This window comes from Microchirus variegatus, assembly GCF_963457635.1.
Source record: "Microchirus variegatus genome assembly, chromosome: 2".
Lineage (NCBI taxonomy): Eukaryota > Metazoa > Chordata > Actinopteri > Pleuronectiformes > Soleidae > Microchirus > Microchirus variegatus.
In genome coordinates this window covers 3,006,021-3,294,378 of record NC_139803.1, presented here as the reverse complement: position 1 = coordinate 3,294,378, position 288,358 = coordinate 3,006,021, and the positions used below count along the sequence as shown (strand labels likewise).

General features: G+C 41.0%; 1 protein-coding gene across 1 annotated transcript; it reads left to right on the top strand.

Moving 5' to 3' along the window:
- Positions 1–93,165: 93,165 nt before the first annotated feature.
- grik3 (glutamate ionotropic receptor kainate type subunit 3) lies at positions 93,166–245,835 on the top strand (the record flags this gene model as incomplete). Its single annotated transcript, XM_083910054.1, has 16 exons — positions 93,166–93,283; positions 170,923–171,096; positions 172,519–172,776; positions 174,581–174,762; positions 178,183–178,236; positions 186,269–186,439; positions 188,664–188,807; positions 197,395–197,502; positions 201,608–201,721; positions 206,878–207,081; positions 218,796–219,019; positions 230,460–230,578; positions 238,795–239,012; positions 243,734–243,959; positions 244,177–244,427; positions 245,641–245,835. The coding sequence occupies 16 exons, from the start codon at positions 93,166–93,168 to the stop codon at positions 245,833–245,835; spliced, it is 2,760 nt and encodes a 919-aa protein (XP_083766180.1).
- Positions 245,836–288,358: the final 42,523 nt, after the last annotated feature.

Genomic DNA, 288,358 nt, shown 5'->3' with positions numbered 1-288,358 from the left:
AGACAGCTAACATCCACCTGTCTCTTCCAACACTCACACAATAGCACGGTCTGTCTCTCAGGTGATCCTAACAACCCCACTCTCAGTGGACCCTGGACAGTTTGCCAGTCCAATCACAGGGTCACATCGAGACAAACTCATACTTTGTCATTCATTTGTAAGTGCATTCATTGTCATCAATTGACTCAATTGACTCGCACACCAGTTTAGTGAGCGATTCAGACGGAGCCAAATCCTAAAAAAAGGAACCGATTATCACAGCTCTACTAAATACTTGGATTTAAATCGGAACTAGACCGGAAGTTCCTATTATCGCTGTTTTTTTTGGTGTGTATCTGCGTCATTACCTTGTTTATGAAGTCTGAGAGTTCGTAACAAACAGTTCAGCCATTGCTGAGAACGTTGTGTTTTATTGTAATCTCGGGGCTCCACGAGATCACTGAAAATCCCGTAATAGTTACGTAAGCAGCGGTTCTCCCTCGACAACCAAACGTCCTGCTCCGGGCACTAGTCCGGGCACATCCGGTTACGTACATTGAACCACAGAAGAAGAATAACGTCCGATGTGGAGGTGTTTCACGAGCAACAGTGTCTTCTGACTCTGGGTCTGACTCCGGTTTAAAGTCATAAAAGGGACTGCGGCGGGGAGTCGTGACGAAGCTATTTTTAAACACTGTTAAAACAATGTTTTGATAATGAGGAGCAGTGCATCCGCCGTTCCAGAGGGGGGCGCTGCGCTTCTGAGAATGGATGTGCTGGATAGTACTGGCCAATCACAAGACTCTGTCTTCTGGGGGTGAAAGTTCACTCTGAAACATCGCGGCTGAAAAACACTGTCAGAAAAGAGGATTTCTATCGGCTAGTTTACAGAAACCAGGAGGTTTTTGACCATAAAAACAAGTTAATATATGTAAGTAGACCTCCATAACTAACATTTATGTGCAACAGGACAACTCTATGTGACCTTTAAGTAGTTGGAATTGTTGAAAAAGCCTCTTGGATGGAAGCTTAAATGTCTTCAAACCTAACTCAAGCAAGTCCGGTTGCCTTCAACTCACTACGGAAGAAGAAAAAAGTTCTTATTATGATGCCACTGTGATGTTTTTTCTCACAATAAGTGCAACTAACAACTGCAGTTCCCAGTCTTTATCAGCAAAGTGGTGTGATAAAAATCACGGAATAACAGACGTTCAGAAGTTCAGTGATTACCTGCAGGAGTGATGAGTTGTTAGTCCTGATTCAAAATGGCCTAAAATGAAAACTAAAAATGGTCAGACTGGATTATTGAAAATCAGGAAGAGATGGTGCATATCAGTGGAGTAGGGCCTCCAGAGTCCCAAAAATAAGGATTTAAATGTTTAAAAAGTTGATTTTGCATAATATGGGACCTTTAAAGTGAGATTGTGCACCTACATCTTTCCTCCCCTCTGTTTCAGCTAGGGTTTCTTTGTCAATTTTGGGTATTTTGGCAGCACTAGAAAGATGCTACATGTGAAGGTGAATTATTCCAGCACTATGTAGGCAAATTTAAAGGTGCATTATGTAATAAATCTAAAGCAACTGGCCATAAAATCCTCCTAATATGTCACATAGACTCAGGAATAATGTTCATATAACAAACTGAACTCACCAACAACAACAGTACAGACAAAATATTTGCAGGCTGCAAATCATGTTTATGTTTTGAAATCATGTTTTGGCATGTGGCGCCACCTACCGCCGTCTACCAATCATTGCAGTCTGTAGAGTCTCAGCTGCCGAGCAACCACGGGTTGCCAGTTACGTCAGAAAACGAAAAACCTAAAAGACCTCGGTAATTTGAAATTGAATGCAGCCACATTCTTACATATGGCACCTTTAACCATTGATTATTTCTTATGAGTGGTCTTATAGAACAGGAAGTGGAGAAGTGGAGTGGGCTGCTTTCTCAAGTGACTTTTTTCCTAAGTTAACACGAGCTTTTCCCAACTTATTATCTTGAAAACAGTCAAATCCCCAGGACACTTTTGTAACTCTCTCTCTGTGTTAGGCTCTGCGTGGTTGATGTTACGGCTTCAAGAGGGTTCTCTGAAGTCTCGAGCTCCTCAGAGCTGATGCGGTGCGGAGCTGGAACCATCAGGAAACAAAGGACCACAGGAGCACAAGGCTCCCCATTTTTTTTTTTTTTTAGAGCAAACTTGAAAGCAGCACAGCTCCTTCTAATGCTCAGAGGCCTATTTTAGATACAGTGTGCTTTTAATGTCTAATGCACACTGCTGGGCTCACTCACAATGTCGATGGTAAAAGGACTTCAAACAAGCAGCAAACATGGAATGTTCCACACTTTTAGTAAGAGGTGTGCTGCCTGCATGGAGAAAAGGTGCATTATGTAATAAATCTAAAGCAACTGGCCATAAAATCCTCCCTAATATGTCACAGAGACTCAGGAATAATGTTCATATAACAAACTGAACTCACCAACAACAACAACAGTACAGAGAAGATATTTGCATTAAAAAAAATATTTTGCAGGCCGCAAATCATGTTTATGTTTTGAAATCATGTTTTGGCATGTGGCGCCACCTACCGCCGTCTACCAATCATTGCAGTCAGTAGAGTCTCAGCTGCCGAACAACCACGTGTTGCCAGTTGCCGTCAGAAAACCAAACAGAAAAGACCTCTGTATTTTGAATTTGAGTGTAGTAACTGTTTTTGGCCACATTCTTACATATGGCACCTTTAAGCTCCTGAATGAATGAAAACAATTACCGTATTTTCCGCATTATAAGCCTTTAATTTTCACAAAAAACGACAGTGCGCCTTATAATCCGAAGTGCCTCATATATGGATCAATTGGTAAAGTTTGACTTTATTTGTTTTGTTGACATTCCCTTTAGCACAGCTCCATCTAGTGGATGCATAGCGCAAATCCCAGTCAAACGTTTGACTGCAATATCTTCTATTCTATGCGCCCTATATATGAAAACAGCTCAAAAATAGGACATTCATTGAAGGTGCGGAGAAATACGGTATCCCGAAAACAATTTTTGTCAATTCTCATTCGACATATTTAGCTGCCACCATCATCCTATCATGCCGTTGAGAGGGCAGCAGGTGGCTGTTGTGTAGCTCACCTTACAGTTGTTGTGACTTTGTGGGCAAACGGTGAAGACGACGACGACTCCGCCGTAATAAAACAAGCCTCTGGCTCATCTGCGCAAGCAGGTTATTATGACCTGTAGTTATGTTTTATCGTTACGTGACCTCCAGTCGCCCGGAGTATTTACGAGAGTTGCAAAAGGAGAAGGTAAGGTGACCTAGTACATAAAGTGACATGGTCTACATTAGGGAAAAGGTTGGTGTGGATGGAAGCGTTGACAAAAACAGGATTTTCTCACAGGTCACTATTTTTTGTGTGTTTTTCTGATGTGAAACAGGATTCTGCAAACTTTTGAATATTAATATAGTAACCAACAGCCTTTTTCTGTAAAAGGACATAGCTCAGATAAACTAATCACAATTTCATTTATCTATTTGTACATTAACTGATGTATTATCACCCAAAAAAAAAACAACCCCACCATGGGATTCAACTGGTTGATGATCCTGCCTGCTGGATTTACAATGTTTTGATTGTGTGATGTGATGATGCTCAATCACACTTTGAATAAATTGGAGTGAATATTAAAAAAAAAATTTTGCACATCAAATCACAATCACGATACCAATCACAAGTTAATAACTACTTCAAGTGCATTTGTGGTAATGAACTATGTTTTCAAATGACCATTATGTCATCAGATATTAAGGAAACGTAAAAATACTAGCTTCACTGGCAACAAAAATACAGGCAGTATATTTAAAATGTTGATTTTAATTTAGTGTGTGCAAATTACATTTATGTTTTAAGTTTTGTTTTAGAAGAGAATTGAGCGCCTGTTTTGGAGAGAAGATTCAGTGGTGGCTGCTTTTCAGATGGGCACAATGGACACAAAGATGCGTCTTTTAGTCTCTTTCTAATCTAACCTAATGGTCTTCTTCTGAGATGGATAGAGAGAATAACTGTTATAACCTCTTTTTCCCCGACCTCGTCATTCGCCTCGTGATTCTGATACCTCTGCCTGATTGGACCGAATTCCCGCGTGTTTTTGACCTGGACCCGAATAAACGTTTTTTGAGATGGATCAGTTGCTCAAAGTGAAACTTCTACCTGTAAATATTAACCTAGAAACCCTTTCCATTGCATGTTGAGGAGAATGTCCGTCTTAAAAGCACTACGTGCTATGGGAAAAATATCTAGTGATTTGCAGCATGATTCTGTATCTATTAGGCATGCGATGCCTTTTTTTCGTTCCCATAGGGATTTGAAATAGGAACATTGCTGCTAATGGCTAGCAAGTTAACTCAAGCCAGGTGGGCCTTGCGTGCTAATTTCTAAGTGCTAAAATAGAAAAAAAAAAAAGATAATACAATTAGCACTAAAATAGCCCTTTAGTGCTGTATAGTCAGCTGTATTGTTACAATTATTTTATTTTTTTTAATTGTGCATTTACAGCCACTTATTTCAAATAACAATCACAATATTTTTGGTGAATGACAGTTGCGTAATAGCACGTATTAGGCACCAGACCAACAGCTCTTCTAATGGACTTTTAAATTGTTGTGTCATCGTGTCAGACTGCAGACTGGTTGAATGTATTCTCATAAATCCTGAAGCAATGGGGGAATTGGGATCCACATAATGTAACCCATGGTTGTTTTTAAAGGTCACATAGAGTGGTCCTGTTGCACATATATGTTAGTTATGGAGGTCTACTTACATATATTAACTTGTTTTTATGGTCAATAACCTCCTAGTTGCTGTAAACTAGCCGATAGAAATCCTCTTTTCTGACAGTGTTTTTCAGCCGCGATGTTTCAGAGTGAACTTTCACCCCCAGAAGACAGAGTCTTGTGATTGGCCAGTACTATCCAGCACATCCGTTCTCAGAAGCGCAGCGCCCCCCTCTGGAACGGCGGATGCACTGCTCCTCATTATCAAAACATTGTTTTAACAGTGTTTAAAAATAGCTTCGTCACGACTCCCCGCCGCAGTCCCTTTTATGACTTTAAACCGGAGTCAGACCCAGAGTCAGAAGACACTGTTGCTGGTGAAACACCTCCACAACGGACGTTATTCTTCTTCTGCGGTTCAATGTACGCAACCGGATGTGCCCGGACTAGTGCCCGGAGCAGGACGATCGGTTGTTCAGGAGAACCGCTGCTTACGTAACTATTACGGGATTTTCAGCGATCTCGTTGAGCCCCGAGATTACAATAAAACACAACGTTCTCAGCAATGGCTGAACTGTTTGTTTCGAACCGTCAGGGCTTCATAAACAAGGTAATGACGCAGATACACACCAAAAAAAACAGCGATAATAGGAACTTCCGGCCTAGTTCCGCTTTAAGCACTCACAGCATTTGCAAATACAAAGTTTGGGTAGAAGGGTTGATGAAAGTCTGCGTTCTGTTCAGTACAAATTAATTTAAAGACAACTTCTTTACTGACATTTAACCAAAGAGTTTTATGAATCTCAAAAGTACATTTATGACGTTCGTTAAAAAAAAATGGATTGCCTCTAAACATAATCGAAAATGAATTATTTCCTGGGAACAACCCATAGAGCACAGCAATTCAGTCACTTTACATTTTAAAAGGTCAATATGTGCTTTATTAGCTCAGTTCACAAGGTCCAAAAAATATTAAACGTTAAAACCTCGTTGTTCGTGTTCCCATTTAGCAGCGGCTCGTCTGATGTGTGCATGCTATTCACCTGATGAGTCATGCACCATGTTCCTGCTTTGATAAAATAGCAGACTGATTATGTGCTTACTTTTTCATTTACTTTAAATCAGACCCTTATAAAAAACATTTGACTGCTACTCCAGCAAAAAGCACAGATCAGTTCCACATCATCTTCTTCTTATGGTTTCTCCCTTTAGTGGTCACCACAGTGGATCACCTGCCTTCATCTTGTCCTCTCCCTTGTGTAATCCATTGTCATACACCAACTGTCCTCATATCCTCCTTACAAACATCCACAAACCTTCTCTGTGGTCTTCCTCTTTTTCTTCTCCATCTTCAACATCATTTGTCCAATATAATCACAATCTCTGCTCTGCACGTGACCAAACCATCTCAACCTTGCCTCTCTTGTTTTATCTCCAAACTGTTCAACCTGAGCTGTCCCCCCGGAAACAGGGATGCACCCATTGTCATTTATGGGGCCGATTCCGATTTTTCAAGAAGTTTGACCTGCCGATACCCGAGTTTAGCCGATTCGGATTTCAATTTTTTTAAAAGTGCTCAAAAATGATATTCAAATATTCCCTTTTTAAAAAACACAGATATTCGAATATATTCTCATAGTATTTGCATCGCGCAGCTGGTGTGCGTTGCATCCGCTGCATCTGGGGGCTTTCAATCAGCCAGACTGTCAGGTGATGACAGCATGACGTCAATAACAGGACAAACTAATATAACGAGACATAGCTACCTGTAGATGTAGTTTATTTAACGTTAAACATATTTCACAACATAGTACCTACACAAAAATAAGTAAATTAACTGATGACCAAGAGCGCAGACCTCACTCACTCTCTCTCTCTCTCTCTCTCTCTCTCTCTCTCTCTCCCTCCCGCCCCGTGCCAACAATCCCTCTCTCTCTGCGCATACGGCGCATTTAAATGACAAACAAACAAATGCTGAGTGCTGATCAAAAGTTTTGTGCAAGCAACTCTTGTCCCAAATATGACAGGCTTCGTTCAGTGATTGAAACAAATATATAAACAATAATGAAGCGTTTACATGCAGAGCGCGCTCACACGCAAAGCAGACAGCAGCGCCGCTGCTGGGCGGATGTTGGGTAAATCAAATACACCGGTATGGCGGTATATTAAAAATTCATATCATAACGAAAAGAAAAAAAACGGTATTCGGTGTGATCGGGCGGTTCCGGTCACTGGCCGGGCGGTTCCGGTCACTGGCCGAGCAATCGGTGCATCCCTAACCGGGAAATGCTAATGTCTAATCCTGTCCATCTTGATCTTTCCCAATGGAAATCACAGCATCTTCAGCTCAGCTCCACCTCCCGTCTCTTAGGAGTGTCACCATCTCCAAGCGATACATCACGGCAGGTCTCACATACCTTCTTGTAGAACCTTCCTTTTCACTTTTGCTGCCATCTTTCTGTCACACACCTCACGCCTGACACTCTTCTCCACCCACTCTTACTCATACCACCTTCTCTTTCTCTTCCTCCATATCACCTGCCTCGCTGTCATTCACAGGTATTCCTTTCTTGCTCCTACATTCCTCGTCTATCCAGTGCATACCGCCAACCCCTCCAGGCTCTGTTCCTCCCGTCACACACTCTCACTACAGATTACAATATCATCTCAGTTACAGGATTTGATAAAAGTCGATTTCGGACGTCATGTCTGGGTTTGGGACGCGGAGAAGATTCTAGGTGTTATTGAGCACCGTGGGCGAAATCGTGGTTAGTGTTCATACTTCATATAAGAGGGATTTTTAAAATGCCTGAGGCTGCACAGAAGGAACATGAGTTCACACCACTGGAGGTAGCGCCATCTCTCAGTGATCAGATGAAGCACCATTAAAGGCTCCGTGGCTACGTTTCATCATCTCAGCTGCAATGATGGCATGTTGTGACTCAACATTCAGTATATCATTTGCTCAAGTTCCTTGTGGTTTTTCAACATTAACATTTTCACACTATAACGTGAAACGTATCATATATATATATATATATACGATACGATTTTCACGTTATAGACCTTATTTTATAAGTAGAAATCTGCCATTATTTGTGTGGTTTTGGCGTTTCTGGTGAGTAGTTGTGTAAGCTTTACACAACGCAACTTTGACGGATAATATCCCTTCTAGAACAGGATTGGTTGATGCAAAAGGCATCAATGGAACGGGAATGTTTTGACCATCAGTCGAAGAATGTGGATGCAAAGCTTAAAGGGACGTAGGGTGTAGTATTTATGGGTTTATATGACCCAAAATCCACTTTTTTATACATATTATGTGCTCCTGCATTGTCTAGTCCCTGTCCCTGTTCATTTTCATGGTGTTTCAAAAGTCATGTAAAATAACACGGTCGCGGGCTGATGTTGCATAGCCACTGTTAGCAGCGAGACGCCATGTTTCTACGGGAGCCTGTAAGGACAAACCTGAGAGAACATTCTCTAGATGTCACTATAAACTACCTACTTCACCTTTAAAGCTTTAAATTTGAGGAATTGTTGAAAAAATAAACCTTTCCGAATATCATTGGGTACCAGACACGTGTATGTTTACTGTGTCCCAGGTCACAGTAAGTACAGTTGTGTAATTAAAACTGGGGTCAATTGCTGACTTTCATGAATACAATATTTTATTTATTTTATTCATTCAACCGTCCACACAGAGCGAAAAGCATAAAAAAATATCCTCGTCTATGTCATCTGAGGCCTCATGTTGTCCTCCCACTCTGTAACATCACACAGATGTGGAACTGACCTGACCTGATTTCCATTTGTTATCGACAGTTTTGTGCGTTTGCACGACCTCGTCAAGAAAGCAAACTCGCTCCGTTCACAGATACGTGGAGGAATCAAACAAAAATCGGAAGTGCCACACATTAACAGGACGTTTGACCCTTAATTGCTTCCGCGATCAAGGTCACAGCAATAATGTCTATAATGTCATCATGTTTGTGCAAAAAAAAAAAATCACACTTGTGAAATGAATTACATTAATACAATAAAACGTTCACATTATGATGCGAAACGTATCATGTTTTATCAATGAACTACAATGAATAAACTTGTCAGGCTTTCAAGTAGTACGTTTTTACAATATAGTATTTTTTTTTACTTACTTTTTCTTTTAACTTACTGCGTTATAAAATGATTTAACGATGAATTACAAAGTTCAGACCTTTCAAACTCTGGGTAACAAACCTTACACAAAGACACATTACTTAAAAGGTGCCATATGTAAGAATGTGGCCAAAAACGGTTACTGCATTCAAATTCAAAATACCAAGGTCCTTTAGGTTTTCGTTTTCTGACGTAACTGGCAACCCGTGGTCGCTCGGCAGCTGAGACTCTACTGACTGCAATGATTGGTAGACGGCGTTAGGTGGCGCCACATGACGCCAAAACATGATTTCAAAACATCAACATGATTTGCAGTCTGCAAAATATTTTTTTTAATGCAAATATTTTGTCTGTACTGTTGTTGTTGGTTATATGAACGTTATTCCTGAGTCTCTGTGACATATTAGGAGGATTTTACGGCCAGTTGCTTTAGATTTATTACATAATGCACCTTTAAGGTTAGAAGTGTTACATTTTTACTAATCAGGGATGCTTTCGTTTTACCCTCAGAGCAAAATGTGTCTGATTCGTGCAATGCAGCGCTTTGTGTGTTGATGCCGATGCTGTTTTTCCTAAACCTAACAGAAGAGATCTCGTATAAGGGCTGGATAACACTCTCGCCCAGCCTTCAGTTACCACACAACAGGTTCAGCCCTGTGATAACAATCAGCCGTGCTGACGTACAATGACAGGAAAAGGGGTGTGCGGGGGCTCCCGTGTATAGCAGATCTAATAAATGAGAGGAAAAAAAGGGGAGGCCAAATGACAAACAGGGAGTCCATGTGGCCAGGAGAGGGCTCTGGATATCAGGAAAACTAACAAGGATTTTGCATATTGGGAAATGTCAAGCTTCAGAAAGTTTATCAGTAATGGCCTCCCACCATGTTCATCACCCTCTTTTCTGTTTTTCCTTCTCTTCTACTTTATTTTTCCATCTTCCTCCTCCTCCTCCTCCTCCTCCTCTCTCTCTCTCTCCTGCACACTAAAAAAAAAAGACACCAGGCATTAACACCCTGGACTGGTCTCTGACTGCTGTTGAATATTTCAATACAACCCTGCTTATCCAGCAGCCCCATGACCTGCCTGGATGAGCGAGGGAAGAGGCAGAGATTCACATGGCGAGCTGTGGAATGGATACTATACACAGTCATATATAAGTGAAGAACTTGCCTCAAGGTGAGCAAGCACATGAATACCAAGATCTCATAGCATTTGTGTGTGTGTGTGTGTGTGTGTGTGTGTGTGTGGGCTCCTGAATTCCATGACAAAATACTGAATTCCAGGCTTCATTTGGAAATTTCATATGTTTTAAGGGATTCGCTTCAAACGGCACAGCAAAAATATAAAAACGCAACCCCAAAAACCCCAGTCCCTGCCTTTTGTCGTAAATGCAAGACCAACAGCCTTGAGAACGACAATTTTCTGATTTATTTCCCAGTGAATTTCATTTCGCTGGTTTGAAAAAGAGAGTGAAATATTGGAGTAAAAATGTTGCACAGTCTGAGTTGGTTTTATTCACGCCTCCCTGTTCAGCACAAATCATTTCACACCTGATTAATGAAGTGGGGCCTGGGGGTCATTTGAGTGAGGGAATGAATAAAAGTACACACACAATACAGACCAATGAGCTAAATATGCACACGGCAAACTTCAGGTTTTATTTTTATATATATATATATATATATATATTATTATTATTTTTTTTAAGTTGCAGTTTATGACATCCATGACATAATTCATGGTTGATGTGTATATATATATATATACGTATATATGTATATATATATGTATATATATATATATATATATATATGTATGTATGTATGTATATATGTATATATGTACGTATGTATATGTATATATATATATATATATGTCACAGAGACTCAGGAATAATGTTCATGTAACAAATTGAACTCACCAACAACAACAGTGCAGACAAAATATTTGCATTATAAAAAATATTTTTTGCATACTGCAAATCATGTTTATGTTTTGAAATCATGTTTTGGCGTCACGTGGCGCCACCTACCGCCGTCTACCAATCATTGCGGTCAGTAGAGTCTCAGCTGCCGAGCGACCACGTTAGGTTGCCAGTTACGTCAGAAAACGAAACCTAAAAGACCTCTGTATTTTTGAATTTGAATGTAGTAACCGTTTTTGGCCACATTTTTACATATGGCACCTTTAAACTTTGCATTGAGAGAAATGAATAAAAACCAAAAGCAATTGATGACTCATATAATAGTCATTAGTCAATAATGTGTAATTTCTGTCACTGCCAGTGGAGGTTTAAGACGTTTGAGGGAGATCATTCTCGCCATCATTGCTATGTTTTCCCTAATGATGCAACCACCGTGTGACTATTACCACTTGATTATTTACATGCTTATAAAATTCCTGATATTTTTAAGACGCTGCAGACTCAATACTGACTGCAATATACTGCAAAAAAAACATCCAACGCGACTGGTTACTTGTCACTTCCTATTAGAGTGGTGATTTCATGTATGTGGTCTCTGTCCTTGAGTGGTTGACTGGCATGTTTTCCAGAATGTACAATGAGAGCAGGGAACACACTGACCCATATAATGCCACAGAAAACCACCTCATTTTTTTTAAAGTTAGTGTATTTGAGCAGGAGCTTTACTGATCTAGACACTTGTGGGTGCGTTCGTTGCTGTCAACAACAAACACTGTGGTCTTAAGGCCACATTATACTTCTCAGACTGCGTAATGCGTTATCCGTCTGCGTCACCACGTAGACCACTCGAGCCTTTATACTTCTGCGTCGTGGTGACGGATAGGCGCTGCAATTTCCCCCCCGATCAGTAGGGGTCGCTGCGCAAGGTTGTTGTGCTTTTGGCTACAGTGAGCAATGGCGTCCGAGGGAGAAAGACTGTTGTTGTTGAAACAGCGGCCGTTTGTCACTTTTCTGTGTCACGGAACGCAGTTTTAAGATAATTTGAGGCGAGAAATTGGCCATTTAGAGTCTAAACATGTGCCGTGTGTGTTAAGATATGACGTATTTATAGTTCGGCAGTGACGAATTCGGCGGTGATCAGCTCCGCCCTCTGTGGACGCTCGGTGCTCACTGTGAGCCGGCACAGAGCAGCTTAGCTCGGCCTGTTCCTGAGGACCAATCGCAGCTCTTGCCGTCTCCGTTGTCCCTTGACGGAGTGACGGACACTTAAAAAATATTCCGTGCACCCGGAGACGACGCAGAGGCTCTTCGACAGGTTCTGCGTCGACGCAGAGGACTCTGCGTAGCCTACGCAGAGCACTTACGCAGGAGTATAAATTGGGCTTTACAACAGACGAGCAAGCCGTCAGTGTGACCGGGGGGTTGATACCGACACCGCGGTGGTGTTGGGGCGCCGGACCGCAGAGACTAATCATGCCTGGGCCCTCGGATCAGGAATGGCAAAACAAACATTAGAAGCACAGTGCTTGGGGAAATATTTAAACCAGACCAATGGACAGGAGTTAAAAGATCATGGGATAGCAGCATGGGGGGCGGGGGTAACAGAAAGGGTAGAGGACACTATGCCGCCTCTAATTGGTTTCCATTGCTCCCATGGAGAGCTGCCGTGTTCAGAAAGCCACAACTGAGAGCCAAGCAAAGCCTATTGGATTTAAAGGGAATCTGTATCTTAAAGGGTTGCGGGAAAGGGGTAGGGGGGGTGGCGGTGGGCATCACAATCAATAATTCATAAGGCCTTTCCTTATTAGGCTTCCTCCTGACTGGCCTCGTAGTTCTTACGCCCAGCTCTGTGTCAGATGAGCAGCTTCTTAGAAAGCAAAGCCACACAGGGATTGCCAGAGCTGAGAGCTGAGAGCTGCTTTGTTGCCAAATACCCGACTCTGCCATTTGCACCAGGTACTTCCACCTTTTCACCACACTGCAAATCCCTTTGTTACTCGTGGTTTCTTAGAAAATTCTAATATGAATCAGCCCTCTTAGCATAACAATGAGTATACTATAGAGCACTTGAGTTATAAAACTTTACTTGCTCACAGAGGGAAAAAATAAATACATTCAGACTTATTTGGAGGAGCTCAGTTTATCCTCTTCACACTAAAATCAGTGGGTATCATGTGTTGTGTTTTAACCTCACTGCAGAAAAGGTGATTAACATCATTCTCATTGTCAGTGCTTCTTTCACCCCTGCATCAACAACTTCATTATTTTGTATATTTTTACTTTTCCCCTTGTTCAAATTCAACAGTGAGTTGGATTACTTGAAATAAGCACAGTCCAAGTTGCAAAAAGTAATATTTACTATAACATGGTCATGGCTAACAGCTATGGTAAAGATTAATGCGTGTCTTAGCATCATGACATATCACCAGAATCTGCCTTAAAGCTCACATAGAGTGGTCCTGTTGCACATATATGTTAGTTATGGAGGTCTACTTACATACATGAACTTGTTTTTATGGTCAAAAACCTCCTAGTTGCTGTAAACGATCCGAATCCTCTTTTCTGACGGTGTTTCCCAGCCGCGAGATTTGAGACTCAACTCTCACACCCAGAAGACAGAGTGTGTTGTGATTGGCCAGTACCCATAAGTACACCCGCTCTCAGAAGCGCAGCTCCCCCCTCTGGAACGGTGGATGCACTGCTACTCATTATCAAAACATTGATTTAACCATGTTTAAAAATAGCTTCTTCACGACTCCCCGCCCCAGTCCCTTTGACGACCTTTGACCAGGAGTCAGACCCAGAGACAGAAGACACCGTCGCTCGTGAAACACCTCCACAACGGACGTTATTCTTCTTCTGCGGTTCAATGTACGCAAACCGGATGTGCCCGGACTAGTGCCCGGAGCAGGAAGATCTGCTGTTCAGGAGAACCGCTGTTTACGTAACCGGACCGGGTTTTTTTCAGAGATCTCGCTGAGCCCGAGATTACAATAAAACACAGCGAACTGTTTGTTTAGAACCTTCAGGGCTTCATAAACAAGGTAATGACGCAGATACACACTAAAAAACAGCGTTAATTAGAACTTCCGGTCTAGGTCCGCTTTAAAATATTCTCCATATATTTATTGAGTCATGTGGCGCCATGTGGACGCAGAAACGCTCGGTAAATGTCTCTGTAGCTGCACCAGCACCGAACATCTGAGGTGACTGATAACATGTGGAGCTGAGGCCAGGTCTCCTCTCATTAGACCGCAGCTGCAGCACATTAAAAAGCACATGGATTGACCATGTGGTAAGATCAAGTCATGACCCAGCGTGCTCCACTGGGTGCATCTCTATCATCAACTCCATCCCGGTCTTTCCTCTACAGCCTTGTTTGGCCCCATCATCCCGACCCATAAACTTGCCAAATAACGTGTTGGCACTTAAATGTTACCTTGCAGTTACTGCACCTTTGACCTCTCTGGAATCTAATGTCTTTTTCCTTATGTCTGACCATTTTAACGTCTAAGACGTTCAGATCACCCTGCAGTGATGGATGAGATTCTGAATACATTACAGATAAAGACGTTTGGAGGGGGAGGGGGGGAACAGTGTGTGAGGTGACATTGCCGGGCACAATGCATTCTACATGTCCCTTAATGCCACTAAAAGTGACTGTCGTGCAGGTGGGAGCCACGATGCGAAACGGATAAACAGTGATTACACTCACCGTGACAAATGAAAGGGCAGCTCGCCAGTGTGAGGAGTTTTTACTCGTCGTTGATCACAATTTTGTGAGTGCTGCTTGCTTTGAAATGATCGAGTCAGATTTAAGCCAGCACTTTTTTCATTCGATCAATAAGGTCTTACATGCAGGTGCAGTCTTTCCAACATTAGAAAAGGTGGTTGCAATAGCAAAAGCACCAGCTTCTATGTACAGACAAGACATTTTTTACTTTAATGATGATGATGGCCTCCTCACTGGTACACGGGGAAATTGTCAGTAAAGGACAGTTTATTGCCCAGTAATACAGCTTTATACGACATCTTTGGAACTGCGTTCTCATTTTGTTAAGTATTTCTGCCTAATAGTACCTCAACATCACACAAATAAACCCTTTATGCTTGCTCAAAAGGTACAATTAGGGTGAATTCCAATTCCTTGCTTAATCCTCAATCTTAACCCTCAATCTCAAAAATTGTGCGATTCCGCTAGCGCAAGTGCTGTCTCGATTCTCAGAAAAATTAAGTGGAGGGTCAAGATAAGGGCTGTATCGCCGAGACCACCCTTGAGAGCAAGGGCTACCCAGAATGCTTTGCGTGTTTTCACGTAACAAAGACGGCGCCAAAAGCAGCGATACGAGTACGCTACAAATGAAGTATTTTCTTTGTTAATAGAGATATAAAAATGATGAAAACCATTGTATTATCTTAGTTTAGGCCCATATTATGGATTAGTGGCGTCATTGTTGCGTAACATTTATTTTTATTTTTTACGATCTTTTGTCAATAGTCGGCCGGTGCGGACAAGCGATGGTTTGCTATGGTTTACTTTTCAATAAGCCGTGGTGTGTGGTAACTGTCAGCTGAATATGTCCGTGGTTGTGGTATTTGTATGAGTATCATCTTATAACTAACTGACAACCTAATAACTTGACTGACAAACGGATCGTAATAAATAATCCTGACGTAAATGTGTTCTTCTTCTTCTTCTTTTTTGTGAGTTGACAGACTGGACGCAGCTTTCGCGTTATTCTGCCCCCTACAGTCTGAAGACGTATCTGCATTTAAGGGGTGTCCCATTTCTAAGTGACAAAATAACCCTCAACACTTGGTTTTGAGGGCCAGTTAAGATTAAGGGTTGAACTTGAGGGTTAAGATAGGAATTGGAATTGGCCCTTAGAAATAATAACCTTTTACTTAATCAAATAATCTGTGAAAGAACAAGACTTCTGCTCCTCCTCTGGGCTCTGTTTACAGCATCATAAGTATATATGTAGTGGCATGAGGGGATTTGACCAATCCACTACACCTACTCTGCTCACAGGTCCCTCTTGTAGACAAATATTCACTCCAGCATTGACAACAACTAACTATGCTGCATACATGTGTCACATGTGATTATGTGATGAGCCATAACGAGGAAGCACAACTCAATAGATGTTTTTGTGCCAACCCTGTCGATTACTAATGACTGCCCCCATTAACAACTGCGAGTTCTCAGTTCAGAGATCCTGCAAGCTGAATAATACATACCAGCACATCAGAGAGCCCACACATTAACATTATTCATATGTTGTTTAACTGAAATAAACATGTGGTAAAACAAATAATGATATGACAGAAAAAATGTCTAAATACTTATTTAGACTAATTTCGACTGAACTCAATGTACTGTAATGACATACTTTTTGTCTTTGTGCATCATATGTGTCACGTCAGATTATGTCATGAGCCACACGAAGAAACAAAGCACAATACATGCTCTTGTTCCAACCGTGGGAATTACTCGTGTTTTAGAAGAACTGAGGTGACTTCTGAAGATGAGGACTTGAATTCCTCAATCACACTGGGATGGGTTTATGGTTTTAAGACCCACAATATTGTGATTTGAAGCATTTAGTGGCTTCTTCGAAACTTCAACTTGCATAATTAATAATTTTTCATTTTGAAAAAAATAATAATAATATATATATATATATATATATATATATATATATATATATATATATATATATATATATATATATATATATATATATATATATATATATATATATATATATATATTTACTGGGTTTGTGCTGGGCCTACTTGTTGCTACTAGTGCCTATTGCCTGGCAGGTCACACAAGCTAATCATTTCCTATCTTCACAGTTACTGTGAAGACATGAGAGTATCAGTATGTTCATACGAAGCATAATTGTGTTTCCAAAAATACCAAACTATTCCTTTAAAGGTGACGTAAGTAGTTTATAGTGCCATCTAGAGGAGTGGCTGAAATTCACAACAAAGAACTGCTCCTCTGCTCACCCCCCTCCCTTCCCCGAGCGCTACGGTATCCTCAGCCGGTCAAATGTCGTCCTCGTCGTCTTTCTCCGTGTCAGCGGATGAGGTTCGTGAGGGCGAGGGAGAGGGCGGAGCTACCGCGGCCGTAGCAGACGAAGCGGAGAGAGAGGAGGCGGGACTTCCGCTACAAGTAAAGAGACGCTTGATTTGTTCTCTCGCGTTTGTCCTTACAGGCTCCGGTAGAAACATGGCGTCTCGCTGCTTACAGTGGCTATGCAACCGCGGCCCGCGACCATGTTATTTTACATGACTTTTTGAAACACTACGAAAATGAAACAAAAACTATTATACAGCGACGAGATAATGCATGAGCACATAATATGTATAAAAAAAGTGGATTTTGGGTCATATAAACCCATAAATACTACACAGTGTCCTTGCCTTTTTGCCTCACGTTTTTGTACTTCTGCCTGGATCTGATTGACCCTCCCCGTGTACCGAACCTTTGCCCGGTAAATAAACTCTGATCATTGATTTGAAACGTGTTCTGAATCCTGCATTTGATGAGTCTTTTGTTCTGCCGCGCCTGCGTTCTTGACAATTTCAACGCGACGGAGGTGTTGCAGCTGAGTAAATGAAAGCATTTTCAAATGACAAGCACTCGGCATCAATGCCACATAAATACCTCATTTGTATCAATTTTAGTGGGAGGGTTCGCTCGTTACCGGCGCTTGTACCTTTTCCTTGTCTGCTCGTCGTCGGCGGAATGCAAAATCAATGCCTTTTGAGATTCCACCTGGAATTACGCTTTAATTTATTCTCTTTTTCATGCACCGTTAAGATCTGCATATCGAATTAAGGAGTAAGCATCAAGGCCAGCGACGATCAGACGATCTCCCCCCCTCCCCCAAACCACAGTTTACTTTGCCTGACCATATAATCTGAGTTTAAAGTGACTGAGAATCCTCTTTGATGTCATTGACATGGGAACACAACCTGTTTGAAATCAACCGGTATGGGGCGACTGTACCTATAAATGCCACAGCTTTAGTTTCAAATGTTTACCTAAGCAATTTGGAACGTTTTACCAAACTGAGAGGGAATACTCTATTAAAGCGGAACTAGACCGGAAGATCCTATTATCGCTGTTTTTTTTGGTGTGTATCTGCGTCATTACCTTGTTTATGAAGCCCTGACGGTTCGAAACAAACAGTTCAGCCATTTCTGTGAACGTTGTGTTTTATTGTAATCTCGGGGCTCAACGAGATCACTGAAAATCCCGTAATAGTTACGTAAGCAGCGGTTCTCCTGAACAACCGATCGTCCTGCTCCGGGCACTAGTCCGGGCACATCCGGTTGCGTACATTGAACCGCAGAAGAAGAATAACGTCCGTTGTGGAGGTGTTTCACGAGCAACTTCTGACTCTGGGTCTGACTCCGGGTTAAAGTCATAAAAGGGACTGCGGCGGGGAGTCGTGACGAAGCTATTTTTAAACACTGTTAAAACAATGTTTTGATAATGAGGAGCAGTGCATCCGCCGTTCCAGAGGGGGGCGCTGCGCTTCTGAGAACGGATGTGCTGGATAGTACTGGCCAATCACAAGACTCTGTCTTCTGGGGGTGAAAGTTCACTCTGAAATCTCGCAGCAGAAAAACACTGTCAGAAAAGAGGATTTCTATTGGCTAGTTTACAGCAACTAAGAGGTTTTTGACCATAAAAACAAGTTAATGTATGTAAGTAGACCTCCATAACTAACATTTATGTGCAACAGGACCACTCTATGTGACCTTTGAGGAGGTCAACATTTTAAAATGTAGATTTCAAGGTGATCATTTAAGCATTAGAGATATGAAAATATTCCAGGAACAGCTCAGGTTGAACGGTTTAAAGATAAAGTGAGAATGTTGAAGATGAAGCTGCCGGGCAGGAAGAAAAGAGGAAGTCCACAGACTTCTGTTGGTGTAACAGAAGTGGACATAAGGGAGAGGACAACATGGAGGTAAGTCGATCTGATGTGGCAACCCCTAAAGGGATAAGCTGAGAAGTGTCATTTCAGTCAGGAAGATGATTATTTTTCTTGCGTCGGTGTAGTTGTTATGTTTTAATCACCCTCAGTTTTCCCTTTCATTTCCAGAGGCCGTCAATTAAGAGTTCAGCTCTTCATCAGCTGGTGTCATCTGTCCAATAATAACGCATCCTCTCTGTTTACAGCATCATCATCATACCACTGACCGATATTCTCTTCCTGCATTATGGCTGGACCACACTGCCAAATGTCAGCTCCTGCATTTGTTAATCAATCACGCCGTCAACACCAGGCACCTCACTGAAGCACTGATCAGAGTGTCATCCCCTTGGTTTTAGTCATGGATTCTAAGAACATATTTGGATAATGTCCCATCACTAGTACAATATCATGTATGGGGATGTCTGAAATTTACTCTTTGACTATGAGAGACGCTAAAAAGTGAATTAAATCAAAAGCAGGAACAAATTTGTGCCTTTTTTTTAATCTGAAGGCACGTTCCTTTTAGCCCTGTAAGACCCAAATTAAGAAAAAACTGAAAAAAATTTACCTTTCAGATGTTGTTGTAGGAGGTCTTCGATGCAGAAAACAATGAGGTTTTTTTTGTTTTTTTTATGTTTTTTATAGATTTTATTGTTAGTGAGAATCCTAAAAACTCTGAAAAGCAAAGGAGAACATTAGTGCATTGCGTGTTGGTGTATTAACAGAAATGCTTTTTCATTTTCAAAATGTAGCTGCAATTTTTGGGACTTGATAAATAAAATTAATAATCAATATAACTGAAAAAAAAAAAATTCAACTTCAAGACTGCTTGTTCTGTGACTTAATTAAAAAATGATAAAGAAAATTACATTTAAGATTTAATTTTCAAAACATCCTCCAGCAAAAAGGTAACAAAATCCAATTTGAAATGTCAAACTTGACTCGTAAATAAAATAAATAACCAATATTTGAAACTGCATTTTTTAATTTTCAACTTCAAGACTGTTTATTCTGTGCCTTAAAGGTGCATTATGTAATACATCTAAAACAACTGGCCATAAAATGTCACAGAGACTCAGGAATAATGTTCATATAACAAACTGAACTCACCAACAACAACAGTACAGACAAAATATTTGCATTAAAAAAAATATTTTGCAGACTGCAAATCATGTTTTGGCATGTGGCGCCACCTACCGCCGTCTACCAATCATTGCAGTCAGTAGAGTCTCAGCTGCCGAGCCACCACGGGTTGCCAGTTTACGTCAGAAAACGAAAGACCTCTGCATTTTGAATTTGAATGTAGTAACCGTTTTTGGCCACATATCCTACATATGGCACCTCGCCGCTCGCCTTCTTCTGGCTCTGCTACACACAAACGAGTGGAGGACCATCGCGGACCAGACTTCTCTGTTAAACGTTGAGATGTCAGACATTTCCCAAACCATTTCTCTGCTTGCTTTTTTCTTTTAATTAAGTCACAGAATAAGCAGAAGTCTTGAAGTTGAAAATGAAAGTGAGCGTCTGGAGCAACTCGGGCCGGGCGGGCCGCGGCGACGGCGGGTGTCGGCCCTGGTGTGTGAAGGAAACATAATTATTCTCACTTCACTTGTCTCTCATGATTGATGAATAAAAATGCACTTCAAAAGTACACACTTTGTGATGATTTATTTTTTGCTCCGTCGACTGCGGTTTTATTTGTCGTTTTATCTGAGTAATTGTTGTTTTTTGTTTTTTTTTTGGTGTGGTGCTGTTGCTGCTGTTGCTACATGAAAAGCTTTGCATCTTGTGGAAAATTTTCCTAAAATAATCACAAACAAGACAGGAACTATTAGACGCCGTTTGCCGTGGAAATTAATCAGGCTTTTGTTTGTTGAAGGAAAAAAATGTTAATATCTTATTCTCTTTGAAATGATGAACTGCAACAAAGATGAAAACAAGTTAATTTCTTCATCCATTTCCCGTTTGCCTATTACCCTTGAGTATTGGCAAGTTTTTGTATTTTTACAAAAAAAAATTGCTTGTGTTCTGAATCATTTGTGCTAATTTTTGTTTCTTTGTGCACTGTGGACTCTTTCCCTAGCTATAGAGTATGTGGATGGTAATTCAGGTAAAATGAAAGTTATTTCAGACACCATGTTATAACTGTGTCTCTACCATGATATGTGTGACTCTGGCATGTACACATTTTGAAACTCTACTTATTGAGGACAAAAGAGAGACAACAATGAATGTTGAAAGGTTTTAAAGCGGACCTAGACCGGAAGTTCCAATTAACGCTGTTTTTTAGTGTGTATCTGCGTCATTACCTTCTTTAAGAAGCTCTGAAGGTTCAAAACAAACAGTTCAGCCACTGCTGAGAACGCTGTGTTTTATTGTAATCTCGGGCTCAGCGAGATCTCTGAAAAAACCCGGTCCGATTAAGTAAAAACACCGGTTCTCCGGAACAGCAGATCCTCCTGCCCCGGGCACTAGTCCGGGCACTAGTCCGGGCACATCCGGTCGCGTACATTGAACCGCAGAAGAAGAATAACGTCCGTTTTGGAGGTGTTTCACGAGCGATAGTGTCTTCTGACTCCGGGTCTGACTCCGGGTCAAAGTGAAGAAGCTATTTATAAACATTGTTAAAACAATGTTTTGATAATGAGTAGCAGTGCATCCACCTGAATATACTGGCCAATCACAAGACTCTGTCTTCTGGGTGAGAGAGTGGAGTCGAGTCTCAAATCTCGCGGCTGGGGAAACGCCGTCAGAAAAGAGGATTTCTATCGGCTCGTTTACAGCAACTAGGAGGTTTTTGACCATAAAAACAAGTTAATGTATGTAAGTAGACCTCCATAACTAACATATATGTGCAACAGGACCACTCTTTGTGAGCTTTAAACGTGCACCTACTCATGAACATGTGACATCCAAGTTTACGTAAAGACCGCCACACTATGGGCCTGATTTACTGAGATCCCAAATAGAGAGCGCTAAATTGCGTTCGCAAGCTTAAACATTGCACCTGCTGCTGGTTTTGCGTTTTGCAGGTTAACCTACTTAGATTGTCTCCGCAATTGACTACAGATGCAGAAGTGGTTAAGACCGCCCTATTTAAATGGGCTCAACGGAAGCGCAAAATGAAATTTGAAGCCACTAAACAGCAAGTACAGCTGACGTATAACTGAGATCGAGGGATATGACATCCTTGAAGGGGCCGTACCCACGTTCCTCGGGTCCATAGGACATCCTGCGTCGGTATGATGGACAGCTCCCTGGAAAAGCGTATGGATTTCTCCGAGGATTATGCTTCAGCGAGGATGCAGAAATATGTGCGTAACCGCAGCCATTTGCGCGCACGGCTGCGACGGTTAAGACCTGCCTTTTTAAACGTGCTAATTATAGACGCAAAAATAAGCAGCGCAAATTGTTTCAGGTTTGATAAAACACTTTGCCCGTGCTAAAACTACATATTTACATTTTCTCCTCCCAGCACACGCAAAAATTGCGCGTAAACAGCCCACATTGCATTTGCATTAAGATAAGAACGCTAAACGGATTGTGAGAGCTATTTTGCCCGTCTGAGAGGCGCAATCCTCGTTGCGCCCTGTTAGTAGATCAGCATCAATGCTAATCTGCATGTGCAATCCAGTTTGCACATGTTTTTGCATGTGCAAAGCTTTAGTAAATCAGACCCTAAGACATTAGGAGACGTTACAGAGATATACTAAAAGCCGTTGTTGGATTAGGCTCAGTGTTAGGTTAGGCTGTGTATATACTACAGCATATGCCATTTCATTCCTCGTGCAGCTTTAAAAAAACAGACTGCATTCTTACAGTCTCTCAGGTGATCTCGATAATTCACGGTGCAAAAAAAAAAAAAGGAAAAGGAAAAAGGTCTGGTCTGTGTGCCGAGGCAGTCGTGTCAGCACTTTGGCTGGGGCTTTGCCAAACCTGCACCGTTGAGATGCCACGACATGACGGATGTGGAAAAATGTCCAGTGTCTGTTCTGCAACCAAAGTGGGACAATGTGTATTTGCAATAAGGCTACTTGACATTATCAGTGAAGTCAGTGTATGCATACTGTCATGTCTAACCAATCACCTTTCATTGAACTCTATCATCGTTTTACTCACAACAGCTTGCAGTGGGTAGACATGATACACATCATAACACACTGACATCTTAGTCCTATTAAAGGAATAGTTCAGTTTTTTCTGAGTGGTTGTCTGTGATATGCCCGAGACATGGAGGATTTTATCCAAAGTGACTGAATGCTCACTCACAAAAATCTACGCCTCCTCAAGTCTACGATATCTTAAGGATACGTTTCCGAGTGGAAACTCTGAAGCTTTGTAAACTGCTCACTTGACAAACCAAAAGTCCACTGAGAAAATCATTGATTTTGCATTAGGACACACACAGGAGCTCTCAATCCACTACTGCCTCCGTCAATAAGTTCAAAAGTGTTACGTTGTGACTTCTTTTGTTTGCTTTTTTACCAAAGTGACAAACTTACCAAAGGAGGCAGCAGTTTAACCAGCAGCTCCAGTGTCCCCAGGAGCTGAAAATGCTGATTTTCTGAATGGACTTTGGTAACAAACTCCAGTTTTCCAATTAGAAACGGCAGTCTAACAGCAAGGTAAATACAATTCAGGTATTGTGGACATAATGTGTTCCTGATCTTCCTTGTTTTCCCCACCAGCAGGCACGTTTTCAGTGGCAATGTCTGTGTCTCATGCTGGTTATCAGCACGGGGGGGGGGGGGGGGGTTTCATGCAGCGCTCAGTTGGCTCTCACTGTGTATCAGTATCTTATGCAATCAAACCTGAACTATCCTTTTAAAGCGTTGCACTCGAATTAAAGTCGACTCCTCGTTTCTGCTTACTGTGTCTCGTCAGGAAGTTTGTTTTGTTTCCTTTGTCACGTCAGTGCCGTTAGTTTGGGTGCACACTTCATCTCGGCTCTGTCACCTGGTTATTGGCCGCACGCGCGCGTGTGTGTGTGTGTGTGTGTGTGTATAAATAGCTCCACTTTCCGTAGCTGTATGTATTATTAGTCAGTGTTGCTGTCAGTGCCTGTTTACGCCACAAACAGCCTCCCTCCTACGGTCTGCGGTCCTCAAACTGTCACAAGCGATTGTCCGTCGACTGCTTGACGGGCCCGTTCTAGCGACGCGAGCCGCGAAGCCCCGGGAGCACCAGCAGTCACTGTCAACTCTGGGGCCTAAGACTATGAGCTTAAGCAAAAGGTAAAGATTGATAGATGACATGAACAGACTGTTGTTAGAGAGGGGGACGGGGGGTGGGGGGGTGGGGGTGAAACGCTGACAGAATCGGAAAGGTCCTGGGAGGCGCTAGCTCGACTTGAACCGCACATGACTAAGTGCCCTGAAGGCAGGTAGAGGAAAGGCCCTGTCATAGTCCATTACTGTATCTCAGCACTTGAGGCAACATAACAGCTACACAGCGAGTGCATCTGTGCCTCCTTTATTAGGGCCGAGGAGAGGGAGCTTGAAGTATCTGCTAGTTAGTTTGACTAAAAACACGAGCTGCGGCGCTCGTTAAATCGCACGCGACGCTTGTTCACATGCATCCCGTGAGGAACGCGCGCGTCTGCGCTAAAGTTTGAGACGTGTTTATTGTTAAAATCGATAAGACGTGCTCAAAGGTGTCACTATGAAGCATTCGGCACAACCGTGGTACCCAAGTTACTATTTACTATTTAATTTGTTGTGATTTTTTGTTATTTTTTTTCATTTTCTACACACTCTGGTCAAAATTCCTCAGACTTTTATGATTAAAAAGTTAATTATGACCCACTACCCCTCTCAAAAATGTCTTGGAGAAGACAAAAACAAGGCTCTGTATTAGATACACATTTGAAAAAAATGTTGATCGCTAAAAAAAAAAAAAGGGGGAGGTATTTGAAGACCGATTCAGATGTGAATAATATTCTCCTACACATGTAAGCGATCTTTATCCGCTTCACTTTCACCCGGAGAAGCATTCCAGCGTGGTCTCCCAGTTTGCCAGGGCGAGGCCGACAAAGAAGAAGAACAATATGCTGAATAGCCACCAGGTGGCGAATCCCCCTGGTTACACAGAGAAGTCCATTTAAAAATGAATCTACTTGGAACATTCTCCTGAAGGGTTAATGGTCTCAATCTTTGTAAAGGATGTTTTCATTTAAAGCTCACATAGAGTGGTCCTGTTGCACATACATGTTAGTTATGGAGGTCTACTTACATACATTAACTTGTTTTTATGGTCAAAAACCTCCTAGTTGCTGTAAACGAGGCGATAGAAATCCTCTTTTCTGACGCCGTTTCCCAACCGCGAGATTTGAGACTCAACTCTCTCACCCAGAAGACAGAGTCTTGTGATTGGCCAGTACCCGGAAGTGACATATTCAACACATCCGCTCTCAGAAGCGCAGCTCCCCCCTCTGGAACAGTGGATGCACTGCTACTCATTATCAAAAATAGCTTCTTCACGACTCCCCGCCTCAGTCCCTTTGACGACCTTTGACCCGGAGTCAGACCCAGAGTCAGAAGACACTGTCGCTCGTGAAACACCTCCACAACGGACGTAATTCTTCTTCTGCGGTTCAATGTACGCAACCGGATGTGCCCGGACTAGTGCCCGGAGCAGGAGGATCTGCTGTTCCGGGGAACCGGTGTTTACGTAACCGGACCGGGTTTTTTCAGAGATCTCGCTGAGCCCGAGATTACAATAAAACACATGGCTGACAGCTGGTATCGTCCAATAGGAGCCTTGGTCACGGGTGACATCCGTGAACTTTGTTGCAAAACCTGAACACAGTACTTGGAGTTGAGATTGCAGGACGTTTTCAGAGCTACAGTTTTTTCATATTTTACATATCGCCCCTTCAGGTGAGAGTCAGACCCATCTTACATCATGAACCAAAACTCTTTAGCTGTATCAGCAGCTCTCAGCCGCGCTCCTCCGCAACACAACAACCACACCGACAAGCACCGAGCATTCATCTTGCTTCAAGGCACATGTGTATTCTCCGTTCTGCGACTGCTTTTAATCTGTACAGTACGAATGAGAATGGAAATGTTTCCTACGTTTCCTTTTTTTTTATGTAACGTTCCTGTTCGAATGAGATGTTGAATGTTAAAATGGCTTCTGCTGAAAAAAATGCTGTCGAATACAATAAGATGCAAACATCACGAGAACTTCAGGAAGACGACGGAAGAAAAGAAATCCCAGAAGGGCCTAAGTTCATGTTCAGCACCAGCGCTCGTCTCCATTGAGTAGTGAAGCGTCTGCAGCTGCAAAGAGAAAAAAAGTGTTGTTGTATTTTTTTTTTTTTTTTGTCGAAGGCTGCTCTGAGCTCTTGGGGTTGCACTTTTCAGAAAGGCAATGGTGTCATCATCACTGTAGTTTCCTTTCAGGCAACCAATCAGACGGGGTTGAGACTTGTCACCCTAGTAACCAAGAAAATGGAATATAAGCTCGTTTCTGGCTGTACCCAGAGCTGCATGTTCTATCAGATGGAATCTAGACAAAAAAAAAAAAAGCTGGACATGTGACTTGTTGCTCTTGTATTGCTGTATGTGTTTGTAAGTTTGTTGATAGCTGGAGTCGATACTACAACGCTACACTATCTCTTTGATCAACAGTTCAGACAGATCTGTTGCTGCAAGATCATCCCACTCAAAGTATGAGGGCAAAAAAAACAACAAATAAAATAGATTAAAAAAAGAAACAAAGCATGTCTTGCTGGTCTGTCATACAACATTGGAGTTGATATGCTGTCAATATATTGTTGTCATGGAAACTAAACCCATGTTTTTTTAATGATTTGATACATATGAGTATTTAAAAATTACTTGAAAGTAACTAAAGTATTTTCTTTGTTAATAGAGATATAAAAATGATGAAAACCATTGTATTATCTTAGTTTAGGCCCATGTTATGGATTACTGACGTCATTGTTGCGTAACATTTATTTTTATTTTACGATCTTTTGTCAATAGCCGGCGCGGACAATAGATGGTTTGCTATGGTTTACTTTTCAATAAGTCGTGGTGTGTGGTAACTGTCAGCTGAATATGTCCGTGGTTGTGGTATTTGTATAAGTATCATCTTATAACTAACTGACAACCTAATAACTTGACTGACAAACGGATCAGAATAAATAATCCTGACGTAAATGTGTTCTTCTTCTTCTTCTTCTTTTTTGGAGTTGACAGACTGGACGCAGCTTTGGCATTATTCTGCCCCCTACAGCCTGAAGACGTATCTGCATTTAAGGGGTGTCCCATTTCTAAGTGACAAAATAACCCTCAACACCTGGTTTTGAGGCCAGTTAAGATTAAGGGTTAAGATAGGAATTGGAATTGGCCCTTTATCTCACCATTAGACAGCCTATATTGCCACTAGAAACTGACGTTTGTAAGCCACTCATTCTCAACACCAAAGTCCAAGAGAGAGAATCACAGTTTTTAGCTAACAGGGACACATGCACTGTTGCTGCCTTGTTTATAGTAAGTTTGTCTCTTGATAAATCCAAAGGAAGGAGTTGAATCACTGAAGTCACACATCTGAACTGAATGATGGAGGCAGCAGTGATATTGTGACTCCTGATAAATAGTTTATTTTATAGGTGTGGGGACTGAGCAGTTTACAAAAGTGACTTATAGCGCCATCTTTGTTATGTGGAAACACGCAATGCATTCTGGGTAGCCCTTGCTCCCAAGGGTGGTCTCAATATTGAGGGCGATACAGCCCTTAAACTTTCCCCTCAACTTAATTTTTCTGAGAATCGGGACAGCACTTGCACTAGAGGGAGCACATTTATGAAATTGAGGGTTAAGCAAGGAATTGGAATTCACCCAAAGTAGCAAAATCAGTTGTACATTTTTTTTTTAAGGTGAACCTGAAATAATTTTTCCATGTGTCCCTGCTGCCACCTTTCTGTGCCTTTAAGCCCACACCACCATGGCATCACTTGTGGATCAACGTGCCTTCCTGGTCACATGGGTCCATATGATACTTTTGTGGATCAATGACTAGGAACTGAAACTTATTTTCAGACATGTTCACAGTGATCTACGTTTCTGCGATTGTTACCGTCGTCACACCTTTTTTTCGTATTTTCCTTATCCAGATGGGTGCGTTTTCGCTGATCCGTGAAGTGGTCATTCAAGTGTCACTCCACGAATAAGCGGCTGATCAAGCGGAGGCTGTCGTCATAGCAACAGCTCGGGGGGAACACAGGTAACGGCAGGGATAATTGTCTGAACCGAAGAGTGCTCGACGAGAGGCAGCGGCCACTGTACAACCACGGCTCAGTGAGTCAGGTATCAGGTAAGAGTAAAAAAAATAAATAAAAAAAACATTTTGAATATGTTAAATACAATCACTGGTTATTGATCAAGTACCTAAATGAGCTCTGACAGATTTGGACACTGGGCTGATTTTCAGGTCTGATCAGTAGAAACGTCAGAAAATGTGTCTCATGCATCTGTAACAATGCCCCCCAATCTTTAGTCATTACATTTTGCCCTTTAGAAAACCTATTTTAAAGAGTGACTCTTTTTTTTTTATATACCCACATTTGACATTAACCTTGTACACGGGGTTCTTTGTGTGAATCACGAAGATGGTGCCTCGGCTAAGAATATGGCTCTAATAGTCCTCTGCAGATGCCCCATTATTGATTCTCGCACGGAGCAAATAGTCAGCTTAATGTACCAAGCCAGTGAAGCGAAACTGACATCATCCAGCCGTGGCCTCCTTTTCCAAATAGAGATAAATGTTCTTCTAAACAAGGCAGCTAATTTGGTTTTCGTGTCATCAAAGGCCGACGGATTTAAGATATAATATGTAACAAATATCTCCATTGAAATATTTTAAACAATGGGCGTAATGTGGTATATTTTGTTGCGCGGTGTACTTATATTCAAAACAATGGACATGATTACTCTTCACCCGTCTCTGTTAATGTGTAAGGACCATAGAGACTTTACGGAACTTTGACTGAGGCAGCATATGCAGCATACACACACTATGAACCCCCTGTCTTTTACACAGCACTAGCTGCATGACCTCCGTGTCTGTCTACCGTAAAGTATATAGCAAATGCGCAACCTCATACGACTGTATATGCAACGTATTCTCATGAAAGGGCTCGATTGGAAACGTACGGAAAAGCATGTACCCGGTTGTTCGTGCATTATCCTGCAGAATGGATGCGTTCTTCCGTTTCTCAGTTATTATTACAAAGATTTTTCCAGGTCTCTAGGTTATGTTATGTTACTGTTATGGTTAGGGAAGGGGACAGGGTTATGTCATATAGAGCATCGTCTCGTGACCATGGCTCCGTGGCGAAAATGATGTGTGAAATCATACGAAAACCCTGTCGTCTTTCAGTACGAACTGTCCATGACGGGTATAACACCAAGTAACTACTCATTACTGCATCTACCTTGACAATGATTCCCATGATTCCATCCTGCTTCCCAACCTTCTTAAAGCGGACCTAGACCGGAAGTTCCCATTAGCGCTGTTTTTTAGTGTGTATCTGCGTCATTAACTTGTTTACGAAGCCCTGAAGGTTCTAACCAAACAGTTCAGCCACTGCTGAGAACGCTGTGTTTTATTGTAATCTCGGGCTCAGCGAGATCTCTGAAAAAACACGGTCCTGTTACGTAAACAACGGTTGTCCTGAACAGCAGATCGTCCTGCTCCGGGCACTAGTCCGGGCACATCCGGTTGCGTACATTGAACCGCAGAAGAAGAATAACGTCCGTTGTGGAGGTGTTTCACGAGCGACAGTGTCTTCTGACTCTGGGTCAGACTCCGGGTCAAAGGTCGTCAAAGGGACTGCGGCGGGGAGTCGTGAAGAAGCTATTTTTAAACACTGTTAAAACAATGTTTTGATAATGAGTAGCAGTGCATCCACCGTTCCAGAGGGGGGAGCTGCGCTTCTGAGAGCAGGTGTGCTGAATATACTGGCCAATCACAAGACTCTGTCTTCTGGGTGAGAGAGTTGAGTCTCAAGTCTCGCGGCTGGGGAAACGCCGTCAGAAAAGAGGATTTCTATCAGCTCGTTTACAGCAACTAGGAGGTTTTTGACCATAAAAACAAGTTAATGTATGCAAGTAGATCTCCATAAGTAACATATATGTGCAACAGGACCACTCTATGTGAGCTTTAAACTAGGTTGAGGTATTGTTTTGTTTAAAAGAGCCCTAGCAGTAGAAGTGAAATATCCTGCATTAGATTGTAGCAGCTAAAGTAGTCTTTTTTTTAATTGATTGTATGTAATCTAAACGTTTTCCATATGACCACCAGCATCTGTGAACATCCATTTACACTGCACTAGATTGAGCTTTTAGCTTTCTGTATGGAGTGCTACATGGAGCTTTGTGACCATGCTGTGGTGTCAGGTGTCGTCTGGGTGAAAAAGAAAAAGGAAAAAGAAATGCACAATAGACACTCAAAGTCAAAGGCAGCCTTGTGGGGGAGAGAAGATGTCTGGATGAAATAAAGTGCAAGGCAGCTGCATTTGTCAGGGTCGTGAACAATGTGAGGTGTCTGGAATGATCTTAACACTTAAATGTCCGTCATCAGCTTGTTAAAAATACTACTACTTATTATATATATACATATACATACAGTATAAAGCATCCAGGGTTTCCCGCAGTGTACATTGTTCTTGTCAATAAAGATGTTACATTTAGGGATGCAGCGATTATTCGGCGGTCGAAACGGAGCCAGTTCACTGTGGAACAGCACCTATTAAACGCTGGAAAGTCTCCGCGCAAAAAGCGAAACTTGGCTGCATACGGAGCAGATTATGAACTCCCCGCGACATTCACTTCACAGCAGAGAACATCCTCTCTCTCTTTGAGCAGTTCACTAAAGACATCAGCTCATCTGATGCATCCGTTATTCCCTTAATTACAGCGCTGAGGAGTCTTCGACATAAATATTGAGACCACGGAGTAAAAACGATGAAAAGTGCGCTCTGCTCTTCAGAGTCCGTCACCACGTTTTACTCAGATCTACTCGGATCACCTGCACTTCATCGTGACTGTACTCCATCCTCGTCATAAAGATCATTATTTTTATGTGGGGATAAAACACGTAGAGAAAAGTGAGTAATATCTGAGTGATATTATTATTCAAAACTCAGTTTACACATGGAATCACACAACACCATGGTTCTCAAACAGTGGTAAGTAGTTGTGTAGTAGTTGTGCTTCATCTTAATCTAATGCCACTATACCAGTGTGTGAAGTGTATGTGAGGAAGAGGACAATGATGAGAGAGCAAATTATCTTATTGTGAATAAATTTGCCTCCTGTGAAAAGTCTGTTGCTGACCTGTTTACACCACTGTATTTTAACGTTGTGATAACGGTGTTACTTTGAGTATTTTCTCAGGTGGTACTTGGTATAAAAAGAACCACTGAGATAAAATATTTGCATGCACTACATTTTATTTTATTTTAACGTATTCTGACCCTTTAGTTCTTTTTATTGACTATAATGAATGATATAAAAAGTGATGGAAACAGATGGATTTAGTCTTCTAAAGGCAAGTTTATGTTTCTGTCAGAATTTGGACTAAGTCATTTAAAAAAAAAAAAAAAAAAACAGAGATGGATCGCTGCGTGAAATGATGTCTTCTTTCATCCACCCACTCAGCATCTGCAGCGTCTTCCCGCTCATGCATACTTGCAAAAAGCCAATTAGAAAACCTGGTTGCCCATATGTGTTCAAGAGACCAGATTGATTTAAGTGAAATCTCGCTAAGAAAAAAAAAGAAGACTTGTGTCTCTGAACCCTAATTAGAGAATTGTGGTGTCTTATTAACATACCATTTAAGAAATCAGCTACATCCTACACGTGTGGGCAGTAGAGTAATATTATTTATTTGTCTCGCAGAGAAGGATGGGCATCGCCCTCACGTACACGAACGTGAGCTTTTCCACCTATTGCTGTTTACCCAGTAAAGCAGATAATCTAATTATAGGTCCCCATACTGGGAGGTCTCTCCATTAAATTATTGGCTATACTATGATCTCACTACTATAATGCTTCCATTTAATTATTGATTTGAAAATGAACACCCTGATCCTCCACTCTCATGTAAACAAATAGTGAATACATTTTTATTATGGCTAAACAGTTGCCAATAATTTAAGTAATATAAATATTAACATCTCAGTTTCTATTTTCAGCACCAACAAGTAGATGCCAAGAACACACAAGGATAAACACACACATCCAGAAGTGCTCATACATATTCATGTCATCCCACCGGGCACTCATTACTAGTCCTGCTAGAATATGCTATGTATAGTGTTCACACACAGGAGACGTGGAGACAAAGAGTGTTTATATGCTTCATGTGAGTGTGTGTGTGTGTGTGTGCATTTTTCTGCGTGCACAAGACAAAGACAAGAAACTTGTTGGGTTAGAAAACTTGTTGAGATTCTGCATTCACAATCAGGCAAAATATACTGTTGTTTTAATAGTGAATAAATCTGCCTCACTATTAGCATTTTCTTTTTTTGCAAATATTGATTTGCTTTTGTGCAAATATTATGTTTTAACACATTGAACATGTTTCTTATTCTAAGTCTATATTTCGTGGAACTGGGAATCAAACCCATGACCTTCCAGTCGAAAAAGACAACTCGTGCTACCACTGATCCACCATTGTGTTTGTGAGTCAGCATTCGCTTGTATTCAGCAACTGAAAGAGCAATCCGTTACTCCGTCTTTTAATTTGAAGCTTTTCCGTTTTACAGGTCGACTGGGTAAGAAATAGTGACCTCTAATGGTGATACTGCAAACTGTAAGGTCCCTCCATCCCTTTCCCAAGCATATTAGATGGCGGCACAAGATGGTGGACTTCATAAAGCAAGGCCCTTATAATTATATATACTTACGGGTAATATATTACATTTCTGCTAATATATCTTCCTAAAGCTTACACAGTGTACCTTAAATATATTTTTCACACAAGAGGATAATTGGCCAGATTCAGGTCCCAATCTGGCCCTTCCAACAATCGTGGATGCTTCTGATTTGCGGCCGTTTGGGGAGATTATCTGGCCAAATTATGGGTTAACCGGTGCAATTTTAATGTCATCAGACGCATCTTCCCGATTTCAAATTGTAAGTATTAAACATGTTTGATATTTACAACAGAACAGCAATTGGGGCATGAGCAGAACCCCAGGAAACAGATGTGCATACTTTTGTTTAGAAACGTAACATCACATCACACACACACAACAGTTATTAACTGACGCCGATGGCGGTCGACCTCCATGTCCATACTCTGAAGTCACGACAAATCAGGGATCCCTGGAATCTCCTCCATGAAACCGATTGATAAAATGCTGCGTAATCAAAAGTGTGTGGTCTTGCGTCTCGACTGGATCGTCTAATCCGTGCTTTCTCAAGATTAAAATATTGGAAAATCGTTTACAGATTGCATTGCATCTGTGGTCTCCCGTGTTTTTAAAATCAAGTCACATTTAAAAAACCCTCTAGTTTGGGCCAGAGCAGTATGTTTTAGCTTCTCCGTCTGATTTTTTTCACTCCATGCACTGCACATAGCGAAGTCAACAAGAAAACAGCTGATTACTTGTCTTTTTGCCAAAATCAAAGTGCATATCGAAGCAACCGTCCTTGGTGTCTTTTTTCCCCCAGTTGTTTCAGCACTAAGGACTCCTTGACTGTACATTCATGCTTTCAAAGGCCATCAGGTAGTTTCTGTCCTGCCATGTTGCCTTGGCGTGATGATTTCCACCTCTTTGATTTGATAGGTATACAGTTGAAAAGGCTTTGATATCTGCTGGTGATGCATTCACTGTCAACAGCTAAAAACAGACAAGCTGTGTGATGTTTATCTGCTGACATTTTGGCAACATAGAGAGTTTTTGTCATCGCACAGCTTTAGGCCTTTGTGATGTGAGCAGGATCACTGGATCTTATTGGGCTGTGATGAGAAGTCTGCGGGCTAGAAGCTGACCACCTAACAAACAGAACTCAGTCTATAAATGCTGTATGCACCATCTTATTAAGGCAGAACCAGCAGTGCATCAGCTCTGCAATGCATGGCACTGTTGATTTTCAGTTTTATTGCACAAAGTGGCAAATAATCATAAACCCAAACAGTAGAGAAGGTGTTGCATATTGCATGATATAGTACATCAGGTTGAAAACGCACATATCTTTTATCCATTGTGTATTCATTACAGCCATTGCTGCTTCAGAACCATGGTCAGCTCCGTTTCCACAAATCAGTAGTAAAAGGAAATTTACTCAGCAGATCATTATTTGAATTAAGAAAGAACGACACATTCTGTGAATTTGTATTAGGCTAAATCAACCACCTATGCAGTAAAATCTGATAGAAATTTTACTTTTGTGCGAAAAAAATAACAATTTGTAAGAAAGTAATCTGTTTGAAATAAGTGAAGGTATGTGGCTCATGCCTGGGTCTAGCTTTGAATACAGAGATGATCTCATCATGACCCAAAGAGTCACAGAGTTCTTTTTAAAAGGACAAGAGGGACAGGTAGTAGAGACAGGTAGTACTCATGAATGCTCTGAGGTGTGTTTCAATCCGACCTGCACTGGGGAACAGTCAATAAGTCATTGGAAGAGTGATGATGATCTGAAGTAGTTTGTTGAGGTTTGGAACAAATATCCAATACTTCAGTCAGAGAGATGAAATTCCAGTCCGTTTTGCTGCAGTTACTCAATGAATATTGTTAATGCAGCATCCTCAACCGAGAGGTGATAGTGATCACATGAGGTGCTGCAGCGACTGTGGGAGAAAAATTGCTGCGAGAAAAATTGCTGCTTGAAGCAACTAGATTTTCCATTCTAGACGGAGGGGTATATATGAGGGGCCGTGTAGGCCATAATTCCTTTTTTTACCTCTCAGATACACATTTTTACCTCACACTTTCACAATTTTACCTCTCACATACAATTGTTTTACCTCTCACATGTAATGTGTAAAAACATTTAATGTGTGAGGTAAAAACATTTAATGAGTGAGGTAAAAACATTTAATGTGAGCGGTTAAAGCATTTAATGTGTGAGGTAAAACATTCAACATGAGCGGTAAAAAACAATGTGAGAGGAAGGCCTTCGGGTCACGTGACGAAAAGCAGGAACTGTGAACAGGTAGCAGGTAAAAGAGAGTATGTGAGAGGGTAAAACGATTGTATGTGAAAGGTAAAAGAGAGTATGTGAGACGTAAAACAATTGTATGTGAGAGGTAAAATTGTGAATGTGTGAGGTAAAATTGTGTATGTGAGAGGTAAAAATGTGTATGTGAGAGGTAAAAAAAGGAATTATGGCCCACACGGCCCCTCATAGATATACCTAACAATACCTGCGGAGAAAATTCTGCTGTATTGTTGTCATACAACTTCACAAAACGTCACATCTCCTGCTAAGCACTTGTCATGGTCCTTGTTTCTTTTTCTGAGTGTTATTTTAATTTTGAGGGAGCAAATGTAAAGCTCCGTTTCCCCCATGGGATTAAAATGTATTCTGATTCTGATGTGTAGTCATAAAAAAAGGCAAAAGGTGTTTTCAGCTGTGACAGTATGGATGCAGATACGCTTCCCTCTCTTAGAAGATTAACAATCCCTTTAAAATAAATTGTTAATCCAAATCACCACAAAAATATAAATCTGATCATCTATTCTATGGGCCATAAACTACACCCCTAAAAAATGTAATCCAAATCCATCATTTATTTATTTTATTTTTTTGCTCCTCACAGTAACACAAAATGTACAAATGAATAATATCCTTGGTGGAGGTAATAAAAAGAACAAGTTCAAAATCACTTAACTGTGTGCAGCACAGATAAACTAACAAATTATTAAAATAATAAAAAAAATGGCAATAAACTGAAAGAATCATAAAACAATCCATAAAAACAAAACAGTCAAATCCGATAAAATGCAGGTTAAATTTAGCGAGTTTGTAAAATCGACTAAAAAAAAAGACTGTGTATTCTCTTCCCTGATGTTATCCAGCAGCTCACTCCATTCTACTGAGAGACTCCAGTGGATATGAATCTATTACTTCACATCAAATCCCATAGACTTCAATGTTTGGCATTTGTTTTATAGTTGTTTTGTTTCTTTTTATTTGAAATAACCCCGTCACATTATTTATTTATTTATATACTATGAGAATGTTCTGCAAGTAGGGCAACGATTGCATTAACTGCAACAACTTGTTTTACGTACAGCAGGAAACACGAGTCCGTTATATCGATCTTTTCCAGTTTGACAGGGAAAGTATAACCATTGACTATTTAGGGGAACATTTGACTGAGCATTCCAATAAGGTAATAAAACAGGCTAATAAAAATTACAATTAAATACAAAGGGACAGTAAAAATGACAAAAAGTCAAACATAGCAAATACAAGGTAGACAAGTCAGTAATAATAAATATGTACACAGCAATAAGGAACACTAATTAGTCTACAATGGAGGCTAAGAGTTTTAAGAGTAAAAGTACGAGATAGCAATGATTTATTGAAAACAATAAGTTGAAAAGTTTTAGAAAACAAATATCAAGTAAATGTTTAAAATGTTCTAAAGATGCAAATATGCCAACCCATATACCCTGCATGTTTTAGATGTTTCCCTGCTCCAACACACCTGATTCATATGGTCAGGGACATGCAGGGCAGTGAGTTGGGAAAACCGATATCATTTTCAAAAGGAAAACTTCATATAAAACACAGCAGAAGCTCCACAGACTTTCTTTGGCAGGTGCTCGGGAGACAAATGCACGAGAAACCGCAGAACAGCGGGGCCACAGTAAGCTCACAGATTGTGTTAACAATGTATGTAGTCAAGCCAAGGATCAGTGAACCTAAGGAACAGTGAAGCCAAGGAGGAAGGAAGTAGCAATTGGTCACGAGGGGGATTTGTTTGAATGAAATGGGAAAATGGGGTCCTACTTTTCACACGATTTATATTTCCTGAGGAGTTAAGGGACTCAGTCACAAGTTTCAAGTCTTCTTCAATATATCACAACGGGAGTTAATTTTGCAACCATAAGGTAACATCCATTTCTTAAACACAGTCTATGAGTGTGGTGTGAACGTCGTTGTTTAGTTATTTATAAAAATTCATACAGCTATACTTGCCTTTCTTGCATTTTTACACTTTTATGGCACTCTAAAACGTAAGACAATACCCACCAGGTTTTGAAACTCATCATTATTTAATTCTAATATTATTATGATAAAAGTATAACCACTCACATACTCTTTTACCTTTCACATACAATTGTTTTACCTCTCACATGTAATGTGTAAAAACATTTAATGTGCAAGGCAAAAACATTTAATGTGTGAGGTAAAAGCATTTAATGTGTGAGGTAAAAGCATTTAATGTGTGAGGTAAAAACATTTAATGTGAGCGGTAAAAGCATTTAATGTGTGAGGTAAAAACATTTAATGTGAGCGGTAAAAACATTTAATGTGTGAGGTAAAAACATTTAACATGAGCGGTAAAAACATTAATGTGAGAGGAAGGCCTTCCGGTCATGTGACGAAAAGCAGGAACTGTGAACAGGTAGCAGGTAAAAGAGAGTATGTGAGAGGTAAAACAACTGTATGTGAAAGGTAAAAGAGAGTATGTGAGAGGTAAAACTATTGTAAGTGAGAGGTAAAAATGTGAATGTGTGAAGTAAAATTGTGTATGTGAGAGGTAAATTAAAAAATTCTGACCAAATAAAATAATAATTTGCGCGCCTCGACTGTTATCTGTCGCGCGCCTCGCCGATCGCCGTCACAGCCACATTTCAACAGTTAAAAAGACAAATATTTAACATTTGGATGAAAACTGATTTCTAATATTTTTAGATGTTAGATGTTAAGATAGACCCTAAATTAAATAGTTAGAAGACTTTTATGGATTTGGGTTACCAAAGGCTTTAACAAATCCAATATGTACCATTTTAATAATATGAAAACATTGACTTTGACTCTATCACTATTCTAATTTATTTTATTGTACATTTATATATGCATGCATATGTATATGTTTTGTGCAATGACAATAAGGATTATTCTTATTCTCTATCTGTGTACCAGCATCTTAGCTCTGTGGTTGTGCAAACCACTGAATTCTACCGGTCAGCCCGAGTGCAAACAGCAGTAGATTTCAGAGTACCTGGCCATTCATTGTTATCATCCGTAAACCCGGATTAATGAAAGTGGTGGTAATCTTGTAGTAATGCTCAGAGTAAAAAAAAAAAAACATCCCTATCGGCCCTTATTCCTTCTCCAGGCAAACCCAGCGGTGTCAGACTTCATCCGCATCTGTCCTGCCGCAGGGAATATCACCTGATTTGATAAACGAATTCCTAAAGGATCGCCTCCAGTCGGTCAGCAGATGGAAAACTAGCTCTCAGCTCACATGACGAACACCATCCTATACATACACACACACACACACACTCCATCTGACCCGAGGAAAGACGGACAGCCTGCCTTGTTGTTATTTTCCCTCTATCTTTCTCCCAAACAACACGCACGACTGTCAGTAATGCTAACAATTACCACGTCCGCCCTACCAAACGGCTACATTTTCAGGGGACAGATTTAATTCCTTTAACATACGCCTGAATTGATTGCGAGCTTTCGGAATCATTAATTAAAGCGCGGGACGTTTCCTGGCAAGCTGCACATTGATGGAGAGCAGATCATTAGTGGCCCTTTGGGTCCTTTTAATATACTCTTGCAACAGTCGGCAATTGAGCAGTGACTGGAGTGGGAGGATCCAATCTGCATACCAACCTTGCTGACCTGTAATTTGCTGCAGGCTCGATATCAGCTGTGTTTAAAATAAGGAGACTCCCCGTGGTGTTTCCCTGACCACTGCTGGTTGTCGGTTGTAAAAGGAGAGGAATTATGCTGTGGTTTCAGTCCTAGCTCTGTGACAAAAGCTTCTCTGTCCAGCTGTGGGGTGCCTCAGGGTTCCATTTTGGGCCCCCTCCTCTTTTCGATATATGTGTTGCCATTGGGGATCCATATTTAGAAAGTACAATGTCTCATTTCATCGCTTTGCAGATGTCGTACAAATCTATACGCCCTTAAAAACGAATGACCAAGCCTCTGTCCAGGTCTCAATGCCTCAATGACATTCAATCTTGGATGGAAGTGAACTTTCTCTCCATGAACAAAATTAAAACCGGCACCCTGAAGCCTTACCGTCACCCGTCTGAAAGGAACCTTGGTGTTATTTTGGACAGTGACTTTAGGTCCGAGAAGCAGATAAGCTCTATCGTGAAAACAAGCTTCTTCCAGCTAAGATTATTAGCAAAAGGTAAAGGCTAATCTCCCCAGGAACGAGAAAGTCATTCACACTTTTTGTTACTTCACGGTTAGACTATTGCAATTCTTTGTTTGTTGGTCTCGACCAGTCAGCACTGCGCCGTTTACAGGTGGTTCAAAACGCAGCCGCCCGCCTGCTGACTGAAAAGAAACAGCGCGATCATATCAGTCCTGTCCTTGTATCTTTGCACTGGCTGATCCAGTTCAAGGTTTTGTTAATTGTTTTTACTTTACTTTTTCATTTGTTTTTATTCAATTTTTTTTTTTTTTTTTAATTGAGCTCTTACTATTCCTTTATTGATTTTTATTTATTATTATATAGAGTGTGATTATATTGTACTTTAATAACTGCGCAGCACTTTGGTTCAACTGAGGTTGTTTTTAAATGTGCTTTATAAATAAACTTGACTTGACTGTGTCGTGAAATGTGCGGCAAAACTACAATAGGCATTAAATTAAGGAATTAATATATATATATATATATATATATATATATATATATATATATATATATATATATATATATATATATATATATATATATATGTAACGTTTTCACAAATCAACGTAGCAGAGCAACCTTTAAAAAGAAGAAAACAGCCTTAAGCAGCTAAGTAAACATACCCCTCGCCTCTTTTTCTTACTTCTGTATCTCATTATCTGCCTGCATTTCTCTGGTGCATTATGCTGATTTGTTATGACTGGTGAGTCACACTGAGGGCTGTTAGTTCAATAGCAATGATCACCAATCCTGAAATCCATTATGTCCTTATTTCCCCTCACTTGTAAGTATTGGCAGGTTTGATAGATCTCGTGACTCCAGGGTATTGCATTGTAATTAAAATGAGTGAAAAGGATCCCTGCAAGATGGCAAAGGCTTTGCAGTTTTTTTTTTCCAAAGCTGACGTTCCTGTGCAATGCAGGATATAAAAGTGTGTGCACTTTAAGCACTATACACTTGACACAATCGTAAGACGTCACCTTATAGCGTGCGTCTCTAACACACTGTAAAATGCTAGTGACCTTTATGGGAGGTAAGTACTCACACTCCACTGATAATGAACTCAGAGTAATGGCAAAAATGACAGGCTTTCTGAGTCTGCGATACGGTCCACTCCAAAAGCACAAGAACAGTGAGGAACATTTTCTGTACATTGTGAGCATCACAAGGGTTTCACATCAAGAGATGGATATAAGACAAGATAGATCAATATTTCAGATTTTATTTCCAGGTATACATAGAGATAAGTTGAACAACATTATTCGAGTGAAGAAAATTATTGAAACGTGACTGAAAGGTGTTTTTGTGGTCCAGGTGTGCCCATTTACATCGAGTACTCAAACTAATAGCACCAATAGAGTGTCTCAGTTTCAGATTTATAGCTCACATAGAGTGGTACAGTGGTCCTGTTGTTACTCAGCGATATTTCAGACAAACTCTCTCACCCGGAAAACAGAGTGTGTTGTGATTGGCCAGTACCCGGAAGTGACATATCAGCACACCAGCTCTCAGAAGCGCAGCTCCCCCCTCTGGAACGGTGGATGCACTGCTACTCATTATCAAAACATTGTTTTAACAGTGTTTAAAAATAGCTTCTTTACGACTCCCCGCCGCAGTCCCTTTGATGACTTTGACCTGGAGTCAGACCCAGAGTCTGAAGACACTGTCGCTCGTGAAACACCTCCACAACAGACGCTATTCTTCTTCTGTGGTTCAATGTACGCAACCGGATGTGCCCGGACTAGTGCCCGGAGCAGGAGGATCTGCTGTTCCCGGAGAACCGTTGTTTTACGTAACCGGACCGGGTTTATTCAGAGATCTCGCTGAGCCCGAGATTACAATAAAACACAGCGTTCTCAGCAGTGGCTGAACTGTTTGTTTAGAACCTTCAGGGCTAAACAAGGTAATGACGCAGATGCACACTGAAAAACAGCGTTAATTGGAACTTCTGGTCTAGTTTCGTTTAAAGTTTCCCTGTGCATTTAAAAGGTGTATCCCACATGGAGACCAGAGCGCAGTCTACGGGAGAAAAACAAGCAATTTTGAAGTTAAGAGGAGATGGAAAATCAATCAGAACCATTGCACAAACATTGACCAGAGCCACTACAACCATTTGTCTTGAAGAGGATGGAAATCAGTGAGGGGTTGAGCAACAGACGTTGAACCAGTAGACCAAGGGAAACATCAGCAATTGACAGAAACATTGTGAGACTCAGTGACATCAATAGCATCCTCCAAATGGTAGGAGTGAAGGTGACAGAAATCAGACTTCAGGAACAAAAGCACAGAGCCTACACTAGACGATGCAAATCACTTATTAGCAATAAGAATAGGAAGTCCAAATAGGAATTTGTCAAAGAGTGACAATTGGACATTGGTCAAATGTTTACCAAAGTGAAGAAAAGGCTCAAGTGTGAAGGAAGAAAGGATCTGCACAGATGTGGGAAAACATAAAGTGTTTGTACAAGAGACTGCAACTTGTTTTTGTTGTGGTTACCCTAACTAACATACCAAGCCAAACCATAAGCAACCATGGTAATATAAGCTTCCTTGGACTTGGCTCCAAAAAATCTCTATTTGAAGGCTAGTTGTCATACTTCAACTATACCTCTTCCTTGACAAGAAGAACAAGAAACACGACTTGTTCCGAAGTTGTTCCAAACAGTGCTCGAAACCCAGGTCTTCTTGCTGCAAAGGCAAAAGTGCTAACCGCTACTCCAACCGTGGGCCCCTGCTACGTGCAAGTCATGTTAATTCAATCTTCATTTTCATTCCGAGGTCCCATATTTGTGATATCCCAAATTTTTGGAATCATTTGTTTAAACCACCAAATATGTTTGTGAAGATCAAATTAAGATGCGTTATCACCAACAACAACATTACAGCCAAAATATTTGCATTAAAAAATATATTTTGCAGACTGCAAATCATGTTGATGTTTTCAAATCACGTTTTGGCATGTGGCGCCACCTACCGCCGTCTACCAATCATTGCAGTCAGTAGAGTCTCGGCTGCCGAGCAAACCACGGGTTGCCAGTTACGTCAGAAAACGAAACCTAAAAGACCTCGGTATTTTGAATTTGAATGTAGTAACCGTTTTGTGGCCATATTCTTACATATGGCACCTTTAAAGTACTGCTGGTGTGTGTCAGGCATAAAAAAAAGAAACAAATATTTCTATGGGGAAAAAAAAACGTGGTGGCCACAGCTCCCTTGTGGCTCCTACAAAACCCGAAGAAGAGGGAGACACAAATCAAATGAAGCTTTCAATAGCATCTTCAACCCTTATTGATTTCCTGGGTCTGTGGATGACCACAATCCAATGTCCAGCCCCTGATTAAACATCAGAGTCATGTTTGACAAAGTAGTTGAGGTTATCTCCTGACCACTGTCAGTACCACTGGGAATCCAATGCTGATTTTTAAGTGGTTAGTTCACCGAGCGCCTCTGACCCTATGATGTGCTTCCACTGATATCGATACAATTATAATCAGAAGCAAATAAATGACCATAGACAAATGTACTGAGTCGGGAATCAAGATAAACCTTTACCATTAAACAAATTATGAGGAAGCAATTTTTTGCCTTTAATAGATTTCTGGTTTCTGTGACTTGGCAAAGCCAAAACAGCAGGTCACATGGGTTTTTGGTCGATTCTGACATAAATAAGAGCCCTTGTGTCCTCCGCAAGAAAAATAGTCAATGAACATTAAATACTGTTTTGGTATAGAGACACGATCGCTTCACCGAATCTCGAAATCGCTCTCAGTATTATGTTCAAAGGTAACAGTAAGAAGGGCATATTGGCATAATTGAACATGCTATCCACTACTATGAGTGTATAATCACTTGTACACTCCAAGGCCCTTGTTTTACAGAGGCTGTCATCTTGTGCCACCATGTTTCTACAGCTCCCTGACTGGTAAAAACCAAAATGCTACCAGCCGCGTTATGTAATAACCAACAGAAATTGACATTTAAAAACAGTAATAACTAATTTTACTGAAAATTAATACTTAAGAGAACAGTATGTCAAACTATTGCCCAGCTTACTTTGCAACAATCCACCTTTTAACTCTAGTTGTGTACATTTAAATGCACAAGGGGTTCTTTTCAATGAATAATGACATTTGCACAGTCAGATTAGTCGCGAGATCAAGTTTGGAGGTAAGTCCTTCTGATAGTTAACCATAGTTATTAGATATATTGTCAGTGGCTTCGTGATATATTAAAGGCATCTGACCACTAGTTGGCAGCAGACGTTTGACCATTGAACGCTCTTTCATTCCTCTCATAAAAAAGTACATTGTTAACTCTGCCAATTATCAGCTTTTTCTTAAAAATGACATGGGAAATGAAAATCGCTATACAACACCTTGCTTATAGTATTCCAATACATATGGATATATTGTGGGAGGTTTAGTTCTCGTTCAGATAACGCAATTTACATCCATTGATCTCAAACTGTGGTGACACTTGAAGGAAAATCAGGAATAAGGCTCTACTGTAGATACCAGAGTATGTGATCCGAGTGGTCTATTTACACCACTGTATTTTAACATTGGTGATAATGGTATTACTTTGAGCTGTACTTGTCTTAGAAAAGGTTTTCTGGAATATTTTCAAAAATATGGATGTTGCTCATCCCAGCTTTAACCTGAAAAAAAAAAAGCATTGAGCGGTGAATATTTAAGTCGTGCTTCTGCAGATAATAAGGTATCATGTACCCAGAAAACCCAGAAATCCGGAGTTGGAGTTGGGAAAGTTTACAAGGATTGAAAAGCTACAGCCTTTTGGAAAAAACCACCATGAAACTTACATGGATCAACCTTTCCAAGAAAAGAAGAGACTTGTACCGTTCAGCATTTTACTTCCAGGCTGATGTCCAGTATTATTTTGTAACTTGCTGAACATCCAAATAAAATGTGCTGTAAGGACTTTTCCTCTTCGAGGAGGATGTAAACGGATGGGGTGCTCTGCTAGACTGGATTTCGGGTAGCCAGCCGAGGCTGACTAATCAGAGGGTGCTTGGGAGAGCATTAAGACAGACGTGTGGAGGGGAAATGTGACACCTGGAAATTACACAATGTAATGGAATCAGCCAAGTGGTAAATGTAGCTTTTAAATAGGTTTTGTGTTCTCCATTAACTTGGCAGACACTGATTGGTCCTGACAGCAAGGAAAAGTGACGGTCAGCATGTTGCCCCCTCCCCTCTGTGGTGCCTCTGCTGCACCTGCACACACACACATGCAACAACACGCATACACACTATGAGCTGGACACAAAGTTCTCTGTAGTTAGTTGGGTTTCCGGAGCCAAATGAAAGTCTGGCTGGAGCTGGGATCAGGTGATAGCTGCAGTGGCTGCAGTTCTGCTCAATTTCTTCCATTGGTAGTTAATATATGTACATGCAGGTTTATGGCCAAATCATTTCCGTCTTCTCTTATTAGTACTAATAAAAGCAAACGTGTGTGTCTCTTAAAGGTGAAATATGCACTACTCTGTGGCACAATATGACAGAAAACACATATTACCCAAGATATAAAGGAGATGCTGATACTCAGTCCAGCGAATGGCCATTTTGTTGTTACATAACCATCCACATAACAAAGAAATCATTAAAATTGAATCATTTTGGTTTGTGGATAAAACGAGACATTCGAGAAAATCGTCATTTCCAGCTTTGACAAACACTGATCAACGTTTTTTAACATTTTCTGACCTTTTATGGACCAAACGATTCATCAATTAATCGAGAAAATAATCGACAGATTAATCGATTACGAAAATAATCGTTAGTTGCATCTCTAGAGAGATGTGCTGTGTGGTACAACCATTTCGTGGCAATTTGATAGTTAAAAAAAAATCAGTACCGTTGATTTTTGATAATATAAAATAAATAATAATAATAATGATGATAATAATAATATACAATTTAATTGAATTAATGTGTAAACCCACCTAATTAGCAGGCAGTAAACTTGTTGCGTCGCGTACGCTAAACACTCACTTGGGTATTTACCCAAGTTTGTCCATTTCCATAAGAGATTCAATCGCCAAAAACATGAGTGGGGGCAGTGAGTGCTGTTTGCCTTGCCTTTTTCTCGGCGCTCTTACATGTTCACTAACGTGGGCGTATAAACTGGCTCAACAGGGACCCTCTCAGTGTCATGAAGCTCATGAGCCACAGCCTTCACACGAAACCCTGCAGTCCTTTCGATTGCGAATGAGAGCGGAAAAGGAGGGCTTCGTTCGGGTGTGTTTGGTGTCTGCCTCCATGCTTTTGCATTTCAAATGAATAAATGATAAAAGCCCACTTTTTAGTCCACTGGTGACTGTCCTTTCTCTCTCTCTCTCTCTGTTTTTTAATTTATGAAGCACCCGTACTCTCTCTACCCATCATCGTGTCCTTCCTCTCATTCTGAGTTTACTGTGACTTTCCTTTGACTGCATCTAGTTTCTCTACTTTTTTTTAATAATCGAAAGTCACTTTTTGCATAATATCCAAAGCTCATATTAAAGAGTTAATTTGACCTTTTGGGAAAAATTTATTCTGGCAATTATTTGAGTCCTTAGAGTTTATAACCAGCCGTCAAAGAAAGAAAAAAGGTTAAAGCCTGGAAAATTGATTATTAGTTAAATCAACAACCATGATCCCACCAGAAGCTCCGAGTAATACGTGGTGACAGACTCTTAAGAGCAGACCACACTTTTCATTGGTTTCCCTCCGTAGTCTCAACCTTTGTGTAGAAGACGCTTTAGCACTGTGATAAAGGGAATAACAGATGCATCAGAGGAGACGATCTCTTTAGTTAAAGGTGAAGTAAGTAGTTTATAGTGCCATCTAGAGGAGAGGCTGAAATTTACGACAAAGAACTGCTCCTCTGCTCACCCCCTCCCTTCCCTGAGCACTACGGTGTCCTCAGCCGGTCAAATGTCGTCCTCGTCGTCTTTCTCTGTGTCTGCAGATGAGGTTCGTGAGGCGAGGGAGAGGGCGGAGCTACCGCGGCCGTAGCAGACGAAGCGGAGAGAGTGGAGGCGGGACTTCCGCTACAGGTAAAGCGACGCTTGATTTGTTCTCTCGCGTTTGTCCTTACAGGCTCCGGTAGAAACATGGCGTCTCGCTGCTAACAGTGGCTATGCAACCGCGGCCGGCGACCATGTTATTTTACATGACTTTTTGAAACACTACGAAAATGAAACAAAAACTATTATACAGCGACTAGACAATGCAGGAGCACATAATATGTATAAAAAAGTGGATTTTGGGTTATATAAACCCATAAATACTACACAGTGTCCCTTTAAAGCCTGGAAAATTGATTATTAATTAAATCAACAACCATGATCCCACCAGAAGCTCTTAAGAGCAGACCGCACTTTTCATTGTTTTCACTCCGTGGTCTCAACCTTTGTGTAGAAGACGCTTTAGCACTGCGATAAAGGGAATAACAGATGCATCAGAGGAGCCGATCTCTTTAGTTAACTGAGTTAACTAAGCAGATCCATTTTGCATAGTAAGCCACCACTTGAAAAGACAAGCAACTCAGTTCAGGCTGTTATACAGACATGTACAGGTACAAGATAGAGGATTCTGTAAAGCAAAACCTAAGTTTCATATAAAAGGCTTTTTTTAAGGCCATGAAAAATAAACAATTTAATTGTAAACCTATTATACACTCGTACAAATATGTTAATCAATAGTACATTCAATATCTGGCACCTGATTCAGCAGGAAGATTTCAGAAGGCTTGCACAAATATGGATTAAAGGCCATTTCTTTCATGTATCTAAGAGCTTTCTTGTCATCTCTGCAAAGAAGGCTCTGTTTTTCTGGACAGTCGTCCGTGTGCGAGCTGCATAATTATGGTGGTTTTTGATGACATTTTCTGGAGAGGTATATTAGGGCTCAATAAATAAATTATTCGATTTTTGGTCATACTCGGATACAGATCACCACCTAAGGGTATTGGCACTGTGGGGAAAATGAGCAGCCTTGGTGCTGTTTTTTTAGATACTGAAGTGGTAGATACTGAAGGGTATAGTCAGAAATCCCAAGGTGTAGTTCTTTGTTAGAGGCTGTGTGAGGTTTAAAGCTTCATATTGAAGACAGGACAGACATTCAGTGCTGATTGCAGCCACCATTGCTATGGTCAACAAAGGTCCGTATTTGTATGGTGCTGTTCCAGTCTTGATGACTCAAAGCTGCTTTCCACTACAGTTTTTTTGTTTGTGCAGCACCTCATTTACATGCAGCCAGCACAGCCAACATGGAGTAATTTGGAAATGCCTTGCCCAGGGACACACATCGGCTTGTAGAGAAGCATAGCTGGGAATCAAACCCTCGACCGTCCAGTTGAAAGATGACTCACTCGACCGCTCAGCCACCATCATTCCCAATAGACTAGATACAGCACTTCGTCCACCCTTATACTCCAGCCCAGAATCAGATACAGGTCTGCTCACCACCACCTTCTTCACCTTCACCTTCTTATAATAACTATACTTACTATAGAGCTACAGCTGTCAGGTCACACCGCCATAACGGCAGGAAAAGTTTCTGCAAAAAAAATGAACAGTGCGAGTACCGACCTCCGAGTTCTCCGGACACTTTTTTAAATCCACAGAGATCAAGCAATATATCACATAACTTGACAGACTGAATATATCTGACCCCTATAATCCCCCGCGGGTGCTTTCCACTAGTATGGAAACAGCCAGAGTGAACATTATCCCAAACCTATAGCATCCTTTTCAATACGGTTTCCCATATCCCTGTGTATAATGTATTGACAATCCCTATAAAAGCATGTAAAAATACATTAAAGCGAGTTAGCATTGGATTCTTTACGTAATATGCAGTGATCACTACATAAGCAGAATCCATTGCCTGTGGATTTCCATCATTCCTTCATATTCAAGCACATCTTCTGCAAGCACATGATCCAACTCTGCTGTGCTGTCTGTCTGGATTTTTTGGTGATCTGGTAAAATACTCTCCGGTTTGCTTGCAGCTCCTCACCATCTTTACTTTTTTATGAATACAGCCGGCGAAGTTGCCTGGCATATTTGTTGCCGGTCACGTGTGTCTATGGATTTGTGCAGCTCCGAGTGTTGGATAACAAGATTACGTGACGTCACAGACTTAGTTTGTTCTCTCCTTTGTTTGTTTGAGAAGTAATGTTACGAGCTTTGGTCCTGCATAAAGCATGGATAGCGAGTCCATGTCTGCTGAAGTGAATGAGGAGTTCTCTCCTCCTAATGCACTGCTACACACACCTTTTCGGTCTACTCGCTTAACCGGGGACACGGATCTTCAAACATCGCTTTTCAACAGTGTTTGTACATAATATAAATGACATAACATTAATGAAACGTTTACATGCAGAGCGCTCACTCGCAAAGCAGACAACAGCGGCGCAGTACCGCCACAGGGCTGCGGGTGCGCGGATGTTGTGTAATCAAACACACCGGTACGGCCGTGTATTAAAAATTCATATCATAACGGAAAAAAACGGTATTCAGTGTGAACCGCATCAGCATAATGGTTACCCTCAAAGGGCCAAATGTAACTGTCATAAAGAATAAATGTGACTAAATGTAACCAAGTGTAACGTAAAATAAAGGTAACTACTCCGTAACATATTGCTAAATAACTTTCTGTATTTATTACTTATTCAATTTCACTCGCATGATGCATATACAACGATACACTCCAATCTCGTGGCGGTGCCGTCACTTTACAGGTAACGCAATCGCCATGCATTGTGGGAAATGTAGTCTATGGTCAACGCCTATTTTAACACAGATTTTTAAGACAAATTAATCACTCACAGGCCACATAAAATGACGTGGCGGGCCACATCTGGCCCCCGGGCCTTGAGTTTGACACGTGCTTTACAGAGTCCTTAACATATTGTGACTATGACATGGTCAACACTGGTGTGAAAGATGTGTGGTCAACCCCAGTAAGACCACAACATTTGTCCAACATCATACCCGTATTAAAATTAAAACTGCAACTAGACCGTGTTCTGACAAACAACATTTCTATCAACGTTTGTTTCAGTTGAAAGATTTGAGGCTCTGCTGCACGAAGGTGACACTGGAAAAACCCAGGGTTTCCACCGTGAATCCTGGAATATTTTATTTACAGGGAGTCACAGACGAGCGACAGCTTGGTGCTCTTCTCTGTATCACCTTCTACACTCACAACACAAGCTGCTGCTCACCGTAAAAACATTAACATTTCATGACTTTGTGCATTCCTAGTGAAATGGAAATGTATAAGTTTGCAGATGCCCCAGAAATATCGAGGCCTACCGCTTAAAAAAAGACATAAAAATGAATAATAATAATAAAAAATACACTTGCTATGCAGAGGAGACGAGCCCATTAATGTAGATGCTGCGTTTTTTAAAATGCATACAGGGCTTTGGAATTGAGCTTTTTCATTACCGATGTCAACAAGAGGACGAACACAGTATGGATGCCGAACAACTTGTGATGAAATTAAAACTTTTTTTTTTTCTTTCAGCAGCACAAGATATTTAATTTTGGTTCCAGACGGTACTTGCTAAAAGAAAATTGGGGACAAATTCATTCATTATTGATCCAGGTTTTTATTTTCACACATTCTCATTTGATTATCCGGTTTCTGAAATGGCAACGCTCCTCTGACTTCATACTGTATATTAATAATTCACAATTCATTCTGGTTGCACAGACGCAGATATTTTAAATGCTCACAGTGTTGTGTCTTGGCGAGAGTTCACACGCTAATTTACTGGCGATACATCCCCCGTGTGCTGTTATTAGACCATTTTTTTGGAAACTGGGCGCGATAACATAATGTTCATGTGGAAAAGATGCTGCTTTAATCAGTGAAAGCCATTAAACAACTATGAACATGTAGAGAGTCTGTCGTCTTTATTCTGAGGAAGGACCACAAACATTAATACAATAACATTTTTTCTTTGCAGTGAGTTGTTTTCCTGCACCCGACTGTATTTTCTGTGACTTATAGGTTCTTATGGTCTGAGATAGTAACAATTTTATATGAACACACCAATAGTAGGTGAACAACTTGAGGAAAATATCTAATTGCTATTTTCCTGACAGGTATAGTGAGTGGGATATGATTTGTTATATGTGCTTTATATAAAATTTAAGTTCAATAATGGAATGTTAATACATGAGACACCATCAACATATTAACTCTTAGGTTACATTTGACAGTATAGTAACACAAGTTCTCTATATTTTTCAAATGGAGATATTTTTGCATGTAGTGGCGCCCCCTCCTGCCCTGACTGGTGTCCCCTGAGTGTCTTGATACATGGGCTTTGATTTGATTCATGATCAAATGGTGCTGCTTTGAAATGATCTGGCTAGATTTGATTTGGTTTTATGCAATTAGATTTGACGCAATACTATTGTTTTAAATGTAGGCACTCATTTACAATTGCAAATTAGAATTAGAAGGCAAATCTATAAACATTTCATCGCTCACCCTCAGGACCACAAAGCTTTTCTTTTTTTTTCCTTTTTATAAACACATGCAAAGAGGGGAGAAGATGATTTTAGAACGACCTAAAAGAGCGCATGTGTGTTTGCACAAGTGTGGTCAAGAGTGTGGTGCAGTATGTGTGAAGAATGGAAATTCGGGGATGCCAGTAAGTTAATATTGAGCCTGCCCCACACTAGAGGATAATTTGTCAGAATTCGGTCTCAAAAAGAAAGGCCCTTCCAGTCCAATCCAAGTTGATTCCATCTTCTCAGCCATGACTCATCCACAGCTATTAACTGACAACACTGACTTTGCACATTACATCATTCTCTCTCACAAACACCATCATACTCCCTCACAATCATACCCTCTCACAAACACTATCATAGTCACATACATTTATTATTATACTCTCTCACAAACACTATCATACTCTCCCACAAACACTATCATAGTCACATACATTTATTATCATACTCTCTCACAAACACTATCATACTATCATACTCTCCCACAAACACTATCATAGTCAGATACATTTATTATCATACTCTCACAAACACTATCATACTCTCACAAACACATATACTCTCTCACTATCATACTCTCTCACAAACACTATCATAGTCACATACATTTATTATCATACTGTCTCACAGACACTATCATACTCTCTCACAATCATACTCCCTCACGAACACTATCATACTCTCCCACAAACACTATCATACTCTCACAAACACACATACTCTCTCACTATCATACTCTCTCACAAACACTATCATAGTCACGTACATTTATTATCATACTCTCTCACAAACACTATCATACTCTCTCACAAACACCATCATAGTCACATAAATGTATTATCATACTCTCATACAAACACTATCATACTCTCTCACAAACACTAGTATAGTCGCGCACACTTACTATCATACTCTCTCACAAACAGTGCTATAGTCACATACATTTACCATCATACTCTCTTTCACGCTATTATGGATGCCACAACATGATATTGAATGTATGAGAGAATGATATGCAATGTATGCGAGTATAGTGGTATGAGTGAGAGAGTTTGATTGAAACGGAAGTCAACTTGGATTTCCAGTTTCTAACTGGCTTATCAGGATGTCTCTCCAGCCGGATCTCAAGGACAGTGTCGTGTTGAACCGACTCATAACATTAAAAGATGGGACATTGAGTGACAAACACATCAATGTATATGCAATGTAAATGTAAATGCAGCTGCTTGTTTTCTGCCCTCGTAATGCTGTGCGAGTGGAAATTCTATTAGCCTCAACATTTACCACATTTAATCTTTAATGAGGCTGCTTCTAATTTTATCACATTGCCCCCCTTTCAAAGCATCAGTCAGAATCATTCACGGCTTTTGGGAAAAAAAAGAAAAAAGAAAAGGAGGAGAAAATCTGAAGCCGCGATGCGAGACGAGTCTTATCGGGGGAAGACAGATGGGATTGTCGATAGTTGACAGACATGCTGATAACGGATTTTGGGTTTATCTCCAATCACTTCATGGGGTAGAAAGCTTTGACAGCCTGCATCTTCAAAGCGACAAAAAGGCCAGAAACACACCATGCTCTGACAGATGGAGAGGCCGTTTTTTTTTTAATAACCTCAGTGCCACCGCCGCCTGGCAATGATGGCAGACACAGGGGCATCGGCGAGGGACGCCACGCCGTCGTGCCTTCTTTGCTCTCACATCTGTGAGGTGGCAAAGGTTGCTAGCATCTCTTCTAGCATCACAAAGCTCGCAATATGGCAAACAGGAACCTAGTGGTCTCTCCGTTGATAATGTTTGTGATCAGACTTGCCAGACGTCAAAGCATTGGTTTGCATTTTGCATTTCATTTTAAACAATTATACAATTAAAGAATCGGTGACGGCTGATGAAAGTACTGCAAATTGAAAAAAACACTATTCCTATTAATCCTTCTCTGTCATTCTCTCTGGTTTGCATGGTAAACTTAAACTTCAAAATGTGCACATTAGGCCCTTGCCCTAATTACACAAAAAGGGGCTAATTTGCATGTCGCCAGTGACAAATAAATGGCACAAAAGTGCAAATATGTCAAAGATTAATTTCAATGCACCCTCTTTATTCACACACACAAGTGCAATGCGATTAAGCGAGTAATTTATAAGAACACATGGATTCTGATTGGTTAGATGTGTGCATGCCACAAATGAAACTATCAAAAAATCAACCTTGGTTAGAAAAATAAAAGGCACCAACAACATCAATTTTGTGAAATCTGCAACCACATCTCACACACACACACACACACACACACACACACACACACACACACACACACACACACACACACACACACACACACACACACACACACACACACACACACACACACACACACACACACACACACACACACACACACACACACACACACACACACACACACACACACACACAAATGTCTGCTGTGCAAAGGCTAAAAGCAAACACTGATCCAACTGATACAAACTCATGGATCATATACTCATAAATATTATGCGCTGGACCTTTAAATGCACAGCTGCTGAGGGGCAACGACGTGCTGACGTTCATGTAGCATGGCAGGCTTTGTATTCATTTGTTTATTATTCACCGACATGCCGCAGCCTTCGAGTAAACACATAATCAACGTCAGGTCAAAGGCATTTATCTCGAGAAGGAAAAACTCAATTCATGCGACGTGCCGCTGCTGGACCGACATCAAAGCCGCATTTCGCCGTCACCGCTGACAGTTACAGTAAGAGCCACAGCTGACCGCACCATCACAGCGTTAATGTGAAGCGATCCTGTCAGCGAGCACCGCTGCACTGAATGTCAACAGTCACGCTCATTTTTCATTCCCATTATGAATCATTGCCTCGACTCATCGTGGCCGTTGCTCTAATGACTCACTGCTGTGAAGGTTGGTTGGCGAGAGCACAACAACCGATCGCTTCCTTCTCTGGACTGAAATCAGCCAAAAATAGAACAATAATAAAAAATATTAATTGTTTAAAATCACTAGAAATAACAGTTAAGACAATAAATCACACACACAGAGACGCATGCGCTCCATTGCTGCATTTTCCCCAACTTCTTGGTTCATATTTACGCGCATACGTTTTAAATAACGTGCATAAAGTTAAGTTACCCTTGGAAAAGGTTTGTTTTCTAATTCATAACAAACACAACATTAATATGGCTGTTAATTAGTCATCTCGTGATTTGGGTCACGCTAGTTTGTCGTCTTCAAAAAAGTGGGTCCCCGTGTCGAAAGTTTGGGAAACACTGGCCCACATTTGTTGTATGGTACAGAAACATACCCCAGTGAAAATGTGGGACATTTGAAATTTCACTAAAAGTGCACATTAAAAGTCTTTACAGTATGGTAGTATAATAGATGTCCTGAACTTGTGGAAAATGTAATTTTAATTACATTTTAAAGGGTTAAATGATAATTTTTGTATTAAAAAGTGCGAATATGGGACTTTAAATTTGAGATTTCTTGACTCTAGTAGATATCAAACCTGCTGAACACAACTTTTTCCATTCTTATTCAGAACGGCAGGACAAAAAAATGCCTATTTAATTCTAAAAGCATGGGAAAAAGTTTGCGTATGTCCCTTTAGGGACTCCGTGAATGTTGACCATCTAATTTGGGTGAATGAAAAGCTAATATGAGAAAACTGCAAATACACACATACTATAGAAAATAACTATTCTAAGGAACATTTTAAAAGGAATGCGTGGCGTGAAAATGCTACAGATTTGTTCCTCATTTTGATTTAATTCACTTTGTAAGGATACATGCGACTAGAGCTGAAACTTAATCGATGAATCGATTACTAAATCAATCGCCAACCATTTTGATAATCGATAATGGGTTTTAAGCTTTTTTCATGATTAAAACAAGATTTCTGATCGTTTTAGCTTCTTGTATGTGAATATTTTCTTGGTTTCTTTGCTCCACATAAACAACAGAAATCATTAAAACTGAATCATTTTGGTTTGTAAACAAAACAAAACATTGAGAACATCATCATTTCCAGCTTTGACAAACACTGATCAACGTTTTTTAACATTTTATGACATTTTATGGACCAAACAGTCATAGTCTGACTAACAGATCTGGATAATGTCATAGTCTGACTAACAGACCTGGATAATGTCATAGTCTGACTAACAGATCTGAATAAGGTCATAGTCTGACTAACAGACCTGGATAATGTCATAGTCTGACTAACAGATCTGGATAATGTCATAGTCTGACTAACAGACCTGGATAATGTCATAGTCTGACTAACAGACCTGGATAATGTCACTAATAGTCTGACTAACAGACCTGGATAATGTCTTAGGGTTAGTGGTTAATTCGTAATCGATTAATCTGTCGATTATTTTCTCGATTAATCAATTACGAAGATAACCGTTAGTTGCAGCTCTATCCGCGACCAAATTCTCCGTGAGACTCAGGGCAGTTGGACCCGAACCAGCAGATTGGAACAATCCCTCCCCCGCCCGTGTTGGCAGGTATCCCCGCTTACCTGCGCCTCACGCCCGCGGCCCCTCCAAGATCCAACCGTCCTCATACCGAGCTGCCGATCGGCGTCTAGTGCGATGGCTCCGTCCTGTTGTCTCTGTCTCGCCCGTTACTCCGGCTGAAGCCCTCCTCCTACTTCGACCGCGATGCTGCCCAAACCGCCTCGTCCACCGCTGTTTCCAGCCCTTCAAGCCGCGTCGTACTCCAGTCCCCTCCCGGTGGCGTTTCCCTGTGCGGCCGTGGTGTTGACCGCTCCAGCCTTCGCCTGCTGAAGCGCACCGGACCATCGGCTAGCGGCTAGCAGCTAGCAGAGAGCTAACCCTCCAGATGGCCGTGATAAGCGAGCAAAACCTTCATGCTCAATGACTTATTTATCTCCCGGGAAGTGGACTTTCCGTTTCTTGGGTGAGACCTGGCTCTCTTCAGGCGATAACATGCCGTTTTCTGAACTCTTTCCACCGGACTGTAACTTTTTTAATTCCCCCCTGAGCGACTGGGAGAGGAGGAGGAGGCGTGGCCTCTGTTTACAAGTCGTTTTTTCACTTCCGGCAGATTCCACACGCTGGTTTTGCTAGCTTTGCTAGCTTTGAACTACAACTGTTTGAAATAATTCAGTCTTTCCCCCGTTTTTGACTTCATCCATGACTTTGCTGATTTATTTTTGTCTGGGCTTATGGTTAAATACGATCACATTTTGCCCTTATAATCATTTCCCTCAAAATGTAGTGAGCTCTGATGCGGGCTTAAAAAGAAGTGGAAGATGAAATTACCCATGATGCTTTGCGAATTCAGCGAGCCGGCTGTTATTTTTCAACAAAGATGGCGGACACATCTGTTTTTAATAATCAATATATATAATATATTTTCTCAAATAAGCACGTTACAATGTCGAATTGTGTTGGAATATGTTGGTTTGATATACGTCCAAAGGACCGTTTGGAGCTTTGAACACTAATGTCAGAAAATAAGTGACGCTTTATGAAAGCAGCTAGCTAACAGCCGCCAGCCAGCTCTGCTACATCTGGGTAGCTTTGTCAGCGTGTGGGTGTGTGTACCGTTCTTTCAGTCCTACCTGGCCAACAGCTTGGAGATTCCATCTCTTCTGTTGACCCCCTCACCTGCGAGGTCCCTCAAGGCTCTAGTCTAGGTCCCATCCTATTTTTTTGCTGTATGTTTTTACCCCTAGGGGAAATCCTGGTCAACCACAACATCTCCTTCCACCGCTATGCCGACGACGTCCAGCTGTATCTCCCCCTAAAGGTTGATGAGCATGCTGCACTCCAGCCATTTGCTTGACTGTCTGGCCGACATCAAGGCACGGAAAGCAGGGAAATCTAAAACATGCATGACAGTGGGTTCCCCCAAGACCATGATTGAGAAACACTCATTTAGAGCAGATCAAGACTGGTTTGCAAACCCCGGATTGGGTTCGAAGAGCATTTTTTTGGGCCGCCGAATAAATTTGCAAACATCATTTCAAGCGTTTTTTACTTCAGGTTTGTTCAATAAACACATGCATCACATGGTGTCGTGATTCATTTATCAAACATATCTCGAGTTCAAAGTCAGTCATAGTCACAAACAATTTGCTCTTGTTGCTATATATACACATCGTGAAGTGGGTCACGATAGTTTGTCATCTTTAAAAAGTGGGTCCCCCGATGCAAAGTTTGTGAAACACTGGTCTAGTCATCTAGCAGTCATTCCCAGAGAATATGTTCGACTGGGAAAACCACAGACGGGTTGCGGAAGGATTTATTTGTGTCTCCAAATAAATGGGTTGGAATTTCTGCCAGCTTTTTTGTTTAATAGTTATGTGAATATGTCTTGAAAAACATGCATTAAATGAAGGTGTATATATATATAGGTAATGCCAGGTTTTGCTGTTCAAAATAACATATTGTGTCAATTGAATTATGCACAAAATTACTCTTGATAGTTTATTTTGGGATTTGCGTCGTGACCGTTATCTTTAAACATTGGCTCCACATATAAACAGTTTGGGAAAACATTCATTTATGTCCTTGTTATGTTTTTTTTTCTCTGTGCAAAACCCATCCGAAGCTTAGCGTATGACATTTTAACAGATACCTGCATTCTTATCCTATCTAAGAATACACATATATACGCCGTGTTATACAGTAACAGCATTATCTTTTTTTCTCTGCGATGATAGGGAGGCTCACTAAGCTGTCAGATTCCTGCAGGTGTGAGCAAACCTGCTGTTTGACAAACGCGTAATGCTGGTGCTGCATATAAATGACCCAGGGGCAGGAGACTTAAAGTGGACAAAATGTCTGTGAAAGAAAGAGTGAGGCCGTTTGGGGAGCTGTTCTTTTAAAATTAAAGGCTCAGTGCGCAACATTTAGGCTTGTTTCTCGGCAGAAATTGAGTATACTACGCCGACGTATGTTTGTATAAGTGTATCCTCATTTTAAATGACTGTTTGGTTTAACTATAGCCTTAAGCCCAATTTATACTTCTGCGTAAATTGCTCTGCGTAGGCTACGTAGAGACTCTGCGTCGACGCAGAGACTGTCGAAGAGCCTCTGCGTCGTCTCCGGGTGCACGAAATATTTTTTAAGTGTCCGTCACTCCGTCAAGGGACAACGGAGACGGCAAGAGCTGCGATTGGTCCTCAGGACAGGCCGAGTGAAGCTGCTCTGTGCCGGCTCTCAGTGCGCACCGAGCGTCCACAGAGGCGGAGCTGATCCCCGCCGATAACGCCGCTGCCGAACTATAAATACGTCATATCTATACACACACAGCACATGTTTAGACTCTAAATGGCCAATTTCTCGCCTCAAATTATCTTAAAACTGCGTTCCGTCACACAGAAAAGTGAGAAACGGCCACTGTTTCAACAACAACAGTCTTTCTCTCTCTTTCTTTCTCGGACGCCATTGCTCACTGTAGCCAGAAGCACAACAACCTTGCGCTTCGACCCCTACTGATCGGGCGGGAAATTGCAGCGAGTGTCCGTCACCACGACGCAGAAGTATAAATGCTCGAGGCGTCTCCGTGGTGACGCAGACGGATAACGCATACGCAGTCGGAGAAGTATAATGTGGCCTTTAGAATAAGCCTCTCCTATTTACTTTAGGCAAGGGCCTTTCTTTAAAGCTCCAGTGCTGAACTTCTATAGCCCCCCGCGGACATCTAAGTAATTATCAAAACAGTGCCAGAAAAAACGCTCTTCGTCCCGCTGCCCCCTCCTCACACTCACAGAGAGACGGAGCTATTCTCCTTCTGCCACGCGAGACATTAGGTATTTTTTTATTTCTGCAGTGCTTCAGTTATGTGTTCACTTATGCATCTGAAGTGTTACTTCGTCCAGGAAACTCCGAGATGTGTGGTGCAAGAACACATGCAGGCATGTAGTCAGTAGTAGTTGTTTAGGGGAGCGTTTGATTTGCTTTGTATTCAATTGACCGGGACTGCATTTTCAATATCATCACGTCGGTATAAAATCGAGATTGTGACTAAAATATAATTGTGAAGTCCGACGGGACATCCATATTTTTAGTAGTGCAATCCATCGTTTTGGGTGCTTCTAGCCATTTTCAGCCATAGTCCGACTGGATGCAACCATTTTACTTTACTTGTGCCAATTAGTACACACTGGACTGTAAATACTATATAATCATCATAAGAGAGCATGTGCTCCTCATGTCATTCTCATTAATTCGAATTTTGATTATCAGTATTGCATCTATCCAAGGTTGACTTACGACTAGCTAGAAAAACAAAACAAAAAAATATGTTTTATTTGTTATGTCAAGAAGTACTCTACACTACCCTAACCCAAAATCCCCAGGTGTATTACTGTAGTGATGCCCCTGAACTGGTTGAGCTTGTTATTATTATTATTTCCTTTCCTTTCTTTTGACAGTTTTTGCTCAGAATCAAAGCTCAAGACAACACAAACCTCAGTTTCCAGTCGAAAAAAAGCTGATAAATTGTGGCAAACAGTATTATACTGTAGACCCAAAGCAGGTGTAGATTTCATTATGTGCGACTTTGTTAACCTCTTCTTCGCGGTTGCCCCCCGGCACCGGGGGCAGCGTCACATGCAGCGCCAAAAACACCATAAAAACCATATCTAGCTTTTACAAACACAGACATGCTGCATACCCACAGAAGCTCGGCTAAAAGCTCATATAAACCATTCTTATGTTCACGGAACACAGTTAATACACCAATGGATCAAACCAGCAGGAGCGAAAAAAAACTGTTATAGCACACACATTGAAAAGCGGCACCAAAGTGATTATGTAAACAAACAAAAAAACATGTGTCGGCTGGACAGCGGAGAATCCACAGGTTCCAACGGTACCATTTCTATCACTCTACGACCAAGATTCACAGATCCAGCCCCAAAGTAAGAGCAAAACAAAAACTCACTTTCAACAAATGTCGTCTTACCTTCGCTGTTTATCCAAACAAGTTATTTCCACTGGAACAAAACCACTTCTAATTAAAAAAACTACACTTCCCAGCATGCTTTGGGAACAAATCTCGGTCTGATTGATCATTACAGAGCGACATTAGATGACATTTTGACTCCCTAATGAAGAGATAACGCATCTGACCGGAGCCCGATTCTGTGAGTTTAGAGGTTTATAACAAGCTGTCAATCACCCACATTGACCAAGGTATAGCGAGTTATCATACTTTTTTTTTTTAGACCAGTAGTGAATGACAGACTATTTATTATATATCAAAAGGAAATGTATGTTTATTCAACCAAATAAGGCAACAAACTGGAGGTATACAACTCAATGCATCTGTCACTTAGACCCCATCGAGTCCCGCCATTATGGCGCCTTCCCTTTGAGGTCGGTACTCGGATTTGCAACTCGTAAAACTAAATTTGGAGCATCCCTGACATGAGATACCGTATACATTGTACCGTTTTGCTTTTAAACCACAGACATGTTGTTATGCTGTTTGTGTGTGTGTACATGTAAATAAAATTAAATGGGTTTTAGTAATTTGGTACCTAAGAAATCTCAAATGGCACCGATGGTGCCAAACGCATCTTTTTTACTAAAACCTCTGTCATTTTACTCTGCTTCACCTCGGACTTTGCGCAGCTCATGTCCACATGTTGTTACATGACCTCCATGTGTTTTCCAGCTCCTACTGCATATTTTAAAGGTGATATTTGCTTTAAAATGCAACCTTTTTCTAGGTGAGAGAAAAAAGATCCTTCATTTATGCTCACGGTGGCGCTAGAGGAGAGAAGAGAAAGGTTGTACATCATATCCTCTCCTGACCGTGAGTGTTTGTTTTGCCGGAGATACAACTGTAGATCAGTGAGATATTTCAGTTTAGACCAAAGTGGCAGACACACCTGTCAAACTGCCCAGAGTAGTTTGGGGGGGGGGGGGGGGGTGGGGGGAGTGACAAATTTATTTGCTGTATTATTTTGTCTGAGTCACCTCTACCTACAACACAGAGAACAACTCTAGTACAACCTGTCCCCAAAAATATCCGCACACTGTTTACAAGCAGCAGGGAACCTGCAGGCTCAGTCTTTGCACATCTGTCACGCAGGTTTGAGTAAAAGTACGGTGCATTATTAACGACGCGCGGCTCAGGGAGGATCTAGAGGCCGAAGCCTGGGGGATGACACCCATCACAGAGCAGCACATCCCTCTCCAGACTGAAGTACTCGAGTCCAGACAGGCTTGAGCAGAGGAGGAGAAACGTGTGTGCAACGAGGGCTTGTTTTACTGTGACCTTCAGTTTCTTTAACCTTTATTTATCGGCTAATCTCCCCGCTAATTTTCTTACATTAGTGATTTTTTTCTCACCGTGCAGTTTTTTTTTTACGCGGCTTTGTCAGACAACACACTTGAGGCTATTTTAGAACTCATTAGTTTAATTGGCAATAAACTGCAATTATTTTGCAGCTGCAAACTGCATTTCTAAGCATCGGCAAACACTGTCGGACTTCGCGAGTGGAAAGAACACCGACTTCTGTGGATTTTCTCCCCCCCTCTGTTCTGCACGGCCGTACGGAGAGATAATAATTACCGCTGAGGGGGGGAAGAGCAGGTTCATCTTATAGGTTCCTCCCGCACCAAAGGATCAATTTCTGCTCCCCTGCTTTAACAATAACACATTTGTGGGCTTGTCCGTGAATTTCCACGACTCAATAAAAAAATAGATGAATAAATAATAAGCTCAATTGAAGGCACTCGGTCAACATTCACGCTCCAGCTTCTCCCTTTACGCAGAAACCTCCCTATTCCCTGCTCGCATGCATTATTCATACATTAAGGGATGCGGGTGTGTGTGCTTATAATTCCTGACTGATGAGGGGGGGGTTGTACACACAAATAACTTCACGTTAGGCACATTGAACACACTCTACGTCCCTTTACATGTTCATGTCTACACACTTAAGTTTATCATTACAACCACTTAGAAATTGACAGTCATGAGGATAAGTATTGAACGAACTATTCAGTATAATAACCGACAGTATCTAGTGCGGTATCAGTATAGATCACTGGTCCTCACACCTTTTATACCAATTACCGCCTGAGAAAATGTTGAGCGCTCAAAGTAACACAGTATCACCAACGTTTCAAAGGAGGCAGATTTATTCCTAATAAGATAATTTGCGCTCTCGTCGTCCTCCACCGGTGGTACACTTACCACAGTTTGAGAAGCATAGGTATGGATAGTTACTAAATGAGTGATAAACCCAGGGCTGGGGACTGTAACTGACACGTTTGTGAGGCCAACCCAGGCTGCCAATAAACACTGGGAGAGAATATACTGCATAATCTATTCATATTCTTGGAAATGACAGACTATTTATTATTATTATTATTATTATTATTATTATTATTATTTATAATTCCCTTTGTAGTCTGAACTTAGATTTGCTAAAACCTCTGTCATTTTACTCTGCTTCACCTCAGCAGCATCAGACATTGCGCAGCTCATGTCCACATGTTTTTACATCTGAACTTGGATTTGCTAAAACCTCTGTCATTTTACTCTGCTTCACCTCAGCAGCATCAGACATGGCACAGCTCATGTCCACATGTTGTTACATGACCTCCGTGTGTTTTCAAGCTCCTACTGCGCATATTTTAAACTCATGGTGGCGCAAGAGGAGAGAAAAGAAAGGTTGTACATCATATCCTCTCCTGACCGCGAATGTTGTTGTTTTGCTGGAGATACAACTGTAGATCGGTGAGATATTTCAGTTTAGACCAAAGTGGCAGACACACCTGTCAAACTGCCCAGAGCATTTTTGGGGGGGGGAGGTAAACAATTGTATTTGCTATATTATTTTGTCTGAGTCACCTCTACCTACAACATAGAGACCAACTCTAGTAAAACCTGTCCCTAAAAATATCAGCACACTGTTTACAAGCAGCAGGGAATAGTTACTAAATGAGTGATAAACCCAGGGCTGCGGGACTGTAACTGACACGTTTGTGAGGCCAACCCAGGCTGCCAATAAACACTTGGAGAGAATATACTGCAAAATCTATTCTTATTCCTGGAAATGACAGACTATTTATTATATATCAAAAAGAAAATGTATGTTTATTCAACCAAATAAGGCAACAAACTGGAGGTATACAGCTCAATGCATCTGTCACTTAGACCCCATCGAGTCCCGCCATTATGGCGCCTTCCCTTTGTAGTCGGAACTTGGATTTGCTAAAACCTCTGTCATTTTACTCTGCTTCACCTCAGCAGCATCAGACATTGCACAGCTCATGTCCACGTGTTGTTACACGACCTCCGTGTGTTTTCAAGCTCCTACTGCATATTTTAAACTCATGGTGGCGCAAGAGGAGAGAAAAGAAAGGTTGTACATCATATCCTCTCCTGAACGCGAATGTTGTTGTTTTGCTGGAGATACAAGTGTAGATCAGTGAGATATTTCAGTTTAGACCAAAGTCGCAGACACACCTGTCAAACTGCCCAGCGCAGTTTGGGGGGGGGGGGGGAGAGTGACATTTATTTGCTATATTATTTTGTCTGAGTCACCTCTACCTACAACATAGAGACCAACTCTAGTACAACCTGTCCCTAAAAATATCAGCACACTGTTTACAAGCAGCAGGGAATAGTTACTAAATGAGTGATAAACCCAGGGCTGGGGACTGTAACTGACACGTTTGTGAGGCCAACCCAGGCTGCCAATAAACACTTGGAGAGAATATACTGCAAAATCTATTCTTATTCCTGGAAATGACAGACTATTTATTATATATCAAAAAGAAAATGTATGTTTATTCAACCAAATAAGGCAACAAACTTGAGGTATACAGCTCAATGCATCTGTCACTTAGACCCCATCGAGTCCCGCCATTATGGCGCCTTCCCTTTGTAGTCGGAACTTGGATTTGCTAAAACCTCTGTCATTTTACTACTGCTTCACCTCAGCAGCATCAGACATTGCACAGCTCATGTCCACATGTTGTTACATGACCTCCGTGTGTTTTCAAGCTCCTACTGCATATTTTAAACTCATGAAAGCTATTTACAGTATTTTATTGTTCTTTACATTTAGATTTTCCACATACTTTTTAATTACAAGGTTTTTTTTCCATGTTAATCCATTCATTTCGGAAAAAAAAAATCTTTTTCAGATTATTTATAACATAATGGTGATGAACACTGGTTGGAAGGAAGGACCCCCCCCGGGAGGGAATTTTTGCTTAGGGCCCCCTACAGACTCTAGAATCGCCTCTGAGTGTCATTGTACTAACAGAAAACCAGCAAATACTCTCTCAGCGAAAAACGAAGGTGGACAGGGACGAACATATTTGAGGGAAAATTATGTGGACTAATGAAAACATCAAAGCTCATTTGAGGCCAGTTAATGGGGACCAAACCAACTGTATAGGGGAACAGAGAAGGGACGAGGCCCCGTTCAGGTCAAAGGTTGTGCAATTAACCTCTGTGAATGAGCGTTTTACTACAGGGAGACGAGCACAGGCCTTTTGTGCGTATGCGCGTGTTTATTTATACATTTTTCCTTGACGTGCGCGTCTCAGGCAACGAGAGCTCGGACACAAGAGTAATTGATTCAGAGAATCTTCAAATCAATTCTCGGACAGCTGGGGCCGAGGAGATTAGAAGTGAAGCCCGGGCAGCTCCAGAGTGCAGTCAGACGGGGGCCCCGGAGCAAACAGTAATCTCAGGATTATAGACCTGGGGGAGATGTACCTGTTTTCTCTCATTTTCGCGTTTTTTCTCCAAGCACTGACAGTCTATATATTCACTTCTAACCAATTTCACCCCCAAAATGCAATGCCGCACTCCTTTATTCCATCTGTGGAGCCTCACAATGGGGAAAAAAAAGTGACTGAAAGGAGCTGGCTTGCCATTGAAATAAGGTTTTACTCGGAGTGTTTTTGAAGGTGCTGCAGTAGTCGCGGACGCAGACTGACAGATTTATGCCAGCGGGGTGACATTTGACCTTTTTTTCTATTCGCTGCGTTTTTCTTTAAATAACGCTCACGGTCGTAGCCGAGTCAGACCCGAGCGAAGATTATCTGGCCCGCGGTGGCTCAAAAGGAACCACTTAACCTAATGAAGTAAATAAGGTAATGCGTTCAAAGGTTATTTGTATAATTGTTTTCGCTCCGTCCGAGCGCAGACGAATGATGCAGACCTTTGTCCCGTGGACGGAATATATCTCGTTGGCCTCTCCGATTGATTGAATTAAATCACCGAGAGTAAATCCGTCAGCTTAATGGTGGAAAAATTGGCCTTAGAAGGAGGTAAGGAGGAGTAATTTTAAAAAGAGCCCCCAGAACAGACAGCCCTATAGGCTGCAGTTGACACAGAATAAACTCCTCATGACTTCTGCCTTTTTTTTTGTAGTTTGCCTTCTTCTCAGGGCTTTTTTTTTTAAACTCTGTTACTGAGAAGCCCTGACAAATGCAGGATATGAACCCCTAATTAAGTAAAAACCACTGGGAAGTCCCACAGGGTGAAACTTTGGATTCACAAATCATGTCTTCATTTAAAGCTCACACAGAGTGGTCCTGTTGCACATATATGTTAATTATGGAAGTCTACTTACATACATTAAAGGGACACTGTGTAGTATTTATGGGTTTATATGACCCCAAAATCCACTTTTTATACATATTATGTGCTCCTGCATTGTCTAGTCGCTGTATAATAGTTTGTGTTTCATTTTCGTAGTGTTTCAAAAAGTCATGTAACATAACGCGGTCGCGGGCCGCGGTTGCATAGCCACTGTTAGCAGCGAGACGCCATGTTTCTGAGGACAAACGCGAGAGAACAAATCAAGGGTCGCTTTACTTGTAGCGAAAGTCCCGCCTCCTCTCTCTCCGCTTCGTCTTCTACGGCCGCGGTAGCTCCGCCCTCTCCCTCGCCTCACGAACCTCATCTGCTGACACGGAGAAAGACGACGAGGACGACATTTGACCGGCTGAGGATACTGTAGCGCTCAGGGAAGGGAGGGGAGGGGGTGAGCAGATTTTGTAAATTTCAGCCTCTCCTCTAGATGGCACTATACACTACTTACTTCACCTTTAACTTGTTTTTATGGTCAAAAACCTCCTAGTTGCTGTAAACGAGCCGATGGAAATCCTCTTTTCTGACGCTGTTTCCCAGCTGCGAGATTTGAGACTCAACTCTCTCACCCAGAGAGAGACAGACAAAGACAGAGTCTTGTGATTGGCCAGTACCCGGAAGTACACCCGCTCTCAGAAGCACAGCTCCCCCCTCTGGAACGGTTGATGCACTGCTACTCATTATCAAAACATTGTTTTAACAGTGTTTAAAAATAGCTTCTTCACGACTCCCCGCCGCAGTCCCTTTGACGACCTTTGACCCGGAGTCAGACCCAGAGTCAGAAGACACTGTCGCTCGTGAAACACCTCCACAACGGACGTTATTCTTCTTCTGCGGTTCAATGTACGCAACCGGACGTGCCCGGACTAGTGCCCGGAGCACAGTGTTTTTGATTTTGATCAAAACAGCGAAACATAAAGCATCGCTCATATCACTCACTCCAGACTCTCCAGGAATTCTCGCTTCCTATTTTTTCAGGAAACTCACACTCTCTGAGAATTTCTATAGTTTAAGTATTAAAATGTTGCTTCATATCGCACACAAAACGAGTAGCACTGTACACACACACACACACACACACACACACACGCACCTTGACGATGACTCACAGTGTATTTTTGCTCGTGACATTTTTAATAGGCCGTTGCACGACTGTTTACTTGCACAAAACGGTGGCGACTCTGCAATAAAGAGATAACAAATGTGCAGAGAATAACAACGTAATGCGCAGCAGTACAATTGGAGCAGACACGACTAAACGAGCCGTTACCATGATGCCGAGTCTTGTGGGACAAATGAGTCACTCACGGCCGATTTGTCGCTCTGTTCGTCAAACTACCTCGTGTCCCATTTGAGGCAGAATCACAACAGCTATGATTCTGACTCAATGGAAAAATAAGTCTATAAGAGGGGCTTTAGGAACTCAGCGCAGCAATTTATGATTAAGCACAAGCTAAAGGGATTGTTGTCATACAATGACAAAGGTTGACTGGGGGATAAATATTAACAATACTTGAACAAACGTCAACATAATCGCACCCACCAAGGTGATTGTGTCTTTTGCTATGTTTTCCTGCGTGTTTGTTGGAGGTTATTAAAAAAAAAAAAAAAAAAAAAAAAATTAAGAATATTAAAGGTGCATTATGTAATAAATCTAAAGCAACTGGCCATAAAATCCTCCTAATATGTCACAGAGACTCAGGAATAATGTTCATATAACAAACTGAACTCACCAACAACAACAGTACAGACAAAATATTTGCATTAAAAAAAGAGTATTGTTTTGAAATCGTGTTTTGCCGTCATGTGGCGCCACCTACGGCCGTCTACCAATCATTGCAGTCAGTAGAGTCTCAGCTGCCGAGGCAACCCACGGGTTGCCAGTTACGCCAGAAAACCTAAACCTAAAAGACCTCGGTATTTTGAATTTGAATGTAGTAACTGTTTTTTTGGGCCACATTCTTACATATGGCACCTTTAAGAATAAATGGTTCAGACCACGTGTCCACGATCCAGATCAGGATATTTATAAAAACCACAATCATTAAAAATTGCAAGATAGGAACCGTTTTCAACATATTTGTTAATAACTAATGGGTTGATATGACACTCAGTATTGGTATTGGTCGCCTTCTGGTCAAGTGTATACTAGCATTGATATTGCGATATGTCTCAATATTAGACAAGACATTGTTTCATGGATGGATGGATATTCAATGTGACGATTGATATCTTTCCTCTGTTTATTTGATTAGAAATTGAAATTGTTAAGTTTACCACTGGTTGGTACACTTGGTAAACCACCATTTGGTGCTCAGTGAAATCATAATGTCTTTTAAGGGGAAGTGCTGTCAGACCTGGAGGTCCTATTCCGTGAATAGCTCAATTTGGAAAAAATGTTCTGTCTGAAGAGATTAGCTCACCACAGAAGCTGAAAAGGATGGATATCTCAGTCAGCACACTCCTTTCTGCGGGGATTTCAAACGAGGCCGCGTAACAGGATGAGACTCGCGTCGACCCGTGTGGTCACATCGATGAGAACGACGTCCCCCCGGCGAAAAGCTCTGTCCGTCGAGGTCTTGACGGGCTCTTAAGGTGATTACTGGCTTATTAGAATTACACTAATCACAAGATGATTCCTGATATGGAAGTGATTGTTGCCCCCCCGCAACTCCACGATCTCAGCACAAGCGTCCGTCCTGGTGAGTCAGACGAGTCTCGGCAGATGAGGAAAACTAATTGAAGGCTAATACAAATATTGATCCTGCTAATTTACGCCACTGCTCTTCACAAGAAGGCAGAAGGGTTGCAAACTTCTAACATTTCACTTAAACTATGACTGAATAGGTGAAACACAGTCACGGTGAGTTTAGCATTTAACTTTTAAAGGGACGCTGTGTAGTATTTATGGGTTTATATGACCCAAAATCCACTTTTTTTTATACATATTATGTGCTCCTGCATTGTCTAGTCGCTGTATAGTAGTTTTTTTTGTAATTTTCGTAGTGTTTCAAATAGTCACGTAAATTGTCTCCTCTGCCTTGAAGACACGTTTTACATGGTGGCCACTGTGGGTACTGCAACAGAAAACCCCAAAAAATGGAGCCCAAAAGCAATTTTCCCATTGACCGCAATAGTAAAAAAAAAAGACGCCTGTAAAAGTGTCCACAGGACACCTCGAGACATGGACACGGGCTTTTATAGAACTTTATATGGTAGTGACACTACTGCGCTAGTTGCTAATGCTCTATGGGCCCCATAACCCAGTCAAGCTAGAAGCGAAACAGGATTTGCTAATTTGTGACTGAAAAATGTCAAAAATCACTCACAAAGGAAGAAATAGATTGTACTAATAATAATAAAAAAAAGGGCCTTTAGCACTTTAACAGGATAAATGCCGATTGCAACTTGGTAGTGAAGGGGGTTGGTAAGGGATCGCCTACAGGAAGTTACACAATGCATACAAATGCCTTTGAATGCTGCACTTTAGCGTCAGTGTTTATGCCAGAAAAGGTCATAAAGAGCACACATGGTGGCACACTGTAAATAAAAAAACAGTAAAGAACTAATGCTGGGTTGCTATTATGTTAACTTCTTTTTACTGTCACTGAAATGTACAGTTTTAAATGAAAAATACAGTGTAAACTGATGTTTAAAACAACTTTAACTGTAGTTTAAAATTAAATGACTACTTAGCTTGTATTATTTGTACATTTCAATAATCTATTATTATATGATTGCACACAGTTAAAGACACTTTTGTTAAGAAAAACATGTTACATGTGATTGACTTTAGGTTTCACAAAATCTCCGTTTGAACCTGGCCACAAGCACAGAAGGCAAACTATACACAATTACACACTAAGTCATAGTATAAGCTCTCACCATATCATACAAGTATGATATACTGATATATGATATGTATTAAAGAACCAAGTACCAAAGAACATCAGATACTAAAGAACACCAAGTACTATAGAACACCAAGTACTAAAGAACACCAAGTACTAATGAACACCAAGTACTAAAGAACACCAAGTACTAATGAACACCAAGTACTAATGAACACCAAGTACTAAAGAACATCAAGTACTAAAGAACACCAGGTACTAAAGAACCAAGTATTAAAGAACACCAGTTACTAAAGAACACCAAGTACTAAAGAACACCAAGTACTAAAGAACACCAAGTACTAAAGAACCAAGTATTAAAGAACACCAGTTACTAAAGAACACCAAGTACTAAAGAACACCAAGTACTAAAGAACACCAAGTACTAAAGGACCAAGTATTAAAGAACACCAGGTTTTGGCTGGACACATATATGCAGTGATACTGTGGCATAAACTAAACTCAAATAGCGTTCAAAAATGTACCACTTTGTATAATCTCATGTAAAAACATAAACAGTTGGTAGTGGGGTTAGTGTGCACAGCTTAATTTAAGTCTTCCTAATTGCAGTTTTTTGCAGCTCTTTCTTGGGGTTTTTTCTTGTATTAAGATAAAATAAAACATCTTTGCGTCTTTGTCAGTCTTGTAATAACATAATCTTCTAAATAACGACGCTGAGATCAATATCAATGGCGTTGATGCGTAGTTTCAACTTAAAAGTCGGTGTCGCTTGCACCGATGGTGCTGTTGCTGCAGGACTGTATTCTTCTTATTTTAGTATTCTGAGTTGTTCTGCTGGCACATATAAAACTCTCTGAAGACGGCACGATTATAGTCATCACGGACCAGTACAAAGTCTCGTGGGAATTAATTAACCCACAGTCTTTATGGTGACGTGCCTTGAAGGCCCCTGTGGGAGAGCCGGTGAATTGAAGTGCCTCCTCCTTTACTTGCATAGTCGATAAGAGGGAGTGACCTGACAAGAGCGTAAATTTTATTTAAGTCGTTGCAGACGCGCGGCGAGTGCAACGGAGCTCGGCGCTGCTCGTTTCTTTCCCGCATCTCTGCGAGTGATCCTTTGAAACAACATTGTTTTTTACGGCACCCGAGAAGAGTCTGCATCTTCACTAACCGTCAGTCGTATACGACTATATCATATTGTGATAATACATTTAAAGATTGTTGCCTCTTTTGTCCGACCCCGGGGAAAGAGGTTTAAATTCAGGTAAGCAGCTGACATGGTTTTTTTTTTTTTTTTTTTTACAGTAAACCACCTCTGTCTCCACCAGGGAGCATTCGTGGGGATCACGAATCAGGGGCTTTAACTCAAAGACCCAGACTTAAGTGTTTCACCACTGGGAGGTTGCAGAGGTCTAATTAGACACAGTGTATGCTCTGTCAGTGATGTCAGACCTGCACAAGGCCTTTTCCCTTCCACTGCTCAAGGAGAGTGTAAAACGCAGCTTCATACACAATGTCGAGAAAAAACTGTGCAAACTGTGTTTGTCGATCCCCCCCCCACCCCCCCACCCCCCCGTGGACGCGCCTCTGAGGAGACGTTACAGCAATTATCCAAGTGTAAGACGAAGGACTTTGTATTTACCAGCTGGTGAATAGTTAACGACGATACAATATGGTGGAATTGGAAGGATTTGAAGCCGGGGATTTTTCATTCAGTCAATAAAAATCAAGTCAATCAAGGCCCTGAGAGTTTCCGCGCAAATTGAAAGACTTAGTATTATTCATTCATTTTGTGATAATTGATTTATTGGTTTGAGTCTTTTTTTTTTAAATAATTAAAACAAGCTCTGTGTTATTTCAGCCTCTTAGATGTAAATAGGTTTTTGTTTCTTTCTTCATATGACAAAGAAATCATTCAATCTGAATATTGTATGTTATATATATATTGTAACTGTAATAATGATGTATTTGATGGTGTAACTTGAGTTCCAATGGGCACCTGGACAAGGGGACGCTCGCCGGTTACATCCCCCGTTGATCCCCCGGTTTAGAAATATATGTGGTGTTATAAAAAAAATGTATTTAAAGCTCACATAGAGTGGTCCTGTTGCACATATATGTTAGTTATGGAGGTCTACTTACATACATTAACTTGTTTTTATGGTCAAAAACCTCCTAGTTGCTGTAAACGAGCCGATAGAAATCCTCTTTTCTGACGCTGTTGCCCAGCCACGAGATTTGAGACTCAACTCTCTCACCCAGAAGACAGAGCCTTGTGATTGGCCAGTACCCGGAAGTACACCCGCTCTCAGAAGCGCAGCTCCCCCCTCTGGAACGGTGGATGCACTGCTCCTCATTAACAAAACATTGTTTTAACAGTGTTTCAAAATAGCTTCTTCACGACTCCCCGCCACAGTCCCTTTGACGACCTTTGACCCAGAGTCAGACCCAGAGTCAGAAGACACTGTCGCTCGTGAAACACCTCCACAACGGACGTTATTCTTCTTCTGCGGTTCAATGCACGCAACCGGATGTGCCCGGACTAGTGCCCGGAGCAGGAGGATCTGCTGTTCAGGAGAACCGGTGTTTACGTAACCGGACCGGGTTCTTTCAGAGATCTCGCTGAGCCCGAGATTACAATAAAACACAGCGTTCTCAGCAGTGGCTGAACTGTTTGTTTAGAACCTTCAGGGCTTCATAAACAAGGTAATGACGCAGATACACACTAAAAAAAACAGCGTTAATCGGAACTTCCGGTCTAGGTCCGCTTTAAACAGAAATAACGCGAAAATAATTTTTGTGATTAGTCGACTACAAAAATAACCGTGTCGCAGCCCTAGGGTGTTCTCTCTTCGTTAGGACCTCGGTACTGTGGTTGGCAGCCATATGCAGAGCAGGATTCATGCATGTTTTAATAATGCAGTAGTGTGGATGTAGCCTCATGGGGAAAGAGCAGTCAGGGAAATGTGCGTCATCTTGTCCTTATTGTTACTAATCCCAGATCTTGTGTGGAGTTTTTTTGCTTTACAAACCATCAGATGCTGTTTTTTCAGTGGACTTACACTGAGATACTGTAGGGGGGAAAGACAACAACGACCAAACTGACTGAGAAATAAGTTTTTATTTTTTTTTACATTACGCCACTTAAAACTTGGATGATTTTCTCAATGGTCGATCCAGAGTAGCACATCAATTGTGACGTGACAAAGCGTGCGGAACCAACCGCGCGTGTGATTGAAACGATCGATTGCAATTTCATAAACACAAATGTGCGTAAAGCGCAGGAGTCGGTAAAGTGAGCTTCTCTTTGGTTGAGTGATCAGAGCAGCATGCGCCTATCAATCTCCCCGTCCTGTCCCACCCTCTTCTTTATTGTTCTCCCGTCGAATCCCGGACAGGCAAGCGTCGCAGAAAGCCTGTTGATTAGTTCAACAGAGAAAAGACATTTTATGAAATATGTTCAAAAATATGACTTCCTGAGTGGGGCGTGTCATATATTCTATATTCTCTGTTATTTGTTTGCTGGGTGCTTCATCTTAAAGCGACACTGTGTAGTATTTATGGGTTTATATGACCCCAAAATCAACTTTTTTATACATATTATGTGCTCCTGCATTGTCTAGTCGCTGTAGCATTGCCACTGTTAGCAGCGAGACGCCGTGTTTCTACGGGAGCCTGTGAGGACAAACCCGAGAGAACAAATCGAGCGCCGAGACGAGGCCGAGAGCGGATCTTTTTACGCGTTTAGAACGGAGGAGCACGCGTGTTTTACGGCGGATAAAGGAACACCAGCACCTGACCGTACGCCCGCACCACGGAGAAAGACGACGAGGGCGACATTTGACCGGCCGGGGATACCGTAGCGCTCAGGGAAGGGAGGGGGTGAGCAGAGGAGCAGTTCGTTGTTGTAAATTTCAGCCTCTCCTCTAGATGGCACTATAAACTACTTACTTCACCCTTTAAAACGAGGCTCTGTCAGGCAACACGATCAGACCCTGACTGAGGATATTATGGGATAACATTTGTTCTCTCAGGAAGTGAATTTGAATTCTTTTTTTTATAACTGAATGTTAAAATACTCGCTTAGAATAATCATTACTCATCTGAATAATTTGCTTGAAAATTTAAATGAAAGAAAATGATAATTGAAACTGAATGTAAATGGTTGTATTGCAGTACATTTTAAACTGTATTTCAGTTCAGTTTCACTTCTCTCAGTTCAAATTACAGTTGATTAGTGACAGCGACGTGACCTGATTTTTTTTTTTTGTTTTGCGCAATCTCACTTTTTATGTGGACACTTCTTTCAGTCACAACCTGTTTGCAGTGACTGCTTCATTCAGCATAATTGTGCAGTTATTATAATAATAATAATAACAATAATACATTTTATTTGAAGTGCTTTTCTAAGTACTCAAGGACACTTTAAAATACATCATAAAAGCAGTAAAAAACAGCATCAAATAAGAAAAAAAGACTGAAAACTTTTTTTTATTATTATTTTTGGTCCAAAATTTGACAAAAATTACATACTATACTATGTCGTCCAAAATTTGACAAAAAAAAAATCAAAAAAAATGTGTGTCCAAAATTTGACAATTTTTTGGGGGGGAAATTTCAACGCCAAAATTTGACAAAAACGTCATACTATACTGTGTCATCAAATTTTGGATAACATAGTAAATACAGTTGTACAGTTTACACTTATTGGTCTGTCACCACATTTAGCCACTTTTTCCAGGACGTCTGCTTCACAATTTGAGAAACTGGACCATCCGAGGGGGGGGGCTCACACATAATATACCCTTTATTTAAAAATGACAGATATTATGGGTCATAAAAATGTCCTTGGATGCTAAAAATGTGGACCACTGGGATCAGTTGATACAAGGTTTTGATCAGGTTTGGTAGCTTTGCTGTTGTCTATATACTGATTTGTCGCCTCTGGTTCACTAAACCAGTCTGTTTGTCGCTCTCTTTCCCTCTTTCCTGGTGTTCGATGAAATGGGATCAGGTGAAGAGAACATTTCATGCCAGAAGCATTAATAACGCTGATAATTAATGTCCATTGTTTTTGTTTTGTTTTTCTTAATTTGCCTCAGCTCTGAGTATTAGGCATCAGGCAGAATTAACTCCCTGTATCGAATCATATTAATCAACATTTGGGCGCCACCTGCTAATCGTGCTAATGTGCTCTCTAATTGGAAAAATAGAGAGAGCAGCGTGGATGCTGAAGGATCGTGAGGGAATTTAATGTGCCGGATTGGCAAGTATGTTAAAAGCTGAATTCAAACAAAAGACGGCAATTTATGTGTTGTATCTATTAGTGAAAACAATGCATTACCATTTTCTATAATTTAATTTATGCCTTTGTTGTAAAATCCATCTAAAAATCGTTTTTTTTTTCTTCAGTGTACCACCATGAACCATATAACACCAAACGGAGATATTTTTCTAAATGCAAACATCAGGTTTTGTGGTTAGACCGACATATTCAGAGGGCAAGGCCCTGTTTTTTAAAAGATCGACCCTGTTGCTTCCATTCTCAGAAGTCAGACAAGAAGAAGTCCAACGGAACGATAAACATATTTTTGAGTAATCGCTGCATTTCACCTTTTTTGTGACCTGAAAGAAACTCTCACTTTATTATCCATTTACTGTTTTTCGACCACATGGATGCATTTAAAGCGTGGGTGCTTTATATGACGATGTTAAATTTTCTACAGTTACGTAGGAAAGGTTAGAAGCAAGTTAGGAAGCGGACAAATTCCAAGACGTGTCTGTACTTAAACCACATAAATGCTCTATACTGTGAGGCTAAGAGGTTTTATGGGTTCAATGTTATTTTTATTTTTTTTTGGAGGGTTGGACCAGGTATTGAGAAATCATCAACACTTATTTCAAAGAGCATACCACCAAGTGCACCACCATCTCCGTGAACTACAGCCTGTGACCTGAACACCTGCTCTCACTGATTTTAGCTCATCTCATACAATCTGTGCCTGCTTATATCTATGATGTCTTAAAAGCTGTTGCTGTTGTAGACATAGCCTTTTTTTTAGTCCACAAAGAAAATCAAACGATTTTTCAACCTGGCACAGAGGAAACTTACTGAACACGGCAGCAGTAGAGACCAGCAGTTTCTGTTCATCCCCATGGACTAAAAATTTAAAAAAATTTAATAAAAAAACTAAAAAAATATATATTTTTTACAAACTTCAGTTTCCTACGCTCCATAGGAAACTGAAGTTTGCCCCGAAGTGACATGAGAAAAGAAAAAAAATGACGAAAAAAAAAATTAATTTCGAGTTTCAAAGTCGAGATCTCGAGTTTACAAAAAAAATGTGAAAGACATTTTTTTCCAATTTTTATTTTTTTTTACATTTTTTTGAATCATTTTTTGCAACTTTTTTTTTTACAAAAAAAATATTTTTGATGGAAACTAGGTGGAAGTCGAGATCTCGACTCTGAAACTCGAGATTTCAAATCATTATTTTTTTTTTCGTCATTTTTTTTTTTTTTTTCTCATGTCACTTGTGACCCCGAAGTGCCCCCGAAGTGACATGAGAAAAAAAAAAATTACGAAAAAAAAAAAAATTAAATCTCTAGTTTCAAAGTCGAGATCTGGAGTTATCAAAACATTTGGAAAAAAAAAAATCAAAAAAATATTTTTTTTCCTTTTTTTTTTTCATCATTTTTTGGAAACTCAAGATTTCAAATTATTATTATTTTTTTTCGTCATTTTTTTTTTTTTTTTCTCATGTCACTTTGGGGGTTCTGTAGTTTCCAGATGGAAAATGGTGAGAAAAAAGAAACATTTTCATAAGTTATCATAGATCATTTATATAATATATTTTAGCCGCTTTTATATGATGGCTAAAAAAAAACTTTTCGTCCATTCTGGCTATACAGGCATTTTATCAGCGAGAGGTGTCCAGGTTCAATGGCAGCATGGTTGGTTATGTCACTGTTAATAACTTTTCAATACTTCATACAACCACACTTCAGAAAAACTTGAGCCATCCCTTTAAAAGTAGCTGGTAATCCATCATGAAAGCATCATTTTTTTTCCCCCCACATTGTTTACATCCTGCCACCTCTCTCTGGCACCGAGTTTGGGTTGAGATTTTTGCCAGCTGGCATGTATATGAGAAAAAGCCACACCTAAATCCTGCTCAGTGTTGTTTGACTGAAAACAGCTCAGTTTGCAGCCAAATTGTTGTTCTGCTCAAGGTGAATATCGGGCCAGACGGCACTCTGCAAATATCAGTGGCTGGATTCCTTCTCCAGTACAGTGACTCTTATTGTGTAACAGAGTGTTAGGGTGCAAATATGTCATGTATTGTTGATAGCAGTGCCAGTGCATGTTCAGATTCGGGTCACTCTGGACTGAACATCAGATTATCTGGGGGGGAAGTATGGCTAAGGACAGTGTTTGCGGTAGTTATTGGTAACGTGGGGAGTAATCATAGAGGATTTGGAGGAACAGCAGTCTTATTTTGGAGTTATTGATTTTTTTCAACTGCCACTGGCAATGTTGGACAAGTGAAGAGTAATAGAGTTCCCGCAGCAATCCACAACAGCGCGCTCATTTAAAAATCAGTTAAGATATTTTAGGGTGTGCAGTCGCATTCGTTGCCCACTGGCTGTGTTTTTGTTGCCAGTTCAATTTACATGTCATGCATCAGGTGCACATTCTGACAAGGATAAAAAATTGCACCGCTCCGTCAGAGCTGCAGGGCTTTCAGTGGCAAGCTTCGAGAGGAGCTCTTATAATTTGTCATCCTGATTCAGTCCCTCCCTTTCTCCCCCCAGTTTTTTTTTTTTTGTGTGTGTGTGTGTGTGTGTTTGAACTGAACTGCACGTATACAGCGGAGCATTACGACAGCGTCCGTTCACAAGCCTCTATCGCCTTCTGTCCCTTGTCTTTTATATCTGATCTATTGACAAAAGGAAATGCAAAATGCCCCAGAAAAATACGACCACTGCACCATCATCTGGTACGCCTCCACAATATAATGGAAAATGGTTCAGCTTCTTGGAATTTCACATATTCCATGACAGTATGATTGGACAGTTTTTTAAGATCACATTTTGAAATTGTTGTACCAGTCTGTGGTTGTCCGAAAGAAAAGTATATAAAGGTTATCTGCTGTAATGCTAATGGTATAATTAGCACCTCCTGTATTGCACAAAGCAACACATCCTGTATTTCAAAAATAAAAAGCCTAAATGATGTATTCAGTCAACAGAGAATCTACGATGCATTTACTTTGAAATGTGTCATATTCGACAGACACGAGCGTGGAATCGGTGGACAAAGATCATTTTCACTGTCTGGCATGTGGTTCACATAGTTCAAAACCCCCGTTCTCTAGAGCGACAGCGCTGCGGTTGCTCTCCGTTAACACTGGAAAATGAAAAGCAAGATGTTCTGAGACAAAAACATATTCCTCGAGCCTCCATGTCTGACTCAGGCATCAGTCAGGTTGGGCTTTTGTACCAAGATCGGAGTTATTATTTTCCCAATCCTCTGTCCTCGCACCAAGAGACTGACATATTTTTTGTGGAATAACATTTATAAAATGCTTATAAAGATTCTCAAAGACACTTCACAGTATCAACTCCGGCAAAATGACACTTTCTGATAAGAATGTAAAGCAATTAAACGGTTTGTTGGCAGCGATTGGATGATTTAAAGCTGAAGTTTGTTACTTTTAAATATCTGAAACTTGATTAGTTAACACAATGCATTTAATTTTCCATCATAATAGTCAGCATCGCCCTGAACAAGGATCCGTTGAAAATATTTGCAACGCTATTAAGGAAAAATTCTAATGATTTTTTTGAAATTCAGGAAAATTATCCATTTTTCCTGATGCACTTTGACAGTGAGCTGACTTTCTTCTCAAAAACAAAAAGTATCTCGGAATGACTTGAAATTTACCATCATAATAGTCGGCATCACCCTGAACAAGGATGCGTTAAAAATATTTGCAAAGATCTTAAGGAATAATTTTAATGATTTTTTGAAAATCAAGAAATTATCAATTTTTCCTGATGCACTTTGACAGTGAGCTGACTTTCTTCTCAAAAACAAAAAGTATCTCGGAATGACTTGAAATTTACCATCATAATAGTCGGCATCGCCCTGAACAAGGATCTGATGAAAATATTTGCAAAGCTCATAAGGAATAATTTTAATGAATTTTTGAAATTCAGGGAATGATACATTTTCCTTGATGCACTTTGACAGTGAGCTGACTTTAATCTCAACAATCGGCAAATGTTCGTAATACTGTTAATATATGTAATATGTATGTTTTTGTAATACTGTTTTTAAAATGCAGTTTGTTCGGCATGTGAGATTTTTACATGTCATCTTTACATTCTTTACTATCTTAAAATGATGACATAATAGCTCTAAATTCTGACTTAGACATCCAAGTGGCAGAAACAGGCTTCCATAGAACACAATCATTATTTTATTTATATATATATATAGATATATATAGATATATATCTATGTATATATATCTATATATATAGATATATATATATATATCTATATATATAAATATATATATTGAACTATAAAGAGGATGAAGTGTTTGTTAGGGTGAGGGACCCCAAGGCTCCCCTCACTGTGGTGTTTTTATATGTATCACTGGAGTGGTTTTATTAGACACTATTGTTTAGAACTACCGTCTTTGAATCGGGTCACTTAGGTACAGATTTTTTTTTAAAAGGCTTTAATAAGAAAAAACAATATTTATTATTTGTATTTTCTCCTTCAGTATAGGCTCGTTTCCCCATGTTACATTACTGACAACATTCTATCCCTGCCTGTATTTTCACGCCGTGCGTATTCTCGTGTATACCCTCCTGGCACGTGATTATGCCGTCGTCCCAGCAACAGCTGTAGCCCGAGACCGCCGCTCATTTTCCAGATTATCCGCTCGTCTGCCGTCCATCCCCCATTGTCACGAAACACGATATCTCAGCAAACACCTTGAGGGAATTTATTCAGATTTGGCACGGTTGAAGTCGGCGATGAATTGATTTGAATTTGGTGGTCAGAGGTCAAAGATCGATGTCAATATCGTGTTCAAATTTTGTTTTTTTGAGAAAAACCAGAAGAATTCCTGCTTTACACAGCATGGACATTGCAGTTTCTTCCCTGTACGGAACCGTGCGGTGCATTTTGCAAGTATATTTATAATGGAGTTGAGTATAATTATAGATACTCAAAGGTAAATTTAAAGGTGCCATATGTAAGAATGTGGCCAAAAACAGTTACTACATTAAAATTCAAAATACCGAGGTCTTTTAGGTTTGGTTTTCTGACGTAACTGACGTAACCAGCGACTTAGACTGAACCCAAGCGGACGTCTAGGGCGTAAAACGTTAACGACTGCACAAGAGTTTTTGAATGAACGGTAGGTCAAAGCTTATGAATTCACTTCCAAAATTATACAAAAAAAACCTTTTTCCACAGCCGATTAAATAAAAATCCTGCAACTGTATAATAGATTTAGAACTAAAAAACTACGACCACACTGATGGTTTTGATGTTATCTGGTCAACGCAGATAAGATAAAAAATCGCTTGTGATGACCCACCCAGCAGATAGCAGCTGAGTGAGACCGACTCCTGTAACTCAATATATGCAAATGTCAGGTTCATGCGTAGCTTCGTGTAGTGATTATCCGTGTACAAAATCTTTGATTAAACAAGCATGCAGCAGTGTAACATTGATTGAAAGAGCAGGTCTGAACTATCCCTGTGTGTCATTAGAGTCTCAGGAATACTACATAGATATGTCGTAATATAATCTCTAGATCAATATGCAGTAATCTCTATGATATCGTTGTAGATCGGTTTCTCTCTCTTATGGGGGACATTGGTGCTAGTCTACTGCTGCCTCGTTTGGTAAACTTATTTCATTTTAGGTACATTACAAACAAAGGATTTCTACGGAGACCCTGAAGTGATTGTGGCACCCGTTTTATGTCGCTGCTGATTTTTAATGGGGCATTGATTTGGCAGACACGAGCGCAAAAGAAAATAATAAAAAATAGGTGGAAATGCATTCTGAATCATTTATAACCGTAGTTTGAAGCTTGTTTGGGTTTGGGTGCCGCATACGATTCTCATTGTTTGCGTGTGTGACGGGGTCATCGAGGGTTAATTGAGTCTTCCACTTCAAAAGTCTGGCTGGGAGCCACACCACGTGCAAGCCTTTTTACCGTATATTCATTTTAATTAATATAAAAGGAGCAGTGCAGTCGGCCTCGTCCAAGTCTAATGATCGGCCAAATGTTGTGTAAACAACAACAAAGACTGGCCCTGTTCAACTGCCGGCGTAATATTAGCCGACAGTGTCTGATCTCACTGTGGCTGTCACCGCTGCTCCCTTTTCCGCCGCTGATGGATCGGCCACTCGACCGAACTGAGTGGAGAGTGAAGATAACCTCCGATAAAACAAAGCCTCGTGGGTATTTGGCTGCGTGGACTGTTTGCAAGGGGCCGGTCACGATACGGGCGTCTTCTCGTTCTGCCTCGCTTTGAAGCGGTGAACACAACTCTACGGACGGGAAACGCACCATTTTTAAAAGACACTTCATAGATGGCCTTTCTTCACGGTTTGTACCCTAACAGAGCCATAATTAGTCACATGTTTAAACACTTGGGTTCTTGTTGTGCCAACGTGCAAGACGGAGATATAAGTCCGAGGGTGAAAGAAGTGTCCGTCACTCCGTCAAGGCACAACGGAGACGGCGAGGGCTGCGATTGGTCCTCAGGACAGGCCCGAGCGAAGCTGCTCTGTGCCGGCTCACGGTGAGCACCGAGCGTCCACAGAGGCGGGGGCTGATCACCGCCGACAACGTCGCTGCCGAACTATAAATACGTCACATCTTAACACACACAAACCACGTGTTTAGACTCTTAATGGCCAATTTCTCGCCCTCAAATAATCTTAAAACTGCGTTCCGTGACACAGAAAAGTGAGAAACGGCCACTGTTCCAACAACAACAACAACAACAACAGTCTTTCTCTCTCGGACGCCATCGCTCACTGTAGCCAGAAGCGCAACAACCTTTGCGCAGCGACCCCTACTGATCGGGCGGGGAAATTGCAGCGCGTATCCGTCCACCGCGACGCAGAAGTTTGAAGGCCCGAGGCGTCTCCGTGGTTACGCGGTCGGAGAAGTATAACGTGGCCTTTAGGCTTTATCGTCCACTCACGCCTCCCCCGCCGCAACCCTGCTCATCTGCATCCTCTCCCCACGACACTGCCCCACCCAAACCTTCACCTTCCCCCCCCCCACATCTCCCACCAGCTCAACTCCTTTCATCACACAACCCCCCCCTTGCTCCAATCCGTCCTTCACACAAACCCAGGTGAAACGAGCTCACGAGGATCAAGGCGAAGAAAGGCTGCGCAAGGTCCTGAGAGCATCAGCTCCAGGCTCCTCAAAATCCGGTGCTGACCAGCTGTGCGAGATTGTGGGGGATCATCTTCAACATGGAGCCTGGAGCTGAGGAGAGCACCACAGACTGCGGGATATACCTCCTGTGTGGCACGGTGTGCCAAAGGACACTGCACCCCGAAAATACCGCATTGGTTAATGTCCACTGTCTGGTGTTTTCTGTTTTTTTTCTCCAGTGTTTTCAACATTATACAGCCAGTACCTCTGAATGGCAGACTGTCACACGCCGCCACCTCACTTCCTGAACTGTGTATTATCTGAACAATCCATGTTTTTATTAAAGGTCCCATATAATATCCTATTTATCCAAGTGAACCTAGTTCCCTGGTGTCCTAATGAACGTGTCTGTGACATGCTTTGGTCAAAATACCATAAGAACGAAGCACCACAGCAGTTCAATCACCCTGCCAAAACAGCCCTGTTCAGAACGCTCGGTTTAATAGTATCTTTAAAAAAAAGAAAAAAAAAAAAAAAGTAAAACGAGACTTGAGGAACAGGAAATGACATCAGCCACAGAGGCTACCGGGAGCTAACAGCTAGTTAGCATTTGGAAAAGTGATCATTTGCAGGCTCTAGCAGGCACGTTGCTGTCATATATAACATGTATCCACTGGACAGATAAATCCTCTGAGGCTGGAAGTTTGCGTAGAACTCTGTGCTGCACTGTGGAGCCAAGAATAGAACTTTCTGCGGACTTCCGTTTTTCGAACGCCGTCGCTCCCTCGCCAGCACTATCGCGCGGTTTTACGGACAAAGCGAAAGTCAACATCGCGGAAGTCAACATCGCGTAAAAACCGCATAGGTTTTTATTTTTCTCCTCTTACTACGGCGCACCAAAAAGTTGATTTTTTTGCATAATATGGGACCTTTAACTTAAATCATCAGTGTAAAACACAGTCCACGTCCGATCGATATATGTATGTATGTTGAAAATAATCTTCCGACGTGGTAAACAAATAGTTCTATTGCTTTGCTCGTAAACCTGCCGCCACTTTCAGACTGTAATGTTCCTTAAAATGAGGGAAAACAGACCAAAAACTACTAAACAAAGCTGGTCAAATTTAACAAAGTTGTACTTCTGTCATGTAATAAATTGTTTTACTAATTTAAAAATGTATGGCTTAATATTTCTTATATTTGCACACACACACACACACACACACACACACACACACACACACCAATGTCAAACTTAACACACAAACCACTGTTTTACTGTTAATTAAAGCTTAAAGTTGGCTCTAATATCCAAGAAAGTTAGATAGTTTTTTCTAGTGTAAATCTTGCTTGACATTTTTTTTCTCTTTATGTAAAAAAAGGAACATTTCCCAGAATTGTTTTTTTTTGCTTTATTATCATTTCTTTTCTTTATTCATTCTGTCTTTTTTCCCTTATTTACTCCGTCGATGATGAACTTGCATGTTCTGCCTCCCTTTGCTTTCGTTTGTACTGTTTCACTATTTATCTCTTCGTCTTGTTACATCACATTAACTGTCTCACGTTCTGTGTGTACGTTTGAACGTGTTTTTTTTTGTTTGCATACACTATAAAAGGCTAAATGAAAACATTTCATAAAGAAATAAATACAGAATTTCTTTAATATACACTAACCTTAGAATGAACCTCTAATGGATGTAGGGTTTCCAAAGGGGAAAAAACTGTTGAGAGAAATGTCTGCATCCCTTTTCAACATGCAGTCACATCAAATATAAACACGTTTACTTGGTACTCGTGCTTCACGTGACTGTTGTTGAAGATGGATCGCGGGCGCCGATAAGGACGATGACGCTAATATTTCAATTGATAAATCAGGTCGGTCAGGAATCTATTATAACTCAGCGCCCTTTTCTCATCTATAACCAGCGGCTGAACCCTTCGAGCAGTCATTTCCCATCTCACCGACTGTCTGGATGACTGATCAGGGTTGTGATTGTGTGTCCCCCCCCCTCTCCCCGATACGCCGCCGCCGCCGCCGCCGCCACCGCGTACGTCAGTATAGCAGCACATATATCTTGAGAGGTCTCTAAGTCCAAACTATAGAGGCCCCAATAAACGGTGCAATCAGCACCAGAATTGGGCCAATCCCTCATAACCCTTGTCTGCACATGGCACCTCGCTTTGAATCATAACAGTGTGAGGCGCTAGCGAGTGTCCTCTCGCTCAGCAAAAGCAGCTATAATGTTGCCCGAGTACAATTAAAGGTGGATCAGTTGACATTTCATTTTCAGTTTCTGCTTAAAAAATAATAATAACAAAATATACTAAGCCTGGAAAATGGATTATTAATTAAATCAACAACCATGATCCCACCAGAAGCTCTGAGTAATACGTGGTGACAGACTCTTAAGAGCAGACCACACTTTTCATTGGTTTCGCTCCGTAGTCTCGACCTTTGTGTAGAAGACGCTTTAAGCACTGTGATAAAGGGAATAACAGATGCATCAGAGGAGACGATCTCTTTAGTTAAAGGTGAAGTAAGTAGTTTATAGTGCCATCTAGAGGAGAGGCTGAAATTTACAACAAAGAACTGCTCCTCTGCTCACCCCCCCTCCCTTTCCCTGAGCGCTACGGTGTGTCCTCAGCCGGTCAAATGTCGTCCTCGCCGTCTTTCTCCGTGTCAGCAGATGAGGTTTCGTGAGGCGAGGGAGAGGGCGGAGCTACCGCGGACGTAGCGGACGAAGCGGAGAGAGTGGAGGCGGGACTTCCGCTACTTGATTTGTTCTCTCGCGTTTGTCCTCACAGGCTCCCGTAGAAACATGGCGTCTCGCTGCTAACAGTGGCTATGCAACCGCGGCCCGCGACCATGTTATTTTACATGACCCCTTTAAAACACTACGAAAAAAACGAAACAAAAACTATTATACAGCGACTAGACAATGCAGGAGCACATAATATGTATAAAAAAGTGAATTTTGGGGTCATATAAACCCATAAATACTACACAGTGTCCCTTTAAGTCCTGGAATAATGGAGATGCTAGTATGATACAATTCAAGGAAGTTGTTACCCATTCATCCATCCATCCATAATCTACTGCTTTATCCTCCACAGGAGCGGCTGTTATGCCAATCTCGGCTGACATAGGGCGACAGGCGGGGGGGGGGGGGACCCTGGACAATTTGCCAGTCCATCACAGGGCCACAAATAACCATTCAACTCTCACTCTCACACCATAGGTTCTATTTAGAGTGAGAAATTACCTAATCCCCATTATTGCATGTTTTTGAATTGTGGGAGGAAGCTGGAGAACCTGGGTGAAAACCCACACACACACATGCAAACTCCATGCAGAAATGCCCTTGTTCCATCTAGGGCTAGAACCCGAGTTCTAACCACTACACCGACCGAGGGGGGAGCGTCAGTGGTGAGTGAGGACGAAGCTGTCAACAGTGGATGGATGTTTACGGTGGTGGTGGTCGTAAAAAACACGCATTCAAAAACTGTAGGTGGAGCTCCGTGGAGGTATAAGGGGAAAAAAAACAACAACCAGAATTGCAAGGTTCCATCTTCAGTGCTTCAGCCAAATCACTAAGTCCACTAAGGGCCAATTCCAATTCCTATCTTAACCGGCCCTCAAAACCAAGTGTTGAGGTTTATTTTGTCACTTAGAAATGGGACACCCCTTAAATGCAGATACGTCTTCAGACTGTAGGGGGCAGAATAACGTGAAAGCTGCGTCCAGTCTGTCAACTCACAAAAAAGAAGAAGAAGAAGAAGAAGAACACATTTACGTCAGGATTATTTATCACGATCCGTTTGTCGGTCAAGTTATTAGGTTGTCAGTTAGTTATAAGATGATACTCATACTCGCTTGTCCGCACCGGAGCGCAAAAGATCGTAAAATAAAAATAAATGTTACGCAACAATGACGTCAGAAATCCATAATATGGGCCTAAACTAAGATAATACAATGGTTTTCATCATTTTTATATCTCTATTAACAAAGAAAATACTTCATTTGTAGCGTACTCGTTTCGCTGCTTTCGGAGCCATCTTTGTTCTGTCAAAACACGCAATGCATTCTGGGTAGCCCTTGCTCCCAAGGGGTGGTCTTGGAAAATCTCAATATTGAGGGCGATACAGCCCTTAAACTTGGCCCTTAGTGTAGCATAGGTTATAAATATTTTAATACAGAACATTGATCTGTATATTGACATAACTGGATTTTTTACGTTAACAGATTACCATTTCGAATTGGATTTTTAAAAATGTAAATACAATTTGAAATTTTTATATTTATTCTCCAAAATCCAGCCTTCAAACCTATTTTGAGTTTGTCAGTCATTTTCTTCAAAAGATCAATAAAACTCATTCCTACTTTGAGAAGTAGATTCTGTGGCCTTTTGATGAAAAAATCGTGTTTTTCCTTTTTCACAAAGATAAAGATTTGTCTACAAAAAGAAGTGAGTTCTGTCCCCCCAAAAAAAGGCACATTAAACTTGAAGACGAGTCGCTATTGACTCGGTGTTGACGGGAGATGTTCGATCCTCAGCGTATGATGCACGTTCTTTGTGCTTCTGTCCGGGAAAAAGAAAGAAAAAAAATCAATGTTGAACATATTTCAGTTTTTTTTTTTTTCATTATTTTTTATTTATTTTTGAGGCTCAATCAAAGCACAGCAATTTTTTTTGTTCAAACGATTATGAACAATCTTGAATTGCACGTCTCGGCCAGGCAATCATAGGTGTACGTGCAAAGCAGTGAAAGGCGCTGCGTGGAAAAATCGATTTCCCCTTCTTTCTCCTCTCGTTGAAAAATAAACAAAATGTGTGCCATGATCAATCCCATCAACTAAGTACATGTCTTGTCAATGACTCGAGCTGCACAATGGACACTTGAGCCGTTCTGGAGCCATTAGTTACGACGGAGACCGACTTTGGCAGATGAGCCATTGATTGCTGGACAGTTGTAAAGGTAAAAACAACCTTTTCACAAAGAAGGAAAAAAATAAAAAAAATCTGACTGTGCTGTTGTGCACGGACGTGTGATCTGTTTGGAAAGTGTCAGCGAAAATGACTTGCAACCTAAACCGTGCACCACGGCACCACTCTACAAAAAAAGTAGAGAAAGAACATCCGGTTGCGTACATTGAACCGCAGAAGAAGAATAACGTCCAGTGTCTTCTGACTCTGGGTCTGACTCCGGGTCAAAGTCATTAAAAGGAAACTGTGGCGGGGAGTCGTGAAGAAGCTATTTTTAAACCTTGTTAAAACAATGTTTTGATAATGAGGAGCAGTGCATCCACCGTTCCAGAGGGGGGAGCTGCGCTTCTGAGAGCGGGTGTGCTGAATATACTGGCCACGAGATACTTTAGCTTGCTCACGAGATAGTTTCGCATTCGCACGAGATACTTTAGCTTGCTCACGAGATAGTTTCGCATGCGCACGAGATACTTTAGCGTGCTCACGAGATAGTTTCGCATGCGCACGAGATACTTTAGCGTGCTCACGAGATAGTTTCGCATGCGCACGAGATACTTTAGCGTGCTCACGAGATAGTTTCGCATTCGCACGAGATACTTTAGCGTGCTCACGAGATAGTTTTGCATGCGCACGAGATACTTTAGCGTGCTCACGAGATAGTTTCGCATGCGCACGAGATACTTTAGCGTGCTCACGAGATAGTTTCGCATTCGCACGAGACACTTTAGCGTGCTCACGAGATAGTTTTGCATGCGCACGAGATACTTTAGCGTGCTCACGAGATAGTTTCGCATGCGCACAAGATACTTTAGCGTGCTCACGAGATAGTTTAAAAGAACTCAATATTTTGAATTTTGAATTGGAATTCACCCTAAGAATTTTTGAATGTAGTAACCGTTTTTGGCCACATTCTTACATATGGCACCTGTTCACGAAGGTCTGGTCTTCATGAACAGATATGATATTCGTCTGCGTTGAAGAACGCCTCTTAATTCACAGCACTGCGGGGTGAAACACAGCCTCTGTTATTATTGTGCGGTTCTCTCGCCGATGTAAACATATGGAACACATTACTTCCCGCTTCACCTACGCACCTCTCTGACGTCACAGAAAAATAATGGTACAAAAAGAAATCAAGGGACATTTAGAATTAATTAAAATGTGCAATTCATTGCGGTTAATCGCGAGTTAACTGTGACATTAATGCGATTGATCGCGATTCAATATTTTAATCGTTTCACAGCACTAATTGTCTAAAATGACACTTACATTAGATGGCACAGATTTTCACATTGGACCTTTTATCTTGAATCCAGATCCCTGTGCAGCTCACCATCAACATCTAATAATGTCTTGATTGTGCCATAAAGTACATCCCCAGAAAAGTTAATCAAAATGTGTATTTACTTATTGGGTTATGCTGCCACAGACAGACACACACAGAATCTAACTATCACCTATTTGGAGGTGATAATAACATTTAATGATTGTGTCCTTTTGTCTTTTATATTAAGTGAACTCTTTTCACTTATTTAACTAGCAAATTTAACCTCAACTGCACTTCGTTTCAGAGGGATATGTTCATTATATCTTTTTACATTTCTGTTTCTCGACTTTATTGAAGATTTTTCCGTCCTATTAGACGTGCAGATAACAATGAACTGTTAGATTATACATCAAAATAATGTGTTCTTGTATCTTTTTGGCTTGTGATCCCATATGAGGGGGAACATTTAATAAGTATATTGGTCTATAGTTTTCTCAGATAAGGACACTTCCTTTGTGATACGTTCAATGTGAATTCAATTTTGTAATACTGCTTCCATATCCATTTCCAAATTTTACAATGCCTCACAGTTTTGTGAATAGACGCAAGATACTTTCGCGTGCGCACAAGATACTTTCGCGTGCTCACGAGATAGTTTCGCATGCGCACGAGATACTTTAGTGTGCTCACGAGATAGTTTTGCATGCGCAAGAGATACTTTTGCGTGCTCACTAGATAGTTTTGCATGCGCACAAGATACTTTAGCATGCTCACGAGATAGTTTTGCATGCGCACGAGATACTTTAGCGTGCTCACGAGATAGTTTTGCATGTGCACGAGATACTTTAGCGTGCTCACAAGATAGTTTTGCATGCGCTCGAGATACATTCGCGTGGTCACGAGATAGTTCCGCATGCGCACAAGATACTTTAGCGTGCTCACGAGATAGTTTCGCATGCGCACGAGATACTTTAGCGTGCTCATGAGACAGTTTTGCGTGCGCATGAGATGCTTTCGCGTACTGATTTTCCCAGTCCCTTTAGGGGCTCCGTACCCCTGAGACCAAAGGGCAAACATTCAAACCTTCAGTGCATAACTGTTGTTAAAGGTGCATTATGTAATAAATCTAAAGCAACTGGCCATAAAAACCTCCTAATATGTCACAGAGACTCAGGAATAATGTTCATATAACAAACTGAACTCACCAACAACAACAGTACAGACAAAATATTTGCATTAAAAAAAAAATATTTTTTGCAGACTGCAAATCATGTTTATATTTTGAAATCATGTTTTGGCATGTGGCGCCACCTACCACCGTCTACCAATCATTGCAGTCAGTAGAGTCTCAGCTGCCGAGCAACCACGGGTTGCCAGTTACGTCAGAAAACGAAATCTAAAAGACCTCGATATTTTGAATTTGAATGTATTATAAGTTTTTAAATAAGCATATTATTACAACATGTAACCACACTAGCAGGTTAAAATTAAAAATACAATATAATACAAACTTCTTACGCTTGCTGTAAAACACTGTAAACATGTACATTTTATTTATAATGTCATATATAAATTTCTCTGTAACGTGAGAAGAATATTTGTGACACAGTTGGATAATTATCTCTTTGAAATAGCTCGACACGGCTATGAAACACAAATGTGTTGTGATCAGCTTTTATTGTTTTAGCCGTTACTGAATTGGACCGATATCTGATATCAGGGCTGGACAAAGACACGCGGTTTAGTAGCCATCCTTTACCAACGTTGGCCCACTTTTCCTTTTACTGTTCAGTTTGACAGCGATGTGCTTTTTTTCGAACGACTTGAGAAGCGAAGACCTCCTCCACTGCTGATTTACAGCCCGACCTACGACACGGGACACAGCGGCGTCTCTTCTCATCGTCCTCCCAGCTCCGCTCCCTTTGTGGCACCACTGTCTTATACTATTTGCTCCTGTGGCAGGAGACATAATGTCTTCACGTATTCCTACAATGACAGAGGAGGAGCACAGAGGCAAAACTAATCTATAGCTACATGTAGATTTACTGCCAGCTGCTGCACAGAAAACACAAACTTGCTCAAATCCACTTTGTTCCAAACAGCTGTTTTAAAACGTAGAGAATGAACCCGAGATAGAGCAGAACAAACTAAAAGAAATGATGTCCAGATATCGCATCTAAAATATTTGACTTATTTAACTTCATATGACCTGATTAATTTATGTTGATGTAAACAATAATACTGCACTTGACTCGACCATCATTTTTTTCCTTGATCCAAATTATTGAACCAAACTAGTAAATTGAAATTGAACGAAATCCACCGAAAATATTACCTGCAGGTCATGAAGAAAACGTTTTTTTTTTTAGAGAAATTAGAAACTTTGTTTTGGGTCCTTTGGACATATATTTAGTTCAGTATTAATCAAACTTGATGTCTCTAAAAAATACACTTGGCCAACAGATTTACATTAAATGTATTTATTAATCTTAAACATATGAACCATATGCAACATATTAACATTAGGCATTAGGAAAATATATGTATTATTATTATTATTCACGGTCATAACGTTTCCAGTATGCTAGCTAGCTAGCTAGCTGCTACTGCCAACTAGCGAGCCAGCTAACGTTACAGTCATGCCAGCTATCGGCCCATTTAAGTACATAAATTGGGCTATTCTTTGCCATTTTAACACTACAAAACACTAAAACATTAATTATCAGCAACTGCTTTGCTACTTACGTTTATTTTTGGACGAAATCCACCGAAAATATTACCTGCAGGTCATGAAGAAAACGTTTTTTTATTAGAGAAATTAAAAACTTTGCTTTGGGTCCTTTGGACACTTGACCAACAGATTACATTAAATGTATTTATTAATCTTAAACATATGAACCATATGCAACATATTAACATTAGGCATTAGGAAAATATATTTATTATTATTATTATTCACGGTCATAACGTTTCCAGTATGCTAGCTAGCTAGCTAGCTGCTACTGCCAACTAGCGAGCCAGCTATCGTTACTGCCAGCTAACGTTACAGTCATGCCAGCTATCGCCCCATTTAAGTACGTAATTGGGCTATTCTTTGCCTAGCTAGCTAGCTGCTACTGCCAACTAGCGAGCGAAATCCACCGAAAATATTACCTGCAGGTCATGAAGAAAACGTTTTTTTTTTTAGAGAAATTAAAAACTTTGTTTTGGGTCATATATTTGGACATATATTTAGTTCAGTATAAATCAAACTTGATTTCGCTAAATGCAAAAAAAGAACGGGTTTTACAATCAAATCACTCATTTTAACCTGTTTTAAATGGCTGTTATTATTTTGAATGAACAACTGCATGTTACACTTTTTCAGTGTGTATAGACTCCGAGACTCTGCCCCCGGGGGTTCTGACCCTGCAGTTATCACCAGCCTGCTGGTGATTGAAAGCACAAGGCCCCTCCATCTCTCTATAGAGGGCACCCGCAAGACCCGGAACGTCTTGTTTTGCCGGATGCCGTGTACATTTTTTGCATTTGAAAGAAGCGGCGAGTCAATGAATCTCGATAATGCGAGAGCCGGGGCCACATAACTCACGTTGATGGTCCTTACATTGTGCCAAGAGGCAATAAATCTGCTGCGGGGGAGACATGAATATGCAGTGGCAGTCGGTCTGGCTTGTTCTTGCTCGCATGGCCCCCCTGATGCACAGTTTATTCCTCTCCCCCCCCCATTTCCAAACAGAAAAATAAAACCAATGAGCCGCGGCAGTATCTCATCAACGGCCTATTCTATTAGGGCACCAAAAAATGTAGCAGTGCCATTTTTCCAGATTATTATGCTTAATAACTCCATTTCATCAACCTGGGAGAAAAAAAAAAGGATATTAGAATTTAAGATGGAAAAGATTCCCTAGAATAATAGAATAATCTATCTATCTATCTATCTATCTATCTATCTATCTATCTATCTATCTATCTATCTATCTATCTATCTATCTATCTATCTATCTATCTATCTATCTATCTATCTATCTATCTATCTATACGTTTGAACATGGATAATGGATGAAGTTTAAAATGTCATGAATTCACCCCAGACGCTGCAGATTGTATCTTTCTCTCTCTTTTTTCCCCACTTCAAGACTTTTCTTGTACATAATCTGCACAATAATAATAATAATAATGATGTACCATAAATAACATAATATAATACATAAGTATATCATAAATGCAAGTGTGCGCACACACACACACACACACACACACACACACACACACACACACACACACACACACACACACACACACACACACACACACACACACACACACACGCGAGAGCTGGTGACTGTTTCCTTGTCACCTGCACAAACTAGTTCTTCTTGGACACACGGTTGGAGTTGACAGCCGTGCGTATACGGACGCGTGCCTCTAGTGGCTCGTCGTTGGGTGCTCCAACTGCTCTCACGCGCTCTTCCTTTCACTACTAACTCCACGCTTTGTCATAAATAGACACTGTTTTCTTTTTTTTTTTAAAAAAAACAAGCGTTTCGGGAAGGTGCAACCGCGCGCATTTGTCCGTGCGCAACGGAAAAGCTGAACGAAATCCGGTGTGTGTGTGGAGGGGGGGGGGGGGGGGTTATTTCCTCCACCTTCACTGCGCTCCTGACTGCAAACTGGACCGATTCGATCGCGACGAGCATTTCGCTTTGCTCGCTTCACTTTTCAGCGACACCAACTCGGCGCGTAACGCGTCCTCTTTTTGGGGGGTTTTGTCGTCGGCGGGGAGAGACACAGAATCAGACCCTAAAAGTTCCGCAGGCGCAGATTTTATTTTCCCTCCTCCTCCTCCTCCTCCTCCTCCTCCTTCTTCTCTCTCCTCTTTCTTCACAGAAGCGGTTGCAGGAGCAGAAAGCAGGACTGAGTCTGGCTGCTGCTGCCGCCGCCGCTACCGCCGCCGCTGGTGCCAACGTACAGACAGTATCTGGCTGCTGTAGGACGGGAGTAACACAGTCTCCTGCAGGTGTATCAGTGATCAGGGAATCGGAGCCTCATCCTCATCCTCATCGAGCACACTTGTAGGAAAAAGAAAGAAAAAGAACCCCCGAAAGAATGTCTCACCAAGTATAATGAGCGCGCTACTGTCGCAGATGCCAAAACGCACGTTTTCTCCGTCCGCGTCAGGTTTTTAGGGGGCAACTCAGAGTTGGGATTTTTTTTTTGAAGGAGAGAAGAAAGAAAAAAAGTGGATCCCAACGACTTTACAACCATGCGAAATACTTGGCCGTCTCCGCGGAGCAGCGCGATTTGGGAATACTGGACGTCGCTGCTTGTCTGTCTCTTGTGGATTCACTACTCTTACGGGATGCCGCATGTTATTCGAATAGGTGAGTTGTTTTTTTTTTGTTTTTGTTCAATGACACCCCAAAAAAACACACACACACACACACACAGACACACACGTTATAGCTGACACACACGTCAGTAACCTTGGCACTTCAGTGCGTCTCCCCTCCATCCGTGCGTAATGAGAAATCAGCCCTTTTCCTTCACGTGTTTGTCTGCGATTTTTGTCTTTTTTTTTAAACTCAACCGCAAAGCAACAGGATAAACAGTGTGTGTGTGTGTTACATTACATTACATTTGAATTTAAGGGGAAATCAAGCAAGGAGATCCCTGTGTTTGTGTGTGTGACCTCTGTGCTCCTCTAGCTTTGTCTGTACCCATTTTCTTTTCTGCAGCCAGCGAGGATGTTGCATCACCAGCTAAATATTATGTCTTCCTGGAAATAAGTTATTTTTAATTTTTTTTATTGAAATAAATACAAAAATAAATAACTTATACAGTGCAAGTGTCAAGTCAAGTCAAGTCAAGTCAAGTAAATTGCACAACTAGGAACTCCTATTCAGGGGGGAAAGGTTATAATTAAATCTGTCAGTGTTATATATATAATAACACACACACACGCACACACACACACACACACACACAGTGATCAAAGCTGACTGACACAGTGAAGTCCTGTGTCCCTCCACCTGCTCCACACACCAAGAGAAGAAGCCTGTGTTTTCTTTCTTTCTTTCTTCCTTTCTTTCAGTTCCAATCACTCACTGGAGGAACAATGTGAGAATTGTCATTTTTTCTTTTCATTTGGGGTCAGAATGAAGATCAATAGGCTTTTTTTTTGTCACTAGGCAAATCGTTTTTGACATTTTGGCAGAGTGCCATGCAGGACAATTACTCAAAAATGGCACTGGGCCCACATTAACATAGCACTTCAAAAAAAAGCCCCAGCACCCAGAAAGAGAGGCAGAGATAGAGAGAGAGACTTAATGGCATGGAGCTTTTTTTTTTTGTCTTCGAGGTATAAATGATGGGTGAAAGTGGAATTTTTTTTTTTCGCAAAAACACATATTGCATCTTCTAAACGCTCTCTCTCTCTCTCTCTCTCTCTAAAACCGGTGACACATAAGCAACATCCCACTCTGATCCTGTAATTTGTAAAAAAAACCGCTCAGTGGGTGTTGAGTGAAAAGCTGTGCAAATAAATAAATACAAAAAAAAAAAGTTCTAACAGCAGCTGCAGCTCTGTAACCTTTGACCTTTGGGACTTTTTTTCTTCTTCTATATTTTATGTCATTTAAGAAAAAAATCTGTGTAAAAGTACGAGAGCGTAGTGTTCGTCCAGTCAGTCAAGGCCCAGTGATTGACTCTCTGCAGTCTGACTTTCCTGACATTGCTGTGTGTGTGTGTGTGTGTGTGTGTGTGTGTGTGGACTTTTAGGCGGGCATATATCCTGAGAGCTGAAAGCTTCCCTCCTTTTTTTTTTTTTTTTTTCATACTGATCGCAACTGAAACTGTGGTGGTTTAAAGACACCTTTTTTTCTTTCTTTCTTTCTTTTCCCTCTCTTTCTTTCAGCAGCAGCAGCTCAAATGAAGACCTGAAATAGACTTGGCAGCAGGCTTTGTTTTAAAAAAAAAATAAAATAAAAAAAAATAAAATGTCAAAGTGCCGTTGACAAATTTACCTTCAAATGTGCTACGGTCGCACAATTGCTTTTTATAGAAACCTATCAGTGGTTGTTGCAGTGCTGGTGGTGCATTGTTTTTTTTTATTTTTGTTATTTTTCAGGCGGTTTTTTTTGTTAATGTTCCTCCACATGAGACTGTATTTTGACAGGCTGAGAATAAGGGACATGGTGCAAGAAAACGGTTGCAGAATTTCCCCTCCACGCAAACGAAAAACTAAATTTTGGTGTGTGTGTGTGATTTATGTGCAAAGTCCTGTGTGAAACACAACTCTAATATTTGCATTCACAAAATTAAAGCAGTGTGGTGTTTATACAACATACAGTGTGTGCGTTACACTCTAATTTGTTGATTTCTTTGGTGATGTGTGATTTTTTTCCCTGTGTTTTGATGCACACATGCATATATATATATATATATATGTGTGCCGTGTGCCAAAACCAACAGAGGTTTCTCTTATTTGCCCGCTGGTGCTCTTCAGCACTGGTTCCCAAACAACACAAACAACACCAGTGATGAGAACCGTGGAGGTGGAGCGGTGGGTACAGTAGTCGTGGTGGTTGGTATTTGAGCGCGGCGTTCTCGGTGTGTGTGTGTGTGTGTGTGTGTGTGATGTCTGCTGTTAGTTAGTTATAGGTGGCCTGTGTGCACCATCTGGGTAATGGTGGGTATCCACAGATCGAGTTTGTCGCCATTGATTTTTAGTGCTTTACGGCGCGTTTGCTCTAAGTTCGAGGGGCCAGATGGTGCCTCGTTCTGCAGCCTCCGTTTGCTGGAGGGAATAAAAGGGACGACGTCCTCTTGAACTTAAAAGCAGAGAGTGTCGCGCTACGCTGTTCCTCTCCCGACCTTTTGTGTTTTTTTTTTTTTGGTGTCTCCGATGACACGTCATCATCTTCTAACCCCATCCAGGAATCGTTTAAGCTCACGATTGCAATCGAGGTTTTTAATAAAAACGAATGTGCTCGTGGATGTTCTTTCACTCTCTGTGCAAATCATTTGTCAACATAGAAATAATGCAGGTATTAATATGCACATTAAAGCAGTGCACATTGTTCTGTGTGTCTGTGTGTGCAATACACTGATTTTCTCCCCATCAGATTCACTGTTTTATTAATGCTATAATGATCATTAATTCTCAATGTGTTATATCAGGACACAATAATAAAATACAAGGGAGTGTGTATGCAGTTTTTTTTTAATAAAACACTTTTTCTATGTGGTTTGAAAATGGCTGCTGTGGGGAAAAAAAAAAAAAAAAGGACTAGTACGCCCATTTTTTTTTTTTTTTTTTTCTTTCAAGACACACTCGAGCATCCGTGCACGTTATTTGAATTTAAGTTAGTGGTTAATATATACGCTCACGTCGACAGATTTTGACTGACATTTTCACTCCTCAAAAAGAGCCCTAAGATGTGCAAAGTGCCGAGCAAGGTCACACGAAACACTGGCTTTTTCCTGGAGAAGCCATTTAGTTCTGACTGTATTATTATAATAATAATGTATATGGTCTTTATATTACCTGCATTAGACCTGCATTTGCGTTTGTTTTGGCTTAGTCCAGCACCTGTGCACAGTACTGTATGCGTTATATTACAGTAATGACAGATTATTATCAGACGTCTCAGTGGATTAATGTAACTAATTCATCATTTGTTGCATCTCTTAACCCTTTTTTTTTCCCTCCTCCTAGTTAGCTTATTTGCTGCCTGACGGGGATTTATTGAATAATCAATGACTTTATCTACCTAATACTTAAAGCACTTAATCAGTGCCAGTTAATCAGTCTCCCTCGTGATTTCATGTTGATTTCATTTCCTCAGCTCGTCACTCTTCCCCCCCCGTACAACACCTGGTCCAAATGCTATCGTTTTTTTTTTCATTTAGCTTCCCTAAAACTTAAATACTGTGTGTATGCACGTGTGTGTGAAATGGCTGCAATCGAAGCTCTGAAGCTTCAGTGGCGTAAATTGGGGTTTTGTGTGGTCACCACTTTATTTTTCACCGGTTGAAGTCTCCAAACGCAGCCACTTCAGAGGCGTGTTCAGAGTCGTTATCCACGCGCCAGCAGCAGCAGCAGCAGCAGCAGCAGCAGCAGCAGCAGCAGCAGCAGCAGCAGCAGCAGCAGCAGCAGCAGCAGCAGCAGCAGCAGCAGCAGCAGCAGCAGCAGCAGCAGAGGGAGAGACTGAGACGTTTTCATGTGATTAACTCGGGCTACGCAGGGACACACACACACACACACATGCTCCCCAAGGTTTGCCCTTGCCGGGTTTTTTTTTTTTTTGCGGGTGTCTCATCTGAAATGACTCACACAAGACCACGAAGCAAAAAAAAAAAAAAAAAAGCTGTGATGGTACTTTAGAATTCGAGTTTTCACAAAGTCTAAAAAAAAAAACCCCCAAAGGGCCACTTGTAGCGAGGATTAACCCCAGGAGGGGGGGGGCGCATTATGGATAAAGTGTTTTATAACGAAAAACAACGAGGAGACGAAGAAGAAGAAGACGACGTCAGAAGTCGTATCGAATCGAGACGGGGGCCGTCGGTGGCTGAGTGGAAATGAATATTTCATTCGAATCTAAATTTAATCTGTCCCCAAACATGGAGAAGCTGCTGCTGCTGCTGCTGCTGCTGCTGCTGCTGCTGCTGCTGCTGCTTCATGGTGGAGGTTCGGTCCACGGGAGTTTGTTGGAGTGAATATGAACAGAGTTCTGGCGCCGCAGAGGTCACGGGAAGAATTGGATACAGGGAAGAAGTGTCTCTGAGGTGTAATTCCATTATCTGCTGGTGAAAGCAGAGATTGAAGGGTGGGGTGGGGGGTGGGGGGTTGGGGGGGAACATGGCACTTGTTTTACCTGCGCTATCGCACTCGCCCTTCAGCTGCTTGTATAAACACGGACAGATAAACCGAAATAGTTGGGGCCCCTTTTTTTTTTTTTTTTTTCCCTGTCTCTCCCACACTTGGGCATCACACACACACACACACACACTTTCCCGAAACATATGTTTGGTCTCAGTGGGCCCCTTGTACACAATCCAATTCCATTCCCTCTGTCAGCACACTCGCGGCTTGTCATTAGCTCCAATCTCGCTGATGGGAAACGGCAGATGTTCGGTTTTTTTTGCCGTCTCCGAACGCGCCTTCTTCTTTCTTCTCTGTGATCCTCTTTGGACGCATTAGAAAAAAATCCCGATACCTCCGCAAAAAACAAATACGTCGTTCCGGGGGGGGGCGCAAAAAAACCGCTCCGTCTTCTTAAGTAAAGGCCATCGAGGCCAGTCGTCTTGGTATTAAACGCACAGTTGAATCCAAACTCCGAGCGCGTTAAATAAGCACTTTGTTTGCGTCCCTGGAATAGGCGTAATAAATACAACGGCGACTCTTGTTGAAAATGTTGCTCGTAACGCGTCCGATCGCTAACGCTAACGAGACTTAACTGCGTCAGGCAAGTGCAGGTACTTAGCTCCTCGTTCAGTCACACACATAATAATGATCATCCAATAATCCCAGCCACTAGGGGCTAATAGAGTGCGGCTCTAACCAACCGGGAAGATAATCCCTGTGATACAGCAGCAGCGGCCCCGGTTAGCATAGCCTAGCTGCTGCTCACACACACACACACACACACACACCAGATGGTGTTTTCATATCACGCCGCAAAAGTGGGTGCTCTGCAGAGAAAGGTCTGCGGCAAGCATATGCTTCACATTCACATACACAAGTTCTTCAAAATTCATCATTTCATTCAAAATTAAAAAATGTTTTGTTTGTTTTTAATACAGATATTTTACAAAAAAATACCATAGTTTCTCCTTATTGCACAGTAGGTCTGAACTATGTGGATAAAATATCTATATATATGTCATAGACTTATTATACACTGCAACAATGGGCTTTAGTTTAATGTTAGAAAATGGGACATTACTATAATATAGTAATTATATATATATATATATATATTATTATGATATACATCAACCTATGATCTACTATACTCAAATGGATTGGAACTTAAAGGTGCATTATGTAATAAATCTCAAGCAACTGGCCATAAAATCCTCCTAATATGTCACAGAGACTCAGGAATAATGTTCATATAACAAACTGAACTCACCAACAACAACAGTACGGCCAAAATATTTGCGTTAAAAACAATATTTTGCAGACTGCAAATCATGTTTATGTTTTGAAATCACGTTTTGGCGTCATGTGGCGCCACCTACCGCCGTCTACCGATCATTGCAGTCAGTAGAGTGACTGCCGAGCTTCATATACGTTTATGAGTAACATATGCAAAGTGATCGATATGTGGAATACTGTATTGATCTAAACGCACTACGAACTGATTAAAAACTAAAAATAATCAAATGAATGAATCAGTTTCATGAAGCTGCTTTGCTTTGTTACTTCCTCATTCCATATATGCTCACAGGATTTAGGAGAAAACGGTTGTGTCTGAAATGCTGCTTTATTTTGACAATGTGGACATTAGCGTGTCAGACAGACAGTTATATTTACAAGATAAAAAAAAATATGTTTATCCATACATTAGTTGCAGCCTTTTGTAAACAGGTAGGAAGCGCTGAAATTATTAATCCTTTTAATTGAGGAACCTAAGGACAGAGCCGTTTCTTTGCAGCTGCAAAGGGCCCCACAGCCACCAGGGGGGCCCCCCAAACTGCAAGTTCAGACTCATGTTTTATTATATTTTATTATATGTATTGTAAGTGTTTGTGGGGTAATCGGAAAAAAGTTACGAATATCTACCTCGAGTTTGAAAAAAATAAAATAGGGGCCCCCCAAATAGTATCTCGCATAGGGCCCCCAAACAGCTAGAAACGGCCCTGCCTGATGAATTAAGTGACTGAGAAATTATTAAACTGTGTGGTCATTATATTGCCATATACACACTGCTATAGAACACACGAATAGTCTACATTTTTATATATATAAATATACATATATACATATATATATATATATGTACAACCCATATCCATCAGAAACAATAGCCTGATTGATTCCGTCCAATATGCCCCCGAGGCCCCTCAGGGACTCCGCGTCATTATAGCGTTTTTTAGTTTTGACAGCGTTTTGAAATTCATGGCGTTGCCATCCAGCGTCGGCCATTTCCCTATGAATATTTCCGTACCGAGGCAATGAATCAAATTTCATGCTCTAGCCATTTGTCTTTATTATGTGCCCGTGTCCTTTTTTCTGTTCGACTCCGGCGTGTGTCGGCCCCTCCTCGGGGCTCTGCTGGGAAAAAAAAAAAGTCGAATCACATCAGAACGGTTTGAGAAGAAGAAGAAAAAGCTCGATCTGCGGGCGTTTCGCTCTGCGGGGTCGTGCGTGCGATATAGCAGTTAATTAGAATCATCTTGTCGGAGGTAATTTGGTGAGGTTTTTTTTTACATGTCAGACACAGTGTATATATTGGCAGACTGCACACACACACACACACACACACACAATAGGCACATACAATAATGCAGCAAAAGAGACAGGGGGAGACAGAGTTAGATGAAGCTTGGGGGGGACCCCTTCTTATTTAGCTTTTTAATTAGCTTGAACCCTTTTTGATCCCAATTTTAAAACACACCATGTTGCATTGCCGGGCGCCTTTTGTGCGCCAGATAAAACCCCTCAGCCGTCTTCTTCTTCTTCTTCTTCTTCTTCTTCTTCTTCTTCCCACATGCTTTTTTTCAAACAGCACATCATCATATTGCCGGAGCAGTAGCTTTGTTTTCTTCCCCCCCCCCCCCCCCCCCCACCCTCCCTTAGGTTAGCATCCTCCTCCCTTATCTATTTGCCAGATGCTCCGCGTAAAAAACTTCGGTCTAACCCCGAAACACCTCAGTTACACGCGCATTAACAATAACGAGACCCTTTTTTCTTTTCTCGACGCTTTGAAGCAAATCAGGATCCCGACACCTGAGATATCGTTGACAGCGCGCGGGTTTTTTAATTCTATTTAACTTGGTATGAGGACAAAGAATGGAGGGGGGGGGGGGGTGACGAGGGGGCACTGTTTCATTTTGCCCTTTTAATCACGCTCTCATTGTTGTAGGTGCAACGCAAATGTCACAGTTCTTAGTTGCTTGGAGTCCCCTCGATGACACACACACACACACACACACACACACACATTCTTGTACTTGCTGCATACTGAGGACCAGCATTCAATCAACAGAATTACAAATATCTACTTCATGAATGACATCTACAAAGAACTACTGGTTGCAGTACCATAACATGGAGCCCCAGAGCGAAAACGGCTGGAAAACTTTTTAGATTTTTTTTAATTTTTGGTCCAAAATTTTATAAAAACGTCATACTATACTATGTCAACCAAATTTTTTTATTTTTTTTAAAATTGACCAAAAATTTTTGGTCTAAAATTTTTACAAAAACGTCATACTATATTGTCGTCCAAAATTTGAAAAAAAAAAAATTGACACAAAAATGTTCGTACAAAATTTTACAAAAACGTCATACTATACTATGTCGTCCAAAATAAAAAAAATAAAAAATTTGACCCACAATTTTTGGTCCAAAATTACCAAAAATTGAGTATAGCATGTTATAGCAACCTAAGGAAGTGATTTTGATGAATACAAAGTGAGGACTGGCCAAAAGACCTATTTTAACACAGATTTTTTTCAAGACCAATTAAAGGTGAAGTAAGTAGTTTATAGTGCCATCTAGAGGAGAGGCTGAAATTTACAACGAAGAACTGCTCCTCTGCTCACCCCCTCCCTTCTCTGAGCGCTACGGTATCCTCAGCCGGTCAAATGTCGTCCTCGTCGTCTTTCTCCGTGTCAGCAGATGAGGTTCGTGAGGCGAGGGAGAGGGCGGAGCTACCGCGGCCGTAGCAGACGAAGCGGAGAGAGTGGAGGCGGGGCTTCCTGCTACAAGTAAAGAGACGCTTGATTTGTTCTCTCGCGTTTGTCCTTACAGGCTCCGGTAGAAACATGGCGTCTCGCTGCTAACAGTGGCTATGCAACCGTGGCCCCGCGACCGCGTTATTTTGCATGACTTTTTGAAACACTACGAAAACGAAGCAAAAACTATTATACAGCGTCTAAACAATGCAGGAGCACATAATATGTATTAAAAAAAGTGGATTTTGGGTCATATAAACCCATAAATACTACACAGTGTCCCTTTAATCACTCGCGGGCCGCGTAAAATGACGTGGCGGGCCACATCTAAGCCCCCGGGCCTTGAGTTTGACACGTGTGCTAGTGTGTGCATGACAAGGGGGATGTATAAGGGGAGCTGGCGTACAATCCCTGGAGGGAATCGAGGTAAAGCAGGACCAACTAATCATCTGAGAGAGTCCGCTAGAAAAGACTCAGCCTCTGTTTCCCCCCCCCGGAGAGGGAGGGAGAAGGAACAGATAAGACAAACCTCTTCAGGCCAAAACTACCACTACAAATGAGTGGTTATCACCAAAAATATCCAAGGAAAGAATAGATATCCTGCTTCACACATATCCATCTTTGCTCCTCCATCCCGCTGCAAAAGGACTACCACAGGAAGTGCATAAGACTCCGGGGGTTTGCTTTCTCTGACCCGGGTGACGGATAGCGTCAGGTTGGAGGTTGGAAGCCCAGTGTCAATTTAGTTAACGCAGCTAATACCCCAGAAGATTCCACTCAGCACTCGCGCCGGCAAAAAAACAATCCGGACAGATTTCCGGTCGAGGTGAATAGTTTTTGTAGCGGCTGCCGATCTTAAGCCCAATTTATACTCCTGCGTAAAGTGCTCTGCGTAGGCTACGCAGAGTCCTCTGCGTCGACGCAGAAACCTGTCGAAGAGCCTCTGCGTCGTCTCCGGCTGCACGGAATATTTTTTAAGTGTCCGTCACTCCGTCAAGGGACAACGGAGACGGCAAGAGCTGCGATTGGTCCTCAGGAACAGGCCGAGCTAACGCTGCTCTGTGCCGGCTCACAGTGAGCAGCGAGCGTCCACAGAGGGCGGAGCTGAACACCGCCGACAACGTCGCTGCCGAACTATAAATACGTCACATCTTAACACACACAGCACATGTTTAGACTCTAAATGGCCAATTTCTCGCCTCAAATTTTCTTAAAACTGCGTTCCGGGACACAGAAAAGTGACAAACGGCCGCTGTTTCAACAACAACAACAGTCTTTCTCTCTCGGACGCCATTGCTCACTGTAGCCAAAAGCACAACAACCTTGCGCAGCGACCCCTACTGATCTGGCGGGAAATTGTCGCCCCCTGGAGAGCGGTGCGGTTAACCACGAAAACGTTCCCCCCCCCCCCCCCCCGCGACTCATCTGAAGACGGCTTGTCTGCATGTGACCGGGCTTCAGATAATATAGAACAAGACAGACATTATCGTCGAACAGGGAAAGGAAAGGAAGGAAGGAGGAGAGACTGTGGGGGCGGCTCAAGGCTGGCGGCACATTCTGCTAAAGCTGTTAGCGATGCTCACGCTCATGTGAAAGTGGTTCCCTTTAATGTAAAGCCAGGAAATCGAGTGAGCGACAACGATTTTCAGGAGCTGAGTTTTTTTTCGAGAAGTGGAAATGGCTGTCATAGTAACCGAAGCTCGAATGCGAGTTATAGTGAGGGACGTGCTGCTCGACGTCTCTTTTTAATGCAACCTCAATTTATCAATCGATCAATCGTTCTCTCTTTTTTTTTTTTTTTATAGCTTTCTTCATTCAAATTGTATGCGACCCAAAGTGTTAAAAGTAATTAAACAAACTACACACACACACACATCCCTACAAATGCACACTTTAAGAGCATTGGTTCTCAAAGTGCGGCCCGGGGGCCCAATGGCGGCCCCGCAGAAACATTTCTGGCGGCCCCGCAGTGAATTACAGTTGATAGTTTTAATCCAGGAGCTACTAAGCTTGTTAAATGTTTATTGGACATTACTGGATACAGACCAATAAGTGTAAACAAAAACACTGGGTATTTACCTGGTTTCTATATGGTGAATTTTAGTGTATTATTGTGTTATAAGCTGCTTATAAGCAGGTAGCTACAGCCCCCCAATTACTAGCTATTTACCCAGTAAATATATGGTAACAGAAATGTGTTACTTGGTATTAACCTGTAATTAGAAGGTAAGAACAATGGCCAAAATAGCATTACGAGAGGAAAAAAATCGCTAAGTTGATCAAAATGCAAAACTATTTCAAATGAAGAAAATGCAGGTTTGTTTAAGAGTCACAAAGTACATGCTAAAATTATAAAACAAAATCATAATAGCAGATGAATATGAAAAAAAAAAGTAAACGTTTTAAATCATAAAATCTGACAGGGAAATACTTTTTGTATACTGGTTTGTATATTAGAAACAAATCGGATACATAAGTAGAATTAATACTTAAAGATGCCATATGTAAGTGGTCTTTTAGGTTTCGTTTTCTGACGTAACTGGCAACCCGTGGTTGCTCGGCAGCTGAGACTCTACTGACTGCAATGATTGGTAGACGGCGGTAGGTGGCGCCACATGCCAAAACATGATTTCAAAACATAAACATGATTTGCAGTCTGCAAAATATATATTTTTAATGCAAATGGGACTTCCCCTACAAGTAAAGCGACGCTTGATTTGTTCTCTCGCGTTTGTCCTTACAGGCTCCCGTAGAAACATGGCGTCGTGGCAATGCAACGGCGGCCCGCGACCATGTTATTTTACTTTTGAAACACTACGAACAATGAAACAAAGAATATTATACAGAGACTAGACAATGCAGGAGCACATAATACGTATAAAAAAGTGGATTTTGGGTCATATAAACCCATAAATACTACACAGTGTCAAATCAAATAAAACAGTCTCCCTTTAGTGCAAAGATTAGTTGATAAAGAAATAGACATTTATATGCATTCAACTGTGTGTAAAGCAACCGCAGAGATTTTCCACTTCATATACGTCAAATGTGTTAAAAAATAGTGTCCGAGAATGTGGAAAAAACCTGAATAAGGAATGTTGAGCGACGAAATACAGACTGATAACTGTTGCCTTTGCCTGCGTTGCATTCAATGTCTTAGCGGCAACAAATTCAGAGAGAATAAAATGCAGCTTTTGTCCAGGAGAGAATTTAAATTCCACTTTTTGAGTAGTCAACAATCAGTGAGTATTATGCGGTTTTAATAAAAAGGATCAATAGAACTAATTCTGCAATAATGATATGCAAATTTAATGCAACATCTGCCCTGTATTAGGTTAATTATTCTCATTTGCTAAAGTAAACAATGCTGTTTTAGTCAAAAATGTGGCTATTTCCAATGATTTTTACCTTGTACAATATTTAAAACATGCACAGGTAAACTGTAAAAAAAAGGGTTTTGAAAGGTATATTTGCATAATCTGACCTTCATTTTTGTCGCAATAAAGGCGTCTGTGCTGCAAAATATAAGGAAAGAGCTCTTCGCTGTGATTACACACAGAGACTTTAACCGTTAAGGAAAATTTACAAGGCAACGCTGTTTAGAAAATGTCAATATTCTAAATGGCCTGAGAGGTCTATTAGAAATGTCACAGATTGCCTGTAAGTGGGTGCAACAGAGGTAAATAATATAACCGTCTTTACGTTTTAATTCCAGTGTGATTTATTTAACGGCCCACGACGTTTATTTTCCTTTTCCCTTTTAACAACCCGAAAGGCTTTTCTCTTCTCTTTTGGCCGAGATTTAACTTTTTAATTGCATTTTTTTTTTTTTTTTTTTCATTCGCATCAAGGGACTTTTTGTTTTGCTCGGCCGACGCTTGGGAGAGAATTTACAATCGTCAGAACGTCGACCGCGTTTTAAAATAATTGCCGTCGCCGAACTAATGCTCGGTTAATGCACTTGCTCGGCCTTCCCTCTGCACTGTTTCGCGTATGGATCGCTTGTCAGGCTGGAGGGGCAATTACCTCAAATGTGTTTAGGGCCATCGCGCGGAAAAAAAATAGCAATCTTTGGTAACGCTTTCTTTTACAGTCCCCTAATTACCAGGTATTTACCTGGTAAATTCATGGTAACACCAAAGTGTTACCAGGTAATTACCAATGGTAATAAGAAAGTAAATACAGTGAAACTGTTGCCAAAATACTGGGCATTTACCTGGTAACTATATAGTTAATTATAGCGTGTTATTACTGCTGTTAATAAGAAGGTATGTACAGCTAAACTATGGCAAAACTATGGTAAATGTAAGTGTATTATTGGGTTATAAACTGGTAATAAGCAGGTACCTAATTACTAGCTATTTACCCAAGGGGTAATCTAACAAACCTAACCCTAAAAATGTGTGTAATTACATGGAAACAAGCTTGGCTTTCTTTTACAGTACAGTTTTACTTTACTTACCGAGTACATTACCGTGCATTACCCAGTATTTTGGCAACGGTTTCACTGTATTTACTTATCTTATTACCCTTGGTAATTACCTAGCAACACTTTAGTGTTACCATGAATTTACCAGCTAAATACCAGGTAATTAGGGGACTGTAAAAGAAAGCGTTACCCAATCGGGGAATGAGAGTATTTAACAATCGATCAGTCGGACAACAGAATATGTCAAAGGTCTGCGTTTGAGCGCTTCTCTAGTTTTGACGACCACTCAAAGCTGCATTTGCGCCACAGTTTCGCCTTTTTTTACCTATTCACACCCATCTGTGTCAGGCGCTACCGACCACTGAGCCTTTTTGCCTATTTTAAAGGCGCCATATGTAAGAATGTGGCCAAAAACTACATGTTGCAGCATGAAAGGTTGTGGATAAAAGAATACAACAATTTAATCACATATCCTCAACAATATAAAGGGAAGAAAGGATAAAATTAAAGGTGCCATATGTAAGAATGTGGCCAAAAAACGACACGTCACTACGTTCGAATTCAAAACACCGAGGTCTTTTTAGGTTTTCGTTTTTTTCCTGACGTAACTGGCAACCCGTGGTCGCTCGGCCAGCCGAGACTCTACCGACTGCAACGATTGGCGGACGGCGGTAGGTGGCGCCACATGAGGCCAAAAAAAACATGATTTTTCAAAACATAAACATGATTTGCAGTCTGCAAAATATTTTTTTTAATGCAAATATTTTGGCCGTACTGTTGTTGTTGGTGAGTTCAGTTTGTTATATGAACATTATTCCTGAGTCTCTGTGACATATTAGGAGGATTTTATGGCCAGTTGCTTTAGATTGATTACATAATGCACCTTTAAATATATTCTACTGAGCTTTAAAAAGAAACATTAGAATAATCTTAAAATCAATTAAGAAAAAAAATATTGTCATTTGTCACTTTGACTTTAATCAATTTAAATGTAATAAATTTAATGAATCCCTCTAATTAATAAAACATGCAAATTAGCTACTAAATTGATCCCCAGATTAGCATAGTCATGTAAACAACATATGTTTAAATGAGGAGAAATGGTAGCAAGTAGTGCATTTGACTATGAAACAAGTAAAATAAGTAAAAACGACAATTTATAAAATCGATGAATCTGAACCAAGTGTGGAGAATTAAAACGTGTGACGCTTGTGTGAACGTGGGGCTTTGATGTAAAGCATCAAAAAGTAAAAAGGTAGTAAGTAATATAAGCAGTTTCAGGTGGGGGCTTAGCAAGAAGAAATGACTGTAATTGCAACCGAAGCTCTATTATAATATTATTACATTATTTCATGCATTATTTTTGCTGCTTGGCTCAAGAGGGTAACACGCAACGCACGCGCACACAGGAAATAATGGTACACAGAGGAAATGCAGATGATCTGCTCTGCGGTGACGGAAGAAGAAGACGAAGAGACGTCGCTCCGACCAAATAATGACTAATTAAAGGTCACATAGAGTGGTCCTGTTGCACATATATGTTAGTTATGGAGGTCTACTAACATATATTAACTTGTTTTTATGGTCAAAAACCTCATAGTTTCTGTAAACTAGCCGATAGAAATCCTCTTTTCTGACAGTGTTTTTCTGCTGCGAGATTTCAGAGTGAACTTTCACCCCCAGAAGACAGAGTCTTGTGATTGGCCAGTACTATCCAGCACATCCGTTCTCAGAAGCGCAGCGCCCCCCTCTGGAACGGCGGATGCACTGCTCCTCATTATCAAAACATTGTTTTAACAGTGTTTAAAAATAGCTTCTTCACGACTCCCCGCCGCAGTCCCTTTGATGACTTTAAACCGGAGTCAGACCCAGAGTCAGAAGACACTGTTGCTCGTGAAACACCTCCACAACGGACGTTATTCTTCTTCTGCGGTTCAATGTACGTAACCGGATGTGCCCGGACTAGTGCCCGGAGCTGGACGATCGGTTGTTCAGGAGAACCGCTGCTTACGTAACTATTACGGGATTTTCAGTGATCTCGTTGAGCCCCGAGATTACAATAAAACACAACATTCTCAGCAGTGGCTGAACTGTTTGTTTCGAACCGTCAGGGCTTCTTAAACAAGGTAATGACGCAGATACACACCAAAAAAAACAGCGATAATAGGAACTTCCGGTCTAGTTACGCTTTAAACTAAACATTAGTTGCAGCCCAAACGAAAAACAGCTTGTACTCGTCAACGATAAAAGCTTATTGTTTACTCGCTGTCGAAGGTTTTCGGTCGAGACTCGTCGTTGACATAGAAACCGGCGCAGCACAGCACAACAACCCCATGTTTTAGGCGTTCGTATCTCCTTTGTGGCCCGGCGTTATAGACAATCACAGACTCTCACCACACGAGGAGGAGGAGGAGGAGGGAGGGGATGACTTGGAAAAAAAGAGTGTTTTTCCAGGGCTGCAGTGAGGCCGGCTTGTGTGCCGACAGATCAGAGGCCTCACGTTCTCTGTCAATATTTTGGCTAAGCGTCGGGGGCTAAGCGTCCTGAGATGACAGGACAGGCCTGGGGATGCGTAGTATGTGTGCTTTTGTGAGTGTGGAGCTTATTAGTGCGGGGAGCTTCTCCAGCCACTGTCAAACTCAGAGCAGAGCAAAAAAAAAAGGAGGAGATATTACCTCCAATTACGTACTGTAGCGCATCCGCGAAGCGCTGTCAAGCTACTGGCCCTGCGTGTGCGACATCGGGGAATATTACGAGAAGTTCGTTTTTTTCTTTGAGATTATAAATTACGTACGAGTGTGGCAGAAGAGGGGAGGTCTCCTCTTACCTGTTTCCTGTCTGTTTCCTTTAGAAAGTAAATATTGTATTTCAAGTCATGCTCTTTTAAAGCAGACCTGGAGTGGTCCTGTCGCACATTATATGTTAGTTATGTTGCTGTAAACGAGCCGATAGAAATCCTCTTTTCCTCTATTTTAACCCTGACTTGTAAAAAAAATCACCAGTGAGAGACTACTCCACACTGTGCCTCTCTATTTCACGTTGGAGGCACCAAGCACACACACCTTATTACAAAATCAGCTTACACCATCTCTCTCTTTTAAACTCAGTTTGGTGCCAAAAACGGAAATAAAAGTTGACCCGGTTACTATTACCCTCCCTTCCTTGTATCCATCATGGTGCTGCCACCTCCCAGAAATTCTCTGATAAAGAAATCATAATAGCTGCTGATTGTTCTCTCAATGAGCTTCCACATACATAATATAATCAAATGCATATCTGAGTGCGCAAGAATAAGTGACACCCTAATGGCAAAGCTGATGGAGCTGCTGCTGTGGGGTACTACCCACCACAAACCAAGTAGATGGTCGTGGATCGTCAGAAGAAGCAGCAGGTGCACTGCACGCATTAGAGAATTTACGTGGGAGTCCGCGTTATTTAACGAGGTTTGCACACGGGCACCTTGGGAATAAAGGTTTTTCAATAAATGCCTCAAACAGCTTCAACAAATTCAGAGCCTACCTGGACACCTGGTCTGGGAAGTACATTTCTTAAGGACTATCAAGTCATACAGGAATGATTGGCTCGATTGATCACATCATCAGACTTACATACGTTTTTTATTTTAATTCATCCATTCATTCATTGTCTAGCACTTTATCCTCCACATGAGTGTCATGAGGAGCTTGAGCTGATCCCAGCTGATATCGACATAGGGTGAAAGGCAGGGTCTTGACCATGGACACATGCATGGTGAGGTGTCGGTAGTTTGTAAACTACTCAATATCCCAAACCAAAATCCGCATTTGTTTCTTGCTGGAACAAGGGAGCTGCTGGTCTACCCGTGTCTCCACTGGTGGACATGTCTTCAGTGACACTGATCCTACAGGCCGGTTCCTTTGCATTGGTTCTCTCTGTGTGTCAAAACCTCTTATAACCTCACTCCAAAAGACCCAAATTATCCCTTTAAGGCTACTCAGTCCTGAAAAAATGTACTTCTCACTAAAGTCAGCTAGGGACTCACAGTCAGGAGCACAAGTCTCAGTTTTAAGAAATTCTAGTGTCACTGGAAGCCTGATGCCAGAACATAAAAAATAATTAATACAGTTTATGATTTGATGAGTTCCACACCTCGGGGGCAGCTCTCCCCACATAAGCTGTATGAATCAATAACCCAGGCCAGAGCCCTCAGGATTCTCCATTCTTACTGTTTTATCTTTTGAATCAGGAATACTAACTCCACGATTATTAATGCAGCCAGGGCAATTCTTCTCCAAATGCCGTACTAAAAAAGACATTATACTGCAGCTATTTGTAGCTGCTGGCACTACCATCCAGAGAGAAAGAAAATGTTTGACATTAAGTAAATGTCCCACAGTTCTTTAGATGCAATTCTGGCTCAAAGTTGTATCAATGCAATTCTTTGTACGTCATTACAGCATTAGTATTCGACCTTTCCTTAACATTATTGTTTAATTTACAAAGTGAGTGCAAAATCACTTAAAGCGGACCTAGACCGGAAGTTCCAATTAACGCTGTTTTTTAGTGTGTATCTGCGTCATTACCTTGTTTATGAAGCCCTGAAGGTTCTAAACAAACAGTTCAGCCACTGCTGAGAACGCTGTGTTTTATTGTAAATCTCGGGCTCAGCGAGATCTCTGAAAAAACCCGGTCCGGTTACACGTAAACACCGGTTCTCCGGAACAGCGGATCGTCCTGCTCCGGGCACTAGTCCGGGCACATCCGGTTGCGTACATTGAACCGCAGAAGAAGAGTAACGTCCGTTGTGGAGGTGTTTCACGAGCGACAGTGTCTTCTGACTCTGGGTCAAAGGTCGTCAAAGGGACTGCGGCGGGGAGTCGTGAAGAAGCTATTTTTAAACACTGTTAAAAAAATGTTTTGATAATGAGTAGCAGTTCATCCACCGTTCCAGAGGGGGGAGCTGTGCTTCTGAGAGCGGGTGTGCTGAATATGTCACTTCCGGGTACTGGCCAATCACAACACAGTCTGTCTTCTGGGTGCGAGAGTTGAGTCTGAAATATCGCGGCTGGGAAACAGCGTCAGAAAAGAGAGATTTCTATCGGCTCGTTTACAGCAACTAGGAGGTTTTTGAGCGTAAAAACAAGTTAATGTATGTAAGTAGACCTCCATAACTAACATATATGTGCAACAGGACCACTCTATGTGACCTTTAATGCCTCAGTCTATTCATACTGACAAATCTTGTTGCGTCTATTGTGTTGAATGTGCCACAGTATCATATTTGATACACACAATCAGAGAGATAATACATTTTAAAATCACAGATGTAGTAAGATGCCGTTGGAAGCGTCTGGATCGAGAGCATGCTTTATGACACAGCGCCCTCGAGTAGAAACATTTTCAGCGTGTCTTCTGAAAAGAAATTGGGGAAAAAGCAAACGCATAGCACGACACAGACTCTGACATTAAAAATCAGGTGGCAGCACACCGGACAGTGAAGCAGAATGGCGCTCGGAACAATTATTAAGCAACGTGCAATCAAGGGGGGTCCCTGACAGGCTGAGTGGAGTCTGATGAGCCGGCGTGTCACTCCGGAAACTCCAGGGCGCCACAGCTAATCAACCACCAAGGAGGGGCTGGAGGGTTCACGATCACTCAAGCCCTCAAACGCCACATGGGGAGGAAGGCAATCACCAGCCCCATTTTACATGTGGTGCTATTTTCACCATCACCCCCTGCCTTTGAGCGTCAAATCAAGGTGCACAGATGACCGGGGAAGCGCCGCGTGGAGGCGACGTCGACTAGCACATGCAATCAAACGAGGTGCAAAAAAAAAAGAGACAAAAAGAAAGTAAAAAAAAAAAAAAAATTGCTGCACGAGTCGATTATTTAAGCCGTTTGATTTCTTTTACATAATCATACGTTGATTGAAAGAATGAATGAGGGTTATTTTTCTGACCGGGAGCTCACGAGATTCCGGTGATTGGGCTCACAAATTGAAATGCAAGTCTCGTGGTACAGTCCGCTGAGGAAAACTTGGCAAGGAATTAATACAATGAGTCTACGTTGGCGAGGTCACGTCTGCTGTCTGGTAAGAACAGCGCACGAGCAAGTGGATTGAATCAAAACTAAAGCTTATCGTTTGCCCTCTTAAAGCGGACCTAGACCCGGAAGTTCCAATTAACGCAGTTTTTTTAGTGTGTATCTGCGTCATTACCTTGTTTAAGAAGCCCTGAAGGTTCTGAACAAACAGTTCAGCCACTGCTGAGAACGCTGTGTTTTATTGTAATCTCGGGCTCAGCGAGATCTCTGAAAAAAACCCGGTCCGGTTACACGTAAACACCGGTTCTCCTGAACGGCAGATCGTCCTGCTCCGGGCACTAGTCCGGGCACATCCGGTTGCGTACATTGAACCGCAGAAGAAGAATAACGTCCGTTGTGGAGGTGTTTCACGAGCGACAGTGTCTTCTGACTCTGGGTCTGACTCCGGGTCAAAGGTCGTCAAAGGGACTGCGGCGGGGAGTCGTGAAGAAGCTATTTTTAAACACTGTTAAAACAATGTTTTGATAACGAGTAGCAGTGCATCCACCGTTCCAGAGGGAGGAGCTGCGCTTCTGAGAGCAGGTGTAACTGAATATGTCACTTCCGGGGTACTGGCCAATCACAAGACTCTGTCTTCTGGGTGTGAGAGAGTTGAGTCTCAAATATCGTGGCTGGGAAACAGCGTCAGAAAAGAGGATTTCTATCGGCTCGTTTACAGCAACCAGGAGGTTTCTGACCATAAAAACAAGTTAATGTATGTAAGTAGACCTCCATAACTAACATATATGTGCAACAGGACCACTCTAGGTCCGCTTTAATACTAAATCCTGGAATTGTTTTGTCTCAGCTCAGTATAAACAAGCAACCCTTGTGTTTCGCGTATCAGACGCGAGCCCCTACTCGGTTCACTCTATTTATGCTTTTCCATTGGTTTCTCTCTTGGTGTTGTCTGCTCAAAGTCTCAGCAGGTAGAGTCTGCACATAACTGTGAAAGGCTTTTTCCAACCCACCGGATAGTTGAGATGACCTCCAGTCACTCAGCCCCGGCAAACTGCTTTTCACTCAACCAAAGCACATGGAAAAAAAACATTTCTCCACTATTTTGTTTTTCTATTTTCTGTACTTATGGCACACACACACACACACACACACACAGAATGGAGTAAGACTTCAAATGTTACAAGACGACCCCCACGTTCTTTCAGAATTACTCGGTCGCCGTTTGTGATGCTGCAGTCGCATTTTAACTGCATGCCCCGGCTTTTATCTCGTATTCTACCAAAGAAGTGGCGACCGCAACCGTAAGATGTTTCACGTCCCAAGTTTTTTTACAGCAGCAAATGCACCTTTTTCCTATTGTCACTTGTTGGATAAATTATCCCACTCTTGTTTCTGAGTGCATTGTTCCGATTTTGGTCACTCACTGTCAAGGGAAATGTGAAAAAGAACTAAAGGAAAGAAATAGCTGGTGATCTCACATCTTACTTATGCCAATGTGTCAATTCTTGAACAGGGTTGATAGACTTTGCAGAGCCATCGTAATAAAGAAGTCAATTCATCATCATATTCAAGTATTTACACAATACACAAGAGGGCTGTAGGAGATGAGTGGCTTGTTATTGGCTCACATTTATTCTTTTATGGCATCAAACCTCAGAAACAACACTGGATGCTTTGTCAAGGGTCCATGATGAGTAGGTACATAATTAGTGAGAAAAATGACATGTTGGTTTAGACCTACTTAAGGGCACATTATACTTCTCCGACTATGTGACGCGTTATCCGACTGCGGAACCACGGAGACCGCTCGAGCCTTCATACTTCTGCGTCGTGGTGACGGATACGCGCTGCAATTTCCCTCCCGATCGGTAGGGGTCGCTACGCAAGGTTGTTGTGCTTTTGGCGTCCGAGAGAGAAAGAGAGGCTGCTGTGGCCGTTTCTCACTTTTCAGTGTCACGGAACGCAGTTTTAAGATAATTTGAGGCGATAAATTGGCCATTTAGAGTCTAAACGCGAGGTTTGTGTATTAAGATGTGACGTATTTATAGTTTGGCAGTTTGACGTTGTCGGCGGTGATCAGCTCCGCCTCTGTGGACGCTCGGTGCGCACTGTGAGCCGGCACAGAGCAGCGTTATCTCGGCCTGTCCTGAGGAAACAATCGCAGCTCTTGCCGTCTCCGTTGTCCTTTGACGGAGTGACGGACACTTAAAAAAATATTTTGCGCAGTCGGAGACGACGCAGAGGCTACGTAGAGCACTTTACGCAGGAGTATAAATTGGGCTTTAGGCTCTACTCGCCTCGCCTCAGCATGGTTAAGTTGTCTTCCTATTAGCATAGTACCCGATAGCAGGTACTCTTTTTAGTACCTGTTCTACTATGCGTGACGTCGCCAGACTGCCGGCTACTGATTGGCCAGAGAAATTCAAAAAAAGGATCACGCCGAACAATGCCGAACTGATCAGTTAAAACTAGTTGACAATTCTAAAAATATGGGTTAATCTCCAACAACTATCAGGGAAATCTCAATCTAAAATCTCAATTTTTAACAGAGGAGTCTGGTTCGTCACCGGCATCACCAACCCTGTGTCAGACGGAGTTTGTGCTCCAGTCACGGAGGACGTACTGAAGAAATATTTTTGCTGCTTTACAAGTCACTCGTCACTACTTTGGTACTTTGGCAGTACTCCGTACTAGTCCCTCATGTACTAGCCTAGAGTGGCACGCAGCAATGTATGACTCTATTGCTGCTATTTTCGTTCTTAACTCCGAGTGGAAATAAGTACTCTGAAAAACTCTCTTTAAATAGCTGAACCCTTTGTCGGTGGTATTACTTGGCAAATTCATAGACTGTATTTAACAAATGAAGATTACATAATCTTCCAGTGGCAAAACAAATTCCTGTTTTGAAGCGTTTTGAATTTATGATTCGACTGATGCCATATCAGTTTTTTAAACCAGAAATTCAAGAGACGGTAACTAAGCACCTGCTGGACATTAGCTTGTTGTTCACTCATAAGTGCCGTGTTTTATTGTCTATTATCCTCTAAATCAGGGATTCTCAAAGTTTTGCTTTGTTGAGCTTTATAATTTACTGGGTAATTACCCAGTATTTTGGCCATTGTTCTTACCTTCTAATTACAGGTTAATACCAAGTAACACATTTCTGTTACCATATATTTACTGGGTAAATAGCCAGTAATTGGGGGCTGTAGCTACGTGCTTATTACCAGCTTATAACCCAATAATACACTAAAATTCACCATATAGAAACCAGGTAAATACCCAGTATTTGTGTTTACACTTATTGGTCTGTATCCAGTAATGTCCAATAAACATTTAACAAGCTTAGTAGCTCCTGGATTAAAACTATCAACTGTATTTCATTGTGGGGGCCGCCAGAAATGTTTCTGCGGGCCGCCATTGGGCCCCCGGGCCGCACTTTGAGAACCAATGCTCTAAATGGAAACACAATTTACAAAATTGTCTTGATTTTCTATCATAAAAGAGCTGCGACACTTTAACATTAGTTTCTAGAAAAAAAAAAAAAATCAAATTACAGGAAGGATATTTTTCCATTCACACATTCTATGGGGCTATGGGTAAAATGATCGTATACACGTTCATATCAGTCGTCGTAAAGCACCTGTTGTATCTTAATAAATCGCCCTAATATCGTTGTTGTTGTCGCTTCTGACACGGTCCCCCCTCTGTAAGGGTTACTTTATATGCACCGAAGAGCACGCAGTCACTAACGCTGATGACTAAGGCAACGAGAAGCTGCGACAATGAGTATTGTATTTGCATTAACATATGCTTAACTGAATCAGACCTCATTACCGCTTTGTGCAGAGCAGACGCGAAAAACACGCGCGTCTGCTTCCTCCAAAGTGTTGCGCGTGACCGTTTGTGGTTAAAGACACCGTGAGGTGGAAAGATGACAGGAAAATGACAAAATACTCGCTTTAAATGTCAAATGAACTGCTCAGAATGGTCGAGGAAATAAGGCTGAGGAACTGTTTTCAAATCGAAAAACACAATTTAAATCGTAAAGGCTGTTATTTAGATGGTTTGTACTGCATTTACAAAATACAGTACTGTCCAGAAGTCTTAGGCCACCATTAGATGTGTTGTTTTAGTAATGCTATAACGACAATAGAGGATAATTATTTCTATTTCACTTTACTGGAACACATCCAGAAAATATGTATGCAGTTTTTTGTTGTTTAAAAGAAAACAAAAAACATCCTCTACATGTGTCAAGTATTTATGCGTCATCTATCCTTAAGCCCAATTTATACTCCTGCGTAAAGTGCTCTCTGCGTAGGTTATGCGGAGCCTCTGCGTCGTCTCCGACTGCACAAAATATTTTTTTAAGTGTCCGTCACTCCGTCAAGGGACAACGGAGACGGCAAGGGCTGCGATTGGTCCTCAGGAACAGGCCGAGATAACGCTGCTCTGTGCCGGCTCACAGTGAGCACCGAGCGTCCACAGAGGGCGGAGCTGATCACCGCCGACGACGTCGCTGCCAAACTATAAATACGTCGTATCTTAACACACACAGCACACGTTTAGACTCTAAATGGCCAATTTCTCGCCTCAAATTATCTTAAAACTGCGTTCCGTGACACAGAAAAGTGAGAAACGGCCACTGTTTCAACAACAACAACAGTCTTTCTCTCTCGGACGCCATTGCTCACTGTAGCCAAAAGCACAACAACCTTGCGCAGCGACCCCTACTGATCGGGCGGGGAAATTGCAGCGCCTATCCGTCACCACGACGCTGAAGTATGAAGGCTCTCCGTGGTTACGCAGTCAGATGACGCATTATGCCATCCGAGAAGTAAAATGTGGCCTTAAGACTTGAACAATAACACAGCTCTTTTACTACTGGTGTGGAACCTTAATTAATGTTACTGGTAAATCCTGTGTTTGTCAGGAAATAATGGCAGGCTGTCAAAAACGAAGCAGAAGGAAAGTCTTTTTTAACCCCGAAGGGAACGCCAATTAAACACATTCCCACTGGTCAAAAACCCATTTACGATTAATTTTGACCAGCAGAACGGGCTACGGGAGGTTACTTCGGAGAGGACTCAGCCCCTCGTTTGAGAAATGTTTCAGAAATTGGTAACGCTTTCTTTTACAGTCCCCTAATTACCTGGTATTTAGCTGGTAAATTCATGGTAACACTAAAGTGTTGCTAGGTAATTACCAAGGGTAATAAGATAAGTAAATACAGTGAAACCGTTGCCAAAATACTGGGTAATGCACGGTAATGTACTCGGTAAGTAAAGTAAAACTGTACTGTAAAAGAAAGCCAAGCTTGTTTCCATGTAATTACACACATTTTTAGGGTTAGGTTTGTTAGATTACCCCTTGGGTAAATAGCTAGTAATTAGGGGACTGTAGGTACCTGCTTATTACCAGTTTATAACCCAATAATACACTTACATTTACCATAGTTTTGCCATAGTTTAGCTGTACATACCTTCTTATTAACAGCAGTAATAACACGCTATAATTAACTATATAGTTACCAGGTAAATGCCCAGTATTTTGGCAACAGTTTCACTGTATTTACTTTCTTATTACCATTGGTAATTACCTAGTAACACTTTGGTGTTACCATGAATTTACCAGGTAAATACCTGGTAATTAGGGGACTGTAAAAGAAAGCGTTACCCAGAAATTAATTGGTAGATTCTCTATTTTTCACACATATCAATATATAAACATATAATCATCCCACAAAATCCTGATGAAATATTCAAAAAATCTCTTTTTATCTGTTCGGAAATGAATGAACCGACATCTAGAGCCAGATCCACTTTTTTTTTTTTTTTTCTCCAGCAGCAGGAATTTGGCAGCCAGTGTCTGACCTCCAGGCACGCTAAGAGGCTAACGATACGCTAATGTGTCCCATTACGCCCCCGATTCGCCAGGAGGTTGGGATTCTTTTTTTGTCGAGCAATCGCACTGCTGGTGGATTTCAGATGCACGGGTGTATAATGATGCGCGCCTTTCTTTCCCCCCGGCTCATAAAAGATATAAGGAGGAGTCTTGCCGAGAGTCATTAAGAGGTCCATTTTTTGCACTGTGCTTTTCTTATTCACACACTTTTTTTTTGTGTGTGTGTGTGTGTGCGGTCTTTGAAGAGAGAGCCGTATGCAGACGTCGTGAAAACGGAAACGTCGGGCGATGCTCGAGATGAAAGTATAGCTTTCGTGGAAGGAAACGCGAAAACAAATGTTCAGCGCACAAAATCAGTGCCATTGTGATAATAATAATAATTAAAACTAATATATCTAGAATGTGATTTTTGCACCAGGGTGGCTGGTTTTTTTGGGTTTTTTGAATTTCAGAGCATGAAAGACAAATTAGCATGGTGTGATGCGAGCGAGTGAGAGAAATCACACACTATTTTCTGCCTCCTCTCTCTGGCCTTCCTATTACCGTTCCATCGACAAATTGAATCCAAAGCAGATTTGAATTGCACCACAGTATAACCTCTTATTTATTCATAGCTTTTTTTCCCCCCCCCCCCTCCTCCTACGTACCATTAAATCAAGTCATTCTTCTCTCGGCAACAGCGGCCGACACAAACTGTGAACACCGCGGTGTGTGTGTGTGTGTGTGTATATAGTAGACTTGATCATTTTCCTCTTAGACGCTACTCCGGCATCGTTTTTGATCAATTTCTGACCAAAATCCTGACGACTGCTTTGCCGTACCGAGCAATTTGTTTTATTATTATTCACCTTATTATTAAGCCTGTGGGTTTAAACACACGTACCTTGAAAGTACCATGCATCTGCTGAGTCATGTTGCCAAAAAGGACATACTAATACTAGGGCATGTACATTTAGAGCATTGGTTCTCAAAGTGCGGCCCGGGGGCCCAATGGCGGCCCCGCAGAAACATTTCTGGCGGCCCCCGCAATGAATTACAGTTGATGGTTTTAATCCAGGAGCTACTAAGCTTGTTAAATGTTTATTGGACATTACTGGATACAGACCAACAAGTGTAAACAAAAATACTGGGTATTTACCTGGTTTCTATATGGTGAATTTTAGTGTATTATTGGGTTATAAGCTGGTAATAAGCAGGTAGCTACAGCCCCCAATTACTAGCTATTTACCCAGTAAATATATGGTAACAGAAATGTGTTACTTGGTATTAACCTGTAATTAGAAGGTAAGAACAATGGCCAAAATATTGGGTAATTACCCAGTAAATTATAAAGCGTTATTACATTAATGCTTAAATTACATTATTTTAACGCTTATATTACTCATAGAACTGCAATCTGGTCATTAAAATGATTACAAATGGGATTTCTTTCTGTTTTTTCCTTTGTTTTTTTTTTGGCGGCCCTCAGTCCAATGTTGGGTTCCTAATGGTATCAAAACTTTGAGAACCCCTGATTTAGAGGGTGGTTTAGTTCGTACACATGTTCACTGAACCACAAGTTTAAGCTCCAGTGCGTAATGTTTATGTTTATGTGTTTATGTTTATGTTTTAGCATGGTTTATTGGCAGGATAAGTTTGAATGAGTGTGTAATTGTTTTTTTGTGGCCATAGAAGAAGCCTTTAATGTGGACTTCAGTCAAGGGCCTTACTTTATGGGGAATTTATGGCCATGTTGCACTGCAATCCGTCTACAGTAGCCCAAATGGACAAACAAGCCACAGCATGCATTTAGTTTTTTTTGAAACGGAAGCTTTATACAGCAAACAACAATATCCCCTCTGGTATTTGATGGTCACCATGGTGTCCTGAAGCGCTTGGGAAAGAGAAATGTGAGCATGGGAGTCGTCCATTTGTTATAATCTGCAGTCTCATCATTTACTTGCTGCATGTGGGTCACACTGACATAGAAGTGCATGGTTTATCTTTAAAAAAAAAGATGGATATCGGTTAAATACGGTGGCCCCTGAGGTGCAAAACACAAACAAACAAGTACTCACTACAGGTTTCGAATCCCGCATCGAGCGGAAAACACAGAAACATTAACTCACATCGGAAAAAAACGCAAATGGAAATGCACAAAAAAACATTAACTCACAACAAAACCGGGAAATACAAAAGTAAATCAAAAAACGGAGAACTAGAAAACACAAAACATTATTAAAGGTGCCATATGTAAGAATGTGGCCAAAAACGGTTACTACACTCAAATTCAAAATACCGAGGTTTCGTTTTCAGACCTAACTGGCAACCCGTGGTTGCTCGGGAGCTGAGACTCTACTGACTGCAATGATTGGTAGATGGCGGTAGGTGGCGCCACATGCAAAAACATGATTTCAATACATAAACATGATTTGCAGTCTGCAAAATATGTTTTTTTAATGCAAATATTTTGTCTGTACTGTTGTTGTCGGTGAGTTCAGTTTGTTATATGAACATTATTCCTGAGTCTCTGTGACATATTAGGAGGATTTTATGGCTAAGTTGCTTTAGATTTATTACATAATGCACCTTTAACGCACAACGAAAAACGGAAATACAAAAAACATTAACTCCTAACGCAAATGGAAATACAAAAGCAGGAAAACAAAAACATTAACTCGCCACGGAAACAACAACAATACACATTCGCCACAGCGTTGCTTCAGAACACTGTGTTCTGAAGCAATGCAAAAATCTCAATGATGTCTGGACTGTAGTGGTCAATCCATGCGTGAAAATGATGAATCCTGGCATTGTTTTCACTGAATATGACCAGAAAACCTTTTCATGCAGTATGTTTGGGTAATCAGCTGACCTTAGCTTTTTTGGATACATCGACACTGTGGGAAATTGAGTTGGAGTTGCTTTGAATGCTCGCGTGATGTCAAGAGAAAACGCTACTAAGCTTTGCATTACGCAGGTCAATCCTACAGAAATACGCTACGTCTGATTTGTTGCTGACAGACAAGGAAGTCGGGTTAACACAGTCAATAACAGCTCGAAATTCTTGCCAAGCTCGCGTTGATGCACAAATGATGCGCCTTATTTACAGCAGAGGATACGAGAGTGACGACGCTGCTTCAGCTGAGACAAAAACAGAGTTTCAGGCCGGGATTGTGAGACTGGCAGGAGCAGTGGAGTTAGGATATTCATTACTTTGTTTTCATGTTGGCACTCCCTCTGAGCCCTATGATGTATTTTTTAATTAATTAATCACAATTTTCCTGTTATACCCCATGGGAAATGTAGAACAACATTATCATTTAGATACTGCCCAACCCTTGTGTGTGTGTGTGTGTGTGTGTGTGTGTGTGTGTGTGTGTGTGTGTGTTTGGTGTTGTGGTAAATGGGTGTGTTGTGTTTGCCACTACTGATCCAGAAAAGGTTTATAATGGATGGACCGTCGTATTCGCCCCCCTCCTAATGTGATAGAAATTAGCTGAGACAGCGTAAAATGTCATGATGTCCATCCAACCATCTGTCCATTCATCCAACCATCTGTCCATTCATCCAACCATCTGTCCATCCATCCAACCATCTGTCCATCCATCCAACCATCTGTCCATCCATCCATCTGTCCATCCATCCAACCATCTGTCCATCCAACCATCTGTCCATCCATCCATCTGCCCATCCATCCAACCATCTGTCCATCCATCAACCATCTGTCCATCCAACCATCTGTCCATCCATCTGTCCAACCATCTGTCCATCCATCAACCATCTGTCCAACCATCTGTCCATCCAACCATCTGTCCATCCATCCATCTGTCCATCCATCCAAACATCTGTCCATCCATCCATCTGTCCAACCAACCATCTGTCCATCCATCCATCTGTCCATCCATCCAAACATCTGTCCATCCAACCATCTGTCCATCCATCCATCTGCCCATCCATCCAACCATCTGTCCATCCATCAACCATCTGTCCATCCATCCATCTGTCCAACCATCTGTCCATCCATCCAACCGTCCAACCATCTGTCTATCCATCCAACCATCTGTCCATCCATCAACCATCTGTCCATCCAACCATCTGTCCATCCATCCATCTGTCCATCCATCTGTCCAACCATCTGTCCATCCATCCAACCGTCCAACCATCTGTCTATCCGTCCAACCATCTGTCCATCCATCCAACCATCTGTCCATCCATCAACCATCTGTCCATCCATCCATCTGTCCAACCATCCATCTGTCCAACCATCTGTCCATCCAACCATCTGTCCATCCATCCATCTGTCCACCCATCCAAACATCTGTCCATCCAACCATCTGTCCATCCATCCAACCATCTGTCCATCCATCCATCTGTCCAACCAACCATCTGTCCATCCATCCAACCAGTGTGTGCTGGAGTGTGTGCTGGTGTGTTCACAAGAAAGAAAGGAAGAAATCATGAAAACAGAGGTGACTAATAGTCATAAAGTGCATTTGAAATTTTAATTTTTGAAGTTTTTAGTCAAAGAATCACAGTTGTCACCTTTGAAGTGATGTGTGAGGGAGTGTGGCGCCTGCACCCGTTTGTTAATTATGGAGAAAGTATCACTTTTCTCACATTTTGACAGACTTCCCACTGGTTAGTTTTGGAGATACACTGACACCAGTCTGGCAAATTTAATTGAAGGTCGTTTCACACAGTTTTGTGTGAGACATGCATTGTTTCTTTAAAGCGGACCTAGACAGGAACGCTGCTTTTTTTTCAGTGTGTATCTGCGTCATTACCTTGTTTAAGAAGCCCTGAAGGTTCCGGTGTTTACGTAACCGGACCGGGTTTTTTCAGAGATCTCGCTGAGCCCGAGATTACAATAAAACACATCGTTCTCAGCAGTGGCTGAACTGTTTGTTTAGAACCTTCAGGGCTGTTTGCACAGCGAACATAAAGGTTTCTCACTTAAAATTATGCCAAAAACACCATATCCAACATGGATGGAAGTCAGTTCAAGCCTACTGGAGCCTTTAAATTGGACTTATTAACTTGTGTTTATGACATGGGAAGATTTGAACGCAACATGCATCCTTCAAAGTGGCAACATTCCATGAGAACGCCGAACACCGCACTGGATAAAGAATGGAAACCTTTTCAGAAAACACTTCTGAACTCGATACCACTGAAATAAAAAAATCCTCCAAAAATCCAACTTCCATAAAAAATATCAGCGAAAACATGAGTTTCCATAGATGGTAGATGGCCTGTATTTAAATAGCACTTTTCTAGTCTTGATGACCACTCAAAGCTCCTTACAGATATGCAGATTTAGCCTTTAACCAAACCCACGACCTTCCAATTGAAGGACAACTCGCACGATCACTGACCTACTGTTGTCACTCACTATGGTGTCAATGCAACACGAGGGGCTGTTCAAACCAAATTAATCTTGTAAACATGGTAAACATAATTCCACTTGGCAGTAATGCCCTTTTTTTTTTTTACCTCCTGCATTTATTATTCATCTCTCTAGGTGGAAGATGCTTCGGGTGTACTTATTTGAAATGTCACTAGTTGGAGCACAGTAACTGTGAGTTAATTATAGGTCCGTCACTTCAATCGAATCATTTATGCGCCGAGAGTTGATAAAAAGGAGTTCATGTAAAATTAACTCTTTTTTTTCATCCTGGATAAAATAATTATGTGTTTGTATATATACATATATATATACTTGATATAGTACGTATTCTCAAAGTTTGAAGATGTGGCAGGGTTAAGGTGGTTTGGTCACACGCAGAGGCGGGACAAAGGATGTTGAAGATGGAGCTGCCAGGCAGAAGGAAAAGAGGAAATACCACGGCTCGTGGGTGTGAAGGACACACGAGGACTTCTGCAACAGAAGAGGACACAAGGACGAGGACAAGATGGAGGCAGACGAACCCCTGCGGTGACCCCTAAAGGCCACATTATACTTCTCCGACTGCGTAATGCGTTATCCGTCTGCGTCACCACGTAGACCACTCGAGCCTTCATACTTCTGCGTCGTGGTGACGGATAGGCGCTGCAATTTCCCGCCCGATCAGTAGGGGTCGCTGCGCAAGGTTGTTGTGCTTTTGGCTACAGTGAGCAATGGCGTCCGAGGGAGAAAGACTGTTGTTGTTGTTGAAACAGCGGCCGTTTGTCACTTTTCTGTGTCCCGGAACGCAGTTTTAAGATAATTTGAGGCGAGAAATTGGCCATTTAGAGTCTAAACATGTGGTTTGTGTGTGTTAAGATATGACGTATTTATAGTTTGGCAGCGACGTTGTCGGCGGTGATCAGCTCCGCCACTGTGGACGCTCGGTGCTCACTGTGAGCCGGCACAGAGCAGCGTTATCTCGGCCTGTCCTGAGGACCAATCGCAGCTCTTCGTCGTCTCCGTTGTCCCTTGACGGAGTGACGGACACTTAAAAAATATTCCGTGCACCCGGAGACGACGCAGAGGCTCTTCGACAGGTTCTGCGTCGACGCAGAGGACTCTGCGTAGCCTACGCAGAGCACTTTACGCAGGAGTATAAATTGGGCTTAAGGATGTGAGCTAAAGTGTACCGTTACTGTACTGAGCTTGGGATTCAGCACAAAGAAACGCGCATCACTGAGGTAAATAACAGTACGGTTCAGGAGAGCTTCACAGGGAGATGGATTAAAATCTGGGCGACAGATGATGTAGATGGTGATGGAGGAAGGTGGGGGAGGAAAGATAGATGGCTGCACGGGGGAATGGTTAAAAAGAAGGAAGAGAGAAAAACCGATGAGGGCCGTAACCGGAACAGCCGCTCATCTGTCGCTCACTCTCGGTCGACGGGTACCGAACCCTTAAAAAATATCGTCCAATTTGACTCACCTTCAAATTGATACGCTCCATCAGAGGCATCTTACACCGCATTACGGGGGAAATGATTTTTTTTTTGAATAGTAAAACAAATGACCTGCTAGGCCCCTCCCCTGCAGTGCTAATCGCGCGGTGCATTGTAGGATGTGCTGGGACTGATCGGTGGCATTTTTCGATGCATCACCGTCCAATCTGGTAAGAGGGTGAAAGGTGCGAGAGTACGGGAACCGTACGGCCGACCGGGTTCAAGGGATAGTCAGCAAATAATGGGGAAGTCATTTGTGAGAGATGACTATCAATTAAAGGTACTTAAAGTGCTAACGATCAGCAAAGGGTCCCTAATGAGGAATTGCGAAGGTGGGATCACATCTCTGAAAGTCAAGTGCAGCGTTTAAGATTCCGGCAGCTACGCTAAAAGCCAGGAATGCACACGGGCGCCCACTCATCACACCATCAAGGTCATTTTGGATGCCGTAATCAACGTAGCTAGCGCCGGTTTCGCTAAGAGACCGAGTTGCCTCGCTTTAAAGCAGCGATGGAGGAAAAAGCATGAGCCGTGGTGCAGCAGGTGATTACACTAATTAGTTCCTTCTGTCAGCTAGGAGGCATGCTAATCAGTGAAAACCGCCGCGTGTAGCTTCCGAGAGCGGAATGAAAAACCTGTAAACTCCTGGCTATTTCCTGTCACACGGTTGCTTATTCCTTATTCCCCTATATAATGGGGAAGTTGAGACAGTGCCAGTCTGTTCATTTGTCTGCTTCAGCAGCATCTGCTGGAAAAAAAGGTTCAACTATGTTCATGTACAAAAATGCAGAGAAAAGAGGGGGTTCTTTTAGCATGCAAGACAAGGGATGACTTAATATCACTGTTGAATAGCAATATCACAAGCTTGAATTCCTACTCTTACCACAGTTGTTGTGATACAGTCGTGATGGGCATTTCATCTGAGTGTACTGAATCCCTAGAATCCTTTCATTAAAATGATTCGTTCAAAAGATTTGTTCACCGAATCGTTCAGCGCTTAGCATTAGCGCAGTGCACTGCTACGTGACTCACGTCCTCCCCGAGTGCAGTATGTTCGCGGGTCAGTGAGTGAGTGACAGCGCCAACGAGATTCACGTCCTCAGCCACAGTTCTCTATGTCAGTTCGTTCGCGAACGAGATTCACGTCCTCAGCCACAGTTCTCCGGTTCTCTGTCAGTTCGTTCGCGAACGAGATTCGCGTCCTCAGCCACAGTTCTCCAGTTCTCTGTCAGTTCGTTCTCGCACGAGATTCACGTCCTCAGCCACAGTTCTCCAGTTCTCCGTGTCAGTTCGTTCACGAACGAGATTCTCGTCCTCAGCCACAGTTCTCCAGTTCTCTTTCAGTTCGTTTGCGAACGAGATTCACGCCCTCAGCCACAGTTCTCCGGTTCCCTGTGTCAGTTCGTTCGCGAACGAGATTCACGTCCTCAGCCACAGTTCTCCAGTTCTCTGTCAGTTCGTTCGCGAACGATATTCACGTCCTCAGCCACAGTTCTCCAGTTCTCTGTGTCAGTTTGTTCGCGAACGAGATTCATGTCCTCAGCCACAGTTCTCCGGTTCTCTGTCAGTTCGTTCGCGAATGAGATTCACGTCCTCAGCCACAATTCTCCAGTTCGTTTGCGAACGAGATTCACGTCCTCAGCCACAGTTCTCCAGTTCGTTTGCGAACGAGATTCACGTCCTCAGCCACAGTTCTCCGGTTCTCCGTGTCAGTTCGTTCGCGAAACGAGATTCACGTCCTCAGCCACAGTTCTCCACTTCTCTGTCAGTTCGTTCGCGAACGAGATTCACGTCCTCAGCCACAGCTCAGCTTGTGTTTGTGTATATGTGTGTATGTGTGCGCTTGTTTTCAAGTGGCTTAGCTTGACTCAACATTAGCCGTTAGCTTGGAGACAAGGACGCCAAATTGTCACCTGTTTCTGTAGAAGGGTCTTCTACAATAGACACGCAGCAGCGCGACACCGCGACTGTTTCGCTGAGGAACGTGAATCCGTGACAGTTCTGTGTTCGCGAATCAGCGCGAGCTGCGAACGTGATTCACGTCCTCCTCCGTGACAGTTCTCTGTGTCAGTACGTTCGCCAATCATGAGCGAGTCAGTGAGTGACAGCGCAGACACAGTTCTTCTCACTAGTCACTCCCTCCCCGCTCGGCGCACGTTGGCTGGCGTCGTTCGCCGAAGATTCGCGAGTGAGCGACGGCGTCGGCGTACGACTTCACTAGTAATGCGCAGAACGTGGCAGCTCCATTCCCGGGCTCGCCACGCTCGCTGCTGAGCTCAACTGAACTAAGAAAGGAACGAACAGGTTCATGAAGTGATCCCAGTCTGTTCGTTCACTCAAAAGATCAGTTCTTTCGAACAAATCGTTCACGACCGACGCAACACTATTTCCTTGCTATAAACAGCCATTTCTGCCCGGTTGTTGGACATCTGTCTGTGCAGCATGTTACATGTTATGAAGCATTTACATCATATTCATACTTTTACAGATGTTATCAAATTGGTAAAAACGGTAAAGACGATATATATATAAAAACAACTGGACGATACCGGTCGTCAGTCACACTGGTGACTCGCGCCGTCTAATTTCCTCTAAATGGGAACTCAATATAAGACTCAATGTTCTACTGAAGAACAACTGATACGAGTGATTAAGACCATTAACTTCTCATTTTACTGACATACATTATGTCAAGCGAGAAGTAGGCAAACCTTCCCATAGACTTCCATTCAAACTGAGTTGATGAACGTATGTTTTTTTTGTATGTATAAGAAAATAATAACACTGTTTAGTTGCACTGGTGAGGTGATGACTTTTACATCAGGACAACATTAGACATGTTTAATGTGTCTGTTCTGGCAACAGCTGTGGCCAGAGGCATTTGTGGATTTGTCCATCTGTCCCGTTCAGTGATGCCTTGAGGGACTTCTTTAAATTCAGTACAAACATTAACTCTGTGATTAAATGAGCAGCTTTTCTGTGGACAAAGGTCAAGGTCACTGTGACCTAACTGTGCTCATCCCATTCCTATGAATGGAAGGGAATTTTTCATTATACCAGACACAAATGTTCATGTGGAGTCATGAACGCAATCTGATGGTCAAAGGTCAATATGTGGGATTTGCCCTCAGGAACACACTGAGGTTAATTATGATAAGAATTTCACACAGAAAAAAATAAGTCTTTTATGTCCAAAATGTCAACTTCACTGTGACATCATATGGTTCTGCAACTTTACTGAAGGCAAACGGTGTCGAGGCAATAATTTTACTTGACTACAAAGGATGTAAATTCCTGCAAAGGTTTTAAAAATAAGAACACAGGCATATTCCATATATCTATCTATATAGATCCATCTGAAACTGCTGGTACGGCCTCTGCTGAAGCTTCACCAATCCATAATTTTAATTGAAAAACAATCAATAATTTTAGCTGAACATTTTGTTAATCAGTTTTTCCTATTTGTCTTCCAATTCATTTAAATCGTTATTATTTTGCTTTCGTTTATTGAATTACTGAGGTTTTTTTTTTTTTTTTTCATCTTTCTTTTGCTTTCAGATCAATCAACAGCAGCAGCAGGCAGCCATTTTATAGCTCAGCACCACGTTGATGCATTTTGCAATAAGCTGTTTACTTAAAATGGTTACTTCAGGTTTTATGAAGTGTAGTTGTATGATGTTCTGGTATTGTGACACATAATCAGAGATGACTGCACTGTGCTGGGACCCACCTTCGGACACACAGGCTTGCTCTAACCCTCGAGTCTTCTGTTTTACCCACGTAACAGAAGACTCACCGACACATGCTCACCTACACCTGACTTTTATGCCTAAGAATATACAACTTTTTCCAACTGGAAACACAGTTGTTCATCCAGTGTAACCTCAATCAGTTTAAGTGTTTTTTTTTTTTTCCACCTACATGTTTGAAGGTTTTTGTTTGTAATGATCTTAGTGACACACACTCACCAAACAAGACAGCAATATACAAGCAGCTTCCCCACTCCTACAAGTTTAGTGGGAGATCGAGTAGTTTTACGAACCTTTTTAGTTGAAGAATGCTGTCTAATGTCAGCCTTAAGAGACTAACATATTCTCATATGGTTAAAATCCTAAAACAGATACAGTGAAGTAAAAAAAAACATTGTTGTCATCATAAAGGAGTTTCAAAGTTGAGATCTCGAGTGTGATGAAAAATGAAAAGAAAATTAAAAATATAAATAAATCTAAAATTTTTGGAAACTTGAGATCTCGACTTTGAAACTTGAGATCTCGAGTTTCCAAAAATGTATGAAAAAAAAAAAAAGACAATTTTTTTTTTTTTAAATCTCGAGTTTCAAAGTCGAGATCTCGAGTTTCCCAAAAAAAAAGAAAAAAAATTTTTGGAAAAAAAAATGTTTTCAAATTTTTCTGGAAACTCGAGATCTCGACTTTGAAACTTGAGATCTCGAGTTTCCAAAAATGTATGAAAAAAAAAAAAATAATCCAATTTTTTTTTTTATTTGGAAACTCAAGATTTCGACTTTGAAACTCAAGATCAATTCCTTTTTACAAGGAAGCTTCAAAAAAAATATTTCCAAAAAGAAAAAAAAAAATGTAAATCTCGAGTTTCAAAGTCGAGATCTCGAGTTTCAAAGTCGAGATCTCGAGTTTCCAAAAATAATTTGAAAAAAAATGTTTTTCAAAAATTTTTTTTTCTTTTTTTGGGGAAACTCGAGATCTCGACTTTGAAATTTTTTTTGAAAAAAAATGTTTTCAAATTTTTTTCGAAACTCGAGATCTCATATTTGAAACTCGAGATTTAAATTTTTTTTCTCATGTCACTTCGGGGGCACCGTAGGAATGCTACTACCATCAAGATCACTACATAATATGATTATTGTTTTAATTTTTTTTTGAAGCTTCCTTGTAAAAAGGGATTAATTGTGTGAATATGGTGTCACAGTTTGGATTAACCTCATCAGGACAACTTCCTGTTGTTGCCTTTCTATTGCGGAAAAATCCTATGACGATCGTTGCTCGTGAACACCTTTGTCTGATGAATTCTTTTCAGCGCATTAGCAGCGTGGATTAAGGCCGATCTCTCTTTAGGCTTTAGGAAGAGAACATTGTCTGGGCAGGAAAGAGCACAATACCGCTGACACTATGTACACTTGGGTATTTGATTATTTCCGTAGCAACCTGCTCACTGATGACCCCCATTACCTACGTGGCACTCAGGTCAGACATGTACTGCTTCAAAAGAAATGTTCTTCCTGACAACCTCGTACATGAGGCCAAAGAAAACGTGGAGAGGCTAGAAGGAGTCGTCCATTACACTGAAAACTGAGTTGAGTAATATTTTTTTTAAGGGGTTTTGCTTTTATATGGGGTTTATCCAAAGTACATTCAGTGGAAATAAAGGAAAAGACTTCCTTTAACACACACCTTCACGCATTTGGACAAGTTATGGCTCTAAAGGATGTGAACAATGGATTTACAAATTACTTTTTACAGAGAGCTGAGATTGATGGTGCGTTCGGGTGTCCCTGCTAAAAATCTGTTTTGCAATTACCTTTTTTCCCCCAAGTTGTGGACATTATCAAATTTGAGTTTATGAGTTGTTCAACTTGGAATAGTTGTCACCTATAATTTAACTTGATAAAACAGTATTAATAAATTAATCTTTCATTGTGTTTAATTATAAACTACCATTTCATATACAACAGTGTTTTCTCAACTTTTCACACGGGGATCCATTACTTTTTTTATAGACGACAACCCATTGCAACCCAATTCACAATATGAATTGCATCACAAGTAAATTTGTGCATAATATGAAGTCTCGTACTATTATTAATGACAAGTGACAATTCACAACTTCATTGTGTTATTTAAAGGTGCCATATGTAAGAATGTGGCCAAAAACGGTTACTACATTCAAATTCAAAACACCGATGGGTCTTTTTAGGTTTCCGTTTTCTGACGTAACTGGCAACCCGTGGTTGCTCGGCAGCCGAGACTCTACCGACTGCAATGATTGGTATACAGCGGTAGGTGGCGCCACATGATTTCAAAACATAAACATGATTTGCAGTCTGCAAAAATATTTTTTTTTTAATGCAAATATTTTGTCTGCACTGTTGTTGTTGGTGAGTTCAGTTTGTTATATGAACATTATTCCTGAGTCTCTGTGACATATTAGGAGGATTTTACGGCTAAGTTGCTTTAGATTTATTACATAATGCAACTTTAATAATTCTCAGGTAAAAAGCTGGAAAAGTATTCAGCAAATTTTATCTGTGGTCCGACTTAAAGGACGAGCAGACACACATTACTTTTTTTTCCAGCGAGAGTCTTTATTGTTTTATTAGGCCATTACTTATGTTCGTGTTTTCCCAAACGAATGTCATGTAATTATTGTGCCGCTAATGCACAATCAATATATAAACTAAGGGGGAAAAAAAAAAAAAGTGTGTTTCCGTTATTTATTGCAACAATTAACTAACTATTGATTTTTTTAACCCGTTTATACTATCACACAATGGAAGTGCACAAGATTTGCAAACCAAAGATAGCTTCCCATCGAGTACCACAGTACATGAGACCGACCAGGTGAAACTTTTACACGAACAGGTGACGGTGTCTCATCAAAAATGAATTGCTCGTGTGAGAAAATGTGTATTTTCCTTTACCTTTCTTTCCGATACTGTCCAATCCACATGTGTGAGCCTCATTTGCAGCAGGTCTGGGCCACAATCCCCCGATTAAATGTCAACAGAACTATCCGTGTGTGTGTGTGTCTCCTGGTGTTAGCCCTTAAGATTTTTCCCCCGATTATAAATTCACAAGCAACCTTGTCTCGATACTGGCATCGTTTCAGGCAGTTCATTTTCCAAGACCACTACTTGTGTTAATGAGGCCAAACCCCCCCCCTGAGAACGAGAGCGAGGAGGATTTTCGCGGATGCCAAAAACAGCAATTTTTCAGCAATGAATATCATTTTAATAGTCGCGTGTTTTCCCCCCCGTTTCCCTCGGCAAACTGAAAAGCGTGACTGAGTGTGTCTTTTGTCGTTTGTCCGTGTGGGTGTTTGGTAACGCTTTCTTTTACAGTCCCCTAATTACCAGGTATTTACCTGGTAAATTCATGGTAACACCAAAGTGTTACTAGGTAATTACCAATGGTAATAAGAAAGTAAATACAGTGAAACTGTTGCCAAAATACTGGGCATTTACCTGGTAACTATATAGTTAATTATAGCGTGTTATTACTGCTGTTAATAAGAAGGTATGTACAGCTAAACTATGGCAAAACTATGGTAAATGTAAGTGTATTATTGGGTTATAAACTGGTAATAAGCAGGTACCTACAGTTCCCTAATTACTAGCTATTTACCCAAGGGTTAATCTAACACACCTAACCCTAAAAATGTGTGTAATTACATGGAAACAAGCTTGGCTTTCTTTTACAGTACAGTTTTACTTTACTTACCGAGTACATTACCGTGCATTACCCAGTATTCTGGCAACGGTTTCACTGTATTTACTTATCTTATTACCCTTGGTAATTACCTAGCAACACTTTAGTGTTACCATGAATTTACCAGCTAAATACCAGGTAATTAGGGGACTGTAAAAGAAAGCGTTACCGAACATAATAGCAAATAAACACTGTAATATATGTATGTTCAGCACTCAGCCCTGATATATATTATATATAACATATACACATATCACCCACTGTATACATACTGTATACAACCTTATACATTTACAGCGCCCACGTTCTCTTTCTTGCTCTCGTGTCCTCACGAGGGCGATGCTTTTGTTCTACATGATATCGGGGCGAGTGCAGCCCAGCCCAGAGTTAATCTGTTTTCTGCATCAGTGACTTGCAACAAGTCCACTCTCTTTTTTTTTCATTAAGTGACTGAGTGATCCTGCAGGCTGAGCCGCAGCAGCAGAGAGCAGGGGCTCGCTGTCACATTGCCCCAGAGCATCCATCACCTCGCCACGTTGTATTTGGCATGCAGACGTTCTGGAGAAACATCAGGTCTTGCTTTTACATGTGTGCGCATTAGCAGACACACACATACATACAGAGCTAATTTCCATCGCTTACATTCATTTACTCAGCCGGAGCAAAACCTTAACCCCTAACCCTCAACTCTAACCAGTTCATGCTTCGCCCTAATCTTAACCCTGGTCACATTTGGGGTGGCCCTGTATTTTCAGTATTCCTTCAAAGTATCAAAAATATTTCGATTCCTTGTGTCCTCCATTTATTTTCACAACAAAACCATATAACATCACAGTTTTATGTTTCTAAAGGGGCGTTAAAAATGAATCTACAGTCCTACTGATGCACTTCTAGGCTTTATATTTTGAATTTGGGGGTTTTAAGATTTCAATATAGTCTCACCCAAGCCTCAGAAATAAGGATCGCCCTCATTGGGACTGGGCTTTGGTCACCATAATGATTGCTGGTCCCAAAAAGAACATACATGTTTAGATCAGAAAAGGACCTAAATATGTAAAGTACAATAATAATACACACATACAACCACGTAAATACTATATTCACTCCCGTTATTCCTGCGACATGTTAGAATTTTGTTTAGAAGAAGTTATCCCCTGGACAAAATCCGAGTGGAATTGTATGAAGCATAAAAATAACTAAAACAACAACAACAACAACAACAAAAACATATCAGATGGATTATCCTGCGGCAAAAGTGTCTGGGTTTCACTTTTTTTAGCTCAGAGAAACAATTGTTTACAGCTTCTTTTCATCGTTAAACTCGAGGAAAGAGAACAGGAGGGATCATCCTCCCCGGCCACAAGGTGCCATCGTCTCCTCTCTCCATCTGTTTGCCCACTCTTCCGGGGGCTAATTATCCTAATCCCCTTGAATCCAGAATGTAGGCTGGGTGGCATCACGCCTCGGTCCCAGGACGCGAGCGTTTTGCCTCCCAGTTAAAATGCAGAAATTAATTACCGCCTGCCCTGCTGCCAGTGGGAGGAGGAAGAGGAAGAGGCAGTCGCAGGAAGCCTTGTCCCTGGCAGATGTGGGTGGGTGCCTGGGACTTTCTCGTTGAGGGACTGATATAGGGGGCCACGACTGCAGCTCACTTTATTTGTGAACTGTTTGGGATTACTAGAGTGCCATTGGCCATGTGAAGTCTCTGTAGGGCCGCCATATTGTTGACGCCACCAAGCCACATAACAAAAAAGCTTTACTTCACTTAATTACATCAACAGAATGGGAATGGGACTCCACGCAGTCCCTATAGTGCAATCATAGCTCGCTGCTGGATAAACCTCCTTGTCTGAGCCCACAGGAACATCGAATGGATTCTTTTCTTGGCACCATACTGCGATTTTCCCAAATTGTCATGAATATCTATTAAAGGTATAATTCACCCTGCGATGAAACTGGCGAACTGTCCGGGGTGTAGCCCCCCCCCCCCTGCCACAAAAGGCTCAACGAAGAAAAGCTACACCCACATAAGTCTACAATATCTTTGACATGTGCTTTCTACTTTTTATCTCGTGTTTCGGCAGCCTTTTTTTTCTTTGCCAGAAACCAAGCATTGCCCTGCACCAAAGTCCATAGAGAAAAATTTTATTTTTTGTAGCTCATAGAGACTCATGGTATACTGCGGCTTCATTCCAAATTTGTGTCACTTAAATGCATTTCAATTCAGGAATTTAAATCATTGAATTGTGTTTTTTTTTTTTTTTTCTTAAAGCGGACCTAGACCGGAAGTTCCAATTAACGCTGTTTTTTTGGTGTTTATCTGCATCATTACCTTGTTTATGAAGCCCTGAAGGTCCTAAACAAACAGTTCAACCACTGCTGAGAACGCTGTGTTTTATTGTAATCTCGGGCTCAGCGAGATCTCTGAAAAAACCCGGTCCGGTTACGTAAACACCGGTTCTCCTGAACAGCAGATCGTCCTGCTCCGGGCACTAGTCCGGGCACATCCGGTTGCGTACATTGAACCGCAGAAGAAGAATAACGTCCGTTGTGGAGGTGTTTCACGAGCGACAGTGTCTTCCGACTCTGGGTCTGACTCCGGGTCGTGAAGAAGCTATTTTTAAACACTGTTAAAACAATGTTTTGATAATGAGTAGCAGTGCATCCACTGTTCCAGAGGGGGGAGCTGCGCTTCTGAGAGCGGATGTGCTGAATATGTCACTTCCGGGTACTGGCCAATCACAAGACTCTGTCTTCTGGGTGCGAGAGTTGAGTCTGAAATATCGCGGCTGGGGAACAGCGTCAGAAAAGACAGATTTCTATCGGCTCGTTTACAGCAACTAGGAGGTTTTTGACCATAAAAACAAGTTAATGTATGTAAGTAGACCTCCATAACTAACATATATGTGCAACAGGACCACTCTATGTGAGCTTTAAAGACCAGTTATGATGATCACACAAGCGTGTAGGTTCATACATATGATTCATCTCCTAAAAACAGCAGAAATAGACAGTTGTGTTTTGAGTCAGGCCTCTGCTTACATTTTAATTCAAATCTTTCTATCAATGTTGCGACAAAAAAATCTATTGGAGTAGGTCGTCGGATATAAAGTAAAAGATACAAATCCACTCAAGACACTCATACCGTGGGGTATCAGTCGAAATGCAAGAAGAACCAATTGACCCAGACGCGAAATTCCCTTTCCTCAGGAGCAACTCTCCTCATTTCCTCTTCTTAACGAGACTTATTGTTTAATATTTGTTACTGTTGCGTTACCTTTCTGAATATATGAAATTACAACACATTGTGTCACTCCAGAATACAAAAAAAAGTATATTCCCTGAAAATCATAGCAGCCCATGCATCTAGATGTACCAAATGGTCTTCTAAGATAGCGATGCACATCCCTACTTTCTATTTATTTTTTATTTCCATGACCTCTCACCATCCAGCTGCAGTATAGCTTCTAGCCCATATTTCGAGGAATTACTCCTCTAAGGTTTGAAGAAGAAGAAAAAAAGGTAAAACTGTTCACAATGTGTATGCTAGATTTAAGTTAAACAAACTTTTCAAAGAAAAAAAAACAAAAAAAAACATTGTAACATTAGATTTTATCAGGGCACATGTGGCAAAAACCTGGATTTACAACACTGTGCATCATACCAATCATAAATCTCCCAGGGAGATAGAACAACATCTAAAGCACATGTATCATTTTCTCGTGCTCTGCCTCTAAACTTAGCTGTTTTTATCTTCGGGGAAATACATCCAGACTTGGTTCTTTGTCTTACCAACAGCACCTGGCAGAACCACCGACAAAGCCCCGTAAGATCCTTTTACGGCAGAACGACAGCTCAAAATAAGAATAATTACGTCCAATTCACCTGGTGAGCAATCATTTCATTCTCCTTGTCACAATGAATAAGGATTAATTTGCGGGGGGGGGGAAAATATTACATGATGAATTATTGAATAACTCGTCTCCCAAGTCAAATTAATCTTGGAGGATTGATGATGTGAATGTAACCTGTGATCAGAGTAACATATTTCATGAGTCACTGGTGGCGCACATCACATTCCACAAGGGCATTAGCGAGTGATGACTTGATTTTGACTGACTATCCCCATTTGAATCGGAGGTTGTGTAAACATGCAGCGGACGTCGGCGCGCCGCGCTCGACCGAATCGCGATCGCATCGCTGCTCAGCCGTTTTTAATTAAGTCTGCTAACGGATTACGACGGTGCCTTGAAACATTACGCATCACACGCACGCATCCTTTAAAGGGACACTGTGTAGTATTTGTGGATTTATATAACCCAAAATCCACTTTTTTATACATATTATGTGCTCCTGCATTGTCTTGTTGCTGTATAATAGTTTTTTTTTTCATTTTCGTAGTGTTTCAAAAAGTCATGTAAAATAACATGGTCGCGGGCCGCGGTCGCATAGCCGTTGCTAGCGGCGAGAGGCCGTGTTTCTACGGGAGCCTGTAAGGACAAACGCGAGAAAACAAATCGAGCGTCTCTTTACTTGTAGCGGAAGTCCCGCCTCCACTCTCTCCGCTTCGTCCGCTACGGCCGCGGTAGCTCCGCCCTCTCCCTCACCTCACGAAACCTCATCTGCTGACACGGAGAAAGACGACGAGGACGCGGTTGACCGGCTGAGGACACCGTAGCGCTCAGGGAAGGGAGGGGGTGAGCAGAGGAGCAGTTCTGGCACTATAAACTACTTACTTCACCCTTAAGGCTGGCTTTACACGGCAACGCTGCCGGGTGAAACCGACAAAATATTTTTCTCAGATGTGCCTTTCGTTTAGACGGCGACTGCGTTTTTGGGTCTTAAAAACGCAAAAAAAAAATGAACCCACCCTCCAGAGTGGAAATCTTAAAAACGCTCCACCGTCGCTTTTTCCCGTCTAAAGGGTTGAAAACGCAAAAGTGCGCTCTGAGCTGCTCACGCTGGCTTATCCTCCTGTACGCGTTTGACGTCAGATCCATGTGCAGCACAGACAAACAACAACAAAAATGTCGGATTATATCCATCAGTCGGAAATTCAAGTCGCCTTAGCTGCTCTGATACCTTATCCAGGAGTCATTTCAGCAATTACGCCGAGTTAATGTTTTGGTTTTTCGACTGTGGGTGACTCATCGCTACTAGAGAGAAGTAAAAGGACGTTTCAGCGCATGCGCGCGCTCCTGGTGTTGTCGTATGACAGTGCTTCACAGCGCCACCTAGCCACCTGGCATGCATACTACATCAAATGTCACACACTTTTGCGTCACCGTGTGCGTGCAGATTTCCACCCAAAGGCGCTCGTCTAGACGCGAAATAAAAAGTGGGAACGCAACGACCGCTTTTGCGGGTTTGTGTTCAGATCGTTGTCGTGTAAAGCTATAGCCTAAAAGTCGACAGTGAGTCTGTCTTGATGTTTGGGGATCTGGTTTCAGTGACGCACAACATTTATGCAGCTGCACACACTTGTTTTTCGACACTATTTCACATCCTGCACCCGAAACTCTAACAGGATATTAAGTAGAGCAGTTCAAATATCTAGTTTCTTCAAATATTGTCAAGTCCTTCTGTTTTGATTAACAATACGGGTCCTTGACTGTCTCCACTCACTTGCCTTATAGTGTCTAAGCTTTTACATTTCAAGTGCTGCAGATAAAGTGACTGTGACTAAACCAGTGCCGTGTGAAAGTACTTAAAGAAGTGCATCTCCGCTGTTAGGTGCTAACTCATACCGTTAGCTCTCCTTTAGACCAGGCGCCACGCTTGCTTTGGTCTCTTGATCCCACAAGCACCCTTGAGATGGCGAGGTGGATTTAGTAGTAGCCTCCTCATATGTGGCTCTGTCGTATTGTTAGATAAGACTCAGAAAACAATGGAATTCTTCTGTGTCTCAATTGGAGGCTTAACAACAGGACTTCCAAAGGTGTGCACAATAAACACACAGCACTAGAATTCACCACCCTCAAACCATATCTTCTTTAAAGCGGACCTAAACCGGAAGTTCAAATTAACGCTGTTCTTTAGTGTGTATCTGCGTCATTACCTTGTTTAAGAAGCCCTGAAGGTTCAAAACAAACAGTTCAGCCACTGCTGAGAACGTTGTGTTTTATTGTAATCTCGGGCTCAGCAAGATCTCTGAAAAAACCCGGTCCGGTTACGTAAACACCGGTTCTCCTGAACAGCAGATCGTCCTGCTCCGGGCACTAGTCCGGGCACATCCGGTTGCGTACATTGAACCGCAGAAGAAGAATAACGTCCGTTGTGGAGGTGTTTCACGAGCGACAGTGTCTTCTGACTCTGGGTCTGACTCCGGGTCGTGAAGAAGCTATTTTTAAACATTGTTAAAACAATGTTTTGATAACGAGTAGCAGTGCATCCACCGTTCCAGAGGGGGGAGCCTGCGCTTCTGAGAGGTGGTGTGCTGAATATGTCACTTCCGGGTAGTGGCCAATCACAACGCAGTCTGTCTTCTGGGTGCGAGAGTTGAGTCTGAAATATCGCGGCTGGGGAACAGTGTCAGAAAAGTGGATTTCTATCAGCTCGTTTACAGCAACTAGGATGTTTTTGAGCATAAAAACAAGTTAATGTATGTAAGTAGACCTCCATAACTAACATATATGTGCAACAGGACCACTCTATGTGAGCTTTAAGTTTTTTATTGGCTATCGTTAATGAGCCACAATAGGTTTTATGAAACATACGCCGAGTTAGTTATCTGACATGAAGGTAGGGAAAGTACATTCTGACCAGCCACTTTATTAGGTACATGCTTTTTAATATACATACCTAATCAGCCAATGATATGGCAGCAACCAAGCAACAGACTGGGAAATAAATGTGATTTAAGTGACTTTTAATGTGGCATGGTTGTTAGTGCCAGATGGACTGGTCTGAGCATTTCAGAAACTGCTGCTGGGGTTTTTTTCATGCACTATGGTTTACAGAGAATGGTCTGAAAAGGGGAACATATCCAGTCAGTGCCGTCAGTTCTCTGGGTGAGAATTCAGAAGACCATCTTTGAATGCATAACGCATATCAAACCTTGAGCAGATTGACTACAGAAGCTTGCGGCAGAAGTCCACACTTTTTCAGAATTACATAATACCTAAAAGTAGCTGTTGAGTGCTTGTTGTCACTGCATATACAGTATGCTGGTACAAGTGCTGGGAAGCGTTTCACCCCAGTGCTTCGTCAAAAAAAAAAAGCCCTCTGTGTGGAATTTGTGTCCATGACAACAAAACAAAAGCACAACAGTCACCATCAACAGTCATTGTTGGCAGATTTGCCCCCACGAAACAGCCTCTTTCTCACTCTGCTGTAACAGTTTGCGTCTGACATATATCATGAAGACAAGGGCTGCTCCGTTTTCTTGGGTTACCAGGGCGATGGGTTCTGCTTGCCCCTATCGGATTGGTCGTGAGGGAAAGAGCGAAGGTGAGAACGCTGCCATTGTCAGGAAAAATTCTGGAGATTTTGAGCTGGAAACTGTTGGAGCAGATGGCACAAAATGGTGTCTCCAAAAATGCAACATAACCACATTACACAAAATGTATTTGGTGTTGGATATCGGTGGAATCCTTTGGGATCAGAGTTAAACAGAGACACAGCAACGCCCACTGTGGTTTTTCCCCATGGTATCTGTTCCTTGCAGTGTAGGTGCACATGCATGTGTTTAGTATTATTTGTATAGATTTGTCTTAACCTCATCCTGCTGCTCAGGAGCAGCGATATTTCTGATTCTCTGTAATGTGTCTAATCATTAAAATACGTTGCTTTCGCTAGAATTCATATCGACCAAGGGTGTTTTTTGTATGAACTGGACAAGCTGCAGTCTCTGCAGCTGAATAATGGAAAAAAAAAAGAAAAGAAATACATGGTTTGATGTATACCAGCAGTGAAGGAAAAGCTTAAGAGGGAAATGGTGAAATGCAGGATTAAATACGTGACCTTGATTTGACACTTTGCCACCAGCGTTGTGGCAGGCAGACAGGAAATCGCAGTGTATGCAGTTACTTTTGAAAGCCTTTATTAGTAAAAGCCTCATAAGAAAAGCTTTCATCCAGGTGGTTTCGGCGGGTAATGAACTTGTCAGCGATGAGGTTTTCGGGACTTTGTCGGCTTTGTTGTTTTCAATTCAGCGCCTTGATTTCTCAAGTCTCTACTCGGTTGGTTGTTTTCGGGGCCCAGGAACACATTTTAGCTTCTCCCCTCGGACCCCGACGTATTGAATTGCCTCTCATTCAAAATAAATATAATCTTGCTCCCATAATGCTCCTACTGTGTATTCCCACAAATGCTAAGCAGCCAAAAATACGGCTGCGTAATGACGGGTACGTTGTGCTCCTTCTCAACAGCCCATCAATAGCATTATGCCTAGGCAGATAAAAGCACAGAGACATACCAACACAAGAAGGTAAGGTTAGTATGAGGTATGGATTTGCTTCGGTCGTTTTTTTTACTTCAGTGGAGATTTCTTGCCTTTTTCATTTGGCAGAGGAAAAATGCCAACAGCTCCGGGAGCATACATTATTTTGCAGTCCTGGTGGAATGAGGCTTTATACCTTTTATGGCCTTGTGATGCTTTTATTTAACTTCCATGGAAGTGGACCTCCATATTATTTGCCATATTCAGTAATCAACATTGGCCAATTTTGTTCTCGGAAACTTGGCAAACGCTGCTCAGTGCACTAGAATTTTATTTGTTATCCTTAAGTTTATATGACAAAGTTTTTTTCTTATGTATTTTATATTTAGTTCATGCCATATTTTGTATCATGTATTTAAAATACTTTATACAAGTATACAAACTTCCAAAGATTGGAGAGACAGGCCATATTTTATCTGATGTAGGATAAAAACAAAACTAGCCAAATATATATCGGCCAAAAAATTGCCTCGGCATAATATATCAGCCATTGGGTGTTTGGATCAACGTTACTGCATCACAAGTTCCATCATCCACAAATATTCGGGAGCGCTTTCATCCATTCATCCATCTCACCTTCATTGATGAGCTTGCATGTTCTGGATCGTGCACAGAATTGACTTTTCCATCACTATGGTCAAGCTTTTTTCTCTTCTTCTCTTCAGTCAACAAAATGTCCACTGGGATTTTGCAGCTAATCTCTTTTTTTTGCCGATGAATGGTTTGCCTCTTGTGGTGTGGCCTTTACGTCTGGTGTCCAAGTTGTCTGTGGATTTTAGTAATCGTTCTTCCTCTGGAAATGTTTAAAGCTCACATAGAGTGGTCCTGTTGCACATATATGTTAGTTATGGAGGTCTACTTACATACATTAACTTGTTTTTTATGGTCAAAAACCTCCTAGTTGCTGTAAACGAGCCGATAGAAATCCTCTTTTCTGACGGTGTTTCCCAGCCGCGAGATTTGAGACTCAACTCTCTCACCCAGTAGACAGAGTCTTGTGATTGGCCAGTACCCGCAAGAACACCCGCTCTCAGAAGCGCAGCTCCCCCCTCTGGAACGGTGGATGCACTGCTACTCATTATCAAAACATTGTTTTAACAGTGTTTAAAAATAGCTTCTTCACGACTCCCCGCCGCAGTCCCTTTGATGCCTTTAAACCGGAGTCAGACCCAGAGTCAGAAGACACTGTCGCTCGTGAAACACCTCCACAACGGACGTTATTCTTCTTCTGCGGTTCAAGATACACAACCGGATGTGCCCGGACAAGTGTCCGGAGCAGGACGATCTGCTGTTCAGGAGAACCGGTGTTTAAGTAACCGGACCAGGTTTTTTCAGAGATCTCGCTGAGCCTGAGATTACAATAAAACACAGCGTTCTCAGCAGTGGCTGAACTGTTGTTTTGAACCTTCAGGGCTTCTTAAACAAGGTAATGACGCAGATACACACTAAAAAACAGCGTTAATTGGAACTTCCGGTCTAGGTCCGCTTTAACTTGTATTCGTCCAATTTGGTCAATGTTGATCTATTATTGGCACAGAATAGCTCTGTTTAGATTTCCCTCATTCCTCAGCATCAACATTGCTTTGATTCTCCTCTACCGAGTCTGGACTTTTCATATTTCTGACAATCGAGGCAAACTTCATTGGTGGAACCCAAAGGGTTAAAACTAATGGAGCCAGTTAATGTTAAAACAATTATGTTGTTCAATTAAAAGCAATTAAGCCAAGAGTTGGCAACACAGCAGATAAGAGTTAAAGAGAAATTCTCTTGCACAGGACTGGGCAAGAAAAAACGAGACTGAGTCTGACTAAAAAAGAAAAATGGAAATGAGCTATGGGGGCTTTGAAAAGGAAATAAATGAAAGAAATAACGGATAAAGAGGAGGCAGTAAAACAAAAATAAGGAATGGCATCGGCTGTAAAAAAAAAACAATGTTTAAATGGTCCGTATAAAGAGTAAAATCTGGGCAGCAAATATTGCCTGTTAGTCATATCCAATATTTTTGCTCATGTGTTCAAATAAAGTAAAACAAATGATGTTTCGGCTCATCTATGCACATTCAGCTCATGTCTGAAAGGCGTCTGACGCAGAAATCATCGACACACTTCAGACAGGCGAGCGTTTCCACCGTGTTGTTTCAGGCGGGCGATCGGACGCGATGCACGGCCCGTCGTATGCAGTTCAATTCACAAGGTGCACACGCGTTACGCGGTCTTCCCTACAAACAAAGTGTCGGCCGATTGTCAGTAACTCCGCGCACGGAGCTGCTTTAGCGGAGCCCATGTCCGTGTCAGGGATCAAAGCAAACAGCGGAGGCAATTTATGCTGCGCAGTGTGTGTGACCATCAACTCTGAAGGGGACGGAGGGCGGAGGCGAGCGAGGTACGAAAAACAAGTTACTGTTGTTAGGATTGACTGAGACTCTTTCAAGTCACCTTCAAATCAGGTTTCACATGAGTAGAGAACGAGGTTTTACACATTATGTGTCTCTCATATGAACGAGGCAACACAGAGAAGAGGTTTGGAGGGAAGAATTTTAAATTTACTCATATTGAGATCTTCAGTTCAATTCACTTACTGGGATGATTTGTTAAATAAAAAAAAACCCCGTAAATCTCCTCAATGAATTTGTGTTTTTGTGGGGAAAAAATAACGTTCTTAATTAAAAGGTAAATTCAAAAATTTTAAAATCTGGGAAAATCTGGTATTCTTATACCCGTGCACCATTTATTCATGCACCACTTAATGCATAGTGTAAGGGAATTTCCGTATGTGTGTTTGTGTTCTTGTACTTGCGTCATACTGAGGACCAGTGTTTTTAACCAACAAAGTGAGGACATTTTGGCCGGTCCTCACTTTGTCTTCATTGAAATCACTTCCTTAGGTTGTAAACATGCTATACTCTGTTTTTTTTTTTTTTATCACACGTCCTCAGTTTGGTACAAAAACCTGTTTTCCAGCCCCTGGTGTTGCACACACTTTTTGCTCTGGGGCTCCACCTGCATACATTTTATGGTACTGCACCACAGTAGTAGATGTCAATCATGAAGTAGATATTTGCAATTGCGTAGATTTATACAGTGGAAATGTTGGTCCTCAGTATGCAGCAAGTACAATAATGTGTGTGTGTCTGTGTGTGTGTGTTCTTGTTCTTGCGTCATACTGAGGACCAGTGGGGGTTTTTTAACCAACAAAGTGAGGACATTTTGGCCGGTCCTCACTTTGTCTTCATTGAAATCACTTCCTTAGGTTGTAAACATGCTATACTCTGTTTTTTTTTATCACACTTCCTCAGTTTGGTACAAAAACCTGTTTTCCAGCCCTGGTGTTTCACACACTTTTTGCTCTGGGGCTCCACCTGCATACATTTTATGGTACTGCACCACAGTAGTAGATGTCATTCATGAAGTAGATATTTGTAATTGTGTAGATTTATAAAGTGGAAATGCTGGTCCTCAGTATGCAGCAAATACAAGAATGTGTGTGTGTGTTCTTGTACTTGCGTCATACTGAGGACCAGTGAGGGGTTTTTAACCAACAAAGTGCGGTCATTTTTACCAAGTGAGGACATTTTGGCCGGTCCTCACTTTGTCTTCATTAAAATCACTTCCTTAGGTTGTAAACATGCTATACTCTGTTTTTTTTTTTTTATCACACGTCCTCAGTTTGGTACAAAAACCTGTTTTCCAGCCCCTGGTGTTGCACACACTTTTTGCTCTGGGGCTCCACCTGCATACATTTTATGGTACTGCACCACAGTAGTAGATGTCAATCATGAAGTAGATATTTGCAATTGCGTAGATTTATACAGTGGAAATGTTGGTCCTCAGTATGCAGCAAGTACAATAATGTGTGTGTGTCTCTGTGTGTGTGTTCTTGTTCTTGCGTCATACTGAGGACCAGTGAGGGGTTTTTAACAAACAAAGTAAGGTCATTATTACCAAGTGAGAACAATTTGGCCGGTCCTCACTTTGTGTTCAATGAAATCACTTCCTTAGGTTGTAAACATGCTATGCTAACACAGGTCCTCAGTTTGGTACAAAACCTGTTTTCCAGCCCTGGTGTTTCACACACTTTTTGCTCTGGGGCTCCACCTGCATACATGTTATGGTACTGCACCCAGTAGTAGATGTCAATCATGAAATAGATATTTGTAATTGCGTAGATTTACAAAGTGGAAATGCTGGTCCTCAGTATGCAGCAAATACAAGAATGTGTGTGTGTGTTCTTGTACTTGCGTCATACTGAGGACCAGTGAGGGGTTTTTAACCAACAAAGTGAGGTCATTTTTACCAAGTGAGGACATTTTGGCCGGTCCTCACTTTGTCTTCATTGAAATCACTTCCTTAGGTTGTAAACATGCTATACTCTGTTTTTTTTAACACAGGTCCTCAGTTTGGTACAAAAACCTGTTTTCCAGCCCTGGTGTTGCACACACTTTTTGCTCTGGGGCTCCACCTGCATACATTTTATGGTACTGCACCCAGTAGTAGATGTCATTCATGAAGTAGATATTTGCAATTGCGTAGATTTATACAGTGGAAATGCTGGTCCTCAGTATGCAACAAGTACAAGAATGTGTGTGTGTGTGTGTGTGTGTGTGTGTGTGTGTGTGTGTGTGTGTGTGTGTGTGTGTGTGTTCTTGTACTTGTGGTATACTGAGGACCAGTGAGGGTTTTTAACCAACAAAGTGAGGTCATTATTACGAAGTGATATTTGTAATTGTGTTGATTTATAAAGTGGAAATGTAGGTCCTTACTTTGTCATCATTTTTACCCGGTCCTCAGTATGCAGGAAGTACAAGAATGTGTGTGTGTGTGTGTGTGTGTGTGTGTGTGTGTGTGTGTGTGTGTGTGTGAAGTAAAGATCTGATGGTATGTGACAAGTATAATCTGATATCTTTGGTGAATTTAATAGAGAAAATATAAAAAAATCTTAAGAATATTTCTACAGCATTGCTTCAGGACTTTATCAGTGCCTGTGTAATGAAACACACACTTAATGGGTTTGTTTAAAATGGCCTAATGGTGTTCTTGGTCTGCGTCCAAAGATTCTCAGAGAGGCAATGCAGGAATAATTTAGACTAGATTTAACTTTGGGCAGTAAATTTTTGTCAAGGGCACTGATCTCATTAGATTTTTTTTTCTTCCCCCCGTTCCACTGACTGACATTGCTTTTTTTTGTGCTTTGGCTTTTTGACTCACACGTGTTTGTTTGATTGTGATTCACTGCGATCGACTGCGCGCGAGGGAACTTGGCACCGCGAACACAGATCAGTGATGAGACTCGTTGCACCTGTCAGGGCTGACCAGATCAGGTAATGAGGAAAGTCCCTCAGGATGTTAACGAAGCCATTAAGCACTCATGTGTGAAACCAGCCAGGAAACAGGGTGTTTTAAATGGTAGCAGCCGAATTAAAATTCACTTCACATGGTTCCTGAAATGTAAATATCCTGCTTTGTGCCTCCTCCTCCTCTTGTGCTCTAATCGGCTTTAAAAAAAAAGACGGTGCAAAAGTGCACGGGAATAATGCTTGTGCTCTGTGATAAAACAGGCAGCTTTACCTACAATAGTCAAACCATGTTTTGAAATAGAACTCAAATATAATCTCCGGGCGCATTTTTGTCCTCCACACTGAGAATAAATGATTCTCCTTCAGAACACAGTGAGCACACAACAGTTTTTCTCAGACAAGTGTCTTGTCATATTCTTGTTTTATTATCCTGAGGACAACAATGGCATGTCTGGAAATCATAGGCTGATCAAATCTGCCTGATTTAGCTTACCGATTATATGGATATGCGCAGAAATGGAGGATACAAAGAAAATTTGTGGGTGAGCTCGAATGGACGGCAGCAAATAAAATGGACTGATCCTGCTATGACTGTTCTCACTGAGGCATTGACCATCAGTAGAGGTCTGCTATGGTTCATGTGATATAAATGCCATTATTCACCCCTGTGTGCGCCAACCCCTGTTCAACCCATTGTTCAAAGGACATTCAAACGGGGGGCAACATTTCCACTACTGCAACAGAATAGAGTGCATCAGTCCCGCATGGAACGCATCAATCTGTGAACCTTGCATGGGAATGTGCTCGTTTGTACTTCTTACTCAAATATGTTAAAGCGGACCTAGACCGGAAGTTCCATTTAACGCTGTTTTTTAGTGTGTATCTGCGTCATTACCTTGTTTATGAAGCCCTGAAGGTTCCAAACAAAGAGTTCAGCCACTGCTGAGAACGATGTGTTTTATTGTAATCTCTGGCTCAGCGAGATCTCTGGAAAAACCTGGTCCGGTTACGCAAACACCGGATCGTCCTGCTCCGGGCACTAGTCCGGGCACATCCGGTTGCGTACATTGAACCGCAGAAGAAGAATAACGTCCGTTGTGGAGGTGTTTCACGAGCGACAGTGTCTTCTGACTCCGGGTCAAAGGTCGTCAAAGGGACTGCGGCGGGGAGTCGTGAAGAAGCTATTTTTAAACATTGTTAAAACAATGTTTTGATAATGAGTAGCAGTGCATCCACCGTTCCAGAGGGGGGAGCTGCGCTTCAGAGAGCTGGTCTACTGAATATACTGGCCAATCACAAGACTCTGTCTTTTGGGTGAGAGAGTTGAGTCTCAAATCTCGCAGCTGGGAAACAGGGTCAGAAAAGACAGATTTCTATCGGCTCGTTTACAGCAACTAGGAGGTTTTTGAGCATAAAAACAAGTTAATGTATGAAAGTAGACCTCCATAACTAACATATATGTGCAACAGGACCACTCTATGTGACCTTTAAAATGAGGAAAGTTGACCCGCAGATGCTACAAAATGCAGATTTTCACTCAGAACTTTCAGTTAATGTCCCTCAGTTGACTGCTCTTTCACATTCATTGCTCTCGGCTAATCCTCACGAGTGGCTATCACTATACACACAACCTGAGGCGAATAATCTCCCTCCTCCTCCTCCTCCTCCTCCTTATATACCACCAGCAAAGTTGGTTGAGTGTGGATAAAACCCGACCACCCAGGTGATTTAAATTCTGATGCACCGCGATTGGTCTTGTTCCAGGGGATGGGGAACATCGTCACGGACACGGGGAAGTTAATTTCCATTTGAGCGCCTCCTGTCCCAGAAAGTAGCCAGAGGTGTCCCATATGATGTCACCTGCACCTCACCCTTCATTTGTCTACATTAACTTTGCACGTGTGGTCCGTCCGATAATAAGTGGGGCAGATTTATATTTAGCCTCGCCCTGCAATGACTTTGAGAAACAGGGTGACTATTCAGACCTCTCTCCCTCTCTCTGCTCGAGGGTCTTTGTTAGCCTCGATGACAAAAATGTGCAGCATTATATTTGCATGTGCGGTAATTTCTGCCACTGGGGTCTCTCTCAATCAAAACAATAACAAAAGACCTGGTTTTGATGACTCTGGGGACTTCTGACAAATACACTCAAATGAAAAAATATATATATATATATATATATATTCCCCTCCTTACTTTTATTTTTCATAGAGAGTTTGCGCTGGAAATTTATAACAGAGATGGTAAAGAGGGAGGATTATTTTTATGGATTTGCAGTGTTTTTGGCTAACAGCATTAATATGGATGTATTACATAGGGCTGGGCAATATATCACTGTTGTATCTATATTGTACGGTGGCCCAGAGGTGTCAGGTCAAATACAAAAAGCCACAACACAAATGCAAAAGCCACAACACAAATAGCAAAAGCCACAACACAAATGCAAAAGCCGCAACACTAATGCAAAAGCCACAATGCAAAAGCCACAACACAAATGCAAAAGCCACAACACAAATGCAAAAGCCACAACACAAATGCAAAAGCCACAACACTAATGCAAAAGCCACAACACAAATACAAAAGCCACAACACAAATGCAAAAGCCACAACACTAATGCAAAAGCCACAACACAAATGCAAAAGCCACAACACAAATGCAAAAGCCACAACACTAATGCAAAAGCCACAACACAAATACAAAAGCCACAACACAAATGCAAAAGCCACAACACAAATGCAAAAGCCACAAATGCAAAAGCTACAACACAATTGCAAAAGCCACAACACAAATGCAAAAGCCACAACACAAATACAAAAGACAAACCACAAATACAAAAGCCACAACACAAATGCAAAAGCCACAACACAAATGCAAAAGCCACAACACAAATACAAAAGCCACAACACAAATGCAAAAGCCACAACACAAATACAAATGCCACAACACAAATGTAAAGCCACAACACAAATGCAAAAGCCACAACACAAATACAAAAGCCACAACACTAATACAAAAGCCACAACACAAATGCAAAAGCCACAACACAAATACAAAAGCCACAACACAAATACAAAAGCCACAACACAAATGCAAAAGCCACAACACAAATGCAAAAGCCACAACACAAATACAAAAGACAAACCACAAATACAAAAGCCACAACACAAATGCAAAAGCCACAACACAAATGCAAAAGCCACAACACAAATACAAAAGCCACAACACAAATGCAAAAGCCACAACACAAATACAAATGCCACAACACAAATGTAAAGCCACAACACAAATGCAAAAGCCACAACACAAATACAAATGCCACAACACAAATACAAAAGCCACAACGGAAGTGACCTTTTGTGTGGAAGTGGCTTTTGCATTTGTTGTGGCTTTTGTATTTGTGTTGTGGCTTTTGTATTTGTGTTGTGGCTTTTTGTATGTGGCCTGACACCTCTGGGCCACCGTAATATTGTGACACAAGACGATTTATTGTGTTAGATGTTGGATGTCGGCATGATCAGGTATCTGTGATGACTTTTCCTCTCCTTGATAATTATCCCATTTATTATACTATTATACTTTCTTGAGCAGTGTTTCTCAAACCTGAATATGATGAAGGACAAAACATCCTTGTTTGCCTCTGGCGTTATGAAATTCACTCATTTCTACAGGGTGGTGGTGGGGGGGGGGGGGGGCAGAAGTAATGGCTCTGTCAAAGAGTTTTATAAGACGAAGTCAAACTCTTGTTCTAATTATGTTCAGCATAAAGCAACTAAGTGCTCGTCGAAACTGCGCGGTAATAATAACGTGGCTGATATTAAACAATGCCTCTCCACATTAGCGCGGACTTTGAAGCCACACTTGCCGCAGTAAACACGGTAAACCTTGATATTAATTGCACCCTCAGTTGTAAAAAAAAAATCAATCTCAATTGCACTCCAGCGTTTTGTTTTTTTTGCGATCCGGCGTAGCTGTCCAGTTTTGTTTTAGATGCTTTAAATCCAACATGCGGTGCTTTAACTCCCCGGGGTGAGCCGATTGGTCCCCGTAAAAATTAAAAGGTCCCCTTCAAAGAACTGCTAATGAAAATGACAGCCTCGAGCCTCCAAATGACCACCACACAAAGAAAGTGAACATAAAAGTGTATGGGGGGGTGAGGAGGGGGGGGGCTTGAGGGTATTGAAGGCTTTTACACTTGGCCTTCAGTGTTGCCGTTTTTACCGACACTCATCACTTAATATCGATTCTCGCATAAAACGCAATTCAAACGGAATTCGAAAAAAGGCTTCGAAGAAGTAAAAAGTTACTCTTCTCATATTTTACTCATTCATGTTCCGTTGGAGAGACACTGGACTTTTCTCTCGGAAAGATAGTAAAAAAACAAATACAACCACTGGTGCAGCCTCCTCGAAAACAAAGGAGGGTGTTGTTGTCTGGGCCCGACACTGCCTTGCTCCGCTGCAGCAGCAGCAGCAGCTGCGATTCTCAGACAAACGCTGTGTTCTGCTCGCACGGTAGATAAAAAAGGCCACTCGCTCGCATGAAATCATACTGTAGATTTTGAAGCTTTGACGCGGCAGAACTGGTGAGAAAAGAACATGCCCTGTCACTTTTAGTTTCATGCTGTTGTACTGTTTGCTGGTTGTTTTTGGCAAAAAATGACACATTTATTTGTGTCATTTTTTTTTTTGCGACATCACTTTTGCTGTGAACACAACAGCAAAGTATTTATACGTTCGTTTCCATTAAAGGGTGAACCATAATGTGTTTATTTCAGTTTTTGCATTGTCAATTTCTTGGAAATTATGGAATATGTTAGGACAGCATGGGTGGGTACACACAAGACTGTATGTTAAATTATATTACCCAGGTATAGAAGGTTATATTTTTTGTGTATAAGCTATTTTGTAAAATCATTGTTTGTAAAAAAATGGTGGACAACTGGAACACAATTGAATGTAAATGGTCTATAACACTTTTCCACTCAAAGCTGCTTTACACTAACATTCATACTTTTTAGTCTCTTCTCATATCCATTCAGACGCTGCAGAGGCACAGATATCAGGAGCAATATTTTTGTTAATTAAGTGTCTTGCCTAGGGATACGTCGGCCCTGTGTGCGAAATACAGGCGGGGTCTGATTAACACTCAAGACCCCCTGAAAGCCTCAAATGCAAAATTTGAGGGGGAAATTGGAAAAGCATTTTTTTTGTAATTTTTAGTTTTACATATATTATCTACATACATAATACCCTTTGCATTCTTTCTTATCCCTTTTAACCAGACAAAATGTCAATTATTTTACTTCTAATTGTGTATTTTTTAATGTTTTAATAATTGCTGTGGAAATTTAAGGCCCACACACAAGCCCACATCTGACAGGGAAGATTAGCCAATACTCACATGGGAGATGGGAGATGGGGATGGAGATGGAGATGGAGATGGAGATGGAGATGGAGATGGAGATGGAGATGGGGATGGAGATGGAGATGGGGACCCCCCCCCCCCCCCCGATTATTAATGGATATTTCGCACAATGTACGTCGGCATGTAGACTAGCAGAGCTGGAAAATCAAACCCTCAACCTTCCAGATCAGCACAAATGACTTGTTAACAGCTAACTTTTCAGTTTAAATGGTGGTGAAAGATTGCACTGGACTGATCTGTGTCAATGGAAATTCAAGGTCGTGATCTCACTATGAGTATTGAGCACACAAGTGTCATCATAATAAACCACTGAACATGTTCAAAATATAGCATATAATTTGGATCCTATGAGATATTTAGCTAGTTTGCATTTATCCACAGTTTCATGTCCTTACTACCTTTGGGCCATCTATTTTACAGGCTACAACGTATGTTCTCTCTCTGCTGTTCTAGTTCATATCAAAACAATGCATAAGTCATGTTGGTAACGTATGTTAAACTACCTTCATACACCCTTAATTTGAAAAAATCTGAACTATCCCCTTAACTGCAGTAGTTAATTTGGTGCGATATGATTTAAACTGGATTTATTATGTTGTAATTAGAATTATTGCTGAATTGTTGGACAAGCTTAACAAAATACTCAAGAGCTATAAGCGCTTATACACAAATGAATTTAGAAAATTCACATGACTGTTAAAGGTGCATTATGTATTAAATCATAAAATCATCCTTATATGTCACAGAGACTCAGGAATAATGTTCATATAACAAACTGAACTCACCAACAACAACAGTACAGACAAAATATTTTGCATTAAAAAAAAATATTTTGCAGACTGCAAATCATGTTTTGTAAATCATGTGGCGCCACCTACCGCCGTCTACCAATCATTGCAGTCAGTAGAGTCTCAGCTGCCGAGCGACCACGGGTTGCCAGTTACGTCAGAAAACGAAAACCTAAAAGACCTCGGTGTTTTGAATTTGAATGTAGTAACTGTTTTTGGCCACATTCTTACATATGGCACCTTTAACTCTAGTTTGAATTAATTAAATTGGGCTGTTAACAATTTCAAGTATTTTTTTTTTTCTTAGTTTCTTAGAGCCATTTTCTTTTTTAATTGTAGAAACACAAGTGTACACTTTGATACTGGAGCATTTTTGTATTTAGAAACTCTGCATTTGCACTGAACGAGACAAAAAAAATTGACATAGCGGAGTGTAATACTGTATTTTTAAACCAAAAGAAAGAGGAGGAAGCCATTTCCAGGTCATGATAATATTGCTTGTTGGCAAATAATGTAGGTAATGTAGGTATTTTTGGGTATACATTCTATAAAAGTCCCATTATTATTGAGGATGCACCTTCCAAAAGCTTTTGTTCCTGCACAGTGCGGAGCTGTTCGCCTGCTGCCGGACACCTTTTGTGTCCCGCGGTGACTAAGTGCCAAGGGCTGCAGGTCTGCATATTTCTCTGCCGCCATATGTTGACAAAGAGAGGCGGGCAGTGGTTTGAGGAGATAGATGGGGGTAGGGGGGGGGGGGGGGGGGGGGGGGACGGTGATGGACACAGCTAGCTTGGCTCATCCAGAGCCTGTATCCACCTGGCGTTAGTTACCATTGTCTCACACGCCGTTTTTTCCTGGCACCGCGTTTGATTGCGTTGGCGCTTTAGGGTGAGGATTTGGGGCGCGTGGAGTGTGGGGTTTTATGTCCGTGACAACAATAGGCCACCAGACACAGCGGAGGTGGCTGTTTGTATTGTGCATTGTGGTGCAGGATTGTCTAAAAAGGAGGTTTAGCTGTAGCTATTGTTTGTGCACGGTTTTCTGGAAAGGATTGGAGTTTTCTCAAAAGGGCACCTGAGTCACACTGCTTGTGTTTGGCTAATCAATGTTTATGTCCTCTCTGGGTTCCCATACAACATGATGTAGTATGTACAATATTACATCCTTCAAAGATATTATGTTCCTTCCTACCCCCAATCCACTTGCCTATACACGCACACACACACACACACAGGTTTGCCCAGCTATTCATTTTTAGGACAATGCATTGACCTCCATTCATTTGGACAATTTAAAACCAGGGGTTCTCAAAGTTTTGATACCTGAGGGCCAATTTAGGAACCCAACATTGGACTGAGGGCCGCCAAAGGGAAAAAAAACCGAAAAAAATATAATAATATAGTAATATAAGCGTTAATAAAATAATGCTTTATAACTTTACTGGGTAATTACCCAGTATTTTGGCCATTGTTCTTACCTTCTAATTACAGGTTAATACCAAGTAACACATTTCTGTTACCGTATATTTACTGGGTAAATAGCTAGTAATTGGGGGCTGTAGCTACCTGCTTATTACCAGCTTATAACCCAATAATACACTAAAATTCACCATATAGAAACCAGGTAAATACCCAGAATTTTTGTTTACACTTATTGGTCTGTATCCAGTAATGTCCAATAAACATTTAACAAGCTTAGTACCTTTTCGATTAAAACTATCAATGATCTAAACCATTGTTTCTCAAAGTGCGGCCCGGGGGCCAATGGTGGCCCGCAGAAACATTTTTGGCGGCCCCCGCAATGAATTACAGTTGATAGTTTTAATCCAGGAGCTACTAAGCTTGTTAAATGTTTATTGGACATTACTGGATACAGACCAATAAGTGTAAACAAAAATACTGGGTATTTACCTGGTTTCTATATGGTGAATTTTAGTGTATTATTGGGTTATAAGCTGGTAATAAGCAGGTAGCTACAGCCCCCAATTACTAGCTATTTACCCAGTAAATATATGGTAACAGAAATGTGTTACTTGGTATTAACCTGTAATTAGAAGGTAAGAACAATGGTCAAAATACTGGGTAATTACCCAGTAAATTATAAAGCGTTATTATATTAATGCTCAAATTACATTAATACTTAAATTACATTATATTAACGCTTATATTACTTAACGCTAAACTGTAGAACTGCAATCTGGTCATTAAAATTATTACAAATGGGATTTCTTTCTGTTATTTTTCCCTTTTTTTTTCTTTCTTTGGCAGCCCTCAGTCCAATGTTGGGTTCCAAAAGTGGCCCTCAGGTATCAAAACTTTGAGAACCCCTGATCTAAACAAAGTGATATCCCTAACCTTAACCTAACCGCAATTGAAATCATAGCCCTAAGTAGCGATAGTGATTGCAACTTTTGACAATTAAAAAATAACTCTTTAAGTAGTCGCTTTCGTAATTAACGCTGATGGATTCAATATGGCCGAAAAGGAAAGGAAATGTTTTAATTTCAGCTTTTGTGAGGGTACTAGAGCAGAGCACTGCTGCATCCCTCTGTGAATTTCTCTGTGAGATGAATAAAGTATCTATCTATCTATCTATCTATCTATCTATCTATCTATCTATCTATCTATCTAATGCCCATTCAGTGTGGGCTCTGGAACGCATCTATCTATCTATCTATCTATCTATCTATCTATCTATCTATCTATCTATCTATCTATCTATCTATCTATCTATCTATCTATCTATCTATCTAATGCCCATTCAGTGTGGGCTCTGGAACGCATCTATCTATCTATCTATCTATCTATCTATCTATCTATCTATCTATCTATCTATCTATCTATCTATCTATCTATCTATCTATCTATCTATCTATCTATCTATCTATCTATCTATCTATCTATCTAATGCCCATTCAGTGTGGGCTCTGGAACGCATCTATCTATCTATCTATCTATCTATCTATCTATCTATCTATCTATCTATCTATCTATCTATCTATCTATCTATCTATCTATCTATCTATCTATCTATCTATCTATCTATCTATCTATCTAATGCCCATTCAGTGTGGGCTCTGGAACGCATCTATCTATCTATCTATCTATCTATCTATCTATCTATCTATCTATCTATCTATCTATCTATCTATCTATCTATCTATCTATCTATCTATCTATCTGTGCACAGGTGAATGATGAACAAATGTGATAATTCATCTCTAAATACTGTCGGTAACGTCTGCAGACTGACTGCAGAACATCATCTGCGTCTTTGACAGTTTACAGGAAATATTCCGGCTGGCTAATTAAAAACCAGGAAGTGACCCGTTGACACTTGCAATGTTTTTTTATAGCACAAAAATACACAGATTACTTCTAATTTGGGGAGACAAGGTTTTTTCATCGCAAACACCCACATTCATGACCGGTGATGCCCCTGCACAGTGCGGGGAACAAGCTCCCTCGCCCTGGCAGATTATCTGGTGTGAATGTTTGGTGAATGATAATGAGATCAAAAAACACCTCACTAAGCCGGGGTAAGAGAGGGTGGAGACCGGAGAGGGAGGGGGAGCGAGCAGGGGGAAGCATGGGGGGGGGAATGGTGAGCGATAGCTGCGATAAATTGCAGAAGCAGAACCACTTGAGCATAAAATTAGATTTTACAAATGTGTTGTTACCTGACAGGTCCACTGACAGCGGAGCTATCACAACATTATAGGGGCTGCAAGTGTGCTACTAATCGCATCAAATAAATAACAATTTCTCCCTGCAGCTTGTGACGGAGCCCCCGGTGGAGGAGATTTCAACGCGGACAAGTGAGTTAGAGGGGAGAAATAACATAATTAAAACATCCTTTCTCATTACGGACCGACTTCAATTTATATGATAATGCATTTGGGCCGAGCGAAAAGCTGTGTACACACGACGACGACGACGACGCGTTTGTCTGAATGTCGCGACGCCGGAAAACGTCGGTTGTCAAAGTTTTTTTGACGAGAAGCCGTTTCGCCGCTCGTGAGAAACGGATCGCGACAAATGCCGAGACAATCGTTTGACATTTTGTCGGTGGTTACACTGTTGTGGGGTTATAGGGTTAGGTAAATGCATAAATCTTTTAAAGACGTGAATGAGTCAGTCTGGGTTGATGAATGGAAGTCAGCTTAGCAGACAGAACATTGAGTCTCTGTGTGTGTTTGTGTGTGTCTGTGAAAGATAAACTTACTACGGCTACACAATATATATGAATGAGCATCATAATACGTGCATATGTGGGTAAAACATACACTATCGTCTCATATTCCGTCCATCTTCTACCGCTTTATCCTCCACAGGAGGGTCGTGGGGGTTGTGCCAAAAAGTCCTCAGGACGCCACCATCCATGTTGTTTAAGCAAACTTGTGTGACTTCCATATTCATTATCTTTATTAAAGCTCACATAGAGTGGTCCTGTTGCACATATATGTTAGTTATGGAGGTCTACTTACATACATTAACTTGTTTTTTACGCTCAAAAACCTCCTAGTTGCTGTAAACGAGCCGATAGAAATCTGTCTTTTCTGACGCCGTTTTCCAGCCGCGAGATTTGAGACTCAACTCTCTCAACCCGGAAGTGACATAATTCAGCACACCCCGCTCTCAGAAGCGCAGCTCCCCCCTCTGGCACGGTGGATGCACTGCTACTCATTATCAAAACTTTGTCACGACTCCCCGCCACAGTCCCTTTGATGACTTTGACCCGGAGTCAGACCCAGAGTCAGAAGACACTGTCGCTCGTGAAACACCTCCACAACGGACGTTATTCTTCTTCTGCGGTTCAATGTACGCAACCGGACGTGCCCGGACTAGTGCCCGGAGCAGGACGATCCGATGTTCAGGAGAACCGGTGTTTACGTAACCGGACCGGGTTTTTTTTTTCAGAGATCTCGCTGAGCCCGAGATTACAATAAAAACACAGCGTTCTCAGCAGAGGCTGAACTGTTTGTTTAGAACCTTCAGGGCTTCTTAAACAAGGTAATGACGCAGATACACACTAAAAAAACAGCGTTAATTGGGACTTCCGGTCTAGTTCCGCTTTAAGATGCGACAAGAAAATGTGTGTACTGAAGATAAAAATAGATAAATATGTGAGTCAAAGCTGGTCTAACATACACTGACATAAGTGACCTTTTTCACTGCAGCCATTTTTGCCTGAAATAGGGGCACACGTTATGTATTTTTCCAATGGCATTAAATTATCATTCCACTCCATTTAGATTTACAACAGTAGCAGTCACACTAAATACTTAATAATTTAGCTTGTAGAAGTTTTATTTTTACTGAAAATGTTCATTTATTTTATTTTATTTTTCTGCTTGTATTCTAATGAAGAAATTGAGAATTAAAGGTGCATCATGTAATGAATCTAAAGCAACTCGGCCATAAAATCCTCCTAATATGTCACAGAGACTCAGGAATAATGTTCATATAACAAACTGAACTCACCAACAGCAACAGTACAGACAAAATATTTGCATTAAAAAAAATCTTTTGCAGACTGCAAATCATGTTTATGTTTTGAAATCATGTTTTGGCGTCATGTGGCGCCACCTACCGCCATCTACCAATCATTGCAGTCCGTAGAGTCTCAGCTGCCGAGCAACCACGGGTTGCCAGTTACGTCAGTAAAAAGGAAACCTAAAAGACCTCGGTGTTTTGAATTTTGAATTTGAATGTAGTAACTGTTTTTGGCCACATTCTTACATATGGCACCTTTAACTATATCCGATCGTTACAGCATTATTAAAACAACACATCTAATGGTGGCCTAAGATTATAACACAGTATTATTGTTATTACGGCAACAATAACACAATTAATATTGTTATTACAGTAACAATAATACCATCAATAATTATCATTTTCTCTTGTCACATATTTCTGCAACTTGCAGCAGCTGGTTTCACGTCTGTTTTTTGTTTTTTTTTAATATTTTCCCACTAGGTTGTGAGTATAGCATTTTCTTTGTGTTAACATTCTCAAATCTATACCAGATGCCACTTGCATGCACACTGTGAGAGGATTACAGCCCATCTGCAAGTGTTTGACAAACTGTATATTAAACTCAGACAGACTCTGTCTTAGTCCGGGGTTAAGAGTTTAAGTAAATTAGCTGTATTTTATTTTATAAGTATTTGTGCATCTACCGAGTGCCGACGTCAGTCTTTTACCAAAGATCGAATTAGCAGCAAAAGGATTAGACGTAGACTTCGTCACTCAAGTGACGGGACTTTGAAATGTGACTTTCTTATTGTTGGCAACGTTGTTGGGATTCTGGAAAAAAAAGAACTTTGGGGGATAAACAATCTTAGGACTTATTGTTCTGATGTTGTCCATTTACATGCATTATAATTGTACAAAGACCCTGATGCAACTCATATTGTGACTTGGCTCATTTAATCCTTTAAGCGCCACCATTCTTTAGCGCGTGATGTGTGTAATGTAAGTACTCGCATTACAATAAGACGCTAAGTCTGCATTTTTTTGCAGCACGAACAAACTTGCTTATGATCCAGATATTCTTTTAATCCCATTTATTTAAAACAAGTATAGTAGAGTAATATGGTGTCATAATTGAGAGTAAAAATGAAATGTCTAAGGTTGTGATTTGTTGTTATTGATATTTGATTTCCTTGTTTATATTTGTTAAACGTGGCCATATGCTATCAGTAAGAGTTGATTCTACTACAGTACGGCACTCATAAACGCAGATGTGTTGCTTATATATTCAAGATGCATTAGTCATTCACACTGTGCAGTAGAGAGATTGTTTTTGTAATTGTTCTACTGTGTATCACATTAACATATTGCACACATAATCCGTGTGGATTGGACTGGATGTGTTGTAAGAGTCTTATTTTTGCACGCATCACGGTGCTTTCTTCACTTTTGTACTTGGATATTAAAGGCACACAGTGCTAGAGCTGAAGGATTCAAGTGATATATGACATAATACAGACAGAGACTTAATTTACTACATCTTTACTCAAATGTAAGGATGATGACATAAGAATATAAACAATTTAGTACATAGAGCAGTCAAAAATAGCACATTGCGACCGTTGTGATTTGGAAATTGTGTTTAGTGATTTTGATTTTAAAACCGGCTGCACCTCCTTTACGTGTGTTTACAGCCTCGCAACTGAATCTAAAGCATCACAGGAGACTTTGGGCCAATTCCAATTCCTATCTTAACCCTCAAGCTCAACCCTTAATCTTAACTGGCCCTCAAAACCAAGTGTTGAGGGTTATTTTGTCACTTAGAAATGGGACACCCCTTAAATGCAGATACGTCTTCAGACTGTAGGGGGCAGAATAACGCGAAAGCTGCAAAGAAGAAGAACTCATTTACGTCAATACAATGGTTTTCATCATTTTTATATCTCTATTAACAAAGAAAATACTTCATTTGTAGCGTACTCGCTTCGCCGCTTTCGACGACCATCTTTGTTCTGTCGAAACACGCAATGCATTCTGGGTAGCCCTTGCCTCCCAAGGGTGGTCTCGGAAAATCTCAATATCGAGCGCGATACAGCCCTTAAACTCGGTCCTCAACTTAATTTGTCTGAGAATCGGGACAGCATTTGCACTAGAGGGAGCGCACATTTTTTGAGATTGAGGGTTAAAGCAAGGAATTGGAATTCACCCTTTGACCAATCACAGCATGGTTCAGAGAGCGAGCAGGCGCTCCTATTGGCTGTTACACAACTTCCTTTGCTGCAGAGAACCCGGAAAGAGGAACATTTTACAAGAGAGTCGGGACCACAAACGCAATAAAACAAAGATAGTTTCAAAGATAAATAGATTTGCCTTGAGTTATCGAAACAAGCGCATAACATCCGCGCTCATTCGATGGCCCGAGTGATCCCAGAACGTTATTGTTTTAACAAACCTGGGTATGAAACTCGACTCTCGCGCAGCTTAACCGAGTCGACGGAGTAATTAATCACCAATTAATCTATTCTCCCGTGTCCCCTAATAAGGGTTTTATGGAGTAACTGGAGCTTCAAAAGGGAAGACATGCAAATACTGCGAACAGGTCACTGATCCGCTGCTTTAAAGGGACACTGTGTAGTATTTATGGGTTTATATAACCCAAAATCCACTTTTTTTTATACATATGATGTGCTCCTGCATTGTCTAGTCGCTGTATAATAGTTTTTGTTTCATTTTCGTAGTGTTTCAAAAAGTCATGTAAAATAACATGACCGCGGACCGCGGTTGCATAGCCACCGTTAGCAGCGAGACGCCATGTTTCTACCGGAGCCTGTAAGGACAAACGCGAGAGAACAAAACAAGCGTCTCTTTACTTGTAGCAGGAAGTCCCGCCTCCTCTCTCTCCGCTTCGTCTGCTACGGCCGCGGTAGCTCCGCCCTCTCCCTCGCCTCACGAAACCTCATCTGCTGACACGGAGAAAGACGACGAGGACGACATTTGACCGGCTGCGGATACCGTAGCGCTCAGGGAAGGGAGGGGGTGAGCAGAGCAGCAGGTCTTTGTTGTAAATTTCAACCTCTCCTCTAGATGGCACTATAAACTACTTATTTCCCCTTTAACACACAGACAAATACAATCCCACGATAAGAGCCAGTAGAGTCTTTGATGTGCCTGAAGTTCATGTAAATCCCAAGTCGGTAAATCCCAAATCAACATGAGGTGGGAAAGACCCACAGCTAAGATCAAACCTTAGAACCTTCTTGTGAGCGCGAGGAACTAATGAGCCATCATGCTACCAGACAGCAATAATTAACCAGCATCTTAATTTCCTGTCACGTCACGATACTTATCACTGATTAAATGTAAAAAAGATACCTGGGCTGCGTTTATTGTGATATCTATGATATTGGCAAAACTTCTCCCCCCCCCAGAAATTGGCCGCGCTGCTAAACATTATATGCGTGTGTGTGTGTGTGTGTGTGTGTTCTTTTGTGTACCGGCCATTGTTTGCTGCCGTCGGTGTGAAACCGACGTGCTGTCGCACGTCCAGGTGAGACGTGGAACTTATTCACAGGGGAGATTTGGGAATCCCTCCAGTTGAAAAGAGCGGACAAAAGAGCAGCATTTCTGAAAATCCAGTGGGCGATCGCACATGTATCCCCGGAGCATAATGAGCTGCTGGTGTCATTGTTTGGGAAACCTGCGATTGGTTTTCTGGCAGCAACGGGTTTGTTCCAATGAGTTCAAGGTACCGTGTGATATAATGGAGAATTAGTTATGTACGTCCAAATTTAATGCGGAATATTTTAACTGTTCATTTACTGTGTTTTAACGGCAGTGATTTCGGTTTTTTCAGGCCCCAGTTTTAAAAAAAAGAAAGAAAAAAACAGTAAGGCTTGCAAGGTTTAGAACAGGGGTTCTCAAAGTTTTGATACCTGAGGGCCAATTTTAGGAACCCAACATTGGACTGAGGGCCGCCAAAGGAAAAAAACAGAAAGAAATCCCATTTGTTATCATTTTAATGACCAGATTGCAGTTCTACAGTTTAGCGTTAACGAATATAAGCGTTAATATAAAGTAATTCAAGCGTTAATATAATAACGCTTTATAATTTACTGCGTAATTACCCAGTATTTTGGCCATTGTTCTTACCTTCTAATTACAGGTTAATACCAAGTAACACATTTCTGTTACCATATATTTACTGGGTAAATAGCTAGTAATTGGGGGCTGTAGCTACCTGCTTATTACCAGCTTATAACCCAATAATACACTAAAATTCACCATATAGAAACCAGGTAAATACCCAGTATTTTCGTTTACACTTATTGGTCTGTATCCAGTAACTGTAATTCACTGCGGGCCGCCAGAAATGTTTCTGCGGGCCGCCATTGGCCCCCGGGGCCGCACTTTGAGAACCAATGGTTTAGAAGGTCAAGTGAAGTCAATGGAATTGTAGGTTTCACTGCAGTTGTAGTGATGATATCATAATTGCCTTGGTTTGCTTTTAAACAGTAGGTCGTGACTTTTTTTTTTATTTTATTTAACCTTTATTCAACCAGGAAGGTCCCATTGAGATTAAGAACCTCTTTTTCAAGGGAGTCCTGGACAACTTTGTTGTGAACAACAAAGATCTCAACTTTCAAACTCGAGATTACATTTTTTTTCATGTCACCTTTCCTGAGCCTGGGGGGGAGGCAACTGAAAAGGCTCGCTCACCCCACAGCTTATATCTTGACTTGGCTGGTTAGAATAATGCCTTGCTTGTGAAATTGCAGTTAAAATGTCAGTTAAATGGGGGGGGGGGGGGCAGGGCCATTTAGGGCCTTTTTAACTGACATTTTTGGAACATTAAAAGTTCCAAAACGCACTGGTAGCCAGTGGATAGAAAAGGGATTGGAGTGATGTCTCGTTGAGTTTGGCGAGCAGCTGCATTTTGCGGTAAATGGAAATGGAAAAAGCACTTTGGGGCAACGGGGGTTGAATTTGACCTTGACCTTGACATTTGTCAGTTTGTGATAATCTGAACATAATTATCTTATATGTAGGGCTGAACAAAAAAGTTCAACATTTTCAATTTTTTTTCAAATTTTCAAGTGCATACATATGATTTTTATATATGTATATTAAACCTTTTTTTTATGTTGATATTGAAGACAATTATGTGAATTTTGAACAATCGATTTCTCTGTTGTATAAAGCTGAAAACACATGTAACGTAAACAACACTAAAATGATCAAAAAACTAACTCCAAAGTGGACAATGAATGAATCTTAAAGCTCACATAGAGTGGTCCTGTTGCACATAAATGTTAGTTATGGAGGTCTACTTACATACATTAACTTGTTTTTATGGTCAAAAACCTCCTAGTTTCTGTAAACTAGCCGATGGAAATCCTCTTTTCTGACAGTGTTTTTCTGCTGCGAGATTTCAGAGTGAACTTTCACCCCCAGAAGACAGAGTCTTGTGATTGGCCAGTACTATCCAGCACATCCGTTCTCAGAAGCGCAGCGCCCCCCTCTGGAACGGCGGATGCACTACTCCTCATTATCAAAACATTGTTTTAACAGTGTTTAAAAATAGCTTCGTCACGACTCCCCGCCGCAGTCCCTTTATGACTTTAAACCGGAGTCAGACCTAGAGTCAGAAGACACTGTTGCTCGTGAAACACCTCCACAACGGACGTTATTCTTCTTCTGCGGTTCAATGTACGCAACCGGATGTGCCGGACTAGTGCCCGGAGCAGGACGATCGGTTGTTCAGGAGAACCGCTGCTTACGTAACTATTACGGGATTTTCAGTGATCTCGTTGAGCCCCGAGATTACAATAAAACACAACGTTCTCAGCAGTGGCTGAACTGTTTGTTTCGAACCGTCAGGGCTTCATAAACAAGGTAATGACGCAGATACACACCAAAAAAACAGCGATAATAGGAACTTCCGGTCTAGTTCCGCTTTAAACATAATCGGCAAAAGTCATCCAACCAAAATTCTAAAATAGTAAAAACGAACCAAATTGATTTATCCGTTTAATTCCGAACTCCTTTTTGGGCAAAAAATAATAATCCTATAATTCAGATCACAGTCCTTGACGTGTGTGTATCGTTGCAGCGCAGATTAAAATATGTTCTTGCAGTGGTTTTTAACATGATTCAAACCAAATCAGCTAAGATGGCTTGCAGGCAGCTTCTGCCACTGCAGCAGAGACTGGGTATATTATGCTTGTGTATTATTTTTACGGGTATATATATAACACGTGGGGCTCTCTCTGTGCTGCATCACATGCTTGACTTGCCTCAGCGTGTGTCCTTTAGGCCGTGCCAGACCCCCTCTGCAACCACGGAATTAAATTCAGCTTAACGCTCATTTGTATGCCGTCCAAATGTTTTATTAATATATAATTTAGTGGTGGCTTTCGATAATTACACGTCTCGCTCTTGTAATCTGCGTTACGATCAGATGAACTAGGTGTTAAATCTCGATGAACTTGTGTTTTTGGCTTCGATATATAAATATTTAACGCTGCAGTGTAGTGCATGACATATATTATCAGCTGTGATCTTGTATCTGACTTTACAATCTCTGTGCTGCAATACAGGCACTTGTACATACACAGTAACGCTGAATGAGCTTTGTCAGTAACAGAAATCATGTTTTTTTTGTTTTTTTTTAATACTATTTTTTAAGGCATTGGTTCTCAAAGTGAGGCCCGGGGCCCAATGGCGGCCCGCAGAAACATTTCTGGCGGCCCCGCAGTGAATTACAGTTGATAGTTTTTAATCCAGGAACTACTAAGCTTGTTAAATGTTTATTGGACATTACTGGATACAGACCAATAAATGTAAACACAAATACTGGGTATTTACCTGGTTTCTATATGGTGAATTTTAGTGTATTATTGGGTTATAAGCTGGTAATAAGCAGGTAGCTACAGCCCCCAATTACTAGCTATTTACCCAGTAAATATATGGTAACAGAAATGTGTTACTTGGTATTAACCTGTAATTAGAAGGTAAGAACAATGGCCAAAATACTGGGTAATTACCCAGTAAATTATAAAGCGTTATTATATTAACGCTTATATTACTTAACGCTAAACTGTAGAACTGCAATCTGGTCATTAAAATGATGGGATTTCTTTCGTTTTTTTCCTTTGGCGGCGCTCAGTCCAATGTTGGGTTCCTAAAATGGCCGTCAGGTATCAAAACTTTGAGAACCCCTGATTTAAGGACTTTTTTTTATCTTATTGCATTAAAGTCCTGCTCATGCCACAATAGCCATCAATAAAATTTCGATTAAAAGAAAATAAGACATTATCTGTAGCCCTCACAACTGGGCCTGATGATTAAAGAAAATTGGAGTATTTCCAATATTTCGATAATACTGAATGGGGAAAATGCTTAATAGTTCATATGACTGATTTAAAAGTTCTGTCTGCGATCGCTAACGTTCAATCTTGGTGACTTTGTGATATATAATGATTCATGTTTTTACCTTTTTCTTTCATGGTAAAATCCATATCCTTGGTGAAGTTGCCATAACTTACGTTGTAGCATCTGTTTCCTCCATTATCTGTAAGTTTTTTCTGAATTTTTTGTGTAATTAAACTGAACCAAAGGTTAATTAGAGTACAGCATTTAAAAAATCTGGATCAGTTTCACTCGATATCATCCAATCCAAAGCTTTTCAGTTGAAGCTTCCACCGCGTACACGTGAGTCCCCTTTAACAGAATGAAAATTGGATTCTATTGTACAGTACCGACACTCGTTGTCCCTCCTGTTACTGTTAACATCCAAGTTTGGACGGTATTTGATGGTTGCATTTATGCGAGTCATGTATTGATCCTCTCAGCCATCAAGTCTTTGGCATTCGAACGCAGCCAATGCTCAGTTTACTCAAAGAACATATTATGGAAATGGATGCAATAAGCGGCTGATTTATATATTGCGGCGAAACCTTGGAGACTAATTAAAGCCCTTTGTGTTTCGTGTCTATAGACATGCTAATTTGACGCCTTTTGAAGACGGTTCACAAGATCGAGTCTCGGCGCGTCTTCACGCGTCACAATTTCCATGTGCTCACGGTAATGATGAACATTCAGCACAGTTGGGTGAATAGGAACTTGTAAACAATATTCCATAATATAAACAATCCCTTCACTCCAGTTTCAGTGGTGCTAAAAAGTTGTACTTTACACCAACACGTAGCTAAACTATAATCATCCACACAGGATGCGTGTGGAAGAAGAGCAGATTTCACCTTGTTTATTAAATTTGTCAAAGCGTTTTATCCTCTTAACAGTCAAATTACTATATACTCCAGTGATTGCTTAATGCTCTCTAATGAGATTCCCCCATGAAATGGAAGGATTCATTTATTTTAATGTGGCACATTCCTCCGGGTGGTTTATGGATCGCGTTCCCTTGCAATCCCGGGAAGGCTTTGAGTCGTAAATAGTGAGATGATCTTGGCTCCTATGACTTTGCCACTCTGCTCAGTGCAGCAGATATATATATATATATATATATATATATATATATATATATATACGACTCTGTGATCCGGGCACTGGAGGTCTGTTCAGGAGCATCGGTGGTTTCGCAGATGCTGTTTTTACAAGCTCAGCTCTCTGTGACCAGGTATTGTCTAGGATTAGTCGAATAAATACCAGGTTGGCAGACAAGGCCGAAAGCTGAAAGATAAACAACGAACCAAAGCACAATACAACAAATCCCTTTTAGTTAGTTAGTTTTTTATTCAGGGCGCTTTCACGCCAACGATCCATTCGAACCAAAAAACTCTAGTTCGTTTCGTTTTCGTTGGTGTGAAAGCATCAATCGCACTCGGGTTCCGCACCAAATCAAGCGGACCGAGACCGCTCAAAAAGAGGTGGTCTCGGAACCGCTTGACTCCGCACCAAATGTCAGACTCTGGTGCGGGTCCCTCTGGTGAGAACGCGAACTCGGGTCCAAACCGTATCCTGCAGTAAATGCCGTGGACATAGCCTACCTTGTAGGTCTTCGGAGCAATCTTCGTCTCATAGTTAGCACGCGATATACGTCTTCGCCTACTCCAGCGCATCAGCTGATTGTTCTCCAGACGCGGCCGCGACTCATTCTCAAATTGGATATTTTGCCAAAAATGGCCAATACAGAGAATGTAATAAACGAAGATCAGAGCAAGTAGCAACGTGTTGCTCCATAGTGAGTCAAAATTGGCGCTTTTCTACCGGAAGATATATACACATTGATGAAACTTCTATCGGGCCAATTTTGGTTCGTTTGCTGGTGTGAAAGTGGACCACACTGGAGTCATATGTTACATAATAACAATTGTATTGCCTGGTGCGGATCAAATAATCGAACTAGTGGTGTGAAAGCGCCCTTACATTTTCATAAATGTTGTATTGTGAAGCACTTTGAGCTGCAATATATGTTTGAAATGTGTTCATAAATAAAAAGTATGAATATTTCCCATGTTTATGTTTATGTTTGATACTGATGTTTTTTTTATATACCTTAGTTTGATTGAGTAACAATGGTGCGGCTCTCGCTCTGTTGTTTTACTAAAATTATATTTTTATGACATTCTGTGTCTTTTAACAGTGGCAACGGATATTCTTGGTACCGTATAAATGTACCGCTCCAAGTTTTTTAGTCGCGTTTCTCTTTGGCAGTTTATCGCTAGATGGATATCTTTAGTCTTTGTAGGTTGTAGAGATCATTTATATTAAATAGTAAGCGGTTGATGAAAACGAGCGGCTGGAACATGACCAATAAATGCATCTGTTCAAATCAACAACAGCGAAAACCGACCGTGAGTTATATCGGGGTTTCTCAAGCATGTTTCTAATGTTTCCCTGCTCCAACAGGGCAAGGACAATTCTGAATATGCAAGGCAGCGAGCTTGGTGTCTCTACTATATCCATAAAAAAACACTTGAATAAAGATAATTGTTACTTTTTACGACAGTAAACATTTCTATTAGCGACGACAGATCAGGTGTCGGAGACATTTTTTGCTTTGTTACTGAACGAGATCCAATGACAGACTATACATAAGTCGATGTTCCTACAGGCTTCGTTTTCAAAAAGCTGTCTAAACCGATTTCTCTCAGGTTGCAGCGAGAGCCACGGCGGAACCTCGACGTCTTACGTTTGACAATACTCGTAACATTTGGGCACTCAACCGATTATGCAAATTGCACGTTGTAGAGCGCAGACTGTTTTAATGGTAGATGTGGAGGATACGACGGTGTTGTTTTCCCAAAAACAATAGCACAAGCAGACATATATTTGACTGATACAAAATGCTACGATATACACGATGAAGACAATCTAAACCCCATTTCAACATTCACCCTAAACTTAACCTTTAAAGTCTCTGAGAAATTAGGTTCTTCCTCATTAGGACCAGGTTTTTTTGTTCTCTATGAGGACTACTGGTCCTGACAAAGTCAGAGTTTATGTTAGGAAATGTCTTCACGAGATATCAGATACTAGCACACACACATTCTTGTGCAGCATTCTCAGTGAGGACACTCAAAGACATGATGCACTCCCTATAGACCTTATTCTAATGTCCTCAGTCCCTATGGTTTATATGTTTTTGGTCTTCACAAAGAATATCCAGTGGAACAAACTCCAGAAACGCCTACATTTCCCACAATGCTTTGAGTCATTTTCTTAGATTTCTGATCTGAATCATTTTCCATGTCAAGCTTTCTGTTCTGTTCTGCTCATGCTGATAAAACTGTGATGACAGCACTGTAACAGCATTGTCATTATCAAACTAAAAGTAGATAATATTAGTGCCCCAGCTGTTAGATTAGATTAGAATAGACTATATTGATCACACAGTGGGGGAAGTTTGCACATTTAACACACCTCCCCAGGAGACCTGGTGTATAAAATCAGTGCTTTTAAATCATCCTTTTTTTTTTTTAAATTTATTTTTTATTAATTAACATGGTTGTTTGTTTCAATTGTGTTTATTTGTACATTGTTTACCACATATCAGGTATTGGTTTCATGTTCATGCACCTACACACAAAACTACTCACAGCGCTTCCCAGAGGTGGAAAGTAACTAAATACATTTACTCAAGTTACTGTATTGAATACTTTTTTTGTGTGTATTTTGTATTTTTTTAAGTATTGACTCAAGTATTGTGTTCTGCCCTGAATATGTTTAATATGTTTAAAAGACACTCAAAATGACATTGAAATGTTAGTTTACCGTTTTCTATCGTTATAATATGTATTTGCAGCGCTTTTATTTTGAAAATCTCCCGAACCGGAAGTAGGAAGTAAAATGTAAACAGAAGGAAACACGTGTGTGTGCATCGTCTCACGGCCGCATCAACGCGGTTAATCTCTCAGAAAGCAATGGTCGTAAGTGTTACATATTGTTTATAGGTTTGATAAGGTGTGTTAATATCTTTTAAGGGTATTTTGTGTATAAAATTAAACAGTATGTCGTGGCTTGTGTGACAGCAGTGTCAATACTTACCTGCTAATGTGCCTTGTTTTTCTAGCCTGCTGTGTTTATGCCTGTTGAGTTAATGTTAAGCAGTTAATAACACGGATACTGATATTTACTGTTTATTAAGACGTTTTTTGTATCTTTCTTTTCTAGTTTTACACCGAATTCAGTGCAGTCATTAGCACCATTAGCACTGGCGCGTGAACATAGAGGGCGTGGCCAAAAGTGACGTAATATCCTGTGTCGCGCCGGGCGCGTGAGCTCCAAAATAGTTTTGGATTTCTGACCCGTTGTCATATTTCTACTACCCTCACACCCCACGCAAAGTAACTAAGTAACTTTTACTTAAAGTACATTTCAAATGAACTACTTTTTTCTTCTACTTGAGTACATTTTCATCAAAGTATTGGTACTTTTACTTGAGTACAATAGTTTAGTACTTTTTCCACCTCTGGCGCTTCCCTACATTCATGCAGCAGCAATATCAACAGACTCACTTATCCCCCCCACTATTTTTTTACTTAACTTACAGTGTGGTGTGTGTGTTTGTGTATTTGTGTATATGTGTGTGAATTGTTTTGCTGCTGTCTCTCTCTCTCTCTCTCTCTCTCTCTCTCTCTCTCTCTCTCTCTCTCTCCCTCGCTCTCTCTCTCTCTGTTGGCCCCGGCTTCAAACTGACACACACAGCAAAGCAGACACAGCTGGAGTGAAAACAAACGGCAAACTATGTATTTTATGTGAGATAAAAGACTCTCAAAACTAAATATGGACACATGCCAACCCCAACATGAAAAACAGCCAATATAATATAATATAATATAATATAATATACAGCACCTCTTTTTCTATATTGATATTAAATGATTCCCCAGCTCTATTGCATTAAACCTATTTGTTTTTACCTGCAGTTTGTCAATTTATGCACATTTTTTATTGATTATTTTTGATGGTATTAAGTCCTTGTATGGTATTCATACACGGTATGAAAAAACCAAAAACATGTTAATGCATTCCTCACATTAAAGGGTGTAGTGCTGGTTTGACTTTCATGTGAACATAGACGCACTTTATTTCTTGTTCTGAGCAGCAGTCCATGAAAAAATACTTTGGATTTCGTGTAAAAGAAGAGCAGCGATGGCCTGATATCGGCTCCGACGACGTGGTTTTCGGTTGAAATCAAAGGAAATCTTAATGGAGAGACGACGCTCTGAACAACTAGCCCTGATGGAACACACAGACACATATATCCACTTCCTTGAATCCATTATGGCTTCAGACTTCAAAGCTCATACTGGTTCTTTCCCAAATTCACTGAAAACAGAGAGGGTTGCTCCGTGTTTTTCCGGAGCAAAATAATGCATTGTGTTAATGTGCGCTGCTCTCCTCGCTGCACTACGAGTACAAATGCCTCACGATGTCTTTTAATGTAAGCCTCGGAGTTTATGTTTGTTTATTTCTGCTTGTTTACGATGTTGGAGACGTTGCCGCTACAATGGCCTTTACGTGTCCCTCTGTTTTTGTCTTTCAGGTGGGATTTTCGAGCAGACAGACGGACCCGTTTCGCTCGTCAGCGCGGAGGAGCTTGCCTTTAAATTCGCTGTCAATAACATCAACAGAAACAGGACTTTGTTGCCAAACACTACATTAACATACGACATACAGAGGATTAATATCTACGACAGCTTTGAGGCGTCGAGAAAAGGTGAGCGACCTTTTTTTTTTAGTAAAGGATTGTGACTGTCACTGTGGAAGACGACGTCTAAGGAACAAAACATCTGTTTAGTTTAATGGTTTTTTTATTTTGGGCTCAAGAATGTAAAGGTCCAGTGTGTAACATTTGGCAGAAATTTAATCTACTACCCCGTAAGTATGTTTGTATAAGTGTATAATCGCTTTGGGAAATGGAGGCATGAGTAGAATCCTCCATGTTCACCATTATATTCATTTATTTATTTATTTATTTATTACTTCAGGACAATGCACATTAATGAACATATACAAAAGTACATGCAAATGGGCCAGATTATAGCCCAGGGGCTAATTTCCATCTGTAGTCCATATTAGGCAGGTTGATGTTGGAATAAAAAGTAACAAAATATATACATAACTAAACTAAAAGCTATACAAAACAGCAAGGAACAAAACAGGACGATTCATTAGTATGTTTAGTAGTGAGTGCATGTTTGGTTAGATCTAAGCCACGCTTTACCGTGGCTCTTGAAATTGGCCAGAGTGGGACATTCCCTTATAGTTGATGGTATATTGTATTCCACATTGCACTACCTTTAATAGATAGTACACCTCAACGTCCCTGTTTAATACTGCTCTGGCTTACCCGAGTTCGTCGATATCTCACTAATTCTGACTAATTCTTTGGTCTGTGTCTACAAAAAAGGGTCCACACCAGTCTAAAGTTTTCACGCACGTATACTCAATCTCACATTTTCGTCGTAGTAGCGAATATTTCTCACAATAATTTTGCTCTCACGTGTGTTTCCTTGTGTTTTTTTGGGGCAGCGAGTTGTACATGGATGGGACCATACTTCAGGGTTCAGGGTAGTGGTTAGCTAGCACTGTTACATTGCAGCGAAAACAGACCAGTGCTCTTGACCCAGTCTGACCGAGGGCCTTTTTGCATGGAGTTAGTATGTTCTTTCTCAGCTGCCGAGCAAACCACGGGTTTCCAGTTACGTCAAAAAATGAAACCCAAAAGACCTCGGTGTTTTGAATTTGAATGTAGTAACTGTTTTTGGCCACATTTTTTGCACCTTTAATGAGTGAGTTGTCTTTCTTAAGCAAGTTCCTTTGTGACCGTCGGCTTTGTTGTCTCTTTTGACCAAAAACAAGAGCACGGCACCAAGTGGAAGAGAAAGTGTTGTGATTCAGGGAACATGCACATGCACATGTTCAAGTTTGTCTGTGTAGGGATTGCACAGCCCAACATGGAAATTTGTGAAATTGTCATTACATGGAAGCTAGCGCACATCTGTGCAACAAGCATGACCCGACCCTTAACCACTGGGCCTATAATCCCTGCCTTATTTTAGTTATTCAGAATTCATACTGGATGTACTTTGATCGGACAGAACATTCTTTCCTCTCAAACCTCTCCTCTTCTCTTCAGCTTGTGACCAACTGTCACTAGGTGTGGTTGCAATATTCGGGCCCTCGCACAGCTCGTCGTCAAACGCCGTGCAGTCCATTTGCAATGCGCTGGAGGTGCCGCACGTCCAGGTGCGATGGAAACACCACCCCATGGACAGCCGGGACACCTTTTACGCAAACCTGTACCCGGATTACTCATCGCTAAGCTACGCCATCCTGGACTTGGTGCAGTTTCTCAAATGGAAAACAGCCACTGTTGTTTATGACGACAGCACAGGTGAAGACACTCGCACACTTCTATAATGCTACCTAGCTTGATTTTTAGTACACTCTATCACAAATTAAAATACATTTTTTTTTAAAAGAAAATAGGTCAAATAAACTGCTGTTGAGTCAATACTGGGAGTTAATTCACTGAGATAAGCAATAGGTGGCCCAACATATAAACTGTAGGTCCTTACATTAAAAGGATAACAAAGGCACAACTTGATGATGTGAATAAAGGGGACCGTATCTATGTTCCCCGGGTCCTATATTCCCCCGATTTTATGTGACCGGGGAAAATAGGACCCTTCCTCTAAAAAAGGGTCCTATGTTCCCCGATTTCACCCAAAAGGACCCGGGGAACATAGGACCTTTTTTTTTAAAAAGGTCCTATGTTCTAACCCTAAGGGGTCCTTACCCTAACCCTAACCCTCAAGCTCTCTCTCTAACCCTTACCCTTACCCTTACCCTAACCCTTACCCTAACCCTTACCCCTTACCCTAACCCTAACCCTAACCCTAACCCTTACCCTAACCCTAACCCTCTCAAGCTCTCTCTCTAAACCTTACCCTAACCCTACCTTACCCTAAACCTAACCCTAACCCTCTCAAACTCTCTCTCTAACCCTTAAGGCCACATTATACTTCTCCGACTGCGTATGCGTTATCCGTCTGCGTCACCACGGAGACGCCTCGAGCATTTATACTGACGGACACTCGCTGCAATTTCCCGCCCGATCAGTAGGGGTCGCTGCGCAAGGTTGTTGTGCTTCTGGCTACAGTGAGCAATGGCGTCCGAGAAAGAAAGAGAAAAGAAAGACTGTTGTTGTTGAAACAGTGGCCGTTTCTCACTTTTCTGTGTGACGGAACGCAGTTTTAAGATAATTTTAGGCGAGAAATTGGCCATTTAGGGTCTAAACATGTGCTGTGTGTGTATAGATATGACGTATTTATAGTTCGGCAGCGGAGTTATCGGCGGGGATCAGCTCCGCCTCTGTCAGGACGCCCGGAGCGCACTGTGAGCCTGCACAGAGCAGCTTCGCTCGGCCTGTCCTGAGGACCAATCGCAGCTCTTGCCGTCTCCGTTGTCCCTTGACGGAGTGACGGACACTTAAAAAATATTCCGTGCACCCGGAGACGACGCAGAGGCTTTTCGACAGTCTCTGCGTCGATGCAGAGTCTCTACGTAGCCTACGCAGAGCACTTTACGCAGAAGTATAAATTGGGCTTTACCCTTACCCTTACCCTAACCCTACCTTACCCTTACCCTAACCCTAAACCTAACCCTTTACCCTGGAGCTCCACACCCAGGCTTCCACAAAGTGGGGAGCATAAGAACTTTTTTTTGGAAAAACGTGGAACATCGGACCATTTAAAAAAAAAAAAAAGGTCCGATGCTCCCCGATCGGGGAACATAGGACCCGGGGAACATAGGTATGACCCCGAATAAAGAGCGCCATTAGCTGCTTCCATCTATAAATGCAGTAATAATTTCCTCTTGCACTAAATGATTTCCTCATGAGTTCATATAAATCTGCTCTTGTGCACTGTATCTGCCTTTTTTTTTTTTTTTTGCCAGTTCTGACATTTTGTTGGAGGATGTTAACAGTCATCCTTTATTAAATGTGTTTCCATTGCACTTATTCACATTTACCTTTAATCATTATGACAATTTTTCCACTTCCTTCAAGATTGAAGACGTTTTTTTTCCATTTAGGTTTTGTTTTTAATGCATAAATTGAAAAAAAATGTGCATAAATACAGGCTCATTTTCAGTGGCACCGTGCCCTAAAAGTGGTGTCGTCTCTTTTCCCTCAGGTCTTATAAGACTACAGGAGCTGATAATGGCTCCATCCCGGTACAACATCAGGCTAAAGATCCGGCAGCTTCCTGTCGACACGCAGGACACGAGACCTCTCCTCAAGGAAATGAAGAGAAGTCGGGAGTTCCGCATCATTTTCGACTGCAGTCACCACATGGCAGCGCAGATTCTCAAACAGGTCAGTGCAAGGCTGACCCGCCTGCCAGAAATTGGTATTGCTGGACAAAGGAAAAAGCACATTTTTGTCCTTGTCCTTGACACTTTCTTTGACTCTGGTTGACACTTATTCTATTTGTAGTGTGAATGAAAAATGGAAGCCATTTTCTTACCAAGAACTTGGCAGTGGATACGTGGGAGTGACTTGCTGCCCAAATTGACTTTAATATATATCTTTTACATACATGTGTATATAAAAGATATAACAAACTGTCAGTCAACAAAGCACTGTCAGTATGATGCACACAGTCGAGATTGTGTGGGTGGTCTGATGCTCTATAGATGTCAGTAGCAGGCTGCTGGATGCCACCCCCCCCCCCCTTTCCCTTATTCAACAGCTGTCAACTTCTATTATCATGTTTACCAAGTGCTTCATCTCCTTTCATGTTATTTAAATAACTGAGTCCTCCCAAGTTGCTCAAATCTAAGTTGACATATATGTGCTCGTGGCCAGTCTGCGCCAATCTCAGGCCGTGAAATCAGTGTCCACTTGACAGAAGGAGCGAGAGAAGGTTTAGAGGCAAACAAAACCTCCAGACAGTTCCCTTCTCTGACAACAAATCATCGTTAAACAGACTGAAGCGGTTTCTTTTTTAAAATACGGATCAAAGAGACAGCTCGTGCTATCGAGCGTCACACAGCAATAACATATTATAAAAAAGGTTTCTATTTAAAGCATGTGTTGATTTGCTGCGGTGCATTATGGGAAACCTTTGTGTAGATGTATGTTTGTATAGATTGTGTAGATCTGCAATGCTAGGAAGTGATTTGCTTTCAAAGAGGACGGAGGTAACGGCAACGTGGCTCTCATTGGGCGAGACGGCTGTCGACAGTTTACAGGAGGGGTTCTCAAAGTTTTGATACCTGAGGGCCGCCAAATGAAAAAAAAACAGAAAGAAATCCCATTTGTAATAATTTTTAATGACCAATTTTTTTGGAAAAACAAAATCTTTGGTCCAAAATTTGACAAAAACGTCATACTATACTATGTCGTTAAAATGTTTTAAATTTTGGGTGAAAAAATGTTTTGTCCAAAATTTGACAAAAATTACATATATGCTGTCCCAAATTTGAGAATAAAAAAATAAAAAATAAAATTTGGTCCAAAATTTTTCAAAAATTACATATATGCCGTCCCAAATTTGAAAAAAAAATTCAAAAAAAATGTTGGTCCAAAATTTGACAAAAATTACATATATCCGTCCCAAATTTGACATTTTAAAAAAAAAAAATTCTGTCCAAAATTTGTCAAAAACTATACCATGTCGTCCAAAATGTGACAATTTTTTGGGAAAAAATTTAAATGCAAAAATTTGACAAAAACGTCATACTATACTGTGTCACTATGTCATCCAACATTGGATGACATAGTAAATACAGTTCTACAGTTTACACTTATTGGTCTGTATCCAGTAATGTCCAATAAACATTTAACAAGCTTAGTAGCTCCTGGATTAAAACTATCAACAGTAATTCACCGCGGGCCGCCAGAAATGTTTTCCGCGGGCCGCCATTGGCCCCCGGGCCGCACTTTGAGAACCAATGGTTTACGGCATGACTGAAAACACAAAGAAGTGGCCACAGAAAGTTTGAGAAGTGTAAAATTGTACTGCTCAAAACAACAACAACCACAAAGTCGTTGGACTGAGCCTGTTTTCAAATGAAGGAGGAAACGTACAAATAATGTTACTAGAGCTGCAACTAACGATTGTTTTCGTAATCGATTAATCTGTCGATTATTTTCTCGATTAATCGATGAATCGGAATTTGGTCCATAAAATGTCAGAAAATGTTAAAAAACGTTGATCAGTGTTTGTCAAACCTGGAAATTCTGATGTTCTTGGAAGTCTTGTTTTGTCCACAAACCAACATGATTCAGTTTTAACGATTTCTTTGTTATGAGGAGCAAAGAAACCAAGAAAATATTCACATTTAAGAAGCTGAAACAATCAGAAATCTTGTTTTACTGATGAAAAAAAGCTTCAAACCGATTAATCTATTATCAAAATAGTTGGCGATTAATTTAAAATCACCACAATTTTGGAAAGAGAGACAATAGTGAGTTCTTGTTGTGCTCTGCGGCAAAGAGGGGAATAGAAATCCAATCTGTTTTGAGCGGAAGTGAATTTTGCGATCAGTCAATTCGACCAAATAATTGTGAAAAATAGTGAAATAGTGAAAACACTGAAAAAGAAAGAAAGAAAATGTAATGTGATCTAACTGGTGCAGGTGCGCGCGTGTGTGTGAAGCAGGATTTGATGCGATTATATTTTTAAAAAAAATGGTTTAAATGTCACATCTGAAACACTGCGTTATGCCCCTGGGATATTTTCGATTGTCACGCCGATTCTCGACAACGTGACGCGTCCTGTCTTCGTTTTTTGACGAGCTCAGTCGCGCTCAACGTGTGTCTGTCAGGGTTACACTCCCTCTCAGCCTGGATGGTAAAAAATAGTTTGCACGTCCTTGTCGTTGTTATTGTTGTTGTTGTTTTTGAAAAAAAACCCCAAAAAAAACAGTTTTTGGCCGAACATCGTAATAATTGAGTTTTAATTTTTTATAACAGTGTTTGTGCAGCTGGGAAGAGCTAAAATAATAGCTTGACGGAGAACAGAACATTTTGACACAATTATATTGCATCATCGCTGTAAATGCATCCTGCCGCCGCGCAAACGGACGACTTTAATTAATGAAATCTCAGGCTCACGATACAAAACATCACTCACATTTTCAATGTCATGCGTTTGGCTTGATGTCTCGGGATGCGAGGAGGGTGGAGGAAAGGAGGGGGGGGGGGGGGGTGAATTTGCCTCCATGGAAGCACAGCATCTTATTTACATAACCTTGGTTCTTTTATTCCCCCCCCCCCCCACCCACCCCCCCCTCACCAACAACAGATGGTACAATTAAATGGGAAGCACAACTGCCATGGGAACGTGCCTGCCTTTGAATGTAGATTGAGTAAAAACAAGTGGCAGTGATGGAGTGTTCATCTATGAGACAAAGATTACGCCACAAGTCCTTGATTGAAAGCTCGTCTCTCTCTCCCTCTCTCTCTCTCGAACAATTTAGATGCATAGGAAGTCATCAAGTACCGTTGCCGTTCTGTAAATCTCTGGACCACATATGGCGCAGAACTCACAGCAAAGCGAGAGCGGAAACTTACTCGGGGAAATGAACAGCATGTTCGTCAATATGCTCATTAAAACTGTTTTTTTCTCTTCTTCGCTGATGAAAGTCATTTGTGCACCTCTCCGGTTCTGTTTGTTCTCACTGAGCCGTTCCACAAATTGACCGTTTTCTTTCCCTCTCTCTCTTTTTTTTGTCCTCCTTCATCCACTTGTTTCCTGTCCCCGTTCTCTGTCTCTGTATCCCTTTGCAGGCACAGACCATGGGGATGATGACGGAGTATTACCACTATATCTTCACCACTCTGGTAATGTATCACGCTTGTAAAATGCAAATAGAGTTTCCCGTTTGTTCTCATCTCTCCACCGCTTGCGTTTTTGATGAATAGCGGCTAATTGCCAATGGGCTTTGGATCCAGTCCATTATATCAATTTTGTTTGACAAGCTCGAGGCATAATGGAGTCTTCAGTGTACTGTAGTAAATACTCTACTTAATAGCAAAGTCAACAAAAGTCTTGGAGGTGGCAGCGTTAAAAAAAAAAAAAGAAACAAACAACATCCTGATTTTCGCTCCCAAATTTACAAAAGATTAGGACTTTCACAGTCCCATATTTCCAGTGGACTTGGTAGCTGTACAGCAGATGTGGAAACACCATGAAGTGCCACTCACTACCATTCGGCACACGTGTTAATCAGTTGCAATGTCCACACTGGACCATGCTTAAGCACTTCAGAGCAGCTTTTGATCTGTTTCAGGGTCTGGACTATTTAAATGCTTTAATAATGTTGACTGAAGCCCCAATTTATACTTCTGCGTAAAGCGCTCTGCGTAGGTTACGCAGAGCCTCTGCGTCGTCTCCGACTGCACAAAATATTTTTTTAAGTGTCCGTCACTCCGTCAAGGTGACAACGGAGACGGCAAGAGCTGCGATCGGTCCTCAGGACAGGCCGAGATAACAGCTGCTCCGTGCCGGCTCACAGTGAGCACCGAGCGTCCACAGCGGCGGAGCTGATCGCCGCCGACAACGTCGCTGCCGAACTATAAATACGTCATATCTTAACACACACAAACCACATGTTTAGACTCTAAATGGCCAATTTCTCGCCTCAAATTATCTTGAAACTGCGTTCCGTGACACAGAAAAGTGAGAAACGGCCACTGTTTCAACAACAACAGTCGCGTATCCGTCACCACGACGCAGAAGTATGAAGGCTCGAGGGGTCTCCGTGGTGACGCAGTCGGATAACGCATTGCGCAGTCGGAGAAGTATAATGTGACATTTCCTTAACTTAACTACTTATGACCTGTATGACTGACGTTGAATAGGCCGACTTTTGTGTTTTTTTTTCTGTTTTTACAGATTTTTAGATATCGGGGCAGCCAACGAGTGACTTATTATGCCAAACTCAGTGGATGGTACAATTTTATTTTTCCGTCTCTATCAGAGTTTAATAGCAAATGATACACAACGTTACTCAAAATGAATCTGTCAAATACATTTTTGGATTAAGAATACTAACATTTTTAGTGATTTAGCAGCATTTTTCAGGATTATTCTCCAACACAATCACTCCTCTCTCCCTCTGTTGCAGTTTTTCCATGTGTCTTTTTTTTTATTCATCATTTATTTTGATGCATTGCACAGATTTGTCATTTATAAAGGTAAGATGAGCTGACATGCCCCATCCTCTCTATGTTACATTTACCGCACACAAGCAGAGAGAGGGGGAGCAGGATCATAACGTGGTGACATGGTGCAACATTTTGGCAACTGGGGCACTTCACAGCGTGTGTGCTGTCCCGTTCATAACACATTTTAAATGTTATAGCAACAGCTAAAGGTGAAGTTATGATTTTCAGATGCCATAAAATACATTTATTTGCATACGTTAAAAAATGGCATGACACGCATTACTGTGCAAAAGTCTCAGGCCACCATTCGATGTGTTTTAGCAATGCCTTAATCATTTATAATCTGGATGGATGGACCTGGAGTGTAAAAGTAGTAATATTAAATACCTGCATTTGTCAAAAAAAATATCTGGCGTGCAAAATGTTAACGTTAAACTCATTGTCAGTTTGCTATTGTATAAATAAGACACATTTCCAGTCACATCACGACACACCTGGGACTTTTACACAGCACTGTGCGTCTCATTCTGTTAATAACAGGAAAACCGAGAGTTTGATCCCCATATTAGTCTAATCTACGTGCCAATGTGTCCCTGGTACAAGACACTTAACCTTATATTGAGATCCAGCTTACTGGGGTGCATAAGTGCACTCCTGGTGACAGTCCCAAGCTGGGATAAATGGAGAGGGTTGTGTCAGGAAGGACATAAAAAGACTGGCATTAAAAGCAATGCCAAAAAAAAAAATTGTAGGATTATCATTATTATCATTTGGTCTTTGTCAATTTCCTCTTAAAAGACCACTGAGCAGGATTTGGTGGCATATAGTGGTGATTATGGCAAATTATGGCAGCACAAAAATAGATTTGGCAGACTCTGAGAAGAGGAACAACTATCATGTAATATAGAGATGAAAACACACCAGTTCTTATTTATTTTCAAAAAAATGTCATCAATCTTTTTTTGGGTGGTTGAGACACTTGAGTTCCTACATACTGTCACATTTAATCCTTCTAATCCCAATCTTCTTAATCCTACAAAAAGTTGCATTTAATATTTGGCTAACAAAACAGCCTGCAAATCCTGAATAAAAAGAGAGCGGAAACCAGCCGTATTGTCGTTGTTTGTGTATAGCCTGTAACAATTAATCATCGCAAAAAAAAAAACACAAGAGAGAGCCAGTGAAAACACATGAGCCACAGCGTGCGCGCGTTTTCCTCATTTCAAAACAGCACAGTTGTCATTTTACTGTCCACTGCCCACGTTTATTAAATAGCAAATCTGACCACCCATGTGCGTGTTGGTCTAAAATGATTGATGGTCTGGCTCATTGTTTTTTTTTTTTGTTTTTTTTTTCCCTGACATATTTTCACACAATTCTCACTTTTTCCCTAAAATGATCTTGTCGGGCTAATATAAGCGGAAGCAGAAGAGGGACACGGCTGCTCTTCACTCTGACACTGGTGACAAACAGACTGAATTGGAATGAGCACCAGCCTGTTCTGTGCTGTTCCTTTCACTCTCTGTTATTGTCTCTGCTTCTGCCTCCCGTGTTCTCTCTCTTTCACACACACACACACACACACACATTCTTGTACTTGCGGCATACTGAGGACCACCATTTCCACTTTATAAATCAACACAATTACAAATATCTACTTCATGAATGACATCTTTAAAGAACTACTGGTTGCAGTACCATAAAATGTCTGCAGGTGGAGCCCCAGAGCAAAAATGGCTGGAAAACTTTTTTTTTTATTATTATTTTTGGTCCAAAATTTTACAAAAACCTCATACTATACTATGTCGATAATTTTTTTTTTAAATTTTGACCAAAAATTTTTGGTCCCAAAATTTACAAAAACATCATACTATACTATGTTGATAAATTTTTTTTAAAATTTTGACCAAAAATTTTTGGTCCAAAAATTGACAAAAACATCATACTATACTATGTCGATCATTTTTTTTTTAAATTTTGACAAAAAAAATTTGGTCCAAAAATTGACAAAAACATCATACTATACTATGTCGATCAAATTTTTGTAAAATTTTGACAAAAAAATGTTGGTCCAAAAATTGACAAAAACATCATACTATACTATGTAGATCAATTTTTTTTAAAATTTTGACCAAAAATGTTTGCTCCAAAAATTGACAAAAACATCATACTATACTATGTCAATCAAATTTTTTAAAAATTTTGACCAAAAATTTTTGGTCCAAAAATTGACAAAAACATCATACTATACTATGTCGATCAAATTTTTTTTAAATTTTGACCCAAAATTTTTGGTCCAAAAATTGACAAAAACGTCATACTATACTATGTCGATCAAATTTGTGTAAAATTTTGACCAAACATTTTTGGTCCAAAAATTGACAAAAACATCATACTATACTATGTGGACCAAAATGAAAAAAAAAATTGGACCAAAAATGTTTGGTCCAAAATTTACAAAAACGTCATACTATACTATGTCGATCAATTTTTTTTTTAATTCTGACAAAAAAAATTTGGTCCAAAAATTGACAAAAACATCATACTATACTATGTTGATCAAACTTTTTTAAAATTTTGACCAAAAATTTTTGGTCCAAAAATTGACAAAAACATCATACTATACTATGTCGATCAAATTTTTGTAAAATTTTGACAAAAAAATGTTGGTCCAAAAATTGACAAAAACATCATACTATACTATGTCGATCAAATTTTTTTCAAATTTTGACCAAAAATTTTTGGTCCAAAAATTGACAAAAACATCATACTATACTATGTCGATCAATTTTTTTTCAATTTTGACAAAAAAATGTTGGTCCAAAAATTGACAAAAACATCATACTATACTATGTCGATCAATTTTTTTTCAATTTTGACCAAAAATTTTGGGTCCAAAAATTGACAAAAACATCATACTATACTATGTCGATCAAATTTTTGTAAAATTTTGACAAAAAATTTTTGGTCCAAAAATTGACAAAAACATCATACTATACTATGTCGATCAAATTTTTTTTCAATTTTGACCAAAAATTTTTGGTCCAAAAATTGACAAAAACATCATACTATACTATGTCGATCAAATTTTTGTAAAATTTTGACAAAATTTTTGGTCCAAAAATGGACAAAAACATCATACTAAATACTATGTCGATCAAATTTTTGTAAAATTTTGACAAGAAATGTTTGGTCTAAAAATTGACAAAAACATCATACTATACTATGTCGACCAAAATGAAAAAAAAAATTGGACCAAAAATGTTTGGTCCAAAATTTGACAAAAACGTCATACTATACTATGTCGTCCCAAATTTTTTTTTTTTTTGACAAATTAAAGTATAGCATGTTATAGCAACCTAAGGAAGTGATTTCAATGTAAACAAAGTGAGGACCGGCCAAAATGTCCTCACTCCGTAAAAATGACCTCACTTTGTTGGTTAAAAAACCCTCACTGGTCCTCAGTATGCTGCAAGTACAAGAACACACACACACACGCACACACACACAGTCCCGCTCGCTCTGTCTCCCTGGATTGGGCCAGTCTGTTGTGATAATACGATATGACACAGAGGTCCAAGCGTGATGGGTGTCATCTTTTATGCTCGACAGCGTGGAAATGACATTGTTCTGCCGCGCGTCGTGTTATTGTAGCAAGCGTACTACTTCAACGGGTGAAATTTGAAACTCTTTCTTTCTTTCTTTTTTTTTTTTTCCCCAAGTACACTGGTTTATGCGTGTTAAGTGTAACAGTTTCCCGATAAATTAAAGGCGCCATATGTAAGAATGTGGCCAAAAGCGGTTACTACATTCAAATTAAAAATAAAGAGGTGTTTTAGGTTTCGTTTTCTGACGTAACTGGCAACCCGTGGTTGCTCGGGCAGCTGAGACTCTACTGACTGCAATGATTGGTAGACGGCGGTAGGTGGCGCCACATGTAAAAACATGATTTCAAAACCTAAACCTAAACCTAAAAGATTATTTTTAATGCAAATATTTTGCACCTCTAAATAGAAAAATATTACATTTAAGTTTAAACTCATGATTTCAATTAAAGGTCCGGTATGCAATATTTGGTACACTAACACAAAGCTAATTGTATCATGCCTAAATTAACACAACAAATTAACTTTTCTCACTGTTTCTAACTGAAGCATTTTAGCCAAAGACTTTCAAAGCTTTCTTCACCTTCAGCTGACATTGAACTATTTTCTGCCTCTACCTCATGTGGCCGCGTTTGTTGCTGCATCCAAATGAAATGTATACCATAAACTCTGAGCTTTCAGAAATCCAAACTTTTATTGCTCATGAATATGGGTATATTTGTGTATTTTTTAGGTCAAATTTAAAATCGGGATTTTTGTATTTTCCTTGAGTACGTATTGACTCAAGTATTGCACTTAGTTACTTTATAAATCCTATCCGTTACTGAGTAAAAATAAAAAATTCAGCACAATGAATGAAGACCTACAGGGGCGAAAATATACACCAGAACCACACCAATGATGATGTGATTAGCACCATTAGCACTGGCGCGTGAACATAGAGGGCGTGGCCAAAAGTGACGTAATATCCGGTCGCACCGGGGCGCGTGAGCTCCAAAATAGTTTTGGATTTCTGACCCCTTGTCATATTTCTACTACCCTCACACCCCCACGCAAAGTAACTAAGTAACTTTTACTTAAAGTACATGAAAATGAACTACTTTTTTACTTCTACTTGAGTACATTTTCAGATGACTACTTTTACTTCTAATTGAGTAATATTTCCTCAAAGTATTGGTACTTTTACTTGAGTACAATATTTTAGTACTTATGTAAATAGTAAAAGATCCAGTTTGTTACATTTTCAATCATTTATTGGTAAGATAATGCATATAGAACCCATAAGTGTGTTTGTAAAAGTATAATCACCTTGAAATAAATACGGTTCCAGTACAAACACATATTTATATGTACTTTGGGCAAGGGCCTTGCTTTGTCGAGGCTGCCATCTTGCTCCGTCAGGTTTTTTACAGAAGCCTGAATGGACAAATCAGCCCCGTGTGCATTTGGCAATTTTGCAAGTTTATTATGCAAACAGAGGAGTTATTTAGTTATCTTGTGAGGCAGAATGTTGCTTGTTGCACCTTTATTGCACCTCCCACAATGGGATATTGCATAGAATCATAGTGTAGGTATCTATTTAAATATGTTGCTTTACATTATTGTTGTCAACACCATTCGTGAAACTATACCCACAGGCTTGATTCAAGGGAAAATGATGAAAACATGCGATACATTAGCAGTACAATTCCCCTTCCTCTGCTATGATGTTTTATCTTCTGAGGTGTGGAAAATGGCGACTTATTAGAGCATGAAAAGGCAACGGCGCGGCGGCGGTGTGGGCTAATAACTTCCCCTTGTCCTTCGAAATGAGTCTGTCATCGCTCCTGTCTCGCAGCGGCAATCTCCGAGAACCTATAAAGCTGCAACACTTATGCATGTACGCTCAGAGATATGCAAGCGCGTGTTCCTCCTCAGGTTAAAGATTTTCTGCATAATTCTCTTGTAGGATTATGTTGATTCTGTGTCACGCGGATGTGTGTGCAAGCAAATGCGGCGCTGCAAAAATTTGAAATTGGAACAACTCTCCCAGCTTCTCCGGGATCGCAAACCCCGCGAAACAAAAAATGAAATATGTCACGAACAGATAAGTTAGTTTTTCCATAAACAATTCTCTCCCGATGACTTTGTATCCTTCGCTTGACAGCAATCGCGTAACCCGATCTGCTCTGTGTGAGCGTTTCTGAGTGAGAACAATACTGATTTACTTTCATCCAGGTTCATAAAAGATAGTACTGTACTATATCCTAGTGGGAAAGGCAGGGAAAAAAAAAGGAAGCGTATTTCAGTGACTGGCGGTGACTGTTCTTTAGTAAGTGTCTTGCACACACTTGTTCCCGCGGCACTAACCCCACAGGGTGTTAATGAAATATCTATGTTCATCCAAATGTCTTTTCCAAGCCCTTTCCAACGCGACGTGTCAACATGTGACTTCACACTTCGGCTGCAACGGCTGCCATAGAAATTGCAGCAACTCAAATTGAATTTTTTTTTTTTTTTGGCTTAGAAGCCAAGGGAACGCAAGTGTTGAATTATTAATGCGATCCAACAGACGTAGTAGGGTTTTGTTGCCCCTTGTTCTTAATTGTTTCCTTATCCAAAAGCAACAATTACACTCGCCAAATAAGGAAAATGTATGTTTTTTTTTCTCTCCGATATTTTATATAATTTATCTTGATGAAGAAAGACATTTTTACGGACCCCGTGTATAACTCAAGCGTGTCGTTTTTTGCAGCGTTGTTATGCAAGTGCAAACAACAATAACACTTTGTCAATTCTAAAAAGGATTTGCCAAAAAAGTAACTCCGCCACAAAAGAGCCTTTTAAGATTTCATTTATTATGAAGAGACCACTTCAGACACCTCACTTAAAGTCTCCAGATCTGACATTGAAAGCTGCATTTCTCCTTCGTTTCTCTCCATTCGGTCTTAATATAGAATCTCTTTAATCAGATGCGGCGTCATTGTCTTTTTTTTTTTTTTTTTTTTTTACGTGACTAGAAAGCAAACAGGATAAATACTTTATAACAAAGATGCTCAGCAACTGGCAGACTTAATGAGAATCCACCCACATTTTGTTTCTGTTCCCTTTTAAAAACAAAGGACCTGATGGCCATCGACCTGGAGCCGTATCGCTTCTGCGGTGTCAATATGACCGGCTTCCGCATCCTCAACGTGGAAAATCCCCAGGTCGCATCCATTGTGGACAAATGGTCGATGGAGAGGCAGCTACCACCTAAACCGGATTCAGGCCTGCTGGAGGGCATCATGACGGTATGTTTTATCGCCGTGTTTGTTCCCCATTTTTATGTCGGTCGTCAAAACGTCAACGTGCAGACGCCACACATATCTTATCATTCTCTCTTATCGATAGTTTTTGCCCATGGTAAGAAACAGTTTTCATTCTTAAAGAAACCATTCCCATTCTGTAGAGTCTCACATCTCACATTTTGGGATGTACACAAAATGGATGATTTTTGCTTCAGTTTTAGAAAAAACGTGAAATGAAAAATATTTTTTTTATTTGGTAACGCTTTCTTTTTCAGTCCCCTAATCACCAGGTATTTACATTTAACAAGAAAGTAAATACAGTGAAACTGTTGCCAAAATACTAGGCATTTGCCCGGTAACTATATAGTAAATTATAGTGTGTTATTGTGTAATTACTGCTGTTAATAAGAAGGTATGTACAGCGAAACTATGGCCTAAATGCTGGGTATTCACCTGGTATCTATATAGTAAATTTTAGTGTATTATTGGGTTATAAACTGGTAATAAGCAGGTACTTACAGTCCCCTAATTACTAGCTATTTACCCAAGGGGTAACCTAACCCTAACCCAAACTATGTGTGTAAGAACATGGTAATTACATGGAAACAAGTTTGGCTTTCTTTTACACTACAGTTTTACTTTACTTACCGAGTACATTACCCAGTATTTTGGCAACGGTTTCACTGTATTTACTTCATAATTACCATTGGTAATTAACTAGTAACATTTTTGTGTTACCATGAATTTACCAGGTAAATACCTGGTAATAAGGGGACTGTAAACGAAAGCGTTACCTTTTATTTGTATTTTTAAACATTATGACAAAGGGGGAATAAGAGGAATGTTAGGGTGCTCATACAGCCAGCATCTCATAAACGTAAAGTATTGTTCTGGGATTCAATTGACAGCAACATCCTCTGTTTATTGAGATGCAAAATGTAGACAAAAGCTAGGCAAGAGCACATGAAGGTCGTGCAAGGTTTTTAAGAGACGAGATCTCTGAAGCTAAACAAAAGAAAAGGAGAACATTTTCATCCGAGCTGCAATCCGGGTTCTGTTTTAACATGCTGATAGCTTCCAACTCATCGATCCACGAACAATCCAGCTTGTGCAACTTAGGCTGTGCTTTACGCGACAACGCTCCCGGTGTGAAACCGACAAAATATTTTATCAGATGTGCCTTTCGTGTAGACGGCGACGGTGTTTTTGGGGCTTAAAAGACAATAATGTCTTAAAAACGCAAAAAAAATGAAGCCACCCTCCAGAGCGGAAATCTTAAAAAACGCTCTCCGCTGTCGCGTTCCCGTCTAAAGGGTTGAAAACGTGTCAAAAGTGCGCTCTGAGCTGCTCACGCTGGCTTATCCTCCCGCACGCGTTGACGTCAGATCCATGTGCGGCACAGACAAACAACAACAAACGTGTGGGATTATAATCCCATCAGTCGGACATTCAAGTTGCCTTAGCTGCTCTGATACCTTATCCAGGAGTCATTTCAGCAATTACGCCAAGTTAATGTTTTGGTTTTCCACTGTGGGCGACTCAGCGCTACTAGAGAGAAGTAGAAGGACGTTTCAGCGCAGTGCCACCTAGCCACCTGGCATGCATACTACATCACATTTCACACACTTTTGCGTCACCGTGTGCATGTAGACGCTCGTCTGAACGCGAAATAAAAAGCGGGAACGCAATGACCCACTTTTGCGGGGTTTGTGTTCAGATCGTTGTCGTGTAAAGCTATAGCCTCATTATCGACCAGATGAATGAAATGTAGATGATCAAGGAAATATTTACGCGATAAAAGTCACAAAGCCTGACATTAGCCACATTAGTTGTGTCAAACAACTTTAAGAACAGCTAAAGGGAGAAATGAGTCTTTGCGTTACAAAATGTTACCTACAGCAGGTTTATACTGAACTCATTTACGTGAATTAATTAACATTGTCATTCATTTCCCTAATGAGCAATTTCAAATAATGTGCAGTTTCCAATTCTTTTAATTCTCCAATTGTAGAGTCGTGTTCATTATCAAATGTTAATTTATTAAGTCAGTGCAGCATGTCAGTGCATGTGTCAAAAGCAATTATGTTTCCATTTTCCCTCGTGCCGTTATTGAAATCTACCACGTTTTGTTTCTTTTACGGGGAAAAAAAAAAGTGTGAAATTTGACGTTCAAATGTAGCCTTATACGATAGCGTTATACTGAAATAATGTTTACCCCTTATTCCAGACAGATGCAGCTCTGACCTATGACGCGGTCCACATTGTGTCCGTGTCGTACCAACACGCTCCACAGATGACGGTGAACTCGCTGCAATGCCACCGTCACAAACCCTGGAGATTCGGAGGGCGCTTCATGAGTTTCATTAAAGAGGTGATGGCGACACATTTGGCACGTTTACCATTTTGATTTGAGTTGGATTTTATTTTTGTAGCGCACCGAACGACAATTGAACAATCTCTGCTGAGACTGGAGCCTAGTGTGTGTCGTGGTGTGTGAGGACAGTGTGTAGTCATTTGAGGCTCAGGTATTTACTCGGTAAATCAATAATATCCACATACAAAGAAAACCAAGCCTTGACAGACACTTGAAAGCAGGGTTGTTGTCAGCTCCTTATATTCCCCGTATTCGTAACCTATTTTCCCGAAAAGCGCATACTGTCACCTTTTGAAAGCACAACTCGTGTAATCAGCTCTTATTTCATCTAACACGAGAGTCTGACAGTGCCTCAGAATACACAAACACGTCTTTGCAAAAGACGGGTGAAGGGGTGCACGGAGACGCTACTATTTGTATCTGGATTTGTTCAAACGACGAAATCACTTGTGTTTGTCTTGGGTGTGCGGCGTAGTAATGGTAGACATTATTTTTAATGATGATTCAGACGACTGAAAAGTTAATGCATTAACCGCACGGGTTGATGGTAATTCATACAGGCTTCAGAATCAGTCATCTGTGGGGAGCTACCAAATTTCCATATACCTACAGGGTAATGAAATCGATAGCAACGGGGTGCCGTCCAGACGAAAAAGGGCGCGGCTAAAACCCTCGCTGTAGTAAAATGCAGGACAACATGTCATCAAACATGGCTCTGCCTGGGATTACATCCTTACTACTGTGTTGTTTTTATGTTCAGGTAACAATAAAACCTCATCCAGCGCCTCAGTATGTCAGCTCCTGAGAAGCTATTTTTAATCACCGCGCGATTATTTAGGTACAGGAAAAGTGACTCCTCTATAGTTAAAGTTTCAGAAAATAATAGCAATGAGATGACAATGGTACTGGCCACATGTGGAGGATAAAGTGGTAGAAGATGGTTTGATTGATTGATGGATTGATGAACGCATACAGTGAAAAGCAGATAGTTGTGGTGTGTCTGATAAGAACCAGGAAGAATTCAGGAAGTGAATGTGGGTCACTGCATTATCGTTTTCCCAAGGTATTAGTTTTTACCTGTCTAGACTAAAATGCATTTTTAAAGTATTAACCTTCCCTGTTTTTAGGACTCTAAAATGCCAGGGTAGTGTGGCATATCTGGAGCAGAATTTATGCATTTTTAAACTGAGAACTACAGGTGTAGTTTGGGTATCCATGGATGGAAAAACACTGCCAGTGTTTTATGAGCCCTCATTGCTGGCATTTGCAACCAGTTTTAAGTATACTTATTAGCCAGTTTAGGCCTATTTCCTAGTGGTTATCTTTTGAGCCGCACTGTGAGAGGATGTGGTCGTAGGTTTCCTTAGCACCTATTCGCCCATCCATAACATGACAATGTCCATACTGACAAACCCCACTAGTAATGTTTCCAAAGTGGAAGCTTACAATTGCAAACTACGGTGAACAACATCCTTTCTGGTATGCTTAGGCCACCATAGTTCCTTGACACGAGCGCATGTTCGGTCATCACCTTTTACATGCTGGAACTTTAAAGCGGAACTAGACCGGAAGTTCCTATTATCGCTGTTTTTTTTGGTGTGTATCTGCGTCATTACCTTGTTTATGAAGCCCTGAAGGTTCGAAACAAACAGTTCAGCCACTGCTGAGAACGCTGTGTTTTATTGTAATCTCGGGGCTCAACGAGATCACTGAAAATCCCGTAATAGTTACGTAAGCAGCGGTTCTCCTGAACAACCGATCGTCCTGCTCCGGGCACTAGTCCCGGCACATCCGGTTACGTACATTGAACCGCAGAAGAAGAATAACGTCCGTTGTGGAGGTGTTTCACGAGCAACAGTGTCTTCTGACTCTGGGTCTGACTCCGGTTTAAAGTCATAAAAGGGACTGCGGCGGGGAGTCGTGAAGAAGCTATTTTAAAACACTGTTAAAACAATGTTTTGATAATGAGGAGCAGTGCATCCGCCGTTCCAGAGGGGGGCGCTGCGCTTCTGAGAACGGATGTGCTGGATAGTACTGGCCAATCACAAGACTCTGTCTTCTGGGGGTGAAAGTTCACTCTGAAATCTCGCAGCAGAAAAACACTGTCAGAAAAGAGGATTTCTATCGGCTAGGTTACAGCAACAAGGAGGTTTTTGACCATAAAAACAAGTTAATATATGTAAGTAGACCTCCATAACTAACATATATGTGCAACAGGACCACTCTATGTGACCTTTAATGGTAAACCCACTGTGGCTACCTGGCCGCAATGTCACAACGTGGACGCGACTGCGAGCGGTTGTGTGTATGCCTGTGCCAGCTCTGCGGTTGGCTGGTACCCTGTTTAGGGTATGGCCGACCTCTCGACAAGTGCCAGCTGGGATATGTTCCAGTACCCCCTGTGACGTGCAATGATACAGGGACAGATGGATACGCTGTCATTACCTGGCCTGCACTTTACCTCCAGCGAGAGAGGCTGGGGAGTTGTGAGCATGCAGTGTGTCTCTCTCATATACAACTGGTCCAATGACCTATTTTCTTCCAGTCCAGGTGCACAGAAAGCAAAGAGTGGACACGCGAATGGCCTCGGACGTTGTTCATCTACTTTTAAGATTCAAAGTGCAGAAATTAAATGTAAAATACAGAAGGATAGTTATAGGTTTGGTTTTTGTAACCTTAGAATCGTGAGCACAACAACAGACAGACTACACTCTTAAGCCCAATTTATACTCCTGCGTAAAGTGCTCTGCGTAGGCTACGCAGAGTCCTCTGCGTCGACGCAGAACCTGTCGAAGAGCCTCTGCGTCGTCTCTGGGTGCACGGAATATTTTTTAAGTGTCCGTCACTCCGTCAAGGGACAACGGAGACGGCAAGAGCTGCGATTGGTCCTCAGGACAGGCCGAGATAACGCTGCTCTGTGCCGGCTCACAGTGAGCAGCGAGCGACCACAGAGGGCGGAGCTGATCACCGCCGACTTCGTCGCTGCCGAACTATAAATACGTCATATCTTAACACACAGCACACGTTTAGACTCTAAATGGCCAATTTCTCGCCTCAAATTATCTTAAAACTGCGTTCCGGGACACAGAAAAGTGACAAACGGCCACTGTTTCAACAACAACAGTCTTTCTCCCTTGGACGCCATTGCTCACTGTAGCCAAAAGCACAACAACCTTGCGCAGCGACCCCTACTGATCGGGCGGGAAATTGCAGCGCCTATCTGTCACCACGACGCAGAAGTATAAAGGCTCGAGTGGTCTACGTGGTGACGCAGACGGATAACGCATTACGCAGTCGGAGAAGTATAATGTGGCCTTTAGAAATAAGGGTTCCAAAAGGGTCCTTCTACAAGGGCTGAGGTTCTACCTGGAATCAGTTGCTTCTGAAAAACCCTTTCCAGAAGACAGGGTTTTTCAAGGGTTCTTGGGTAACACTAATGGTTCCAGTAAGAAACATTTTGATCCAGAGAACTGGACTATTTAAAACCCCTTTTCAGAATAAAGGTTTTTAAAAGGGTTCTTGGTGGAACCCTCCAAAAGGATAGTACAACTGATTCCAAACTGATTATATAGATCAGTCGCCATTCCCCTTCCAGTCTTGTATACCTGGAAACAAGAGAGCTGAATATGGGGTAACTGATGACCTGTCTTGTAATCTGGTTCAGTGGAACACAGGGAAGGACTAGGAGTCGTGTGTAAAAAAAAAAATAATACCCTCATATTTCCCCTACTGCTTCACCTTGAAAGACAGTATGATTCAATTTGAGGTTTGGTATTTCCACTATTATGTGTCGCTCCTCCAGGAGACCAGACCTCACCAGCAGGCAATATCCTTGACATAGCAGGATCTTGATCGTCCAAGACTGCATGACATTCTCTTCGCTGGTATCTGAAGACAGTGTTTGACATTGCTGTAGCTCAAATCAAATCGGATAAATATGAAGTGACGTACAATTTCTGTGGAAGAGTTTGTTGTTTATGTTTTTATTCCAACTTGTGTTTGGGATCAAGGAGGCCAGACCGTGTGCACTTGCACTTCAAGACTTTCTAGGGAGATGTTTGTCCCTAAAAAGTTTACCCACCATCATCTAGAGTTTTATTAGACTTTACTAAACAGCATAATATAACAAATGGAGGACTTCTCTCTCGCCTTATCCTTTCCCAAGCATGTCAGGATATATAGTGGCCTTTGAATACTATGCAGATAATGCATATTAGTAACCTCATGATTATTATTTTTTTTTTTTTAAAATGATTCGACACAAATGCAAACACACTTGTGGGCAGTATACATTTGTGCCAGTCACTGTTTGCCCCCTAAATGTTACACAGTTTTGTTTAAGTGTGTAGATTATGTGTCTTCCTACCTCTTGCTTGCTTGCATCACATAGTGAAATACATTTATAGTGCATTTAATGGCCCACTATATTCTCCATGGAAGGGGGCCATAAGTAAAAAAATACTATTACTACTATTTATATCGTAAAAGCCTGTCTCTATGAACTATGTCTATTGGTGAAACGGACAAAGTTGAAAAACTGCACATGAGGATGCAGGTCAGTGTTGACGATGAAGCCTACACGATAAAGTTAAAAGAAAGAACTCTCCCTGTGTAAACATATTTAGAGTTCTACTGTGTAGCCATCCATTTATAATGACATATCCACGATGAACACCTTGAAGGGAGGAACATTTAATTCTCGTCCTTGCCCTGAAAATGTGACCGTTTCCAGCTATTCCCAAAACTCCCAGAATTGATTGCGGCCAAGCGTGCTCTGAAATCTGATGCCTCGTATTATCATGTTACTCAGCTATGCTTCCCCATCTGGTACAGAATCTATGAATACCGTCTGCGTGCGTTGAGTTGTTGCAGGAACGGTTTGTTTGCGCACATCTGCCAAGAGTGCAGACACAATATTGCATCAGCTCACATCACAACAATGCAACTCAACAGTGTTGAGTGCGTGTGGTCAGTTGAAAAAAACGAGCATTGTTAGCCATGCCGAGAAGATGTAGCATCACCAGCAACTTCATGTGATCACGATGAAGGCTAATAAACAGATATTATGCTGTATTTCCTATGCAAACACACTGTCGTGTGAGGCTCCGAAAACACTTACTCGGGCCAGATTTACAGTGGCACCGTGATGAGTGTCTGACACATTCTGAAGGTCGAGCTGGCCCTTTGGCTGTGATGTGGCTGAGGCATTTATGTCACTCTTTGAATTAGAGCAGTTTGAACATGCCACCCCCCCCCCCCCCACCCCCCTCCCCCTCTGCAGCGATATAGGGTGGTTGAGATGAAGTATGAGACCATGTGGGGAAAAGTAGAGCGCCACAGACTTCACCTTGAAGCTTTGATCTTCTCACAACAAGTCATGGCAAACTTCAGTGAGCACAGGATAGACCTGTAGGGTTGTCACATTTTGGATTTAAAAACTGCTTGACAAGATTACACCAGTTTATAATATTTTTACATGAATAAAACAATAAAATACAGTTCCTTGCATAGCACGTTACCTCAATTTCGAAAGGGTTGTACTATACTGAATGTACGACCCAACCATTAGTATGTTTTTAAATAAACATGACGTGAACAAATCTGTTGCACGACCAACGTTCATACAATGTCAGTGCAAAGTTGCATGGATGGAAGCCGTCGAATTGCAGGAGACGTCAAATTGTCAGCTGTCGCGCACCTTAGAATATTTCAATTTATTTGTCAAAAATCAAGTGACGTGTGGTAGCAATGCCCAATCTGCATCAATGTTCTACCTACAGTATGTCACTCAGTACTTTTCCATGTGTATTTAAGTCAAGTTACAACCATAGCTTGTTTAATGCCATGTGACTGCAACTGCCAAGTCTTCCTACCGTTCATTAAATTTTAAAATATTGAGATTTTTGAGTTGGCTGAGCATAAACACGACCTAATATATACCGGACTGGATTTCACCATGTTTTTCTTGTTGTTGTAGTGCTCTTCTGTGTTCCAGCTTCTACTATTACCATGTCAAAGCCCTGTACTGCACTCCAACGCCAGTTTGGTTCCAATTGAAAATAGCAATAGTAATTCAACTCCCAACTGCATTAAGTGTTAGTCCACCGTTCACAAATTCAATGTAAAACCATATCAGTCGGACTAACGTGAATTCTTCTTTCTACCAGGCTAACACAATAATTCAATTCCTTTTAAAATATTATTACATTTCCAGACTGATGTCCCAATGTCATGACATTGTTTCAGAACTGGAGGACACAACTATAGTTGCGGTATGTGGTGACCCGGAGCTCTGCATCTTTTCTACTTCTACGACTTCTACTTCAGCCAAGGTTGACGGTGAAATAGAAATAGCAAATAGTATGCAAACTGCACGGAAATTACCACCTTGGTGTATTACATGTGTTCACTGTGAACACACGGTAGACTTTTAGTAGCCTTAGAGTGAGACTTGTATGTCTACTCAAGGCACAGCCCTTGATTTATGGAAAACCTCCATCTTGTGCCACCCATGTTTCTACAGCCACCCAGCAGAAGCAGAAGCAGAAGCTTACTACCCAGACAAATAAAAATGGCTCCACCGACATAAACTTGGTGCATAAACGAACGAAACAGGAGGAAATGGGAGATTGGGAGAGAATTGTGAAAAGGCCACATTATACTTCTCCGGCTGCGTAACCACAGAGACCACTCAGGCCTTCATACTTCTGCGTCGCGGTGACGGATACGCACTGCAATTTCCCGCCCGATCAGTAGGGGTCGCCGCGCAAGGTTGTTGTGCTTCTGGCTACAGTGAGCAATGGCGTCCGAGAGAGAAAGACTGTTGTTGTTGTTGTTGCAACTGAATAACATTGAAACAGTGGTCGTTTATCACTTTTCTGTGTCACAGAACACAGTTTTAAGATCATTTGAGGGCGAGAAATTAGCCATTTAGAGTCTAAACATGTGCTGTGTGTATTAAGATGACGCATTTATAGTTTAGCAGCGACGTTGTCGGCGGTGATCAGCTCCGCCTCTGTGGACACTCGGTGCGCACTGTGAGCCGGCACAGAGCAGCTTCGCTCGGCCTGTCCTGAGGACCAATCGCAGCCCTTGCCGTCTCCGTTGTCCCTTGACGGAGTGACGGACACTTAAAAAACATTTTGTGCAGTCGGAGACGACGCAGAGACTCTCAGAGAGGCTCTCCGTCAATGCAGAGGGCTCTGCGTAACCTACGTAGAGCACTTTACGCAGGAGTATAAATTGGGCTAAAGTTTAAACTCATGTTTAAATATCCTTTTTTGATATGCAAAAGGCACAGTCGTTCCCTGACATGTTTGGGAGAGGAAAGAGTTGGAGGAACCGTGAGTTTGTCGTACTCTGAAGCTTCATCATATTATACAGTTCGAGCACTACTTGGCTCTACTGAGTGCGGTATCCGTCACATCACTTTCCATTACTTAATTACTTTAAATATTGAGATTTTAGAAATGTCCTTGCTATATGTTGGCCATTTTTTAAGTCGTTTAACTGATTTGTTGGCATTGTTCGGTTAGATTCATGTGTCGGACATTGCGTTCGTGACACTTTCGGTGACAACGCTCTCTACCAATCGGTGGCGGGCAGTCTGTTGATGTCACATTTTAGTATCGACTCAGCTCGCTTGGAATATTGCCGTACCAGGTACTATCCCTCATGGAAAAGCAACTGTGTGATGGAAAGCGCCAATACACACTGGACCTTTAAGAAAAGGGATATCCTCCATATGGTCGGGCATGCAATACAAATGCAATGACAAAGCTAAAACTGGCAAAACAATGGATAAAAAGGGGTTAGTTTTATTCTTGTTGACAGGCTGCTACAAACAAGTACTTAGCAGAGACTGTCACCCCTGCTTTTGCAAACACGTCAATGGAGTTGGTGGATATCAGGAAATGGTTATGGGGCAGTTACTGTATGTGTATTTTCCCCTCGTGGGGAATCAAGCAAAGGGAGATGGTTGTTAATTAACTTTGTAGTCAGGAGGGAAAACGTTTGGAGGCGTTGAGATGTAAAATGTAATTAAAAAAAAAAAAAAAGAAAAAAGGAAACGCAGCCTGTTGTGCTTGTACGTCTGGTCTGTGGCTGTCCATGCGTGTGTGGGTGTGAATTGTCTCTCAGTGAAAGGTAAAGGGTGTTGCAGTTTTATTGACAGAACCTTCTGTACATTGATTCGGGGTCTGAGCACGCAAAGTGCTATTTGCAATTATTTCCTTTGTTAAATGTACAAACAGACGTTGAAAATAGTGCGCTGACATTGGTTTTTCAATGACTCTGTCAGTTTTGAGTCGAAAAATAAACTTTTGGGTGACTTAGCAATTGAAAACCCCCCCCAAAAAAACAGTTAATTAAATTAAAAACTCCCAATTAATTGACCTGACCAATTAATCAGACTCCCTTTAGACAAACCACAAACCCAGAGTTAAATCTAAAACCAACGTAACGAGGTAAAAATTGATTATGAAGAATTCTGGTACTGGTTTATGACAATGAGGTTTGTAATATTCATTTGTTTAATGAATATGAGTGTAAATATGTATAATATATATATTTTTTTTTTTTTCAGTCCCACTGGGATGGTTTGACTGGCAGACTGTCTTTCAACAAGACAACTGGTCTTCGTACAGATTTCGACCTGGACATCATCAGTCTGAAGGAGGACGGCCTTGAAAAGGTAACTTTCATTTAACATAATCTGCATATAAACATATGGTGCATATATAAAAAAAATATATATATATATATAAAAATAATAATCACAATAATAATAGAAAAACAACAGTGATGGTTAAACCATAAAAATAAATGAATGGATTATTGATTTTTGAAAATGTCTCATTTGCACCTTGATGTGGAAACGGATAATGCAAATTTGACAGTATAATTTACCTCCTAACAAGGAAGCAAATTGGTTGCCTCAACATAAGCATAGGTTAGTGGATCATAAAGCAAATTGGATTAGGGCACACGTTAGGGTGTTAATTGCAGACTCTCTTAATGATAATACGAGGTGATGCCCAAAATGGTGTTTCGGTGGTAATGAGCTGAATAAACACGTTTTACAAAAAGAGGGAGAAAATGAACTAAGAGGTTGATAATGTGGAGCGCATTTTTTTATGATACTGTAAGGCAGAGTACCTTCTGGACTATAACAGCTTTTCTCTTCTGGAGGGCTTTCATACATTATGGATACATCAAATAGGGATAAGTCCCATTATGACTTCCTCAATAACCCCCTGGAGTCTCGAGCCCATATAATAAGCTTGAGCTTTTCAGCTTGTAACACTTCTGTTTCGAGAATGGAGCTTGTAACGCTGATGAGATACAATTATTCAACCTCTTCTCTTTTTTTTTCCCCCCCCCACTGGCATCTTGACCTGCATATGGTCAATTATGTTGAAGTACATTATAATTACAAAAAAAAAAAAACATTTGATGACACATTTGCATCTCCTTATGATTAGTCTGACAAACTGTATGCTCTCAGCATGTTCTTGCTGATCCAGCAGTCTGCGTTTTTTTTTTTTTTTTGATATCCGTGGAATCAGCTTAACAATTTGAGCCTGTCAAGACGTGGACTTTTGTCAAGTAATCCGCCATAATTGAATATTAGCCCACATTTGACCTTGTGCTGGAAGTGCAGTGCCACTTTTCACTCGACACTCGCACACTCATAAGCCCCCTCTGTGCAAATGCTTTATGATAAATTTTTTTTTCTTTATACGGAAGCGTATTGCATTCACTTGAAAAAAAAAAAAAATCCTGTTTTTCTCAGTAATTAATTTTCGGTTTGATTTTTTGAATAATTTTTTTTGTTTTTCTGAAATTTTTTTTTTTCAGTTTTCCTGAGTAATTTTTTTTCTGTTTTTCAGAGTAATTTTTTTTCTGTTTTTCAGAGTAATTTTTTTTCTGTTTTTCAGAGTAATTTTTTTTCTGTTTTTCAGAGTAATTTTTTTTCTGTTTCTCTGAGTAATTTTTTTTCTGTTTCTCGTGCAAATTTGTTTCCCCTGTTTTTCGGAGTAATTTTTTTTTCTGTTTTTCGGAGTAAATTTTTTTTATAACAACATGGACGGCTTGTTTAGTTTAATCAAGTTTTACTTTGATCTGGGTTTAAGACACTGGGAGATAGATGGTATTATCATTAGTTTGTCGACTTAACGCAGGCACCTGAGGATTTTGCGGTTGTTCAGAATTAAAGCCATCTGCTTGACATAGCAATCTTTCTCCAGGATCAGTTGAACAGATGAGCATGCTCCATGGATACAAGATTATGCATTTGAAATGCATTCAGGCTGGCTACGTGGTGACTCAAGAGACGATCAGGAGACTGCTGAAAATATAGCAAGAGTTCTCGATAATTCTGAAAAAAATAACTCTGAATAACAGGGGAATAAAAATTTGCACGAAAAACAGAAAAAAATTACTCCGAAAAACTGGGGAATAAAAATTTGCACGAAAAACAGAAAAAAATTAGTCCGAAAAACAGGGGAAAAAAATTTATACGAAAAACAGAAAAAAAAATTTACTCAGAAAAACAGAAAAAAAAATTTGACAGAAAAACAGGGAAAAAATATTAGTCAGAAAAACAGAAAGAAAATTATTCAAAAAATCAAACCGAAAAATTAATTACTGAGAAAAACAGGAGTTTTTTTTTTTTTCAAGTGAATGCAATACGCTTCCGTATCTTTAAACATGTAAAGGAAATTGAACTTATTGTTACCGGGTACAAACAGAGAGAGTTTGGCAAAGAAAAGAGCATTCACTGATATTTTTTTTTTTTAAATCTCTCTTCTCCTGGAGTCGTCTTTGGTTTGCGACAAGCTGTAACTAATGTGCTTTTCAAATTAGAGCGTATGTCGCTCTCTCTGGATTAGGCAGGGAGGACATTAACAGACGTTTTTCGTGCTTTTCTTGCGGGAGCGCTGTGTGTCTTCTAAATGGTTTCCTCCTCAAGCATAAACCCCAGTGAATATTAAAAGCTGTGTTTGTGGTAATAAAGAAAGTGGTAAAAAAATGGAAGGAGGGTTTTGGTTGAGGGCTTTGACTTGCAAACAGAGATTGTTACAGACAGCCAGGAGACAATTTTCTGCTAATGGTACGTTCCAGAGTGTGTCTCTACAATATGCAGGCTTTTTGCCTCCCTTTATTTGTTCAAATCTCATAGTTTTTCTTCCTTGAGACAGAATTACTACTTTACATTTTAACACTGTGCATGCTGTACCTTTCATTCAAATACACTGTGACCCTTTTTGGAATATGTGCTGTTTTTAATTATGTTTGTTCAGTTTAGTGTCATTCCTTCGGGAAAATCTGACCATGAACAGGAGACTTTGACCAAAACACACCTACTGGCTGTTCTGCTACACTTACTCTGAATGCAAGTCCCTTAAGTGGAATTGTTGCTACTCCAACATCATCTATGCTTCAAAAGAAACCAGACAATAAAAGCTATAAAACATAATATCGGCAGAGAATGTCGGAGATGGAGATATTGTGTCATGTAATGTCACAAAATTAAAAACAAGTCTTTACAACAACAACACAAAAGTATTCCCCTTTGGGTGAACAGTCGAATGTTTATATTGGTAAAATTGTAAATGTCTTGCACTTGCAGAGTTGCATCTTTTCATCCATCCATCCATCCATCCATCCATCCATCCATTATCTACCACTTTATCCTCCACCGGAGGGTCCCGGGGGTGCTGTGCCTATCTCAGCTGACATAGGGCGATGGGCGGGGTACACCGTGGACAGTTTGTGCATTGATTCTTTTAAAACAAAAAACAAATTAATTAAAATGTTCATAGTAACAATGACACAAAGGAAGTGGGTGCAAATCAAGTGATCGAGGTGCATAACTGTACGAAAGTGCAAAAATGCAGAACCAAAATCTGCACCGTAAAATCCACATAAATAATCTGCATGCACGTATATAATGGTTGGCGTCGAGTTGTTGGGCTTCAGTACTACAGGACGATAGTGTTTATGAAAAAGTAGTTGTCTTCTGTTTGCAAAACAAAACTCCCCAAAAAAGCCTGGTGCTTCATGATTTGAGTGGGACCAGTTCACTGATGTCACCAAGATGTTCTCTCATGTGTGCTGTACTTTACTGTCTATGTCATATCATTTTCATGGGAACTTAGTTTACAAAAAAATGCATCATAACCTGCAAAGACCTGAACCTAGGAACTGAGACCATTAACTCCTCGGGGAAATGTTTATAAATCAAGTGAGAAGCAAGTTCACTTTTTCACAATTGAAATTGGGAGTTTTTTTTTTGCAACCAGCGGTATCTCCCCCTGGTGGCGCTCCAACAATTTGATGTTTGCTAGACTGACTCACTCTGCAAAACCAGAAGACTATGTACACTTTTATATACAGCCTATTTTTTTTTTAAGTTGTGCACTCCTTTCGAAATAATGTAATATGTAAATATGTATATATATAATTTTAATTATTGTAGGTATAGCTCAGTTTTTAAAAGAATGGGAAGCTATTTGATCGACACCTTCTCAACATGAACGCCATAAGTTGATTTTAACAAACAAATGTGCCTGATTCCTTTTAAGACATTCACATTATTACATTGTTGCTGCCCATGTGAAGGTGATTCAGTTGATACAAAGGTGACTCATCATCTCACGCTGACAGATAATGTGTCCAGCCTGTCACTATGGTGGGAGACTGGCTGCTGCTGAGGGTCATGACCCGCCCAACAGACACAGACACAGACACAGACACAGCGAGCTCAGCTAACACACACAATGTGTCTCCCACAGGTGGGGAAGTGGAGCGCGTCGGGAGGTCTCAATATCACAGAAGCGCCGAAGCGAAAAGGGGTGAACATCACCGATTCCCTCGCTAACCGCTCCCTCATCATCACCACCGTCCTGGTAGGTCGCCTGGTTCAGACCTGTGTTTATCTCTCTCCAGGTGTAACTCTAAAAAAAGTTCGGTGTACATCTCTGTGACATATTATATTTGGGGACCGTATCTATGTTCCCCGGGGTCCTATGTTCCCCCGCTTTGTATGTGACCGGGGAACATAGGACCCTTTCTCTAACCCTAACACTACCCTTTTTCAAAAAAAGGGTCCCATGTTCCCCTGTCACATACAAAGTGGGGAACATAGGACCTTTTTTTTGGGAAAACGGGGAACATAGGTACCACCCCTTATATTTGGATCTAGACATAGCACACACAAATCATGTCTTCCGCACATCATATTGCACTACCGTTGTAATATGACTGACTTTACCAGAACATGACATTTGTGTAATTATGCAGCAGTTATGTCAAAAAAAAGTCGGTAAAAGTGATCCAGGAAGTGTTTTTTTTAATAAAACGAATATGCAACACAATTTGCAAATGTGGCCCAGGGAGTAGCTTAGATTCAAGCCCTAACTGAGAGGAAGTGTTGTTTCCTCATACCTGAACCTGAACATAATTTACCCCCGACCAGACATTAAATCTAGCCCTGGATCCTAATATGTCCCAAAATGTAGCCCAGGAACTGCTGTAAAAACCAAACAGCATTTAATCATATACTTTTCTTTTTTTTTTATTTTAAGTCGAGCTCCGTTCATTCCACCGCAGCCACTGTGTAATATATCCATGCCGTGGGGATGCGACTAATTCAGAATTCTGGCTGACATTAATGGCTCAGTCCTGCTCTTTAGTTGATTTGAGGAAGCTTGAATGTATCACCGCAAATAGCTTCAAGCTGACATTCTATACACCACAGTAGAAGAATAATGCTTGCTTTTTTTCTTCAATGGCTATCATGGATCATCAACTGGCGAGGTGTTTTTTTTTGTGTGGGATGTGCAGCTTTAGGTCATATGTTGCATTGTGTGTCTGCAGAGAGAAACAAAACATCTCAAATTCCATTCCAATAGAGACAATGGGCCGATTCCAATTCCTATCTTAACCTTCAATCTTAACCCTTAAGCTCAACCCTTAAGGCCACATTATACTTCTCCGACTGCGTATGCGTTATCCGTCTGCGTCACCACGGAGACGCCTCGAGCATTTATACTTCTGCGTCGTGGTGACGGACACTCGCTGCAATTTCCCGCCCGATCAGTAGGGGTCGCTGCGCAAGGTTGTTGTGCTCCTGGCTACAGTGAGCAATGGCGTCCGAGAAAGAAAGAGAGAGAAAGACTGTTGTTGTTGGAAAAAGTGGCCGTTTCTCACTTTTCTGTGTCACGGAACGCAGTTTTAAGATAATTTGAGGCGAGAAATTGGCCATTTAGGGTCTAAACATGTGCTGTGTGTGTTAAGATATGACGTATTTATAGTTCGGCAGCGGCGTAATCGGCGGGGATCAGCTCCGCCTCTGTCAGGACGCCCGGAGCGCACTGACAGCCGGCACAGAGCAGCTTAGCTCAGCCTGTCCTGAGGACCAATCGCAGCTCTTGCCGTCTCCGTAGTCCCTTGACGGAGTGACGGACACTTAAAAAATATTTCGTGCAGACGGAGACTACGCAGAGGCTCTTCGACAGTCTCTGCGTCGACGCAGAGTCTCTACGTAGCCTACGCAGAGCACTTTACGCAGAAGTATAAATTGGGCTTAAATCTTAACTGGCCCTCAAAACCAAGTGTTGAGGGTTATTTTGTCACTTTGAAATGGGACACCCCTTAAATGCAGATACGTCTTCAGACTGTAGGGGGCAGAATAACGCCAAAGCTGCTTCCAGTCTGTCAACTCCAAAAAAGAAGAAGAAGAAGAAGAACAACAAATTCACGTCAGGATTATTTATTACGATCCGTTTGTCAGTCAAGTTATTAGGTTGTCAGTTAGTTATAAGATGATACTCATACAAATATTCAGCTGACAGTTACCACACACCACGACTTATTGAAAAGTAAACCATAGCAAACCATCGCTTGTCCGCAACCGGCCGGCTATTGACAAAAGATCGTAAAATAAAAATAAATGTTACGCAACAATGACGTCAGTAATCCATAATATGGGCCTAAACTAAGATAATACAATGGTTTTCATCATTTTTATATCTCTATTAACAAAGAAAATACTTCATTTGTAGCGTACTCGTTTCGCTGCTTTCGACGCCATCTTTGTTTTGTCAAAACACGCAATGCATTCTGGGTAGCCCTTGCTCCCAAGGGTGGTCTCGGAAAATCTCAACATTGAGGGCGATACAGCCCTTAAACTCGGCCCCTCAACTTAATTTTTCTGAGAATCGGGACAGCACTTGCACTAGAGGGAGCGCACATTTTTGAGATTGAGGGTTAAGCAAGGAATTGGAATTCACCCAATGTCTTGCTAGGGCTGCATCCCAGTTTGTATCCTCCTGTCACTATCCCAAACAAGTCTCTTTGGTTACCGTCTTTGTCTCTTTCCAACCAACTGCACTGGTACGTGTATAATACGCGTTATGCGGAGAATACGCACTCGGCACGTATGGTGATCGCAGCGCCGTCCCTGCAAAGATCAATTTGATATGTAACACTCTTAGAGTCCTAAATTAAAACGAGTCAGCCTGAAAGTTGGGGAGTGGATTCTAAACAGCTCGACTTAATTAGCTACCTGGCTGCAGCCGATGCATCGGCGGTTCACTCGGCTATGGCCTACATTTGGTTTCCTGAACTCAAAAGATGTGCCATTTTCAAAAAAATACTGAAAATTCCAAAGAGGTACAAACGATCCCCGTTATCAACTATCAATGTGGGTGCTGTGCGAAGCCTAGGGCTCCGCGAGCAGTGTCTACTTTGGCAAACGATCCTTTACCCGGGCGAATCAAATGAGATTCAGCATGTTAAGTCCTAGAGGGGGGGAAAAAAACGAGTAGGCAGTGAGAAAACAACAGACTTCTCCCGAGAATGGAATTAATTACATGTTCAGATGTTAAGGAAGAACTGGATGATCCCGCTCCCACTTTCACGTCACACTGGTTTCGTAGCTCCCCCCGGTCGTATGTACTTAAGACTGTCACCGGATGCTTAGGTCTTTGTGGAGCTATCAGGGAGGTGCTGACGCAGATGTTCCCAGTATTTTGCACCTTTTCGGGGCAAGATATACAAGCTCCGGCAATAAACACTATCATTACGCCCCCTGTTGGACCACAAGGCTGTAATTATGACGAGTGAGGTCAAAGCAGGACATAATTAATGCCTACCAGGTGCCTTCTATGTTTACTCCGTCTCAAAGAGGAGAAATGGAACAGGGGAATTAAGCGGCATAACGTTGAGCCGGTGTGTACGAGGGGTGCTGCTTGGATGCGTTCCTCGTCGAGCGCTTGGAAGCGTTTGAAGTTCATTTTTTAAGTTTTCGGGGGGGAAAAAAAACTAAAAAAGCGCGTTTGAATATTTCTGACGCGTTTCTCGATTTGCCATTTCGCCGGGAATCATTAGTTTGAGATCGTAAAATTGACGACTTTCGGATCGCCGAAGAGCGTTTTTCGGCATTAATATCAATCTCCCCTCTCTTAGCGTAATGACACTGTATCAAACTGATTCCCGGCGATGCGTGAACAAGACGTCTGACAGCTTTATAGTGATAACTTTGTCGAAGAGATTAAGGCACTTAATGTGTTTTTCCCCCCTTACATTAATTGTTTGCACTCCATTGCCTGTAATGTCTCCGTGCAGGCCCACCTCCCTCCTCTTTCTGTTATGCATGCCCATGCTGCGACTGTGAGCGTAGGACTGGTATAAACACTTTGATTTGAGCTCAAACCTTGGGGAATAGCAAGAAATGGAAGGCTAGAAACAGATGGTAATGACTTTTTTTTTTTTTCCCTTAACATGCAAAGTTTTTTGATAAAGTTAATTGGACGAGTTGAGCAAAGTTTGTGTCTAAGCGCTTTATTCTCTAAACGCATTGTCATCAAGTATTCATATCTTATTATTTATTTAAGAGGCCATCTTAAACGTAATGTCTTAAACGCCTTCATGTTTTAATGGTTAACAATTAAAGATGATTATCATGTGCTGTATGTTTTTCGCGGCAATTTTTTTATTTTTGGAATAAATTAGGTGAGGTTTACAGGATTGTTTACAGCCCTAAAAAAAAAACCAAAAAAACACATGCCATTATGATGTGATGTTGTGTTTTTGTTGCCGCCGCCGCCTCTTCTTGCCTCATCATCTACACATTCTCCCATTAAAACAATATCCTGGGGGAATAAAGAGTGCTTTGATTGCCCATTTTCTCTTTGACTGTACAGTTTTAGAAGAGAAAAAAAAAAAAAAAACCCGCAGAGGGTCACCTTCACTAGAGAATCAATTACTCTGAGCTTCTGAGCTCAGTTTGTAAATCATACATGCTGGCTATTGGATGCAATAAAACAGTATTACAACCTTTGCATAAACGGACTGACATGTTTTCAGACGCACGGCAGGATACGCAATCTATCTGGCGGGGGGAAATGGGTAACGGGCACTAAATAAAGGAGATCATTTACGGATTACTCTGCGTTAGTCGTCGTCGTCACTGCCACCGGCCTCACAGGTTGCCGACAACCGGTGAGGACAATGACGCCGTGCATGTTGTGTTCACAGCCCAAAACTATGAGCACTGAGACTGGATATCGCAAAGGCAGTAAAGAGAGTCGGCTACCTGACCATAAAATGAACCAACCTGTGCTCTGTGCCGCTATATAGGTCAATGCACAGCGGTGTGTGTGTGTGTGGGGGGGGAAGACGGCAGGTTCGGATAGCTCAGTGTTACAAGAACGCTGATAGCGCGAGCGTTTCCTTCTGTGCACCATCACCGTCCCTGCAGAAAAAACAAAGTTTTGCAACGTAAATAGACATTTACTCACTGTATATTAGAGTCTTTAAGAGTCTCACGTCTCCTTCCACGAAATACATCGACACAGGCAAACACCCCTCAGCAGTCTTTCATATTGTAACGCTCCCTGTAGTCGCACACTGAGCCAGAACCTGCTGTCACTGCCTGTTAAAGGCAACAGCGGCTCATCGGCTCACATCACTTTGCTTCAATTAGGTGGATGTGCCGAAACAAATTGAAAAAGCTGACCTCACCAGTGCTTTTTCATTTGATCTTTTGGGTTCCGTGCAGGAGGAGCCATACGTCATGCTTAAGAAGTCTGACAAGGCGCTGGTCGGAAACGACCGTTTCGAAGGGTTTTGCATCGACTTGCTCAAGGAGCTCTCCAACATCCTGGGCTTCACCTTTGAGATTCGCCTGGTGCCGGATGGAAGATACGGCTCCCAGGACGACAAGGGCCAGTGGAACGGCATGATCAGGGAACTGATTGAACATGTAAGTTGGCTCTCACATTTTCCCCCGAAAATTAAAGGTTTGACATTCTTCTTCATTGATTTATTTGCTTTTTTTGTTTTTTTGACTGAAGCCCAATTTATACTCCTGCGTAAAGTGCTCTGCGTCGACGGAGAGCCTGTCGCGGAGCCTCTGCGTCGTCTCCGACTGCACAAAATATTTTTTAAGTGTCCGTCACTCCGTCAAGGGACAACGGAGACGGCAAGAGCTGCGATTGGTCCTCAGGACAGGCCGAGATAACGCTGCTCTGTGCCGGCTCACAGTGCGCACCGAGCGTCCACAGAGGCGGAGCTGATCACCGCCGACAACGTCGCTGCCGAACTATAAATACGTCACATCTTAACACACACAGCACATGTTTAGACTCTAAATGGCCAATTTCTCGCCTCAAATTATCTTAAAACTGCGTTCCGTGACACAGAAAAGTGAGAAAACGGCCACTGTTTCAACAACAACAACAGTCTTTCTCTCGCGGACGCCATTGCTCACTGTAGCCAGAAGCACAACAACCTTGCGCAGCGACCCCTACTGATCGGGCGGCGCGTATCCGTCAACACGACGCAGAAGTATAAAGGCTCGAGGTGTCTCCGTGGTTACACATTACGCAGTCGTAATAGTTCATCAATTTCCCCTCATATGGTACATTTGTGATTTTTTGCAGTTGCGTTACTTACACTGCTTGCATCACTGGATCATTCACTCGTGCAAAAAAAAAAAAACAAGAAGCAGCTACTCACCTGCTACAGCTACCCAACAACCAACAACAAACCAACAACTTTCGCCGAGTGAGAGGCAATATTTTTAGAACTTCCTTTCTGGTAGGCGTAGTTGTGCTAGTTTGTATATTTCTTGCTCACTCTCTGGCCCGCCCTCTCCCTTTTTGCCCTTGTAGCTCACTCAACATGTGCAAATACGGCAACTCTCATCCATTTCTGACAAACGTTTGACTTTACTTTGCAGAGACCCTGTATGTCATCAAATCGTCAACTGTGTGCAATTTCAACAGCAAATTTAGTTTTTATGTTTTTTGCAAGGCAGATTTGGATTGTGCATGGCCAGCTATATCACATAGTTTACAGTCTTAAGGCCACATTATACTTCTCCGACTGCGTAATGCGTTATCCGTCTGCGTCACCACGTAGACCACTCGAGCCTTTATACTTCTGCGTCGTGGTGACGGATAGGCGCTGCAATTTCCCGCCCGATCAGTAGGGGTCGCTGCGCAAGGTTGTTGTGCTTTTGGCTACAGTGAGCAATGGCGTCCGAGGGAGAAAGACTGTTGTTGTTGAAACAGCGGGCGTTTGTCACTTTTCTGTGTCCCGGAACGCAGTTTTAAGATAATTTGAGGCGATAAATTGGCCATTTAGAGTCTAAACATGTGCTGTGTGTGTTAAGATATGACGTATTTATAGTTCGGCAGCGACGAAGTTGGCGGTGTTTAGCTCCGCCTTCTGTGAACGCTCGCTGCTCACTGTGAGCCGGCACAGAGCAGCTTCGCTCGGCCTGTCCTGAGGACCAATCGCAGCTCTTGCCGTCTCCGTTGTCCCTTGACGGAGTGACGGACACTTAAATAATATTCCGTGCACCCGGAGACGACGCAGAGGCTCTTCTTAGACAGGTTCTGCGTCGACGCAGAGGACTCTGCGTAGCCTACGCAGAGCACTTTACGCAGGAGTATAAATTGGGCTTTAGTGCTAAGCAAAGCTGTGTCTGCTGGCTCACTGCAGCAATATATGAACTTCACAAGGATTAGAAGTGTTACAGTAGGGGCAAATTTACAGCAAGTAATTGTGTTTTACATAATCACATGAACTAACAAAAACCTGCTGGTGTAGTGAATTTCCGGTTATGTCCTCCATGTGGACAGTGATACGGTTATGATTGAGTATGAGTCAAGGAGGAGACTGCAAAGCTGTCAGTTACATTTATGACACAATTATGTCAAGGTTGCCTAAATGTTACAAGTGCGTCAGTCAGACAAGCCACTTTTCCTTCAACTAGATGAACCAGGGGTCTGGGATGAGCACGTAAAAAAAAATAAGCCACACATTCTATAAGGATGCAGAAGAACACATACACTGCCAGTCATTTTCCTGAGGCAGAGCAGGGCGATGGCTGTTAACCGTTTCCGACTCGAAGATTCAGCGGCCATGAAACAGCCTTACACGGAAGTAATGGTGGCAATTCCCTGCTGGCATTTCATAAGTGTCCCTGTCAGTGCTCTCTCTTTGTCCTCAGCCCCATCAGGTCAGCGCTGTACTCAGCTGAAAACTTTGTAATAGCTTAAGTGGCATTTAGTGCAGGGAATTGTATGGCACGAGTCAATGGCTCGGTGCTGAAAGGGGTTGGAAAAGGTGGGGTCCCCGCCGCAGCACTTTACATCACCATCCGGAGCTTTTTTGCCAGATCCAATGTTGATAACAATAACCTTGAGGGGGGAACAAATGGATTAAGAAAGGTTGGAGAACGCTCGCACGAGACGGAGACGGACACGACTCCGTCATTAAACAGGCAAACGTGCACTTTGTATAAGTCTGATTTGAAGAGATACAGGTGCGGGTGTTCATTAGTCTGTTCATTAGCTCACAGTCAAATAGAGAAAGAGAGTGAGTGTGGTGATGTGATCATTGTAGGTGCAGCATCCAGTGAGTGAGACCTCTGTACTCTTAAAGGTGCATTATGTAATAAATCTAAAGCTAACTGGCCATAAAATCCTCCTAATATGTCACAGAGAGTCAGGAATAATGTTCATGTAACAAACTGAACTCACCAACAACAAGATATTTGCATTAAAAACAATCTTTTGCAGACTGCAAATCATTTTTATGTTTTGAAATCATGTTTTGGCATGTGGCGCCACCTACCGCCGTCTACCAATCATTGCGGTCAGTAGAGTCTCAGCTGCCGAGCAACCACGGGTTGCCAGTTACGTCAGAAAACGAAACCTAGAAAAACCTCGGTATTTTGAATTTGAATGTAGTAACCGTTTTGGCGTTTTTTTTTTTTTACATATGGCACCTTTAAACACACTGGTGAATACACTGTGTGTATATATGTGTGTGTATATATGCTGTATACATATATATATATATACATATATATATACCTATGTGTACCTCCATTTACTTTCAGTAAAGAGGGAAATTATAAAGCAGCAAATAAATAACGGTAAAGAAATGCATTTGAACATTATTTTTTTTGATCGCACTCCAATATATCTAAACCTTTAAGGTCTATTGACTCTGTAAATAGACGCAGAAGTGAAGATTAGAATCTGCACTGCGAGTTATTGCTTTTTACTGTCGCTTATCGCATGACCGAGAGTGCACGCCGCCATCTTTGCGGGTTTTTTTCCAGTCGCTTCTATTTTGCGCTCGACTGCTTCCCTCGCCTTTGTCAGTGAGGATGAGCTGTTTGTGATTCAGCAGACCTGAGACATAAACTTTAAAGGCAGGCTCAAGAAAATCTGACCCCGGAATGATACAAAGACTACAGATTCGCTGACAGCCGAGCACAAACGGCCGCAGCTCTTTTACTTATTTTGAATTTTTTTAACAGCTGCAGTTGCATTTTTTGTGACAACTCTTGTATTCACACGATATCCTGCAATTAAATTAATCGTGCACAGCACACGAGAGGTTAAAATAAAAGGGGCCAATGTCATGCTTTTATCAGTTCAATTTTTATTCATAACTACTTCGTATTAACCTCGTAAAAAACCCATTTGCCCCTAACGCAGATAAATAAGATCTATAACAGGATCAGTGCGTTTACTTAAAAAGGGTCATGACATTAGATAAGGTCTGAGGCGGTATAGAAAACAAGGGAGAGAGTCGGTTCGAGCTGGAGCAAATTGCTGTGTCTCGCGTATTAAATCTCACGAAGTCGTGTGCCTTCATAAATCACCGTTGCGTTGCAGAAATTACCCAAAACGGTTTGATTGACACGTTTTTAAGTGAACGAGAGTTGGATTTATTAAAAATCGCTTGTAAGCCTTCATTCATTCTGCAATTCATCAAGCTCTGTGGCACAGAGTAGAGGTGACAGAAATAGAGTTAAGTTCAGTATGTGCAGCATACCGGCGTGTGTGTGCGCCATGATGCTACTACACACATTTTACTCACCCCGTGTCACCGATGTCTCCGAATGATTAAGTGCAACGTTGCCAAGTGCGAGGATCCGGCATTGTCTAACATTATTAGCCTCCGTGTAGTCACAAGGGGTTGCCGCGTTTGCCAAAGGGCATTGTTTGTAAGGTGCTAAATGATGCAACAGGCCTTGTTTAAACTTGATTTAGTCACAATAGATGATCACTTTAATCATGCCGCGATGCAAAATGTTAATGACGTGCTTAGCACATCGTTTGTTTCTGTCGCGGTAATTTATCTTCGCCTCAACGGAAAAGGTATAGCCAGAGTGCATCCTCTCGCACAGATAGATGGTTGGATACTTTCTGGGCTGAATGAGAAACTACAGTGGAGAACTAACACATTACTAGGTTTACATGTTAAGAAAAAAAAATTATAATATTTATTGTGTTAGTCTGATTAAAAAGGCACTTTCAAAATACACGTTAACGTGTTAGTCTGACTGATATTGTATATGTCCAACTGGACCCAAACTGGCCTATGCACTGTGCGCGTGTTCCACAGACCCAGGAATAACAGAATAAGCTAATAAACAGAAGAAAAAGAAATAAACAACAACAACAACAGCGAAAAACATGATGAATTTATGAACTGACGAGGAGACTCTTAGCTTCAAGAATTAAACATTCTGAAGTTAACGGGGTGGTACAAAGACAAAGAACGGTGCTTGACATTCGACTAACTCGATATCTAGATACTTAGAATCGGAAAAATGCTTCATTAAAAAAAACAAGCTGCTAGGGAACGTTTCGCCACCTAGTGGAGTGGAGGGGAGGTGGCCACACTTCATCGATTCCCCCGATAATGCTTACATACTGGGATAGTGGTCTCATTACATAGAGTAGCTTGATTTAAGGGATATAGAGATGTGAAAAGAGGGCAGTGGTGCAACACAGTGTAGATCAAGGTGTAGATTGTCTATTTCTTGTCTTTTTTATTTATTTCTCTGCTTCACATGTTCTCGTTTCTTTCATCTAGGACAACAAATTGCATATATCTGGTTTGTGAACCAAATAGAAAAAGAAATGAGGACATCATCGTGTCTAGGTTGGGAAATGGATGGACAAGGCACATTTCTACAATTTTATAGTTGAAGCAACTGCTCGATTATTCAAGAAAATAATTGATTTATCAAAAAATCGGAGTTACTCAAGTAGTCTAGATTATTTTCCCCCCTTAAATCTTAGAAGAAAGATAAAAGAGAATAATCATTGACTGGAAGATCATACGCTGAGGCTGCTACTTATGCAACGCTTGCGTGGTGTGGTGTGCTACATCATCGGCCCTTTGTATATTTTGGTATCAGACTACTTTGATATATCTACTCTATCACGAGTTTACACCTGCACTTAAATGTCACGCTGTACATTTACTACTGAGCAATTTGCATGAACATATACAACTGGCAAGTACAACCTTTTATATTCCCTCAGCATTTTCGACACTCGTGCGAAGCAACCGTTAGTTTAGCGGAGTGTGTCTGCGTGCACAACGCAAATTCACAAAAAAAAAATCTCATCTCTCGAAAAATTCAAAGTAAATAAACGAGACAAAAAGTGCCCACACGATGACTCTTTCTGTAAGTATAGACAACCTGACGCTACCTGAACTAAGATAAATATAGTCTGTAAAGCAGAGTCTGCAATTGTGCGTTTGTGACAACAGTGACAAACAAACCTTGTTGCATAATATCTGCACGTTACAGTAAATGCACTTTACTGGCCTTAAGGTGTTTAATTAAAACAACTATAAGAAACAGCTCAATGTACTAATGCTAAGTATGTTTAGCGTTAGTCAGTGGGTCAAAAAGGTCCGAATCGATTCATTTGTAGTCTTGCATACCCGGGCTTATATCCCCAGTGCAGTGTCGGCACTGCGGAATGGTGTAAACTGCACTATTATCATTCTGCTATAGTGGAAAAGAAACTGGTGTTTGTTTGCATTTCTTCAAAGAGCACACAGTTCTCTTTTAATTACAATGGGCATTGAGTTTGTGCTGAGCCCATACAGGGACAATGCAAACAAAAATGTGCACATGCGAAGGTGTTTACTCTCATTAAACTTGGAATATGCAACAGTTTTGATGTCTCACAAGATATCAAAAAAATAAACACATAAATAAATACTCATATGAATATATAGTACAGTGTTGTCTTCTCTTTGTTGTTATTGTGGCCATGCAATCGTTTACCTGCCACCCCCATCCCTAAAATTCTATTTGCTACCTTTTACCGTTATTGCGAGCTGAGAGATCGGGATGTTAAGCGTGTGTTGTGTGTACGTCGCGATCACAAGTTTGTGGGTTCCACTTACACAGCAAGAGACAGAACTATAGCAGCCTCTCAAAAGTGGCAGAAAGTAGTTCTAAGTGTCTGACGGCAACTGTCTGGATTTTTCTTTTAAAGAATCCACAGAAGCCAAGAAAGCTTCAGACAAGGAGAGAAATAAGACCAGTCGGCAATTTCCATGTCTATGAAGTGGAAAATTGCACCAAAATGAACCACAATCATCATAAACCTCATAAAGAACTTGATGCATACATTATGTTACACGTCTCTTTTAATTTGTAACCAACTGTAATAGGCACACTAGCTCATAAGCATTAGATCATGTCACGATCGCTTTTATTTTGCAGTGACTGGTGTTCACTGAAGTATTCCATATAGGAGCGTAAAAGTGACAAATTATTTGCAGAAGCAGTAAACGATGTATGATAACTGTGTGAAACTCATACCATTGGAGTTGGGAGTTGTACCCTCTGATCTGGCTTTGGTTTCCACCACGGGTTATGCAAGCTGTATGGCGATAGCTACATCGGGCATGTAAATATCCTGATGTCATGCAAGCTTGGCACCTTATAAATTCCACAAAAAGAATTAGAACACGTCACATTTAATGGTGAGCAAAAATGGAGGACATCCAGCGTTGCCACGTTCTTTCTTCTTACCACGTTGCTGTTTATCACAAGAATAAGACCAGCTTTGTTTGACAGGAGGCTGTGGTGCCATTTTGTGTTTTTCTCTGCCGTTGCACAAAAGTGACTTTTCTTTGTTGATCTTTAGGAGCTGCACCATTGTGTTTGCTACCCTAACACAGGGGGTTCTCAAAGTTTTGATACCTGAGGGCCAATTTAGGAACCCAACATTGGACTGAGGGCCGCCAAAGGAAAAAAAAAAAAAAACAGCAAGAAGTCCCATTTGTAATCATTTTAATGACCAGATTGCAGTTCTACACAATGTAACAATGTAATTTAAGCATTAATATTATAACGCTTTATAATTTACTGGGTAATTACCCAGTATTTTGGCCATTGTTCTTACCTTCTAATTACTGGTTAATACCAAGTAACACATTTCTGTTACCATATATTTACTGGGTAAATAGCTAGTAATTGGGGGCTGTAGCTACCTGCTTATTACCAGCTTATAACCCAATAATACACTAAAATTCACCATATAGAAACCAGGTAAATACCCAGTATTTTTGTTTACACTTATTGGTCTGTATCCAGTAATGTTCAATTAACATTTAACAAGCTTAGTAGCTCCTGGATTAAAACGATCAACTGTAATTCATTGCGGGGCCGCCAGATATGTTTCTGCGGGCCGCCATTGGCCCCCGGGCCGCACTTTGAGAACCAATGCCCTAACAGAAGGGTGCCAGAAAGTGGGACAGTACAGACTGGTTATTTTGGTCATCCTCCTCAATGCATTACAAAACTCAAGTAATGCACTGGACTGAACCGAACTGTACCGATATCGGTGAAAACAGGACGACGTAGCCAGTGGCAGCCTCACGTCTGCCTCACGTCTGTCTCCTATTAGTTGAACCGTCTTGGCTGCAGCTTTGCGAAACCTCGGGACTGTCATCAGGTGAGACGACGGGGGAAGTAAGCTCGTCGTCTGCAAAACCAGATAACACCCAGCCGTGTGGCATACAGCTGGGCACCATCAGCTTTATCTTGTGCTTGTGCCCAGTTTGTTTGCCTCAACATTTAAACAGAACACGGATGCGCGACACGCACATTAACCCGCCGTAGTTACGTCTGGAATCGCACGCTGGTTGATCTTCTGGCCGAGTGGCGGGTTTGGTTCAAAGCTGCAGTCGGCAGCAGAGAACAGTGGGACCATGATGTCGTGTGTGCAAATTTAAATAGAGACGGCGGATACGTGGCACGATGCACCAGCTGAATCATTTTTTCATCTCTTCAGAGGCCACCGTGTGTTTCGCCACCGCGGTGCTGACCACAGGAGCACTTAATCCACAGTTCCTCGTGCAAAAGTATAAATGTATTCTCTCTGACTTTTTGTTTACTGAGGCGTGTGGCAGTTATCTTGTGAATCTGTGAGAAGAGCTGTCTAAGCCACAGGGAAAAATGAAACTCATATCATGACTAGCCTAAGGGCCCAGAAAGGGAGTAAAAAGGACATTCTGAGTTCAATGTGATGTTACGTACAATCGTACATCCACTGTGCGAAATACAGGGGGGTCTGGGGGGGTTTGACCCCCCTGATTAACACTCAAGACCCCCTGAAAGCCTCAAATGCAAAATTTGAGGGGGGTCTAAACATGTAACAGTGTAATTGGAAAGCATGTTTTTTTCCTAAAGACTTTTGTAATTTCAGTTGTACATATATTATGTACATGCATAATACACTTTGCATTCCTTCTTATCCTTTTTAACCAGACAAAATTTCAATCATTTTATTTCTAATTGTGTATTTTTAAAGGTGACCTATGTAAGAATGTGGCCAAAAAACGGGTTACTACATTCAAATCAAAATACAGAGGTCTTTTAGGTTTCATTTTCTGACGTAACTGGCAACCCGTGGTATATGGCGGTAGGTGGCGCCACATGCCAAAACATGATTTCGAAGACTGCAAATCACGTTTATGTTTTGAAATCATGTTTTGGCATGTGGCGCCGCCTACCGCCGTCTACCAATCATTGCAGTCAGTAGAGTCTCAGCTGCTGAGCAACCACGGGTTGCTGCATGGCATACTGGATATATATCCAATCAAAAGACCACCAAGGCTCAGAGTATGTATCAGTATGTACCAGAAAACGAAGCCTAAAAGACCTTGGTATTTTGAATTTGAATGTAGTAACCGTTTTTGGCCGCATTCTTACAGATGGCACCTTTAATGCTTTAATAATAGCTTTCCAAATGGCGCTGTGGATAAGGCCCACACAAGCCCACATCTGACAGGGAAGATAGCCAATACTGCAGGGTGGCACGTGGGGTGGTGAAACAAATGGGAGATGGGACCCCCCCAATTATTAATGGGTATTTCGCACACTGCGTACGTCCCACAGTTCTGCATAAACTACCGCAACAAAAGTATAGGCCTCATACAACGTGGTTGATCTGCCGTATGAACAGATCCTTGTTCCTCTCACACCGTTCAGTACATAGAAAGTAAAAAAAAAAAAAGAAAGCTTCCCTTTGTGAGCTGTCTTGTTTCTTTGAGGAAAAGAGGTATCCGAGCGTGAACCAAGCAGCTGGTTTCATTAACCTCCTGTCCAGACATGGTGCGGGGGAGTCGCGGTGGAGCCGTCGATGTGAGCGCTGTAATTTTCCTGAACACGCAGTCATACGCATACAAACGATGACTGAAAAAATATCCTGGCAGTTTCAACTGTATAATGCTGTAAGTGAGCCATTATTTCATTCTACTGACATTAGATTTAAATATCTAAACCCTCTCCCCCGATCCGAGCTCTCAACATCGCTGCCCCCCACTAACCCTCTACCATGAATTCCCCTCCCACCTAGTGGAAATTTGCTTATGGATGTTGAAATAACCATGCTCTTATATTCATAGAAAATCCATGTATACTGCACTGTGCATCTTTTATAAAGAAGAATCCCGGCATTTTTTCTTTTTCTATTTCTAAGGATTGCACTGACCATGCTGCTACACTGATGTATGGATTGTATTGGCAATATGGGTCTTTGAATTGCACCAAGCGGACAAAAAAATATACATTTTGAACTGGATTGATCGAAAGAAAAAAAAAATAAACGTGACGAACCAGTATATCGTCACAATTTTAATGAAATAAATCTAATGACCCGTTAACTCAAAATTCACAGTATTGATTTAAGATACTGTGACACTCCAATGAACAAAAGCATTATTTTAATTGCTAAATGCTAACGCTCGAATTGCCAACATGGTTATAAAGTAAATGCAACATGCTGAGGTTTTAGTGACCCATCAATAGTCATTGATTTGTTGATTTGTTCCCAACTTTGTGGTTGTACGAAAGGAACAGTCAGGGTTTGAGCACTGACATTATGCCATTAATGTACCAAGTTACTTGGTAATTCATTTAAGTGTTATCTATGTGTTAGAAGTGTCATGCAGACACGGATACTTCTAAAAACCAAGCTGCGAGGTTAGCTAAAAAAGAAAAGAAAATGCTGCCTTGAAAAACAAAAACAGAGAAAATAGCAATTTGAAAAAAGGTGTTTTAAAATATATATATATATATAAAAAAAACAATCTTTATCCAGGCGAGTTTTTCGGCTCTCTGTGAGAAGTAATTGTTTCCCAGGCTACACCTGTTTCCCACACTTCTCTGGCATTTTAGAGCCCAGAAAATGGACAAGGTTAAAAATGCGGCTGACTCCATTTTCATTTGAAAGGTCCGGGGTCTCCATTTAATATGGACAGGCATAAATGGAAACCGTTGGAAAACAATGGCACACTTACCTGCATTCACTTCTTAACGGTTCTTATCAGCAGCGAAATTGACTATCAGCTGTAAAAGAAAATATATTCCAATAACACTTACTTTCGGTTTCAATTTCACCTCTTCGTCAGTCTTACAGACAAAATAGATACACCGTAAATGTTAACGGGTGTTAGTATGGAGGCGTATTACTTCTGAAATGGAGATGAAACGCACACAGTTCATTTTAAAATGAAAACAGTAAAGATGTAAAATAATGTGACCATTGAGCTTCACTGAGCATGTATATGACGGGACCGTATATCTATGTTCCCCGGGTCCTATGTTCCCCGCTTTGTATGTGACCGGGGAACATAGGACCCTTTCTCTAAAAAAGGGTTCTATGTTCCCCGCTGTTCACCCAAAAGGACCCGGGGAACATAGGACCCTAACCCTTACCCTAACCCTTACCCTAACCGTAACCCCAACCCCAACCCTTACCCTTACCCTTACCCTTACCCTAACCCTAACCCTAAACCCTGGAGCTCCACACCCAGGCTTCCACAAAGTGGGGAACATAGGACACTTTTTTAAAAAAAAGGTCCGATGCTCCCCGATCGGGGAACATAGGACCCGGGGAACATAGGTACGACCCCTATATGGCAACGTAAACAGGAAGCAGATGAAGGAGCCAATCAGGAAGCAAATAACTCCAACAATCTTTGTTTCTAATTCTCAAACGTCTTCATATCTGAGGTTCTAAAAATCCCTGGATAATGTGGACAGAAGAAGTATTCTAAGCAGAATGTTTGCTTTAAAAAAAATAAAATAAAAATGGAGTAATGAATGTTTTCATCTGTCCTCTACAGAGAGCAGACTTGGCAGTGGCTCCTTTCACCATCACCTACATGCGTGAAAAGTTTGTCGACTTCACCAAGCCCTTCCTGAACACGGGCATCAGCATCCTGTATCGCAAGCCCAACACCACCAACAGCGGCTTCTTCTCCTTCCTGAACCCCATGACTCCAGACATCTGGGTCTACATCCTCCTGGCGTACCTCGGCGTTAGCTGTGTCCTGTTTGTTATTGCCAGGTGAGTGCAGAATTTATATGCTCTTCTGCCCCCATCAGTCTTTCATACATTTCTCTCTGGGGGCCCTTGAATAGACGCAACAATTTACCCAGCAATCTGAGATTTGAGGACATCGGCCAGTTAATCATACTGTGCTAGCTGCCATGTAGTGATCAAGACAGTTATGTCTGCAACAGCCTGACAGTGGGAGGGAGGGATACACACACACACACATACGCACAAACCCTTAAAGGGATAGTTCAGAATTTTGGACATAAGACCCTATTTTCCAACTCTGCCAGTGTGATGGAGACGTCTGGAGACATTTTCAAGAAATTTCATTTAGTTCTTCTAGTTGCTGTGTTCGCTGGTGCTATGGCTAGCGCAAGTCAATAGGACCTGCTAGCATGGCATTAGAAACACTCATACCGACTCCACAGTGCACCCGAGGCAAATCAATTGTAACGGCAGACTATCGATGTACATATCTGTGTTGATAGAATAATATTTGAAAACGTCTGGCGAACTATCACTCTAAATTGTGCAACTATACCTCTGAACAATTATGTTCACTAAAATGCATCCTCAATTATGTTTTGTAAGGACCTTCCCATTGGATATATCAGTTTGTTTCATTGTTTTTGTGCATATATGACTTTGATGTGAACATAACTGTCAGGCGAAGGCGGCATCTTTCAACTGGAAGTTTGTCTGTTCGTTGTGTGTCCTTGGGCAAAATACATAGTAGTCACGTCATTTTCCGTTATTTCATAACACCTCCTCAACGTGGGTGGGGGTTGTACGGTAGCACGGTTGTGTGTAACTGCCGCACTAGCGACAGGCAAAGCAGTTTTTTTTTTTGCGGTGTACTGAATCATTAGAATCAGTTAATTAAAAAGATTAGTTCACCGTATCGTTCAGTACTTCATGCATGACCGGAGCGCAGACTCTGTCTGACACAGTCACTGAAACTGAAATATGGATGGAACGAGTTGTGATTCAGGTCATGATCTCTGGCTTTTTGCAGTTCTGTCACTAAATACACCGGGTTCCGCTGTTAAACATTGAGATAGTTGGAGATTAACACATATTTCCAGGAATTTTAAAGCGGAACTAGACCGGAAGTTCCTATTATCGCTGTTTTTTTAGTGTGTATCTGCGTCATTACCTTGTTTATGAAGCCTGACGGTTCGAAACAAACAGTTCAGCCATTGCTGAAAATGTTGTGTTTTATTCTAATCTCGGGGCTCAACGAGATCACTGAAAATCCCGTAATAGTTACGTAAGCAGCGGTTCTCCTGAACAACCGATCGTCCTGCTCCGGGCGGCAGTCCGGGCACATCCGGTTACGTACATTGAACCGCAGAAGAAGAATAACGTCCGTTGTGGAGGTGTTTCCTGAGCAACAGTGTCTTCTGACTCTGGGTCTGACTCCGGGTCAAAGTCATCAAAGGGACTGCGGCGGGGAGTCGTGATGAAGCTATTTTTAAACACTGTTAAAACAATGTTTTGATAATGAGTAGCAGTGCATCCGCCGTACCAGAGGGGGGCGCTGCGCTTCTGAGAACGGATGTGCTGGATAGTACTGGCCAATCACAAGACTCTGTCTTCTGGGGGTGAAAGTTCACTCTGAAATCTCGCAGCAGAAAAACACCGTCAGAAAAGAGGATTTCTATCGGCTAGTTTACAGCAACTATGAGGTTTTTGACCATAAAAACAAGTTAATGTATGTAAGTAGACCTCCATAACTAACATATATGTGCAACAGGACCACTCTATGTGACCTTTAAGTATTTTTAACTCAGTGGCCACCAGTCTGTTGACGTCACATTTTAGTATTGGCTCAGGTCAATGGAACCTCGCCAGGGGCACCGAAAAACTAGGTACTATCACTAATGGAAAAGCAATAAAGTTGAGCCAAGTAGTCCTAGAACTGTATTATGGTAAAGTGCAACTGACCTCAAATTTCTCCTGACATGAAAGATAGAAAATGTGCCGCACGTACACATGCGCTGTATGAATGTGTGAGTGAATGGGTGTGAATGGCAAAACTATAGTGTAAAGCTGCTTTGAGTTGTCCTCGTAGACAAGAAGAATATAAATACAGACCGTTTACAGCAACTGCGATACGAATTGTGCACTCTCTCTTCCGTTGTCGTTCGACTTTGCACCAGTCGTGACGCAGATCGCTCTGCACATGTACAGGCAAAAGCTGCATCATATTCCGATACGACCACTCTCGCTCATGTTGCATGACCACATATTGGATATATATCCAATATAGGACCACATGTTGAGGGGAATGTTCAGATTACCGGCACCTGATGTTCAAATGTGCGACGTTCATGATTGATTTTGCCATGCTGCACTTTGACATCAACAGCATGAATGACCAAATATACAATCTAGGTCCACACACTGATTTACGACAGATCAGATACGAAGGTTCACATTTCTAACTGCAAGTGTCTCTTGTTTCTAAACATGACTCCCGCCTCGAATGGCACCATGTGCACAAAATCATACATGCAGTAAAAAAAGCTGCTTAGATTTCTGATATGACCCCTTGAATGCTGCGTGGCATACTGGATATATATCCAATCAAAAGACCACCAAGGCTCAGAGTAAGTACCAGATATGAAGGTCGTAACTACAAATGTCTTGTATCTGAACATGAGCGGCACACACATGCACAACATTGATTTTGCCGCGCTGCAGCCATGCAGTGTGACGACATCAACAGCATGTATATCCAGTAAAAAAAACCCAAAAAACTGCTTAGAATCTGATATGACTGCAGATTCTAATATTGCATGCCCACATAGGAGCACATTCTAATCTGATTTCAAAATCAGTGTCCAGTGTGTTATTAAACTATGAGCCATTATTACATGATGAGTTGCTACATCCACCCTCCTTTCCTCAAAACACCAAAAGAAGTTTAAAGACCATCCATCAAATGAATATCTCTAGACCATTGGTTCTCAAAGTGCGGCCCGGGGGGCCAATGGCGGCCCGCAGAAATTTTTCTGGCGGCCCCGCAATGAATTACAGTTGATATTTTTAATCCAGGAGCTACTAAGCTTGTTAAATGTTTATTGGACATTACTGGATACAGACCAATAAGTGTAAACAAAAATACTGGGTATTTACCTGGTTTCTATATGGTGAATTTTAGTGTATTATTGGGTTATAAGCTGGTAATAAGCAGGTAGCTACAGCCCCCAATTACTAGCTATTTACCCAGTAAATATATGGTAACAGAAATGTGTTACTTGGTATTAACCTGTAATTAGAAGGTAAGAACAATGGCCAAAATACTGGGTAATTACCCAGTAAATTATAAAAAGCGTTATAAAGCGTTATTATATTAACACTTATATTACTTAACACTAAACTGTAGAACTGCAATCTGGTCATTAAAATGATAACATATGGGATTTCTTTCTGGGTTTTTTTTTCCGGTTTTTTTTCTTTGGCGGCCCATCAAAACTTTGAGAACCCCTGCTCTAGACAAGTAAATGACATACTGTAATTCATAATTCCATTCAGGAACATATTGTATGTTCCTTATAAAATTGAGACTGAGAAAGCACTTTATATTTGTGGGAAACAACTTTTTAAGAGACTGGGTTTTCTGGGGGAGATGTCTATGGCGCTGCCAAACTTCAAACGCAAAGCACCTTTGGAAGCAAAAAATCTTATTTAGCAACACAAAAGTAAAAACCCTAAAGTGAGTCTATCAAATGTGTTTATTTTGGAAGATAACCTAATAGTATTGCTGCCAGCATAAGTCAAAGTCATTATGGATGGAGATTATTAGTTGTATTTGTATTTTATGGATATGATGAATATCGTGGTAGTAACATTGTCTCTATTTCCTGCCACTTCTCGTGCAAAGTGATGCTTGAGGAAGTTCTAGAAAAGCAGGGTGTTGAAAGAAGGCATTTGTGGAGTTGGAGAGCAAACAGCTGCACTTCTCTAACCTCCTCCGTTGTGGTGAGCCCAAACAGATTCTGGAGTGGCTGCACATAAGTACAAAATCGTCTTAAATGATTGCATCTGTCTGGCCTTGGTAGCTGAAAAGCTGTGTCCCAAAATGTGCATCATTTGACCATGAAAAAAACAAAAAAAACAAGAACGTAATCACTCATCTATCTTCACATCCTGAGGCCTACTTCAGCACAAGTAGTTTGTTTTTAAATATTGGTGTTAAGGCATTACCGATAATATCAGACCAGAAAAAAGAAGCTGACCTTGTATATACCTCTCATTAGATGATAAAATATTGCGTCCCACTGGTTTTGTAATATAAACCAAATGTGTCTTTTAAATGCTATTTAATGTTTTTGAAATGTCTGATCAAGGTTAGGTGCTCTACAAGAGGTAATGATTGGACTCATACCTAGATGAGAAGGAATTCAAGATAGATATTAATGTATCACGCACAAAAATAATTATATGAAGCCACCCCTGATAAGTGTTTGAACAAATGATCACCTTAATTTTATTTGTGTTATTGAAAACACACCAAATGTATGATAACCAAAACGTTCCCATCAGTGTCTTGACTCGGTCTCTTTCAATTGCTGTTTTGAAGCGTCTGCTACACTATAATCACGATGCAATGTGCATTTTATTGATTTCTTTTACAGGTATACACGGTTTCATAGAAATGTATTGTAATTTAATTATCTTAAATGTGCCAGGTTTACAAGAGAATGTAAGGAAATGTTCCACCTTTGGCATCTTATGTTTCAAAAGAGTGAGAAAACACATACATATAATAAAATGAGTTTCTGAGTTTTATAACTGTCCAGTGTTCCGTCTGATGTGAGCATAACAATTTTATTTTTCCATTTCATTGCCTCGAGACCTTATTCCATCCTCTACACTTAGCATTTGAACACATTACATTTGCTGATCACCACTTTTGCTCAGTTTTTAATGTTTTTTTTTCCAACTAGTCACATTTTTTGAGGTTCCCAATCAAAAAAGACCACCGTAACAAATAAATTAATAAGACTGTATTATGTTCTTCCAACTACCAGAAAACATTCCCACACACTCATCCAAACCACTAGACTTTTTTTTACCTCTCACATATACTTTTTTTACCCCTTACATACATTTCGTTTTTACCTCTCACATACTACCTTTTACTTTGCACATACACAAAACCTCTTGCATACATTTTGTGTGTGTGTGTGTGTGTGAAGCGTTTTAATGTGAAAGCGAGGTACAAAAAAAGTGAATGTATGAGGTCCAAAAAAAGTGAATGTGTGAGCGGAAGCCTTTCCTTTGCTCTACTGTTAATTTTGATTTTAATAATGTTAATAATGTGAGAGGTAAAAAAAAAAAATGCATATGAAAGGTAAAATTGTGTATGTGCAAAGTACAAGAGAGTATGTGAGAGGTAAAATTGTGTATGTGAGAGCCAAAAAAAGTGAATGTGAGAGGCTAAATTGTGTATGTGAGAGGTAAAAAAGGAATTATGACCTACATGGCCCCCCATAGAAAGTGCTGAGGAGCTGTTTGACGTCACTGGTGCTGAAATGACCACCGGCTTTGACCAAAAGTCATTTTTTGGGCAATAACTTCACAACATTATCATCGTAACATTAAGCCGATAGAGCACCATGATCCACTATAGACAATCTTAATAAACCCTCATCAAAATGTGATTTTACTGCAGAAAACATGAACCTTATGCAATATATCAGATTGAACGTAACTTTAACAACATCCCACAACAAATTGAAACATGCCCAGCTATTAAAACAACCAGTGTCTTAAGTAAAATATGCATCATCAATGTTTTTATTGGACCTATTTAGGACAATCTCCGTGTTTGTTTTTCATTAGGTTTAGCTGTGTCTACGCCCATAACCGCATGTGCAATTGAGCAGACTGTGTCTGTTTATACAGTAAAATGCAGATGTGTTCAAATTTATTTAAAACCGACTGTGCATGTTTCTGTAGACTTGAAAAAAAAAAAAAAAAAAAGGTCTTGTCACGGACTATAAATCACAAATGCAGAAGAGAGTCAAGTACACAAGAAAAATCATATAGGATGAAAAAATAAAATAAAACTGCAGTCAGTGCTGTCACGGTTTGAAAATAAATGGCATTTAATGACCGGCAGAAGTGAAACATTAGCAGAGAGTGCATGTTGCATAATTGCACTGGAGTGTGCAAATTAAATATAATGTCTGCAAATGCTAACATGATGTTTTTGCTCCGTGTGACGTTTGGATGCCAAGTTGTTTTTTGAGGCCCCCTCGTCTGTGTGGGCTGTCCTCTTGGCCGAGATGTAATTGTGTTGTTTAGCAGGCAATTTGGTATATGGTTGCACAGCACACACAATCTAAATCTAATGGCTCTGCTTTCAGCCACAACCTTTTTGGAAAATTATGGGTATTGGATTTTCACCGTAACATTTCCTGCGTGGAGACTGCACTCGCAATATGTTTAATAATTATTACGTTCGTTCTCTCGTGCCGTGTTTATATCCAGGCTGTGTTTAGATGTGTGTAAAGCAATCACGATTTCTATGCCTCTCCACCGTCTTATCTGACCATGGCTTTCAATTTATATAGAAGAATAACAAAAATTAAAGGCTGAAATGGTAGGGAGAAGCAGATTAGTTCGGCAGCAACCCAGGGCCTCTCTAATGGGGGTCTTAAGAGAAACACTCCAAGATGAAAGCACTAGTGAGTATATTGGACAGTGGTAATATTTATATGCAGGGAACAGCACTTGAACAAAAACATTCCCTTATTGGGAATGTCTAATTGGTTAAATAGGATGAGATTTATACCACATGCTTCTGCAGCATATAATTAGATTGACTTGTATCTTTCTCTCGGACAATATAAATGTCAGCTAATTAAATACTACGGGTTATTAGAATGGACGATGTGCACTCAACTCTCTTAGAATTGTAGGACGGTCATTGTGGTCATTTTGACCGTCTTTTGAACAAAGTGTTCCATTTTTTTTTTCTCCTCTTGGCTTCTCCCTCTCTGGGGGTTGCCACGGTGGACGATTCGCATATTTTGATTTGGCAAATATTTTTATGCCAGATGCCCTTCCTGATACAACCCGCCCATTTATCCAGGCATGGGACTAGCACTAGGAGTACATTAGATGACCCCTAAGGGGGGCAATTCAGAGTGTCCAATCAACAATGAGCAATGGGGATTGCCTAGCTCGCTCAGGGGCACCCCAGCCCCGTTGGATACAAGCCAAATTCCCTCTCCACTTGGTCATGGGCTGCCCAACAAATTGGTTTTAATATCCATCCATCCATCCATTATCTACCGCTTCATCCTCCACCAGAGGGTCGTGGGGGGTGCTGTGCCTATCTCAGCTGACATTGGGCGATAGTCGGGGTTCACCCTGGACAGTTCGCCAGTCCATCGCAGGGCCACATATAGAGACAAACGATCGTTCACTCACACTCTCGCACCTACGGTCAATTTAGAGTGTCCGATTCACCTAATCCCCATATCGCATGTTTTTGGACTGTGGGAGGAAGCCGGAGAACCCGGAGAAAACCCACGCACACACGGGGAGAACATGCAAACTCCTTGCAAAAAAGGCCCTTGTTCCGAAGTTGGCCCAAATGGGGCTCGAACCCAGGAACCCGGGTCTTCTTGCTGCAAAGGCAAGAGTGCTAACCACTACAGCAACCGTGGTTGGTTTTAATAATTAATCTAAAATTTAGAAATGCATAGATGTGCCATGTTAGAATACGTAATAATAAACATCAGGACAAAAACATAAACAACATGCATTTCAAACCCCTTTAAGGGCACGTAAAACCCTTATGAAGCCCAAACTGATCAAAACACTCACAGACAAGTCTATGGCAATTTGAAAATAGAATAATTTGCAAACAATATTTGTTTAAATAATTAAACTCCCACGCAGTAATAAAACATGTAAAATCAAAAGTAAGTTGGCTCACTAAAGAGCATTGTGTTGCTTTTGGAGGGCAAACGTTGCGCCAGGTCCTATAGCAACATGTGATTCGTTTTAATTTTCAGTCGTTAGCTTGCAAACATTTAAAAACAATCTGAATGTCTTGGTAGTTCAAGTGTTATCTCCTTAATGGGTTCCATTTCACTTCTCTGTTCGTCTGCCGTTACACCACTGTGCTATAGCTCATCAAAGTAACAGATATGCCACATTTCTAAATGGGATACTATCAAAAGCGATCAAACTCCACTTAGCGGAACACTGGGAATATAGAGCCGGCAAAGTTTTTTAAGGAGGAAAAAGAAACGATCGTCGTGATAAAATCAGCTTTATTTTGTTTGGTCGGTCATTCAGCTGTCGGAGATAGCAGAGCTGGCTCAGTGGGGATTAGTGCCAGGCGAGTTGATTGGCGTGGCTGTAACGAGGTGTCAATCACGCTCGTCACTGAAAGGGTGGACGTTTTTTTTTAGTTGACGAACCTTTGCGAAGCAAAAGCAGTGAGCCAAAAAAGAGCGAGATAGCGAAGCACACGGATGCACAGTACTGTTTGAGTCGTGTGCAGAAAATCAATCTTTGGAAGAGCTGCACGTGCGGTACGATATGTTACAACCGACACTGTTGGCCGCAGCCCTGCGAGAGACGGAGGGAGGTGTCGCAATTTTTAAAACAGCTGATCCGTGTGTCGAGCGTATGCAACACATTTGCACCAACGGAGACTAACGAGCATAAAAAGAAGCAACACCATAATGAGTTCACACAAGGAATGATTTACTTCCACGTAGCTGGTTTTCAGTCTGGCGTGGCGTTTGTTGTTCTGTTCACGCATAAGCACGGTATTTTTTAAGCTTAAGATAAACAATTTAATTAAACTGAATTCTTTTTTAGATTCTCGAAAGTTGCCACCTTTTGCTTTGCACACACACTCTCTCAATCTCGTTCAGCTTCATTCTGAATGAGATTGAAACTGGGGCTACTTTGAAGATTCTAAAAATATATTCTGGTTTGTTGAGCACTTTTTGTTTACCACATAATTCCATACGTGTTCTTTCATAGTTTGGAAAAAAAGTATTTTGACTGATACTGTATACAATACATCAGGGGAAAGTAGTGAAATTTAACGTGTTTAATCTCAGCATCTGCCTCTGATGCCTCTCATGTGATATATATATATATATATGTGTGTGTGTCCAGCCATGGCAAAACCGATCACAAGTCTACCTAGGGACATTTTGAAATATTAACAGATTCTGAAAGGGTGATTTCTAAGTTTTCCAACAATGTCCAACACATGCAAATCTAATCAAATGATTATATTTGAAGACCATATGGCCATTTCAATGTAGGCACTCCTCAAAAACTGCTTTAGGGAGAATTTTAGCCTCAAAGAGTTGCACCTTCTGAGAGCCAAGAGACAGAATGATCACATTAACATAGAACAAACCCCTCCTGGTCCACACCTCTCTGTATGAGCACAGATACTATTGTCGTGAGCTACACTGCTACACAGAACAATGCATATATAGTAGATAACAAACTGGACATAATATCCTCTTAAGATTTGAAATGACATAACTTTAAAAAATATCATTATTATCATTTCTTGTCCTTACACTCCTTGCCTCACTGGTCACCTACAAAGCATATTAGCGATTCTGGGATTTTTAACAAATGTTAAAAAAACAATCTTCATGAGTTAAAGGGGAAATAAGTAGTTTATAGTGCCATCTAGAGGAGAGGCTGAAATTTACAACAAAGACCTGCTGCTCTGCTCACCCCCTCCCTTCCCTGAGCGCTACGGTATCCGCAGTGGCTATGCAACCGCGGTCCGCGGTCATGTTATTTAACAATGAAAATGAAACAAAAACTATTATACAGCGACTAGACAATGCAGGAGCACATAATATGTATAAAAAGTGGATTTTGGGTTATATAAACCCATAAATACTACATATTGTACCTTTAATTTAGAGTTTGATTTGACATTTATTTCTCATTCATTTATCGGACAAAACTTGTGGTAAAACATCCACGGACGGCCAGTCACATTGGGTCTCACAAGTAAGCATAAGTATGATGTCCACAAAATAAATTAAAGCTGCAGTAGTCGACATTCTTTTGTTAGAGCAATGCATCATATGACTTTGTGTAAAAATGAAAGCTGCTGCTTGTAGTGATGAATAGACTTTTTAAAAAAGTTTCAACCGACTCTGCAGTGCCCTTCAGCTACTGAGTTGTCGTTTCGGTCTCAGAGGCCAGAGCTTTAATGTTTTTAACGTCAAACTCGTTTCGAACAGCAATCAGCTGTTGTCAGCTTAAAAAAGCTCCCGAGTAGAAACTCTACATTTGAGCAGCCAAAAACTGAACGGCGGACAAACAACCGACATTCGTCTTGTGGACAGAAACACGACTCTAAATTATTACCGCAGTTTGTCTGTGTCAGCTGCGTCTGTAAATAAGCAAACTGTCGGGCTAATGTTTACCGGATCAAATTTACAGTACGCGATACTCTTCCCAATGCTGTAAATGGAAAAAAAAAACTAATAGACGATCTGCCGTCCCAGTAATTGATTGTGTTGCTACTCCAAACTAGCTGTTACTCTCCACCTTATCTGATATGATACAGATTTTTTTGAATTATTCTAGTGAGCATAACGTGCATAACATGATCAAATCAAATTATCTCCTCTGACTTTGTCCCCGCCACAGGGAAACCACTTCGACGAAACTTGAATGATGAAAAAAGTCACATTAAAAAAAAAAAAAAAAAAAATCTGGAAATTTCTAGGCTCTCAAACAATGGGGACTCCTCCACACATACACTCATACATGCCTATGTGGGTACTAAATGGGTATGGGTGAATCAATAAATGCTAATAAAGCACGCTGTGGGTTTTTATATTGTGACAGTGTTTCGACAAGGTTAACGTGGGTCTTTGAAATGCTTGAAAAATCACCCCCAAATAGACATGAGTCATTGAAAGTGTTTGAATTTCTGTGCGAATTAGAGAGAAGTTATAATTATGCCTATGCAGAACACATGTCCAGGTGTAATAACTAACGGGCATTGTGGACTACGGACACCGTCTCCGCCGTTTATGTGAGATTCCACGCAGAAGAACGAGCGAGTGCCGTTCAGCGAGACAGAAACAAATGACATGATTGCCTAAAAAAGCAAATTCCATGGTCTCGCTGAAAAAACAATAAAAGTGGAAAGTCCTCAAATTAGATGTCAATCAAGGAGCGGGAAACCGTGCTTTGAGGAGGAGGTAAAACTGTGGCTAAAGTTAGACCTAAAACATCCTGAACAAAAGACTGCAAATAAACCTTTTTCAGTCTTAGCTACGTGCGAAGAGAAGAGGAGAAACTGCATTTTGCTTAATACGCAGCTTGTGCCATGTGTACAGAAGTGATAAATAATAGATTTTTGCTTTTCCTTTGTTTTCCTGACGGCTAAAACAGCTATCTCTTTCATTCCCAGGTTCAGTCCATATGAATGGTACGACGCCCATCCTTGTAATCCGGGGTCAGACGTGGTGGAGAACAACTTCACGCTCCTCAACAGCTTCTGGTTCGGCGTTGGTTCCTTAATGCAACAAGGTATAGTATAGTGCACGTCTGTCAAAAAAAGCAAAACCACAACACTGCCCTCTTATACCGTGCATGGCTACACCCACCCACCCCCCCCCCCCCACTTTCTGCCTATTTAAGCTTCACGATTTACATTCCGTGACTGTTTCACGAGACATTTTCCTGTCACGAGCAACCACAGAGCTCATGACAACAGAAAGGCTGTTGTCAGCTACCTGCTGTTTAAAAAAGAGAAGAGTTAGGTGCCAGGTACTTGTCAGAGATTGGCAGGTAAGGATGGGGAAAAACACTGCCGCATTTATTTGCCACATAACACAGTCGCTGGCCCTGCTCAAGAGCTTTTCTGAGTGTCGGGACAGAAAGGGTAACTCGAGGTACATGTCTGACAAATGCCAGCTGTCAGCGCATGCTAGATCTGGCTGCTGTGATGTTTTCAGCACCGAATGAATTACACCCAGTGACCCACTGCAGAGAATCCATATGTCTCGCTCATCGCAGCACAACAGCGAGTGTAGCCTCCCAATTAAATGTCACTGTGATTTTGTTTATAAGATGACTGTACACACATATGGATTATGTGACAGCTGCCATTACATTGAATAGGGAAAATGTCTACATTTGTGAACTAGGGGTGGATGATATTGATGATGAGTTTCCTCTGTTTATGCCAATTGGTATCAAATGTATTTGGTATAATCCATGGTATTGGGTGTAAAGCCCAATTTATACTCCTGCGTGCTCTTTAGGTTATCTATTAGGTTATATATTAAAGTTATCTTAGGTTACGCAGAGCCTCTGCGTCGTCTCCGACTGCACGAAATATTTTTTAAGTATCCGTAACTTCGTCAAGGGACAACGGAGACGGCAAGGGCTGCGATTGGTCCTCAGGACAGGCCGAGATAACGCTGCTCTGTGCCGGCTCACAGTGGGCACCGAGCGTCCACAGAGGCGGAGCTGATCACCGCCGACAACGTCGCTGCCAAACTATAAATACGTCAGCACATGTTTGGACTCTAAATGGCTAATTTCTCGCCTCAAATTATCTTAAAACTGCGTTCCGTGACACAGAAAAGTGAAAAAACGGCCACTGTTTCAACAACAACAACAACAACAACAACAGTCTTTCTCTCTCGGACGCCATTGCTCACTGTAGCCGAAAGCACAACAACCTTGCGTAGCGACCCCTGCTGATCGGGCGGGAAATTGCAGTGCGTATCCGTCACCACGACGCAGAAGTATGAAGGCTAGAGGGGTCTCCGTGGTTACGCAGTCGGATAACGAAGTATAATGTGGCCTTAAGTGCTACAGGATCTACAGAGTCATTGTAGGTTTTTGTTTACTTTACAACCGACATTAACTATACATTTGTGCTGCAGAGCCATTTCCTCTCTGACAGCTCAAATGGGTCAAATCCTATCTCCGGGTGTTGTTTGTTCAAGGATACAAACCTTATGCCTCCTACAGACTTTAGGAGATCATTATAAGTCACTCTGCGCGACGTGGATCTATAAACAATGGCCGAAACATGACGCGCGCGGACTATGCGACGCTGACGCTCGCCGAATCGTAGGCCGTGACGAAGCGATGTCATCAGCTGCAGTGCAGAAGTCGGAAAAGTCATTAGCATGCACCGGGGGTAAACAGCAGAAGATAAATCTTGTTCTCGCAATCGTTTGTGCGTGCCGAGTAAATCCTAAAGTAGAGGTGGAGGGTCCCCACATACCAGCATTCTGTGTACGTTCTGCCTCCATTTGATTTGACTGCGTTGTGTTGATTAAGACTCCATTTCGCTTTTTTTATTTGCTAGTCAGTAGATGTAGATCATAGCAGCACACACACACACACACACACACTTGTGAGAAGGTCATTCAAAATTTGTAGAAGAAGCCGTCTTTGGTCGCAAGAACGTGACATATACGGTGATCTTTGAGCATATGCACAACACAGAATGATGCCTCTTTAGGACAAAAGAAGAAAAGTAGAAAAGGGACTGCTGTTTTAATTCCAGCATTAGATGCAAAGAAAAATAAACAAAGCTATACAAAGGTGTCGCTTACAGGGAAAAGGTAATCAGATGAAGAAACCCTAATGAAGTCAACTGTGGAGGGGGGAAAAGACCCGAGTAATAAAATGTTTAACCTCAGCGTAACAAGACAAATCGCGACGGCTCAGAGAGACTCGGGGAGTGGATCTGTGCCCGTAAGGATAGCAAACACATTCGGCAATTCATTAAGCGCAGAAGCTCGGCGGCACAGACACTGTGAAAACTGCATAGCGGCGCTGCCAATTTGCTTGTGCAGACAGAGGGCTACGTGTGCAGCAGCAGCAGCAGCAGCAGCGGCGTGCCGAGAGGGAGAGAGAGAAAGAGAATCAAAACAAAATGAGCTAGTTAGAAGCCTATATTATTAAAACTAAGCAGGGGAGAAATCGCAATTATAATTTCTGCAGTGGCTGAAAGGCCCGTCTGTCAATGCCTGAGCTCCTGTGTTTCCCATATCTATAGTCGCAGAGTGAAGCAGCTGCTAATCAGCAACTATTCATGGTTTCCTGAATAAAAAGGAAGAAAAAAAAAAAAGCTCTTGATTACAGTGATGACACGAGGTGCGTGTGTGTGTGTGTATTGGTATCATAAATATGAGCATATCATAGGCGGTTATGTGCACATGTCTTAGGCCACCACTAGATGTGTCGTTTTAGCATTGTTCTAATGAACATAGGAAAATATTTCTTTATTATGAACCAGAAAATTTATTCAGTATTAAAAAATATTAGTCTCTTCAGTTTAAAGTGTATTTTGTGACATCTCCCCTCACAATTTAATCACAATGAAAGATCCGAGCTCTTTTACATCTAAATGCAGTAAAAACCATTAATATCACTGGTTACAGCTGTTGTTTGACTATTTCCTGTCTAAATTTGCTGCTGTGAAAGATACATACTTTTATTTATTTAATAATTACAAGATTACATGATTACAATGGACTACATGATCAACTATTCACAACAAATAAAGAGAAGTCCTTTCACCACGTGTTTGACCTTGATTAAAGTTTCTCATTTATAAGGATGGGCTGATGCACTAAGAGTGTTTCAATTGGATCTTGTTAAATTACAGGACACTGAGTCAATGGTTAAGCCCAATTTATACTCCTGCGTAAAGTGCGTATAGGTTACGCAGAGCACGAAATATTGTTTAAGTGTCCGTCACTCCGTCAAGGGACAACGGAGACGGCAAGAGCTGCGATTGGTCCTCAGGACAGGCCGAGCTAACGCTCTTCTCTGTGCCGGCTCACAGTGCGCACCGAGCGTCCACAGTGGCGGAGCTGATCACCGCCGACAACGTCGCTGCCAAACTATACATACGTCATATCTCTATACACAAACCACATGTTTAGACTCTAAATGGCACAATTTCTCGCCTCAAATGATCTTAAAACTGCGTTCCGTGACACAGAAAAGTGAGAAACGGCCACTGTTTCAACAACAACAACAGTCTTTCTCTCTCGGACGCCATTGCTCACTGTAGCCAAAAGCACAACAACCTTGCGCATCGACCCCTACTGATCGGGCGGGAAATTGCAGCGCGTATCCGTCCACAGCACAGAAGTATGAAGGCTCGAGGGGTCTCCGTGGTTTCCCACAGCACTGTTGTCATGCTGTGCAACTTTTACTTCATAGTGCTTAATTTGATTCCCGTGAAATAACGTGATTCTGTGATTTAAAAACGTAAATTGTCCAGGTTTATATCTGACAAAGACAGATTCCCGACGTCCTGTGATGCCCGTTAAACGGTAGGACACATTGTTGTCCTACGGTGCCTCGTCGCACATGCTGCTCCCTGCTATCTGCAGCAATGTTTGTTGTTGTGTTCGTGTCACAAAAACACAAGTCCCTCGCTCGTCTTGCTCAGCAGTGACAGCAGCTGAGATGGGAGCCGTTTCCTTGACATGTTTAAAATGCAAATGGTGTGTTTGAGGGGGGATCAAAAAAAACATCTAGCAGCTCGTCTGTAGGAGGGAGGTGTCACAGATAACACAAAGAACACAAAATATGAGGAGGTGAAGAAGCAAACACGTCGCGCAGTTCACAACTTGTGCAACAAACATATGTTTGATCATTTTGCATAAATTGGTTTTCCCCATATAAAATTGTTTTTCAAAATATTTAATGTATTCCCAATTGTCTCGTTCTCAGTGAGATTATCACTTGCAGTGTTAAATTTAGAATTTGTTTTTGTTTATTTATCTAATTTGTGAGGAAATTTTCCTGTATTCAATAGACCAAATGTATCCGTGGCCCCCGTCGTGTGATTCATATCAAGATTTCCCTTCAAATGTAATGAACATTACCATTCACTGGAGTTATTATTGAAAAAGCAATTAACAACGACAAAAGCCATGAGCTTTGAAAAGCAGCTTCTGTGCGATGGTGCTATTGAGAAAATGCTAAGTGCAGGTAATAGTCCTCACGGGGAAAACCCACTCCTCTCATGTTAAGTTGGCGAGTTACTCATTGTTTAGCACAGTGCACAACTGAATCCACTCATAAAAGAAAAAACCTTTCTTGTCATCAGTCTGACAATTCAAAAAGCACCATCACAGGAGAGTTGCAGCACCAGACTAATGAAAGTCACTACAAGGAATAGTGGCCACAGACATGAACTATACATGAACTCACATTTAATCCTTAGGTATTTAATAATAAACAGTTTGGATACAGTTGTGGGGCCCTATTTCTGGCTTCGCAAGTCTACATGCCTTGAGCAACTTAAGACACAACCCCCATGTTGCTCCTGATGGCTGCGCTGGCAGCGTGTGAATGGGTATAAAAGACGTGTGATGGAAAATGTGCTGCATTGTGCTCTGTAAAATGTGTGTGTGAATGGTAAAAACTGTAGAGTAAAGCAGCTTTGAGTGGTCATCAAGACAAGAAAAGTGCTCTATGGATACAAACCACCGCATATTCAGCTCGATATATGAATCAAAACCCTACGTACAAATCGAATTCTACAGTTAGAGTTAAAAATGTGACCCAACTTTTTTAATATTAAAGGCAGCATTAAATATGCAAGTAGAGAGATTATTTCTCCAGCATGTCTTTTATATAGTATGCATGGCGGGATGACAGGTTTTACAACTTTCACTTGAACGCAGCAATAAACACATTTATTAACAAGCTGCTGTAAAGTGGCAAAAAAAAGTAGTTCAAAAAAAAAGTGTCTCACTGAAGGCGAAACCTCTGGATTTTTACTTCCAAAGAAAACTTGTTCTACTCGCCGCTAAAAGACTCCAAATTAACTGTAGACTACGCCTTCTCCCCCTTAACTTGAATGTGCCTCGATGCATACATTATGTTTCATGTTTATTTTCAGTGGTGATAGTCCTGTATGCACTGGGGCACAGTCATATTGGAACAGAAAAGGACTTTTACTCAAATGGTTGCTACAAAGTTGGAAGCATTGCGGTGTCCAAAATGTCTTGGTATGCTGCAGCGTTAAGATTGTCCTTCATTTGAGATAAGAGGCCTCGACCAAAGCCTGATTGAAACACCTGAATTCTAATACCGTCGCAGTGTTTAGAAGTGATTAATTTTATATCGAGACAAACGGAGGCAATAGCAATGATGCGCTAGTAAAGTAAAGGTTGGAGTATGACTGAAAACACAAAGCTCTAAAGTGAATCCTGGTCAAAAACCCAGTCATTCAGGAGACTGATGTCAACAGTCACTGTGCTGCCTCTGTAAACACAAATGCTCCCTCAGTCAGGTCTGATAGTTTTGCTTGACAGAGCCCATTTTTTAGATGAAGAACTTTATATATATATATATATATATATATATATATATATATATATATATATATATACATATATACATATATACATATATACATATATACATATATACATATATACATATATACATACATACATACATATATACATATATACATACATACATACATATATACATATATACATACATACATACCTATATACATATATACATACATACATACATATATATATATACATACATACATATATATATACATACATACATATATACATACATACATACATATATACATACATACATACATATATATATACATACATACATATATATATACATACATACATATATATATATACATACATATATATATATATATATACATACATATATATATATATATATATACATACATATATATATATATATATACATACATATATATATATATATATATACATACATATATATATATATATATACATACATATATATATATATATATACATACATATATATATATATATATATTTATATTTACGTTTATATATACATAGATTAACATTCAAAACTCATATTGAGAGTCTTGTTGGTGATAAAAAAAAAAACTCTAATTAGAAAAACCCATATAAAGACAGTATTTGCACATTTCGTAAAAGTATGTATCATCTTTGGTCGACTAAAACAGAGTCACTATCTTCTCCCGTAAAAGAACATGACACGTGTCTCTTCGAAGGAAATGTACCATTGTTTTGACATTGGTTTATTTCCCTGGCACAACATGACTGATCTGCTGTTTGTATTTATTAGTCCAGGGGATGCAGCACCATGTGCAGTTTCCCCTGCTGACAACAGGGCTTAATAGCGTGGAATTCAATTGAGTTACCCGTTGCCTCGCTTCATTTTTAGTGCAACCCGGAGAACGCGTCGGGATCTTTCCTCTCCGAAGTCGCGGCGAATTAAGCGATGCCGCCGTCTTCCCTTGTTTGGAACCGCGCAGCAAGTCTTTGTCAAACCACAAAGGACAAATCCAATCAAATTTGGTGGGAGAGGTTAAAGAGCTGACCACTCTGCCCCCCCTTCTGTGGGGCTTGTTACTCTTCAGAATTGGCCTCATAAATCTTCTCAGTAAAGTAACCCGAGTGCACAAAGCACAAGGGTATTTTAAAGGTTGTCAGAGATGAGATATAAAGTAACTTTAGTACCAGTCAGTGTGCCACTGTAAACATAGTATTAACTCAGCAGAGGAGCACTCAAAGTCAAGGCTGATTCAGAGCGGTATTGTCACTCTGATATACAATAGGATTGCACTGTATGTCTTGACTTTTACTTCCCTTTTTACATCGATTTATCCTGACTGATGATTTGTTTGCAAAATACACCAATGCGTTTACTTTAGAAAGACTTTGGACATGATAGATATTAGGAATAGTGAATTAACATTCATTAACAGAGACACTATAATCGATGAGGGTGATATAGTCTTAGATATAGACTTCAGAGAGAGGATGGATGGATGGGTTAAAAGGATGAATGGATGGAAGGATGGATGGATGAATGGATGGAGGTCTTCATCTCACATGAGATTGCTGTTTGTCATCTGTTGTTTTTGATCCATGAACCGCAATTTAGGAACCCAACTTTGAACTGAGGGCCGCCACAGTAAAAAAAAAAACAGAAATAAATCCCATTTGTAATAACTTTAATGACCAGATTGCAGTTCTACGGTTTAGCGTTAAGTAATATAAGTGTTAATATAGTGTAATTTAAGCATTAATATAATAACGCTTTATAATTTACTGGGTAATTACCCAGTATTTTGGCCATTCTTCTTACCTTCTAATTACAGGTTAATACCAAGTAACACATTTTTGTTACCATATATTTACTGGGTAAATAGCTAATAATTGGGGGCTGTAGCTATCTGCTTATTACCAGCTTATAACCCAATAATACACTAAAATTCACCATATAGAAACCGGGTAAATACTGAGTATTTTTGTTTACACTTATTGGTCTGTTTCCAGTAATGTCCAATAAATATATTGGCTTACCTACACCAACAGTACCCTGATCAGCACCAGTGTCAGTGTCAGAAACATTTGCAGGTTAACGCCAGATGGAAAACGTTTCAACAAACGGACTTATTGTAGTTTCCGAGGAGCGATGGGTGTCTAGTAGTGGGACGTCGAATGACTTTTGTCCCTGGAGGAGCCAGACAGCAAAAAAGACAGCTGCACTTTGGTGGCTGCCATGTTGGATGTAAACAAAGGCTGTTAGAAATTATTCTGTCGTCCTCACATTCAAAATCAATTACAAGACATTCCAAGCGCCCCATTTTCTGAACGTTAAATGAAGTCCCAGTGTTGGCAGGTACAGTTTTGTCTAACTAACTTGCTCTGTACTCTCTCACTTTGTTTTTTCGTCCACAGGCTCAGAGCTGATGCCAAAAGCTCTGTCGACCAGGATCATTGGCGGCATATGGTGGTTCTTCACGCTGATCATCATATCGTCCTACACGGCTAACTTAGCGGCATTCCTCACTGTGGCGAGAATGGACTCGGCCGTGGACTCGGCCGACGACATCGCCAAGCAGACCAAGATCGAATACGGCGTTGTCAAAGACGGCGCCACCATGGCCTTCTTCAAGGTACAGCGCGAGCATTAATACTGTTGAGCCTTTTTAAGCTTTTAAGTGTCAGTGACAGTTCTCAATCATTCAAGTCATAGTCGTATCGTCGGAGCCTATAGCCAACTTCTAAAGAAAGGAATTGATGTTTTACATAAATATATATACATATTAGGGATGCAGCGGGATTCGGTATTTTACCGAACAGTTCGCTACACCCTGTTCGGTTCAATACGCAACGGCAAACAACGGTATTTCGGTAGACATGAGCACATCGCTGCGTAGCTCTGCTCGTGCCGCCTTCAGAGCCAATCGGCACTATACGCATAACAACGGCGAGTGAACGAGAAGTTTGAAGCGGCACCGTCTTCGTTTAAGTCCGCTGTGTGAGATCGTGGAGGATTCGGCGCCGACTACGATCAGAACGAGAAAATAAATGTCAACAAACAAACAAACACGGTGTGCAAGCATCTGTTATGCAGCGGTGCAGTGAAGTCGGTTTGAAGTTAGATATTCGACAGACACTCGCTCTACAGCGCCACCCAGTGCAAGCCGCTCATTTACGTCGTCATCACCCGTCTCTTTCGCTCGGAGCAGCATGGTGTATTTCATAGCATGTAGTTTCTGTAAGTGGGTTAAAATGTTGTTTATTTTTATTGGATAGCTCTAAACTTTATTTATTTTTTATTTGTGTGGTTTTATGTTTGCTGTTTAATTTGATCTGATGGTGCACTATTGTTTAAATACAAAATATATATATATATATATATTATATTATATACAATTATAAGTTGTTAGGTATTTCATTGTTGGATGAAGTAGATTCACCGCACATTAACAGCATGACAAAAACAGTCACGCTATACCTGAAACTAAACCCACATAGTAATAATATTGTAAAATATATGTGTTAAGCACGGCAGGAGGTTGAATCTTGAGGTTTTAAGTAGTAAAAAGTAAAATTCTATAGCGCCTCTCTATATCCATTTATTTATTTAGATCTTAGGTCCCACTGCAAAGGCAAATTCCTCGGCTTCTCCGCTTCTCCACACTGTTTGATGTGTTCCTCCATAATGATTTTTTTATTCCGAAAGTTTCAGCGTTTGCCTGCAGGGTTTTTTTCCCCACTTTATTTTATTATTTTGAGAAAATAGATTCTGCAGCTTCTGCTGCCGCGGTGCTGAATAACACATGTAACCGAGTTATAGTTTCTCCAAGTGAGAAAATGAAAACACTACACATTTATATTGAGGTTCATAAGTTTATGACATTCAGAAAAAAAGATGGATTCCTATCCCCCCCAAACTGTAGCTGAGCTCATGAATATTTTATGAAGCATTGTTGAATTTGCTGAATGTTGTTTAATACTGGATCCCCCAGGTTTGATTATGTAATTGGGTTTGGGATATTTGCTGATATCATGTGCATTTAAAAACAATAGTGGTGCATTAGAACTGAACTCCACTGGGCTAATTTAAAAAAAAAAAAAAAAAAAAAAGTTTAGTTCCCATACAATAATATAAGATTGCTTACTTATTGCACTGCAATTGAATGAATATTAAATGTGTAAAAGCCTGGATTCAACTCAACTCGTTGACCCTTTTGAAAAGAAATCAACCCCTCGGGTTCCCTGTGAATGGCGATGCGAAGGGTGGGTATTTTAGATCATTCCGTGAACTTTGATAAAGTGTCGTCGTGATTATCGCATCATAAATAGAAGGAGACACAGGTGTCTAATTACCTCATCAAAGCCGCGAGGCTCAAGTGCCCTCTGCTCCCTCTCGCTCTCACAGAGAGGCTTAATGATGTCGACTCAGTGAGGCAGAGACGCTTGATAAATGCTGCGGGAGAACAGGGAGCAGCACATAAAGGCTCTGGAGATGTACGTTACCGGGTGGATTCGGTATTCGACTTCTCAACCCGATGTTGCACGAGGCAGACAGCAGTGTTTTTTGCTTCCAATCGCCTTAAATGTGACATGATTTGCGGCCCGACAAGAGACTTGCGGAGAACTTGCCAAAATGAAACAGATGGTTAGTTATGAGCCAGATGTGGCTTTGTAGCATCAACACAAGAATACCTGTTTCAAAAAAAAGAAAAAAAAAAAGTGGGTAGAGTGGTTATGTTTTACAGGAAAAAATCCACTTCTGACAAATGTTTGCCTGTAGGCTTTTGTTCCAGTTCGTTTGCATTTTCTTCATCTGGGCTGGGCCGGCCCAAGCCTTCATCGGGCCTGAACCAAAATGTGATTTTGGGGCCCTTTATCAACGCTAATACAGTTGTAGCCGCGTTGCTTGCATCATACCAACGACAGCCTGGCATGTTTTTACCCTTATATGAGATTAAGGGCCAATTCAAATTCCTATCTTATTGACAAAATATCGTAAAAATCTAAATAAATGTTACGCAACAATGACGTCAGTAATCTATAATATGGGCCTAAACTAAGATAATACAATGGTTTTCATCATTTTTATATCTCTATTAACAAAGAAAATACTTACATTTGTATCGCACTCGCTTCGCTGCTTTCGGCGCCATCTTTCTTATGTGAAAACACGCAGTGCATTCTGGGTAGCCCTTGCTCCCAAGGGTGGTCTCGGAAAATCTCAATTTCGAGGGCGATACAGCCCTTAAACTCAACTTAATTTTTCTCAGAATCGGGACAGCACTTGCACTAGAGGGAGCGCGCATTTTTGAGATTGAGGGTTAAGATTGAGGGTTAAGCAAGGAATTGGAATTCACCCTAAATCTTAAATAGTAGCACTCATATGATCGAGCCTTTTCTTAAATTAAGGGGCCCCCTGGTGGTCACAGTGCCCTATGCAGGCCCTTAGTTCACTTGTGCTTTGGGCTGACTCGTATTCCCCATGATAGCTTGTGTGAATTATTGGTCTTTCACTCTTTCACATCCTGTCGCTGAAGCTGAACCAACCAGCATTTTCCACGGTAACGCGGAAGCTAATCGCAGAGTGTAAAATTCGACATGTGAGAACATCACCCGTTACACCTCAAATTGGAGGACTAAGATACATGGTTCTCAAACTGTGGTACGTGTACTACCAGTGGTACCCTGAGCTTCCTCTGGTGGAAAAACCAGCAAACACTGTTCTACTGTATATATCTCAGGGTATGTGATCAGAGTGGAGCAGAGAAATGTTGACAGGAGTGTGTAGAAAATTAAACAAATTATTATTATTATTATTATATTGGAGTCACATTATATCTTATTTCAATATACCAGTGTGTGAAGTATAATATACACAAATTTAACAATTAAAATACAAGTGGGATTTGTCGTTAATAACTCTTTCATTGTTACTTTAACATTACTAGAGTGCTTTAATGTGTGTATAAATCACAGTAGAGCTGATCTGCATTTACCAAGTTACTCTTTTGTTGTTGTCATTATAACACTTTTAGATGTACTGTTTATTATGGGATGGGAGGACCCTAACCCACCATCACCAAAATAAAGTACAGGAAGTGAAGTAACAAAAACCGAAAAACTGCCTCCAAATGTTTTCATGTCGTTGTAAACCATTGTCATTTACACTCATGAGACAATTTGAATGGCACTTTGTTAAAATGCAAACCAACATCCCATGTTCCATCCATTTTCTTTCAATCTAAATCAAACACACTAATAAGAAAGGTTAAAAAAAGATGCTAACTTGTAATGCATCCTAATAGGTGATTCAAATTGTAATGACATTCACAGATTTAACTAACTAACAAATATGGTATTTGTACTGGAGTTATACATAATGAGGGGCTTCTCATAAGAGCATCGTTTTATAATTTGAAATGGTTCAAAGTCTTTAGACAGTAATTATCTAGGATTAGACATGGCGTAGATGTGACCGCATATGAAATTGCATAAAATACCACATTGCCTGATGCAAGACTAATGGAGAGGCATCCTATTATTGGTGCTTCAGTTGCACTCATGAGAACAGATGTGCACAAAGCTTCGGTTAAATGCTGTAACAGTGTAGTAGGTATTAACACGGCTGTTTGTTTATTCCAGTACTGTTTGGTAAATGTACTTTATTATTATTATTTTAATTTTTTTATGAATGATTGCATTGATAAAATGTATATTACTAATATGTGACGCATCATTTATCGCAAGGTGGCAGCAGCATACTGCGTTTAGTTTGTTTTTGCAGAAGTGATGCAATTTACGAGGTCTCTTGAATGCAACTTGAAGCTACTCCTCTATGTTCAACAAGCTGTCGATCCAGCAGAAGTGATGAAACATTGCCAGGATCTTTGAATTCATCTCAATAGCTGATCCTTCTCAGCTCAACATGCTGTGAACCCTGCATTACTTTCCCTAGCGCTCATGAGCTGGAGTTAAGAATATTTAGGAAAAAAAAAGAAATGCCCATCTGTAGGAATAATCCTGTGAATCAAAAAAAAAGATTATGACTTTCGCTCAATTGTGTATTCTTTCTGAAAGTCTCTGCAGATATTTAACGCTTCATATACAGCAGGTGCACAGTTATTCTGCACTTCATGAGAGCTACGGGCAAGATTTCATAGCAGTTTCAGCTTTAACACCTTGGGCTATAAGGTTTGAAAGACATGGATCAATACCCAACTATTCCTAGTTGGTATAAAAACATCATATGTTTGTATTTTTATATTTTCTCAAGAATTTCTTCTTTCTGTTGCAACGAATGAGGTTCAAAGAGATGTTTGGTTTTTTTCTCTCCTTCTTTCTCCATCCCTTTCAGAAATCTAAGGTTTCCACTTTTGAGAAGATGTGGGCCTTCATGAGCAGCAGACCGAGCACATCACTGGTGAAGTCCATCGAGGATGGGATTCAGAGGGCGCTGAAGTCGGACTACGCCCTCATTATGGAGTCCACCACTATCGATTATATCACCAGAAGAAACTGTAACCTCACGCAGGTGGGAGGACTCATTGACAGCAAAGGCTATGGCATCGGCACCCCCCTCGGTAAGACACGCAGACAGCCTACAGATAGGTTTCAGAACAACAGTGATACAACAATAATAAACTGAAGCCTATTTTATAAGCGATGTGTTGGTTTCAGAAGTATACGGGTCAGATGTTGCTTTATTAACAAAGCAGAATCTGTTACTTTTGGTATTAGTCAGACTGCATGCCACATGCTTATGAACCCTAAGTAAAACAGGCCTCATGTCGCTTCCAGGTTCTCCATACAGAGACAAACTCAGCATTGCAATCCTGAACACCTTGGAGGACGGACGCCTGCACATGCTGAAGGAGAAGTGGTGGAGCGGGAGCAGCTGCTTGGCTGAGGAGCAACACGACACGGGCCCCATGGGGATCCAGAACCTGGGTGGCATATTCATCGTGCTAGCCTCCGGCTTAGTGCTGTCTGTTTTTGTGGCAATTGCTGAATTCGTCTACAAACTACGGAAGACCGCAGAGCGCGAGCAGGTATGTGTCTCCATAGATCACGCGTAAAAATGCCATGGTATCTTAATTTCAGCAGAAATGTTGCTAAATAGAGGAGAAAGATACGTTAAGAGATGCTCCATCCATGTTCAATACATAGACTCTATGCACTTTGTTGTGAATAAATCGAGAAATCCTTTAACTTTTTTACAGTCATTTTGTTTTCTTCAGTTAGATGGATGTATCGCTATGTGACTGTCTGCAGAATCACTGTATCTCGATATTATTGGTATAACCCTTACCCATGTCGTGAGGTATCCAGTGATTACCGCCCCTAATAGCCTCTAAATCAAAGAAGTGCTCTTGTCATGGTTTTACATTTGCTATACAAGGAGCGACCGTATCTATGTTCCCCGGGTCCTATGTTCCCGGGTCCTATGTTCCCCGCTTTGTATGTGACCAGGGAACATAGGACCCTTTCTCTAACCCTAACCCTAACCCCAACCCCGAACCCCAACCCCAACCCTACCCTTTTTCAAAAAAAGGGTCCCGGGTCCTCTGTTCCCCGGGTCCTATGTTCCCCGTTTTTCCCTAAAAAAGGTCCTATGTTCCCCACTTTGTATGTGACAGGGGAACATAGGACCTTTTTTAGGGAAAAACGGGGAACATAGGACCCGGGGAACATAGGACCCGGGGAACATAGGACCCGGGGAATATAGGACCCGGGGAACATAGGTACAACCCCTACAAGGGTTAGCATGCCATTGGCTAATCCCTACTACTAGTGTGTGTACAAGTGGCCATTACACCACCACATTTACTGATTTTAACGGGCATGACTGCAAAGTGGAGCGTAAAAATGTGTCCATTATTGGTCATTAGTGATGTTAGAGTAGAATGAAGCTGTTATGAACTGTAAATTATTACTAATGTGACTCACGTTAACGTACGTAGTGGTACGCATGTGGATGCACCTCGCTGTTTCTGACAAAACAACAGTAATGAAGTGTGTGTGCAGGCTTCACGTGGTTGTGCTCCCATTTGACATTGCTGATGGCCACAGACGCATGAGTACACACACACACACACACACTGGCATGAACTCAACATTTCTAATGTGTTTTTGTGCTCTTTGGACTGTTGACACTCCTCTCTGCTGTCAGAACAACTTAAAGCTAAGGCATTTACCCCCCCATCCCTTTCCCCCTCTTCTCCTTCTTTTCTGCTCCTCCCCGCTTCCCCCATTTTCGCCCAGAGGTCTTTGTGCAGTGCCATGGTGGACGAGATCAGACTGTCGTTCACCTGCGAGAGGCGGGTGAAACACAGGCCCCAGCCCCCGGCCACGGCGAAGACGGATGCGGTGATAAACATGCACGCCTACAACGACCGACGACTCCCGGGAAAGGACAACATGAGCTGCAGCACTGGGATGACTCCTGTGTTCCCATGACAATGTACTCCCCCCCCCAGGGCACGAACCTCATGAGTAACGTGTCGGGGGCGGTGCCAGAGAGTAGAGACAACGGCCTAGACGCCATCACCAGATACACCATTAACCACAGTGATTTTGGGACACTAACCAAACACGGCCATCTGAAAATGGCAGCATCAGCCACACAGGTATGACCACATTCGTCACTGTAATCCAAACCCACGAGAGGAAAAAATAAATTTGCCGGAGCCCTGGGAAAAGAGAAACCCACCCCCCCAAAATAATTCGTCTCGAGTCTGATGTTTACGTGCGGAACACAAAAAAACGAAAAAAGAAAACGAGAAATTTCAAGGAACACTCGATCACTAAAAAGACATCGTTTTATTGGACTGAAGGAATCTTGATGAGAATGGCAATAAATTACAGATAAAAGGACAAGGAATATGAGCTTTCATTGAAGTTTAGTTTTGGCAACACATGAAAATGATTATTACCTTTTTCCTATTTATTTACAGGCTGCTGGATAAGATAAAGGATCTTTTGAAAGGTTGGTCCACAGGGATGTTTATGAAAGTGTGTTGGGTTGGGTTGGGTCTTGTTGGGTTGGGTCTTGAGTGAGATGTAACACTTTGGCAGTAAATGTAAGTTTGTTAAAGATGAGATTCGCGTGAAGGTACACAAAACAGTAATAGACGATTGGTTGAACCATGGATTGGTTTGATTTTATTTACTTTTTTGAACAGGATTGAATTTTAATCATTGCCAAAGAGTCATCCATTCAACGGAAATGTGAGTCAGTATTTCAGAGAACACACCATGCACTGTGCTGGAGTGTTTTAAATAGGATTACGATGGAAAGCATTTACAATAGAAGACTAAAGCCTGGTTTTTACTGTGTTGTGTGACACTTTAAAAATGTGATTAGCAACATAAATGCAATTTCCTTTGCCGGACACCATCATCTTTTTGCCACGATGGGTCGTCCCCACATCCATGAAGAGATTGAATCTTCAAATGTCGGACCAAAACACCTTCTCCATTTTATTCCAATTACCTCGGTCTCTTTTGCTAGCACCGACCTCTTATTAAAAGTGAATTTGCAATCTCTTTTGCCAAAGCATACACTGATGAAAATGTTTTGAGACTAAATTTCGCTGAGCGACAATTATCAGAAGTGTCAGGCAACACAGTGTGACTCAGGCTTTACTGGCGACCCCTTTCTGATCTTTTGGCTGTGATTTCAAAAAAGTTGAATTACTGAACTTTCGAGCAATTGTGTACATGTATTCTAATAGTTCAGTTTTCGACATTGCGCTGATGAAAATAGAATCGCGACATGGTGAACACTATCAGGTATTTTTGCCCATATCTGCAAGTAATAATGGATTTTAAAGTACTGAGACAAAATGAGGGTGGGATCATATAACTAAAGGCCACGTTTGGGTTCATTTAATCAAAACAAATCTATCAAAACACCTGTTGGTCTTTGTCCATGGGTAAAGGACCACTCAATGTCCCCCATTAGTTCTAGTTTTTAAATAGTAACTTTACTCTTTTTTTTCTTGATTCCACAGGCATTTTGTCAGGATAATAATAATGTTTGAGAGAGTGTAATAAAAACTATCCAAGGCTCTAATTGAGAAGTGATTTTGAAGGTTATCGTAGACTTTTTAATCACCTGGTGTAACCAGTGTAGTGTGTGGACATGCTGAAATACAATGTGGGGGAATAGATGGTGAACACACACCAGAAGAAAGACAATGATGTTGTGTTCATGTTGACTTTAGTCTATTGAGTGTATGTATATCTTAGGCAAAATGTCTGAGTCTGTGAGCCTGTCACCTGGGAGTCAAACAAACGACAAACCTCTGTGAGGTTTACATTGACGAAACATCGGAAGAAGAAGAAGAAAAAAAAATATTAACTATGAGGTCAAGGAAAATACAATCTGTAAAACTTAGCAATGGTTTGGTAGGGATTTATTGTATAATTGTTTATTGATTCCCTTCTGCAAAGTAGACTATGTAGATAAGATCAGCAGGAGAAATGTATTTTGCTAAATTTATACTGTTAATTAATCCTGTTCACAGTCAAATATGTTAAAGATGCTATTTATTTCATTAGAGATCACTTTATCCTTCTTCCCCAGTATCACAACCCCCCCCCAAAAAAAAATCAGTTTATTTATTTAATGGAAATTTATTGTATTATGGTGTGTTGGATTACTATAATCCTAGATGGGGGAAACATATATGTCAGTATACTTTTATGAAGGGTAGTTTATTTCTACGAGATGAACATAAAACAGAAATGAACATAAATGTTGTAAGAATTTATGGGAAAACCCCTTAGTATAGGTTTTTATTTAATGTAACTGCCCCTTTAATCCTTGAAAATTCACTTCGGACCTTGGGCCGTATTCATGAAGCTCGTACTAAAAGTGACGAAAATATAAAACAAGTCTTAGAAACAAGACAATAGTAACTTAAAAGACATAAGATAGTTGCCCCCATCCCTTCTGTCACCATTGTCGCCGACAGGATTTAGCATGTGTACCTCTCATTACCGTCACTCCGAGACCGTTTGCGATATCAAGAAAATTCAAACACTACGGACTGGCAACCTATCCAGAGTGTACCCCGTCTTTTGCACCCCCCCCCCGGGACCCTCATGTGTAGGATAAAGCAGTAGAAAATGGATAGATGGATACTGGAAAGCAGAGAAATAGCGATTTGCGCCCATATACTCGTCATTACGGTAGCCCTCAGGACTTTCCGTGGAACGACCGTCCGATCAAAGACAAGATTCGCCAGCGCGTCACACATTTGTGTACCGTAATTCCTAAATGGTTGAATAACTGCCTTTTGACAATTCTACAGCCATAAAATCAAGTCGTAAGAGGGTTGAAGGAACCCCCGATGAAAAAAAACTGCTGGGAAAAGCCAGGGAGACTTTTAAGGGGGTTTAAAATGCAGTTATTAAATGGTCCAGTGTGTTAGGCCTCCTGCAGGACTGTGGGATTTCAGCAATCGTACCGCGATAAGCCACACTGTGCAACAACACGGATCGAAATGAAGTTGACCGAGAGGTCAGATATGATACATGCAGAATGTATAGCGCTCATATAAATTGCAGGCTGTGGTGCAAGTCGTCAGCGAGGCATGGACAATAATTGTGGGTAAAATCGGTATCTGCAGATAGTGGCTTTGAAATGTATTATTGGATATCGACAAACACTCCCAAGATCCGCCCGTGTGACTATTGACTAAAACAATAGGCTGAGCATTTCCTAAGCATGCCAGAGAAATATGGTGGTTTGAACCATTTTAACAACCAAGTTGTTGAACCATTTGTATAATAAGCTTCACCTTCAAAACGTGAGACGGATTGCTGCTGTGGAAACGTGATTGTGAGGTAGCAGCCTCCCCAAAGCAAGGCCCTGACCACAAATATATCTAAGACTTACGAAAGCCGAACCATTTCGTTTTTAAAGCAATCATACACTTACATACTCATGAGTTCTGCCAATAATCGCTCCTATACACTGCGAAATACGGTTGGCGTCTTGGGTGGGTTTGATACCTGAGGGCCAATTTAGGAACCCAACATTGGACTGAGGGCCGCCAAAGGAAAAAAAGAAGAAGAAAGAAATCCCATTTTTAATCATTTTAATGACCAGATTGCAGTTCTACAGTTTAGCGTTAACTAATATGAGCGTTAATATAATGTAATTTAAGCATTAATATAATAACACTTTATAATTTACTGGGTAATTACCCAGTATTTTGGCCATTCTTCTTACCTTCTAATTACAGGTTAATACCAAGTAACACATTTCTGTTACCATATATTTACTGGGTAAATAGCTAGTAATTGGGGGCTGTAGCTACCTGCTTATTACCAGCTTATAACCCAATAATACACTAAAATTCACCATATAGAAACCAGGTAAATACCCAGTATTTTTGTTTACACTTATTGGTCTGTATCCAGTAATGTCCAATAAACATTTAACAAGCTTAGTAGCTCCTGGATTAAAAACTATCAACTGTAATTCATTGCGGGGCCGCCAGAAATGTTTCTGCGGGGCCGCCATTGGCCCCCCCGGGGCCGCACTTTGAGAACCAATGATCTAGATACACAAGAGCACTCGCATGCTTTCGTATCCTATATAACCTATAGACAAAATTATTTAATTAATTGCGCTGTGAAAAGGCCCACACAAGCCCACATCTGACAGGGAAGATAGCCAAATAGGAGATGGGAGATTAATGGGTATTTCTGCACACTGCTCCTATATAATGCACACTGGACCTTTAAGATAGCTTTTTGCTAGCAGATACTGCAACGGCTACTGCTGCTCTTCACACTCCACACTGGTGCTGCGGAACGAATGGGAATTATTTTTGCTCTGCTACATTCTCCCACGGTTGCCTCTTAGCTTGTATTTGTATCGATCATCTTTGCTATCAACGTTTATTTGCCTTTAATGACCCTTTTTTTTGAATTTTATCAACAAATCCAATAAAATTTTCTAGCTAGAATAATTTGTTCAATGTTAGGACCTTTCATAGAGTGTTTGTGAATACGGCCCCTGGTCTAAAGTACAGCCACAGTTGATGGACAGTGTGGTTATACTGCATTACTGTTACCCTCATGTGTATCGTAGCCTTTCACGCAGGTTCAAGATTCAAAGACTTACATTTTTGCTTGTATTTCACTTCTCTAATATGTGAAAAGAACGGAAAAATAAATATATATCCTAATCAAAAATTAGTTGGAATTACAACAGGGTTTCTGGTTTTGGCTGATTCAGTCAGTTTGGTTACTGGATACATATAAATGTATATATAAATATATCTTTTTATAAATTAATGTCAATAATAACTATGTCATTTTACACAAATCGGTTTGAAATGTGATGAGAGAAAAGTAATGCAAAAATGTGAGCTACATAACCTGTGTTCCATAGCAGTCACGACAGTCTGCCTTTTTCTCTGTATACCTTTATTTTTTAGTTGCATAGCTTTTATCATTTGGCAGAAAACCTCTCAAACAATATAATAAATATGTTGGTGCCAACCAGGGTTTTCTTTATGGACATGCAGAATTTTTATGAATATAGTTTTTGTAAGGTTTTGTATAAAAAAAATAAAAAAAATACAAAGGGGGGGAAAAAATACTTTTTTTCCCTCCTACTATTATGTGTTAAGAGAAGATTAGAATGCATCTGAATAAAAACACTGGGGGCAATTCAATAAAATGTTAAAAAGAAAAGCTATTGAATTATTTTTCTTTTTAACTCACTGTGAATAATTAAATTGTACAGTTTGCTGTATGGGTTATATGAAGTTTTAAATAAAAACAAAAAAGACAAACTATTTATATCTCCTGCTGAGTCACTGATTACCTGGTGTTGTGCAAGTTATAAACACGTAGCAAGACATAGCGTTAGCATAAAGTAAATTATGTTTCTCCTTATTTGAACTGCTTTCAATTAGTTATGGTGCACTGTTAATATCACGTCTACTCCATATATATATATATATATACGTACATATATATATACATATATATATATATGTACATATATATATATACATATACATATACATAAACATATACATATATACATATACATATATATATATACACACATATACATACACACATATATATACACACATATACATACACACATATATATACACACATATATATATATACATATATATGTATATGTACATGTATATACATATATATACGTACATGTATATACATATATATACGTACATGTATATACATATATATACGTACATGTATATACATATACATATATATAAACATATACATATATATAAACATATACATATATAGATATATACATATATAAACATATACATATATAGATATATACATATATATATACACATACATATATATACACATACATATATATACATATACATATATATACATATATATACACATATACATATATATACATATATATATACATATACATATATATATACATATACATATACATATACATATACATATATATAAACATATACATATATAAACATATATATATATAAACATATATATACACATATACATATACAAACGTGGAAATATATAGTTTGCAAGATGATAAGATTAAGTGGACATTATATAGACTCACTGGAGCAAACATTCTCAAAGCAAACTATACAAATAAATACAAATTATTCTTTTCATACAATTCACAGATAATTGACATACTTTTTTCCCTGGATTTTCTCATCCACCATTATCACAGTTAATGGAAAGTGTTTTCTCACAATGCAGCAGCTGTATATGATGTGTTATAACGAAGCTATAAGGTTTTCCCGTGTAAAAACAGAATGCTGCAAATTGAGAGAAAGGAAGGAATAAACACCTGCTTCAAACGGTGTTTTCACGCACGAACGAGCGCGTGTCGCGATGCGAGCCGGCCAATCGATGGCGACGGGGAGAGATTAACCTTGCTGGCGTTGAGATGGCAGACGTGCGTGTTAAAAAAAAAAAGCGTGGACCCCAGGACCACGGTGTCGAGGAGCAGCGGGTTCATAATGAGCGATGGGCAGGGGCCTCGCACCTAATGGGAAGATTTATTATCTTTCACTATCAATTAATCCCTTTGGACAGACTGGGGCCAGCAGGAGCACATAGAGAGTATGTAAAGGAGAGAGAGAGAGAGAGAGTAGTGAAGGAAGGAGGATGGGAGGCAGCCAGATGGAGAGAAGAAATGATGTGAAGGGACACGAGAGGTGGAAGGAGCAGGAGCCGAAAGGAGGAGTGGAGCAAAAAAATGAGAAAAAGATGGGGTTAGATAAGGGAAAAAAATGCCAACGAGAATGAGGGAACAATTTGGAAGGTAACGCCCGCGACAATTTCAGAGCTGTGAAAAGAGTGAAAGGAGAAGAAAAAAAAAAAACAGTGGGTCAATGACAAAGTGAAGAAGAATGGAAGAATGGAAGAAAGAAACAACACAAAAAGCTATTTCGAGTGTGTAAAGATTTGCTACATGATCAGCCTTTCTATGAGTAAACTAATATGAATTCATATTTTTTACAATTTAATAATAATCATTACATCAGGGGGCATTTGAAATGTTTCTTTTCTGTATTTTAAAGCGGAACTAGACCGGAAGTTCCTATTATCGCTGTTTTTTTTGGTGTGTATCTGCGTCATTACCTTGTTTAAGAAGCCCTGACGGTTCCAAACAAACAGTTCAGCCACTGCTGAGAACGCTGTGTTTTATTGTAATCTCGGGGTTCAACGAGATCACTGAAAATCCCGTAATAGTTACGTAAGCAGCGGTTCTCCGGAACAGCGGATCGTCCTGCTCCGGGCACTAGTCCGGGCACATCCGGTTTGCGTACATTGAACCGCAGAAGAAGAATAACGTCCGTTGTGGAGGTGTTTCACGAGCGACAGTGTCTTCTGACTCTGGGTCTGACTCCGGGTCAAAGTCATAAAAGGGACTGCGGCGGGGAGTCGTGAAGAAGCTATTTTTAAACTTTGTTAAAACAATGTTTTGTTAATGAGGAGCAGTGCATCCACCATTCCAGAGGGGGGAGCTGCGCTTCTGAGAGCTGGTGTGCTGATATGACACTTCCGGGTTGAGAGATTTGAGTCTCATATCTCGCAGCTGGGAAACGGCGTCAGAAAAGAGGATATATGTTAAAAGATATATGTTGCACATAATGTTAGTTATGGAGGTCTACTTACATACATTAACTTGTTTTTATGGTCAAAAACCTCCTAGTTGCTGTAAACGAGCCGATAGAAATCCTCTTTTCTGACAGTGTTTTTCAGCCGCGATGTTTCAGAGTGAACTTTCACCCCCAGAAGACAGAGTCTTGTGATTGGCCAGGACTATCCAGCACATCCGTTTCTCAGAAGTGCAGCGCCCCCCTCTGGGACGGCGGATGCACTGCTCCTCATTATCAAAACATTGTTTTAACAGTGTTTAAAAATAGCTTCTTCACGACTCCCCGCCGCAGTCCCTTTGATGACTTTAAACCGGAGTCAGACCCAGAGTCAGAAGACACTGTTGCTCGTGAAACACCTCCACAACGGACGTTATTCTTCTTCTGCGGTTCAATGTACGCAACCGGACGTGCCCGGACAACCGCCCGGAGCAGGACGATCGGTTGTTCAGGAGAATCGCTGCTTACGTAACTATTACGGGATTTTCAGAGATCTCGTTGAGCCCCGAGATTACAATAAAACACAACGTTCTCAGCAGTGGCTGAACTGTTTGTTTCGAACCGTCAGGGCTTCTTAAACAAGGTAATGACGCAGATACACACCAAAAAAAAACAGCGATAATAGGAACTTCCGGTCTAGTTCCGTTTTAATAACAACTGGATTAGGATATAAGTTGAATTGGTTATTCACTGTAAATAACTGCGAACCAACCCTACCTCTGCATAGTGATGATTTGGCCACCTGTCAAATGAAAACCATTCCTGGTGACTACCTCAAGAATCTCACTCACTCACTCACTGTCTTCTACCACCACACACGTGGTGGGGGGCTGGAGCCAATCCCAGCTGACATGGGGTGAAATGCGGTAAAAAACACCCTGGAAAGGTCACCATCGCAGGGAACAACACACAGAGACAAAGAAAACACTCACTCTCACGTTCATACCTATGGTCAATTTGCAGTGTTCAATTTAGAGTGCATGTTTTTGTCCCTGTGGGAGAAAAACCAGAGTACAGGGACATGAGGAGAACATGCTCACTCCACAGAAAAAAAGGCCCTTGGTCGAACCAGGATTTTAACTTAATTCTTTGGCAATTTGTTGTTTTTTCGTGAAGGCTAACTTTGGCATTCTTGGCTCCTTGTTTGGTGTCAAAATGCCGACTGTACTGTAGATTGTACTCTTGGCGACCGACTCCGCCTCATAACGCAAAAGACGCACCGGTTTTTCTCCTCGAAGCACAAACATGTAATTCGTCTTCCCATCTTTCTTGAAACTGCCTTCCATCTGCATCAATCAAATTTCTCTTCCTGAACATTTTGGGATCATTTGTGCATATCCAAAATTGCAATTTCATTCGTTGCGTGATGCATATACAACGATACACTGCAAAAACTAGTGGCGGGATGCCGTCGCTTCGCGGGTAACACAATCGCCGTGCATTATGGGAAATGTAGTTTATGGTCAACACACAACTTAAAGCATCATAGACCACGCGGTGATGTTGAACAATCATTGTTTTCAGGTCATTTGAGAGTTGTTTTGAGGCTCCCGTGTTGCCACTCTTCAGAGAAGATGCAAAGAGGAGAAACACTTGCAATTGGCCACAAATACCCTTCCTCGTGATGGGGATTCACCTGTGTATGGAGGTCAAGGGTCACTGAGGTTAGCAAACCAATTTTGAGTTCCAATAATTAGTGCTCAAGGTATTGAAATCAATAAAATGACAAGGGTGCCTAAATTTTGCATACCACTGTACCAAAAGGAGGTACTCAATTTACACCAATAGAACTTTTTATATATAGTATATATATATATTATAACATACTGCATGGACAAAGTACAACCCAACAAAACTGTCCTCCAGCATTGCTGCCATGATGGCGAGTGCTTTGGTCTGTTGCTCATGGATTTCTCACTCACAAATCCATGGCACAAGACCTGTGCTCGTTTTTGATGACCTTGACGGGGGCTCGTCAAAGCGTGATGTTCTGCTTCACACTACGGGGTGATGATGTACTGGAGTCTGATGGCTGTGCATCACTGACCTGTTCGGGGGGGGGGGGGGTGGGGGGGGGGTAGTGAATGAATGGCTGACCTGTGCCATGCCCATCTGGGTCAGACCAACCGGGCGAGAGGCCTATCTTTGTTGAAGCTGGGGCCAGAGGGGATTGGTGCGATATGCGAGTCGATGTGCACTCAACCCTATAGGCAATGTCATCGTCCGAGAAAAACTGAACTCCCCTTCAGGAAGCTGAGGATATGTAGCTGTAATAGGATATGCAGCCGAACAAAAAAATGTTCTGGAGAGACAGTGGATTTTCCTCAAAAAAACTTAGAAGGTATTAAAAACTGGCCCCACGTTAAGTTAACTTTAACTTGGCAAAATTGAGATTTTCATGAAATCAAACATAATTTGACATATGTTGTATCTTAGCATATTTTCTCCAACATGTCTTGCCAGTGCTTTTATTGTGAAACACTGACTGGAAAGAAAAAAAAATCAACACAATGAGTCATCAGTGCAGTTTAATTTTGCAAGGGAATAATAGAAGGGAGCTTCCATCTGTTTGATGAGGAGCTGTGGTCGTGAAACTGCACATGTCCAACCATTCAGTAGTAAAACAAATATTTTGAAATTCTAGATTATGGAGGCGATGCACTTAAACAGGGGTTTTCAATCTAAATTTGAAGGAGGACCAGAGACAGAAAAATGACATGAAGCAAAGGTCAGGATGGCTTAAAGTAGTGTTATGTTAAATCAGATTTGGCAAAACATGATTTAAATCAAAGAAGATGTAATTAAATCATATAAAAAAATATTTGTTTATGTTTTTTTTGGTTCCATTGAACTGGCCAGGGGTTCTCAAAGTTTTGATACCTGAGGGCCAATTAAGGAACCCAACATTGGACTGAGGGCCGCCAAATGAGAAAAAAAACAGAAAGAAATACCATTTGTTATAATTTTAATGACCAGAAGTAAAATAAGCGCTAATATAATGTAATTTAATCATTAATATAATAACACTTTATAATTTACTGGGTAATTACCCAGTATGTTGGACATTCTTCTTACCTTCTAATTACAGGTTAATACCAAGTAACACATTTCTGTTACCATATATTTACTGGGTAAATAGTAATTGGGGGCTGTAGCTACCTGCTTATTACCAGCTTATAACCCAATAATACACTAAAATTCACCATATAGAAACCAGGTAAATACCCAGAATTTGTGTTTACACTTATTGGTCTGTATCCAGTAATGTCCAATAAACATTTAACAAGCTTAGTAGCTCCTGGATTAAAACTATCAACTGTAATTCATTGCGAACCCTAACCCAGTTAAAAGAAGACCACCACTGACTACCACTGAGCCACTGCTGCTCCAACACAACATCTCTATTGTCTTTTGATGAGCAAAGAGGCCATGGATGCAAGCCAAGCTGCACTCGCAGCGCCCCCTCTGGAAAACTTGGGAATTACTTCAAAGTCTGAAGTGCTTGTAGGCTGTATTATTTTGAGCTTCAAGGTTGAACGGATATCCAAATTGTTGGATACAAAGAACCAGTTCACTATGTAGACAACTGCACCAGCAACACTGAGGCCCAATATATTCAGCTGACAGTTACCACACACCACGGCTTATTGAAAAGTAAACCATATCGAACGATCGCTTGTCCTCACCGGCCCGACTATTGACAAAAGATCGTAAAATAAAAATAAATGTTACGCAACAATGACGTCAGGAATCCATAATATGGGCCTAAACTAAGATAATACAATGGTTTTCATTGTTTTTATATCTCTATTAACAAAGAAAATACTCAATTTGTATCGCACTCGCCTCGCTGCTTTCGACGCCATCTTTCTTATGCGAAAACACGCAATGCATTCTGGGTAGCCCTTGCTCCCAAGGGTGGTGTCGGAAAATCTCAACATTGAGGGTGATACAGCCCTTAAACTCGCTTAACTCAACTTAATTTTTCTGAGAATCGGGACAGCACTTGCACTAGAGGGAGCGCACATTTTTTGAGATTGAGGGTTAAGCAAGGAATTGGAATTCACCCTAAATCAGAATATACAGGAATCTAGATTTACACTTAAAACTACTGATAAAATTGTACATTAATGGATTAGACCCAATAAACCCAATTAAACAATCATTCTATCATGCATCATTTGCTTTTTTTAAACTAAATAACTGTTTTCAGCTGCAACAAGACTAACCATCAACCCAAAGAACTGATGCCAAACCACTGGAGTACTACCTTGAACATTAGCTGGCCGAAAATGGTCGCGGCATGAATCTTTCATTGAAGTAACTTTTAGAAAATGCTGGATGTTATCCTGCCATCAAAGACTGAGATTCCTTTTGAAAGCCTCTAAGCATCCGTTTGATTCCACGCACAGAAGAATTCCGGTCTGTTCTTGAACGACACAGGGACAAGCTTTGCATCACTGTCATTGCTACGCATTTGTAAGTAAGCTTTCGTCTAATTGCCGGGCTGTAATGTTTGTTGCCTGCAGGAGGTATCCCTCTCATAATTGCACCAGCTATTATTTCCTTTGCCTGTGGGATGTACCATCACCATATTTCAGTGTTTCCCATTAATTACCCAGACTGTGGCAACCCGCTGCAGACTAATTTGTCCTGCCATGGTCTCATAATGAACGGGGAAAAAAACCCCTCTCAGAATTACATAAAGGATCTCTAATGTTGATATTTTACACCATTGAGTCATTGCTGATCTGTGCACAGCCCCAGTACAAAAAGCACGAAATTGTGGGTATGTGGACCATTAAAAAAAAATACATAACCATTTTAACTGTCAGAGTAGGCAGGCAGGCATAAGTGTGTGGCTGCCATTTTGTGTGCATGACAAGATGTGTGCATTTGCAGGAGCGCGGCTCACGGGCAGTGTTTCTTGCCGTTCTCATTTTTGTGAAAATGTTTCGTCGTGTTCAGTGTATAGCTCTGCAGCATCTAAAAATGCAAGGAGTGTCTGCTTGCCTGTCTGTCTGATGTATGCAGGGATCTTTCCACTAACCACTAACAATATTTAATATAACTAGCATGTATCCCATTTAAAAAAAAAAGGTAATTGTACAATTTCTATAAGCAGTAGGTTCCATTTGTGAAACATTTCAGCCATACTCCAACTGGTTATCACTGTTGTGTTTCAATCTGGCCTCTGTCTGTGTGGTGAACGTGGTGACATTCCCTGGGCACAGCACATATCGCTTTTATTTAAAGCGGACCTAGACCGGAAGTTCCAATTAACGCAGTTTTTTTAGTGTGTATCTGCGTCATTACCTTGTTTAAGAAGCTCTGAAGGTTCTAAACAAACAGTTCAGCCACTGCTGAGAACGCTGTGTTTTATTGTAATCTCGGGCTCAGCGAGATCTCTGGGGGGCGAGAGTTGAGTCTGAAATATCGCGGCTGGGGAACAGCGTCAGAAAAGAGGATTACTATCGGCTCGTTTACAGCAACTAGGAGGTTTTTGACCATAAAAACAAGTTAATGTGTGTAAGTAGACCTCCATAACTAACATATATGTGCAACAGGACCACTCTATGGGAGCTTTAAAAGTTATGCACTACAGCTTTAAACCCCTTACATGGCATTAGCTTTCTTTGTCTGCAGAGGTGTGCACACAGATTCTCTTTGGCCCCAGCAGATAATTTGATCAATCCAATATATTATGAGAACAATATTTACATGTGTGTTTTTATGCATCCCTGACCATTACACATGGCTTAGTTACTGTTGGCTTATGTGCACAGACTTTTCAGTTATGAAAGCAGGCAGCAAGCAGCAGCTTCCCTGGCACATTCATTTTAATTGTCATTTCTTTTTAATCAATTGTAGGAATGAGACAGTATGCTACACAATTATGATTCATGATATAATTGTATTAAGTGTGTATGTACACAAATTAAGTATAATTTGCAAACCCAATGGGCAGAGCCATCTGTTTGTATTCATATATACAGAAGAACTAATGTTAATAATAAATACAGGCTTTCAGGACAGGAGGTGTGGCCTTTTTTGGTTTTGCTTCACTATTGCAGCAACAATGTCATAATTGCCCGCGCTATATTCAAATACGATTGGGAAAACTTGCTTCGCTGCCGAAGGAAAACATGATATATTCCTGGTGATGGAAGGAAGCCAGACTCTCCACTCTATTTTCTATAAGAGGACCGCATTATATGACCTGTCCACGGGGGGGGGAAGGTGCTGGAGGGTGTCTGGCTTGCCGAGGGGGAAAAGTTTATGGCCTGTGAAGGCCAATTTGTGTGGTGTGCAGACGGAGCCCAAAACAGCGTCGCCACCCTTCTCTCCCCTGTGCCACGCTCCGACGGAACGTTGAAGGAAAAGGACGATCACTGAGCAATCGAATCTCGTCTTCAAAACCGTCTGACATTTTGAGAGGTAGTGGGCATGGATGTGTGCACCATCAACTGCTCGTTAATACTGAATAAGGAAAGTGACAGTTGGAGGAACTTGGCATCCACCATCTCTTGGCACCTGAGGCGGGAGTGCGAGCGATGGCTGAGTGCTTTGTTTAACCAAATATGTGGTGGTTAGGGGCAGCTGCTTTGGACTGGTCTTTGACCAACGTCCTATTATTTAATGTGAATCTTAGAGCAAAGTTACCTGTTGTTTTGTTTTTAAAATAGCTTGCATGGTATTACAACTCTTAAAAGTTGGCGAGATGGATCAACGTTAGTGGTGTGCTTTCTTGATCTATGTACAGATGTGCCCAAGATCAACTTGTACCACAGTGATGGGAAGAGAATGTGTGGACAAGGAAAGGAACTGCTCATGATCCAAAACATACCACGAATCATCGATTCTGAAGTGTGTCCAGCAATATTATCTGCTCATATTCAGCCAAATGCTTCAGAACTCATTGGACGGCGCAACCAAAGAGTTTTTAAGGCAAATCAGTGGAATATTAAGCAATGGCCAAGTCAATCACCTGACCTGAATCCGGTTGAGCATGCATTTCACTTGCCGAAGACCAAACTGAAGTGAAAAATGCCCCAAGAACAAGCGGGAACTGAAGATCGTTACAGCAGAGGCCCGGCAGAGCATCACCAGGGATGAAACCTAACTTCTGGTGATGTCTATGCATTCCATGTATTAAACAATGAAAGTTTGATTTATGATTGTTTATTTTGTCCCATTACTTTTGGTCCGCAAAAAGTGGGAGGCACATATAGAAAGTGTTGTAACTCCTACAGCGTTCACTTGATTTGATTAAATTTAAAGCTGAACGTGTGCAGTTAAAGTTCACAAAGAGTGGTCCTGTTGCACATATATGTTAGTTATGGAGGTCTACTTACATATATTAACTTGTTTTTATGGTCAAAAACCTCCTAGTTGCTGTAAACGAGCCGATAGAAATCCTCTTTTCTGACAGTGTTTTTCAGCCGCGATGTTTCAGAGTGAACTTTCACCCCCAGAAGACAGAGTCTTGTGATTGGCCAGTACTATTCAGCACATCCGTTCTCAGAAGCACAGCGCCCCCCTCTGGAACGGCGGATGCACTGCTCCTCATTATCAAAACATTGTTTTAACAGTGTTTAAAAATAGCTTCTTCACGACTCCCCGCCGCAGTCCCTTTGATGACTTTAAACCGGAGTCAGACCCAGAGTCAGAAGACACTGTTGCTCGTGAAACACCTCCACAACGGACGTTATTCTTCTTCTGCGGTTCAATGTACGTAACCGGATGTGCCCGGACTAGTGCCCGGAGCAGGACGATCGGTTGTTCAGGAGAACCGTTGCTTACCTAACTATTACGGGATTTTCAGTGATCTCGTTGAGCCCCGAGATTACAATAAAACACAACGTTCTCAGCAATGGCTGAACTGTTTGTTTTGAACCGTCAGGGCTTCATAAACAAGGTAATGACGCAGATACACACCAAAAAAAACAGCGATAATAGGAACTTCCGGTCTAGCTCCGCTTTAAAGCACATCTTGTTTGTTTCGATTAAAATCCATTCTAGTGGCGTGTAGAGCCAAAAACGAAGATGATTGTGTCGATGCTCTCACATAACATATGTTGGGATGCATGTGTATGTTTTACATGGGCAATGATGACACGTGACATACTGTACATCATGCAGAACATGCAGCAAGTATGAATATGGCATTGGGTTTCGCTTTTGTTTTGGTTCGACTATAATTTTCATTTCATATAAACTCTCAGTTTACCTTCTAAGGAGTAATTCAAGTCTTTTGAATCTCTTCTCTGTGCAGAATCTTGGCAGCATTTCCCCGTTTCAGGCTGAAAATCACCGTTTGCCTGACTATACCTATACAGTACATTGCAGATTAATACAACATCACATATTGTGGCAGTAAAGTACAGTAATAAACGTGTTACACTTTACAGAATTCATAGCAGATGACTTCCGCTCTGCAACACTGGCTTTTAATATCCACGCCAAGCTACAAAATGTTTAATGCGTAGACATTGAAAATAACTATTTATGTCCGCCACTGTGTTTTATTTGTGTGGATCCTTCTCGGCTGTGTTTACGGGTGAGGCCAAATATAAAGTTGTATTTAATTACAGGGCATTATTGTTCAATGAGGCTTTGTTAATGCACGCCAGTGCCTCAGATATTAAACATAAAGAGGCCACACGTGTAGCTGACTATAAATGGGGAAAAATGCATTGCCTTTTTTTTTTTCAATGATGGCATGAGACTTGGAAAGGTGCCGACTGGAATCGGTCCATGAACTTAAAAAATTACTTTTGCAATCACGTCTCAGGATTCTGGGTGAGTATTTGGAAAACCCGCAACACTCCTTTCCAGTTCCTTTTCCTTTCACCGCTCTGACTAAAAGACCGTTAGGAAATGCAATGTCTGGCATGAAACAAGTGGCACGGGCATCGTTGGCAGTTTGCGCATATTGCATATAGGAAGTCCTTCAAAGTCAGCCGTTGTGTGCCGCGGGCAGCATTCTAATGAGGTCATCAATAACCCGCAACAGCTGCTCGGAGAGAGAGAGAGACCTCGTCTGTTGAGCTCCAGCCACGAGTGACTCTGCTGTAACCGAACAAACGGCTCCAAAATAATGAGTGGTATTGTATGGTATGCTGTATGACAGCAAATGAGAAGGTTCCAACTGAATCCCCCCGTGACTGCCACTTAGTTCACCGTGATACTTTTGCTCAAATGAGGCTCCCCAAAACGAGGCTATGTTGTAAATATGTCACCAAAATAACTGATCAGAACTGAATTCAAGGCCGTCTGTGTCTTCTTTGATGAACGTGTCGGGTTCCTCTTCTTTGTTTAATTTATTGGAGGGGCTCCACTGCAATCTTTTTATACGATGTCACACCGTTTTGCTGACACGGCGATCTTCACACAGCACTACATACACAGTTCCAAAGTGTGCCATGGCTAGCTGAACTGTACTATACAATTTGGCGAAACGGCACTTAAAGGGGAAATAAGTAGTTTGTAGTGCCATCTAAAGGAGAGGCTGAAATTTACAACAAAGACCTGCTGCTCTGCTCACCCCCTCCCTTCCCTGAGCGCTACGGTATCCGCAGCCGGTCAAATGTCGTCCTCGTCGTCTTTCTCCGTGTCAGCAGATGAGGTTTCGTGAGGCGAGGGAGAGGGCGGAGCTACCGCGGCCGTAGCAGACGAATCGGAGAGAGTGGAGGCGGGACTTCCGCTAAAAGTAAAGAGACGCTTGATTTGTTCTCTCGCGTTTGTCCTTACAGGCTCCGGTAGAAACATGGCGTCTCGCTGCTAACGGTGGCTATGCGACCGCGGCCCGCGGTCATGTTATTTTACATGACTTTTTGAAACACTACGAAAATGAAACAAAAACTATTATACAGCGACTAGACAATGCAGGAGCACATAATATGTATAAAAAAGTGGATTTTGGGTCATATAAACCCATAAATACTACACATTGTACCTTTAAGGTGTTGTGCATTAGATTTAAGCTACAGTGCATCACTTTTGATGATTTACGCTGTTGTTGGTGTTATTATTATGCCTCCGTTTGGTCGTCACGCACAAAAAAACATAACATTTTGTGTGCCGTGTCCTTCATCTGTAAAGGGTTCTGTCAAGCAATACTATCAGAGCCTGATTACGTGTTTGTGAGTAAACACTGGCAGTGCAAAGGCAGAAGGGGGGTAAGAAGTATGTATCCCATTAAACTGCTGAACAATCTTTATTTTTTCCCACCTGTTTTCAGCCATCTCACGAATGCAACATTGTTACCTCAGGTCTGACTTGACGCAAAACAAGATCTAAACGCAACTACGGTGAGAAACACAGAAAGTCTTGTTGCGCTGATCGGCTTAATTAGCATCGTGTGAACTCATTTGACAACGGGTTGAATGCAACTGACATTTTGTTTACACTGACATTGTGCAGTATAGTCAAACGTTGTTTTACAAAATATCCTCAGTCATGTTGATATTGTTTTTCCAAACCCTTGACATTTCATCATCTCCTGATGTTCATAATCTGATCAGCGGCATTTGACATCACCCTCATTACTGATGGATGGACGCTGACAAAACCCAAAGAACAAATGAGGGCGATGCCGCAGCCTTTTCTCAGGGGGAGAATATTAATCTACCAGCATCGAAAAACTGGTTGGTATCTTGCTGTTTTTGCCAGTTTGGAGAGGCATTTGTGACCTTCAGGTTATGATGTTGGCGGCTAAATTTGGATGAATGACTTCCTAATGCTCAATTTCTTTCTCTGAAACATGTCAATGTCAAGGTTTTTGTCCATCCGGCCATATTGCACAGTATTGGTTTTTTATCATCATTGCATGGTTGACCCCCCCTTTTCCATCTCCATCTCTGTGTTGGAGGCACCGTGAACTCATCTATTTGTGTGACATTTCCCAACATGGCACCTGTAACCTAAGGACTTTGCCGGTGTCTGTGTAGCTGTCAGAGCGAAAAACATCATGTGTGAATTTCCATGCTTTTTATCCGTTATGCATTCAAGCCAGTCCATTCCAGATTGGAAAAAAAAACAACAACAACAACAACAACACTACATGACACAAAACAGGTGCAACTCTGCTCACCGGTAACACACGATGTCTGCCAGCCTACTTAGAAAGCCTTTCTGGGGAATACTGTTTTGTTGATCCTGTAGTCAGAGAGCACCCTGGGCAATTCATACGCCTGCCATGGGTACATGTTCACAGATGCTGCAAGATTTTCATATCTGCACATATAGTGGACTCAAAAAGTCTCTCATATATATGCACACAGTATATTCTTGTAAGAAGTGGGAGAGGTATTAACTTCTTTTTTTGGTGCCGTACACAATTCACTCCTGTTACTTTTTGTGGGTGCTTTAGTGCAATGTTGCAGTTAGTTCCATCTGTAGTTGCACACTAAAGCTTTAAAGGTCACATAGAGTGGTCCTGTTGCACATATATGTTAGTTATGGAGGTCTACTTACATATATTAACTTGTTTTTATGGTCAAAAACCTCCTAGTTGCTGTAAACTAGCCGATGGAAATCCTCTTTTCTGACAGTGTTTTTCAGCCGCGATGTTACCGAGTGAACTTTCACCCCCAGAAGACAGAGTCTTGCGATTGGCCAGTACTATCCAGCACATCCGTTCTCAGAAGCGCAGCGCCCCCCTCTGGAACGGCGGATGCACTGCTCCTCATTATCAAAACATTGTTTTAACAGTGTTTAAAAATAGCTTCTTCACGACTCCCCGCCGCAGTCCCTTTTATGACTTTAAACCGGAGTCAGACCCAGAGTCAGAAGACACTGTTGCTCGTGAAACACCTCCACAACGGACGTTATTCTTCTTCTGCGGTTCAATGTACGTAACCGGATGTGCCCGGACTAGTGCCCGGAGCAGGACGATCGGTTGTTCAGGAGAACCGGTGTTTACGTAACTATTACGGTTTTTTCAGTGATCTCGTTGAGCCCCGAGATTACAATAAAACACAACGTTCTCAGCAGTGGCTGAACTGTTTGTTTCGAACCGTCAGGCTTCATAAACAAGGTAATGACGCAGATACACACCAAAAAAAACAGCGATAATAGGAACTTCCGGTCTAGTTCCGCTTTAAATACAAAAACAACAATCAAATAGAACAAGCATGCAACATGTGCAAATAATAAATGCTAAGAATAACGAGATCACTGAAAATCCCGTAATAGTTACGTAAGCAGCGGTTCTCCTGAACAACCGATTGTCCTGCTCCGGGCACTAGTCCGGGCACATCCGGTTACGTACATTGAACCGCAGAAGAAGAATAACGTCCGTTGTGGAGGTGTTTCACGAGCGACAGTGTCTTCTGACTCTGGGTCTGACTCCGGTTTAAAGTCATAAAAGGGACTGCGGCGGGGAGTCGTGAAGAAGCTATTTTTAAACACTGTTAAAACAATGTTTTGATAATGAGGAGCAGTGCATCCGCCGTTCCAGAGGGGGGAGCTGCGCTTCTGAGAACGGATGTGCTGAATAGTACTGGCCAATCACAAGACTCTGTCTTCTGGGGGTGAAAGTTCACTCTGAAACATCGCGGCTGAAAAACACCGTCAGAAAAGAGGATTTCTATCAGCTAGTTTACAGCAACTAGGAGGTTTTTGACCATAAAAACAAGTTAATATATGTAAGTAGACCTCCATAACTAACATTTATGTGCAACAGGACCACTCTATGTGACCTTTAAAGACACGGGTGAAAGATCCGATTCAGTCAGGACTCACCCAGCTCTGATCGTCAGTGAAATGTATACAATTATACCAGCGCCTCCCAGTATTTTTTTTTTTAAACCCTGGTTGGCTTATAAATATGTCACTACATAGATTGTAAATTGACAACTGTATTTGAAATATCGTGTTGAAATTATGCAAAACTGTCAGTTTGTCTCGTTTTATAAGTTTAAATGGCTGCAAGGGAAGTGTGAGATAAGTAAAATGGGCTTAGCCGAGTAAACTTAATGATAATGGGGCTCTTTAAGTCGCTCGCTACCGCTAGAGATGCATTTTTCAAGTGAATTATGGACAACACCTGCCATCGGCATATGTTTAAGGTGTCCTAGATTAGTTGTGCGCTGCCACATACTTTATTTGCACCTTGCAACTCTGCAACTTATTTGATAAGGAGTTTCATCTCTGGAGAAGCACAGCTCCCGCTCCAGTCTGCTATCCATTGCAAAGCTGTCAGGGAGGGAGAGCAGAACTTTTAATAATTATTAAAAAAAAAAAAAGAGTAGATTTGATTGGACATGGCCTTTGCTTGTGTCCTGACAAACTCCAACAAAGTTTGTAACTGTCACAGATGTTCATGTCTTGTGAGGCCTCTAGTCCTCTACCAGAGGCCTGCGAGCATGAGGGTTCAGTTGTTCATCGGACTGCCCTTCTCTGGACAGAGATGTCACTTGTTCCTAGAATCTGTTGGAGCCACTCCCCCAGTTTTGTGGGTTACAGCCCCCGAATGTGTCTATCAACACTGCGGTCACAGTTAAGCCCAATTTATACTCCTGCGTAAAGTGCTCTGCGTAGGCTACGCAGAGTCCTCTGCGTCGACGCAGAACCTGTCTAAGAAGAGCCTCTGCGTCGTCTCCGGGTGCACGGAATATTTTTTAAGTGTCCGTCACTCCGTCAAGGGACAACGGAGACGGCAAGAGCTGCGATTGGTCCTCAGGAACAGGCCGAGCTAAGCTGCTCTGTGCCGGCTCACAGTGAGCACCGAGCGTCCACAGAGGCGGAGCTGATCACCGCCGACTTCGTCGCTGCCAAACTATAAATACGTCATATCTTAAACACACACAGCACATGTTTAGACTCTAAATGGCCAATTTCTCGCCTCAAATGATCTTAAAACTGCGTTCCGGGACACAGAAAAGTGACAAACGGCCGCTGTTTCAACAACAACAGTCTTTCTCCCTCGGACGCCATTGCTCACTGTAGCCAAAAGCACAACAACCTTGCGCAGCGACCCCTACTGATCGGGCGGGAAATTGCAGCGCCTATCCGTCACCACGACGCAGAAGTATAAAGGCTCGATTGGTCAACGTGGTGACGCAGACGGATAACGCATTACGCAGTCGGAGAAGTATAATGTGGCCTTTACTCCCTACAACTTCTCTACAAGTTCCTCTATCAGCCCTTGGTATTTCTCTAGCTTTTCGGATTCCTTCCAGTTTCAGTTCTGGTTCCCTCTGGTTCCTTGCCACATCTACTGCTCTTCTGCTGTTTATTGGTTGATTTGCCACCACTGGTTTGTCTGTCTGGATCTGGTAGTCCCATAGGTGTCTTCCATCTTGACCCTGGAACCCTCAGTACAGTATTTAAGACAGTATTGATGTTTACATGTGCAAATGTTCTTCTATCCAATTATAATGATTCCGATTGGAAACTCGTTCCCCGTTTACTGTGACATAAAGATAAGTAATCTGAATATGTCCAGAAATAGTAGTGGTAGAAGCCGCTCCCTTGCTTGTTCACAGCGAAAGGACAAGCACGCCCTATATTATTTTCTCGATGACAAAGCTATGGGCTCAGCAGTTCAATTATTTAAATTATTTAACATGTCTTACAGGTAAACTGTACTTGGCTCCAGACCAGTTTTTGTTGCTTCTGCTTCTGGCACGTTTCTATCAATTTCCAGCTACGTCAAAAGCAGAAATGCATCATATTTATGTTGGGCAGACAAATGGAACCTAAAGCAGGAAGTCATGATAGAAATACCGATTGGAATGATCACAGGTATAATCCACCCCCCTGGATTGGACAGAAATTTATTTTTTCAAAATGGTATTGGAATAGTTGGACCAAAGTATTCAGACTGATGTGTTTACATGATGCGTTTATTTCAGGCTTTTTTTCCAATTATATCCATATAGGGGTTGACCAATACTGTTTTTTGTTGTTTTTAAAGCGGACATATTGCAAGCAGTTGCCATTTTTTCTTATTTCCATCTGAAAATTTTTTATTTTTAATAATAAAAACAAATGATGCTCAACTTTAATTAACATTTATTGAACATCCATCCAGTCTGAATGTTTCACCTACTATGCAAGGCACTTGTAATGTATGAAGTAAAACAATGTAAAATAAGTTTCAGCAGGAACACAAATGTTTTGAGTAATAAAGTAATAATTGGCCAATTAAATTAAATATAATTGCCAGATTATATAACAAATATACAACAAATTATTAAAAAAAGAAAGAAAACGTTGCTCAAATTGATCAGATTACTTCTAGTAACAAATTTCCACATGAGTGTGTTAGTTCAGGTTGCAGATCCAATGCCAATTTACCACACAGCTAATTGTAAACCTACTCTACATTCCAGTTGTTTTAAATACACAACACTACATATGTTCTAACATGAGGATTTAGTTTGCACATTTAATCCTATATTCTTTTTCGGATCAGACTTGAGGAGCAAAATGAATCCTCGAATGGTGAAGACCTTACTGTGAAGTTGGGCAACATGAATACAAATTTCTGATTTCTCTTGTCAGTAGTTCTGCCAAGATGACTCATACGCAGAGGCAAGTAGGGAAGGAAGGGTGTAAGGATTAGGAGGAGGTTATATCGAAGGCTCAAGTAAGAGTGGCAGCTGCTGGAGCATCTGCTGAAGGTGTGTGTGTGTGTGCGTGTGTGCGTGTGTTCTTGTAGTTGCGGCATACCGAGGACCAGTGAGGGTTTTTAACCAACAAAGTGAGGTCATTTTTACGGAGTGAGGACATTTTGTCCGGTCCTCACTTTGTTTTCATTGAAATCACTTCCTCAGGTTGCAATAACATGCTATACTCAATTTGTAAAAAAAAAATCAAATTTTGGATGTTTTTGTCAAATGTTGGACCAACATTTTTTTCAAATTTTTTCCAATTTTTTTTCAAACATTTTTTTCAAATTTTTTGCCAAACATTTTTTTCAAATTTTTTATCAAACATTTTTTTACAAATTTTTTGTCAAACATTTTTTTCAAATTTTGGACCAAATTTTTTTTTTTAAATTTTTTGTCAAACATCTTTTTCCAAATTTTGTCAACCATTTTTTTCAAATTTTTTGTCAAACATTTTTTTCAAATTTTTTGTCAAACTTTTTTCAAATTTTTTGTCAAACATTTTTTTCAAATTTTGTAACAAAAATTTTGGGTACATTTTTTTTTAAAAAAATTTGTACGACAGTATCGTACAACGTTTTTGTCAAATTTTGGGTACATTTTTTTCTTTTCAAATTTTGGACGACCTAGTATAGTATGCCGTTTTTGTCAAATTTTGGACCAATAATAACAATAATAATAAAAGTTTTCCAGCCCTCTTTGCTCTTGGGCTCCACCTGCAGACATGTTATGGTACTGCAACCAGTAGTTCTTTGTAGATGTCATTCATGAAGTAGATATTTGTAATTGTGTTGATTTATAAAGTGGAAATGCTGGTCCTCACTTTGTCAGCACTTTTACCTGGTCCTCAGTATGCAGCAAGTACAAGAATGTGTGTGTGTGTGTGTGTATCAGGGGCATTTTATGCCAGCCCGCGTCGCCTACACCTGCATAAAGACTAAAAAACATGCACGCGATACACATGCATACAGACACGCTTATTGCGAGTACCCCAAATAATGAAGGGTGACGGGTGCTAAGTGTCATGCCAAGTGTGAACGCCTGTGGAAAAAAACGTGGCAGTATTGAGACAGACTTCTTAACCAGCTGTGGAAGAGTTGGAGCGATGAGTATTGATTTTAAGATCTGCTTATGCTTCAAATTCAACCACCTTGACTAACCCTTTTGAGGATTGATGACGTGGTATTCATTTACGATCATCTACTACCTCGGCAATGCTGGAAAACTGGACGAGTTCAGGGAATATTTTTCCGGACGAGACGGGAGAGTCAGCTCATGCGCTATTCAGCCGCCAAACCATTCTTTGACAATAAGACCCATACAGATTACTTTATATATCATAATAATTATATAACCTTTGAACTGATTATTAATTATTCTGCTAAAGAAAATTTCCATGTTCATCGGGCCGGACTCTTTGTTGTAACTCGTACATCTAAAAGGCCCGTTTTGAGGATCCAGCACCATGGACAGCACTACAGCACTCTACCTGCACCACAGCAGTGGACGGGGCTGGAACCCGAGTGCTGTAGTGCTGTCCATGGTGCTGGAAAGCGTCTGTGGAAGTAGCTGCGCTCGTACCTCCATGCGCTTGTAAAATGTGTTTTTTTTTCTCTCCTCTTTTTTTCCATATCTAACGAGATTCTCATGAAATCCTGGTTTCAAAAAAATTCAAAAATGAAATGGAACGGGGACAAACGGGGGAATCCTGAGTGACGTCATGTGCTCCCAGAAAATCCCTCCGCCCGACTGCCCCATCCACTCACATACCATTTTTGATGAAATTTTCAGAAAACAGATGAAAACAGATGAAAACAGCAGCTGATAGCAGCATTACTACTATAATAATGATGTAAATCCATAGTGGAGTTAACGAATGAGACCAATTATTAAAATAAATGCGTGTTGTCTTAAAGCAGATTTATGCACCTCCTCGCATGCAGTGAACAGCATCCATTTCTTCTGACCTTGAGACTTTCTTAACCTTAATTCTCTTCACTTTAATCGTCGTGGATTGTATCTCATGAATGCGCCTCATCTGTCAATTAATCACAATGATTATACATTTATTTACCTAATGGAATCCACTTAGCCCTGCCACTCCTCCTTAAAATGATGTATTGCCTTATTGATGACTGATTTCTGTAAAATGCTAGTGTTCTCCTAATTGGCCCGATTTATTTATTTTCAGTATCTCACCTCAAATGTCTTCTTTATTTAGTTATTTCATTTATTTTCGTGCGCATGTGTGTTCCCGCTCCTTAACGTTACATTATAACTATGTCAAAAAGTGACGAGTGATCCCTGTTTAGCTGATGACGAAATTGGACGCGTTCAGATTGTTCGCCGACACTTCCGACTCTCTCTGCATCAGTATAGCAGTGGTTGGATCTCATGTCACCCAGTGCTTGTGCTGCACAAAGGCCATGATTTGTTCTATATCAAGAGAGACAGCAACATCATTGTTTAAGATGGCTGAAAAATAGGTTGGACTATGATTGAAATACAAAGAAAGGGCCCACAAAAAGGTTCAGAAGTGGATAAAAACAGGTCATTCAGGCAGTTTGACAGAATGAATGCTTCTTGTCCATGCCTGGCCCTGTGCTGCCATTGTATACGCACAAAACAAAACATCCTCTTCGTCAGGTCTGATAGTCTTGCTCGACAGAGCCTGTTTTTCAAATGAAGGATGCAGCATACAAACTTTTACACGCTGTGCATGCTTTACAAACGTCATCCTGCAGCCCTATTATACTATAAAGTTTTAATGAAAACTAAGTTTTTACAATAATAATAATAATACACTGGGTGATATTTATCACTTTATCACAGGTAATGTATTAAATGCAACATTACATTATATGTGAGCTTTAACTGCAATTGTCTGCACGTTACAATCAATTTAATGTTTTGATTCTCTTCCATATATATATATATATGTATGCATATATATATAAATATAGTGAACTATATATCAAAACAAAATACTTTTAAATGATGCACAAAAACATCTTGGATATTTTCAATTTGCAACATCATGATGGATTATCAATATTTCATTTAAATTTCAAATTGCCCACCACTACTGAACGGTAGTTGATTTTTTCAAAGCTTTTGGACTTTCACTTCTTTCACTTCACTTGACACCTTGCTGACCAGACTAGAAGTTCACTCGCCACCAGATCATTTGAGTTTGAGGCCCCTAGCTTAAAGTCTAAAGCCCAATTTATACTCCTGCTCCTAAAGTGCTCTGCGTAGCCTACGCAGAGCCTGTTGTAGAGTCTCTGCGTCGTCTCCGGCTGCACGGAATATTTTTTAAGTGTCCGTCACTCCGTCAAGGGACAACGGAGACGGCAAGAGCTGCGATTGGTCCTCAGGACAGGCCGAGGGACGCTGCTCTGTGCCGGCTCACAGTGAGCACCGAGCGTCCACAGAGGCGGAGCTGATCCCCGCCGATAACGCCGCTGCCGAACTATAAATACGTCATATCTTAACACACACAGCACATGTTTAGACTCTAAATGGCCAATTTCTCGCCTCAAATTATCTTAAAACTGCGTTCCGGGACACAGAAAAGTGAGAAACGGCCACTGTTTCAACAACAACAGTCTTTCTCCCTCGGACGCCATTGCTCACTGTAGCCAAAAGCAGAACAACCTTGCGCAGCGACCCCTACTGATCGGGCGGGAAATTGCAGCGCCTATCCGTCACCACGACGCAGAAGTATGAAGGCTCGAGTGGTCTACGTGGTGACGCAGACGGATAACGCATTACGCAGTCGGAGAAGTATAATGTGGCCTTAAGCCTTGTTCAGACAAACAGCCAATCAGACCCAGAGTTTTACCATTCCAAACAGCACTGTACCAAACCAAACAAACCGTACCCTGCAGGGAAACACAGCATTTGCGTTAGCTCACGCAAGACAATGGTGGAGATACGCTCTAGCTGTATAAAGTGCAAGCCATGCTCCGTCTTGCTCAGCGATGCTGCCTCAGACTGCTGCCTCCACACCATCCTTCACCAACTAGATCAGAGTTTATATGTCGTGCCTGGGGTCGGTCTTATCGGGCCTTTCCTACATTGTGCTGTTCCTGCTTGGCCAATACAGGGAGCATCGAAAAAGCAGAGCCATCATCAACTATTGAAGTATAACTGCATTTCCATTTGTTGCAATGAATGGTTTGACTATAACAAGAGTTTTCTTGACTGAACAAAACAAAAACACACAATAGCCACGCACCGCAGCCTTCAGTGAGGCAGAAAAAGGATCCAGTGGAGTTGGATGCAAAAAAGTGAGTGTAACATGGCGTCTGACCTCTCCTTGTCCTCTGTGCAACTTCTGCAATAGTTAACATCGTAATGCTGCTATTTATGGCACCTGTTAAATAAGACAATATCTCAGGATCGATTTTGCTGCCGCTCCGCTCTCCCCCCTTTGGCACCGTCTTCCAACACACGTTGGATTTGATAACTCGAGCTCTATTGATTTCTCTATAAGCAAAAATAGTCTGCACGGAGGCATAAACAGTAAAAAAAAAAAAAAGATGTGTCCTCATGTTTTGTTGTTTAAAGTTGGAGATCTAAATGTTTCTTTGGTTTGTGCAAGGACATTGGAACTGTATTGTATGTGGTGTTCTAATGTGCAGATACCAGGAAAAATAAAAATAAATAAAGTCACTTCATAAGAATAATAATAATCAATACATTTTTACTGTGTGGTTATACATTTCCAAGGCAATGCATGGAATCTGGTAGCTGCCTTATGAATAAACATGCTGAAGGCATGATAGCAGAAAGAATGTCAGTCCTATAGCTGCAAGATTGTCTTGTATACTATGTGTCTTGTTGACATGGGCATGAGGAAAACAATTGTTTTTGGTGTGATGAATCTGATAGAACCGTGACATGATATTCATGGCGATTGCTACTGACAAAAATGGAAAATAGTGAGTATATGTATAACAAATGCAAGGGAGGTAGAGGTGAGGCAGTGTTTGAGAAGGTCCAGTGGTTGGAAATAAATACATATCTGCTCCATTGTTAAAATTAACACGATCATTTTACCTACAAGATTGTTCCATTTCTCTAAATTATCAACATTTTATTAGCTAAAACAAGAGCTGATGTGCTAATTACGTCACTTCCAGGTACCTGGCCAATCACAAGACAGTTGGGAAAGCTCTCGTTGGCTGGCCAATCACAACGTAGTTCTGTCATCTGGGGGTGAGATTTCGGTCTGAAAACACTGCGGCTGAAGAGAGCTTCAGCGAGGAGAGATTTCCATCGGCTCGTCTGCAGCAACTAGGAGGTTTTTGACCATAAAAACAAGTTAATGTATGTAAGTAGGAGGTCTACTTGCATACATTAACATACGGTCACTCTATGGGAGCTTTAAAGGAAAAAGTACACTGTAAAAAATGTCGGTAGATTTTACAGTTAAAAACTGTCAAACCGTGACAGAAAAAGACTGTAAACTTAAAAAAGACTATAATACGGTTTTTGTAACAGTGAAGTACCGTAAATATATGTATTTCCCAAAACAGTAATTTTTGCATAATTTTTTCCTTATATAACAGTATTATTCTACTGTTAAATAATCTTGCACTGTAGTAATTATGGAAATATCCCGTAATATTTTTAAGAGCCAAAACTGTATCTTTTGCAGGGTTTTTTTTGTTGTAAAAAATATATTTTATGACTGTTAAACTTATTAACCATTGTGTTAATTACGCAAAACCTTTACTTATACAGTACTTTTACGTTAAATATATGGCAAGGCATAGTTATTTATATGGTAGAATATGGAAAAATTCTCCAACCTTTACCGTGATAGAAGAAACAATTTAACCGTATTATGGTAAAATTCTGGCAACCATAGCTGCCAGTTTTTTTACCGTTAAAAATAAGTGGTTTTTTTTTTTGGTTTTTTTATGAATAAAGTGGTATTTTATGTTAATACAGGGTGTTTTTTTCACAGTAAAATACCGTCTTATTTCATGGAGAAATGCTTTACTTATACAATATTTTCGCGTTAAATAAATGGTGAAAAACACTGTTACTTTCAATGAAAAAAAAAAGTTATTTATATGGTAGAATATTGAAAAAATCAACAATCTTTACCGGAACATCACCAGTAGTTCTATCCTTTAACCGTAATGTAAGAAAAGGTTCTACTGTATTTATTACGGTAGAATTCTGGCAACCACAGCTGCCAGTTTTTTACCGTAAAAACAACAGTTTTTTTTTTTTACAGTGTACACGTTGTACGCTTCTGTACAAAATAGTATGTGTTCATTACACCTCCAGTGATATGGAGTGCAATTCAAGGAACATTGGTAACGCTTTCTTTTACAGTCCCCTAATTACCTGGTATTTAGCTGGTAAATTCATGGTAACACTAAAGTGTTGCTAGGTAATTACCAAGGGTAATAAGATAAGTAAATACAGTGAAACCGTTGCCAAAATACTGGGTAATGCACGGTAATGTACTCGGTAAGTAAAGTAAAACTGTACTGTAAAAGAAAGCCAAGCTTGTTTCCATGTAATTACACACATTTTTAGGGTTAGGTTTGTTAGATTACCCCTTGGGTAAATAGCTAGTAATTAGGGGACTGTAGGTACCTGCTTATTACCAGTTTATAACCCAATAATACACTTACATTTACCATAGTTTTGCCATAGTTTAGCTGTACATACCTTCTTATTAACAGCAGTAATAACACGCTATAATTAACTATATAGTTACCAGGTAAATGCCCAGTATTTTGGCAACAGTTTCACTGTATTTACTTTCTTATTACCATTGGTAATTACCTAGTAACACTTTGGTGTTACCATGAATTTACCAGGTAAATACCTGGTAATTAGGGGACTGTAAAAGAAAGCGTTACCGGAACATTTGTATATTTCTTAGCCTATTGAAGCATCTATAGGGCTGCTGTGGAGTAAACACAGGCTGCAGTGCATTAACACCCATTAATGCTCAGTACGTATGGTCCTTGGACTTTGCTGCCCTTTGCGCATTTTAATTTTAATCTTAATCAATGTTCCGTGCTCTAATGAGAACACTGGTTTTTAACACGCTTGTTGACCTGCCACATCAGGATGTACTAAACGCGATCAGAGTCTCATTAGTAAAATAGTGAAGGTAAGTACCAGCCCCGAGCACCGTAACAGCCCAGACTAATGCTGCCGATCCCTTTACCTTGTAGGCAAATAACACAACACGTATCACTGGATCTTTCTAAAGGGATAACACTCATCTCTGATGAACAGGAGATCAATCCAAACAGGCCACACAAACAACGAGCGGGCCTTCAGTGCAGCACCTGTGGAAATATGACTGTCGTCGATTCATTCCATACTGTCGTTACTACGTAAAAAACAGGTCCTGTGGGACTTTTTTACCGCAGAATAACGAGCCTCTGCATCGCAACAGCCATATGGCTCGTGTTTTCCCCGGGGAAGATGCTACTGCTGTACCACGTCGCATTTCCTGTCAGTTTCAGGCTAGCGTGAGCCTGGTATAGCTTATATGTTGTTCTGCCACGATGTATTAAGATGAGGTATTTTTCCTTCTTAATGTGAGAAAAAAAACCCACATTTACAGTATGGTAATTAATACCGTCCGTGACACTGTGAAAACCTCTTGTCATTACGCTGCATTACTTAAAGAGACAACAGATAACTTCCAGGCCCCCGAGTGACGGTGTTATTATTATTATTTGGTCACAGTCATCGAGACACAATTGTAGCACGATGCTGGTACGGGGTAAAGAGCCAGTGTTGTGCCATAATGAGCACCCCCTCTGTGAGCAGGCACCAAGTGAACACTATCCTCTTCATTGGTTTGGTTATGAAAGCAGTGCCTGTGTGTGGTAAATCAAGTGGTGATTTTTCAGCAACCTAGGTAGCCAAGAGAATAAAGGCCACATTATACTTCTCCGACTGCGTAATGCGTTATCCGTCTGCGTCACCACGTAGACCACTCGAGCCTTTATACTTCTGCGTCGTGGTGACGGATAGGCGCTGCAATTTCCCCCCCGATCAGTAGGGGTCGCTGCGCAAGGTTGTTGTGCTTTTGGCTACAGTGAGAAATGGCGTCCGAGGGAGAAAGACTGTTGTTGTTGTTGAAACAGTGGCCTTTTGTCACTTTTCTGGGTCCCAGAAGGCAGTTTTAAGATAATTTGAGGCGAGAAATTGGCCATTTAGAGTCTAAACATGTGTTGTGTGTGTTAAGATATGACGTATTTATAGTTCGGCAGCGGGCATTATCGGCGGGGATCAGCTCCGCCTCTGTGGACGCTCGGTGCTCACTGTGAGCCGGCACAGAGCAGCTTCGCTCGGCCTGTCCTGAGGACCAATCGCAGCTCTTGCCGCCTCCGTTGTCCCTTGACGGAGTGACGGACAGCCGGAGACGACGCAGAGGCTCTACAACAGGTTCTGCGTCGACGCAGAGCACTTTACGCAGGAGTATAAATTGGGCTTAACGTAGTAATAGACAGGCTTAAATGAGGTCCATTATGAGCACTGCTCCCTCCAAAATGTCATACAATAAATGGTCAATATATATATAATGTTGTGTTTACGTTTCATTACTAAAAGTGTGCTAAAAACGCATTCAGCTATATAAAATCAGCCGTTTATCATAAATACATCTTTTCATACATTAACCTAGCAGCACTGTACGCAATCAAACCAGTGGAAGCTCAGCTTCAATTAATCTTCATGAGACAACACAGAATTTTTTTTAAAAATGTTGCAAAATAAAATTGTCACTTCCGGGGAAGCTCGGCATCTCTGGGAGTCAACAGAGCAGTGGGTGGATGCAAGACGAGTGAAGGAACTGCCCTAACATTTTTTTGTTGGTGGGGTTTGTTTCTTGATGTTATGAATCAAGTTGGTGGTATAGGCTAATTTTCCCAACATTTTCAATTTTTTTTTATTTTTTATTTTTTCAACCATCAGAGTTGTGTCGGTCATGAACGATTCGTTCGAAAGAGAGTTCACTTTTGAGTGAACGAACTGACTGGGATCGCTTCATGAACTGATTTGTTCCTTCCTCAGTTCAGTCGAGCTCAGCAACGAGCGTGGCGGCCGGGAGTCTGAGTAAAACGTGAACGCGCAGGAGTTATCGGACTATGAATCACGTCAAGGTATGCTAGTCCGACATAGACTAGCTCGATTTTAGCTTACATGAAATTCAGAATACCAAAGTATTGTCTTAGTCTGACAAAAATTGGACTTTTAACTAGGGTTGTCAAAATGAACGCGTTAACGCAGGATGATTAATTTGTGGAATTAATGCGTTCATTTTTTTAAAACACATTAACGCACACTCTCACTTTTATCGCGCCACAGGTAGACGTGCAGTTTATGAACAGGCAAGGCAGGCAAACGCTTGGGGCCCCGAGCCGATAGGGGGGCACCCGACACTCGCTGGCGCGGATAATGATATAATCATAACATTAACAGTCGTTGTCTAACTAACGGGGACACAGACAGCAGCTAACGTTAGCATCAGAATGCTAGCTGACGCTAACGCTAACTAGTAGAAGCAGTGCTTCAAAGGTGCTGATGAGGAATTTCCTGCTGTGGGTTTAGTAAGAAAACTATTTAACTCTTATACTTTATATGTTGTTTATAATGTGAGCTATTTAGAGTGCAATGTATAGTTTTACGGTATTTTATTTTTTCTATTTATTTATATTGTCTTATAATGTGGGTTCTTTACAATGTAATGTTTATTTTTTACTAAGTTTGTATAAGTTTTTACAAGTTATTTACAGTATTTTATTGTTCCTACAACAATACAAAGAGAAAATTCGATTTTTTCTGGCATATTTACGAATGGTAATTATTTATCCACAGCTACCCTGCGATTAATTTGATTTAAAAAAAAATTTTTTTGACAGCTCTACTTTTAACATGTATGTAAATCAAGAGGATCTGTAATATTACGTCATGCTCCCATGTCCCTATGACCTACGAATGCAGATTTTCTCTATGGACTTTGGTGCAAACACTACTCTCGATACAAAGTGCAGGTGCAAATGATACAGCCTCCAGTCGACAATCAATACAGTACAGCTGCATTACATCTCAGACAACTTCTAGTGTCTGTATAGAAAAACCCGAAAGACTCAGACAGAATAATGAGACTTCACTTACGTACAGTTTTAAGTGCAGGCTGTTAACCAACTCTCCACGCACTTGACACTTGCAACAAGATTTAGGAATTAATTGCATAAATGAGGGTAGCTCGTTTGTTTATTTCTCCCGCTCTTGTTCGTTATTGAATTAAAACGACACAATCCAATTAGCAGTATGCATTACCCCGTTATTGCAGTTTGATTAAGCGAGTGAAATATTAAGGCTGATTCTTAGCCAAATTATGCTGCATTACAAATCATTTTTTTTTTTTTTATTCATGTGCAAAAAATTGTCTACAGGAACAGGGAAGCTCGCATCTGTCAGTGGAGTTGGAATAATGCTGCACCCATAATATGGGTTAGCCTACGTATGGATGTTGTGAATGTAAATAATCTGTAATGGCAAGCACACAATCATGTGCTTAGGTCTTTCATGGGATTATGTGACTGAAAGTGATTTTCTCTTGCTGTTTGACAATGGCCGCTAAGGCGGAATATCCCCACTGTCATTACAGATATTCATGAAATGTATTTTTTCCTTCTGTTGGATTGTCAGGACAACAATTTCGAGGGAACAATTTATTTGGTTGAAGAGCGTTGTTGTTTTAACGTCTTAAGGAACGGGAACGTGTCAGTCCTGCCGAGCTGATTGGCTAAAAGATGACGGCACTTTACATCCAGCTCCGTCTTCACCACACATGTGCAATCATTTTTGTCGTTGTAGTGGTTAGCACTCTTGCCTTTGCAGCAAGAAGACCCGGGTTCCTGGGTTCGAGCCCCCGTTTGGAACAACTTCGGAACAAGGGCCTTTCTGCAAGGAGTTTGCATGTTCTCCCCGTGTGTGCGTGGGTTTTCTCCGGGTTCTCCGGCTTCCTCCCACAGTCCAAAAACATGCGATATGGGGATTAAAGGTACAATATGTAGTATTTATGGGTTTATATAACCCAAAATCCACTTTTTCTATACATATTATGTGCTCCTGCATTGTCTAGTCGCTGTATAATAGTTTTTGTTTCATTTTCGTAGTGTTTCAAAAAGTCATGTAAAATAACATGGTCGCGGGCCGCGGTTGCATAGCCACTGTTAGCAGCGAGACGCCATGTTTCTACCGGAGCCTGTAAGGACAAACGCGAGAGAACAAATCAATCGTCTCTTTACTTGTAGCAGGAAGTCCCGCCTCCTCTCTCTCCGCTTCGTCTGCTACGGCCGCGGTAGCTCCGCCCTCTCCCTCGCCTCACGAACCTCATCTGCTGACACGGAGAAAGACGACGAGGACGACATTTGACCGGCTGCGGATACCGTAGCGCTCAGGGAAAGGGAGGGGGTGAGCAGAGCAGCAGGTCTTTGTTGTAAATTTCAGCCTCTCCTCTAGATGGCACTATAAACTACTTATTTCCCCTTTAAGTGAATTGGTCACTCTAAATTGACCGTAGGTGTGAGTGTGTGAATGAATGGTTGTTTGTGTCTCTAACTGTCCCTGCTGGATGGACTGGCGAACTGTCCAGGGTGTACCCCGCCTATCGCCCAAAGTCTGCTGAGATAGGCACAGCACCCCCCCCGTGACCCTCTGGTGGAGGATGAAGCGGTAGATAATGGATGGATGGATGGATGGATGTTACCACCTGACATGGACAGACCAGACCAATCAAATGACTACCTGACAACCTTTCACTGGGTCTTAACACATTACTGTGATGTTATGTCTGCCGAACAACAACTGGCGTTGGAATAGTCGGTCGTCGCTTACTGTTCCCTCGACAAAAGGTAGGTGGTCATTTATAATCCACTGACACACCGCAGCTGCCTCTATTGAGAGATTTCGTCAACCTAAAGAGAAAGAAATACTCTCCCCTGCCATCTACTCAGGTGTATAAACTGCCAGAAAACATAAAGTATGGCTTCCAATTTGTTGGGGTTTCTGACAGATATCCCTCCTTGCAGGCAGGTCAGAGTGATTGTGAGGGGGGGGGGGGGGGTTTACCTTCTCCTTTAACCAGTCTTTAGTGCAGTTTTGGGACGTTAACTTGGCAGAGCGTGGGGTCTGTAATCCGGGTGAATGGCCGTGTCATAAATCAAAACACTTGGCAAAAGGTCCTGGGTTCAAAACAGTTTGAAAAAAAACCTATAAAATGCTAGTGAGATGCCTGCTTACTACTTCCAGTGAGAAAATAAATCTCTGGGACACCTCCAAAGCATTGCTTGCTTGTTAGACTAGTACCCAGGCTCATGAATAACTCATTCCAGGACCTGCCATTATCATACATCAGACTAGCACATCTGCGCGTTTAGCAGCATCGTCTTAAACGTGAAGTGGCGCGGCGTACTTGACCACCAAAGGCAGACGCTTTGATCAATCGGTGCGCACGCTTTCCACTTAGCTAAATACGCAGAGCAAATATAAGCAGAAATCTAAATGGCAGAGATCAACCGGTGCTTTGTCAAAGTGACATAGGCGGGTAGAAAATGGAGCACTCATGAAACAATGGCAGAGAGGGAGTGGGAGAACATCTATTTGCAATAATAAAGTGCAAGCACAAGCAGCCGGTCCTTAATGGAACTCCTCACTGTATCACTCAATCCCCCCCCCCCCCCCCCACCCACCCCCAAGACTGAGCAAGAATGAATACACCATATGTTAATCTGGAGCTCCTCCACTCATAAGTGGCACTGACGGCATGGTTTTGGCTCTCTCCACTATTTCCTTCCCATAATGCATAAATCCAAAATCTCATTTAACTAGTCACTCGTCGTCTCCGAGACACTCCTAGGCAAACATGAAGCGGCTTCTTGAATTTTTGTTAGATCAATGCAAATCCATCCCTGCTTACAATACGCATCTGCCCAGAGGATCATTTGTTGTGAAGTATAAAACAAACAAGCTTCAATCATGGGATTTTACATAAATTGAACAATAGGTCGTCATATCCGTGGTCGTGCCACAGCACCTGCCGGGATCTCCCTACGATCTGGGAAAAAAATGAATGCAGATTTTGACGCACTATACTCGCCAGGCATTCACAGCCCAAGGATGAAGAGTATGGCGACACAATAAGATTCTGCAGGACATTTTGTTGGAGGCCCGAAGTCACTGGGACTCAGCTAGGGACGAGGAAAAAAATTCTAAATTATTGACAAATGTTGACATTCTGATTATTTAAATCCAGGTCAATGGCGCAGTCATCCTTATGACGCCTACCAGGATCAGGTATGGAGACGAGTGGAAGACGGCCTTTACCACAACCACATGCCTTTCAGCCTCACTAATGCCCCAGCAATGTTCTAAGCCCTGATAAATGATGTCCTCAGGGATATGTTGAACAAGTTCATATTCATCCACCTTGATGACTTCCTCATCTTCTCCAGGTCACCACAGGAATATGCCCAGTATGTATAACAACTCTGATGTACAATTCTGTATTTCCAGTGTGTTGAATTATTATTATTATTATTTTTTTCCCTTTGTGTGTCTCTATTTTATGGAAACCCATTCCCACTACATGGATAAAAAATAATGCATACCCAAGTCATAATTATGAGTTACTAAATCGCAAGATGTTAGGGGAGATGATCATTCATGACTTTTTGAGACGTTTTTAACAAAAATAGGTGAACTCAGTGTGTCATAATAATGACTCTGTATCTCATAATTACAACCAAGTAGATAATGATTCAGACTTGATAATACATCCTTTTCAAGTGGTGGAAATCACTTTTGTATTCATGTATTAATGTATCAGTAGAACTCTCTGTGGGGAAAGGTTGTACTGTTGAAACACTACGGAGCCCCCGGAGTGACATGAAACAAAAAAAAAAAGAAATCTCGACTTTCAAAAAAAAATAAAAAATTTGACTTTTTTAGTTGTTCATCATTTTTCTTCATATTTTTTTGGGAAAACTTTGAAACAATTTGTTTTTGTTTTTTATTTTCGTTTTTTTTCTCATGTCACTTCGTGGGCTCCGTAAAACACAGTACAACCTTTCCAAAAAAAAAAAAATAATAATAATTTTTTAGTTTTTCATCATTTTTCTTCATATTTTTTTGGGAAAACTTTGAAACAATTTTTTTTTTTTTTTTTTCGGTTTTTTTCTCATGTCACTTCGGGGGCTCCGTAAAACACAGTACAACCTTTCCAAAAGAAAAAAACATTAATAACTGGGAAATGGTCATCCTCACTTAAATGGCCACAAGGGGTTAAAACGGCATCATGTTGATATCTGCATACATTCAAATAAGAAAGATGATTTTGTTTCAGAAAAATATTTTCTTTGAGAAATCTAAGTGTTCAATCGTCCATGACTGCTGACCCTGCTCCACTCAGAGTGTGATTTTTGTAAAAATGCATATATCCCATCTAACCTTGTAATGATATTCTCTTGTCCTGCTTCAGCAGGCCTCTCCCCCCCCCCCCCCCCTTTCCCCCGGTTACCCTGCTGCTGCCATGCCGCCGTTTTTAGCCCCATAATTTCCTTGGTGGTGAGCTCCTGATGAGGTTGGTCAGGGATGAAGACTTCTATTAACTCAAATGTTGTACATGAAGGGAATTGCAGACCCATAAACCAAGGTCTTGTCAGGCTCCCAGGTGAGCTGTAGCATGAAGAGCACAGCCTCCCCTCTCTCCACCCACTAGCAGGTTTGCCTTTAAAGTTTCAGTCCCTGAGGGAGAAAGTAAAAAAACTTTGTTTTCACTTCGCCACCATGTATACTGTACTGTTTAGTAAAACTAATACTCACAAGAAAACAGCGTCAACATTCTAATGAACCAGTTGAAAGGGAGATGTATCATGATAACTCTGAACATAATTAATATCCCTTTTACATATAAAGCGTCCCATTTTTCCTGATTTCTAACTTGCATGTATGTTATTGTTTTATCTTTAAGGAGCCATTTGTCTCTTTATGCCACAAACGTTTTTTTACATTTGAAAGCATTTTCTTACAGCATAAATACTCTACATTTCATGCTGAAATGCTTATTTATTTAATAATTTACTCCACACTATGCAATACTTATATACTGTGCACTACTTATATTGTATATACAGATTTTTATCCTGCTTAAATTACATTCCAAACTGTGCAATATCTATATTTTTAATGGTACCCTGCTAAAATCACTTTCATACTGTGTAAATGTTTATATTTCTATTTTTATATACTGCAAAATTACATTTCATTCTGTGATATTTATATTCTATATGCTGCTAAAATCATATCTCACACTGTGATATTTATATTTCTATATTTCATATACTGTAAAAAAAAAAAAAAAAAAAAATTACATTTCATACTGTGGAAATAGTCTTATTTATTATTTTTTATACCCTGCTATGGGTCACGTCTCATAGAAATGCACTTTTTATATTTAAACCCTGCTACAGACCTGCTATTTCATATTGTGCAATAAGAATTTGATGGCTGTTTATCCTTTTAATGTAGTACGCTGCAACTGAAAACCCACCTCACGTTAACTAGGGTCACTTTTTCTTTTTAATGTCCTTGACCCATACTCTGGTTGTTGTTGTTGTTGTTGTTATTGTTCTTCGTTGTTAGCTGTATGCACTTTCAAGGTGAAGTCAAGTAAATCTCGTTGTACAACTTGTATAATGACAATAAAGGCATTCTATTCTATTCTAAACCATTGTTGATGCTGCTTTAAAATCCAGAGGAACTTTCTAATTAAACTGATCCCTATTTTTCTCTGTTAAAATCTCAAACTCTAGAACTCTGGGCAGAGACCATCAAGTGGAGACTAAGAACACAGAGAGTGAATAATGTAAAGGAGCCATTCATTTTTTTGTGGACATGTCTTTATTCTTGTTCCGATTAGCGAGTGTTTGCTGGTCATTGACTTTTTACTGCTTGCGTTATCATTTTTGGTTCCCGTCTGAGATGCTCCGGGACATGGAAGAAGGTACAGGCGCTTGTCTGTCCAAATGTCAGCAAGGAAAACTCATTTTTTGAAGGTAATGACACATGTCTGTCTAAATGTCAGCAAGGAAAACTTATTTTAAGTCCATTATCTTTTTTTTTTTCCTCTTCTTACTTGTAAGAATCGTGCCATGGAGTATAAACACCAAAAGTTACAGGTGTTACATAACATATTAGAAAGTGAACTATGTTATTTAAAGCGGAACTAGACCGGAAGTTCCTATTATCGCTGTTTTTTTGGTGTGTATCTGCGTCATTACCTTGTTTATGAAGCCCTGACGGTTCGAAACAAACAGTTCAGCCATTGCTGAGAACGTTGTGTTTTATTGTAGGGATCGTCCTGCTCCGGGCACTAGTCCGGGCACATCCGGTTACGTACATTGAACCGCAGAAGAAGAATAACGTCCGTTGTGGAGGTGTTTCACGAGCAACAGTGTCTTCTGACTCTGGGTCTGACTCCGGTTTAAAGTCATAAAAGGGACTGCGGCGGGGAGTCGTGACGAAGCTATTTTTAAACACGGTTAAAACAATGTTTTGATAATGAGGAGCAGTGCATCCGCCGTTCCAGAGGGGGGCGCTGCGCTTCTGAGAACGGATGTGCTGGATAGTATTGGCCAATCACAAGACTCTGTCTTCTGGGGGTGAAAGTTCACTCTGAAATCTCGCAGCAGAAAAACACTGTCAGAAAAGAGGATTTCTATCGGCTAGTTTACAGCAACAGCAGGAGGTTTTTGACCATAAAAACAAGTTAATATATGTAAGTAGACCTCCATAACTAACATGTATGTGCAACAGGACCACTCTATGTGACCTTTAAAGATGTTTGATATTTTCATGAATTTTCCTTGGATTACAGAGACCTGAAGTCATCCCGCAGGAGAAAAATCCATCCACCTGCAGCATCAAACGTGTGAGTATACAGTATATACAGTACATGAAAAAGCATTCTTGACGATTTCTACTTTAACCCTAACTCATACGAATGTAGAATTACCTGGATGTGAAGAAAAGGGCAAACGTACAGACGAGTGCTTTGACAGTGGGCAGCGTTCAACTGAACTTGAACATGAGCAGTCTTGGATTTTCAAGATATTCCACCCACATAAAGTACCAAAATGAAGTCTTGCAATTTGGTTGATAAAACTCCCCTCATGTCAGCTGGACAACATTCTCACAGAGATGCGATGCACTGTAAACAACAGAGATTATAGCGTGTTATCTGTCCCGCCCTTTGACACCAGTATATCTGAGGCCGAGTTGAGAAGACGCACGAGCCGCCGGGCGATAAATCTTTGTTATTTCCCAAGGTCTAAACCTTGTTTACATTTAGAGCATTCAGCACCAGCTTCAGTTTTATGTAGATGCACGTGTGTCAAAACTCAAGGCCCGGGGGCCAGATGTGGCCCGCCAAGTCATTTTATGTGGCCCTGTGAGTGATTAAGTGGTCTTAACAATTTGTGATAAAAATAGGTCTATGCTGCTTCAAGGTGTGCGTTGACCATAAACTACATTTCCCACAATGCATGGTGATTGCGTTACCTGCAAAGTGACGGCATCCTGCCACTACATCGCAGTGTATCGTTGTATATGCATCACGCAACAAGTGAAATTGGTCCATCACCATCGCGGACCGAGTTACATCTATAATGCATCATATTTGTAACTTGAATAAGTGCAGAAAGTTATTTAGCAATATGTTACGGAGTAGTTACCTTTATTTTACAGTATATTTAGTTACATTTATTCTGTATGACAGTTACATCTGGCCCTTTGAGGGTAACCATGATGCTGATGTGGCCCCTGAGTTTGAAAATGAGTTTGACAGCCCTGATGTAGAGTAATAGATCAGCCAGTCAAATCAGTGTTTGGGAATGTGTAAGTAATCCTCACATCTACATCTACATTTTATTTTAAATCCAGGTTTTCAGCTGCAGCTTGCACACTATGCTGCAAATATACAAGGTCATCATCTATACAAGCACCATTTTGATGGAAATGTACGGAGCCCCCGAAGTGACATGAGAAAAAAAAAATTCAAAGTCGAGATCTCGAGTTTCAAAGTCGAGATCTCGAGTTTCCCAAAGAAATATGAAAAAAAAAAATTGGAATTGAAATTTTTTTTTTTCATTTTTTTGGGAAAATCATTTTTTCTCGAGTTTCCCAAAAAAATGAAAACATTTTTTTTCAGATTTTTTTGGAAAAGTTGAGATCTCGAGTTTCAAAGTCGAGATCTCGAGTTTCCCAAAGAAATATGAAAAAAAAAAAAAAATGTATTTTATTTTTTTCATTTTTTTGGGAAATCATTTTTTCTCGAGTATCCCAAAAAATGAAAACAATTTATTTATTTTTTTTTTAGATTTTTTTGGGAAAGTCGAGATTTCGACTTTGAAACTCGAGATCTCGACTTTAAAATTTTTTTTTCTCATGTCACTTCGGGGGCTCCGTAGAAATGTAATGTAAATGCAAACGCAAACAAATATATTAAATTTGCAAGAATAAAGTATAAACAAGAAAATCAATATTCATAGGTTTGTGTAGTAAGCAAGAACAAATTTGCTTTTCAAATCCCACTGATTGATTTTAGAGTTGGAAATACTGCATCGAGTCCTCTTTATTATATACATGATAGACAAAAGAAAAAACATCTTCTTTCCAGAGATTTTAGCTGTGTTTTCCACTTTGAGTGCAGTTCAGCTCACATAGTATTAGGGCCGCAAGGTGAAGCTCGAAAAGTCCTTTAGAAAAGGAATCCCGCTCCACAGACGTGGAACTACATAATCTTAAATTCATAAAAAAAAGAACGAGTCATGCTTATCCACCAAGAAAAAAGTTATTCGCTAAATTTCCAGACGACTCTTCTAGCGTCGTTGTTTTTTTTGGCTGAACTAGTCCCTTCACGGCGTAATAAGATATTGGGCAAAAGTAGCGCCACGGTTTCGTCACGTGATCGTTCTACACCAATTGGGTGGCTGCATTTTGTCAACGGAACTGAAACATGGCGGCCGCTATGGTTACAGATATCGGACCAAATGGATTCTAAACAGTGCTGGATACAAACACAAATGGGACCAAACCAGTGTGGTCCAGGATCACTTGACCATA